The 234692-nt window shown below is 41.2% G+C and overlaps 3 protein-coding genes across 6 annotated transcripts; 1 reads left to right on the forward strand and 2 right to left on the reverse strand.

Annotated features, from left to right (window-relative positions):
* The first annotated feature begins 12782 nt into the window (after positions 1 to 12782).
* Positions 12783 to 39012, forward strand: MEP1B (meprin A subunit beta). Its single transcript, XM_032124328.1, has 15 exons — positions 12783 to 12924; positions 17639 to 17657; positions 17843 to 17893; positions 17995 to 18038; positions 19034 to 19106; positions 20015 to 20132; positions 24508 to 24686; positions 26145 to 26363; positions 29426 to 29578; positions 30315 to 30530; positions 32847 to 33314; positions 34826 to 35008; positions 35444 to 35699; positions 37438 to 37639; positions 38603 to 39012. The coding sequence occupies exons 1-15, from the start codon at positions 12862 to 12864 to the stop codon at positions 38618 to 38620; spliced, it is 2262 nt and encodes a 753-aa protein (XP_031980219.1). The 5' UTR covers positions 12783 to 12861; the 3' UTR covers positions 38621 to 39012.
* Positions 39013 to 61516: 22504 nt separating this feature from the next.
* GAREM1 (GRB2 associated regulator of MAPK1 subtype 1) lies at positions 61517 to 163834 on the reverse strand. 3 transcript variants are annotated; one of them, XM_032124336.1, is made up of 6 exons: positions 163485 to 163834; positions 140933 to 141073; positions 86116 to 86246; positions 75635 to 76813; positions 70409 to 70575; positions 61517 to 66976 (listed from the first exon to the last, which is right to left on the reverse strand). In XM_032124336.1, exons 1-6 carry the CDS (start codon positions 163603 to 163605, stop codon positions 66064 to 66066), a joined length of 2652 nt encoding a protein of 883 aa, XP_031980227.1. In that variant the 5' UTR covers positions 163606 to 163834; the 3' UTR covers positions 61517 to 66063. The 3 variants fall into 3 exon arrangements, with proteins under 3 accessions (XP_031980227.1, XP_031980236.1, XP_031980243.1); XM_032124345.1 differs by lacking the exons at positions 140933 to 141073; positions 163485 to 163834 and adding an exon at positions 81262 to 81367 and having other exon boundaries at positions 86116 to 86204; XM_032124352.1 differs by lacking the exons at positions 86116 to 86246; positions 163485 to 163834 and having other exon boundaries at positions 140933 to 141023.
* A 7216-nt stretch (positions 163835 to 171050) lies between these two features.
* LOC116451187 (ras-related protein Rab-10-like) lies at positions 171051 to 204349 on the reverse strand. 2 transcript variants are annotated; one of them, XM_032124365.1, is made up of 6 exons: positions 204175 to 204349; positions 198088 to 198148; positions 194756 to 194894; positions 186494 to 186583; positions 181155 to 181256; positions 171051 to 171977 (listed from the first exon to the last, which is right to left on the reverse strand). In XM_032124365.1, exons 1-6 carry the CDS (start codon positions 204332 to 204334, stop codon positions 171903 to 171905), a joined length of 627 nt encoding a protein of 208 aa, XP_031980256.1. In that variant the 5' UTR covers positions 204335 to 204349; the 3' UTR covers positions 171051 to 171902. The 2 variants fall into 2 exon arrangements, with proteins under 2 accessions (XP_031980256.1, XP_031980265.1); XM_032124374.1 differs by lacking the exon at positions 186494 to 186583.
* Positions 204350 to 234692: the final 30343 nt, after the last annotated feature.

Consider the following 234692-nt stretch of genomic DNA (forward strand, 5'->3'; position numbering starts at 1 on the left):
ATGCACATTTGTGAAATGACTGCAGAACCTGGCATCCAAGGCTGCTTTGTCGCAAGACAGAAGAGCTACAAGAATATCTGACAAAGGCATCTTCAGGTTTCTTTTAGAAATGGAGAAACAAGCAATGAAAGGGCACAAAACCTACATAGTCTGTTCTCCATACAGTGTGTACATTTGCTCCAGAAATCAGGTTTCTTTTGTTTCTAGTTGCGGCTGTAGCTGAAAACATGTTGGAGACAAAATTCAGGGCGTCTTCAATGAGAAGACACTTCAATAATGTTAAAACTTCCAGTGCCCAGTGCATTGCCAGACTCTTACTAGGGTCAAAGCATGGGCTTTTTTTTTTTTTTTTTTTTTTTTTTTTTTTGGTCTCAGGAATAGAGTAGGTCTGTACTGTTTCTTACATTTCTCAAACTCTAGGTCTGCCTTGGGAAGGATCAGTTTTCACCTCTTCATTTTCCAGCTCTAACCAGCCTTATTTTATCTGTAACATTTTCGTGGACATGATCAGGAAAGAGCTAAGAAAGTGAATTTTACATTTATTCCCTCACCACGCCTCACACTGTCAGGAAATTGAGGGCAAGGAGGGAGGAAGGAGTCATCACTGCCACATGCATTTTGTGGAATAGCATTTAATCCTATTTCAAATCTGTGCCTTAAGTACTCTGTATACATTTAGAGGCATCCCTCAGATCTGTGAAGCTGTTGGTTATTTCCCAGGGCTTAGAGAGAAAATACTGTTTTTATGAATTTGCTTAATCTTGTGAGGATGCATAGTCACTGAGAAAAGTGCTTCTCACTGTTTACATTCTTTCTCTACTGTTGTGTTTTTGTCTCTCATTTTTTTCATAAAATGGCTTGAGTTGGAATGAACCTTAAAGGTAATCTCATTCCAACCCCCTGCTGTGGGCAGGGACACCTTCCACTGGACCAGGTTGCTCAGAGCCCCATCCAGCCTGGCCTTGAACACTTCCAGGGATGGGGCATCCTCAGCTTTTTTGGGTAACCTGTTCCAGTTACTGTTCCAGTGTCTCACCACCTGTTTTCCTCTATGCGCATTTTCCTACAGCAGTTCCCATAAAATTACTCTATGCATTTCCCTGCCCACTCCCTTTTCTGTCTTTTAAAGTAGTCAGTGATTAAATTGCTATGATTATATTGGTTACTAATTATTGTTTCATATTCCATCTGTTTTATAAGCTCCTCTGGCTGTGCCCTTAATATGGGCTGGTGTGGGCCACAGGGGTAAATACAGTAACTAAGAAGCTTAGCACCAATAATTTCCAGAGTTCTCCAGACATGTTTACTTTTATGGCCAGGGGAGTTGGTGTTTATCAGAATGTGTTTGTGCTTGGAAAGAATCTGAAAGTCTTACCAGATAGCTTTTATTGCTTTTAAACATATTTTAAAGCTTTTACTTTGTTGTTTCTGTAGGGAGAGGATCTGCTTTTGGATTGGAGAGATTAGAATGAGGTTGAAAATTAAAAACTTTTCATGGAGACCAGGTCTTTGATGGTAATAGTACCCTTTTCTTCCCTGAAAACCTTGTGTTAGGGTCTCTGGTTTTGTAGGTACGGACAGAAGAGTGTGGGGTGTTTTTTTTTTTCCAGGGTAACTGCTGTGGCCCTAGTGCCACAGAAGGTGAGATTCATGTGACCTTAGTTGTGAGACTGATCAAACTTGAGTAGTTTCTTTTACGAATTTTTCTTCTTTCATAACTCAAACCACCAGAGGGCACTGAATATATTGGGTACTTTCTGACTAAGTATTTAAGGGTGATAATTCAGTAAGTATTGTAGTCCAAAACACTATTAGATACGGAATTTCTCTCCAAATGTTTCATAAAATGTAATAAATCTTTTAAGGATTTTTGGGGGGTTAAGAGACGGGCTGGGGTCATTCCATTCTACAGAAAGAATATTTGCAACTTACTTTAAAATCTTAAAATTACAGATTTCCTTATGTTGCTTTATCATCTATGGCAAGTAAGCGGTGTTCACCCCTCGACTCTACTCCGGGAAGAATGCTCCGCTGTTCACGAGAGGACATAAAATGTAACACGTTCTCGCAAACGCCATTCCCTTGCAAGACCTTTCCTTGCCCAAGGGCGTTCTCCAGAGGCCGCTGGAGCTCGGGCGCTGCAGTGCAGGCGGGAGGCACACGGGGGCACCTGAGGACTGATGCATTCTGTGACAGTGACAGGGGCTTAGCGCTCGTTCCTGGCTGCTTGCTTGGTGAGACTGCGCCCATGTCCTCGCCCTCGCCAGTTCCGCCTGCCGCGGTGGTGAGGTCTGCCAGGTGCCCCGTGCAGGTGTGCTGCGTTATCCCTTCCTAGCAGTCACAGCAGTCTGGGGGTGGGACAGCCCTCTGGTATGAAGCGAGGAATTCTACCAGCTGAGGCTTATGTTGCCTCATCTGAGAAAGAACTAAGCCTCCCTGGAGTGTGCTTCTGCAGTGGCATGATAGTGGCCAGCCACAGCCACTTTAGTAGCTGCTAATCAGTGACAGTTCGTTTCACACCGTAATCTGATTCATATTTAGCGTGAAATGTGTTTGTGTAAAAACATGTCAGACATGGTTCAGATCCCTGGGAGAGGGAGGGAGGTGTAATCCCGTATGAGTAGTTATTTAATTTATAAAACACTGGTTTTTTTACACATACAAAAAAAAAAAAGGTTAAAGTATGTCTGAAGGGCAGGAAGGTGTGCAAGTTATACCTAAGCTTCTGCCATTTGCTTTTTAACCTTGCTTTTTAATTTACTTGTAGCTAAGCAGTATGAGGAAGCTGAGGGTCTGCTTTATTTTCTTGTTAAACTCTTAATGAAAGCAAATATGTCTCGTTTGCTCCTCTGCAAGCAGTTGGAACACTTGTATTTGATATCTGGTGTAATTTTTACCTTTTTACATTATATCCCACATGACACTTGCTAGGTTTGTAAACACTGGAGCTTCCTAACTTTAAATATTTAGGCACTCAGCTTGTAACATTCAGGATTTGATCGAGGGTCTGTTATCTTGCAGGTTTATCTGGCAATGCTTTATCTTCATTGCAGCGTTTGCCTGATCAGCCAAGGAGATAACACTGCAGTAGTGTCTCCGTTTGGGAGATTAACTGAAAAAGTGAACTTAATTTGTGCAAGATAATGCAGGAAGCTTGAGAGAGGGCAAGGAACAATCCACTATCTGAGAGTAATAGACCATCTGAGTATCCTCCTGCACTTTCACATTTGAACTATAAGCCCTGCTGTAAGTGGGATACATAATGTTCTGCAAACCAGCACTCTCATGTTATGTAATGAATTCATATCACTTGAAGCTGACACTGAAACTTGCGATCAGACAGGTTCCACCCAAATGTCAAGGAGCAATCATGAATCACCACTGTTTGCTGAGCAATATACAGATGGCAAAATTACCAAAGCATCTCTGCTGCCTTACAGAAAATTAACAAAACTATTCAAATATGAAGCTACCTACCAAAAATTCTAAAAAATCACTGTCTGTATGGAGCTAATTTGACTTGGGTTTATGGTTCTCAGTAGTTAGCAGATACTGCATTTTGAAATTAAGTTCTTCTGGCTTTGAAAAGAGCATTCTTGCGCTCCTCCACTTCCCTCATTTTTCCCAATCTCTCTGCCTGCATTACTGTCTCTTCCCAGATTATTACAAAGTTATGTAGCTTTACAAAGAAGAGTAAAACAGGTGATGCTTCCCATCTGCATTGGATGATGCCTGATGAATGTTCCTTCTTCTGCAGCAAGGCAGGGGAAAAGCACTGCAGTATCTTTATTACTGTGCTGTTGTAGATCCCGGATGCAACAGTGCCACCAGGAAGGCAGGATGAGATGGTGCCTGTCCTGGGGAACATGCTGTCTGCTCTGGGGTGCTCTCTGTGTGTCTGGTGCTCACAAAGTAAGCTCAGCAGGAGATCCAGGCAGTCACTTGTAATAGATCTGCAGCAAGCTCCACAAGAAGTTCTGATGTCTTTCATTTTCCTTGTTTCTACTAGCAGCATGAGAGTCTGTGGGAAAAGAAGTGTAATTGACTGGCAAAAGCTCAGATTTTGCAGGTGTCTCTTATAGTTACTCAGGGCTCATTAGATATCTTAGCGCTCATAAAAGTTGTGAAACATGTTCAAGGCAAAGAATTGCAAGAAAGGAAAAAGCAAACAACCAGTTAAAAGACCTGCTCCTTCTCCTTTGCATTTAATGTTTTTATTTTTCTTCAAACTCAGAGTGTGCAATCAGGATACTAGTGGATTCTACTTGCAGACCAAAGTGTTAATGGAAATAACATCCTTGAATTCCACAGGCCCTTGACTGTGTCAAGAAAGGACATGCATTATTTTGGCTATCATATGTTAAGGAAACTTCTCAGCCTGACCATTCACAAGACTCTCAGGCATCTCAATCTGCAGCTTGCAAGCTGAGCTACCTTGACCAGGTGCATTCCTCAACATATATGCTCTGGTAGCTGTGGAATAAAGACATAATCTAAGACTGCCATTCTTTTTGTTGGTCTGAAAATGCACTCTGTCTATTCAAGTAAGTTGCACTTTTCTTTATTAATTAATCTCCAGTAATACTCGGTTATTTGTTACTGTGGGCCTCAGTCTTGGAAGTATGACGTGGCTATATTCATAAGAAAAATTCAAGGAGTTCTGTAGGATACCTCTTAAGAAAAATAAGGGGTAGGTATATTTCCTGAACACAGACAGTAAGTCAGTGATAAAGCAAGATGGTTGTCATTGTAGAGAACATGGTCACAAAAATAGATAAGGCCTGTTGAAAAGATCTTCCATGGTTAGACATGTCTTCCTGAAGACTGCCTCTATATGAATTTCTTTCTTCTCAACATGTATTAAAAAGCCCATTTTAGCTACTTACTTGGTGACACTGAATTTTCTGCCAAGAGCTTCTATCTTAAAAGTCCTGATGTTCTGTTATTAACATATTATTTATTTTTCCATTGCCTCTTGTTTTATTTTACCAGTTGACTGGTTAAGGTGTCAAAACTCTGAGTTTATTTAATGAAAAAGCAGTGTGAGTTAGCATATAACTTTCATGCCTTCTCTGTTTGGTGTCACTACATGCCAATTCCCACATCTTCTAATGTTTGCTTTGGGCAACTCACTTTTTAGCCAGTCCTGAAAGCAGCAATGGTCATGACACAGAGGTTCATATAACCCTTCATCCCTCTATGTACTGTTGACAAGAAGTTGGTGTGAGCTCCCAGTAATGGCTGATACATCTTAGAAGCAGGGATGGGGAACAGAGAGCAATTGTAGTGATTATTTCCATCTAAAGGGGAGCAGAAAAGAAGCAGAAAAGCAGAGTTTTAGGCTTTCTTCCAACATCAAGTAGTAAGACCAAAATTGTGCTATTTTTGTTGAGTTCACCATCTATGGAAAGCCCTTGTAAGGTACTATAATTAAGAAATAATGGATACAGTCTTTTAGTTTTGATCAGGATTGTATTTTTTAAGCAAGCATTATCATCATCACCATTCATATTTACCATGTTTTCGCTCACATCACAGAGCAGTATTGGTGTGTCCAAATTGAATTCCTCTGTTTTGAAACTAAGTCAGGATATGTTCTGCAGATCCCTGCCTAATGCAGTCCAGTTGTCACCACTGATCCACTTGGGATCAAATCAGAGCCAGACTAAAGCAGAGCTCTTCGAGATCTGTACAGCACAGATGCCAGGTTCTTGCCACCAGATGTTTCAATGGATGGATCTGTTCCAGTTGGTTTGAAGTAACGGTTACTGTGGGCATGGCCAGTCTAACTCAGGGATCCTTCTAAAGCACTACCATAATTGTATCAGGGACCAAAGTCGTGTCAAAGGCCCTGCCATATTTGATCCACTGTTGTGCACATCAAGATAATGAAGAAAAAACAATGAAGAAAACCTTATTGTTTAACTGGTGGGAATTTGACCCTTAAGAGAAACAACATATTGGTCACTCAATGGGAACTTAACCTGTGAAAGAACAATGTACAGTGGAGCTGTTGTTAGCATGAAGGTGGTATCATGAGCCATTATGGCCTCATCTCACACTCTGGCCAAGTGTGAGGTGATGTTGTAACTGGAAAACTTCCACTGCAAGAGGAGGAGATAAGAGGTGTGGTTCTGGGGTGGAGGGGCTGAAAAGGACAAGATGCACGCCATTTCGATCCAGGGGATGCCCTGAAGGTGCAGTGCCTGCCGCCCCTCCCGCCTGAGCACCATGCTCCATCTCCTGCTCAGCGGCTTTTCCAAGAATCCAGGGGTCAGTATGTATTATTTGCTCCTGCTTCTAATAAAAACAAATCTGCTTTGCAATCACAGTTGCGTTTCAGTTTTTTTTGTGCACGGGTGTCCTCCAGAACCAGTAACATTAATGGCGATGAGGATGGAATGCCCAGAGCACAAAAAAGGACACAAAAACCTGACAGGGCTTGGGCAGTGCAGAGTATGGTTGCACCAAGAGAGTGAACCATGTAACTGTACTGAGACACGCTGTTCCATGTGCGTGTGGCGTATGGGAGGTCAAAATTTAGTCTGGGTACCCAGTTGCGTGCAGGAACTTAATAATGTTTTTCTGTGTCCGAAGTGTAATCAGTGTTGTACACTTGTTGTTGTGCAGTGTGGATATTGTGAACATAGCTCAAGTACATTTCAGATTCTGTTAGGAAGAACTCCTAGTCCTTTGTGTTTGTGGTGTTGCTGGACGATACTACTAGAACAGAGTTATCACCCTTGCTATTTTTGTTGTCGTTACCACATCCTTATGCAAGTGCATTGGTAAAGAGGTTTCATAAAAAGGAGCCTCGGGCCATGGCTCCGCCAGTGGAGCAACCAGGGTGGACAAAGGAACCATGGAGCACATTGTGGGACAAGCTAGAAACCTGTACAAGTATTGGGCCCGAACCATGGGATGTTAAAGGTCCCATGGGAATGTTGAAATATTGGGGACAGTTTGTGCAAACTCCTCAAAAACACTCTAAAGAGCGGCTTATTCATGCTGGAAGCATGGCTGAATGTCTGTTATTTGCATACAAAGTTGCAATTGAAAAGAATACAGAGCTGAAAACAATCAAGACAAGGACATGGAACAGATGAGTGCTAATATAATGTTGCAAAGGCAAGCGTTTGTAGCTGCTGCTGCCACACTGCCATCTGAGATCTCAGTTAGGTGTGTAAGTAAAGTTAAGTTGTAAATTATAAGTTAGGTTAAATGCTGTTAAGTGTTATTCCTCTCTTAAATGGTTACAGTTAAGGTATAATTCAAGCTTAAATTGTAAGTTAAGTTAGGTATAAGTTGCGTTGTTCCTTTGTTAAATTTTTAAGTATAAGTTAAGTACTGTTGAATGCTGTTAAGCTTTTAAGCCATATTCCTTTTTATCCTTGCCTCACTGTTCTTCTGTCACACAGACACAGAGATCCTGGTTCATTTCTGTTTTGATTGCCTGGATTTTATTTGGTTTTGTTGTTGCTTGTTTTTCCTTGGTGTGCCTCAACTGTTCTGTAAGTAGTAGAGTGAATCTTGTAAACAAACTTTGTTGTGCTGTCCCTTAACATCAAATCTAGTTTTGCTGATACCCTTGCTGAGGATTTTTTAAGCAATCTCAAACTCTCGTTCGTAACCTTGGGTGCAAGAGATTCAAAGAAATTCTTGGTGCTAAGCCCAAATTCTCTTAAGGAGAATGCATTTAAAACTAATCCACAGGACACTAATTTGTTAGCCATGGCTACTCAGGGATGTAGTATTAAATACCACACAGAAAATACTTAACCAGGGTCTGAGCATCCATGGTATACCTTGTGAGATTGTATACAGTGAATGAAGGAGGAAGGGATGAAAGCAGCAATTTTTACTGGGGATGCTGCCACTCTGATGTGAAATCCCTGTTTGTTACCCTGAGAAATAGATGGATTAAGACTGCTCCCCCTGCATATAAAAATGTGATAATGATCCTTTTGATTAACGAGACAGGAAATCCTCTGGATGAGATAATTGAAAAAATACGGCAGCTCAGTAACCTTGGGGCGTGGAACCCCGGGGAAGTGCTGGTAATCGAAAAAATCAACCTATTGGGCTTTTGACACCACACAGTGGCTACATGCCAGAATTAAGATTCTAGGAAGAGATGCAGAAATCCAAGCAACTATTAATGATTTGTTACAAACAAGTGTTTTTTATGTTTTGCTTTCATCCCTGCATTAGTAGCAAGTGGATTTGTAGTGTTAAATTCTGTATAAACACAGCACAAGAGCGGCCTTACACATTGCTATTTTTCATGTGTTTTTTCAATCAAAATGTAGCATGTAACTTGTGTTTCAGTCTTCTGGAGTGAAGATTTCATTATATAAATCTTAAATTATGTTCTGCAAGTTCTCAAGTAGGACAGAAAAGAATGTAAGTTTATTTGCAATGGTGTTGGGGAATTATGCTAAGCAGAACCTACAGAGTGCAGGCTGGTCTGTGCTGTCTTTTGGGAAGAGTTGTTAGCAAGCTATCCACAGAGCTGCCCTCGTGCTTTGATGTGAACAGAGCAATTTCCTTCAAAGGAAAACTGGAGAGCAAGGTAGCCAGGTGACCTCTACCTGGGAGATTGACAAGGAGCTAAGCACAAAGTGAACCTGTCCACTGAGGTCCTGGTGTGAGGTAGTTCATCTGCTGAAAGATATGATGTCATACTGAGTATTGTGGGATACAGAGCAGAATACCCTGCTCCTACAGCAGTTTCCTGGAGTTGTTAGTTCTTCTAATGTAGATCACCAAGTTTCATCAGGTCTGAAAATTATAACCTTTGCTGTTTTCATAGCCTTGATCATAAGCCTATCCACAAGGAAAAGAAGGCTCAGAGCAGCACAAGAAACTTAAAAAACATTTTCCATAGCTTGAGCTAACATTTTAATAATATTGCTTTACTTATAATCATCACTTTTAAATAATTTTTGTACGTCTTCTGTTTTTGTGATTTGTAGTATTATACTGAACTGCCTTCACTATTGATTTAAAACAAAACTCAGTTCATATTTCTCACCATTGTTGAATAAAACTATTGTTATGGAATTTATCTTTCCTTTCCTTCACAGTGTATGCCAATGTTGAAACAACACTCGCTATTGTCCCTACTAACTGTACTTTGCTTATCGTTGTGGGATGGTTTTGGGCTGGATGCCTTTGGATAAAACTAAAATCCTCCTAATTAAAAGCCTCTTTGTTTAGAGGAAGGGTGAGAAAAGCAGAGGAGTTTCCAGATGTATATTAGTTTGTTTTTAAAATTGATTTTACCTTTGTTTCAGAGGAGTTCTTCTATAGTTGCACTGTTTTAAACAGTAGGAAAATTAACATCCACTCACTTTAGGCATTAGGAACACCACTCCTTCTACTCGTATTCTCCCCAGTGGAACTATTGGGTCAATTTTCTTTTGGATTATGCCCTCCCTATCTATTCAAGGTCCTGTGAAGTTTTACTTTTCAGGTGCCAAGGTACAGTATCAATCCCCCATGGAACCTGGTGCTATGGCTACTGAGGTGATAGCAGCAGAAGCAAAGCAGGTTACTGTCACCATTCCAGGGGAGTGGCACTGGTGCAGAGTACCTGCTAAACACTTACATAGGTGGGAGTAGCAGGTGGGAGTGAGAGAAGCAAGGGGGAGGTAACTCTTCTTCTGTTTGCTTTGACAGGGTACCTCAGACTCATACCCCTGGAACAAAACATCTGGGTGACCCTGGCTAAGGTGACCAGACCTTATGATGCCTTAGCACTGCTGTGCCCCAGAACCCATTCATGACATGTCTGATCAGCGTCCCTCTCACTGCCCGTCAGCTGCAACAGCTGTGTAACAGCATCTGGGCATCTGTGGCCTGTCTGGCTACCAGAGTATGGCAACAACTGTCTCACCTTGGGAAATCCCCTGCTTTACCCCCACAGGAGTTGCAGATTTTAGGCACCTTGAATGCAGATAGTTGTACCACCTTTAAACTTATTAGCACAAGAAATAGCCCTAGAACTTGGTGGGTCAATGCCACAATACCATGGTATTAAAATACTTCACACTGGTATAATTCAACCACAGTACAGCTAGCCCTGAGTTTTAGTACACGTATGCAACTCCCACAGGGTATCTTCTTAATCTGCAGGGACCAAGCCTAGGCCAGAGTGCCAATGGCAATTAAAGGTAGTCCATGCTCCTTAAGAAAACTAACCCTCTTATCTCCAAATATAACTAATTCAGTATGGATCCAGCAAAACTGAACTCACCACCGTCATACTCAGAGCATACATGCTTTTACTCCTGACTACAGAGATACAGCTAAATTCTAGAACACTGCCAAGACAATCGCTGCCTCTTCATGGTTCCTAAGGTTCCAAGTGCACAAGCCCTCATGAGCCTGAATAGACTTAGTTGTTGGTTAGCAAAGTTTAGCAATACTACCAACACAGCTATATTTGATTTGTTAATTGATGTAGACAGCATTAAACATGCTATGATACAGAACTGAGCAGCAATTGATTTTTTGCTTTTAACGTATGAGCATGGGTGTGAAGATTTTGGTAAATTATGTTGTATAAACTTAAGTGACCATTCTAAATCTGTCCATGCACAACTAGAGAAATTATGGGCACTTACTCAACACCTTGTAGAAGACACAAATTGGAATCCATTTGCTGGATGAACATGGGGTTGGAATTGGTTAAAACAGGGATTAGTATTACTTATTGGGTTTCTATGTATTCTTTGTTGTATTCCTTGTTTAGTGTTGTTGATCCAGTCTTTAATAGACAGCATGTTGCAGTGCACTGTTGTTCGTATGGTGGAATATCAATGTGTTCCAACCGCAGAGCACATGGTGGCATGTGTAAAGGACTGAAGTTGTGTCTAAGGCCCTGCCATATTTGATCCACTGTTGTGCACGTCGACAAGATAATGAAGAAAAGACAATGAAGAAAACCTTATTGTTTAACTGGTGGGAATTTGACCCTTAAGAGAAACAACATATTGGGAACTTAACCTGTGAAAGAAGAACAATATACAATGGAGCTGTTGTTAGCATGGCGGTGGTATCATGAGCCATTATGGCCTCATCTCACACTCTGGCCAAGTGTGAGATGATGTTGTAACTGGAAAACTTCCACTGCAAGAGGAGGAGATATGAGGTGTGGTTCTGGGGTGGAGGGGCTGAAAAGGACAAGATGCACGCCATTTCGATCCAGGGGATGCCCTGAAGGTGCAGTGCCTGCCGCCCCTCCTGCCTGAGCACCATGCTCCATCTCCTTCTCCTGCTCAGCGGCTTTTCCAAGAATCCAGGGGTCAGTATGTATTATTTGCTCCTGCTTCTAATAAAAACAAATCTGCTTTGCAATCACAGTTGCATTTCAGGTTTTTTTGTGCACGGGCGTCCTCCAGAACCAGTAACAATAATCTCCCAGCAGCTGAAGATGACAACATACAGAATTCAAGGGCTGCTGAACTTGTAGAAGAGATCTTGACAAAAGAGCTTTTTGACCTGCCGAACATCACTGATTTGAACACAGTTGACACCGTCAACATTGGTGAGTAGGGGATTATAATATTTAGTTGCTTTCATAGAAATAGACCCTAGCATTATAAGAACAATAACATCTACAACTGCTACTTCTCAACGCATCAGGAATGAAACAAGTATGGATCTAAGCAGCTATAAATATCTTAGCTGTCCTCATTACTTAGGATCTTTCTTTCTTACCAGCTCTGATACTTAAAATAGAATGCAACGTTATTAATTTTGATATAATAATTTGTGAGTCTGAATTTACAATACAAAATCTAAATGCCATTCTTAATTTTTGTATTGGTCTATACAAGTAGTTGGTCTGGGAAAGTAAAAGGTTACTAAAGCCTGACCATACAATTACCACAAGTACCTGCAGTTTAAGCATAAGAAGCAACTGTGGCAATTCAGCATTCACTGGCAGCTAGGAAGTAGAAGAGATGGTTAAAGTTGAAAGAAATACCCAAGAGTCACAGACAGTGGTGATAGTACAACAGTACAGACATTTAAAAAATTAATTTGTATGGAAACTTTAAGTAATCCAGAAGGATGCCATTATTTAAGCTAGTAATAAATGCAGTGTCTCACATATATCAACAATAGAAATAGCTTTGCATTTTCCAAAAGCAGGATACTGAAATTATGTTGCTGACAGATTATTTTTATGTACACACATTTGTCATTTTCACTTTCTGTCAAAAAATGCAAAATTATTAATATATTAATGTCTTGCCAAGAGTCTTGCTAGTTTTCTGTTGTTGAAAAGGTTTTAGTGTCAGCTTTATTCTCTGAATCACAAAATGATTGAGGTGGGAAGGCACCTCTGGCGATCTCCTAGTTCAATTTCCCTGCAGTCGTGCTGCAGGGTTACCTGCAGCTGGTCACTCGGATCTGTCTGGTTGTGTTTTGATTGTCATCAAGGTGAGAGACTCCACAACTTCTCTGGGCAACTTGTTCCAGTGCTTAAAAACACTTAAAATAATAAAAAAAAAAAAATTCTTAAATTTAGATGGAATTTCCTATGTTTCAGTGTGTGTATTTCCCCTGTATTTCCTTTTTCTTGTTTCCATTTCATCCTGTATTTCAATTCTTCTCCAATGCTTTTTCTCACAGCAGTTCTTAAAAATAGTTAAATTATTTCTGTTAGTTATTATAATACAGTAATGATGGACTTACTCGGCAATGATGTGCTTACTTGACAAGAAAAAAGTAGGTAAGGCAGGTGAGTTAATCGTTGTTGAGGGGACAAAGGTTTTGATTTATGATATTTACTGTCTTAAATACCAAGTTGGTGTAAAATTCTGTCCATACAACTGCTGACTGGAGAACAACATGGGCTTCTTTTCTGTGCCTGGGCTTCTAACTTGTCTTCTTCTTCAGGTGGTCTGGAGTCTGGTAAGAAAACAAAGAATATATATTCTTTATATGACTGAGTAAGTAGTGCATCTTAAGATGAGCTTGAGAGGAAAACATTTAATTCTTGTTTTGCAAAATCAATATAATTCTTTTGTTGTTAGTTTAGTTAGTTTAGTATTGCTATTTTTCATAAGCCTGGCTATACATGGAAAGAGATTATCTTGTGTTCCCCATCTAAGCAAAATATCCACTATTAAAGTTGCCAGAACAGCAAGTCTGGGGTTCGAACCAAAAACTGATATTTATTTCAATTGTCCATATCTGAATAGATTTTTTTTTTTTTTTTGCTATAATACAATATAATTGATATTGAAATTTATGCCTTTTTAGCCAGTGGATATACTTGGAAATGACTGCTCCCTGTTCCTCCAATCCAGCTGAAATATTTCAAGTCAAAAAGTAACAGTTGAGATTTTGTGTTACCTGTCTTTTGTAGTGAAATGTAGCATTTTGCTCATGTTGGGAGGCTTTGTTGTAGAGGTCAGGAACTTTTGGTGATGCACAATATAATTAGTTCAGAGAACAAAAGCCAAAAGATTCTTGGAAGTTTGTTTCAGCTGTTCATATCTTCAGGGCAATCTACAGAGTAAGGTATTACTTTTTATGGCACTATCTGAGTGCAATAACCTTACCTAAGTTATGCAACTTAGCTATCTGTGGCAGCCTATCTTCTTCCTCTCCACTAACACATGCTCATCCATCTCCCGAAGTTAAGCGTTCAGCCTCACATTCCTAACTTTCCCACAGTCCTCCTGTATCCCCCACCACCCCAATCCCATCCTTCCCTACTATTTCCACTACCTGTGCCTCTGCCCCAACCTTTTGGAAACTCAAATCTCAGCCTTGTGTAGATTCCACTGCAGGCTTCGTTAAAGCCTATAGTAGGTGATGCAGGGTGCTACTAACATCCAGAAGTTATCTCACTTCAAACTGATCCCTAATAACTAGGTCTTGTGTGGGAGAGGGGCTTCTGACCTCCAGGGCTAATTATTTCATTTCCATGCATTTTGTGGCCAGGAAGAGCTAATTTCAAATTTCTGGATGCCAATGCTAAAATAATATAGTCTGGAGAAAACACTGGTAAGTTAGGGTGTCTCATCCAAACTAGATGAGTATATTCCATCTGAATACATGTCCAAGCTAGGTGAGGTGGATCATCTTCTGGAGATACCAGGGCCTCATGGTGGTGCCATAGATTTTCTAGATACATAAGAATTATTCATTTGTTTCTTCACTGATTACTGAGTGAGTCCCTTTTCCTAATTTTTACATGATTACAATAGGATTGATGTCTCCCACCTCTCCAAGATGCACTTGAATTATTTGTATGTTAAATGTGCTCACAAGCCATGGTTTAACCAACTGTTACAATGTCTTAATTCACATGTTGTCCATGTCCAAAATTAGGCACTGATATTAGAAATGATCAGAAATTTGTGTGTGTGTAGATTTAAAAACAGCATTGGTTAGACTAAATTAGATTTCTCTTTGGAACACCTCAGATAACACAACTTTCCTCTGCATGAGACTATGAGCTGTGAATTTGTTGTGTATTTACAATACTTTCACAGACTAGAAATGCATCATGTAGTTTGTCAGGCTGGTATTGAGACCAAAGTCACTGGTTTATAATGTCTAAGCAGCATGAGAGAACAACGGCTAACAGGCCACGAGAAACTTCAGTTACACACTAGGCAGTACAGGATTTGAAAAATATAAAAGTTAAAACCTAAGGCATCATGTGAATGAGTAATACTTGCATACGGAGATGCTCCTTTTGAAACAGAGTATTTTGCTGTTGACGTTCACAGGACTAAAGACCTAGTTTTGTTTGGAACACAGTAGAAAGAAGTGATGGAAGGCATTCCTTCAGTATGAAACATTCAGCAGCAGCTTTCAGACACTGAGGACCAGCCTGGATTTCACTGAGTTGCTGAACTTGGTGTTGTTCAGTCATGGACTCATGTTTTGATCTGTGCACCAAAAGTACCACTGTACTTAGCTACTGATTTCAGTTTGTGAGCTTTTTCTGCTGCTAAAGGAATTTTTCCAGGAGTCGGCCAGTTTGTACCGTTAGCACAGTTCTACTTTCTTATTAGTAGGTATGAGTATATTGTAGTTTATAGTTATTGGAACTGCAGAAACCTTTTACTCACCATTAATGATTATAAGGGCATTCAGTATATATGGATGTGATTCTTCTCCTCTATCAATAATCTGTAACATAAAATGTAATAATGTGATTTTAATTTTTTAATATTTCAAGCTTTACTTGTAATTTTTTTTTTCACAGAAATCTGTGTGAGTGGGAGTTTAAAAGCAAATGAAGTCTTCAAAACGTGTGTTGCACACTTTGCCCATGTACTTGCAGTTTCTTTTACAAGCTGCACTTTAATTTCAAAACTTGAATATGTAGATACTGTTTTATGCACAGTGATAATGAATTGTCATATGCAGTGATAACAAAGTGTAATGGTACAATATACGTGCAATAAAACTTCAACATGTAGGAGGAGTCTATTGACATTTCAAATGTATGGATGATCTGTCTGAACAAGATATCTGCAGTTATTAAACTGCATGTGTATATGGTTGTGGGGTTTTTCCCTAAAGTCCCCATCCTTATTTCTCATGTATCAATGTAAACCTGAATGATAGCAGTTAATTTTAAAATGTGAGATCAATATCAATCCTTCAGCATTTGCATCTGCCAAACTCTGGAACCAGTTTTTCAATGGAGTCGGTCACTTTCCCACAATGATACTGGGTTTTTAAGAGTCACCCATCTTAAAATCTGACTAATTTTGAAAACATCTAAAATGCAGAGTGTTGAAACACTCTGTTTCAGAAGAAATTCGGTCAGGAAACAGATTCTACTCAGTGTTTTCTGTAATCGACCCTTCAAGGTCAAAATCCTGCCTTTAGACTGGGCAAGGACATATGTGGGTGGTAGTTTTCATTTAAAAAAAAAAAAAAAAGGAAGCAGAAGAAGTTGATTAAAAACTTTGCCTGCTTAGATAAGAGTTAGATATTAAGCGTTTGCCTGTGCCAGCTGATACCAATTAGGAATTATCTCTCTTGTAGCCTTCACTTGGTTTGGCAAAAATTATTTTCCTCTATTAGGCAATTGGATTAAATGATCAAAATCTGACAAAAACTGTGAAGCAACACCCTGAGTTAATTGTAGTTCAGGTGAATCAAAATCATAAGATGAGATTTCTGGCCTTTTTATTTACAATATTTTTACTGCCATTTGCTGAGGTTTTAAAAAGACAGTGATTTCAGATTAAAACTTAATCTCTCATTATGAAGATAAAATAGGTCATTCTGACAATTTCAAAGCTTTCTTTCCAAACCTCGAAATTTCATGGGAAGTAGGATTTTTTTTTCTGACTTTGGTTAAAATTTTTATATCAAGTCAGTTCTAGGGCTCACGGTTGTTTCTCTCAAAATTGTTCCCATCATTATGTGTCAAAACTCGGGTCTAGAAGAACACGTGCATTTGAATCTGTCTTGAATATTCTGGCAATACTGTTGTCTTACACATCATACACGTGTTAGAAATTACCACAATTAATATTCCTAGGGACTGCATTGCCTTGATTTTTGCTGTTTGTCAGCATTCTGATCTTGTGTTGTTCATTGCTTCTAGTGGAAGTTGCAGATGTTTATCACACTGGAAAAAGAAGTCCTACATGCAAAGCTGCATGTACAGAAAATAAATTACTTATATGGAGGAAGAAAAACCGGGCAAATTGTAGCAAAAGTAAAAATCCCACACTTTTTTCCAGAATTGCTGTTATATTTTTCCATTTTCTTTATCTGCAACCTATATTAGAGCTTAGAATATAAAGATGGTTTTTTTCTTCATTTTGTGAACTTCTATTCAAACATACAAATACAAGACATGCAGGAGTGACTGCTTAGGAGGGCTGTTCATGATTTTACTCACTGTGTGAGAAACAGTTGCATAGTGTTAAGTATGTCCAAGCCAGTCCAAAATGAGGTGTCTAGTCAAATAAAAGAATTAAGATTATATTCTCTAGGCATGCTACGGCAAGGAAATTCTTCCTTGTGTATCTCATCATATGTAACTATATCTCATTATGGTCTGTGGATTCTCCATGTTGCAAAAGGAGTGTTTGAGTTGTTAGTGCTTAGGTAAATGGGGTCCAAATAGGGCACTGAACTGGGGCTGAGGTGATTTGGGCTGTGTGCCCAGTCCTTCAAAGCCGTGCTGTGTGACACCAGACCACTCATTCTCTCCCCTAGTCGTCTGATTTGCGATGGGAAGTTCAGCATAACTTCCATAGGTTCTGTACAGCTGCTGACTAGTAGCAGTACTTGATTCCATAGAAATAATAGGCTCCTTCTTTTCCCCATTTGTGAAGGACAATTCAGCGCTACCTGAGTTGTGAGAGAAAAGCGGCTGTGAAACCTGCACAGAAGCAGTACCGGGCGAATTACTTGTTGGGCAGCCTGAGGTGGGGAGGGCACAAAGCTGCAACATGAGCAAATAAAGATTTCCACTCAAATGAGGAGGCAGTGGGTGCAGTCAATCCAATACAAAGCCGTGTGCTAAGTGCTGTCAGTTGAGCTTGAATCACATCTCTAATACTGTTGAGAAAGTAACGCGAGCTGCATTTCATTATGTGCCTTTCTAATAATATCTTTTTTTCTTCCCCCTCCCCAGCCTGCTCCAGAGACAACTGGTGAGTTCTGTTTAGAAATCTATTTGTATGCATGGGAGGCAGTCAACAAAACCAGCTGCTCATAAACATCGCTAGGACAGACACAGATTTATAATTACTGTTATTGTTATTGCATTAATTTTCACACTTCATAAAGATAACAGCAAGGGCTAATGTCCTACCTCACTTGTCTTTTTATTTTTCAGAAATAGACATAGATGGAGGAATTGATCAGGACATCTTCGACATAAACAAAGGTTTTTCAAAATTCATTCTCTTTTAATTTTTCTTGATAATTTTCATTAGAGTAGTCACAGATCAATAAAATAAGCGAATGTTAATCTCCTTTTCCCTTTAGCTTTAGGACTGGACCTTTTTGAGGGAGACATCAAACTTCATGGGGTGAGTTCAAATATGATACAAAGCAAAATGTGTCATTGATTTAAATGTAAATTATCACTAACATGGAAATAACAGATGCATCCTGCTCCTGCAAACAATAAATGCTGTTTATGTGACAATAAACTGAAGATGATTGGGGATGAAATTCTACAAAATGTTATCGACAATGAAGGGGTCAGCAGCATTTGCAGAAACATTATCCAGCATGAGATCTCTTCAGTGATTAGATCAATATTATTAGCTTCTTGTTTCCTTTTTTACATTTGCACTTTTAAGAGATTAGGCAGCACTGATAATCATCCAGGCAAGTTTGTATAAAATAATTTCTTAATTTATCTGTACAATATTTATTCTGAGCAAATTAAATTTACTGAGCAGCACTGCAAAACCTTCATCCTATAAATAGATTGACTAAAACCAATGAAAAATTCCGATCTGTAATAACACATTTTAAGGCATCTGGCCAGCATCCTTATCTGATCCACTAAAAAAATTTACATTTATATCTCAAATATATCTAGTAAGAAACCCCCAATGTGTCTTGAACTCTGAAAGTACTCTGAAAATAGTATTTTACTTTCCCTTTTGGGAGATATGCTGAATATGTCACTAGAAGCAAGGACAGAACTTGCTAAAGGCACAGAAACAAACCCTTGCATTATGAAAAATTATAATATGATTAATCTCTGTACAGTTTTCGGGACTTTCGATCTTAAGGCGTCCCATAGGAGCTGAAGCTCCCATGCACATGCACCAAAATCTCAGGTAATTTCTATGGAGAAAATGCTGCAGAAGTTGGAGACACTGGTAGAAGGGAGTGAAGCAATTTCAAACCCAAACCTCAGACCTCTGAGTAATCTTTCAAGGTTTTTGAGCTCGTTGTTTTCTTTTATGTCTTACTTGAAATCGCAGGTTTGCTTTAGCACTATTGTAGTCCCTAATGCTGAATCCCTTTTTACTGAGGACTGCATATTTATTTTCCTTCTTGGATGCAGGAACGAAACGCCATCATTGGTGACAGCTATCGGTGGCCCCACGTTATCCCTTACGTTCTTGAGGACAGCCTGGGTACGGTATTTGCCTTTCACAATGTCTGTATGTTGTGTTGATTGCAATGTTAACCCGGGTTGATAAAGCTCCTGTGGCATCCTTTCCCCTTTAGAGTCAGGAGCAGGCCATTTCCCACAGCAGGAATGGGGCTGAGCATGCCCCAATGGGATTTATAATCTTCACATCAGTGCTGGCTCTCATCTCCTTTCTTGAATTATTATCCTGCTACAGCCCAGCAGGTTGTTTTGGTTTTGGAATCCTGTGTCTGAGACATGAAACTCTACAAAGCAGAAGTGAAGAGAGGGGACTGAAGATATTTTTAAGGCCATTTACAGCATCTATACCAGTGAAGGCAAAATGGCATTCTGACAGGCAGTTTGCAATGGCACATTGCCGAGTCCCCTAATGTGTGCCAGGGACACATCATAGTTTGACTCCATCCTTTAAATCTCTGAGTTGAAACTATGCAAGTTGCTTAGAGGAGATGACATAGATATAATCTGAAAAATTCAAGTCCTGCAGAAATTCAGTGAGGGATCTGTAGCCTGCATTCTGCACTGGGTAAAATATGAAGTCTTCATTTCCTATCTATTTAATACTTGTTTACATAAATCTCAAAAAATTAAATGAAAGAATGTACAAAATTAAGACCCCCCCACACTATCCTTTATATGCTCATCATGTCATATTTCATACATTTTATACAAAGAAAAATTACACAGGAGCAAAACAAGAGCAAGATACAGTTCTGCAAGACCCTAATTTATGTTTTTTTTAGGTTCCTACTTGAGTCTTAATCCAACAAAAAGCCTGTTTATTTTGATCAAAGATTGCTGGAGCAAGACCCACCCTTGGGACTTGCTCCATACGGATAATAGTAGAAATCTGTCAGTTCAGTATTGACAAGAACACTGTTTGCTTTGCAGAAATGAATGCTAAGGGACTCATCCTCAAGGCATTTGAACAGTATCGACTGAAAACTTGTATTGACTTCAAACCTTGGGAAGGGGAGAAGAATTACATATCTGTGTTCAAAGGAAGTGGGTAAGAGAAGCAATTCAAAATAGCTTTCATTCTGTTTGCTTTTGGGCTATTTTCACGGCCAGTATTCACTCTAAAACTCATATTCCTGATTATTATGTTACATTTTTGTTGTCTCCACTTCCCCAGTCCTTTTTAAGCCATCATAGTTTCCAAAAGAGGTATTACCTTAGTAGTAATGAACAATTTCTACTGATATTATTCGTAAATATAAGAAGAAATCAAGTCCTTTAAGAGGTAATTTTCTGGACATGGTAAAAGGTGTCAGAAACAAAGCATTATGTTCTTGACTGATCTTTGGATATATGGAATATCACTTTCAGATGGTCATTCTTAATATACCTTGGCTTTTAGGGGAAAAGAAAAACCAAGGAGAAATATGATAGTTCTTGCCGTGGGACAATGAATTTGTTTGAATGTAACAATGGAAGTGCATTTGAACAATGTCACATGAGCATTCAGATAAAAGAGAAATATTTTTAAATTCTGTACAGCACTGAGATATTTTACTGATGTTTTACTTTATTTACCTCTTTTGATGAATAGTCATGCTATTTCATCTTAAATTTTGCAAAATATGACTCCAGTAAAGAAGTCAAAATTGCCCTGACTTCTTCCCTTCTAAGACATTCTCTGTCAAAACAGTGCAACAAGAACAGATATATTCTTCACTCTATGCTGAACCATTTCTCTTTTAGAGAAGGAGAACAGGGAGATCTTGATAGCCTGGTGAGGAAATTTGCTTTCAGAAAATAATTTCCTGATATGAGAACGCATTCATAAATGGGAAAAGATTTTCTGATAATAAAAATGTTTCTTTCCCTTTGGCTTGTTCTGAGATATTTGTAGCAGATAATTGTTTCAAAATTTCTTTGGTGTCTGGCTCTTTGTATTTTCTGCTGTTCATTCTGTACACATGACACTGAAACTCAGCTCTAAAAGATGTATAATTGGAGACTCAGGGAGCAATGCCTTTTCCTGTGCTAATAACTCCAGCTCTTTGAGCTAAATGGGAAACTCGTGTAGCTGAACTTCGTAATCCTTCATCCCCTAAAGTATGCATTGAATTTGCTAATAATTGTACCTGAAAAAGAACCACAATATTTAGCCTATGGCAAGTAGGAGCACTCTGGGCAATGTTTCATTTATATGTCTATTAAAAATAGATGAGTCATGGTGATGAAGATGAATCCTTCTAGTTGGATAACATATCTTGCCCTCACTGCCTGGAGTGTGGCTTGCCCTGAAGTGTTTCCATCACCTTAGCTGACACATCCACAGCAGAACTTTTGAAAAGGTTGGAGCTAAATGGTGCAGTCTCCTGAAAATGTCCATCCAGTTTCAGTGAGTCATCTTGGGCTGTACAAAGAAATCAGGACTGACCCTGAATGAACTGCCTTCGTTTCATGCCATTCCTCACTTCTGGTGTAATGGAACAAGGTGTAAGCTGGGTAAACCAACCCATTTTCTCTCTGTTGTTCCCACTGTTTTGGAGTTTTTTTAATCAGTTAGGACTCTTCTATCTGCTGACTGAAGACCTCAGTCCAGAGGGTACAGTGCAGACAGGCACACAAAGTTCCTGGCAACATAAAATTTTACCACACCAAGTAAAGGTTGATAAATCATCTTTGCCTTTCTGGTCTTGGCTTGCATCTATAAAACAGAGGAATGTGGGGGAACTTCTGTGTCAAAAGGATTTGTAGTAGGCCATAAAGTCCTCGTCTGGATTACCCTTTTGTATTCAAATGAAGTAAGCCACAAAAGAAGCCAGCTGTCTTGTTGTATTGACCACCCTGTGTAAAAATGCATTTGTAGTCTCTGGTGTATGTACAGAGTCTATCAAGACCCTGTACAAAGAGCCCCTCCCTGTACACATTCTGCACCTATCATTCGCCTTGGCTACTACCAGTATTATGTTAACTCCAGCCTGGTGCTGAGCAAAATACATGAGGGATGTAATTATGAATTACAGAAACGTAGGATAATCGGATGTGGTAAGATGTGCCTGGAAAGTTCATAGAAGAGTCTGGAATGGATGTGCCATTTCACCTTGCTGTTCTCATGAAGAGCAGGATTTATTCAGCAGGAAAACTAGCATGGTGTTGTAGAATTAAATGATTAGCAGACCAGGGAGGATCAACATCATCTCTAGTACTTCCACATGGAAAATCAGGTTTTCATGGAGACCTCCTGGGAGGCCACTACAGCTCTTTGCCACTGTTGCACACAACAAAGGGAATCCATGCAGAAGTGGATTGACAGAGATCCCTGGCTAACCAGCTTGGTGCTGGTAAGCCAAAGTGTCTGTGAGCTGATACTGATGATCTGTGATACTACGGAAAGAAAATCAGCAGCAGGACATTAGTATGAAAATGTGCCTGAAATGAGTGGCATCGTTGCTACTGATGGCGTGTGTCTATTTACAGCCCAAAAAGAGGGATGGTGGGATTAATCAGAGCAGGTACTTCCCGTTCCTCCAGCCTCCGATAGCAATGCAGAAAGCATTGAGTCACAGGCAATACAGCTCTCACGCACCTGGGGAAAACTGGGACTTTCTCCACTTTCTCCCCCTCAAAGATACTGCTGACACAGGCTTCCAGGTGCCCATTGCTGTGGAATGCCATGTCCCACTCACCTAAGCTTTATTCTCAGTGCAGGGTGACACAGACCATGTATTTACTCCCTCTGTGGCTGTAGAATGACAGTGTTGTAGGCATTTGGCAGACCAAAGGCAAGGGGCAGCTGCATCCCCTGTTGTTTGGACATCACTTTTGCCAAGTGTCCTGGATGTGCCTGTGGCCTGCTGTGCACTGTGCAGCAGCTGTGAAGCCAGAGGTGGCTTTGGTACGAGGTGGACCCAGGCCTGTGATGGACTTCTTCTGCACAGCACATGAATCAATATGAGGCTTTGTTCAAGGAAAGACCTTGAAATTATGGATACTACATGTGCTCCTTACCAGGTCTCATGTTGTGATTATAATGAGTAATCAATAGGCAAGGCCTGTGTTGCTCTGTGGAAAATGAAATACTGGGGAATATGTTGCACTGATAAGTTACAAAGTTTGAAAGCACATGGTGTGCTTGTGTTTTTAAATTTCTGGGGTAGTAGGATTGCAAATCCTATGGTATATTTTGTGCCCAATTAATTTTATGTACTTCATTGGGTAAGTATTGATTTATTTGCTGCATAAAATATCAATTTAAATGTAGCTCTCTGTGCCTGCTATTTTGTGGACACAGGGTGCCATTTTATTGGCCTATGCAGATAACTCACCAAATTCTTTCATCCTTTAAGAAAAAATTCCAGCACAGCTGCAGTTTTGCTCTTACTTGGGAGCGTGTGAGAGCAGTGAGTGCTCTAGTGCAGCAGCTCACAGAGAGCCAGAAAGAAAAGAGCCTATGAAAAGCACTGTCACATCCACCAACCTGTCAGATGGTAAAGACACCATGCAGAAGCACACCTTGCCTGGCAGCCACAGCCCCATGCAAAGTAAAAGGCCAAAACACTACAGAGAAAAGCAGGCAGAGAATGTTCATTAACCCACTTCTTCTTATGATAGGGACAGGCTCAAAGAGTGCTCACAGCTACATACTGTGGTCTAGCTGAAAATTGCTAATTTGCAGTAACTGAATTGCTCTAAATTATGTACCCATGGCCTTTGACGTCCCAGAGTATCAAAGTGATGCCTGGGGCGGCCACCTAAAAACAGAGACTGGACAAGAATAAGAGAATAAAAGGAGGTATTTATTTGAAGGGCCTTCAAAGGTACACCCTGGGCAGTCAAAAGGCTCCACCCAAGATGGACCCCAGGTCACAGGTTCTTCACACTTCTGTAAGTTTGGTTCATTTGCATATCAGGGTTAATTCTCCAATTATAACCCCAATTAATGATGTAATTACCCAAAGCTTGCCCCCCTCTTCAGAAGCTTTTAGTTTACACATTTTGGGGCCTGGAGTCCTTGAAGTGGAAACCTAGAGAGATTTGTTATGTCTAACCAGCATGAGAGAACAACGGCTAACAGGCCACTTGAAACTTCAGAGTTACACACTAGGCAGTACAGGATTTGAAAAATATAAAAGCTAAAACCTAAGGCATCAAAAGAAATCCTCATCAGTTTTCTTTTGTCACAAATAGCTCAACATTTTTCTTCTAGTAGAGCCAGAGATGAGGAACTTCTTGTTCATCAAAACAGAGCTAAGTGTGAGAGGAAGGGATATGATAAGGAACAGATCAATGGAGAAGTGCTCTCTGTAACAAAATGTGACCTCAATGCTCAGGTTAAAATCTACCTGTTGAACAGACTGGTTCTGGGGTTCTCATGGCATGGGGATGGTGTGTATCTCAAAGAGTCCTCTCTCCTTTAATGTCAATGCCAGCTGCTGGTCCTCAGTGGGAAACATGCAAATGGGCTTGCAGCAGCTCTCCATCGGTGCCAACTGTGACAGGATTGGGACAATCCAGCATGAATTCCTGCATGCCCTGGGATTCTGGCATGAGCAGTCACGGTCTGACCGGGATGACTACGTGACCATCGTCTGGGACAGGATTCAGTCTGGTCAGTCACTCCTCTGCTTTACCTTTCAGGCTCTGGTGTTAGTGTTTTAGCTGTGGAACATCCCTTCCAGCCATCCTTTGGTGGTCATGCTATTCCCTCACCTAGACTTACTTTTCAAAGCTAGTATATCAATAAATGAGGTATCAAGGAACATCTATTTGAGACAGAAATTCTCATTTGTTGTTGCTGTTGTAATTCCTTGTGCCATGACGGTTTCCAAAGCCCTAATTAGAGATTTGAATCCTGTTATGCTACATGTTGTACCATGGAGGAGCAGAAGAGGATAATTTAATTTGTTTAAATGAATATTCTAAAAGGACATTTACTCTAGAAGCCCTTAACGAAATAAAAATAACTAAAAACCCTCCCCAGTCTGAAAAACCCAGTGTGACCAAAGCCAGTAGAAAATCTCCAGTGAAAACACTGGTCCTTCTCCTTCTGCCTGTCTGCTACACCTGGTGCAGGCAGCAGAGCTGAGATAGAAGAGTGTGCAGAGGGTGGGCAGGCAGAAGAGACCTTTTAGGGTCTGTGTCACGCCAGCAGTTACTTTAGCAATGCAGCCTGTGAACTGTAAGTGTTGGTATATTTGGCACAAGCCTGAGAGCTGGCACAGAATTCCTCAGGACTTTGCTCTGTCTCAGCCTCTTTAGCCTGTTGTCGTCCTCTGTGACTTTCAGGCTGTTCAAAAACAAAGTTATACACACAGACTTGATGCTTTCCTGACATAGGCACACACAGAAAACTGAGAAAGTAGATAATGATTAAATCTAATGCATTCTTATTTAGTCATGATCAACAGTCAGGTGCATATTCAATTATAAATTACAGAAAATTACCTAGACTCCGTTATTTGATTTCCATTATATTTTGCTGACTCTTTAGTGACAAGCTGCACTGTTGTTAGACATTTGAAACTGCTGCAACTTTTTTACACAGACCAGAATATAGTTACTGTATTTTGACTGATTTAAATCTTGACTCCCCATTGGGTAGTAAGCAATAGGTTTTTTGCTCTTACTCCAGAAAACACCTGTACAGTTAAATTCTGGAAGCTTATCTGATGACAATTCTAACTTGTTTATTGTTACCTAAAATGACTAGCAATTAAACAACAGAGAATACAGATTAGAAACAGTCGCAAATTGCAGTAATTTGAGTACTAAAACACTCTCTAAACTTTTGGGTATCACAAGCCCATCAAAGTTTACAAGTAGTTTCACAGGAAAAAATTTTCTGGTAGCAAAAACCTTGCTTCATCCAGCAGAAGTCATCAGTGGCTGAAAGAGGACAGTAAATAGCCCTAGACTGGAAATAAAACTGTTTTACAGAGTAAGTGCAAGTAAATGGCTATAGAAAATACTTTGGGATTTGATGGATTCTCTGTCACTGCAAGTCTTTACATTTAAACTTGATTCTCTTGGGCAACAGACAACCTTTCCTTTTAATTTTGCCATTCAGGTAAAGAACATAATTTCAATAAATATGATGATAAAACATCAGACTTCCTGAATGTTCCTTATGACTACAATTCTGTGATGCACTACAGCAAGACTGCATTCATGAATGGAACTGAGCCCACCATCCTCACCAACATACCAGACTTCATGGATGTCATAGGACAGAGAATGGATTTCAGTGAGTACGACCTCCAGAAACTGAACCGGCTCTACAACTGCAGTAAGTTCCCCCATTTATTTTATATTATATGCTTCTGGCATTTGAAAGAAATGAGGGTGATACATACATGCTGGACCCATCCAGACACAAGTGAAAGAGATGTTAATATATTTGGAGAAGTGAATTGTGTTAAAAACACAATATAATAAATAAAATAATAATATAAAAACAAATAAAAAAAATAAACATTAATAAAATAATAGAATAATACTACAGCTAGAACTAACATCCCTCCTGCAGAAACACTGCTGAGTAGCAGAGGTTTCTGTGCAATTTGATCTGACCTTTAGTTAAAAACCAGCTTTGCTCAGCAGCTGATTTTTGTTCATCCCTTGGGTGGCTGTTTAAAATGTGTGCTTCTGCACAAAGCCTTTTGTTTTTTCCCTGTATTATTCCACAGCTGTTGCTCAGACACTGCACAGAAATGAGTGTGCTGTCATACCTACTCCTCTTTCATGGAATCTGTGAGACAGAGTGGATATTCATGCAAATAGGGTACAGATACTGTTAGGAATAAAATGCAAGCTTTTAAAATTTTCATGTTTAGTTTCAAATCTGGTCTCTTATAAAAGTGGTCAAAAGAGTTATTTTGCTCAGGTGGGGTTTATTTTACAAATGTGAATTAAAGTAAGAGAAATCTAGATAGTTCTATTATCAAACTGGAATATAATTCTGTAATTGTTGCTGCATTCAATGTGCTCTGGCACTCAGAAGAAAACTTTTATAATATCCTAAGTAGTGAGTACTGGCTTACAATTATATTTTAAGCCTCATTATGCAGATACCTTAAACAATTATCAAACTGATTTATTAAAATGGTGCAGTTTTTTGAGTGTACAATTCTGATGAAAATATTTCTATCCATGTAGGTCTAAACTGAACACACACTTACCTGCAGCCTTAGCTTCTAGCACTCACTGCACAGTCAATTAGGCATTATAAACGTGCTTACAGCTAGGGATGTCTTTAACAGGGGATGGGGTCCTTCTTCCTCTCCATTGATCTTATATAGTTTCCATCATTCTCATGCATTACAGAAATACTTCACAGCATTTTAAGTTTATTCTTAACCCATAAGCACATTCCCCAAATGAAAAAAACCTCGGTCCAGTTGAAATCCGTGACAAAACTGCCACCACTTTCAGTGCAATCAGGACCTGCCCTGCTCCCCAATCCATCTCTTGGCTTCATGTGATGTGTATAATGTGGATGATATTTGCAGAGACATATATACTGTCAGATCACCCACCTGTGCCAGGGAGGATGGTGCTTCATAGGTCCTAGCCCTCACCCATGTAAAAGATTACTTCATTTGCTGAACATGATTTAAGGAAGTGTTTAAGCTGAATATCTGCTAGAGGCCCATGTGGACAGGAAATTGCATTAAAAATGTGAATCCTGGTACTTGAATTGAAGAAAAAAACCCGCACCATAAGAAATTCTGTCTGATAATTTAGTGCTGCTCCAATCTGTACTTCACTGCTGTCTTTCAGGCCATATGGTAACAGTAGATTGTAGTCTGCTTTCCCCTTGCAGCACAGGGCTTAACAGAACTGACCATGAGGTTTCCCTCTGCCTCTAGAAATTAGGACTTGGCACTCATTCCCCATGTGTTTTCTTCTGAGTCCAGTCTTTCACTACATTTCAAGCAAGTATCAGGCTTTTGGTGCAGATGGAATTCACAACCTGCCTCACTCATTGCCCCTTCCCCCGTTTCAGGAATGAATCTCAGAAATACACCGTGAGCTATTGGGTCTTGCCTTTCTCTCTTCCTGTCATTCAGGTCAACACTCCATGACAGCCAGCACTTTCTAATTAAGGTCATTAGGTTGCTTCCTTCCTGTTTGGCCAAATCAGTTTCATGTTTTGTTTTGTATTGTGATTTCAAAGAGTTTGTTCATCTAATAGTTCTCCGTTTTAGCTTACCTTCTTTTTCCAGCAGTCAATGTAACATTTGCTGCCAAGGCCTTTTCTTAGTTTTTGCAACATCCTACTGATACTGTGTCTTAAAAAATAGCACTCATACAACACTTCTGATTATCCTGCAGCCTCTAGAGGGTTTTTAGCTTTCTGTGAGGACAGCACAAAATATCTGAGCAGTAGAACTGATTTGGCAGCAGTTCATACTTAAGTACTTCCCAGAGCTACAGCTTAAGTGAAGCATTTGGCATGTTATTGAGGCTGAGTTTTGTGATACTCAAGGTCTTTTTGTTATGCAGTGAAATCTTTAAACCTTTAAGCCACAATATTTTATATGTAGTTTAATAAGCATTTCATTAGCTTAGTTGTTTTCAATTCACGGCTGGTATTACACATGAGCTCAGATGTGGTACAATGGAAAACAAAAGTAAGACCAGGGATAAACCTGGACTGTGCTATCTCTCACCTATCCAGATTTTGCTTTAGACAGAGAAAATGTTTCATATGGTCTTCTCCCTTTCATATCCAACTGCACAGTCTTCCTTCACTTAATTTCTCACTTGTTATATGAAAGACATTGTAAAATTTGTATGACATGAAATATCCACTGGTCCTTTGCCAAATGGGTTTTTTATCAATTCAGCATTTGGAAAATCAAGGTTTGTTTATTAGAGTGAAACAGCTTCTGCTCTTCTATATTTCAAAATAAGCATTCCAGCTGATGCATTAGTGAGCTTGGCAAAGCTCAGAATCTGTGGCCATGTGTGGACTGGCCCAAAGAAAGCAGAGGAATGAATGGGAAGTCTCAGGACTGTAATTTGAAGGTGTGTGAATTGAGTTGGTATTAGTGTTTCTTTTATAAATTAAAGATGTGATATGATAATTAGCAGATGCCCTCCTGTGCTTGCTTAGGGCCCAGAGTGTTCCTGCTGAACACTCCTGATGACATCTTATTAATGTCAGTGTTAACCACCAAGTGTTTTGAGTTCTTGAACATTGTATGTATAAATGCTGATCATATTTGAAGCCACTGATTACTTGGTGTTCGCATTTAGTCTTTCTCTGCTCATGGCTTTGGACCTTCAGAACTAAAATGTGTTATGTAATAGAGATTCACAATCTTTTTTTTTTTAATGTCGTAGCCTCCTCCCTGAGTTTCATGGACACTTGCAGTTTTGAACTTGAAAATATATGTGGCATGATTCAAAGTTCAGATGATAACAGTGACTGGCAGCGTTTGTCTCAGGTTCCTGCTGGGCCAAATACTGATCACACTAATATGGGAGAATGCAAAGGTATGAGAAAAAAACTCTTATCTTTCTGGGAAGGGTTTTCTGCAGCGACACGCGAGTTCACTTCAAGCTTGGCCTTGTTATCTGTTTATTTTCTGACAAATTACAGTTTATTTTTTAACTAAGCAACATAAACCTACATGCTTAGGGACACCATGTGATATGTTTGATTTTCTACTTATTTCAGAAGATTGAATGTCCTTATCTCTTTTGAGCTGTATTTTAGTCTTAGTGCCACATCCTGTCATGAGAGTTATATAAAGTGTTGAACCTGTGGTACAGGCACACCCGATAGACTGCTGCTTTTCTGCATAATTTCTCAGTAAGTCCTTGGGAAGGAGCAGGATTTTGAAGTGGATATTATCAGGGTGGAGATGAAAAAAACAATCAAGCTATAGATGTATCTCAACCTGTCAGAAAGCTCCAAGAGTTCAGGAGCTTAAACCAGTCCTGCAGAGAGTTATTTACACTGGGTAAAGAGCAAAACCCCATGGTTTTGAGTACAATTTGCTAGAGATAATGAAATGAGGACAAAAGCTGCAAAGAGAATGGTTCTGCCTTTGGAAAATGTGAACAGGTAACAGTCCTCAGTCAGAGATTTGTACAGGATCTACCTAACTCTGTCCTGACTGTACCTTCTAGAGTTATTACAATGCAGTGTTAAGAAAAACAGTACACCAGGAAAATTCTGTTTTCTCTCCCCTCTCTCTACTGCTCATTTCTCATTGACTTTTGGCAGATTCTGGCTACTTCATGCATTTCAACACCAGTGCTGGAAGAGAAGGAAGCACAGCTGTCCTGGAGAGCCGAATTCTGTATCCCAAAAGGGGCTTCCAGTGCTTACAGTTCTATTTATACAACAGTGGTAACGAGGGCGACCGGCTGAATGTCTGGGTCAGGGAGTACACGTCAGCCAATCCAAATGGTACTCTGAGATTCATCGAAGAGATTAAAGGTATGGAATAAATTGCATTTTGTTTTAATCTAGACTCAATATTTTTCAAAGTACTGGGGGAAATTATTGTGGCAAAGTCACTCATTTCCTAGTGTTGCTCTTTGGCTTCTTCTCTATCTATGTAAGCGATTCGTTGCTGGTGAAATTATACCTGATGGATCGTCAGTCAGCTGTTTTCCTATAATATAATAAATTACCACAAATTTCAAACTCTCACATTGTCAAAACAGTTTTCTCACCAAAATTGCTTAAATTCCGTGAGCAATCATTTTAACTGTTCTGGAATTGCTGGTATCAATAGTAGCTGAGGAAGTTGGAATATTAGAGTAAATGACAATTGATAAGAAAGTATAATAAAGACATGGAAAGCAAAAGTGCCCTGGAATACCTAATATACAAGTTTAAAAAAGATAAATAAAATTTAAATGGCTTTTTAAACAAGGTTTGAAATTACTTAACTGAAATATATGGGCAGCAGATCATGTTTTGAGTTCTAGTTTGAAAAAGATTGAAACCTTGTGGTTTTAGGAGCCTATGGCCTACAGAATGAGGCCAGCTAATGGACAAAAACTCTTTAAGCTAGAATTGCCAAAGTCACCATATGATTAAATTACTTTCTTCATTATTTAACTATTATGTGGTCTCCACTGTAGCTACATCAAGTTCAGAAGGGTCTGAGCAAGTTCTTTTACTAAATAGGTATAATTTCTGTCTCTTTTTGTCCCTTTAGGCTCAGCTGCTGCTGGTGCCAGTTTTCTCTTTTTTTTTTCCCACTCCTTTCTTCACCTCTATGGCTTCACCCTCTGTGCCATCTGTGCTAACAGGTATCCTTAATGTAAGTGCTACTAAGGCAGGTGTAGACTTCACATCGGTCTGAGCCCTCCAAACTCTTTCAAACCCTACTTTGAAGTCAAGATTAATTTCTCCAGACTTCCTTCTTCCTCACAAACACTCTTTTGTGTCTATTAGGTCCCATCTCCCATTCTTGCTTTCTCAAGTCCATAATTTCCTTTGAAGTCTCTGATCTCAAAAGTGGGTCCAAAGAGGCACCCTATTTCGACAATCTGTGGCAAAACTTTTAGGAATGGCTCAAGACCATTTTTCCCCCAAGCTGTTTCACTTCTCTCATGTGAGAAGTTACCCTCACCAATGGAGTCAACAACCTGGAAGAAACAGTGACACTACAGCCCCTTCCCTCCATGGTTTGACACCCTCACCCTGGCTGAGCTGCTCATGGGTTTGCACTGAACTATGAAGCTTAGGGACAATCCCTGAACCCTTCCCACTGGTCTGTGGCTGTGGGGGATTTTTGCACTGCACATATTACTTGTAAAATTCCTTTAGCTTATGCAGAAGGCAATTGAATGGAAAACACTGGGGTGCTTTTCTCCTTGTTTCTGGGTTAATTTTGTACCTCCTAATTATAACACTAATGAAAAATGTCAAGAAATTAAGACTCATATTTGAGATCCATTGTGTTGTGTTTAGGGTTGTTAGGAGAGTGATGCATGAGTTCTGCTCCTGGGATTGGCACTGCTTGTTCAATAAATGCAGCTGGTCTTCTGTGCAGATAAACAAGACCCAGAAAGCAAAAGAATTTGCTGCACATACTTTTAAAAAAGGGTGTTCTACTTTCATCGACCTCACAAGGCCCCTATGCAGAGGTCTTTGCTTTTGTGTACACTGCTCTTGAAGTTACGTGGAATTTGCTAGTGCAGGCACTTTTGGATGCAGAATCAAACTTGCAGTGAGGTTTTATTGCATGAAGTAGGTTTTGCAAATGACTGGCTTTAATTTGACCTTAGTACCACTAATCATTTGATGGGTGAATAGTGGTTCTACATAGGCAAGCTTCCAACAAACCATTTAAAAATACAAAAACAAATGAATGAACCAGTCTTGTAGTTCTAGGTTCCCAGAATCCTCTGGAGTATTTTTTGTTGAGGCATGTTATTGTTATTTGAATATAATTAGTTCTGAATTTTTTTCTTTTTAATAATACAGGTGAAACGATTTTTGTACATTTTATTATCACAATGTTTGGATTAATTTAATGAAATTTTATTTAAAAATGTAAAAGAAAAAGCAGTTTTAAAACACATCAACAAGTACTATTATGCATATTAATTCTGTTAAAATACTGTATTGAGCAAATATGATCTTGCACTGAAAAAGTAACATCTACAGAAGAAATATTCCATCACATCAGTGCCAGGGGAACTGAAAAATTCTTGCACAGTGTTGGTATAGGGTACACAGACCTGTGCAGTGTTTGACTGTACTGCTGATTCAGAAATCTTTACCCTTGTTTTACAGGTTCACCTGAGACTTACTGGCAGCTCCATCATGTTTCTTTGAATGTCACGAGTAAATTCCGGGTTGTGTTTCAAGGCGTGAGAGGAAACGGCTTATCAAATGGAGGCCTCTCCATTGATGACATCAACTTGTCAGAAACTCAGTGTCCCCACCATGTCTGGCATATCAGAAATTTCACACATCTCCTCAACACGAGTCCAGCAGGGAGAGATGGGATAATATACAGTCCACCTTTTTACTCTAGTAAAGGATATGCTTTTCAAATCAGCTTGTATGTAAATGGTACCACTAGTAACCCATTTAATTTAGGAATATACTTATCCTTGATTTCTGGAGCAAACGATGATCATTTGCAATGGCCCTGTCCGTGGCAACAAGGCACCATGATCCTGCTTGACCAGCATCCTGATATTCGTCAACGGATGTCAAACCAAAGAAGTGTAACAACAGACCCTCTGCAATTATCAGGTCAGTCAACATCAAACATGTAGAACACAACCAAAAGACAAGGGATCACATCTCTTCTTCATGTAAATTAGTGCAATTTTTTTAGCTTCTGGAATGTTTCATTATGTTTGCGGCAACAATAATATTGATCCACAGACAAGAAAAAAATTAAACCTACAAGCAAGTTTAGTTGGGACTCTGGATTTCAAAGTTGCATTTGCAGAAGAAGCACATGGATGATCTATTCCTAAAGTTTCTCTCATATGCTCTGTGAGGATATATTTATTTCTGTTTTGATGAGAATGAAAGTTTTCCAGAAGGCATGAAAAGAAAAATACTGAATTAACAAGACAAGCAGTTCATACCAGATAAAAGTGCAGCTATCAAACAAATCCCTGCCCTCCTTGTCAAAGGTACAGTGATGTCAGCACAAGCCTCCAGATGGACAAAGTACTGATTCACATTATAAAATCTGTACTTGTTCAAGGTGTGAGAAGATAAGGGCTGTTGTCCACAATAACTTGGAAAGGTGGCAGTTGAGGTAAAAAGTAACTCTGAGAAATGGCAGGAATCTCTACAGAGAGAGATATTAAAGAAAACACCCACATTCATCACTGGATAAAGTTTGGATTTAAGCCACAATGGATTTCTTCATTTTGCCAAAAGAAACCACCTCTGCTACTGAATTAGTTTTCTGGAGTTTCAGACTAGAACGGAAGGAAAGAAGGCACAAAAACGTCCAATTCACATTATTTTAAAACCAGTATGTTTTACATTCCTTTTTTCTATGACACTGGTTCTATATGAAAACAAAGTGGGTAATCTAGAAAGACTTCATGTCCTTTCTGTAAATGAAAGACACGCCACACCATGTCCTCCATAGATGTTTGGAAAAGCACATTTCCCTGTGCTTTCTGCTGTTACAGCTACAGTGCTTAGCCCTTTTCCTTCCCTGGCCCTGTGGACATGCAGTCTGTTTGCCCTCTGCTCCTTCTTCCCTGTTTATTCATGTATTGCAAATAGTCTCAGATTCCCAAGGGAAGCCTTGTAACACACACTCTTTCTCTAACCAGAGAGGTGTTGGAGCTGGTAGTTTTCTCTCTCTGTCAGATTATTCCATGGACAATCAGGCTCAGCTTTGAGATTTACAACAGGGTGTGAGGAGCAGGCATCAGTGATCCGTGATCATTCAGGTTGTTCCAATACCCTGTGCCCCACATCTACTGCAGGAGATGCTCTCTTTTGAGAAGCACTGCATTAACTCGTGTTACAAATGATTCATGTGCTACTTATCTTCTTGACCACTACACTTTAAAGAGCTAAAAAGAAAATGCAACAGATTTTCAACTAGCTCTCCAATAACCTCACCTCCAGCAGGTTATTTTCTCAGTACCTCAGGCTAAACCACATAATTGAAGATCTCCATTGTCTTGTTCCTCTCATCAGTGGGGAATCTCAGGCAATTGAGGTTTCTGCTGAGAGACAAATCCAGAGTGGTCTCACATTCACATTCTATTTTTTTTTTCCTCCAGAATCCTCATCAAATTATACTTGGGATAGGCCAGATAAAGTGGGATCCGAAGCAACTTTTCCCAATGGAACTAAATACATGAGAGGTCCGGGAGTTGGAACAAGTGCATTTTTAACTCATAAGAGACTTAGAAGCCGCAACTTTATTAAAGAAGATGGTGTTTATATTCTTTTAACAATGGAAGGTATGTAAACATAGCTGATACTCTTTACAATGCAGTAAATAGCGTCAGATACTAAGTCACTAGGGCTGCAGATATAACTACACACGATGTACTTTGCACACAAGCAGTATTTGAATTATGCCTATATCTAAAGTCAAATCATATGTTTGAATAAATTTATGAACAGGTAAATGCACAGTATAATTCCGTTATCTCATGCGAAGGTGTATAAAACAATGCAAATTATTTTGAATAATTTGAATAAAACTATCTGTTTCTGAAAAAAATCTAGAAGACATTTCCAAAATACATCATGCTCCTGAAAGGTAAAAAAGACTGTTTATCCATTACACCTGTGGACAGGCTCATTGTTCTTTATTATCAGAAATTATCATTAGAATAAGAAGAAAAATAACGTGGAGCAAAGACCTGATTTCTTGTGGGTTCACCGTGCAGATATCTCACATCTCCTGTCAACTGAGCCGAATGTTCCACCCACTGTTGTTACAACTACAAGTGCCAGCACCACCAAACCTGGCCCTACTGCCACCAACAAGCCCCCCACTGGCACTGAGAGCACCACCACTGCATCCACCACCACAACGAGCAGCGTCACCCGGCCCGAAGATCCAGAGGTTCCAGCTTTCTGCCCAGACAACCCCTGTGAAAATGATGGTGTCTGTGTTATGGTAAACAGAGCACCAGTGTGCAGGTAACTGCCTCTATTCACTCTCAAATGCAATTTTAGGATGAGTAATGAGAGTTTCTAAAAAAATAAATCTTTGCTCCTAATGAAACAAAAGACAGACTGTATCTGATTAAGGCAAGTACTTACAACTGCTCCTATGAGACTGAACTTATGGCCAATTTGGGCAACAAAGCTCCTAACCTCAGCATTTGACCATTTTGAAGTACTCTGCTTGACTTCCCTGTAAATTATATTTTAAATGTGTTTATTATTTTCAGTAATGTATTACTCCAAGTCCTTAGAATTCCCAATAGCAAAATGTAGAAGAGTTGGATAAATGTAATTGAAAGAAAAGAGCATTTATATCAGTAGAGAAGATTTTTAATACTTGTTATGTAGGAAGCAGCATAGACATTATTTTAAAATTTGATTCAGAAATATTGTACAGTGCAAATTATGACCATGAATTACCAAAGTGTAGTTGCTTGCTGAGGAATAAAAGATCGTTTGCCCTGAAAGAAGATTAATATCAACTTTTATTTAATTCTCTGTGCATACATTTACGTAACCCACCTTCCTGATTAGCATTGTTCCAGCTTGCAAATAAGCTCTGAGGCTGAAGGGTAGTAACCTTATGATGCTGTGCCAGGGCAGGTAGACTGGGGGAGTGCTGTGAGGAAAACATAAAGGCCAAGAGCCACAAGAGTCAGGATGACTCACTAAGTGTTGTATCTCCCCATTTAGAAACCTTTTAAAAATACTTCTCGTGCAACTCATCAGAAGCAGGTCACAAATATGAATAAATGTCAAGAGTTGGCTCCAAGAAGACAAAAGTAAAAAACATGCTGAATATTATGCCTAATTTCAAAATTACAGAAAGAGAACATTTATTTTCTGACATCTCTGGACTCTTTGAAGCTTTAGTGCCTTTGTGACCTGCTTTCTGTCCCATAGAAATGTGTGACCAGCAGTCAGTTTCCACCCCAATTTTCTGATGGGAAATGGGTGGGAATGTGATACATCTGTTCAAGCTGAACCACCTGGAGTCCCCCCAGCAGGCAGTATCTGTGCAGTGCACTGCAAACAGACTTGTTTTCAGGGCTGAGGTAGTCCTGAATAAATGGCTTAGACAGGAGCTAGACAATCAGTACATAAGGAATAACCAAGGTTAGAAAGATGGGGGTAGGTGTGCACTCAGCAGCTCTGCATGGATATGTTTCTTTTTCAGTTAGATCATAGGACCCTCGTGTGCTCACTGTAAAATCTTTTGGAGCCGATTGTGGTGCTGGGTAAGGTGATGGAATCAAAGCCTGGAGGTTGTTTTCAGTCCTAAAACTGGATGACTGCTGGGCTGTTAATTTCTTTTCCTACTTGCTTGTTGGGGGAAGGCAGAGGCAGCTCTTACAAGTTCTTTAAATCTGAAAATTAAAAAAAAAAAAAAAAAAAAAAAAAAGAAGCTCCATAATCAGCTGCAACCAAGCATTAAGCAGTCCAGAGGATCAGGAAGGCATTTAAATTTTCTGGCAAAGGCTCTCTCTGAAGACACAACCTGTGAAAGAGCAGGAAGATGAAAGAAACACATTTAGGTGTGTAAGGACAGTGGGCCACTCAAAGCAACTTTAAAAATAGAAGACCATTTTAAGGAAACTTCAGTATGCTTTGGGATATAGAAAATGCATCAGAGATGCCATTTTTCTGAAGTAGACCTTTTCACACCTTCACTCTGCAGGTGATAGCACATGTTTGTTCTTTTGCTTTCTAGATGTCCAGCAGGTGACAACTGGTGGTACATGGGAGAAAAGTGTGAAAGGAAAGGCTCAACTCAAGAAAATACTGTAATAGCTGTTTCTTCAACCATAACTGTGTTTGTTGTAATGCTTATTGTCACCATCACAACTGCAGTGTGCCTTAAAAAGAAATACAAGCAAGGAAGGGAGAATAAGGACAGCCTGACTCTAGAAGAAGTAAGTATTTTGCCTCTTTCAACAAATATACACACACACGCACGCATATCTATACTCACTAAAAGGTACACAATCAAATTCAGTAAGAAGTAAATGGGAAGATGTCACCTTTTTGAAGCCTAAAGACTCAAGATTGGAAATTAAAGAGCTCCATTAAGTGCCACTAATTTATCAAACACCAAAACCCCACTTAATTAAAAACCTGTTCTCCTCCTCCACCCCTCATCCACTCTGCCCCAATGACAGCCTACATTGAGTGGGATAGTGTGAACAAAGGGGTTCATTTTCAATCTGTAATTAAACCATATTTTCTGCTCAGTAAACTTGTACTTTATCTATTACTGCCTCTTCTACTAAAGATCTCCCCTTCAAATATACAGATATGGTGCTAAAAAATGCATCCCAGAATGTCAAAACAAAAAGCAAATCTAAAAATAATTTTCCACATTCAAAGGCCATTTTTTAATGCAAGGCATGAAGCAGCCATGGAAATCATGACTTAGGGAAAGGTAAAAGAAGACAGCAAGTTAAAACTGTCTAGATGACAGGATCAGAAATGCCATGTATTGGATAGAAGCAGCATTTGGGCATGTTTTCATAGGAATTTTCATACAGTCTGAGATACATGGACTCTTACATTAAATAGAGGCTTGTCTTGGAAATAGCAAGAGTGACAATAGTTTAGAGGGACTCATAGGGCACAGGAGAAATTTTGTTAACAAACTGAAGAGGAATGTGCTTCCAGAAAGCAGAGTTCCATTTTAAATTTTGTACTAATACTCTTTGTGTGATACCCCACTGAGTTGCAGTACCTCTGTGCAGTGTCAAATACTTGACACTGCTACTTTATGACCTTCCAATAAATAGTTTTGGTTTCTTTGCAAGTAATGTTCTTACATTGTACACATATTTCCCTTCCCTATATACTATTAAGATGTGGGTTGGTTTTTTTTCCCCACTTAGACTAAAACATCCTTCTGAAGATAATGCGAACAAGCATCAAAGACACAAGATGAACATCACTGCAAAACCACAACTACGTCATGACCCTTTTTGTTCCTTTTATCTCAACCATCATGATAAAAGTTTATAAAGTCTGGAAAATAATTCATCATCTGGATAAAATACTGTGCTGAAGTCAGTGGAGTGTCTGACAGTGCTGTGCATCGTCATGCAATGGAGAAAAATGTCACATGTTGTGTGACATGGCTGCCCTGTCCTTCAAGTCTCCCTGAACATAAAGAAAACATGAAAACTGTGTCCTGAATTTCAGTCAACACAGGAAAGTCTAAGTTTGCTGTATTATCATTATACAATTGTCTATAATAAAGGGAAGCTGGACCCTGTATTCACAGGGTACCCAGCAGTTCTCAGTCCTGCTGCAGCTGTCAGTCAGTAGTGTGAGAGTTTGCGGAGTGTGGGAGCGTCTGGTTCATTAAGTTACTTGGTTGTGATCTACTCACTATAAAAGAAACAACAAGTGATGAGGAAAGTGATAAATGAACCTCACAGACACACAAACATTAATGAGGAAGTCACAACAGAGATAATAATGAGGATCCAGAATGCTTCAGCCACTGATTGATGGTCCATTAGAAGAACTACTCAGGCAGAACCCTCAAGAATGTCAACCTGAACAATTATTAACTGATAGGAAGGGGAAAATATGATTAACATGAGTGTTGTGGAAAAGCTGAGGCTGCTTGAGATATGGGCTATCAGAAAAGGGTTGTGGATTTACATAAAAATGACTATGGGGGGTTTAAGGGAAGGATTAAAAGATCCAAAGAAAAGTGGAGGGATATGGGGCCAGTAACTGGAGAGACCCACCTGCAAAAGAGATCTGTGTGCCAATGACCAGAGGAGATCACACGTCTTAGGGCTCACGGATCTAGGTACTAGCACATGGAAGGACTTGCATGGAAGGGTCTGTGTGCCAGGAACTGGGGGGACTGTGGGCCATAGGGCCTGTAGGTCCCCCCCAGCAACTGGAAGGACTGGTGTGTATGTTTTGTATGAGTCTTGAAAGGTCCAGGTGCCAGCAGCAGCGGGAGGGATCAGGTTGTGTGTGGGTGTGTAAGAGGTCTAAGTGCTGGCAGCTGGAGAGATCTGTATGTGTTAATATTTCTGCAGTGAATTCAATCCTCTGTGTGTGTGTGTGTGTGCATAATTCACTAGCAAACTTCAAGCTGGACTAGCTGACGAGTTGGAGGAAACATTTCCACATCTGGAGGACTCAAACATCACACTGCCCTATTTGGCAAGCAGAAGGTGACTTGTATATCACTGCCAGAATCCCCAGGCACAGATATCAAACAGGTTTAGAGGCCATGCTAACATTCAAGGGAACTGTGCATGTTTGAGTGTTTCTGGATGTGGAGAATGAGGGCACACTTTTTTCACCAGAGAACCTGCATTCTGATTTCCTGGAGGAGAGGAAGAGGACAGGGCTGTGTGCCCTTCTGAGAATTTGGGTAGCATGACAGAGGGGTTGTGCTGTCCAGGCTGCTCTGTGTGTGTGTGCAGCAGCCTGTCCAGGCAGCCACTTCAGGGACCTCTGCGTGTGTGTCTCAGACACAACCTTGCTGCCAGCCAGATCTGTGAGCTGGAAGAGAAGTAGCAGCCAAATCCTTAGGACTGGGACGTAGAGATCACCTGGGACCGTTCCTGGGCTGGGTATATTGGCTGGGGAGGCAGGTCCTGGGTCTGGGAGATTTAGTGGCTCCCTTAACACCCCTGACAAACAGAGCTACGATTCAGTAGGATTTAGAGAAAAAAGTAAGCATGGAAATAAAAGGGCCAGAGTAAGCAAAACATCCCTCCCTTAGGACACTTTGCAGAGGGAGATGGCAGCCACCACGGGCAGAAATCATCATATTTGCAGTGTTTTGGAGGGGGGCTGTGAGAGACAGGAGTGCCAGTAATGGAAATGTCAGGTCACACCAGATGGTTGGTAGACTGGTATGTGAACATGTTCACATTTAAAGGTCAGCAGCTACTTTGATTGCCTGGGATGGGTGTTGATGATCTTAACATTTGTCGTGCAATTTACCCTAATTCCGGGCAAGAGCAGTTCAAATGTATGGAAATTTGATGAGGGAGCAAGTCTTCCTCTGAATGCTACTGCACAGCACAAAGCAACAAATGTGTATTCTTCTGTATCGATGCTATATATGTAGTCCTTCTCTGATTCATATTCTCTGAAATGTAGTTGTATTTAAAGCATTCATAGCTGGATTTATTAGCTTTTGTTGGAAACCAAAGATTCATGAAAACAGCCAGACAAAATTAACAAAGATTTGTCAGAGCTAACAAACATCCTGGATAGGAAAATACCCTACTATAGCTGTCTTAAAATAACTTTCCTATTTCCACACGTCTTCATCAGCAGTTTTCATGCAAATAATCCTCCAAATGCGCCCTCAATTAAGATATGCACATAGATTTACATGGAGTTAAGAAGACACAAATGAGACTGTTCATAAATTCAACCCTGGCTACAATCCTGAACATTATAAACTGTGAGCATTTTATAATTTCAAATGTGAAGTACCAGATTTGTGATTGTAGAGATCATTTATATTCTTGAAATCCAGATTACATGAGATACTTACCTGTACTTTCATCAGAAGAGAGCTTAATACACAGAGCAGTATTACAATATAATTTCAATACATTGTGGAAGACACAAATTCCATAGGGTATATCCTGAAATGTTAAACTTTCATGGGAAAAAGCCTTAAGCTGCTGGTTATTCATTTCAAATAGGAAGGAAGAGCATGATTGAAAACTGAATCTCCCAGCAAGTGAGTGTAAAAAACTCACTTCCATAGAGCCAAAAGAGAGGTTTTTTTAATGTCCTCAACTGACCTAAAAATATTCAGGAGAAGTATTTTTTTTTCAGTTTTACAATGCAGAAAAATTACTCAGGAAATGCAGAATGAGATTCAATATTACACTTTATTGTTTATCACAAAAGTTATGCTGCTAGCTCAAGTTCCTGAACATTTTTCTTAAAAAGCTGTAGCACAAATGACTTAATTATCTTAATTTTGGAGATGTACATTTAACACATTTACAGATAATGTGGATACTTGTCCCAGGTCAGATACTGTGTTGGTTGGTCAGAGAGCTGTACATGGGCTTGCAGCCTGGGTATTTACTTTACTTTCCTGGAGCAGGTTTATTCACAGAAAGTGTTACTAAAAATCTTTACTGTAAAGATCCCTCTGTAAAATCACTGAGATACTAATGTGATATTAAACCCCACCAGTGTTAAATCTGCAAAAATCTATTTATCTTTCCTGTCCTTCTCACACCGTAGTGACTCAGGTTGTGATTTACACCAAGGATTTAGTCTGCCCACATGCCTGCTCAGGCACATTCCGCTCTCTACACTCCAGGACTAGTGTGTAAACTTTATTACTGGCTTCACACGATATGCAGGACAAGGGCTTGGGCTGTGGACATTGACTCTGTGGGTCACCTGCCCTGCTCCTGTTCCTCGTTCAAGAGCAGATCTCTGCATCTCTAGCAAAGACCCAGACCTGAGTGTTTCCTTCTCTGCTCCTCCTTTTCTGGGCTCCAGACTTGCTGTACAGCTGGACCCAGCAGCGTATGTGCACATTGTATCCAGAACTGTGTGCATGACTCATTCCCCACTGTTGAGTCTATCAGGAGTCACAGCATGGGCTTAAAAATAAACTTACTCCAATATTCAAGTTAGTGTCTCAGGTGTGGAATAATAAAGAAAGAAAGAAAAAAAAAGATGGGTCATCATTCTAGATACTTCTTGGTCTTCAAGCATCTCAGCACTGCAGAAAATCTTTTAGTCATGCCACCTACTATCTGTGCTAAACAGGATACACAGCCTCCTATTCCTGATACATGCAAACCAACTCACTGCTATTTGCATCACACAGATCAGCTCTGCTCCGTTTAGCTTCTGCACAAGTAGCAAATTACTGAGTTATAATGTCTCAGTCTGGCTGGCACAGCATTGTCTAAATGCAAGAAAGGGACTGATCCTAGACACCAGCCCTGCAATTTCAGCTGCGTGTGTCAGGTGTCTCATGCCACCCACGCCAGGCAGACACGGTCCCAGGGTGCAGGGCAGGAGTCACGACTCGTCATTTTCTTTAGGTGCAATTCAGAACAGAGAAGTAGCTTTGTTCCTTTTTATTCCCCCCATAGGTCTCCTTATCCGCTGCTATTAGAGGTCAGGGTCTTTTGCTAAGACACAGATGCCATCAGCTGAACTACCTTTGATTCTGATAAATAGGATCTTAATTCTCCACTCTTCTTGGACTGCATTTTCAAGCTATCTTTGGGGCCAGTAGTACAGATAGTTCTGTCTCAAGACAAGAGGATAACCAACAATTAAACTGCCTTTTCTGAAACAGTGCTGTTTTTCAAATCTAGAGTTATTGCTTAGAGACTTTTGTAGTATTTGATGCAGTACTGGCAAAATAGCTGTATTTTGCTCTGTGTTATGAAATTATGAAGAAATATATGGTGATGTAATTTTCCCACTTCTTTCAATGGCATATATTCTCATTTATTACAAAAGACAGCTCTAAAGTCGAGATTTAAGGATTTGTTTCAGGCAAGAAGATTATAATTTTTTTTGCAGCAGACAGATTCCATATGGTTGCTCTCCTTGTGTTCTCCCTTTTCTGAGAATCAACAGAAATAACTGGGAAAAAACAACGACCACAACACCTCAGACTGACTACTACTTACACCAGGTACACTCTAACTGGTATCATAAAGGCTGCAGAGAAGTTTACATGTTTACACTGGAGTTCTTTTGCTCACAAATTCCTAAACTTCTACTGGAGATGAAAAGGACCATGATTGATCTATGCCTTTGACTTCACCTACTTTGAAAACAAAATAGCATCAAAGAAGCTTAACTGGAATGTCTGGAACTTAAAGGAACAAAATCAAACCTCATTGTTTCCCAAGGCTGGAATACTTAATCCCACAATACATAATCATGGTCACTCTTCCAATGCAATACTCATGGGAAAAAAGAACTGTGTGCCCTTTATCAGATTTGAATCTTATCTCTAAACAATTTGATGGAATATTTTGATTAACTTCTTAATGATAGCCTTTCTACTTCACAGTTACTAATATGTAACTAGAACTACCCACCTTCTTCTGCTAGAGCTCTGTGTATGTGCACTTGCCCTTGATTTTTTGTCTTAACACCATCTGGATCTATGAAGTCTATGCTACAAAAGACCAGATCAAAACTTGCCAGAAGCACATCTCCCTCTTCATCTCAACTTCCCCCCCTACCCCCCTACTTCTTATCATATTATGATCATTTGGCTTTGGAGGCAGCTTTCACTCATGTAAATGATATTTGCTTGTTCATGTTAAAAACAGGCTCACGATTGAGCTTTTAAGACAGATGTATTAACAAGAACAAATTTAACTGACAATAAGAGACCTCTTGCGATGATCTGCCATACACAAGACAAAAGGCGCACGGCTGGGAGCTTGACCTGGGACAGATCAGACCAGAGACTCTCCTCACAGCCTTGGGTGATACATTTTGTATCACCAGTCTCTGCCTCCTGGCCGCCCCTTTCCCCGCCCAACCGGAGCATTGCGATTGGCTCGCTGATGTCTAGGATCTTCTTACTGGCTCACTGTCATCTGGCCATTGTCTAGGGTCTTCCTACTGGTCCGGTGAATGTTCACAGACAGTCTTTTATTTCTCCCTTCAAGTAAATAAGGTCTGAAACCCTCCCCTTATGATTACATCATAGATACTCTGCAACATTCCTCAATTCTTCATTTTGTACAACAATCCCCATAATAAATTTATTAACAATAAGCATAATGAACAGATCAACTAATAACTTAACTTTGATAAGTTACAACAATTAAATCCAATAGTAAATGAATCAACTGGATCAATAAGTACTTCAACGCATAACTGCAAAACACTTAACAAGATAATTAACTTTTATTTAAATGTGTAAGCCAATTTTCCTAAATTTAATCATAACATTCAGAACAGAACATTATAAATTATATAAAAGTAACATTGCAACTCCAAGACAGCTACGGGGAATTAGAGAATTGCGTTGTGAGCTGCAAAACCTGCCTGCAGAGGCACATGGCAGCACAAAGGAGCACATGGCAGCACAAAGAGGCTTGTCTCCACCGGACCCTGGCGGGAGGAGGCGTCACATGGCAGACCCTTAGAGTGAGGAGCCTGCCAGGATCTCACAGATGGGTGAACTGCGAGTGATCACCCCATAGAAGGACACTGAGGAAGTGTGTTGCTGATGTGGCAACACGGGATAGGTCACGCCATATAAGGAAATGCTGTGCCTTAGAAAAGTGCATAAAACCAGTTCATTCCTTTGAATAAACTATTCTGATTCCTTGCCAGTCTGTGTCCCTGATTCAGTCACCAATAAATGGTGCCCCGTGTGAGGAATTTATTACACGCCTCTCTGTGCGTCTGTCAGTGAGCCTCATGGGACTTGAAGCGCTGCTGCAGGAAGCAGGAATGCTGGCCAGTGATTAATCCCTACAAGTTGTAGGTGAGCTATGGGGAACAATGGGGGATGGCGTATCCCAGGAACAGAATGTCCCAGAGACGTTAAAACAGATTTTAAAGAAACATGGCAGGAAAGTTGAGTCTACAGATTTGAACAGACTCTTGTTCTGGGCAAAGAACAGTGATTCAACTTTAGATAGTACCAATATTTTTGATCCTCAGACATGGGACGCTTTAGACGCATTGTGGAACCGAGTTACACGCAGTGATGCAGCGCTGACAGAGCTTTTGTGTTCGTGGAGGACAGTGTGCAAAGCGGTCACAGCGCAGGCGGCACCCAGAGACCGGACAAAGAAAGATGCTTGTGCCACCGCGGTAGACGTGCCGAGCCCTTCTGCGCTGCCAGCAAGCAACTGTAAGTCTGTCGGGGCAGTGGGAAGAGAATCAGCAGATGTCCCCTCGTCCCCTGACCTGTTTGACCCTAGAGGGAAGCCAGATGGTACCGTAGAAAAGCACATGCCGCCCCACGCCATGTGGCATCAGCTGGAGCCGGGTTGCGGCAAGTGGCTGGAGCCGGGGGGTCCTGTCCGGGTAGCGTGTTCCCTCTCCATTTGCCCTCTGCGAGAGTGCAGCAGCAGCGGCAGATGCAGTGGGGGGAAAGCGTGCGGAGCCACAAAGGTGTGGTGCATAGCGGCACTGGTGACTGCACCACGCCGGCAAGCACATGGCAGAGCCAGACAGCGGCGGTGAGCACATGGCAGAGCCGTGTGGTGCCAGCAAGCACATGGCAGCGAGCACATAGCGGCGAGCACATGGCGGCGAGCACATGGCAGCGAGCACGTGGCGGCGAGCACATGGCAGCGAGCACATGGCAGCGAGCACACGGCAAAGCTGCGCCGCAACCGCGCCCGGCGGCCACCCCCACGCCACGGACAGGCGGGTCAGCAGTGCTGGGAGCTGGCGGGGCTGCGGCTCCTCTCAGCGCATGGTGGGGGCCGTGAGTGGCTCTCTGCATGTGAGAAGTGAGGAGACAGGCCCGAGGGACCCGCGCAGCCGGCAGGACCCACGCTGCTACAGCCAGGGATCCCATTCCTTGCAGACTCTCGGGAGCTGATACTGTGCTGGAAAAAAGACTGAGTGGACCGATAGCCCCTTCCTTGAGAGTGGGGTAGGGCTGCAGTATTTTGCAGCGGCTTGTGCGAGAATGGCTGCAAGCTAGGCAAAACGCTGTCACAATCCTGGACCCTATCTCAAAGACTGCTTTTTTACCACACCACCTTGTGACCCCTCTGCATTGTTCTAATTGCTTTTTGTGATAGATAATAATTATAATTTGTAAGCTACTTTTTAAAGCAGGAATCAGGCTTGTTACCTTTTGAAACCTTTTGAAACCACTTAGAGAGTTAATGTTATTATAATTTTCTAAGGCCTAGATTTATATACATTCTGTGAAATGGTGAAGTATTTAAACAGTTGAAGATAATTACCTTGCTTAGTTTTACATGGTGTGCAGCTGTTATTGGATTAGATATATTAGTTTACTGTTCATAGTAAGAAAAGTGCATGTTATGTTCCACATTTTCCTGAATTTAGTAAGTTGAAAGATGTTTGTGTTACATATTGTTAGAAAAGGAGGAAATGCAGAGATGGGGTGTGGCCCCCACGGAAGACTGTAAAGAAGTTAATATGTTCTTAATTTTTCAATTGCATTCAAAATAATCACAAGATATTAATAAAGTTTTTAAGCAATTTTATACGTATTTTAGGAAAACCTCAGTCACAGTTTGAGGCTCTGGCCAAGCCCTAGCCCTGGCTGATTGGGGATTATACCATCAGATCCAGGTGTTTCTGCCCTCAAAGTATCATCAAGTCATTTTGACTTGTTAATTTGATCTTAGAAAAGCTGGACCCTCTTTCAAAGTAAACTTGAAAGTCTTGCCTAGGAAAGACTCTCTAGGTCTTCACTATGAAACAGGACCTTCCAGCAAGTTGCAGACTCTGAGTGATGGTAAAAGTTTTAGACAACTTTACATTGTTTCTCAAAGTTTTATCTGTTTAATAACTGCCATAACTCTCATTTGTATAAACAAAAAAGGGGGAATTATAAGAGAGAATTGGGCTGTGATCTGTAAAACCTGCCTGCAGAGGCAGATGGTAGCACAAAGGAGCACGTGGCAGCACAAAGAGGTTTGTCTCCACCGGACCCTGGCGGGAAGAGGTGTCACAGGGCAGACCCTTACAGAGAAGATGGGTGAACAGCAAGTGATCATCCCATAGAAGGACATCGAGGAAGTGTGCTGCTGATGTGGCAACACGGGATAGGTCACACCATGTAAGGAAAAGCTGTGCCTTGGAAAAGTGTATAAAACCAGTTCATTCCTTTGAATAAACGATTCTGATTCCCTGCCAGTCTGGGTCTGTGATTTAATCGCCGACAGACAGCTATTAGTTTATTAAGTTTGATAGTTATTAAGTTGATTAACAAAATTTGTTTATTAACTGTGGAAGGAGTCTCTGTTGCTCCTTAGAAGAGTCAGGTTTCATTCTGGCTCCTACTTGTCATGCTTTCATCGCCAGAAAAGATTTGTCAGGGTAAACTGGAGGTAAGGAGAGAAAAAGAAAATTAAAGGGTTGCCTTGACCAAAAGAAACATGACCATGCTTAAGTCTTAGCAGGTGCGACTGAGAGGAGTGGGAAAAGACAAGCTGCTGGGATAACAAGTGTGAATTTTCTTTAGGGGAAAAAAAGCTGTAAGGAAAAGAAAGAAACTTAAATTGAGATAGTGAATACCTGCTATGGGCCACTGCATGATAATCTGTCCACAGGCTGTGTCTCCCAGGCAAATTCCTCCTACTCAGCAGCCCACCCGTTTGCTCTGCTTTTCACAGGTTGCCAGCTCACAGCAAGATCAATTGCCACTACATGTGTCCTTTTTAAACCTATTTCCATCAGCTCACAGCAAGGCCCACGTCTCTCACTTACAAGCGAGACCTCCAGCTGCCATGACCCCAGGGCTACGGGGCCTCTTCAGGCAGCTCTCTCCTTTGGGAAGGTTTGGAAAATTGACAGACAGGGAGATGCAGAGCCTGCACTGGCACAAGTATCACGCAAAACAGATACTGGGAGATGGAAGACTGAGGAAAAACTTGGAAACATAACCCCTTCCATGGACAAAGCCATGGTGGTATCTTCTTGTGCCAGCTCTGCTGTGTCCCTGTGGACATCATCCCTGCATAAGCTGCAGCTGGGAGCAACAAATAAAAGTGGCTTTTGCCTTGGAGTATTTGCTGGAGAAACTGGTTGAGACCAAATCTCTGTTTCACATAGGCACTGAAGACCAGATTTCGCCCTCCTCTCTTGGGAGGAAATTCACCATCCCGCACCCAATCCCCCTTGCCAGGAAGTGGGGCTGGCCCTTCCAAGCCCTCTGCCCCACACTGGCTTCCCTGGCCAGGTCCCTACAAGGCCACGTGGTGGGAGTGACTGCAAAGAAACTTGATTAACATCAAACCTCCCCACTGGCACAGCCTGTCCATGGAAGATCTGCAGATCACTGTGCAGCAACCACCTTCCCCCAGGAGTAGATCCTGAGCTTTGGAAGAAATTTGAGTTTCTGAGAAATACAGATAGCCACAAATGCATCCATTTGCTGCTGCAGTCCCAGCAGCCTCTAAGACATTTCTGAAGTGAAATGTGGGGAAATAGAGGTTTATTTACTTCTTTTTCCCCTGGGGGGTTCAAATGAGCAAGCCACTCCACCCTTTATGCTAAGAAAGTAATAAAAATGCTTTTCTTTACTCCATAATCATACCTAAGTGCCTAGATCCGGTTGTGCCACTTGTTTGCCTAAAGGCAAGTTATCTTGGCTTCCAGTTGCCTTGATTTACACCCATACTGCACAAACCACTTTGCAGGTGTGTCAGATTGCTCTCAGATTGGCTGTGGTCAGGCTCACTTGTGTATTTGCTTTGTCACATATTTCCCACAGCATCTCAATGATCTGGAGGACTAGGACAGGCTGGGTTAAAATTACTTTTTTTCTTTTCCATTCCACAGATATTCTTTGGCTATAAAACACTTTCCTACTTCTTATTAGGTGCCATTAAAACCATTTCGAGGCTTTGTTACCCAAGCCCTCATGGGCTGGGTGCAGGAGCTCAGGTGCATTGGGTGCTGGCTGATGCTCACATGGGTGCACAGTGTGCAGCCCCTTGCATGACAGTAGGGTTTTAAAGCTCAGAAGATGGAAAGTTTGATATCTTTGGAAATGCAAGGCTGAGCATCAGTTTCTTAATCAGCAGTTACAGCTGCTGTCAACTGCCTTCCTGGCAACCCCCTGCTGATGGTGGAAGTGGTTTAGGGAATGTTTTGCAATACAAAGATCACCTCTTAAAGGGGAAAGCAGAACACTGCCATCTTCCAGCCTTTTGCACACTGATTTAAGAACAATGGAAAAAACTAAATAGCCTAATAGGAAGTAGAGAAATCCTGACCTTTCTTTGCTACCGTTTTATTCAGCATACATGTGAATGATTAAATTGTTCTGAATTGACACTGCTGGGGCTGCCCGAGGCAGCACAGTGTCCAGCTGCAGATGTCCTTGGCTTCTGCTGCTGCAGGCAGGGGTCGGCTGCAGCTTGCAGGGAAAGCTGTGAGCTGCAGCAAGCAAGGAAAGCTGCCAGCTGCAGCAAGCAGGGAAAGCTGGCTCCTTCACAAGGCGCGAGCCCCAAACAAAGGTGGTGTAAAAGCATTGGCAAAGGCAAAGGATGAGAGAGGGGTCTCTGTGTAGGTTCCAGCTGGTTTATTGCCAGTGGAGGGTCCAGGGAGAAAGACTAAGAAGTGAGACAGATTGCAGTGATTTATAAGGGGGTGGAACAATGGGAAACCACCAATGGGGATCAACTGATAAGGAGGGGACAACAGGGGACTATCCAATAGGGATAACTTAAGGGAGGGAATTAGATGAGTAGACCAATGGAGCATCGAAGAAGAGAGAACTTTCCAGAAGTAATACATAAGCAACTAGGGGAAATACATAGACATGAACTTATACATAAAACTGCGTGCAGAACTCCTGAACCAATTAACTTAAAACATGTAAACTAAGAGCCACTAGGAACCTGGGAACTCGCTGTAACCAGGATGAGAATCAGACCTCTGTGTTCTGGAGGCCTGTCCTCCAATGCTCTGCTGCAGTGGCCACTGCCACCTGCACTGCAACACTGAATAACTGGTGCAGTATTTGTGAGTGCACGATTTCCCATAGGAAGCTCTCCTTCCCCACCACTTTGTCTTTTATCACAAGAGGTGCTGAAAGCATTTGAAATGTCGGTAGCTACTAGTGAAGTAAAAATGTTCTTTGGACATCTCTCTCAAAGGTCACTGCGTAAGACACAGAGGTGCACTCCTAAGGTCTGGATCATCTCAGATGGAGCCACACATTAGCAGGATTATCCTTGATAAAGATCTTCTCCCAGCTGTAGAAAGGCTTATTTGTCATTGAACCTCAGACTTCAGAGCACAGCAACTCCATGCAAATAAAATAACTTTTATGAAAGGGGAAATGTGGATCCAAGCAGCCAGAGCCCTGACTCCTCTCCATGGATGTGCAAAAGAAAGGGCAGGAGGAGCATCGTGGTCACCTCCTTCAGATCCAGGGACTGAAGGATGCAGGTCTAGGCCTCTGAACTGGATGTTAGGGATAGTCACAAAATATTTACTTATGATGTTGGGCTTATTGCCCCAGTACACTGGAATCTTGGTACTTCCAAGCTCTGGTAGGAATGAACTTGAATGAAATGAACGTTCAAGCACTTACAAAGTAGATTTACAGTTAATTACCCAAATACTCCTGGGAAATGGGAAATCAGTTTCCTCATTTATTGTAAAGAGTTAAATCACTACTATTTGGAGGCTTAAGTAAGGGCACAGAATAAATTCCTGTCGAATCAGATTGAGAAAAGGCAACCCACCAGCACCTGTTAGCTGGTCTGATATTTTGCTGCCTCAGTGGTGTTGTTTAGTCCAGCAGTCACAACCAGGGAAACACCACTTGGTGGGAGCAAACCCAAGACCTCTGTCAGTGCTGCTCTGCCATGGCCACAATCATTGACAAGACAATTCTTCCCCTTTGGCCCCCAAAATCCCACAGCTGTTAGCAGACAGACCTCCATAGCTGGATGAAGATGGTGGCACCAGGAGTACCAGGCATCCCTGATGATGGATCAGGGGATGCTAACCCTGATCTTGCTAAATCCAAGGAATTATGGGGCTGTGGTGCCAAAAAATGCAGCTTTTCAGGCAGCTGAATGACATTTACAGCCAGCTTTTATGTGCTACCACTTGATCTTCATAGTAAGTATTTTTTATTCAGTGTTTCCGAAGCTCCTTCACTGTGAAAAAGAGGAAGATGCCTTTGACAGTGTTCCAGGTATGCTGAGAAGTGTCAAAGCTTTTCCTGTTTTCAAGTAATGAAGATCAAAACTTAAAGTTTAAAACATTCACTTAAACCTTGGAAATACCTTGAAACATCTTTACTACATATTTTTCCTCCCTTTGTTTTATTCGTTATTCAAAAACACAGCTTCCATATAAATGTCATGAGATGTAATGTTCTGCTTCAGCTTAACAGAAGGAAATTGTGAGCATAACAAATCAACACTCTTCATTATTCTAGGTACAGGACCCTGCTGTGCTTCACCAGGATCTCAAAAAACACAGGTCCAGGCAACGGGAGGAAGACAGAGCATTAAGAGATGTGCTTGAGCCTTAAAGTTCCCAAAGTTGAAGGGTTCTGGTTATAGAATTTTAATTTGCTCCTTTTTTTAAGCATTTCCCCTCTAGAATGCTCCTGACTCCTTCCAAACTTGAAATCTTGCAACACTAATTAGCTTCTAAACTGCTTAATTACTGGTAAGGTTATACCAACACTATTGGTGTGTATTGTGATTGCAATTTTCTTTTCAGTCTCAAAATGGAAGGAAAAGAAACACAAAATGGCATTTCTAAGGTCAAGACTGTTAAAAAAATATGTAGAAGAACTAAATCTGTTTTCTTAAGGAAAGGTTTATATTACTACAGTATTACTGCATAGCTAATGCTCCTCTAGAAAATAGTGCAACACAGGTGGGTACTAAAGACAGCTTCAGAAATTCTACTGTTTCAATAAATGAGATAGAAATGCTCAAAATATACTTTCCTTTAATTAGAGTTCTTTCTTTAGAATCCTCCCAGAATAAATATTTAATTTTTTTTTTTTTTAAGTTCTCATTCCATATTTCAAGGAAGCTTGTCTATGTCCCACCTAGCTTTGCATTTCATTAAGGGACCAATTTCTGGGTTTATTAAAGCTTTAATAGACAGTCCTTTGGATTGCAAAGCGCAGCAGATCCATTAGCATGTCACTGAGTGCTATTAGACAACTGCTTTGAACTTTTGTGGTTCCATGTGTGCCACATTTGGGTACCCAGCAAGGCAGTGCTGGTGCTGAGCAAGTGCTTTGGATAAGCAACAGATCCCACCTGTACTGACATGGTTAAAATGCCACGGCAGGGCAGGAGGCGTGAGGGAGGCGTTTCAAGTTGCCCTCTTGAGGAGAGAAAAGACATACTCAAAAGATTTGACAAGGATTATTGTTTTAGTCTAATCTATTTTTAAAAGCAAGCTATCAAATATTGGATTGAAAGTCCATAGAGAAACAAAGAGCTTGATTTATGTAAGGAAGCTGACATCTCTGCCAGGAGCTGTTCTGGAGCAGGTTAGAGTTTGCAGCTAATGTAACTTAATTACGGATACTGAAAACAAAGCATTTAGGAACGAAGTCACAACTGAACAACTGTGACTACAAGTGACAGAAGTAGAATAGTTCCATCAAGTTCAGCAATAAACTGAAGCCCATTCGTGGAATCAGTGGGTGTCTCGCCCCAATGAGCAGCTCAGGATTAGACGGGATTGCGCATCATGCCAGCGCTAGTTAGAAACATAGAACAGATGTCACGTAAATAGGGAAGTGTGAGACAAAACAGAAATAATTGTAAAAATATGCCCAAGGATAAAATAAATTGATCCTAAGACACTAACAAACATTCTTGTATAAGGCAAAATGAGTCTTTGTACTGGGTTGGCTTTTATTTTCTTGCTAATATTGCATAACAGAACCACACTGGCATGATGAGGAGGGGGGATAATAAAATAACTTATCAATGCACTATTAACTCTGCACGCTCTTACCTAATAATAAGATATTGATGTCTCCTTTAATGCATGCCTCATTGTCGAGAACTTTCTCATTACCCTGCAGTAGCATACACAAAATGGCTTTTTTAATATACTCATGGCCATGAACATTTGGTGCTAAAGGCTTGCTTAAATGGTCAAAGATACCCTATTTAAGAAACAGCAAACACTTACATTGCACATTACCAACATTAAATGCAATCTCATTATCCATTAGCCAGTATTAGTGCAATTTATATCTTACTTTGGTTTGAGTTTTGCAGAATTTCTTGATCTTTGCCACATCATCAGTTGAGAATGTCGATGCTATTTCTTTGCTCATCAGTTTGATATTATTAGGAAGCATTATTGTTCTGGGTATTTTCCTGCAGATGCAGAGAAATGTCATGAGATTAACTATTAAATAAATACTGGACCATTGTTTACACAATACAAAAAAAAAAAAATCAAAGAAATTATTAGGTTTATCCATTTTATTATGGCTCAGCAAGTGAAATCCACACTGCAAGAGGATTCAATGAAGTTCCAACATCAGCCCCCACAAAGAGGGCTCATGGAAGAGCATCTCAGGACCCATCACAGGGGGTGCCCAGTTGTTACTGGGGAGGAGCCAGGGCCAGGTAATGGGAGGAAATTTGTCGAAGAGGAGATGGCATTAGGTGGAAAGGGTTGCTCTCAGCTCCAGGGGTGGCGTGGCAGCCATCTCTGACAGGTACAGAGAGCAGCTGGCAGCAACCAGCACAGGCCAGGCCGGAACCTGGCTCTGAAACAGTGGGATCCTTCCAAGTACTGGAAGCCATGCTGACAAGAATTTTTTAACTGTTTGGTAAATGCCAGTGCCTGCCATGGGACCCCAAGTTCCTCTCAAGCCAGTGCCAATGGCAACCTCCCCTGCTGCCATGCCCATCCATGGAGAGTTTTATGACCGCTTATTCCTCCTGCACACTGGCCAAAAGAAATAGATTTTTCTGGAAATACCTTCCATGTGATATTTGTAATATTGTCAACAGACCATTTGCTCTTGAGATGTAGGGTATTTGGATATTTCCCCACTGAGGAGGAGGAGGATGGATGGCAATTCTGGCAGCAACACAATGGTATGTTGGGGAAAGGAGAATGCAACAGCTCACAAGTTGCTTGTATTTTTGTTCCAATGCCTGCTTCAACCTGAGCTGCAGCCAACGCCTCAAGGTACATAAGGACACCAGGATCTGAAAAGACATCTGCCTGGAGATGCCCGCTCTGCACTGAGGGACAGTAGCTCCTCACTGCAGCCATGGGACTAGACCAGGCAGTGGGCACCCAGCGAGACCAGTGCTACCAGCAGAGCAGGGGGAAATGCTGCATTAATTCTTGCCGTTAATGCTTACTGAGTAAGGAAACCCAGCAACCAGTGCATATTGCCTTTTATACAGTTGAGAGACAAAACACAGACCAAGTTACAACAAAGCTTAAATCCAAAATAATTACATTTTGTCACAATTCCTTCCACACAGTCCAAGCCACCAAGGAAGCGAGCTGCCAGCACCCGAGGAGAGACACGATTTGCTCCACAGCTCCCTTCAATCCCAGTGCAAAAACTTCCAAATGTTTGAAACGGGGAGCAAGTAAATCTTTTAATGCTCTCTGAAAAGCAATCAGCTCACCGAACGCATCATTCAGCAGCCTCTAATATAAAATAATTAAACCATGAAAAGCTGCTGCAGTAATCTTACTTAAAAATCCCAAATTCCTTTACATTTTGAGGATCTGATGGCACTGACTCCCAGTCAGACACATACAGGCAGGGCAGAGACCACGGGAGCTTCTCACAGCTCAGCTGAACAACGTCTTCCACTCCTTGAGCAGAGGCAGCTTAACTTTATGAATATTTGTTGTTGCAGCACAGCTATCCAAGAGATACAGCTAAATCCAAATTCATTTCATTTCCAGCCAAATTATATTTTGATGCAGGTCACTAGAAGCTAATCTTTCATCTTGGTTTTCATACATGAAAACGAAAACGAAAAAGAATTTCAGATTAAGCAGCATTTATCATCAAATTAAATTAAATCAAATGGAAAATTGCATAAAGAAACTCAGTTAAAACAATTAAATTAAAAAGCCCTTTACCTGTGTGAATGTAATCTTTGATTTTCTCAGAAGAGAAGAGAACCTTATTATTAAGCAAACTTAAAAGGGATCCTGGATTACCCTTTCCCCACTTCCCTGTACTTGAACTGTCAGTCTGTCTTCATGAGCAGACTTTGCTTCCTATCTGTCAGGCAAGCTCACTTGCTTGTTCTCACATGCCAGAAAAAGTTGAGTTTTCAGTACTGCAGGAGCACTTAAGCTGTATAGTAAGCAGCACATGAGTCCTTTATTCGTGATTATTTTGTTAGTTACATGCATATATAGACAGACACACAGGTGCATACACACATCTGCATTCAGTAATATAACACAGCTTCAGCAAAAACCTGAGCTCACCAGAAGCTAGCCTGCATTTAACCACTTTTTATTGATGCTCTGACAGCTCCAGTCTGAAATAGCGTGTGGTAAGTACTAAAAATGAAGAAATAGCAAAGCTTTCTAGAAGACACCTATTTAAAATGATCTCATAAGTATTTCAGCTTAACTGAAGAAATTATAATTCTTTTTTTCATCAAAAAAACCTCCAAGACTTACATTACATCAATTAAAAATACATTTATGATCCTGGCTTATGGCAAAAGGGAGAGCAATAAGTAGTTGCTGTTTTGGAGAACAGCTCTCTGGGAAGAATTTTTCTGATATATAACGCAGGCCTAAGAGGCTCAGTAATGCCTTGGGTCAAATTTTTGGTGATGAACATTACCTTAGTTTCTTGGCTGGAATCCCCTCTGGCTTCTAAAAATCCAATTGCATTTCAAGGCAAATTTTGTCTTAGAAATAAATGCAGGAAACCATGCAATAAAGTTGGTTTCACCCAGAACTTGAGAAACACTGAGATTTGGGGTCCAAAGCTTTTCTTTGTTCCTTGGTATTTGGGCACTTTTCCTTTAGATCCCCATGAATGAGTTGGTGCAAACTGCAGCCCTTGTCAATTGGGAGGGATTTTCTGACCAGTCAGGAAGAAGCATCTCCTAATTCCAAGTGCTCCACACATTATTGCATGAATGTCAAGCTCTGTGAGTACCAACAGAAAGTTGTAACACCTCAGGAAAGCATCCAAGGACAAACGTACCAGAGGCAGAGTCACATACTGTTTACAAACACAACATACTGACACTGTTTTAGTGGTGGCACTGGGGTCTTTGAATGCATCTGCTCCTATAACCTAGATTTTTGCTTAGTGCTTCTGAACAAAATCCAACATAAGCCACAGGTAAAAGTTTGCATTTTATCATGAGGCTTCAAAAGTCATTAGTGAAGACAGTGACTTTTAAACACAAAATACCACTACTGTCTCTGAAAGCCCCTGAGATGTAAATCAGTGGAGATGGGGAAAGCAGTCCCAAAAAACATACTGGTGTTTCCTCTTCCCATTCCCTTGACATGCCCTTTGCTCAGGCCTGCTGCAAGGGAGGTGATGCCAGGCTGCAACCTCAGGCTGAGGTGCTGCAGCTTGGCTTGCATTTGTTCTTCTCCTATATGCTGGTCCTTCGTGTTTGGAGATGAAAGGTGCAGTGTGACACAGAGGCCTCTCCTCTCTCCTTTTGAAACTGCCTCCTCCTCTCTGGTTTTCCACAGTTCAAACGCAAGACTTTGAAAAAGGTTTCAAAGCTGCATATTGTATATGGAAATTCATGGCTTTGGGCAGGTTCATGATCAGGCCTGAAATTTCGAGCTTAAGATTAAGAACCTGCTGCCTAAATGTAAGTAGTTTTACTTGTGCTTTGCCTGTGTCTGTTTTTTAAACAGCAGCGGGGTATAAGCATTAGTTACCTGCTTTTATATGTGGATATCACCGTACTTGATTCCTTCAGGATTTGCAGGCATGGTGGAAGCCAAGCTCATGTTTATCTGCAGTGGAAGCTCAGAGGTTAAAGATCTCAGAGGAGGAGAGGTGCAGACAGCAGGAGCAGGTCAGGAAGAGGATGAGGTTTGCCGGGATGTGGCAGTAGGGCTCTATGTGGGACCAGATCTGGATGGCCACCCACCCCTGCAACCAGACCATCACCTGTGGCAAGAGGCACCCAGTCAGGCTCTGAAGACCAAAAGGTAGCAAAGGAAAGTGACAAAATGAAAGGATATGTTGGGTTGAGTTGGTAGGTGAAGCTGGGAAACCTGGATTTGTACTATTTGTTGCATTTTTAATTTGGATACTTTTTATCCTTGGCCTGCCACATTCCTGCTGGAGGCTCAGTTTCCAAATCCTAGTTTTTAGCATTGTACAAGGAGCTCAGATTGAAGAGTATAAAATAAAAATGAACATTGTAGAATCCGTGAAAGGACACTTCATTTTTCAGTAAACCAGCTGTAACAGAGACGAATCAGAAGAAACAGTATGTGCCCTTAGAATTTTTTAAAATCAGGAAGGAAGGGTTATTGGAAGCCTTACTCAATAGATAAGACAAAACTTGAAATATCACTGCCTTTTATTAAAGGAAGCAGAAGAGAAAAATGTTTCAGCAATCAACAGTAGACCTACACAGATGCAGAGAGAACACTGTGCCCATTTCTATTGCAGTTTCACCGATTTGTTAGGAAAGGAGAAATTTCAGAGCCATGAAAATCAAACACCTCTCCTATTAAGACAGGCCAAGAGTTTTGGCTGCTTAGCCTGGAGAAGGCTCCAGGGTGACCTCGATGCAGCCTTTTAACATATAAAGGTGGCTCACAGGAAAGAGGGAGAGAGGCTTTTTATCAGGATGTGTAGTGAGAGGACAAGTGGCAGTGATTTTAAAGTGAAAGAGGGTAGATTGGGACATAGATTGGGACATAGACTGGGACATAAGGAAGAAATTTCTTCTGATGGGACAGTGGAACAAGTTGCCTGGAGAAGTTGTGGATCTCTTTAAGTGCTCAAGGCCAGGTTGGATGGGGCTTGGAGCAACTTTGTCTAGTGGAAGGCACGGTGTTAGATGAGATGATCTTTAAAGGTCTCTTCCAACACAAAGCATTCTACCATTCAGTGAAGTACTCATCTAGTGGGATTTTTCAGTCTTTTTTTGATAAAAACACCCATGTTTTTCAGGAGGAAACTGGAGGGCCAGTTACCAGGATGGCCAATGCTTCATTTATCAGGAGCAGAGGCTACTCTCTAGGAGTAGCATTTAGGATAGTTTCTAGCTGTCATGTTTCTCCCACGTGCAGAGCTGCAGTTAAATAAAAAGATTAGCCAAGATATATGCAGTTCTTCAGGGCTCTGCCAGACATTCTGCCAGGTCTTACACTGTTGGCCTATTAGAGTTTCCTTCCTCCTGCTTTCTGTTTGCAGCAATCCACTGGAAACCCAGCCCTGGAGACCTGCCTCACTGACCCCCATATTCATTAAGAATAATTGTTGATACTGTACAATGGAAAAGCACCAGCACAATTAAAACAGCTCCTTCTCATGACAGAGCTTTTGTGGGATTGGCAGAGAGTCCTAATGAGGTCCCCGAACCCATCCATCACCCACTGCAGCCCCTCCAGCTGGTTCCATCCTCTGTGGCTGTGTGCCAGTCTGACACTGTGTGGCACGTACAAGTACTACAGCAGCCACTGTCACACACGGCCAGGGGACACGTCCCGCTGCTTCACTGCCAGCTCCTTAGGCTTGGCACCTTAGAAATGTTTTCTCCTTCATCCCTATTTTCTTCCCTTTTATTCTTCTTCTACCCCAGACTCTCTGTGAGGAATGGTTTTCATTTAATCCAAGCGTGTTTGGCAAGAGATTCCTTTTGTCCTGCCTAGGAGTCAAGGGCATTTTGAGGTCTTGTTGAGCAATAAATAAATACTTGAGTCGTATTTCTGTGCTTCCATTGTGGTGGCCTGGTCACTCATTTTGAGCTTTCCACCTTTGAAATCTGATGGAGAGAATGGTGTGAAGACACCTACTTCTCAAAGCCACTCTTCATGTCAGCTCTTCATTATGCCAAGTAAGAATGAATATAAAATGATTTATCCTGGAGGGAAAGGAGAAATGTTGGATCCAGGCAACTGAATAAAAATATAAATACTGCCAGCTTTCAACAAAAGTTGATCTTCATTGAGTGTGACAATCACAGGCCAGAGAAAAGAATTCTATACACAGAATACAATTAATAGTGAGTTTTTTGTGGAACTACCAGAGCTGCTGTTCCAACAGTCACCCATACGGGCAGAGGTAGTAGTCAGCGAGAGGCGCCAAGGGAATCCCTTAAAATAATGCTGCCACGGAAGCAAGGCTGCTAGGGAAATGGTCCAGCAGCACTGAGGGCCTGAGCAAAATCACCAAGGGCAACTGCCCAAGCAGGACTGATTTTCTGTTCATTCTGCAATGGCAAATCCCATCATGCGCTCACAGCACAGAAAAAGGGGAGAACACGGGAGCTTAGCCCAGGTTTGCAGCTTTGAGTCACTCTGTGCACAGAAGAAAGTGGTTACACGTGACGTGTGCATCTGGTGACATAAAATGTGTTTATACCTGGGCAGCAGAGCGTGGTGTGGAATGCCCCAAGCTAGCGACGACCGGAGCTAGTGCAGTCCTCTGCAACCAAGGACTTCAGGGATTAATCACCGGCGACATGAGACAGCACGTTAGGCTCTGTCAGCACCCCGGGCCCACAGCAGCTCAAGGACAGGAGCCCCAGGGACAGGGAGGACAGGGGACGTACACACCTAACAGATCCAGGAGAGCTCTGGTTAGACTGTATCACACCAAGAGGAGGAGCATGTCCAAGGGCATTAAGCTTGCACTTTCCAAAGAGAAGAGAGCTGTGTTTTTGGTCCCACCTCTGCCTCTATTCTTTATTCATATTTATAGGTAGCCATGGTGACTAATCAGACAGGAGATTTATGTCAGGCTTGCTGACTACTACCTATAATATATATATAAAATACACATGCCTGATTTAGGACAGCACTTTCCTGATAGGGAGATGGACATACTTTGATTTGGGCTACAGCCCTTCACTTCCCCTTCATGCAGTGAATGCTATCCTGTATCCTGCAGATCTTTTTGCTCAGGCTGGAGCCAACTGACTGGAGCATTCAAAAAATGAAATATTTTTCCTTCCCCTCTTAGGAGAGGGGAGCACAGATAAGCCCTAGACAGACCTGCTCACGGTGAACGAGAGTTTTCTTCACTTGTGAAAGCAATTCTGCTTCTCCCTGCCCCTCCCCCATCCCCCCACCCCCCTGTGATGCACATCCTGCCTCCAGACACGCTTCTTTCCTCTCCCGGAGGTGAGGGTTGGAGGCAAGTAAACCCCATCTGTCTCAAATCCAACGGCAACCACTGTGTCAGATCCTGCCCTGCTTTATGTCTCATAAACACGTATTAATGACTCCCTCCATAAACCCTTCCACAACTACTGTTGTGCTGTAGTAAACTTTCTCTTGGCCTGGTATCAGCGAATGAAGCTTCAGCCCAAGGGAATCTGGCACAGTAGCAACTTATCTGCATAACACGTGGATGGCTGTAGAGTTGACATTTCTCTCCACTGCCAATATCGAAGGAAGTGAGAACAGGCAACCTGCAACCTACAGCACAACATTGGTTTGTCTCTCATTTCCTCCCCATCCAATAAATGCCTCAGAGACTTTCTGCAAAGCAGGAATATTTGCCCATGGTCTTGCACTTAAAAGCATATCCAAGTTATAATTGAATACTTTCCTCCAAAACAAAGGTAATAGGGATTGGGAAAATAATGTTTTAGGTGAACGTCTGCTGTCTGGCAACAAATTCTTTGGGGAAACACAGCTCGATACTCTTGCTGAAGGGGAACGAGTGAAATTACAAGACAGGGAAAAGTAACATGTCTTGAGAGGTTAAATGCAAAAGCCTGATTACTCCTCTCAATTATCCCAATCTTACTCTGTGAAATTCACTATGTGAGAAGTGCTTATTTCCAAATTATAGAGATGAGCAAGAGGGTAAGTCAGTGAAATTACTAAATGAAAACCAACCCTTTTATATAATACATGCAACCCAACTGATTTAGTACAACAAAGTCTGTATGCATTTGAAGTATCATGAAAATAGTGTCTTTAATATACAGTTTATATACTTACAATACGCGGTTTAAAGTTGTTCATATACATTACAGGGATATTTATTTGCACCTGGTTTAAATAATAATCTGCCTTCAGCCTTTTACACAAAAGCCCAAAACAGCACAGAATTCCACAAAACCCATGCTTCGTTTTATAACGGAAATGCACTAAGCCAAAGTTTTGAGGCTTTTTATTTTTTTCTTTTTTTCCCAAGTGTTACTTTTTTGACATACCCAAAGTGAATCTAAAGCGCTAAGAACTAACATATTTTTAATACAATTCAGAAGATTGTCCAAGTCAAGAGAATCACTCTGCAGATTTTCACACTGAAAATTTGGTTATTACACACAAAAATTGTGAAGTTGGAACAACTCCTGGATTATTAGGAATTTAAGACATAACAAAATGAAGAGTCATTTATTGCTAGGTCTCAACAAGGGGCCTGCATTTCCACACTGCCCTGCCATCCCTATAAATAAAAAGGACGATCCCTCTTGCTTATTAGGATTTAATCTGTACCTTCTGGCTTGCATACAGGAACGCTGCAATTTCAGAGCATCAGTAAGAGGAACCAGGACAGCTGGGCTAAGCTGTAGTCCTCTCATAGGGCTGGTGTTTGGCTTTTAAGTACCATGGTGTAACCTCCTGCTGGGCCTGCAGGCAGGCAACCCACTGGGAAGCACACAAGAAGCTGGTGCCAGCACAATTTGTTTTGTGGGAGGACAATCAAGAAGTTGATTTAACATGAAAACATAAGGGAAAACAATTATTTATAGACAGGTTTGAAACACGGTGCCTTTTCAGGCAGCTTCGCTGTTTATGCTGTTTCTCTTGAAGCTGTTGTGGAACGAAGTTCATTTAAGCGGCGAGTAAACCTGTTGTATTAGAAAATACATAGTAATACACAGTAACTTCAAACCCTTGCTTCTAGCTGAAAAGAATACTTCAAAATGCATTTCCCTTCTAATTTTGGATGGACCAAATGTTTTCTGTCTAAGTTTCTAGCTGTAGGCAATTTTTACAATATGGCAAGAATAAGAACACAAGTATGCACTTTGAGTTGCTGTCAACACAGCTTTGGTTAGCCAGGCAGGCAGCAAGACAAAGAATCTCAATCCTAGGCACAATGAGCATTTGAAAGAAACTAGCATTTCCCCTCAAGTTTCCTCTCCATGCCTCCCCTGCCCAATTCAATGTCCACCTCCAGAAAAGCCTCCATGCCAGAATCCGGCTTTCACTGCTGAAGGCAGCATCAGTCCTTGTGCCAACATGCAACTGTTGCATAGAAAGGATGTGTTTCCTGGTGCAGGACAGAGAGACAGCTCCATACAGGATGACATGCCATATTTTTTGCTACCAAAACCCCCAGACAAACAAAAACCCCAAAGGTAACACAGAGCTCGGACACCAATAACCAGGTAAGCACCAGAGGCCTTACATTTATTTAATCTGAGGGAAGAAATCCAAGGTTAGGACTGGCCTGTTTTAGCAGACTGCCTCAAAAATTTAAGTGATTTTTGGCCCACTCTGGCACAATGCTCAATGGTTACAGCTCTCAGGCCCCAAAGACAACCAACACAACTCCCATCTACATGGCTGGACTCCACTACTGCCCAAAACCAGATTGGTTTTCCCCACTGCTGACCTCCACGCTGTGCCTGGCTACCTATTGAAAGATACCCCTTTCCATAACCTAGGATCCAAAGGCTGAGCCACAACACTCCACCTGGTCAGTTTGCTCATCACTCTACTGATTTCAGCAGAGCAGATAACTTCAGTCCAGCTTGGGCACCACAGCAGGTAGATCAACACTGGAGTCATAAAATTCAAGGAACACAAATTTTAGGAACACCTAAATCCCAAAAAATGGCTTGGAAAATGAAGGCAACGAGTGGCTAAGGGCAAAGGAAAAAGTTAAATGCTAATACATTATGCACAAAAAAAGTAAGCAGTGCCAAGCTAGAACGAGACAACTGGAAGGCCACCAATAGCAAGTTTGCAGGTAGAGGTTTTAGCTGTACTTTGGTGCACAGGCTCAGCTTCTGCAAACAATGCACATTGCTAGGCCTTTCTGTGGGCCAGTTGTATTTTGGTTTATGCATGTGAGATGTTGATGCAGCACGGTCATGAATGAAAATTCCACCAGTCTCTTTGCAAGAATAACCACTTCAAGCAGGTAAGCAGAGGTAACAGAAGAGGTGTGAATCCAGTCAAAGAAAACTACTTTGTCAGGGATGTTAATATACTAGGGGGTGTTAGCAATATTTAATGTTAATATTACCAAGACTGCAATATTTTCTTTTTTTTTTTTTTTTGAGATATTTTAGGGGTTTTTACCTAGAATTAACAAGCTGAGCAAAACAATGACAAGTACCTGACATTAAATATTTGGCCCTTTCAAATTTGAACACTCATTTGACACAGTGAGGTTTAAAAGGCAATTGGTTTCAACTTGCATCTGTCTACCAACAAGCACACACGTCTGAACAGTATCTGAATTTGATCTCATCCTATTTGCAGCTAAAATATTTTAGGATGCTAATTAAAAAGCATTTGGAGAAAGCTATTCATGTGTTGCTTAAAGCCAATACATTATGAAAAAGAGGATTATGAAGTCGTGGGGGTTTTTCTATTGGGGTATTTGTTGCCTTTACAGTACCCACAAGAACTGGGATTTGCTTTCTGGTTGGGAACTGGTGGTTTGCATTCTGCAAGACAAATAATGCACCTTGGCTTCGTCATGGCGACATGACATGAAATTTGCCCCAACAACAGAAAGCTCTATTTGCTAATAAATTATTTTTAATGAGTCAATATGGCTGAGAAAACAGGCAAACCTAGCAGTTTTGTCCCTGCTCTGTATTTTCTCTTGATGCTCCCAACTATGTGCCCTACAATGGAGATATTTTTTTATACATCAGAAAGGTAAACAAGGCAGGTGATGGTGTTCCCCTAGCCAGGGCTCTGCTCAGCAGCAAGTGAAGGTGAAATTGCTCTAGCATTCCTAGCTCTGACCACCTGAGGATCCTGGGCACGCACACTTGCTGAGGAGGAAGGGATAACATAGAGTGTTTCCTGAGGACCTCCACAAATCCTTGAATCCAGTATATAAAGGCAGGGGGATCCAGGGGTTTTTTAGACACATTTCAGAGAGCTCTGTCAACTACAAGAAAACCACAAAGGACTATCAAAAGTTAATCCTATTCCTAGCCTTTTAAGCAGTTAAATTTGAGAGGTCTCCACGGGCAGACTAATACCCACGTACCATCTCTGTGCTCCCTTTTAACTGCTACTTACATGTGACATCTAGTGCAGATTTTGCAGCTGGGCAACTGAATTAGCACGTCCTTTGATGCTCAGCCCCTCCCACTTTGACACCCACATCCTTCTAGCCCACTGCAAACAAGACAGGTGAACTGAAAAGATCACAAACATTTCCTGTGGCATGGTCCAAAACCTCACTCAGCCCATTCTCAGCAGCATGCCGTGCTCTGTTTCCGATCCCTCCCACCTTGCCAACGCTTTATTTCAAAGGCATGACACAGGAGCACGATCGCCTTCCCACACAGATCCGACCGCAGGAATAGGAGAGCAGACCGAGCGTGTTTTCAGACGATCAGAACAGCAGCAGAGGAAACACAAGGAGCTGTTACCTTCCACCACAGCACAGCTCCTGCAAGGGCTGTGCTAGCAGGCTGCTGCAGCAGGCAGGATCTGCTGAGAAAGGAGTCTGTGCACTGAACTGCTTTTCCCATGAGAAAGCTGCGCGACCAGAAGTCATGCTATTTACTCCAGTCATCCAACTACAAAAGCAACTTTTGAAATCTACAGGTCATAAACTTTTAATTGGCCAGGGCAGAGTGGCTCAGTAGAAAATCCCCCTTCTCCCTCCCCTCTGGGCAACGAGCTAAGCATGACTCTTGGTTTAAAAACATTTAACTCTTTTTGCTCAAAGTAACATGGAAAATGCATCCACGTTACAGATAGTCAGGAAGATACTGTGAATAAAAATAATGCTGCAAGAATAGTGTGCTAGTGGCACTTCACAGCAATTCTTAACGTTTTCAGATGTAGTGTCAAAACCAATGCTTTTGTATATCTGCAAGTCACAGCACGTTGCCAAATATTATGTGAACAGAAATAATCCCATAAGAAATACCTTTTTTTGCAGTTAACACAAAACTGTAAACTGGATTGGTGTGTGTCTTTCAGCATCAAATTGTTCAGTAATAAATACGACTAAGTCTTAACAGACTATGGAGTCAAAGTTCCCTTAGTGTCCGGTTTTTAGCAGCTGTTGAATATTCAGGGATGCACAAAGGCACACCTCTGCAGGTTCTCTACCTTTATTATTGACATAGAAAAAAAAGTCCATTCACCACTGAAAAATGTTTATCTGCATAGTAAGAATTTTTCTACTACTATTTACAGGAAGGATTTTTAGTGCAAAAAACAGGAAGCGATGTATTAGCTCAAATGTATCGAGCACACCTCATACAGTTTCACTAAAAGCTAGCCAGCATCACATCTTGGGCCGCCAGCCATTAATGAACTGTAATATTTTCTTAACCTGCAATTTGCTTAGCTTGAAGTCTTCTGATAGGATTTCTTCTGTAAGCTGAACCAGTAAATTGCCATCAATCTTCTCCGTGACAAAAAACGATATGACATCTTCTGACAGACCAATAAACCTCAGCGATTTAGACACTTCCTCTATCGAGAGTCCAGAAAGGTCTGTGGGTGGCTGCCAGGGAGAGCCATCCCCACAAGACCTCGGTGCTAACTGGAGGTGGAGGGGAGACGAGAAGGGGTAAGACACAGAGAATGTATCCTGCATGCCCTTTTTAGCAAGATACTGGTCTTCCAAGATGTCTGGAGAGCCAGTTTTTGATTCCTCCTCGGCACCATCTATTTTCAGTGGCAAGGGACACATGTCTGTAACCATCTTATCTTCACTTGACTTGGGTGCCCGAGGAGGTAAGGCAGGACACGAATGGCTCTGCTTTGTGTTGCTGACTCCCAGAGTTTTCTCATCAGTGCAGTCTAGAGAGTAACTTGCTGACTTTGGACAGCTGGAGATGGTGTTTGTGAACTCTGCTGGAGTCAGCGGGGAGTACCCCGTTGGGAGCTCACACCCATCGAAGTCAAAAGTCAAAGGTGCTGGACAGTTTCTCTTTGGCGTACCTGGGGTCTTCTGTCTGGGGTAACTGTAGCTCCTGCTTGGATCAAGGAGGAAATCACTCCTGTTCAGGCCTTCAGCAGTTCCTGAAAAATGGTTTGGCCAAGATAACCTCGAAGGCAGAGCTTCAGCTGAGGGGCTTCCCAAAGGCATTGTGGTCTCAGGCTCTTTGGATTCAGATTTCATCATGTTACACGGGTAGCAGGAAACGGGTGGGCTCTCAGTTGGGTTGGTGTTGTCGCTCTCTGTGACATTACTTAAGGAACAAAGCAGAAAAGATGTTGTTAGTAAGAAAAAAATTGGCATTTCAATAAACTCATAAATCATCTGACAGAGTCAGAGGGTGACCGTCACAAGGAAAGAATCTTCTTTCCTCCAGCAGAACTTTTCACATTTGAATTAACATGTTTGAATTAATGCACTGACAGTTCCTTCACCCCTTCTATAAGCCTGACAAGATGCTGATATACCCAAAAGCCTCATGTCTTGTTTTTTCAAGCTCATAAAAACAGTAGATGTCTCAATTCAGTTCTGTGTCATCACACAAATACTCAGTTTTTCACTGTTGAATTCCTGAGGGATACCACCATGGATGAGAAACAGCCTCACATATACTAGAAAGATGTTCTAGTCCAGTACTTTTCTATATATATAGCACAGATGTGTCATGGTATGCAAAAGCTCATATGAGGGGCAGGTCACCCTGCACTAGGCCATGTGCACCAGGGCAGAGTACAGAGACACAGAGTGAGTTAATGCTCACTGCCAAAGGATTAGTTTTAGCAGGAAGGGTAAGCAGACCTAGCTGGACGTGCTGAAGTATCAGGCTTTAAGCTTACCCACAGTAACTTGTTGATGTGTCTGGATCTTTAAAATGCTTTGATGTCAAACACTTGCTGTTCAAAGGCACCTAAAGAAAGTTACCCTGATCCACTTCCAGGTGGTGAACTAAGCTCAGCCTGTCCCAGGGAACCGATGGTTTATATCCAGGCGTTCCCAAGAGACGGAGACGACAACAAAAGCACGCAAGCTGTTATCAAAAGCAAATGTTTGCTGATTCTATGCCACTTTCTAAAAGAAAATGTGAAAGATTGTGCTGATCTTTGGAATTTTGGCCAACTAAACCAGAACACTGGAAAAACACTTAGCAGACTTATAAATCCTTACTCAACAGAACAGACAGAAACCACCAGTTGAAAAAAATTGTTTTAATTAGTCACCTATCTCTCCTGAGAACTAACTACTCAAGAAAGAAACTCAACAGTCACCCCATGACAGCTCAGTGGAAACTACTTGAGAATGGAGCAGTTATCAAAAACCAGCATAGTTTTCAGTGGATTGACACAAAATTACTTCCCCGTGTACTTACAGTGGATCAGAGAGGAAGCCAACCTGGACTTGCCCAGATCAAATACACAGTGCAGATGCATAAAACCAGCTCTAATCTGCATCACTGGAAAATATCCATCCCAACAGATGCAGTTTCCCTCTTTCTAACCATCCCTCAGTCTCCATTCCGTGCCTTCCGAACTTTTCGTCTCTTTACGTCACTAATACAAGTCTGACAGGTAAAGCAGCTGGATATTTACAGTAGGAGAGATGGAGTTTTCCCCACTCAGCAGGGATACACCACCAGCTGGTCACTTCTGGCTGCTGAAAGGCCAACTAGTGTATTGCACACAGTGCAAATCATTTTTCACAAACCAAGCCATCAAGCTGAGGAAACAGTCAGCGAGGTGTTGTAAACAACCAACCATACAGAGCAATTAAATTGATTGATCCTGTTTCTGTTCTCTAATTCCATACTAGAACTGGAACATTTATTGATTTCAAAAATTAATGGAATTTCTGAAAACTGATAAAATAACATTTTAACATTTTCAAAGTACTTCCTTATTCATCCTCCACTAAAATTAACTCCCTGGGACTTGGTGCCAAAGGATGCAAGACAAGCCTCAAACACAGCTTAAGTCAGGCATCAGGCATTTTTAGAGGCAGATAAGGACAAATCATACTGACTTTGTTTCTGTTTAAAATATTGCCTGCAACCTTTCGTGATCCAGAAAACAAGACCGTTGATATAAATGGCAAAGCAACTTCACCAGCAATCTGGCTACTCCACACAATGCCAATTTTCTAGTAGCTTCCTTTGCAACACAGAGGTGTTGGTAGGTCAACTCTACCAAAATGGAGATGTCTGGTCTGGACCCAGGTGGAGATGAATTTCATGCAAATACTGTGAAGTTCAAGGCAAGTCATTGAATCACAGAATTGTTTAGGTTGGAAAAAACCTCTAAGATCATCAATCCAACCATTACACAGCACTGCCAAGTCCACACTAAACAATGTCCCCAGGTGACACATATACACTTTTTTTGAACGCTTTCAGGCATAGTGACTTCAACACTTCCCTGGGCAGCCTGTTCCAGTGCTTGACAGCCCTTTCCATGAAGAAATTTTCCTAATATCCAATCTAAACCTCCCCTGGTGCAACTTGGGGCCATGTCTTCTCATTCTATTGCTTGTTAGTTGGGAGAAAAGACTGACCCCCACCTCACTACAACCTTTTACATTCCTGAGAAACTTCACTTCTGTTTTCCTAGCTTTTTCATAGTTTTTTGGAAGGCAGATGTATTCTTAGCTACAAAGAGAGAAGGCAGCATTTGGTGGGCCCCAAAAGCTGGGAGGTCTTGTGCTCAACCTCCTGTGGAGTAGACCTTGACAGAACTACCCAACAGGCTTTCATAAAATAAGCAAGCAGCCTTGATCTAGAGTGATCATTGCCAGATCCACAACACTAAGCCGCAAATGTGCAGTATGGCTTAGTAAGGCAATTCCAGCACAAGTTATTATCCCAACTGCATCCAGGCTGAAATGAATTCAGTGATGTTTCAGATTAATTTGTAATATCCACACACTGTGTCACTGAAGGGGTACCAAAAATAATGGCAAGAAGACATCCAAGGTAAAAAGGAGGTGAGGCTTCAGAAGGTGCATATATTTTCTGAAGCCAAAGGAAGGACACTGTATCACTAAGAAAAGCTATGCAGCCACATAATTCAGAATTTACTGTCAACTTTCAACCAGCCTGGGTGGATTTTCCAGTTTGTGGGTCGTGCTGAAGTGTGTTTGATGTGGAAGCTGTCTGGCCCCCTTCTGCTACACCTCACTTCACACTCAGTGGTGTCTGCTGGTCCTTCTGTCCTCCATCACATCCACCCTGTAGGTTCCCATATAGTTAGCACAACACATTTCTGGATTACCACACTCTTTTTGTGTCCCTGATTATCAGAGCTGGCTGCACTGCATGCAGCACTGCAATCCCACCCAAAAACTAGCTTTGAGGTGGTCTGGTTTGAAGATTCAAGCCTTTCAAGAAACATGGAGAACTATACATGATTTTTTAATTAGACAGCCTATGTCACCTAAGAGTGGTATTACCTCTAGCAATGTGTGCAGGTATTTAATATCAACTGCTATGTCCTATCTAGTAAAACCTAGTCCCTGATGGAGCTTTTCTTCCTTTTGAATCTTTAAAAATAATTTGACAGGTTAGCCCGTTTTACAAAAAGTCAGCAAGTCTGACACCGTACCATGCCTTAGAAACAAGTGCCTTTAAAAAGAACAGTGCTAAATTTAACTTTCTCAGAAAGTGCTAGCACGGTGCTCCCACAGCTCAGACACATACATGTTGTGCAGTCCTGAAGAGTAGTAGGACAGAGTGGGGCTGGGAGAGCGGGTCTGCTGTCGTGCAGGTTTCACTGTGCGAGGAGGGATGGAAGGACTGGTGGAGGACGGCTTTGAACTCCGTGGTGGGACCGGGGGAGCGTTGAGGAGCCTGCATTCCTCTTTTACCTGTACAAAAGAAGAACACGTAAGCAAGCAGCAAGAAAATCTGGGCAACAGCAGCCTCAGCCAGATGAAACACATCTGGTTCTGCCTTACTCTTTGAAAGGAAATAATTAAAAAGGGAGGAGAAGAGAGAAATGAAAAGGTATATACATTTGCAACAGTATGTAGCTGTCAAAGAAGTCCAAAAGAACACTTTGCCACTGGCAGAGCTACTAGCAATCTTTTTTAGGGCACGTTTCAGCAGTTTGATAGCCACTCATTTAAAAAGTAAAAGAACCTTCCAGTAACATAGAAAATCAGACAGACTGTTCCTGATATTGTACATTCTGTAAGGAGCAATTCATCATGCCTAAACTTCATTAGTGCTGTTTATTTAGATGTAATAAACCAAGCTTATGTAATGAAAAGATCTCAATATACTTTGATGTTTCCTGACTTACTTCACCAGTGATAGTCAGTCATCCAGCTCTAGGACAATTCCCAGCCTCCCTCCCACAGGAATAGTACATGTATCTCATATTTACCAGCTTCTGGATTCAAACTTGGAGCTTCAGTCCTTCTGTAGCTGCCAAGGCAGTGCAGGATAAGGCTGTCCAAAATGTAGAAGTGGAAAGGTGTGGGCACAAGAGTCTGTTCAAACAGTGCACCAAGCCAACAGGTCTGCTCCATGCAGCCAGACAACCTTGCAGCTCACAACACACAGCTGTAGCACTGCTCACCTGAAATTCAGTTGGGTGTGTCTATGTAGGAGCAAAATGTCAGGATCCATCCCCATATAAAAGATGATGGAATTAAGGACTTAATCTCATCAGGACATATTTGGGAGAGCAACTTTATTTAGTAGGGCTAGAGATGAGAAGGCTGCTGAGAATTAGGCTGCCAGGCAGGATTTTTAACAATTCACCACCTGCCCCTGGGCAGGAGGAGACCTCTATGTTCTCCTTGTCTGAAACAGTCTTAGATGCATCAGAAAAGGGAAATTATTTTTGTGTTTGAAAGCTGCAGTTTATTTTAAAATTTTACAGCACTGCAGAACTAAAAGTTATCTTAGCAGTTCTGCAACACATAATTAGCAATTAAAGTGATTTAATTTACTTAAAAACAAAATAAATGTGGAACCTTTTGCAATCCACTTCAGTGCTTTCAAAATGCAATAACATATTTAGTACTTTTGTGAAATGGAAAACTGGGGACTAGGACATTGTACTACATTTTTTCCCTAATTCAAAACAAGTCAAAATTACAGGAAATGCCCGACAGCATAAAACACTGAAATAAATCTTGTTCTAAGGGTTCTTATTTGCTCTTTCAAAGAAATGAAAAAAAAATGAATCAATTTTATTCATGTTTGTTATTGAATTCAGGCATAAAACTCTTCAGCCATTTTAGTGTTGTGCCCCAAGGATGCCTGAAGCCTTTTTTCCCTCCCCAAGTCAGAATAGGCAAAATTAATACTGAATGCTATTGAATATATATCCATGGGGTTAGAGACACCATTCAGGGGAGCTCTTGGAGCACAGCAGATGGTCAAAGGCTTAAAGTGTTTCTTTCCTGGGAAGACTGAGGCATTCAAAGGTGCTGGCATAACAAACTATGCCAAACTCTCTTGCTGACCTAGATTGCAGATCAGAAGGAAGCCATAAATAACACCTGTTTGGAGTCCCATTTGGTCCCTGTCATAAAACTATAATTACAGCTGCCACACACAGCCCCCAGAAAACCCAGCAGAGGAATAAAAAGTAGAGATATTGCAGATTAAATGGACAACAGCAAGGGGAAGCTTCAGGAAAGCCACGTTCACTAGGTCCAAGAGAATGGCAATGAAATAAATAAGGGAGATGAGTGGAACAGCCACAGTGTGACAGGACAATGACCTCGATGGCTGCTGCTCTTAGCTGGAAATACTCTTTACCCTGCAAGCACTGGATGTCACATGGCTGTCAGATACAGATAAAACACATTTACACTGTACAACCTGAAACTTCTATTTGATACTGACCTCTCATGCACCAACCCTCCTTCCTGTGACCTAGGAATGGTGACCTGTTTCTAATGGCATAAGGTGCTATGTTGATTTTAAGACCTCTGCTCCTTTTCCTTGCTGCCAGCCCAAGCCCTGCCAGCACCGCCTGGGCCCTGGGGTGTCACTGCTGAATCTGGGTGTTACGGTGCCCATTGCAGTGACCAGCTCTGCAGCTGCCTGGATAAAACCTGCCCTGTCACCAGTATGACTGTGAGTGTAACACAGAGCAGTTCCATGCTCCTCATCCACAGGAGCCTGAACTTCCGGTGCACTCCATCAGGGATGTGCTTTATATCAATCAGGAAAACAGCCTCTGATTTTATGCAAATTAGTGTTTGGGGAATGAAGCAATTACTAATTTACAGGCCTTAATTCAGAAGTTATTCTCCCCTCCTCTGCCTTCTGCCTTCACGCTGCTTTGATTTTTCTGAAAGTTATTTAGAAAATACACGTGATATATCAGAATGCCTCATCCTGCTGGAGAGAAGAAAACCAGAACAGCTTCTGAAATACCCAGATGTCCTTTCCTGTCTTGCAAACAGCTCCTGGACACACATTTTAAATTTAGTGCAAAAATACAATTGCCAGCCAACCTTTATACAGAAATGCTACGGAATATCATTCTAGAGGGAGTGATGACTAAACCGCATGTTCTTCAGCAGCTCCTGAGATCTACTTACTCTATAAATACCTACATGAAAACCATGCAAACCTCTCCTCAGCCCCAGCCCACAGATGAATTCAGTAGGTCACTGATACTCACTCCAAAGCTGTTCCAGGAAGCCATAAAAGTGAGTCTAAATTCTTATAATCTGTGGAAATGTAGGTTTTTAGCTTTATTTTTCATGGGGCTACACCCCCTGCTCACTTTTAAATGCAAGCTAGTATCTTTAGCAGAAGTTATTTCTCCAACATGGCTAGAAAGCAATATCCACATTGCTGACAGCACTCACACATTACCTCAGTAATGTAAGACACACATGACAAAATTCCACACTTTACAGAATAACTCTCAAGGGCAACATACATATCTACCCCAAATGTCACCCTGCTGGCCCCAAAAGGGAGTCACTATACCCCAAGTATGAGGGTCCACACCAATGCTGTGCAGGTGCTCCACAGCTCTCCCAGCACCCTACTTCCCACACCTCAGGGATGACATAAGACCCTCATATCTCAGGCATGATCCGGGCATCATCACCCCCATGGCACAAGGGCTGCCCTCACCTTGCTGCAGGGGCAGCCTTCCTCCCCCACCACCCACTCCCCGGCACTCCAGCACTCCTCTGACCCTGTGCAGAAGCAGTTCAGCTTGCAGAAATCAGCAGGAAACTAATCATTTTCCAGATCTAGACCTGGCTGCCTGCCCAGGCACAGGAGTGCCAGAGCCAGCACAAAAGAGAAGCCAGGATGATGTGTCTGGGAAAGGAGGAGGAGGAGGAGGTGGAGGAGGGTGGGACCAGCCCCACACCAGTTAATGTCAGTGTAGGCTGCCAGGGAGCCTCATCCCGATATGGTGCTGCTGGGCACTCGTCCAAGAGTCTGGACAAAGCGTCAGTGCATACCTGACCTCAGAGGCAAGGAAGTGCTCTTGGGTTTGTAAACGCTTTGCTAAGAAGACATAATGTCTTGCCTTTCCTGGCTGCTCCAGCTGCTGCATTTGCTTTTCAGGCAGTTTTGGCAGCACAGTCCAAGGGCTGCAGTTGGGCATTTCGTGCCTGCATGGCGTCCTGCTCCCCTCTCCTCGCTGCACCTCCCCAGGAAGCACAGAGCCTGGCCAGGGGCATCCCCATGGAAATCCACTGCAGGCTAACCCAGCATGAATGAACACAACTTAGGTTTCAACCAGGTTCTGACCTGACTTGTGAGGAAAAGGCTACAGCCAACACTACTGGACTGTTAGATGGCAGAAGGAAAGGTGTGGGATCATCATGGTTTGCTACAGTTTGGTCTCAAATTAGTCTTAATTTACTGTACAGCCGTGCTCTTGAAATCACCACAGAACTTGTAACAGGAATTATATATTTTTTTAAATTCCAGAAAAAACCCTGCAAAACAAATTTGATAAATGATATCCACCAAGATTAATGCAATATAAGTATGTATCACTGACACTTTGCTAAAGACTGCTAGACAGTCTTTCCTGGGGAACCTTCTTTTTTCCTTTCTTTTTTTTTTTTTTTTAAATAGTGTTTAGGACTATGTCAAGGGAGCACATAACAGGTGGATTCTCCAGCCAGTCCACATAAGCTCCTGTTGATAAAACGTATTTGCATTTTTCCTCTGAAGTCTCCATGACATTTCAGGTTTGGAGAACTGATTTCTCCCATGAGTTTTCATTAAAAACCTTAGGCCAGGAAACATGCTCTGTTTAAAACTGACTAGAAGGCTCATTTATCAATTCTGCAGAGCTCCTATTTAAACATATTTTCTTTCAATAAGCAGTACAGAATGATTAGTTAAGGTCTAGTTCGATAAAGTTTCCTTGAGGATAGTGCCACAATATTCTTCAATATCTGCTATAGGCTCACAGTAGAGAAGACAATCTCTCATTAACAAACACTTCAAATCTGTAAAAATTATAGCTGTTCTCATTATCAGAGCCTGTTAACTGAAGACACACACTAAGGTCATCTGAGGCAGTTTGTGTGTGTGGTCATGCCCCACACACTTTGGCCACAGAAAGTATGAGAAGACATGGAGGTCACATGGAGAGATGATGCGGAAAGCAAGAGAATGAAGTGACTCAGCAATTCTTAGACCTTGTTTGTGTGAGCAAGAAACCCAAAATAAATATCACCTGAAAGTATCAGGATTAAGCTACTAGATCAGTAGTATTAAATATACTCTTGTGATTTTTAAGGCATGACTTACACACAGTAGGAAACTAGCTGAAGTTGCACATCTTGCAAAGTCTGACTGCTTTCTTGCCCTGTATGTGCCCTTCCCCCTCCACCAAGTATTTCCTAAAAAGATCTGCATGCAAACTCTTCACCACCTAAAGAAAGAAAGAAACAAACATAAATAACCCTGACTTACTGCTTCTGATTTCGGAGGCACTGGAGGTGGAGGTAGGGAAACATCTGAAGACTTTGTGGTTGTTCCGATAGTTGCAGGCACAGGAAGAGACGCGGTACCACACTTTGATCGGAAGGATCCTCTGTAGTTGTCACACTTGTTCTTCTCACTTAGCGAGCAAGAGAGAGGCTGATCACCACCCTTTCCAGACCCTTGGTCCAACCAGAGCTCTTCATAAGGAAGTTCTGATTTCATAGGCAGAAACATCGATTCTTCGCTAACTTCAGGGAAAAGATAATCACTGCTACTGTCCCCCGACTCCTGGTACTGAAGAGCATCGTGAGAGAAAAGGGCCCACTCGTTACACAAGTCCCTGCAGCCGTGGAGGTTCACCTCGCTATTCCCATGCAAGTTGTTGCCATAGACGCAGACGGAGAGCCGGTGGAAGGACTGCGTGAGCTCGTCCCGCGCGTAGCTGAGGGAGTTTGGCACGTGGCTGTGCCCCGTGCACCGGCTCTTCTTCGGGCTCTTGCAGTCGTCGTTCCAGTCAGTCTTTACATCTCGCACGGCACGAGAATACTCGTCTATGTCAAACTGTTCCTGGCATATGTTAAACCAGTGCTGGATGAGGGGTTCGTGCCACAGCTCCCCCTTCACCACACTATCAGGTAGAATAAATTTTGGAAGAGTCAAGTGCAAAGGAAAATGCATGGGAATGATTTTGTTTCCACGAAGCACGCAACAAACTACAACAGTCTTGGTCTGAATGTTGACAAACTTGTACCTGTGCCCCTCACGGATAAAATGCAGGTCATAAGGGTTTCTTGGTGTAGGACTCGGCACTGTCACATTAACGGGCAGCCTGGTTTTTTCTACTATATTGCGAATTGTGTGCTCCCCTTCTTGCATCTGCACCTCCAGTGGGCTGCGAGTGCTGAACTTGCCCTTGCACTGGAAAGGGAGACTGATGCTCTCGTTGGTCCTGTGGTTCATGCAGATGAGGCAGGGCATTTTGCCTCTGCCTAGCTTACTAATTGAATTAAGCTTCCCGATTTTTTTGAAGATGGTGTTGAGCCGTGACTTCTCCTTAGAAGATTTTGCATAAAGGATTTCTGCTTGCCCCATTAAAGTGAGCTCATCCCCAGTACTAAGGGTAATGTTGTAAACTTCAGTGTCTTCATTGCATTCACCTGAAGCTACCTGCAAAATAATAATAAAAAATTTGGTTTTCCCCCAATGAAGACAATACTTCAATCACATCAAATCTCTTGAGACTGAACTTACAATACTATGTATTGGAAAAAACGAAAGTAACTTTATTTGAACAGCCAACTGGTCAAGTGCAAGGTGTTTAACCCAAAGCTCAGCTAAGTAAGCTTTTAAAATTGTTCAGCACATTCCTGCATCTTACTTGAGAGGAAAGAGCCATCTGAAACTGCCAAAGAAGGCATGAGAACAAACATTATCATTTTTTAAAGAAAGGGCAAATCCACATATCCCAACAGTTCGAACAGCCGCTTGTGTCATACAGCTATGACAGACCATGGCTGGATTCCCTTGGGTATCTTTTCCCCACACCCTTGTTTTTTGCTGTTTGCTAGAACTTATTTGCCAGGCTCTTGAGGGAAACAAACTTCTTTCACCATCTTCAGCTCCCTGAGGAGCAGAAAAGGTGATCTCATCATTACAGATGAAGCATATCCCTTTGATATAATCTTTTCCAGGCTAGGGGGAATGACAGATGACATCTATTCCCTGAATGAGAAATCAAGAATATTGGTCTATCCCATATGCCTAACCCCCCTCCCCCCGCTTTGCTCTCCTAGTCATAGACTTCCTTCCTCATTTTTTGATCATAATTGCAATTTAAGAGATTAAACAACATATGCACAGCCATGTGTGAGCTTTTCTAGTATGGAAATTGTACCAGGAGAAAAAACCCAACAAAACAGATGTCCAAGGCTCATTTGCTCCTGAAGTTATTTCCTTAAGACCGAAATAACTCTTTATAGACAAGATTGCTCTGCCTCATATTTGAGTGGTTTAACATGAAAAGCCCTTTCCAGGGACCTAACAGAACCCACCCAATTCTTTGGTAGCAGCAGATTCCTACTCATAAATGAAGGTGCACCAGATAAACACTACTCATCTGTTATAGACCATTTTATTTGAGAATATCAAACATACTAAAGAAATTGCCAATGAAAACATATGCTAAAATTGTATATCCCTTCCTCACCTCTGAAACCCCTAAAGACTTCATGGACTTGAGTGAAGTTCAAAATCCAGGCTTTGAACCCTGGTATCATCACACAATAGCCACTGCATGAAATGAAAGCTGTAATTCCAGTAAGTTAATAACTGACAAGCGCTGTGAATAATGCTTCCTCTTGTAAGACATGACCTGCAATTCCCCCATATTTGCAGAACTGTGATTATCTTCTGCAAGCCTCTCGGAGCAATTGCACAGGGAGCGCAGGCGAGGTGTGCCGCCTTAGCACTTCAGGCTTGGGGTTTCCGGAGAGGAAGTCATTCAAACCCTGAATTATCTAAACAAACACTAATTGGTCTAATCCAGGAAACTACTAGGATTTATGGTACGTAATACTCATTCACAGTTTGCACCACTGGCCTGACAGCATTTTGAAACACCACGACGTGAAAGGAAAGCACTCGGGATTTTTTTGCTGATAACGCCTGTGTGACGTTCATTGCTGGTTTCTCCTCAAACTGTCACAGAGCGCTGCATTGGAGCTGCAGCCACATAGCCCCGCCTTCGAGGGGCTGATAAGGACTGAGGACACACAGGGCTCCGTGCCTGTACCACGCAATCCCCCCCTTCTCTTTCTGAGAGCGCGTTTTCTCTAAGAATATTGGTTTCTAGAATCAACAAGTCTCCACAAATGGCTGCTCTGATAATGCCAGCTACACTGTTGGACTTTTCACTCGATGCTGCATGATCACAGCTTTTCCTCACTACTTGTGGGACACTGTCCGGAGCGAGGGAGGTGGCACAACCTACAGCATTGGGAGCTCCTCCTCGGGCAACTTACAGTTCCCTGGTGATTCACAAACAAACAAGCCACTGTAGGAGGAAACAGTGGGTCAGATGTGAAACCACAGACGTAACTACACGGCTGAGATTCACAATGAAGGTCTTGCGGAGCAGCTACTTATTAATGTCATCCATTTCAACCAACCAAGTAGCAAATGGACTTTGAGAGTCAACAGGCATGTTTAAATACAAAATTATTTTCAATTAAAAACTCCAAAAACCATTTTCTCATTGTTAAAAAATATAGTCACAGGATAATTACAGGTGAAAAAAGGCTGAATTTAACCCTGGATGTGTCTACAGACTGGGGAATGAGATGCTGGAGAGCGGCACTGTGGGACTTGGGGGTCCTGGTTACTGGCAAGTTGAACATGAGTCAGCAGTGCCCTGGCAGCCAGGAGGGCCAACCAGGGGTATCCTGAGGTGCATCAGGCACAGCATCACCAGCTGGTCAAGGGGGATGATTGTCCCGCTCTGCTCTGCACTGGGGTGTAGAGTGCTGGGGGCAGTTTTGGGTGCCACAATATAAAAAAGACATTAAGCTCTTAGAAAGCATGCAAAGGAGGGCCATGAGGATGGTGAAGGGGCCTTGAGGAGAATCTGTATGAGGACTGGCTGAGGTCACTTCATCTGTTCAGCCTGGAGTAGAGGAGATGGGGAGACCTCAACATCCTCACAAGGGGAAGTGGTGGGGCAGACACTGATCTCTTCTCTGTGGTGACCAGTGACAGGATTCAGGGGAATGGCCTGAAGTTGTGTCAGAGGAGGTTTAGGCTGGATATTAGAAGAAGATTCTTCACCCAGATGGTGGTTGGACACTGGAACAGCCTCCCCAGGGAAGTGGTCACAGCACCAAACCTGACAAGAGTTCAAGAAGCATTTGGACAATGCTCTCAGGCACATGGTGTGATTTTGGGGTGCCCTGTGCAGGGCAAGGAGTCGGACTCAATGTTCCTCGTGGGTCCCTTCCAACTCAGTATATTCTATGATATTTTCTGAAAAGAAAGATGAGGCCATAGTTCTAGTTTAGCACTCTGAGAAAAATACTGTTCTGCATTCTTCCTTCTAAACAAAAATATAAGGTATTAGTTGCTGTCCAAAATTATAATAAAAACTGAAAATGTGAAATTAGAAGTCTAAGAGTGCACAAATTTATCCGCTAAATTCTACTATGGTGGTGTTAAGACTGCTGATACATCCCAGCAGGCTAATTATACTTTAAAATTGGTAGGTAAATTGTAGGTAAATATGTATTCCAGAATGTTAGCAAAAAGATATACCATACATATAATATATACCTCTCTCTCAATACACGTAACAGTGCACAGATATCACTCAGCTTCTGTTTTGCAGATTACACAGCTAAATGATCTTTACTTTGTCCTTGTAGCAATGACATATGAAAGTCAGACTTGCTCTGTTTTGTTCACTCAAACATTTCACTTTATCAACAGCCACAAAACTTACAGAAAAATCAACAAAGAGCCATGGACTTTAGCTCAGCTTTACACTGCCTTGGGTGAACTTCACAGGGCCTCCAGAAGCCCAGGAATCAGCCATGCAGAGCACTTCCTAAGAACAGATGGGACAAGAGGAAATGGCCTCAAGTTGCACCAGGGGAGATTTAGATTGGATATCAGGAAAAATTTCTTTACCAAAAGGGTTGTCATTCACTGGAACAGGCTGCCCAGGAAAGTGGTTGTGTCACCATTCCTGGAAGCATTTATAAGACGTGAAGATGTGGCACTTAGGGACATAGTTTACTGGTGGACTTGGCAGTGCTGGGTTAATGGATGGACTTGATGATCTCAAAGGTCTTTTCCGACCTAAATGATTCTATGGTTCTATGCCAAATAGTACACTTATAGACAACATCAAAGTGCATATCATAAATTATTCCTAGAAGGCAGAATGGGTAGCCCCACACCAGACCCATCCCCCTCTACCCTCTAAGCTTTCAGCACCAACCCATCAGGATTTGCATCTTCTCAGCCCTGCTGAGAGCACTCTCTGGGCACCCTCTGCTTCCTGCTAGGCAGCTGCTGGCGGGGTGTAGCAGAGCCCTGCGCTGTTTCAGACACCTGGACCTGCTAGTGGCAGGTCCCAGCTGGTGGGCGGGACACAGCGTATCGCTGGTACCTGATGGACAGAAGGCAGCAGCGCACAGTGGCAGACTTAAGGTGGTCTAGATCACAGACTAGAGCAGAAATAATCATACATTTTTGTGGCAAACTCTTAAAGTCTCATAATAATTCTGGAAAAGAGGTAATGCTGCAGAAGGCAGAAAACACCCCAGAAGCTTTCACTCAGCTGCATCACATATCCAAGGAGGGCTTATACATTCTAACAATAATGTTTCATGCATTGTAAGAGCAACTCCTGCAGTTTTACTTTGCTCTCGCCCCTCTTTTGCTCTTCCCAGCCAGTTTTCATTGGAAACAGGTGAGAATAACCAGTGCTCCCAGCTTTGTGAAAGAGGCAGTGCTTGCCACACTACACTCCAAAGCCATCTAAGAATCTCTAGTAGATGTTCAAGCTGAACAATGAATGCAGAAGACCCACAGAACCAGAACTTCCTCCCTGTTGTACTTGCCTTCTCCCTTCCGACTGCCAGATGTTGATCCATACTACCTGTTCACTATTGATGCCAGGATGCTGACCAGAAAGGTTACAGGCACACAGACACATTACCAAACACACTGCAAAACAGCAGTGGGTTAAGTCACTATAATATTTTATATTTTAAGACTCAAGCAGTTTCAGTAACATTGAAAAGCCAACTGTAACTCCTGCAGAAGACAGGCATCAGGGAAGCAAGGAACGATTATTTAGGAAACGTTCTTTTGGAAAAGCTCAGGTATACTCTTCCTTTTGCTTAAGGAAAGGCTAACTTGGAATAATAGATTTTGGTAGCACCTGAGTCAATATGCTGCCTTTGACTCCAATTATTCTAATTTGTTATAGTTTGAAGCAAAAGTCTTTAATTACTTGGACACATATGAACACTTTTATAAAAATGATTTGTGGCTTTATATTGGTTGGTATACCTGCTAGATTTTATTAGAGTAATGCAAGCTTTGCATTCACTTTAAAAATACAATGAGGATTTTTTTCTTTTGGTAGAGGTCTTTGTAACTGTGAGGTCTCTGATTCATAGCTACAGCATATGGTTTTTACTATTAGAGCCAAGGGACCAATCATAGCACTACGCATATATTTAATAGATAATATATACTAGCTACATTTTTTTTTTTACAGGTCACAAAAATGGAAAAAGATTTTTAAAATGTAAAACATAGTCTTCAGAAGAGCTGTTAGCAGACAAAAAAATGAGGAAACTTTTTCAAGGAAGTTGGCTAAATTCAGTGAAACAGTATCCCATTTTTCTTCTATAAATGTCTGTTTCCCAAGACAGAATCAGCAAGTAAAAGTCTTCATGCTAGCATACACGTATTTCCCTCTGGGATAAGAGCGACTTTGCCCAATTGCTACATTAACAGCTGGCTTCAATGCTCTTCAAGGATGTCTCAAATAAATCAGTGCTCTAAAACTGACCCAAAACGTGGCAGGTAACACTGCAAAGCTGTAACATGGAGCATCTATTTATGTGGGACGTCAGGAGCCACTGAGGCAATGGCACTAGCCATGCAGGCTCCTTTTGGAGCAGGACCCCTCTCACAGGTACCTCAACATAGGCATGCAGCAGCAGCAGCTCTGCTTCCTTTGTTTCTCTCTTACTCAAGCCACCCACCTTTCTCCAAGAGGAAAAGAGGCAGCCACAGCACTGCATTGCCAGTGCAAGACACCGAGGTGTCGAGCCCGTGTGTACCAGGGGCAAAGGGGAAAAAGAAGAAAAAACCCCAAACCTCTTGGAGCTGAGTCCTGCTGCTTCGTAAGGCTGGCATCAAGCCACAAGGCCACTAAAGCACTAATTCTTGAGGTGAAGTATTATTAATTGCCTGAAAGTCTGGAGCCAAAACCTACACACCACCTCGTTTCAAGAAAGTCACTACTGCAGCACTTAAGAATGTCACCGTAGGTTACAACCTACTATATATGTGCTTTATGGCAACTCAGGGTGCGTTTATCAGAGGCATTAGAATTACAATCAGGAGATCAATTTTGCTGCACTGTACTGCACTAACATCTGCCAAAAAAAAAAAGGGGGGGGGGGGGGAAGAGCAAAGTTTTCACTACAGATTTCTTTCTGCCAAAATGCACACTGTATGGGCCAACATGGTTAAATCACTGTGAAGAGAGGATTACATAAAAAAAGATGAACAAATCAGGTATCAAAAGTTCAAACCAGTCATACAGTGTCTTTGATGGGTAAGAAAATTATCATTATAAGGCTAATTTACTAATCCACCTCTCCATTCTGGAAAGTGTCTGCAAACAGCTTCACAGACTCTCCAGAGAGACCAAGTGATGTCTTCAGGACAAAAACATTATTGTGGAAGATCTGAAGGGTCCTGCAACACTAAGTAGGCTGGTTTTTAGAGTGAAGGAATTCCCAGCTTGTCCAATGTTCAATCTATCAGACAATACTGCTGCTTTTTTAAGAGAACTTTTTGTGAATTACCCTCAGTATGATGTGGAGGATTTGTTCCTTGTTTTGTTTTCAAGTGTTAGTGCAAATAGCTTCCTGGGTGTTTGTACACACTGCCATCTGTATGGGACCAGAGCAGTGGAGAGCAGAAATCTACTGCTGTTGCTTCAGCAAAAGATAGGGCCCTGGGGTAGCTCAACCTTCTTAGTATTTTGTTCCTAGTAATAGAGAATCAAAAATTCTCATTGTAGCATAATGCTGTAACATAAATAAAATCTTCTTCAATTACGCAATGAATATTAATACAAAAAAGGTTCTCACCTATCTGGTCAGTGAAGAAAGAACAGAATACCTCTAATTTTCAATCAGGAACAGATTAAACTACTGACTGAGTGAAATTCACTTATTCCCAGGATGCTCCAAATTGCTGTGCGTGTAGATGCTGCTGGCCACCACCTGAGATAACCAACTGGGTATCTAAGTGCAGTACGTGTGGACAAAAAAGTTACTAAGTACTTTAAGCCATTACGAAAGTTTTATTTAACCTAAAATTTTTGTTTGCTGTTCTGTGAAAAGTGGTTCCACCTTTCCCTCCTAGCTGCACTTGCTGACACATGTTACAGCTGTCCTTCAAACACCCGGCAGGTCCTCAACCCCCTGCCTCAGGGCACTGCCCAGAAAGCCTGTCCAGCTGCAAAACCATGGGGAAGGAAGGGAGAACTATCTCCCCTACCTCCCCAGGATAACGTGGCTGATTTTTCCCTTCAACAATTATTACAAGAAGCAAAAATAAAGTAAGCCCCTTAGAAAAGATCTTGCAGCCCACTGCAGCGAGAAGGCAGCCTGCTGAAGGGCAGCGGTAGCTGTGAAATCCTGCTGGAGCAGCCAAGGATTTACACACAGGAGCAAGGTTCACACCAAGTGGAGCCACAACCGTGGTGTACTGGCACATGCAGGCACACCTCAACAGAAGCACACAGTGACTGACTGGTCACCTGGTAACTCTACAGGCTCCTTCTTCAAAAATTATCCACTGAAGACTTCAGTGTTTAGAACAAGAAAGAATTCCCAGACTTCAGAGCTCCTTCTCATCTTAAGTACTTCATCAGATATTTTAGGCATTTTTTTTCTTTTTATATCAGATTAGCTACCTTCTGATACTCTTTTCTGAATTTAAACAGGCATGCTGCATTGGACAGAAATCAACCATACTTAGTATTCCTCCCTTTGCTCTAATCAGCTTGACAGAACCTCTCCTATATTAAAATTTTAGCGTACATAATTCTCTTGCATGTAAAGGGTTATTAAACACTTTAATAAATCCTGCTAAGTTCATTTATTTTTTGGAAGATGATAACCTTGGAATAGACTTCTATGAAACTGGAAAAACTGCCAAGAGGAATACTGCCAAGATAACTGTGTAACTAGGTTAAACCTGGATTATTACTACTGTTATTTACATTAAAGAGTATCACTATAAAACCTTTTAAAAATGGATTTGATATCTAACAGTAAGCTCTGCTTATTTCTCAGTTTGCTACATGTGACAAACAGTTTTAAAAACACTCATATTAAACTCAAGATATGGCATTTTATGTTTAAACAAGTCTGTAGACAAATACTTTTTGCACTAGAAAATCAAAGCTGCACATTCTACTGTGCCATTCTCTTGGTTTGGTCACTGATCAAATGAGAAATAATAGCACAGCACTGGATAAGGCTAGCAGTCCAAAGGATTTTTTCTGAGCAGAAATGAAATTTTCTTGTTCACTTGCCTAAAGATACAGAAGTGTTCCAACTTTCTCATGTAGCCTTCATTCATAAAAGCCTCTGTTTTATAGGCTCAGGTTAATGCAGAGCACAAATGAAAACAAACTACTGTCTTGCAAGGTGTGAGTCTGTCACTGAGTAAATTAACTGATGAGCTCTTGCACTTACACCTATAAAAACTGTGAACTAGCAGGTGTCTTCCAACTGCAGCAGTGCAAGAAACAGGAAAAAGCCATTAAAAGGTTTCTATACAAAGCCCATCTTGATACACATAGGACCAGGAAACTCCAGACTGGTTTTGCACCAGCAGTATCAGCCAGTTTCCCCTGTAGGGTACACGATGTGGATCCACACCATTGCACCCCAGCTCTAGGATGCTCTTCTGCTAGTCTGAGATGGTGTCACTGCTCAAACAAACCAGATAAGCCTGAAGACCACTCTGCTCTCATGGCAGAGCTGACCTACCTTGTGCAGTGTCACACATGTAGGACAAAGAAGAACGAGTTCTGTCTTCACTGCTTCATGACATGGCACTGCAGTGTGTTTGGTGACAGCAAGCCCTCCCGTGGGATCAGTGACCCTTTGATGAGCCAAAGAGCTATGCACATGCAAACACACACACACACACACACGCAGAACAACTGTGCCTTTTTTTTCTTTTTTTCTGTTATTTTATTCACAATGCTACTTAGCTGCAGTAATTTTGAGACAAGCAACCCCATCATTTCACCCTGTGTGCTCTCTGAGAATGAGGCTTTCTGGAGAGGGATTTGAGCAGCTGCTGCTTAGCAGAGAATGAAATTCAGACTGCTGGAGGGGGAGGAGAAAGGGGGCAACAAACAACATTTGTTTAAAATCTGGCAGGAGCATCCTAATTAGATGAATTATTGAATGGATCATCAGGATTGCTCCCCAAAGTGCCATAGGGCAGGAGAGCCCTTAGAAGACGTGTTGATTTAAGACTGCAAAAATGATCCCAAAGAGCACCATCACTGAATGTGGAACACTAAAGGCTCATTCGTCTCAAAAATCACACTTCCCACTCAGCGCCGTTGCTCACTTGCCATGTACGTAAAGGTTGTAACAGTTAATCATTTAGACAGGGATAAATATTTATTCAGGGACTACCTTAACGTTGAATGTTATTTCCTCCATGACGTAAACTCGTTCAGGAAATGCTTTAGCCACCTCCTCCACACTGTTAAAATACTGCACTGGCTCCTTAATATCTCGGTCTTGTTCCAGCAGCTTAAACTGCCCTGAAAACAGATGATAAACAGAAGAATTGTAAGATATTTATACTGGACAACTGTCACTGTGGCAACTGCTGGCTCAACTTCTTCACCATTTTGCTCGGTCAATTTTTCCAGTTATTAGCAACCAAACAAGAAGACGAAAGATTGTAGAGTCTCCTGAACCTGCCATGAAAGACACCCACTTTCACTGGCTCGGAATGAAAAGAACGTGTGGCAGTCAAAGTGAAATTAAAAAAGATTGGTTTGTCACATGCTCTCTAGAAATGGTAAATAATAATGGAGGCATTTACATTTGTGTACTTAATTCAGTGTCGTTATATCTGTACAGATAGCACTTTTGGGTCTTTAATATTAAAAGTTTTACAGAAGGAAACCACACCCATTACTACAAAACTCCAAAACAATAAACATAAAGTGTTTGGGTTTGTTTTTAGCATCATCAAACAGCTATTAAACATGGTAGTCTAAAGCCCTTTTACCCCTGGGCTTCCCTAACAATGGAACAACATCTAACTTTCCTTAATCATAAACTAAGTCCTCTGAGAACTTTAGCGAACATAAGATATTAAACCACACACATTTAAAACTCTTTTGAAGGTGTCTGCCTTCAGAAGAGCATGAGAAAGAAGCCTTTCTTGCTCCAGCATGAAAACGTTGTCTATTTTCTATGTCTTGTAAAAGGCAAGAACTAACATGGAGGGAGCCACCCCAGGCAGACCTGCCAGGGACAGCCAGGCACATCAATCACCTGTGTGCACTATGAACACAAAGTTTAAAAACTTTATTTTATAAATACAGAGATAAGAAAAGCTTAGACAGTTTACTGTTTGCATGACTTAAGCTTAAAATCAGTGGAGTCGTCTTTCCAAATTTAGAAATGGTAACTACTACTAAGTTAAAGGCTGGTCTCAACAAGACTCCATGTAAGAAACAACTCCAGAAAATGAGAAAAAGGTTGAATAAAATCTATGGTTGGTGCAACTCCTGTCAGTCTCATTTTAAAATTTGCAATGCATGCAGCCACTGGATTATTGTTCCCAAATAGTGCTCAGCTTCATTACAATACATCCAGTACATGAGGATGTCAGCCACCTACAGAAATATATTCTCACTCCTTCAGCATTCTTGTGCTCAACACCCTGCTGCCCCTTTACATCCCATCAGGCTTGAGACTTCTGTGACACATTTGGAGAATTCACCCACACTGAACTATTTCAGTCCCCATAACAGCAGAGGAGGAAACGAATGCAAACTCAGCGAGCCCTGACGCCCCATGAGAGAGAGCTCCCAGCCCCCTGCCAGGTGTGTGCACACACATGTACCCACCCACTCAAACACCCCCCAGGAGAGGTGCCAGAGCAAGAGGCTCAGTGCTGCTGCCCATCCCCAGCACCTGCTGCCAGGGGCACACCCTTTTAATCAGTATGTTAGAGTTCTGTGGTTGTAACCCCGAAGATCAACTTGCAAGGCAGAGGACTTCCTTTTATACCCTTCCATATGTTTCATCTTTCTAAAGTGATCATGGTAACTTTGACGTATTGTCAACAGGGTTGACATATGCTGGTACTTCTCAACGCAGGACTCTATTTTTCCAGTGTTTTAATAACCTTCATCATGCTTCCAAAATCTGTTGAGTTTTCCCAACTTCATGTCTGCTTCAGGACATGCTATGATTTGAAGTTCAACCAAGACAATTCATGTACTTTGGAGACCAGCACTGGGGTAGAAGCCACAGGACCTTTGGTCTGACCTGAGGAAGCCCTTCCTATAGTGTACCACAGCAGGAATGGCTTCTCTGGGTCAGACCAAAGGTCTGCCTCGAGCAGCATTCCACCTTAGACAGGAGTAAGCGACAGCTGTGTAAGGAGGCTGGACTTAAAGCACAATTAGCAATACCACCCAGAATCTCCTTTGCAGCTCACAGAGGAACTCATGGCTGAAGAATGCCCAGAGCAGGGAAGAGGTTTTGGGCTTGGTAGCTGGAAAGGTTTTCTTCCCTGTAAATTTGTTTAGTTGCTCACTGAAGGTATCTAAAACTTTCATTGTAGACATACCCTCTTCTCTTGAAAAATTTTGGCAATCTCTTTTTCCACGAACTTTGAAGTACCTCTGGGATTAAGACTACAAATTGTAGGAGTGATAAAGCTACACCTGGCAGACAGCATGGGTAGCCACAGGAAACCTGACAGCAGACAAGCATTTGGAAAAATGCTTCACGTACTCAGTAGAAACATGCCAGCATACTAAAGCTGAATTCCTCAGCCTGTCCACTTTGAGCCCCTTTTGGTGCAAAGCAATAGAGGGGCCAGGCAGCCAACACCTTTGGGCTAAGGAAATCTGAAAAATTAGCAGGGAGCTGCTCAGTTAACTGATGCTGGAAAGTCCGTTGTGACTGATGCCAAGGCATGCACATGGCGAGTTGAAGAGAGAACTGTGCTTTTTAATCCCCAATCTGCCACAGACCATGCAAGTCCTCTTTTCAGGATTTCCCTGTCAGCCACAGCCTAACCAAGGGGAAGATGCACTCTGTAGCTGCATCTTTCCCTGCCAAGAACCCCACTTTGCTTCGAAAGAAACTCAGGAGTGGGAGGAGATGAGTGAAGTCAGGTTGCCCTCCTACATGGAGTCAAGCACGTGCCAGGACATGCAGCAGCAGAGACTGTGAGCTGCACCAGGGAGCACTTGACAGCACAGAAAAACCACTACTCTAGAGCACAGAGCCAGTGACTGTACTTCAGATGGTCACTAAGGGCAAGATGCTCTTAAATTTAACAGATGTCACACAGTGTCCCTTCACCATGGGCTGACCCGAGGCTGTGCCTATTCTCGACTGTTATCCTCTTTGACTACTGACACAGCCACTGGGATGCAACCCTAACTGATCGCCCAGTTTGGGATCCAGGGGTCTGATTTGCAGGATTCCTGGCTGTGGTTACCATTTGAGGCAAGCTGTGATTACAGTTTTTAATGACAAACCCCAAACCCAAACCACAGCAAGTTTAAGTCATCTCAGACAGATCTAAACTCAGTGGAGTTACTTCTGATTTAACACTCCATGCTTATGCACAGAATGGAGGTGAATATAATATTGCATGGAAGCTACATAGTTTTTTGAAACTGTGCTATATTGCAGTGATAAAATTTTGCTAGTTCAGAAAGACATTGAGAACTCTCACTTCAGAGTGGGAACTGAGCTGGGCACAGTAACAAAGCATGAATTCACATGAACGAGGAAGGAAAACAAAATACTGAATAGTAATACATGATATGAACAATACTCATCCAGCCCTTTGAATGAGAGAGTGGTCTTTAATTCTAGGTTCTCTAGTTACTCTGTTTGGAATCATAATAATACTATTTTTCTATGACTGTTACGTATTTAGCAACAGTCAATCTGATGGCAAGACATGATCAGTTACTCCTTGCAACCCAAAGTTCTACAAAAAAGGTTCCAAATTCCTCAGCACAGAACAAATGCTCTAGGCTGTGTGCAACTGGGAGCAGAGTCTGCTCTTTACTGCAGAATTACACATTCCTGCAAAAAAAAGGGAAGAAGGAAAAAAGAAAGAAAAAAAAAATCATCACTGGGAGCTCTGCTTCGGTACAAAGCGAAGCTCAGAGCTGTCTGTGTCGCTATCTGTGCCATCCTCCCCGTCCTTCAGCTGAGCCTCACAAACACAAAGCTGTCTGTGCCCTCACTGCTAATAAGCAGTTCACGAGGAGGTTGACGACAGAGGAGTACACACAGATCCCAAAGCACAGAATAGAAGGGCAGCATTAATCTCTGCCTGTTACGAAATCAAGAAGTATGCTGTGCATGGAAGCTGTCAGGGCTAGATGTTAAAATGCCTCTTCCTTGAAAAAGATGGGTTTATAACTTGAGATTTTTTATAGGCAGTTTTTAAAAATTTATTTCCTCATTGAAAAAAGTGGACTTTTTTATTGGAAGGAGACAAAGAAGGGCTGAAGAGGAGCCTACAGTAAACATTTGAACTAGATGTCAGTAACTAACTAACTAAAGGGGAGGAAGCAGACAATTTCTTACTATGTTTCTCCTTGGTCTCTATTCAAGCCTCCATAAAAAAACAAAGACAGCACGGCTGAAAGACAAGTTTAATGGACATAAGTACGGCTTGACTGCATGTTAGAGTGGAATTTTATTACACTTTGCAATGGGCACAATTTCATTGGGAGGCTTTACAAAATCGACAGCAAGCCTGAACAAACCACTGGGCAATTTCACTGTGTGTTAATTAGGAATTTAACAACAACAAAAAAAGAAAATATAAAGCTAAACCTATTCTTTTATAGAAGCTCACCTCTCTCTCACTAGCACAAAAAGAATAATGAAATGTTTCTGTAGTAAATCAGAGAAGGTTCAGAAAGATCAAAGATTCATTATACCTGCACGGTCCACTGAGCAGGTATGGCTATTCCTTTGCAGCCAAGTGCAAGGGGGAAATGAACAACTACTGCAAGCTTTATATCTCTTTATCTTTCTGTCTGGCCTCTGGCAGGCACAGTATTGGAACAGTTTCATCCCAGTATATATTATCTCTGTAGATTATGAATTCTTATTTCTCTGTGAAGGTACTTACAGCAAAGACAGTAAATCTACTACTGGTGGAAATGAGTCTGGAAAGCTAAAAAGGCAAGGAAGGACCTAAACCAGTGCTTATTCTCCAGTTTATGAAGGCATTTATTAAAACCCACTAGGAGCAGGAGGATCAGTCTATCTTCCTTCTTGCCAGATTGGCCCTGCAATGGCTTGAGAAGGGGCATTAATCAGCCCTTTCTGTTCCAGCTTTCTGCTGCTTGCACTGCTTAGGTTCTTGCAGGCTTACACACGTTCCTAACTCCAACCCAGCTCCTACAGGTTATTTCTGTGATGTTAGATCCCCTGGTTTTTGCAGTGACTTACCCCTTACCCTCAAATAGTCCAGCAGTTTCCAAAAGTCCAGAATGTTTCCAAAACAGAAACATTCATTCTGTACAGTGTCTGCACTGTGCCTAGACCCAGGCAGTCTTTATCTATGGCAGGCGTTCACAGGCTGGACAAACAAGTCAAGTTTTCATTGATATAGAAGCATGAGAGCACATTTATGCTCATAGACCAAAAAGAAAAGCTGGAAAAAGAAATTCTGTTAAAAAAAAAAAAAAAGCATGTCACCAATAGGAAACATGGAAGGTCACTGAAACATCTGCTCAGCTGTGTTAGCTGCTAAATGTTTCTCCAAGGAGGCAGGAGCCGTATTGTCTTTCAGCAGCTTTGATTATTTAGTAGTCTCACAGCCCTCTATGAGACTGTATGCAAGGCCCAGTGCTTCTCAAGAATGTGCAGACGGCACAGCAGGGTAGCAAAAGTACTGCAGAGGCTTATGTTTTGTATTATTTGTTGACTGCTGACTGCATTTTAGTATTTCAAAGCACTGCAGAGCTACTCAAAAAGGAAAGGCTCTACCTGTCAGAATAACATAATTTTGGAAAAAGACAGTTCTTGCCTACATTTTTCAGTGTTCCTGTGCATAACAGTGATAGCAAATTACTTTGTTTTTCTTCACAAAATGATGATCCTTGATGTAACTGGGCAGAGTTGAAGAGCATAAGCAAAAGTACACTTCAGCACACGTGGTTCTTAGATGGACCTGTATAGTCTTTATCTGATTGTGTACACAACTCTCCTCAATGCCTCATTTTAGTGGGGGAGGACGGAAGGAAATCTCAGTTTATGGTCTCCCTTCAACTAGATCACACGGTAGAGCTATTTCATCCCTAACTAATCCTTAGACAAGGCATCCTTAGTCAAGAGTGAGCATGGCAAACCAAAGACTAAAATAATGGATTAAGCTATAATCATAACACTTCAGCCTACCTGCAATTAAAAAAAGAGTCAATTTTTATTTAAATTGACACTTGCCAATATGTTTTTGCATAGAACCTAAATGTAGCATTTTGTTGTTGCAAGAAGTGTCGTCCTAGCAGTGTAGCTGTCCAGACCTGAGAAAAGGAAGAACAGAAGAGCCCATCACAATCTTTGACATAGCTATCATGTGGCTAACAGGGACCACGGTGTAAAATTAATACTGAAGCTCTTCCAGGGACCTACCACTAAGCCAGCCTGAAAGGGTTTGGCAGACATGCAGAAGTAATGATGAGTGGGAAATAAATGCCTTGCTTCACTTCTGTCATCTTCCAGCTTGTCGAAAGTGAGCATTTGTTCCCAGCTCTCCGGAGGAGAGAAGAGTGCAGGCACATTCAGTTCCTCTGGAGCAGCAGAGCCCCACTGCACAGAGAGAAACTGCAAGTGCAAATGGAATTACAGAATGCTGTTTTTAACAGCAGGAGCAGACAGTAGTCCACAAAGGGACTAGTGCAGGCAGGCTCACTGCCCACAGAGAAGACAGGAAAGTGAATCACCTGCTCTGTTATCTCAGGGCTCTCCACTGAAGTAGCTACTGATTTCATCTCAGGTTGGGATGTGGCAGCAAACTAACATGGATGCAGTGCTATGGTAAGTTCAACCCCTCAGTCAAAGAAAGAGCAAGATAACCCAGCAGCATAGGTTCACCCTTATCTGCCACACCGATAGCTTCTGAGAGCTATGCAAAAAATGGCTTGGGGGCAGAGAGGATATTTTTTTGAGTTATTAACAAGAACTTCTTTGTTTATTTTCATATTGTACCCTGCTGAAAGCATAGAGGAAACTATAAAAGGGTGGAGAATACAACAGGAAAATACACAAGCATATCTTTGGTGCACAGCTTCCAAAGGATGACAACTGGGACACAAACTAGAAATGCTATGATTGATTCTTAAGGCATAATCACCTTGAAACAGCTATAAGAAACCAAAATATTCCTTCTGTTTTTTTAAGAGCTGCCTGTCAATACTTTTTCTTGAGGAGATGGGTGAAGAAGAGGACCTCCTGTGTCCCAATCTATACACAATCTTCCGGAAATTTTGGGAATGTATTAAAAAACCAGACGGAACATGAACTAGAGACAGATCTAAGTAAACATGACACAAGTAGAATTCATCAAGAGTACTGGAGCTAAACTTATGGCACTGCAAAGCAGAGGGCAAGGCACAAAGGCACATTCAGTCAGCAGATATGGTGTAACACTTCACGGGGACGGAGCCCTTCAGAATGAATAGTTTTACTTCTTGGAAATATTATGAAGATTTTGAAGCCTTAAACGCCTTTATTCCTCACTGTGTCATGTCCATGGCACAAATAGCCAATCAACCAAGAGAGAATGAGTCAGGCATCACAACCTGGTGAGACATGTCGAAGCAGAGCATCAGCCCACTGACACATCACCTGTGCGTATGCACAGACACCATCTGAGAGATCAAGGAAGGGAATCCAACCAAGTTTCCCACACAGCAACGCAATGCTTGCTAATCAAACCCTCTAATCCTGTGCTGGCAAAGCAAAGGGGATGGTACAGCCTAGCATTCTCTTTTGTCTTATCTTACTTTTATGATTCGTAAGTAGCATAACAAAAAAAAAAAAGATTCTGTTGGCAGCATAACAAAGAAAAATCAGTTCAAATGGTGACTGATGATAGCTTAAAGCAGATTTAACTCACAGATATTGCAAGAGGGGGAATTTTAGGTTACAGATGATGTAAAAAGACAGGGAAAACAAGCCTAACCTCCAACCTTTGTTTCATAAGTTATTATCATCACAAATACAAGATTACCACAATGAAATGTTCCATTTTACAGGGTCACATGTTTTGAGTGTCTGGACTGTAAGTTAACTAGATTTAACTTACTGGGTTATCATCGATCTAACCTGTAATTAGCATAATTTTCTTCCTTTCCCACATGCTTCCAGCAGACATGAAGAGTATGTTCCACAAGCAGTGCATTAGTTCACACGCTCAACTGGCCATGCAGAGGACTCTGATGAGCACCACACTGTCTGACTTTCCTAATGACTTAACAAAAGCTGTGATAAGTCTCCTGTTGAAGAGTAAGACTATAAAGACACACATGCAGATGGTAGCTCTCCTGGTGTATATCAGCTCAAAAAGGGATTGAAAGAGAGGAAAGTCACAGAAAGCTCAACTAAACCAACCCAGAGCTCGCATGAAACAGTACTGAGGTGACTACATTTTACAGCAGCTGCCCGATGACAAAAGCTTTCCTTATGTGTGTAGGAGCAGCATTCCCTTGGTACTGGAGTGGATAATACCCACGCAGATCGCAGTTATGACAATGTTTAAGAGCCACTGAAAGCTTATGGCTCCGACCTACTACAGCAGCATCCAGGATCCTTATGAGAACATCCAATGGAACTGCCTGCCACCAGAGAGGAAGACTTGATAAGAAGGTAAAGACAACTTAATCCTTCACTTAGAAGAAGCCTCTAGCAAAAATGACCAGAAAAGAAAATGAACCAAAGGTGAAAAAGTATATGGTTACAGTTCTTTCCACATTTTAAACACTTGCATTATTAAGTTAATACATTGCTTTCACTTACACATCAACACTGATTTGGTACTAAATATCAATCCTAAAGGAGCAGAGATCCAGCTTAAGTATGTCGAAGCAAACTGAACATCAAACCTTGCACTGGGTGGTAGATAAGACCCTTAAAAGAACCTTACAGTGCTCTGCCCATAGATTTGTCCATTTTAGTGAAAGATATCACATACCTTTAAAAATAAGAAGCAACACAGACCTAATCTGCCTTTGGACCTAGTCATAGCTAGGTGATCTCCTCCCAAATCATCAGTGTACACTCATCCCAAGATATACACACATTAAGCGAACAAGGTTGTCTACAATAGATTAACATTTAATTAAAGCACAGAAGAAAGCTGAGATGAGAGTAACTGAATAAACTCCTGGTTAATATTCGAAACTAATATTACTAGTTTCAAGCAGGCTCAAATGGATGACATGAGAATACCTGTTAAAGGTTAGCCAAGCATGCTGGAATTTTGTATCACAGCAGCATCCAAATATTCTGCCTTTATCCCACAGATTACTGACCTTATTAAAGCTGATATCACAGGAAATTATGAATGTGTAAGGTTTCCTCCTCAGTGCTGACAGAGAAAATCCCTTTTCCTTTTATTTCAAAACAAATTTGTGATTAATAATTTGGAGAAAACATATTAACAAAATCTCTTCCTGTGGGCTGATGCCTGCACCATCAACAGTGTAGTTGTAGGCCATAATCTGCATGGGCATTATGCACTACAACTACCTAATGAGAACAGAAACCCAATGACATCCTTCCCTTGTCTCAGCAGATGCCTCCTCACAGAAAATCCACACAGAAAGATACCCCTATTTTCCCTTTCACTCTTGCCATTTTGGTTGCTAAACAGCGAACTTCAGTTTCTTGTGCAAGTTAAGTGTCAGTAAAAGAAACTGGAGTTATTTTCTGAGGGCAGCAATATTTCAGGACCTGAGTTCAGTGTAGTTCTAGTGGAACAGTTTCTTCTAACTCCACTGTCTAAATTTGTTCAAAAAAATGAAAATGATTTTTTGCACTGACAGAAAGATAAAAACCAGACAGCATTCAAAAAAAGAAACTGTGTTCACCTGTGGCAACAGAAAAATGTTATAGTGACAGATGGAAGAGGCTTCATTCTTAGGGAAACAGATGAGTTTGAAAACAGGGCTAATCATTTTAGGGAATCAAAATTTGATTGCATTGAAGAAAGGCAACTTCTGTACATTAGAAACAAGCAGGTTCCAGGCTCTGTGTCAGGCCTGCTCTGAATCCTATCATTTCACTTAGATTAAAAAAATTGAGAGATGGCAGTTACAGGGAGAGATTTAAGTTGTCCAGAAGTGCATTTTTACCACAATACGGATTCCAGGGATCGTAACCACAAGCCAGTTGTGGATTTACACCAGACAGCTTTATGGATTTGGTATCCATCTCTTAAAAAATAAATGTGCAAAGTGAAAGCAGCTCTTCCAAACAAGTTCATACACATTCTTCTATTTCTTGGTAAGTCAAAACTTTCACTAAAATAACAGCAGCAACCTCTGAGCTTAATCATTAACTTTGCCATACTGAGTAACAGCTTTTATTTATTTATTTGGCAAAAGCTTCAAAGCCCACACTCACCAAAACTCAAACTCTTAATATTTCTGCCATAGTGCAAAGACACTTTCTTCAACTGCAAACCCACCATCCTTTATGCTTTCTGCTCTTTTGCTGACAGATCTTTTTCCTCCTGCTACTCCCACGTGAGTATCCCCGTTTCTGTGGCCTGACTTGAGCACCATTCATTGCCTTCTTGCTCACTGAGCAGTCTTTTGTGCCTTTCAGGTTCCGACCCCATCCCATGGGCAACACGCCCCGGCCCAAGTGTAGGACTGCCCAAGGAGGGCAGTCACATCCACAGCACTGCCCCTGGCAGCAACTTGTGCTGCAGTAAACAAAGCTAAAGAAAAGTGCATTCACAGAGCAGAAATCTTTAAAATGCACATAGATCACTTCTGTATAAAAAGTGCTTTTGTTTCCTGCTCAGGAACAGGTTTTTTAATTAACTGAATAGGAGGAGTTGTAAAAAACAGGAACAATGACTGAGTCAGCAGCTCAGTCAGTTCTCAGTAGCTTAACAGGGCTTTATATGAGACAGAATAAACTTATTTCATTCAGTTAGACATTTTCATCAATGTGTAGAGAGACTTCAGAGCCGGGGCTTGGTATCCTGAAAGACTGTCTGTGCATTATAGAGCAGCTTATTGTTTCAAAGCTTGTATCTCATTTGCTTGCTGAATATATATGTAGTTTCTAGCAGAGCCTATATTTTTCCCCCTTCTCCCCTCTCCTTCAACTTAAATCTACTAAAGTATTGTACTCAAATTACTGCAGAACCTGTCACTCAAACAGTTCCCAACATTTGTGTATCTGCAATGGAAAGGAGTAGTTGCTGTTATTCTATGTAGTTAAAAAGACAATTTTCTTTGGAAAGGTACTATCACTTTGTATTGTCAATGCCTGTCAATGCTGACGATACCTTAGTTTACCTATTTACAACATGTTTAAATTAGGAAGGAATTCAATTTATTATACTCCGACCACCAGCAATCATGACCAAGTTCTGAAAAAAAACCAAGTTCACTTTACTTCTGGAACAAATTAAACAACATTTGAAAAACTAAAATGAAGCCAATTTCCAAAGAAACTCTTTAATTACACAATAGGTCTGGTTTATTCATCTGAGGTTTCCTGTCAAGGAGGGTATTCAGCTTTAAGTACGTTCATGCTACAGCTAAAATTACATTAAGGAGAATTTAAAACAAGTGCAGAGCCAAAATAATACACGATCTGAAAATCACCTTGATGAAGTACATGCAGGAGCTTATGCTCCAAAAACTGTCATCTGCAATGCTGGAATATCTATCAAGCATACAAAGTAACTTGCAGCAAGCAAACATTTCTAATTTTTTTTGGTTTAGGATCAGCAGTCACATTTGTATCACCGCCTCAGTTGAGAGGCAGAAGGTGTTTTGATCCCTGCATTCTGCATGAGCTAAGCCACCTCTTCACTCGCTCCCCATGAATGCAACGGAGTTTGTCAGAATTGTCTGGTTTCCAGTACAAGAGGACATTGATTCAGCGCTGTGCAATTTACCCACGAAGCAGACAAAGCTCTTGATAACAGCTCAAGATGAATGAAGGCAGCTTTTAAGAATGAGCATTTTGGCATATGTTCACAGCATGTGCTAAAGTGTCACCAGGAGAAAAAAAAAGGGGAAAAAAGGGAAAGAAGAGATGAGCTGAAAAGGTGAGTGAATAGAGATGATGAGTAAGAGCACATTGCTTCAGCACTGCCACTTCATTTAATTTTCACTGCTACTCAAGAAAGCAACAAAGATGATAAATCTAAAATGCAGATCTAAGCAAGATATGCATCTGTCTCAGTTCTCTTGAATGCATTCCGACACACGCATTTTGTTTCATTACCTTAAATAAGGAGGGTACCATCTAAACCTCTCTCTGGCAGTTCGACTTACCATAGCTGAATCCAAAAGGTATAAAGAAACAGAATGCCCAGCCAATTTTTCCCTCTTGTAAGATGCCTGCCAGCTTGCTGAGAGCCAAATGAAACCCGTTACTAGAGGCTGACAGCCTAGCCTAAAACAGCTTGACAGAAAATAAATGCTACAGACTACACATGGGGTGGTTTAATTCCAAAAGTGTTCTTAGACCACCACTTATGGGATTTTGTTTTCTTGATCTCAATGATAATTCATGAGTTAAAGAGTTGTACTTGTGAATATTTTTCCTATATGCGTTTCTAGTGAAAACTTCCCACTAATACTGGTTTGGGGCGTCTCCCGTTGAAGGGCATTTTTGCACCAATCCCACATTGTAGCCTTTCACTGAAAGTGCTGTGAAGTGGTAATTATCAGAGTGGCTGGTTGTCTGTTTGTCTCTGAGCGGACATGGACTTCCCCAGCTGCTAGATTATCATGAGATATATTATTACATACTGATTTCTAAGCACAAAAGCTAACATTAGCAGCTGCAAATATTCCAGGGAAATTCTCTGCTTTAAATTTCTGCAAAAGAACTTTGGTTGTAAAACAAGGTGATCTTAAATCTGCCTCTGAGATTAGGAAAAATATTATTAAAACTTCAATTAAAAAAAAAAGTTATTCCTTGAATAACGAAGCTAAATCAATACTGCACAGTTTGCCTTAGCACACAGATTTAAGGCTGTAAAGATGCCATGGACAGGAAAAAAGGATATTAGGGTTTCAGACAACTAGAATTGGTTACTGTAGGTATTTAGAAAGGGAGGCAGATAATGCTTAGAGACCAGAAAAACTGGGACATCCCAAGCTAAAAGTAACTCAAAACCAAAACCCATCATAAGATCAGTCTGCTAGAGTTGTTACAAAGTTTTCCCGACAGCTTAGTATTTCCTTTCAGGAAAACGACTATTTCAGTTGAGATTTTTGAACATAGGAAACAGAGAGGCAAAGATGCTTAAAACCCCTGCCTTTGAAATGACATGCATTATGCTCTTTTGAAGCACATTTTTCCTCAAAAAAGTCCACTCCTTCCTTTTTTCAACTGTACTCCTGCATATCCAGCGAAGCAAAACGCAACAGTACACAAGGCCTTGACAGACACGCAGTGGCACAGTCATCACTGTGCTGCAGAAGGTCACTTGGAGAAGGGTCACCTGCCCCAAGGAAGCAGACCAACACTTCTTTTACCCCTTCAGTCTGCCACCTCCTTCCGCCACACTGAGCTGCCTTGAGGGGACAGAGTGTCCATGCTGCCAAAACCCTGCCACTGAAGGTGAGGGTCTCAGCTTGGCCAGCAGTAGGTGCAGGGTTCACAGGAAGAAGCCATGGGCATGGCGTACTCTGTCCAGACATACAGCCCCACAGCCAACAGGCTTATCCACATGCACCTTCAGTGCCTGCCTAAGTAAATCAGTCCAAAACACTTCTACTTAAATCACTAGAGACTGTGACCACCCTAAGCAAATCCAGATACAACCTGGTTTACAATCTTTGTCTTTTTGTCTGCTGGGTCTCTCTGATTGAGGGATATCAAAGAGGGCAATTCACTTTTCCTCCCTGCAGTCACTCTCCATGCTTTGAGCATGTATTATTTTGGCCTCCTCAGCCACCCTTCAAGTTGGAATTGCTCAAGTGGCTGGGAGCCTAAACACCTACAGCATTTACTTGATGTCTTACCCATGTATTACCCTTCACCATGCTATGCCCCAGTGTTGCCACCCCTGCCTGCTGCAGGTTCCTCATGGCTGAAGAGGCAGCTCATTTGCCAGCTCTAGGAAGACTCAGCTGAGCCAGCTCTCAGAAAGCTGTATGCCAGCTGACCTAAGGTTTTTCTTGGACAGGAGTCAGAAAACCACTCTGTACACTTTCCATCTGATCCACATTAAACGAGCCTTACAGTGGCCAAACACCATGAAGTGACAAACCTGTGCACTGATGCCTTTTCCTGGTCTTAAAATCAAGAGACAACCACGGTTAGAAGGGAAAAAGGGATTTTACCTTGGCATTTATTTTAAGGATCCTTAGGTGCACCACGTCCAGGTCGAATACACCTCAATGCACACCACAATGCACACCCCCAGAAGATCTGGTATAACATTATACGTCTTACTAATTAGCATATCTATCAAAAATTCCCCAATGAGAGGCTCCTTCCCTTGGATGGTTCTACCTTGGTTTACAGAATGTGTTCTGGAGAGACTTGGGGTCTGGGGCACACTAACTGGGACCCCCTAACTACAAAGCTTCTAAAATGTTTCATCTCCTAGCTTGACAAACAAGTCCAAGAATGTAGGCAAAAAGCACAAAGAATACAGAAGTGGTAAAAAGGTATAAAAGGGGTATAAAAGAAAAGGCAAAAAATCTTCATGGCATCAGCACCATGGGAAAAAGGTGGCTATTTTCATTTTCCACAGTGGAGAAGACAAGTGGTACATCCAAACAGGATGAAGGCATACAAGTCACGTCACACACTTCTGCTCCCCCGAGCCAGCACGTCGGATGGCAGTAATGCAGACATGGCAGCACCACGTTCCACTCTCAGCAGCACAGGATGCCTCCCTTCCAGGGACTCCTGGCACACAGACCTTGGTTGCCATCACGTGCCGGGCTGCTGCTCTGTCCCTGCTGTTGTTAAACAGGCAAGGAAATGTTCTTACACATCCATGGGGGTATGTGGGCAGACCCTACATGCCTCACTTCCAGGGTTTCTAGGGGAAGTCTTAGGCCTTGCAGACAGCTGATCTGCAAAGCCTGCACACATCTTCATACAGAGCTGAAGGCTTAGCATGGCCCTTTGTATGTTATTTACTCACTTTTTTCCCTGACAAACATCATATCTGCCAATGCCTCTCTGCTCCCCTTCTCCCTCACCCACAATTATTTCCCTCTGAAGAAAAGAAAAAACAAGCAAAAGAGTATGTTTGAAATTATCTTCTGCGATTCTCCTCTAGGAAGTGGCATACCCAGGAATCAGTATGACCCAAATTTCATAGTAAATGTTTGAAAACATAAAAGTAAAGAAATCTATGCTACAAAAAATTATTCTTTTCTTTGACCACTAAAAAAAGCTTCACAGATAGTATTAATATTTAGAGAAATCAAAGTTCAAAAGCATTCTTCCCAGAGTAAAAACAGAGGATAAGTTTATCTATGACCACATAGCACACCACTCTAACAATCTGTGAAAAAGGGAAGGTTAATTAGTAAATAAATTGAGCCAGATACCAATCCTTCACAATAAAAAAGCTAACATATACCAGAAATATCAAATCACACACTTAAGATCTTTGTGCAAGATTACAGTATGAAGCACTATGGGCTAATCCAGGAACACCAGACAATTTAATTACATTTTCTACTGAAAAAATTAAACCATATGCATAGCTCATCAGATCAGGCTTTCTAACGTGTCTGGTTTTGATATCCAACATCTGTCTGAAAATGAGATTTTCATTTCCCTTATGAAATCTGATTCCACCTCCATGGTCAAACTCAAGGAGCATTGATGGAAAGAAGTGAGGGAAAAAGAACAAGTGTTGGGTCATCTGATTTAGCTAAGCTTATAGTTCAATCTCTAAATACTAAAAAGCACAGACTACAATAATTCTTTCTTCACAGGTGAAGGCAATAGGGAAATGCAAGAATAATCAGATTTTTTTTCCTCAAGGAATATAGCCTAAATTTTCTTTCTTTAGGCCTACAACTAATTAGGGTCAGCTGTTATTAAACAATTTCTCCCACACTGTAGTGCTCTCTCACTAGTTCTGGCTGTCTCCTTGAGAAAACCTTGCAGAAAGACTGCACATGTGCGATGTACAGTCAAAGAAATGACAGTGCTTCTGCTGGATCAGCTCATCTGTCACCTTCATCGCCTGTCCCCTGCTGTTACTGAGCAACACAAAGCATGGTGAGCTTTAGAAACCTGCTCATTGTGAGGATCCAGAAATATTCAGTGCTCCAGCTCCTGTCAGCTGAACAACATCTATACAAAGGAGAACCATGGAAGTAGCTATTTAACTCCAAAAAAATGTTGCTGTAGGTGTTATTTTACAAAGTTGTAGCACCAAAAAAAAGTGCTTTTCTGAAGGAAGAACACAAGCCTGCATATTCCATCTGTATTTCACCTTATGCTAGCAATTTGCTTGCCATGTTTTTCAGCAGTCTCTTTCCAAAGGATCTTGAAGCTCCTCTGAAAACTTTATTTCATTGAGTGTACAGACGAATTCTGTATTCAGAAACTCGGTTAAACTTTTCTGTCCCTCATACTGATCTGAAGTTTTAGAGTTATTTCTTTCTTTTCCACAACAGAATTACTCTGAGATCCTTCCCCAGTGCTTTGAAGCCTGCACGGGATGCTCACATGCACTCAGTGCCACCAGATAGGGTTGGAAAACCCTACATATTGGTGAGCAGCTGGAATTCAATCTACCCCTCTTCTGTTTCATTTGAGCTATCAATCTGAATTCAGTTTCTTACATCCCTGCTACAAGTTCAATCTTTCTGCCACAGTCAGAACTGTATATACATGAAAATAAAAAAAGAAAAGAAGAACTGCTCCAAATATAATCCTTGGGGCAGAGCAGCTGATTACACACATTTATGGTCAAGGAACTGTGAATATGAAAAGCAAATTTCGAGTCATTGCTCCACATCCTGTAGGACAGGAAGTGCATGAGTCTACACATCTTATATGTTATTCGCAGAAGTTTTAAATCACTTGTTATTGTATTGTGCAATTTTCTATTTCCATTGCAGATCTGAGAAGCTTTTCAATTAAGAAAAAAACCCAAAAATGAAACCACAAACCTACCTTCAGATTGAACTCAGCATGATGCTACAAAAGTGTGAACAGTTCAGCATTCCCAGGAAAAAAATGGTACAGCTAAAAATGAATTCTGCCAACCCTCATTTCAAACCTCTATGAAGAGATCATTACGAATGTTCACTCACACCATTCACCCACACTTACACTAATAGCCTGTATTTGACTACAAGCTTCCTGGTGATGGAAATGCAATACACAGCAACAGCAAAATGTCTTGCCCACGCTGCTGTCAATTTAGCAGAAAAAAATTAACCTGCATCCTCCTGGTTCAGGAAAAGTTTCATCAATACACATGGGGCAGCAGGGTCTGCAGCTGTGAATATGCTCTTTTAATGATTTCCAGAAGCGTTTGCTCATTACATTACTTAAAATAATAGCCCAGCTTTTTCAGGGTTGATAGTTTTCTAAAGATTAAACTGCTTTATTTCAGCTTCCATCCAGCAACAGGAGTAGGAAATCACTCTTACACCAGAAGGGGGTTTCTTCTGACCAAGCAATTTACAAGATAATCCAAGATGCTGCAGCATTTGGAGAAGCCAGCCAGCACAAGGGGCACATTGTTAGAAGCCCCCAGCGTGCAGGGGCACCCTGCCTCCCCTTAGGGCAAGGGTTCAAAGGCTTTATACAAAGCTGTGGAAGGGGCAAGCTGCAATTCACCCTCTGCCCTGTTTGTTCCCCTTGCCTGGGGTGCCAGAGCTGATGCCTTGGAGACAGGTTTCAAGGATCAGGTCTCCACCTTGACTTTCTGCACTCAGTTCTGGCTTGACTCTCCTGAAGGCTGGTGGCAGAGAAAGGGTTGGGGCTGCCTTTCCTTCCGTGTCAGGACTAGTCCCACAGGAGCACACAGTTCAGCTATTACATAGAAGGGAGTTTTGTTTCCACTTGGCATCAGAACTGATACAGAGAGTCAAAGGGAGGATCAGCACTGAAGATTCATTTGTATATCAAGGGGAAATCCAGAAGCCATTGAAATTGTTTACAGCAGGTTAAAAGAATAATACAAAGAACAAACATTGTGCTGACAGATATCCAGATGGCTTCTGCAAGCAAATCTCAACACCTTTAGCCCAGCTAAGGCTCATTAACATTTATGTATCATCTCAGGATTTTATTTCTAAAATTTATAAAGCACCAAATTATGAAGGTTTCAGAGAAATGGGAGTCAGCCTTCTCCCACCCCCTCCCGACTTTGCTTTGTGACTGAATTGAATTAACATGGCAGGGCAAAATGGTTCAAACAACTGGTGCAAATGACAAAGAGGGGAATGGGGGAAAAGGTGTAATACAGGGGGGAACTAAAGGATGCTGATTGTGCAGCCCTGTGGACAGGGCTATTCTGGGGCAGAATTTCACAGAATTCCTGCAGTTTCACACTGCCAGAAGAGGCTCCTGGAAGTTTGGAAAAGGCAAACCACACATATGGTAGGAGATGGCAGGTCCATCACCTTCTATCCAAACACTTAGTTCTTCCCACATAAACTCACCCAGCGATTTCTATTGTTATTTGACATCCCTGTAACTAAGAGGATGTTGTCAAAGTACAGCAAGGGATGTTTCCCTACCAGACACAAGAGCAAGTCAGGAGTGATGCGTCAAGGAGTAGCAGCATCCGACAAACGCCACTCTCCTCAGTGGGAATCAGGCAGGAGTACCCGGACTTGTTTTAAGACAAAGAGCCATGAAGGTTGAAAATATTCATCCACTGCTCATCCACAGACAAATTGTGGGGAAAAAGTTTACCAGGCAACCCCTTTTTTTTTTCCATGGCTCCCCCATTTTGTGATAACAAAATTCCCTGACTTCTGCACTGATGCATTCCTGGCCACACCACTGACCACTGTTTCATGCACTGAGTACAGACAGAGTATAAACACTTAACGTTTTCCAGCCTATCCAAATAAATCATTCCAGTCTGCTGCTGGAGGTAAGAAAGGGTGAAAAAGCAGCACTGAATCCTTCACCTTCACGAAATGGCATTGAAGTTAAAAATAGATTTCTAACATATTTGCAATCCTTAATCTCCCCTCAAATCAAACTGATGTTGAGATTCACCAGTGTTTAGAGACCCCAAGAGATTTATTTGTAAATGGCTGGCTCAGACTCAGCTAAATCCTCCTTCTTTTTATTTAGCCAGTTTGGTGACCTGGTAACTATTCAAAACATAAATTTTAATGAGAAAAATATCCAACCACCTCCAGCACATTAAGGTTCTGTAACAGACATTATAAAAGAAAAGAAAAAATAAGGTGTTGGTTCACGGGACACTGGGGGGAGGGGAGACCTTTTCAGCAGCAGATGAATTCAGTGTTCAGAAGAGGCCTGAATCTTCCACACAGGCAATGTGTTTTGTGTGGTTCCCTGCACAACTAATCTGTTGTTACTTATTCTTTTTTCCTGCAGTATAGATGGACCCTGTGTAGCAGGGAACAGGGTTTTGGAGAACAGCCCTTATTTTGTTCAGTACAATACAGCCTTCTCAACTCCTAACGCTGCCACTTGAACCCTCAAACTGTACACAGGCGAGAGGAGAACAATTTTGAAATGAATAAAGCAAATAACTGATTTGAGTCTCCTTTGGGTGTAATGTCACATCCCAGCTTTTATGGAATATTTTCCACACCTGGAAGTTTATACAAACACTCCCTATGGGTATTTCTCAACTTTCCAAAGAAAAGAGACAGCTGCTATTGTCCTGAACAGCTTTCCCATCAGATGTTTGGTGAAGATCAGAGAGGAAAGGCATTACATGTCTGCTTGCACATGATTAATTGGCATTGCTGCAGTCTAGTGGATATCTTCATTTATATAAGGAAAAGGTTTTAGGCTTTATCAGTGACATTTTAGATCACAGCCAAGGAAGCTTTGCTGCTCTACCATGACTCACCCAGATTAATACTTCCCATTACAAATTCAGTAATACTGAAAGAAGTATAAAAGTGTCCACAATAATCCAGAAAAAAAGCCTACCACTGAAAGCCATTTTTGGTGAGTGATGATATTTTTATATCACAAGACCTGAGAACACAATTCACATGCTAAATCTGTTCCATGTAGATAAAGTTTAACAGATTTTTATCCATAAAGGCATAGAGACACGCAAGCACAATTCCCAAAAGATGAAGGAATTCCCATTCTCATAGTTAGACGTGAAAGGAGTGGGCTGGAGAGGGAAATGACTGTAGTTAAAACTGCCAAGGAGTCTCAAGGAATGAATATGCATTGCTTGACCTGAATCTATTCCAGTTTCACATGGTACAAGAACAGAACATTTGCTTCCATATGAAAAACAAAAAAATAAATGTGTTTACATGGTTTTCCTGGGTAAAGCTATATTTGAATTTGTTTGGAGATAGCACTTTTTTTAAAATGGTTCTGTTGCTATTAAATAGTTCAGAGCACTTCAGGCTGGTAAAGGATAAAGTAGGTGGCTAAAATAATATTGCTCTCAAGTATTGTAAAATAAATAGAAAAACAGCCTTAATTTCAAGAAAAAACTCAACTGAACACGATCAGCAGGAGAGCTCTGTTTGTAGTTCATTAAACAGGATGGAATTCATTGCTCAGTAAGGAAGTTCAGGATGTCAGATTTTTGCCATTTGGTGCAAAGCTGGACGTTGGTGTGGGAAGCAGGTGTGACAGAGCACAGAGTTGTTCAAGCACGCTAAAGCAAGAACATCCTGTGAACTCCTCCAGAACACTAAGGCTTCATTTACTCATTTGTCATCTTCAAGTCATACTTGTCAGCTTCAGGTCTCTGGACCCAAATGCTCCCAAAGACAGTACTGGCACTTCATGCACTTGCCCCTGAGGAGAATTTATGACTAACCTACCTTTTAAGGATACCTATGCTGAGCTATGAGACATGGGATTCACTCTTGTAGGAAATTCTGCACTGAGAGGGATTTAATTTTATAAGCAACCCCTGGGAAATGCCATTATCAGCACTGCAACACAGAAACTGTAGAAGATGGAAAAGGCAAAAGAAAAAAAAAACCAGTGATATTAATGGTTATATCTAGCAAGAAACTAAATTCACATAAAACTATAAAATTATGAAGCTTAGAAATCATGGTCTTTCAGCTACAAAAAAGAAACTCTACCCTATTTAGCACAGTGGCAGTGAATCTATTCTATCCCAAGAAATGAGGGGAAAAGAGAGTTGAGGTGAGGATTCAGAGGAAGCTATTTGGCATCCATCCCAGAGAACTGCTAAGCCCTCTCCTTGCATCCCTGCCTGAAGCCCCAACCCACCAGATCACAAAGAAGAGCTTCCAAGGAACTAATTTATGCCCCAGTTAAGAGGGAAATCTGGACCCACACATATAAAATAGGAAACAGTGAGGCTTAAGTGTATCGGGGTCATTACATCTGATGGCAAGAAAGTTTGAGTGTACAGATAGTTTATGGGAGGTGATATGAAAAATAGGCAAAAGGCTGTTTATTATTAAAAAAACCTAAATCCTAAAATACAGAGCTAAGTTTCTGCTTTGTGAAAACCACCCAGTCGCTTTGTGAAAAACTGTGGATGTTTGAGTAGCTGAAGAGGCAACCTGGAAGGGTAGGGAAGATTTTGTGGGTGGAAGCAAGGAAACAAAGAGGTTGAAAAAGAAAGAAAACTGTGTGCATCAGCGAAACTGCTCAGACGAACATGAGTCTTCCCAACTTGGATGCATAAGGGCTTAAACCAGTAGAATCCAGTTTTCACAAGCTCACAGCCATGAGCAGAGAGACCTTCTCTCTCCAGAGAAGGGAAGAGAGGGGGAGGAGAACAAGCAAGTTAGCCAAGGAAGGCCATCTGTTAAGTGAACTTCAGCTATGAACTCAAGACCTGCCCTTACTAGGCTCAAATATTAATAGAAGTGTCCAGAAAACACCAACGGCTAAGCAGAACAATTCCTTTAAATCAACAAAACTGAAAAAAAAAAAAATAAAAATGGAGGTATCTTATTTCAAAATAAATGCTATAGCCACTTAGTCACAAATTAGATACAAAATAAACCTTACAACCAACTCCAGAGCAAAACATTCTTAGTAATTTCAAAGGTGTATTCTCATCAATTAGGAATAAGTGAACAGTTAAATGGTATGCACATGCCAAAATTTCTCCTGGCAGCACTTGTAAAGTTTAGGAAGAAGTATTTTGGAGAGATACAAGAAGAAAAGGGAGTGGGACAAAAAGCCTCCCACACCCATCCCCAGCTTCTAGCAGAAAGGGAGAAAACAGCAAATCTCAACATCAGCTCCAGATTTCAGGCAGTAGAAGGTTGGGAAACATGAGAAACTAGATGGCTATAACCCTTACCACCACACCTTGTGGTACACCACCAAACGTCCTTTCCCACAGAACGAAACGCCACCAGTGTACTGCAGGTGATAAGGACAGGTTCATTCCTATCCTCATCTTGCTGCCCAACTCTTAAGAGCATCTCACGAAACAAGACAAACATCTGAATAAAATAGTCCATTTTAAACTAAGGTTTCAGAACTACAGATTCAGTGTTTAGTAACAAGCAGGAAATAAAGGGGAGGAATGTCTACCTTTATGGGACAAATCTGTAATGTCCTTAATCAGGCAGGGACTTCTGGAGGCCATGAACTGCTCAAAGCAAGACTAACTTGAAAGGTGGATCGCAGCACTCAGTTCCATCAGGGTTGGAAAGTGTCCAAGGATGGACACTTCATGGCACCTCTGGGTGATCCTTTTTCAGCTTTAACCACCATGATAGTGACAAAGCTTTACCTTACATCCAAGTATAATTTTCCCTGCTGGACATGGTGTACATTGCTCTTTCATTGTGCACCTCTGAGAAGTGCCTCGCTTGTCTTCTCTCAAAAGCCCCTGTGGCTGGTAGGTACTGCCATCCCCTGTGTTCCTCTTCTCCAGGCTGAACAAGCCTAACTTCCTCCAGCTCTTCTCATAACACCATGTGCTACAGCCCCCAGCTATCCCAGTGACTTTTACCTAATGATTACTAGTTCACAGATACACTAAAATTTGCAGAGAGCTCTTCACAGCTAAATAAGATTGCCAGTAAGATCATTCTGAAGTCAGCACTCTTCCTTCTTTGACATTCCCTTTATATAGTATGCTGCTGCCATTTCCCTCAACCTGAAGTATGTATAGTTTCATAGTTTTACCTATAAATGGTTAAATACTGGAAATGTAAACCAAGTCTCCTCTACCCCCCCAAAAATTCATGATATATTTAACATGTACAATATCCACACCACCAACTACTTGGTTCTGCCTTTTTGTCAGATTTTACAGTTTTCAGGACATATTTGTATAATATTTTCTTTACTATGAAAGAAGCTTGCATCAGTAATTGTGTGACTCCAGAAACTATGGTGTCCCACAAAATAACAAATGAAACAATTACTGAAGTGAAAAAGAAATTAAAATCAAGAATTGAGAGGAATTCCTTTGATGGTAAATGAACAGTGTCCTCCTGCTATGAGAAGAATAAAAGCTAAAATATATTTCTCCGATATCAAAACTGATAGAAATACTAATGACCTAAGAAAATCAGGCACAAAGACTGAAAACACCACTTTCATAGAGAGATTAAAAAATGCCAGTCATGGGAAAACCCTTCTTCCACTCCCACCAGAGCTGCTAATCTCCCATTTAATCCTCCCCCTCTCCCTCACTTTGCAAAATAAATTACGAAGCCAGAAGGAGCCAATGTAATCATCTAAGTCTTTATCTCTCTGATAGAACAAGCCAGAGGATTGCAATGAATTATTTCTTTTGAGTTAAGGCTTATGGGTTTTTGCTTTTTCCAAAAGGGAAGGAAAAAAACCTCCCCTGTCAATCTTGATTGAAATGTTTCCAGGGAAGGAAGTTCTACACTCAAATTAATGTTTTTGTCCTCATGCTGATTGCTACCATTTTATTTACTTTCCATTCCAGTTCTGATGTGACTTGGCCTGGCAGGCTCTTCCAGCTTTAACATTACATGGCTTAATTTCACTGCTTTGATAAGGGAGAGCTCTTCGAGACCACAGCTGTATAAAACTGACTTCCCTTCCAAACCCCCAGAGCTCACAAGTGATATTATTGCCCAGCCCATCATGTTGACGTGCCTCTTCTAGGAATCCTGCTTTTACCCCAGTATCTGTTCCACTGTAAAAACTAGACATAAATTGTATTCTGGCTGCAGTCACATCAGTCCCAAAGAGAGATTTGTGTAAGCCTCTGTTTTCCAAACCCATTGGTTACCATGAGGGCCATTTACCACAGAAATCAGATTAAAAAATCTCACAGTGGATAATCAAGACCTTTTCAGAAATGACGCTTCTTAAAATAGTGTTTCTTGATCCTGTAAATGTAACTTACATGCCTTTGTTCCTACATGTGTAATTTTTGTATCTGTCTATAACGAAATAAATACTGCTTTAATGTAGAATAATATTTAACCTAGATTGATTTTCTACTTGTGCCTGACCTTGTGTTTCCCAGACACTTAATTAATAAAAATGCTAAAAAAACACACACATCTGAGAAAGAATGGGTATGAATGGAGCTTCAAAACAGCTGTTCTTAAATCACAGGAAACAAGAGCAGATGTCCAAAGGTTCTCTCTTCCCTCCCTTCTCTCACTTCCAATGAAGAATTTGTTATCTCTAAACCAGTTCTGGCAAATACCTGACCTGTTTTTAAAGCTTCTAACATAGGAGATGTCTCAAACTGTCAAGGCACTTTATGTCAATGTGTAGCATCCTCACATGAAGAAAAGTTTTCTGGCTTACTTGGAATAACTCATTTAAATCTCCCTTGCTAGGACTGTTCCCTTCAGAGGTTGTATTTTCTAGCTCTTGATTATTCTTGCTGCTGTCATCTGGATTTCCAGTTGCCTGTGCTCTTCTTGATGTTTAGTGTCAGAAGTGAACATGCTGCTCAGTTCCTGCCGTACCAACAGCTGAGAGAGCAGAACCGTATCATCCTACAGACTAAGTTTCATCTCAGACACTTCACCCCTCCTCTTTCCTTGAGGCAACAGCATGACACAGTTGACTCATGTTCAGATTTATAAACAGAAGTAAACTATTACTAAATTTGTTTTCCATCTCCAAATATCCAGCTGAAAATAAAATCTTTGATGTCTGTTGCTAGCAATGTGCTTGATGCCTGCCTTTAACCTTTTTTCATGCTCTTGTTCTAAAGCAGATTCCATTTCAGCTGTCAAGAATTCTAAAACTGGAACAATCAGGAGCTTGGATGGTTGATTTTCAGACATATCAAAAGACCACTTTCTTAATAAATAATAAAAAAAAAGCAGCTCAGAGCAGTAGATGCAGACCATAAACACTTCTTGCTTGAATCTCAATTGTCTGTATGGGTGAAAGGGCAAGCTTTCATTTTGTTTACCCCCAACCACCTTCCAACATACCAAGTCCACACAGACAATATCTGCTATGTCTTCAGGAGAAAGAAAATCTATCATTAAAATAAAACAACAAAGAAAGAACAGAGTAAAAGAGCTACTGATGGCAAATACAGTATTTTTAAAAAACCAACTCAAGTGTCACATGGAACAACAAAAGAAACATGTTCTTTATTTTTCCTCTTCTTTACAGTTTCAGTGAGGGAGAACATCTTGGAGAACTGACCCACAATTAGAAAAAAGAGGCACCAGCAATGATCACTGAGGTAAACAAGCAAAGTATTCAGTAGCACACAGATTTCTGTCTTTGTAGTAACACTGAATTAGACTACAAAAACCCAGCAAGGGAGCTACAATCCTCCAAAACATTCCTGAGTTCAGAGAGGTTGTGTTCCTTATATATAACAACTGCTGTCATTTCACATATATTCCCCATGTCACAGAAATGTGTGTCAATAACATGCACTACAAACTGTACTGCATTACCACTTCACAGAATACATGATGTTTGCATTAAACATCACAATAGCTTTCCAAAAGGGATACTGGTGTGCAAGAGCAGTGCGAGATGGGCAGTGAGTTGAGGAAGAGTCAAAAGAAGCATTTTAAATACATGAAGCACTGGGTAGGAGATATATCATGCATACATAAGCGTGTCTTAAGTTTCAATAGCTCCTAATGAAAGAGATGAAAAAACACTATGAAGGAACTGTAGAAGTCTTCATTTTAATAAAAAATATACCTTAAATATTCCTATTTTTTTCTAAATGCTGTTGGACAGACAGATAATGACTGACACAATCTGTTGCTTGAAGCAATTGAATTTATGTCTTTGTTCATCACCTAGTAAGGTGCTGTTAAGATCTGCTTGAAGTTCTGATATGGGCTTTGAATTCGTCAAAGTAAATTAGTCCAAGAAGCAAACAAAAAACCTCAAAGAAGCTTATGTTGAATATCCTCCTTCTGAAATGTATCAGGCAAACATGTTCTGGTTTTTTTTCCCTCCTAAGGAAAGCAGTCACAAGAAGCATTAAGAACACGTAAGAATTTACAGAAATAACCACTGAAGTAATACCATAAAAGGCAGAAATGAGCCATAAAATTAAGAGCTGCAAAATGTGGCATCTCCATGGTGCCTCCCAAGTAATGATTAATATTTTCCTCGCCTCATATACCCATACAAGTTCTAGAAGCCACTACAGGCGTAGCAATACCCTTTTTTCCAGAAAGAAATAAAAATCCCTGGATTTTTCTTTCAACTGCTGTAAACCAGAGCAGCATAAAGGAGTTTAAGTGAGCCAGCTCCTGTACCTTGTACATTTAGTGCAGAGGCCATCCTTAAACCAGCTTGAATTTCAAAGCTGCTTTCAAGCATTAGTAGCTACACAGTGCAAGTCCTCCTGGTTCTAGAAGGGAACATCATTTAAGAAACAGGTCTGCCTGGCTCATTTCTGAATTCCTAATTAAGGTAGATTCTATTGAATATGTCCAAATACAGCATTTTACAGCACTCAAACCTGACAGGAAAGGGAAGTACTTTTAAACTGTAGTAAATATTATTAAAACCATGCTCATTTATAATGAAAGATGCTACTGACTTACATGAGACCAACAGATATGAATCTCATTTTCTGTCAATGAACACAGTTCAGCCTTTTCTACAACTTTATTTTTCACATTTTACTCAATAGTTTTCTATTAAAACTATTATTTTCCCGTTTTCCTGATGTGAATCCATTTCCAGCTGTAGGGTGAAACTGACTTAAGCACAGCCAACATTTAAAAGTCTTTTATGGAAGTAGTGTTATTTTTACCAAGATAAACACTATATAAATTTCCGCAACAGTCTTGTCTGGAAACAGCACATGAAAGTGTTCTGAGTTCTACAAATATTTCGAGATGTCCAGCAAATCTTCTTTTAAATCAAGTGATTAGATCCCTCTGCCCCCTAACCATCAACAACAAGCATCTTTTAGAACTTCTCGGCTCATCTGACTTTCCAGGATGCTGTTTGCTTAAATACTACTAAGCCTATTACTCCCAGTAAAGCCTAACGAAACAAATCTAGAACTCTATATGCATGTAAGACATCTTAACACATTTATCTTCTGTTACATGCCTCCCACACAATGCTTATAGTGACTCTAATGTTTAGGGTGTGAAGTAAAACGGTGTTAGGATGTTATTTAGAGAATCAAAATTTTCTTAAAATCACTCTGAGTTCTGTCCTACTAGAAGACACCAGTAGGGTTTTTTCACATGGTTAAAGTGCCTAGATTAAAATCTTACATGTGTGACCTCTTTAATCCAGATTAATCACACATGGTGAACACATGCATTCCAAAAGAACATGCACCCAGCTCACTCTCTGAACCCTTCTTATATTGGTCGCTGGTAAATGAATGCTTTTGAAAAGGACTTACAGAAGTCCCCTTTAATCCATTCTCAACCAGGTAAGTGTAAAACTACACAGTAAACAACTGTCTTCAGTCTTCTAAAGGAGAACTGGTTGAGATTAGGATAGGAAGGCACATGCAGTTAGTGACATATTACAGCACAGAGATACATTAGTCAGGGTTTGTTTGGCTTTTTTGTTTGCTTTTAAAAATATTATTAGAATTCTTTCATTTAAAAAAAAAATCTCTATTTTAACTGTATAAACCTAAAAACAATGTTTATTTCTGGATTTTTCTACTACAACATCCTTCATCATGGTTCACTTCTTAGATTTGGGACTACAGGCAACATCTCTCTTCCATGCCTCAAAAACCAGACAGTGATCAGGCTCCCCTGCAACACAAGAAGTTTGTCTCTCCACTCAGCTAGACCAGGTATTGAAGAGGAGATGATTCATGTTCAGGTAAGCACTGCTGGCTACACTGTAAGAAGGTCTCCAACAAGGCTATTTTTCTCCTCCCTGGGTAACAAGAAAGCCTCCTCTCCTCACTTGCACCTTCCCACAGAAGGCAAACTTCCAAGCACGGAGAATGGGAAATAGACTTAGCTGAATGCACCACTTCCCATCCAGGCTGGATTGGGCTTTGAGCAACCTGGTCCAGTGGAAGGTGTCCCTGCCCATGGCAGGGGGGGGCGTGGAACTGGATGATCTTTAAAGTACCTTCCAAGCCGAACCACTCTGTGCACAAAAAACAACTTGGTGCCCACAGAGTACTAAAGAGTGCTTTCCACACTGCTATCTGCTAGTAACAACAATGCCTAGTCACAGAGAAAAGAAAGTGTAAAATCTCACCCTGTAAAGACGAGATTAGAGGCTGAGAACATTTTCTTCTCTACGTCGAACTGTTTTGCCCTCCTACTTCAATACTCAAATCCTCCATTTATTCTTCCCGCCAAGGACTCCGTGTGTCTCATCCCTCCCATGCAATGCAAAAATAGCTGTTCCTCCCCAAGAACCATGTGCCCAAAAGTCTGCCTGCCTTTTCCAAATGTATCTTGTGAAATTCCAGCTGGTCTAACAAAAATATTATGCCTCCCTATATAACTTGTTGTCACAGTGAGACAACATACCTACAAACACTACAGCTACTACCCCTCTCTGCCTGCGTTTTCCCTTTCCTCTTCCTCATTTCTTCCACAGAGAAAGAAATAGGACATTCCAGGGTATCCAGGTTTTAAAACTTTAGCTAAGATTTAAAGTCAGAGATCAGACTGCTACACAAAAAACTGTCATTTATTTGATTTACAGGGAAAAGGCAGAAACTGCTCAGATGGCTTGCCAAAGGCCTTCTGCTCTCTGATACCTCAAATATCAGCTGGCAATTTGGCACCAGCAAGATGTAGAATCCACAGAAATGTGGGACTGGAAAGTCCCCATGGCCATTAAGTTCAGGTTTCTGATCAATCACAGACCATCACAGTAACAGCTCTGCAGTCCACCAAAATTGCCAGTATAATCAACTACCACTGATTGTCTCATTATGGACACAGAAGGATTTTGCACTGGTCTCTCTGCAAGTAGCAAAGGAGGACTATGCTGGAACAAGTTCAGAGGAGGCCACAGAGGTAATCAGAGGGCTGGATCACAGGCTGAGAGAGTTGGGATTGTTCAGTCTGGAGAAGAGAAGACTCTGGGCAGACCTTAGAGCAGCCTTCCAGTACCTAAAAGGGGCCAGCAAGAGAGCTGGAGAGGGACTTTTTACCAGAGCATATGTGGTGACACACAAGGGGGAATGGCTTTAAACTGAAAGAGAAAAGGTTTAGATTAGATTTTAGGAAGAAATTAGTTCCTGTGGGGGTGGTGAGACACTATAACAGGTTGCCCGGAGAATCCCTGGAAGTGTTAAAGGCCAGGCTGGATGGCACTCTGGAAAATGTCCCTTCCCATGGCAGCAGGGTTGGAACTAGAGGATCTTTAAGGTCCCTTCTATGATTCTATGATGTAGCTCTCCAACAGCCTCAGCAGAAAAGTAGCTCAAGTTTGTGCACCCAGATTATAAAAGTGTAGGCCTCCATCTTCTCCCAAGCAACCCATTCACATCCCAGAGAAGACAGCATGCTCCCTGCAGAGCCAGGCTGGCTTCTCAATCCCCTGTAATGCCCTCTGGAAGAGGTGGTTGGCAGCTGTAGCTCCAAGTAGGGTCTCTACCACTGCTACCAAGCAAGAGTCACTCCAATAATATTTTAATCCTGAACTCTCTCCCCATCTACAACTAGGCCAAGTACTTGTAATCTGTCACCATCTCTAAGTCTCAGAGCTGTGCCTAGGGCTGAGTTTCTGCTCTGATCACAGAAGGCCAGAAACACTTCAGCTCTCCCAAGGACATAGTGGCCACCCATCAAAAGCTAGTTTTCCTGTTAATACAAACTGTGGGGAGTATTCATGAGCTTCTAGTTTCAATTCAGACAGAGGACAAGAAGAAACTTTAAGCTTCAATTGGATGCTTTCATCAGTCTACTTACATTTATTCGCCCATGCAAAATTGTCAGGCAGGTTTTTCATTTGCTGCAGGACAGTCATAATCACCCGTAAATCTTAAGTCCTTATATAGATTTAATTAAATGTGTTTATAAACTGCTTTGTAAGATTACAGACAACATCTGAGTCTCCAAGAAAGCCCTTAGGAAACATTTAGTAAACTAAGAGAATTCACAAACAAAAACATACCTGGAAAAAGCTAGATAACTGAAAGCTTTGGCAGGCCCCCAACAATTCTTTTACTGGTAGCAATCAACATTCACCACAGACTCTGATTTGTCATCTACTACTTTTAAAATAATGGGGCAAATCCACTAGCCCCAAATACCATCTTAAGCAAAAAATTCATTCAAATTGAGTTTCCAGAAAAACTGAGCTAGGAAATCTACTCTTCTCCATTCTTGTCACTACTGAAAGCTTATGCTTCAGAGTAATGATGTGACAAAATCAAGTACTTGGTAGTTACAGTTATTCTTGATTAGTCCAGAGATAATATGCAAATTAATTCCATTTAATGAGTACAGTGTCATCACAATCAGCTAGGCATAACTGAGTCAATATGCAATCAAGAGTCCTCATAAACAGAAGTTTCATCATCTAAGTTAGACCAGCTTGTCCTTTGATTGATGTAAGCACACATCAGCCTGCACAGGAACTACAGTTTTTATGTATAAAATAACCTACAGAGCAGCAAGCCCTGCACATCCTACTCATCCACTAGGGAAGAATTAGGCTAGCAGAGAACTGACAGCCATCAACATATATTAGTAACCAAAGCCCAGTTCTGTCCTCCTCCTCTGCTGCGCTTCCTATTCTTACCATCACGTGAAAGATGCCATCATTCAGTACTGCCAGGCTTGCTCCATCACTATTTTCACTCTGTTTTCATTCAAGTTCTTACTTCAATACACTACTTAAGTCAAAATGTACCCAATGGACACCTTTGCAGAAGATTTCCAGGTCTGTGCAGCACCAAGTAGCTCACACCTACAACTGCAGAACATGGTGAGAAGCATCACACATCAGTCTTCTATTTGGCTTGATGAATAGTTGATGATCATCATATTAAAAGAGAAAGTACTTTTTTCAAGTACGTTTAATCAGTGAGGTGTGACCCTTAATTTCTGCTTTGCATTTGATTTTCTACCACTTGCCTTATATTTTCCTGCAGAGGCTTAGAGAAGTTGTGTTAAGAGTACACACAGTTCATATACAAAAGACTTTTGAGGGAAGAGGAAGACTTCCAAGTTTGTTACCCCTGCAGTAGTGGCTTTTAATGGTTTATTGACTACACAGTGCAGTTGTGAAAAGCAAGGAGTTTTTCTGTTGTTGTTATTCAGCTTATACTGGCCATAGAAGTACCAGGATCTTTACAGAAAAAAAATATTCAAATGGGTCAAAGACATAACATTAAAAAGAGAACCCTGAACAACTTCAACTGTAGGTAAGTGGTCCAACCTCTTCAGTGAAATTACAAACTTGTGGAGTTGAAGTACTAAAGCAGCCTCCAGGGTAGTCCTGGTTTTTAACTTTCAACTGTTATGCAAAAGCTGGAAACAAGGAGCAGCACAGTGTCACCACCACTTTGCTAGTTCACCAATGACCAGCTAGTAGGTGGTCCCACAGTGCATAACCTAAAGACCTTCTGCTGGAACCAAGCACCTCTAGGAACCAGTTAACTTGGCAAGGTTTGTGAAGAGTAGCAGCAAATGAATGAATGAACTATAAGACGCTCAGTTCCACATAAGCATAATTAATGTATCCAACTATGAAGCATAAGACTGACATTATCTTGGAAAAACTCCAGGGGTCACAGGCACAATACAGGAAGGGAAGCTACAGAAGGAGCTACTGTACTTGCTTAATAAATCTATTGCACAGACTGCTGTCAGTGGATTTTGTTCCAAGAAACTACACAAACAAAACAGTCTTTACAGACAGAAGAGAGGGAAGGGGTGGGAGAGGCGAGAAGGATTCGATCTCATGATCGCTAACAATGCTGAACAGCTGAAACGGTCATGGACAATGTCTGTGGAACTCATGAATTTTCTGAATTATGGTGACAAACCTCGATTTCACAACCTGAAGGAGAAAATGACCACTTCCCTAAGAAACCAAGTGTCACAGTTTGTCATTTAAACGTGAGGTTGTATTTAAACAGATAACAAACTTTTTTTGTTGAGCCATTTGCATTCTTTGAAACATTTTTCATCATTTTCCAAGACGAGAGTAATTCACATGTTGTCTATAATTGCTTTTTTAGTAAAATAAATGGATCAAATTGTATACAATCTGCTTTCCTATAAAATAACTAGAGAACTCTAAATATACACTGAAGTCTGATTTTTCACATTACCTTTTCAAACTACTTTAGTTTAGCTAATAGGCTTCAACTGTGTTGTCTTTGCATGGAAGCATAAATGGTAAGAATAAAAAAAAAGTCTTTATCAGAAATTCTCTTAAGTTTGAGACTGTATACAAGCGTAAGGATGCCTTGAGATTAAACAGAAATAATATTTCTTCATTCAGATTTAGGAATATGAAAAATGCCAAAGGATAATCAGTTCTTCTTATATCCTTCAGCTACGCTGCCTTTCAGTTAAATTTAATTAATATACCCCAAAAGGTGTTACTTTCATATCAGACTGTCTGGACAGTAATTATGGAAACAGAGCATTAGGCAAGATATTTATATAGGGTACTAGTAGCTCTTTCAAAGTTGTCCTGAGGAGACATTTCAGACAAGATTCTCAGATGACTCAGTAGATGGCAAAATTCCCTCTACTGCCAATTATTAATTAAAGCTTATTCTAGAGAATTAAGCTCACATACAAGTGTCTCTTGTAACTCAGAAACTCCTTGCAATAGGCCTTGGCATGTGATTCTGGAGCTCATTACCTTTCAAACAGGCTTAATTACTTTGCAGAAGTTTTTTTTTTTCTTTCACTTACTGCTGTTAAGGAAGCTTGGTGTTACTACCCCGTTATTCTTCTGTTTGCAACAAGGACTTGGCCTTCAAGAAGAGCATCGTGCAACTCTGAATTGCTAACAGGCAGTAAAAAAAGTGGCAATAGTACTTGGTAATCACAGTTTCAGATAGATGATTGTGTGTGTATCTGGATATGTATGAGCATATGAGTATATATGTAGACAATACATATATACATATAAATTTTAAAACATAGACCTTACCTATAAACCCCTGAAAAAAACAAACAAAACCAAAATTCCCACTTCATGAACTCTTAATCTCACACCTTCCTCCCCCCAGCTTTTCCTTTTCCACATCTACCACGATATACTTCAAGCATTCGTAGGTGTCAGAATAGCACACCCCTCTCTCCTTCGACACATCACTCTGACCCACTTCACTGCAGAAAGCTAGTGGAACAGGCTCCAAATATTTCACTCTGCAGCTGGTCTTTAAGCCCTAATAACCAAGGGAGGTTGAAGTCACTCTCTAATCTCCTAATGTGTAAGAATCAACAGAGCTCCCCTTTGAGCAGCCAGCCTACGCCGGAGCACAGAACAGATTGTGTCAAGTGACAGCTGCTTTCTGGCAGAACACGCAGGCTCCCTACCAAGAAAGGGAGGCAGGAAACATCACTCAGTTGAGGAAGAGGTTGCCAGATTAAAAAAAAAAAAAAAAAAATCACCCCCCCCCCAAAAAAATACAGTTATTTGAAGAAGATCCATGCAGCTCTAAAGAGTTGCTGGCATATACCCTGAACACATACATGTTGTTGCCATTTCCTCTTCACCTCTCCTCTGTTCCTCGCCTTCTGCAGGAAGAAAGTCTCCCACCATAAGGACTATTTGCCTATGTATCTGAATGGTGCTTCAGGTATTATGGCTGCTCTACAAAGAGAAATAATAAAGGACTGTCAAGCTCTCTAACTGGTTAAACCAAGTTTGAAATTGAACATGTCACACAGATACTCACTTTTCTGCAGAAAAGAATTAGGTGTGAGAAAATGAGCTGTAGTCTGGTGATTGATCAAGGATATTACTGTGTGCGTATACACAGGTACAAACTCCTGAAAGCACATTTCTTGCAATTGTGCCAGCATGCAAGAATAAGGCACAGAATAAAAAACGGTTTCATGACTCCATGTTCTGACCAGCTTGTGCAAGTATTATTTTAATTCAAAGTATCCACTAAATACAGCTTAAGAGCAGTCACAGCTCAGTTCAAGTAAGAGGTTTCTGAAGTTACTGTAGCATTTTTTCTGGGTGCCTACAATGCTCTGCAGCACAAGGTTAGAATTTTTTTTAAAATGCTACATTTTAAAAAAAAAAAGTTGCTGGAAGAACACATTTGTACGTCTGGATGTATTAGGTTCCAAGATGAGGGAAAAAAATTCAGCCCAAGCACCTTTTCCACCTCTGTTAAAGAAGGAAAACAAAAAAGAAACAAAAAGAAACAAAAAGAAACAAAAAGAAACAAAAACCTCCCCAAGAAAATCTCAGCAACAAAGCAGCAACTGATTTTTTTAGAGGACAATTTAGATATTAGGGCTGCAACACTTGACAAATCTGCATTCATATCCTTTAGCTAAATGATTTAAGCCCTTGTTAGCTTGATTTCAGTCCTGCTTAAAACCTTTGTCAGTATGTTAGACACACAGCAGGCTAACAACTAACTGCTTTGTCAAATCCACATTTATGTGTAAGCAGTCAACATACAGATCATATGAATGGATTTTTACCAGTTAGTTTCAGCAGGATGAAGAAAGGACTAGAAAAGGCTACAGAATTAAGCTTTTTTAGAGGAAATGCACCATCCAGGTTGATAGATCATAGGATATTCTGAGTTGAAAGAGACCCACAAGGATCATCAAGTCCAACTCTTAAGTGAATGGCCCATGCAGGAATCAAATCCATAACCTTCGTGTTATTCGCACCATGCTCTAACTAACTGAACTAGGCTGGCTGCTCCTTTGAAAGAAGGCTATATAAATCAGACTCCAAACAGTTCTAATACTGTATGGTCAGTGAAGAATGTTAAACTGCAGACTGCCTTCTGAAAAGAACTTGAAAATGGCAAATGGGTGCAACATAAATACACCAGACATTAACAGTTCAATTTGTGGATGAAAGACAAGGCCAAGCCCCTAAGAATACAGATACCTACAAACTGATCTGATAATAGGAAGAGTTTTGCAATACAAGATAATAATAATAAAACAGGACAGACGGTTACAAAATCTGTTCTTGCAGGAGTCCCGATTACATCATGAATCTAGGAGATTATAAATTATTGCCTTTACTACTTCCTCTAGTGCTTTACATTCTGTTTACCAAACAGAAATAGCATACAAGGAGTTTGTAGCAGGTGTTCCACTTTGCTGTGCTGCAGCAGAGTCCCACTTGGCCACCACTGGCCACACGCCAGCAGTGGGGCACCTCTGCAGAGCCAATGTTCCAGCCCACAGGACAACTCCAGAACTGAGGCACAGCTGGGGCACGTGAACGGATTCAGAATCCAGCACTATGTAACCAAAAGCTGCTGCTGCTGCTTCTGAAATGTTAGTGGCTGGACAGACATTTTCCATTGCAATTACATGATGCTCTTCTAGTTTTGCATCTGTGTTCATGAATACACTGCAACTCAGTGCCAAATTGCAACTGTTCTCACAAATATTCCTTTCTAGCCAGAGACCAAGTACTTTTAAAGCTGGTCTCTGGTCAGGATCAGGCTAGTTCAGTTACTATTCTTAATTGTGGGTCCCTATTACACAAGCCCACACAAATACTTCAGCCCAGAGCCAGGAATTCCCCTTCATTTTCCATCACCTCAGCCTGTACCATCTGGTAAATAAAAATACAGAGTCTCTCATCTTAGAGGAGCAGCTTATCTAGACATGGGTTATAACACTTTCTTGCTACATATCCAGCCTGTGGAACTTCAGTCTCACCTGCCTTCCTGTTTCACCTGGGAGGTTTTCCTTTCCTCCTGGCTGGGCCTAAACGCTGAGATGCCTCCAGAACAAGGCTTTTATTGCATGTTCATAGCCAATAATGCAGTTCATCTCACAAAGAACCACGGGGATAACCCCACTGTCTTGTCCTTGCAAGATACACAACAATAAGCAACCTCTTACTGGAAGGTTTACAGAACTTAACAACCATAGAAAACCTACTGCCACCATTCAGAACTTGAGAAGGATTTATTCTAACACAAAGCAGCCTTTAAGACCATATACCAGTAACTTTTTAGGAAATTAATAATGGCTTTTGTCACATAATATATCGGTCTTGCTAACTGCACAGTGAAATAGGGGAATGTTAAGGGCTTTTTAAAATGGCCCAAAATCTACTCTCACAGTTAACAGCTATTCAAAAATATAATTACAAAATTCTCGTAGTCAAGCACAGCATAAAGGTATTTTTTCCACTACTGCTTTTCACAGATCTCAAGATCACAAAGCTTCTACTCAAAACTTAAATGCTACGGTATTGAACTTGCAGGACAGTGGTGCTTAACAGATGATCATGTATCTCTGTACAACTGCCAAACGAGAGCGAGAGAACAGTCTAAAAGTGACTTTGCTATATTTAGGAATAGCACAATCAATACAATACAAACATCAACTCCACAAATATAACGCGGGTTAGTCGCCAATGCCTGGAGCCAGTACATCTGCAGAGAAAAAAAAAGTATGTATAAATAAATAAATAAATAAACAAACAGTTAAATCAGTCTGATAACACATGGGGAAAGATTCTAATAAAAGAATTTGCCAGACACAGAAGAAATGCTTTCTTTCTTTTGGGGGAATTTACCAAATCTCTACACAAGTTTAACAATCTCTTAGCTGTTCTTCACATGTTTACTCTGATTTTGCTTTAGCTACTGTGAGACTGTTAAGCAGCCAAAAACATTAAGGTGATACCACACACAGGTGCAAAATGACGGGAAAAAAAATAGTGGCAATCTAACAACCTCTACTGACAAAATAACTGACTTTGCAGCTCAGAGGGAAATGTTGCACTATAATCTGGATGCAATCAAATCTCTGGTGGGTTTGTAAATCATTGCTAAGAATAATCTGTCTGGTTGTTTATACTATTTAGAAGAATACTCGCGTCGACACCCAAAGTTTCATTTCCATGTTGGCCTGAACTCTTCCTTCTGTAACTGTTCGCAGACAAACTTTTGTCATGTCTATTAGTCAGACCTTCTGGAACAGTCAAACATTGAAGTTATTAGGCCTCCACAAATTACAAGTGATAACTCCCATGTAGAAAAGGAAGAAAGAGAAAGAAAACATCTACCACCAGACTGAAAAACATCCATGGAAACAGTACTGTGGGGTTTTACATTTACTGTGTTACTAACTTCTGCATGGTATACGTGCCATTCATGATGAAAAATCCTACCAATGTACATGGCCACAAAAACAAAGAGATTTGACTACTACAGTTTGGATGTGGGTTTTTTTTGGGTTTTTTTTTGTTTTGTTTGGGGTTTTTTTTTGTTTGGGTTTTGGTTTTTTTTTGTTCTTGTGCTTTTTTGAACTAAAAGGTTATCATACAGTATTAACCTCTACCAGCTAGTTTTAATGTCTGCAATTTTATCCAATGGAAGGAAAGAGAGGGGAAACAACAGTTGAAGGCATCTGTTCCCAAATGTTTGATTGGATATGGTTCAGAGAGTTTGCAGTCCAACTCTTCAAGAAGAGGTGCTCTTACTAAATAATACAAGAACTTTGTACATGATCTTGCACCTGCTCTTTTCAGTGGAAAACACATTTATACTGTTCTTCACTTCTCGATGTTTCTGAGCCACAGCAACCAAGAGTAAGGAACCTAAAAGGTGCTCCCAAAATGCAACACACATAAATCCATTGCTGTGTGTGGTTGGGAATGACTAATTCAGTGCATTTAAAATTAGTAATTTTACTTACATGCTCCGAGTTTTTAAGGACACATTTTTTTGTTGCTGCTATTACAACCAAACTAAATTTAATGTGGAATCACATTTTTGTTATTGCTGCCATTACATATTAACTACATTTGACATGAAATCAGATAAACAAATATATGTACACTCCTATCTTCATTATCTCCATTCATCCCTGGGCATTTAACTGATAGTGCTATAATTTATTTCTGTATATATAGATGGATGTTCTTTTATAGCCACTGGATCAAGCTTCAGTGTTTAAGACAAAAGGTTTTTGAACCTTAGTTTTCTCTGAGCAAGATTTGGAAACCTTGCCATCTGTGGCCTCTACCTCCTCTCACTGAATTGAACCCCTAGATCCAGGGCACTGTGTTCAAATAACCAAAAGCCACCCACATTGCTTCCTTCTATTTCTCACTTTTTGAACCATAGTAGTATGAGTAGAATACCAGAGAGAGAATACAAGTATTTCCAAGTACTCAGAAGGAGGCTCTTTTCAAGAGCCCTTATTAGTAATCCAGCTCTGCTCCCACTGAAATTACTGGGACTTTTAACACTCTCTTGAAAAAAAAAAAAAAAAAAGTAAAAAATTAAATCAATGGCTCAACTAAGGAAATGCTACATACTTCTGCAAAAGTTTTCCTGAGAGGCCAGTGAAGAGTTTCACCTAATCTTTCCCTGATGCTATTTGCTTTTTCGCTTCTCCAAACGTTACCCAAAAGTTCTGACATTACCCATGTCCCATAGCCACTTTCTTCTTACAGCAGAGGAAGAAGAACTTTTTCCTCCAGCGAGGAATTACCAAGGGAAACAACTGATGAGCATTTCAAACAGAGACAATACTTGGTGAAGAATAAGGGTTACTGAGCCTTGGAATAACAAAACCAATCACTCAAGACAAATTTCAGAGTTATAGCATTTGTTAATTTTAAGCATAATTAACTTGTGAAACTCATCTGGCCTAAGAAGACATGATACAACATGTTTTAGCATGCAACAACATGGAGTTGTGGCTGTGTACCACAAGCAGAGCCTAAATGTAAAAAGACAACACACAAACTTATTTTTAAATCTATTTCGGAGAAACTGTCTGAGGACATAGGTAAGAGGCTATCTGTATTAATTTTAATGGTTCCTCACATGTAAGAACAAACTTTTAAAACAGCTTTGTTTATTTGTTCAGTACAGAGAATTACTGCAAGGGAGACTAATATTTATAACAATACTAGTCAAAATATTCAGTCTCTATTCCCAAGATCATCCCTCCAACTGAGGAAAGCAAGAAACAAAAAGCCCGATCTGCCAAAACCAGCTCAAATTGTTTCTATTGTTGATTTCTTTTGAAGTCAATGATACTGAAGCCTTGGGCAAATGCTCACCAACCAGGTCCCCCATTTTAGTTTTCCAAATAGCTATCCAAACAAGGTTTTCAGCTTTATAAACAACTAAGCCTTTACAAAGAGATATGTTTTAAACTGATCCAACTAAATTACGAACAAGATCAAGTATTACTCAAGTGCTGCCTTTCAAAAGGCAACAGCTGAAACTTTTGATTCAGATTGGGAAGAGCAGGGCTTACTGGTGCTCAAGGGGAGGCCCCAGGCAGTAATGCTTATTTTCTCCTCCACTTTATTTTATAAATGCATCTAAGGATCACTGTGACTGGACCAGCAACTATGGAAAACAGTCAATACCCACCATCACCACACACAATGCAAACACTAGAAATATGCACATAAATCACACATATGGTTCCTAGGACATAGGCCCTTCAAAGTGAGCGGCTCTGTTTACACGCAGTACAACTCCTATCCATCAGAGCAGCTTATGAGCACAACACGCTTTTGAAGCTGAAAATGTTCTTACCCTGAAAAGAGTATTGTATTAAGGCAGCAGATAACCCTGCTATTGATTTGGACAGAGCAATCCTCTCAGAAGCATTCAAATAGTGGCTTGGTTTTCAAAACTTGGGGAAGAGAAATTTAATTTTCATAGGCCTTAAACACTTACTAAGTTTCTAATTCTAGGACTCAACTTTCCTTCCCCACTCCCTTAAGAGCTTTTTCAAAATGGAAAGTATGGACTACAAACTTCTTTTGCAGAAACTTTCTAATGGAAACACCAGCTTCCTTGCACACCCATTCAGATGTATACAAATTGAGGCAACCTGTCATAGAGGAATTTCACAGCATCCCATACTTCTTTCACCATCTCCCTCAAATGCATTAGTCAACTTTATTCTGTGCTCTTGAAATTTGTAACATTAGACACCTGAAGCTAAATGAAATACTGAAATATATTGAAGTACTATAGTTTTGTTGAAGATGGCACATGAAAAAATTCTTCTGGCTGTTTTTGGAGAACCAGAGAAGGAAAGTGCAGAAGCCTGTTTTTGGGTTGCATTAAATTTTCTTTACCCCTTTTCAGATGAATTTAAGACAATGGAAATAAGCTAGATACCTTATGAGTTCCTTCCCAGATACAAAACTGTCAACTACTTACTGCAGTCAGCAGGACCTGCCAGCTCCTCAATGATCCTATTTAATTCACCATGCTATAAGAGTGTACACACCCTTCACACTTTACAATGGAATACCTAGATTAAAAACAAAAAAAATTGCCCATGAGCATCCCAACAGCAAATAATACAGTTTAACTCAGCCCCATTGGTAAAATTAGGTAGGCAGTTTTGCTACATTGCTTTTTTAGTTATTTGCCTATCAGATCATACCTTCCTTAAAATATATTTACATTTCCCCCCAAAAAAGTTCAACCCACTCACACAGAATGATTTTTACTGCTCACACACAAAGAAGTAGCTGGGAGTAATCTGCCTTTGGGTATACAGATACATTGGAAATCAAATCAAAGTGAGATCAGATATTGGGGGGTGTATATATATATGGAGAGAGAGAGAGAGAGAAAGAGAGAGAGAGAGAATGGCTATTATTCACACCTGGCTATGATAATATGACTTGGCAAATACAGAGGGTCAAATGCCTCCGCTCTCCCCCCCTCCATATTGTGCTGCTATAATTGGTCACCAGCAATGTGACATAGAAAAGGTTTGTACATTTGCACTCAGCTGGCTCATGCCCAGACAAGGCCTGGGGAGGGAGAACTTCCCAAGAGTCTCTGTTAGACACACACAGTTGGAAGAAAGCCTGCAAGACCGAAGATTAACAATCTACAAAAACTCTCCACCACCCAGACTATGTTGGCCAGCTGAAAAGCTTGGCCCCAGATTTCGAACCTGTCTGTCGGACACCAGACCTGGCAGTGCCTGAGGCCAGCAGCAGCTCTGTTTCCAGGCTGCTTAGATAACAACTGTGCAGCCAAGGGATGGACTGGGAGAAGTTATTTTAAGTTGCAATTACTAGTTCATACATTATCAAAAGAGCCAGAGGAGTACAGTCATTGCTGCTAATAGCTTCCTTTTCTCTTCTGAAAGAGCCACAAGGATTTTAGCCATGGCAACTAAAGGCAAAGTAAATAGCAGCAGGTGAAGAGTTAGGTGCACACTACTGCTACTGCTACCACCCCAGGGAACTCCAGTGCCTCCCATTTTTTTTTCAGGCAGTCCTACTGAAACAGGTCTGACATGCATCTCTCTTTTTTTCTTGTAGAAGTACTTAACCAACCTCTTTCTTACAGAGGATCCAACAAACCCACTATGTAGTGGCAGTGCTCAAAATAAAGGACTGCTCAAGCAGCCCTCTCTCTTCAGCTGAGGGTTGGGTAGCCTCAAATGCACACAGAGGTTGGGTGGCAAAGCACTTCGCACTTTCAATCACTGAGTGGACAGGAAAAGTGTTGGAAATGAGAGCAGGAAGGAAAAGCAGCGCTACTTGCACATCAGGCGAGGCAGAACTTCAGAAGGGGTTAGCAGCAAGGTGACAGAGCATGAGGTATTCTCCCTTTGCTACACACAAACTAATTCCAACATGAGAACAAACACTAACGTCAGAGCCAATATTAAGTCATTGCCATAGCACAGAATTCAGCAGGCAAGGTTAAGAGGTGAAGGACAGCCTGACCTTACCACAAGTTCATCTGAAGTCATAAGGCTGAATGATAAGTACGTAAGTTTTTACTTCCATGAATCCTTGCACAGCTACACCTTGGCAATGGATTTCTCTTAGATCAGTCACACAGCCATTACTGACACCAGAGACTGATCATCATAAATTTTATGCTCCCATACTGGTGGTACCCACAGTTTAGAAACAATGGTCCCATCAATCCTCCAGACCCACTACTGGCTACCAAATACAGTATTTTCCAACAAGTATTTATTGAAAGTATTTTAACAGGATTATATAGACCAGCTGCATTAATTTACTACAGCCTTTCAGACTACTGTGACTTTCAGAAGTCAGACATTATGTTACTTTATTTTATTTATCATTGAAAATTTCACATGCTCTAAAAAAGTATATATGGTACCCATCCACCACTAAGAGGTAAAGAACTGTGTGCTTTCCAGTTTTCTAAACTAGGTTCTGGAATATTTTCTTACCATTTTGGTAAAAATTGTTGCAGAAGCTACAGTGATGTTTTGTCTTTCTCTAATACATTATAATGTTTCCCACCCCACTTCCTGAGAGGAAACTCACCAAAAGGTTGTAGGATTTTAATTTTTTTTTTTAATCTGGCAAGAAGATACTGCTCTAAGACTGTGCCACACACAAACTGGATGAGCAGCCAACTGCTGAGTGGGAGGCTCATTAAAAAGGGCCATTTGCTTGCCATATGTCTCTTTCTTCTAAACAGACTAATTCTAGTCATTAGAATTTTAACCAGAAATGCAGATTAGCAAAGCAACTTTTTGTTAAAATGGCACCAGAAATTTTCATAAGCAGAGTATTGAGAGCCACTCGGGGCTCAGAGCAAGTTACCAGTTTGACAGGGGAGCCCTGATTCCACAGCAGGGTTGGCAGAACACCTCATCCTTGCCAGGCTGGTGTTTCCTGACCTCCCAGTGGGGAGCCCTTGTCCCTACATCTCTTCCTCCTCCTGCCATCCACCGCCACCCATGCTGCTGCTGCTATTGTCCCCTACTTCCCCCCCTCCACCAGCACTTCCCCCTCACTCCTCTTCCTCCCTGCTACTGCCCTAACACTCCCTCAGCCACCAGGATGACTACAGGAACATAAGATGACAAGATCAGCCAAGCCTGTCTGCCATTAAGAAGTCTGTGCACTTTGCTCCCAGCTTAGGAAGGCAGCACAAGCACATCTGCTCGCAGCCAGCTACCTAGAGCAGCTCTTGGAGACCTTTGGATCCACTAGATCCATCGGATCCTTTGACACCTTTGTGTGTCTAACAGTGTGTGTACTGACACACCAAGAGACAAACACAGGTAACCCACAGACTTCCTGAAGTGGGACAGTGGTCAGTCAGCAGCAATCAAACTGAAAAAAAGGGAAATCAATCAACCAACCCAACCCTTAGGATTTCGAGTCCATCTCAGCCTTTTCTTAGACTCAGATAAAGTAGTTTTTCAGAGAGGAACATATGCATACTAGATCTTATTATAAATGTCAGTCTCTCTTCTATTTACATACTGTTTTAAGACACTACCAGTCTGAACTCAAATTCAGGTTTTCTGTTGATTTTATCTAGAATGTTTGTCTAAATTCACGTGTTATGTTTCTATAGCAACTCTCCTCTTGTAAGGTTCAACAGCACTGCATAGAAAAAAATCTGATATCGTGAACAGTTACAGGTACTGACCATTTCCCCCATCCAGCATCCCACAGTGTCTAGTGAAGCCTAAAGCTGATTTAATATCATACAGCAACTTCATTCCTACTCAGGGTATTTCTCATCCCACACCCCAGGATATGCTGTAGCTCCTCTCCTACACTGACTCTGAGGGACACATCCTTCCCAGCAGTTGGTTCTGGGTTTCTAAGTCACACTTGTACAGATCTCTCAGCTATGATCCATGAATCTAATGCAGTACTACTTTGTTTTTCTTCTATTTTTGGCAGTGCCATTTGTGTAGCAAATTCTCCTACATACTTTGAATCCTAGTAATTAATTTAGCAGAGACATAGTAGCTAAAGAACTGGATTATTCAAGTTACCCTGCCCATCCATCTCACCCCTGTTTCACTTTCCCCATCAAGCTTCACAGTGATCCCACTTGGTCTACACAGACTTTGCTTTTTGAGTCTGGAAATGCAGAGGCCCATGTGGCATTTTATCAGAGACAGTGTTCAGCAGAAGTACTGATTGGAGAAAGCTTTCTCCTCCACAGACACATAGCTCACACTTGCCTATGCTCAAAAGGTTACTAATTGTTAAAAAAATTAAAATACACAAACAATTATTCTGGCAGCACACAACAAATGCACTTCCCATCATTTTGATGAAGATCTTCAGGTGTGATCTTGCATCCTACTCACACATCCCTCTTCCTTTTTGAGCACGTGTGCAGCCATCATAATAAAAATGGGACCATTTACATGCTGGTCCACACACAGCAAAAGAAGAATCAGGTGAGTGCCATGAAACAAGGCAACAATGAATAGATGCAGCCAGCTTGAATTATTTCAGCCACTCAAATGCAGCCAGCCAGCCTTGGCTGGCTACGCCCAGTCCACTGCAATACAGGACTCATGTGAGATGAACCGGAAAGGTTGAACCAGTGACAAATATTTAAAGAGCATGATGTGAAGGTGCCTCCCCTGAAAAATATAACCTTCTTAACACATTGATTTAAAAGGTCTTTCTTACTCTACATAGGCTATCAACCATCCAAGATGACAGTAGCATCTGTCAGTGCTGTAGATTTTGTGACAGGTGGCTCAGCAGCCTGGCGTTCTTAGTTTGAGGACATTTATGAAAGCCCTCTTACAGCGTACAATGATTTCCTTCTTTGCCCCTGCTCCACCTGCTTTTGGGGTCAAACTGAACACTTGGGTTCACCAGAAGAGTTGAGTCTCACCTGCAGTAGAGGGAATGAATGGAATACAGAGCTTCATGTCTGTACATAAAGCTGCGAGAAAGTAAGTACAGGCTTTCAGTTTCTCTCTGTTGCACAGGTCCTTCAGAGCAAGAAGTTAAATACCCTTGTTCCTCCTATCCAGGTAATAATGGTCACCTTTGCTATTAGTGTTAATAGCTTCCCCACCACCACTGAAACCAGTTCATCTCTGCCAACTGAGAACAGAAAAGCTCTGCACAACAGCCCATGACAGAGGAAAGAGCCAGTTTTTCCACTTCTTTAACTTTCAAAGCTCACAGAAGTGCCTTTCCCTGACACAGCAGAATCACTGACTTGGATCACAGGCTAAATTAAACACACAAATTACATTCTCCATATAAACAGCTATACATGACTTAAATAGCACGGTTTTATTTTCCTATTGGCACCAATTGGTACAGTAGTTCAGTCAAAGCTTAGGACATCAGTGATGTCAGTTGCTTTAATTGGCAGCACTGACGTGACCAGCTCTCGTTCCCAGACATGAAGTGTGCCGGTTTCCATAGGGAGGATGCTGACCGAAGAATTCCTACCACACTTCCTATCAGTTGTTTTGAGCAGCAAATACTGCCTCCAGCAGAAAAAAAAAGGGGGAAAAAAAAAAATCATCTGTTTAGGCATCCAAAAATTCACAGGATGACGCCATCCTGTGAGACAGATTTCTCTGCAGCTCCCTCCCTAAACACACATGACCTATCAAAACTCCTGCTCTACATTCCTGCCAGCTGGGTTCTGTATTTACAGAAGGAAAAGACATCAATAATTTTTGCCTTGCTTGTTTGCCATGTTGGCTCAGTTGTAACAGTTCCCCTCCAGCCCCCAGAAGGAAAAGGGACAGTCTGTCTGAAAGAGATTTGATAGACTAATTATAGAAAGCTCATGGCAATTTCTTCCCTCACAAATTCCCATGCAGATTTAGTTCATCTAACAAGTCATAATGTCTCTAAAGGAAAAAGTGGGGATGAACTTGAAACGAAGTGAAGCCAAAAGCAGAAGAATCCACCAAATGAAAAGAAGTGTGCGGTAGCCCATAACCAAATTCCCCAAGCATTAAGGACTGTACTTCTTTGCAAGAGTCTTCACCTGCTACTAGCATGAACAATGATCCAGGTAAGTCATGGGATAGTTGCACTGGTGACTGCTTCATTCCTAGCAGTCACATGTGCTTGCTCTCTTCTGCACCTGGTACTCTGTATGAAAATTCATGCAGTGTTACATAAGAGATTAATAAAAGGCATCATCACCCATATGAACCATCAACTCAAAATATACCATTTTTCAGAATTTAATAAAAATTCTTCCCCCAAGTTTGCACAGAAGGGAAAGCATATTTTTTAACTGATTAAACATAGCCTTTACAACTCCCTTCTCTTTATTCTTTTCTCCCATCAAGGGATAAGTTCAAGGCCAGATGGGTGATATTAAAATTGTGAAATTCCTACTTTAGGAAAACTGGTGTGAAGTTCCAGATTGCAATTACAGACCACAGGTTAAGAGACCCACTTCGAGGTTCTTAACGGTCCTTAAAGGCTTTTAACTGTATGGTTTTCTGTGGGCCTGTCATGGTAGGCAAGGGGTGAAGCAGCTTCTCACTTTATTCATGCCTTGCTCAGTGCCTAGAAACAGGCACTGTTTCTCTGCCCCAGCCTTGCTGGCAGCAGCTCACCAGCTGGGTAGGCTGTAGTGCTCATACAACTCCTCCCTTTTGAATTCTGAAGTTAGACCTCATGAAAAAGGAGAACAGCTGTCTCTTGGGAACTCAGGAGCCACATTTTCAATTTCCTTGTAGCTAGTGCTTCGGGTAGCTTCAAATCATTAGAAATGAGGGATCAGACTGGAGCCTTGAGTGCAGCCCTGAATACACCTCAGATTCCCAGTGGGGATCAGCCTTTTTCTCTCAGCTTCCCAGTGGTTAAGTTAGGCAGCTTTTAAGACCCCCTCCCAAGCACTTAAGTCTTTCCAGCAGCATGCAAATGAGCCCAGCACTCCACTGTACCAGGCAAGAGCTAAGGCAAAGTAATTCAAGCAATGCCAAGCAAATCCCGTGTGATTCAGGCCATCTCCCAGTCTTCTGGGAACCAGTTTCCTGGCTGCTATTCCACCCTTCCCTCAATTGCAATCTTTCAAAAAGTCATCCTCCCCAGTTAATTTCTTTTGTATGAGCCTCTAGAACTTTTTCCTAATTGATGCAACTCCAATAGGCTTTTTTGCTGCCCATGGACATCTGAAACAAGCAAACAAAATGAAACAAAAAAACCAGCCACCACCTTACAGTGAATGCTTGTAAGGTCACAGCTGAATTTCAGCAGCTTTCAAGTTTGCAGACTTTGAGTAACAGCCAAGAGCTGTGGAAGTCTGAGAGGAACATGTGATACTCCGAGCCATCAGTTGTAAAAGCTGCAAGTTTTCCCTCTCTCTTCCTACTTCCTTTCTCACAAATAAAACAAATTCAATGCTGAAGCAAATCTTAGGGGTTTTCTTTTTAAAACAAGCATAAGATTATACTTGTGCTGAAGTCAAGGTAGAGGAGAGCAAGACAGCTGTATCTAAAAGGATACAGCTCTTCCCACTTAGTAGCTCACTGTAATAGGATTGAAAAATATCACTGTCATCACAAGGTTTTAAGGTACCCTTTAAGGTACCAAGCAAATCCCATGAAACCAAGCATATTTTATAGCAGAATTGGTGTCTGACCAATTCTCCAGGTTAGAAAGCAAGACAGAAAATGCAAGTATTTTCTTTCCATGAACTTCTGGAACACAGTCAGACTTTTCCTCCATTACTTGGAATATTACTACCCTGTGAACTGATCCTACTTTTCTCATTACATCAAAGAGCAACAGTCTTTGAGGGCTGCAGACTCTTACCGCAGTTCCAGTTTTCCAGTCTGGCCCATCTGAAATATCTGAAAGGTAAATTTGAACTAAAGGAGTGTTGAACATGGTATCTTTAGAAAGCTGGATCCAAACTTTGATATAACCACCCACCAAACGGAACATCAAGCAAATTCTACAAGTTCTGTAGGGGATACCAGAAATCTCCCATAGACATAAGGTTGTATATGTGCAAAGAAAGAAAGTTTCACAGTCTGCTGATTTTAACTCATGAGAATGGTAACTTCAGGGAAACTAGACACTGCAAAAAAGTCTGGCTGAGTCCAGAGAGATGAATTCAAATGAAAGATTCTTGATGAAGTGAATTCTTCATCAGTGCAACCTGATGAAGAATTGCACAGCGTCGTTTCACTCGACGCTAAATTCGAATCATCTCTCCACACTGAAAAGGTATTGCTGATCCATAGCTTCCATTTTGGGAAGCTGTCAGCACACAACTCTACAAGAAGGGGGGAGGGGGGGTAAGAAAAGGGAAGACATATGTATACTTTCCTTAGCAGTTATAAAACAAAATGCAAAGTAGATGAGATTCTCCAACACGTTATCTGATAAACGGGGAATATTTCATTAAAATAAGGTAAAAAGCTGCTACTTCACCAGGCTGGCTAATAGGGAGAGATGAAAGAACAGGAAGAACAAGTGCACCCAGAGATGCAAAAGAAATAAGCAATTTTTGCCAGCAATCTCATTGACTGCATTTTGATACTGCACTGTAGATCAATGGAGACATGTTTGCCAAAATTCAAATGGGTACAGAAAGTGAAGTAACAAACAGACAGGACCATGGGAAGGTCTGACAACTTGTTGAAGGTAGCTCTTCGAGGAAAAAAAAAGAGGAATATGGATATTTGCTTGTATATAAGAGTTCATCCAGTTTTTCAAGGCGACAGGTTTGAGAAATCAGGAATATGAAGAATTTCCAGACTACAAAGCTGTGATTTCCTAGAATAAAAAACACTAAGTCTTTGTGGGGAAAATGAGGTAGCAACAAACTAAAATCAAGTCAATAAATATATTTTAAAGCATAAACATTTCCAGAAAAGCATGTAATGATGCTATATGGGCAATTACAAGTGTTACAGACATTACTGATTTCAGAGTTGAGGAGGCACAAACTGTTCAATAAAGTGAATGCCCTCTCTCTCTGCAATATTCAGGCAGTACTTTACAATTTTAAATGAATACCAAATACACTTTATTCTACATGTTTATGGGGAAAGAAAGGTTGCAGTGCTCAAGAAACTTCCCACAGTCAAGTATTCAGAACTACAGAAGTCATATTTCTCTTTTAAAAGCATGAAGGCTATATGCTGGTGGCAATGCTTTCTCTTATTAGAAGAACTTGTGAAGAAAAGTTTTCAAACCTCCAGTTTCTTTTCAGATGCACAATCCTTTTCAAGAAAAGAAAGAAAAAAACAAAACGAAACTTGGGTACTGGGTGGGTTAAATGTGTGTGTAGGTTTTTCTTCTGAGGATATCCATTCATTAATCATTTACAAGCCCACATACACATGGCAGCCTGCCTCTCTCAAGCGCACAGCATTCGGGCTCTGCTCTCTAGGAAGTGATACTCAGCTGTAGAGCACGAAAGCCTCAGGAGAACTATGTGATAGCTCGGTGCCAGGGTAAGTTCAAAGCAAAACACAAATCAGAGTACAAAACATTTTGTATCAGGGAGTGGTGTGCCTGTTGGCTGGAAAGGACTCACCTAAGTTCTCTACTCCAGAGCAGTGTGTCCCTCCCTGCCTTAGATCTCACACACCTCTTTGAACTTAAAATTACCCCATCAGAGCTGTGCTGCTCAACTCACTCAGAAGAGCAGGCATAGCTTTCCCTGGCACCACTCGCTCTTCTCAAGGATGCAAAGCTTTGGACAAAACGCTCTTTGTCCAGCACCACCTTCCCTGATCAGCAGACAGCATTAAATTGCATCTGAGGGAGTGGAGAGTCTGAATTGAACTTAAGCAGGCTCCCACTTTGTCCCCGAAGTAACACAAGCTGGCAGCAGATACCATAATGCTGACAAGCAAAGGATGTGTGCCACTCTAATGTTTTTTCTTCTCCCCAGGGCCAGGAAGAGAGCTCTACAGCAAACTTACAGAAGACCCAACACACTAGAAACATCTAAGAGTGCTCAGCATTACCGAAGGAAAAATCGGAGCTCTTCCAGACCTTGGATGCATCAGGTTCAGGGTGGCTAATGAGAAACAGCAGCTGCTGTTGCTGTCATCATCTCAAGACAACTGGGAGATGCCTAATTCACACCATGCTCTCCTCCCTCAGTGTCCAGGGGATGGCTATTCCAGAGTGGATAGCAATAGGCCTACAGGGATGGCCAAACTGTGCCTTGGAGGCAGCCATGGACCTGAGAGAGAAACTTCTGCAACTGCATGTTGCCAAATGTCAGGGAGCTGTCCTGCTGCCAAGGCAAGTTCGCTCCTGAGAAGACCTGCAGAGAGCGTCTTCCTCCATGCTAGCAGGGCACGGGGAGGAACAGGCCCATCAGGCACCACTCCGTGATTAACAAATCAAACCAGTAGGAACAGGTTTCAGTAAGGTGTTTGTTGTACACCAGTTCCAACAGCAGAGAAGGGCCTTCTGACTCATTCCATCCAACACCCCACCTGGGGAAGGTTCACATGACAAGGTTTTATATTTCCTCATTTAAAAGGCATTAAGAAAGCTATCAGCACACTTAGGTAAGCAAGCAGACCAGGGCATCAGTGATTACTCTGTATTAGCAGTTCCACACCTGCACTCTGTGGAAGGGAGGTGTGAGTTCACAGGAATATTTTCAACAGCCCGGATGTGTTACGGTGTGGCACGCCCTGGAATAGGGTGTTACTTTCTAATATCTTTATAGAAGTATTTTTGTTATTAGTTGCCTCCTATGTGCGCACAGGTGGCAGCAGAGACAAAAGAGGGATTCCTTCCTAACTCTGGGCAAAACTGAGTAGACAATTACAAAAAAAGAGAAGGATTTTTACATTTGTATGTTTGGGGTTTTTTTAATGTAATCTCAGAGGAACAGTTTTCCTCTCAGAATGGAAAAAACCAAACAGACAGTTAAGAAAATGAACCATCAGTTCCAACAACAGTGATAAGGCCCTAAAAACCCCCAACATTAAAAGTCCTGTAATGATTTGATTAAACGTGGGAGTGCATATTTGGGGCAAAATTACCTAAATGCTGCCAACCCATCCCAAAGTACTTTTTTCTTTCATTGCATGCACTCACCAACACTAGCATGGCCTTTGAAAGAAAAGAATGCACTGTGTAGGTGGGGGTATGCACACACTCCACAGCCTTCTGTGCCACTTTTCCTGTACAGCAGGTTTTAAGCAACCACATCCAACTTGATCATCCACTTTCACATCAATAATCTGCACACATAAACAACTGTGGCCACGTAGCACAGGCATTTGCAACAGACAGAACCATTTACAGTCAGAGCAGAACGCCTCTGCGGCTTGAGCTGATGCATCCTCAAAAAGCTTTAGATAGTTTTGAGCTGTAGAGTCCTAGAAGGTAATGCAAGAAGAGTCAGACAACAGCTGAAGGTTGCAGTATTAAAACTCTGAGAGAGTGTCTTTCAGTTATCACAGAATACATCTGAGATGTGGTCACCAGCATATCCCTGGGACACATCTTCCGCAGAGGAATGAAAGTATCCTCCTTGGCAAGCAGCAGCACGGCAAAGTGTAATTCTGCAAGGTACCAACGTTCCCTGTGTATCTTCCAAATTCAGATCATAAACCAGCGTTTTCCAGAGGCTACCAGGGGAGACATTTATCAAGGTAAAGGTTACCGTGCTGCCTAAGCAAAATGTAACAGTAATATTTAACATCAGCTGGAGGGTATCAGTAATACACACTTGCTTTTAGAGGAGAAATCCAGGTATTAAGGATATCAGAGTACCAGGAACAAAACAAAACTAGTTCAGACAGAGAGCTGATAAGACCTTCCTGTAAATATCAAATGTGAATTGTGTATCTGAGGAAAGCAAAGGACACCAAAAGAATGTCCATCTGCTGTGATGGTTTACCTTGGATTCTTGTGAAAACTGTTCTTTCACAGGACACTATCAGGACATTAATTTTGATATGCTCTCCATTCTATATGCACATGAAGATTCCTATTGTTTTAAGAGCCAGAAACACATTAGTTACTTGGTTTTAATTACATGAAAATTTAACTTGATGCACATTAACTTTTACTCTAAAGAGAGAATATTCAAGAGAGAATGGTTACACTAACAGCTGTCACATATGATCTTTAATAGCAAAAATTAACCATGTCTGCCATCACCAAAAGAAACAACCAGGGTAGCAATTTCATAGTAGGGAAAGGACCATCAGCAAGACTGCACAACTCAGGTTCTGTTAATATAATTTCACTTAAACGCAAAATACAGCATTTCCCTTCTTTAGTAAAGCTTTATTGTATTGTTTTGTATTTGTTGTATTGTTTAATAAGTGTATCAAAATCTGATTTAGCGAGTAGCAAAATAAGATTTATTTTATGCTCATATTTATATATACAAGTGATGACTTTGTGGTACTTAAGCCATAATCTCAGGAAAACAAAATCAGTTTCAGTGTGTCTTCCTGCTCAACTGTTACAACCAAAAAAATATTGCAATTTGTGACATTGAAATTCTTCTGGGGATTAAAAAAAAAAAGCTATTCTATTAAAGCCAAAACAAACCTAGAAAGTAATTTCAATGAACTCTTATGTTCCATCTCTAAGGGTTATTCTGGTAGCCAGTACATCTTAGCGGACAGAAGTTTAAAGTTTAACCATGCAAAAAGTCAGTCCTATAATCCAGGTCAGCACACAGCCCAGCAAGCTGGCTTAGGCAACCTGGCCTCTCCAGAGGGGGTTCTGGATCCCAGGAGCAGTGAATGTGAGGCACTGCACAGGGCAGCACTGAAAGCACTCAGTGTTAGCTCATGGATTTCTGTATGCTACTCCACAGCAGCACAAGTTAATCGTTAGGGCATGGAAGACACTTCTAATTGCATTCATGTTAGCACTCAAGTGCCAAACTGCAGTGCTTTGCTAACTAATCCTTCACATGCATAGATTGAGCTCTCCTTTCATGTAGGCAAACCCATCAGACATGCTCTGGCTCTGCAAGTTAGCCCAGACCACGTTTGTGACGTTCCTTAGGCAACACTGGAGCTCATCGTGCATTCAGTAAGTGCCGTCACTAGGTGGAAGTTTCTGAACTTTAAGATATTTTCATCTCATTAATGAGGGTTTTGTGGCAGGCAACTTTCTTTGACAGCAAAATGTATTTTGCTAACTAAACACACCCTCTTTTCCTGCATTAACACAGGCCAGGAAGAAAAGCACATTGACACTTTTATATCTCAGGGGATAGATTTTAATTTTGCTGGTGTCTGTGTAAATTTAAGATATGGATGAATGGAAGCATGAGGAATCAGGAAACTCTGCTTAGCATATCTTTAACTTTAAAAATTAAGAACCAAGCCTCCAGTAAACCCCTTAAGATCTTCTTTCATGCCAATAACCATTTTATTTTCTGTTCTCCTTCTTCCAGGAATCAGTGTAAGAATTTTAAAACATGGCATTCAGTTTGAAGGAAGTGTTTATCTGTCCACACCACTGGAACTTATGCAGCCAGGAGGTGTAAAAAAATTGTTACTAAGCATAAGCACTAAAAACTGTTTATGCTAAGAAAGTTAACTTCGGGGAGTTTTAAAGCTGCATATATTATGACACTATATGCCATCAGACCAAAGCTTTTAAACATATCTTAGAAAAATTAACCTTCCAGCAGTGAACTCCAAGGAGAAACAGGGCATAAGAAGGCAAGTGGTGTAATTTTCATCACTGAAATAGGGTGCATCACTGCATCACTGAAACAATTCAGCCAGGTCTTGTCCAACTCAGCACACCCTCAGTGCACAGTGTTTTAAAGGAGACTGTAGCAGAGCCAAGTACATTATTCAATTGATAACTGGTTATACAGAAGACTAAACCACTAAGCCCACATCTTTATTTCGTAGCCATGTCTCTTTCAGTTCACACTTTCCAGCTTTTAAAAGTTTTCTATCTACTGCTGTAAGATAAGCGCTTCCCACTCACATTTTATTGTTCTGTTCAGCTTGTGAATAAGAACACTAAACAGCAGGAGACAGTATTAAAAATAATTTCCTAGGAAAGTAAAAATAATTTGAAATCGTAAAATAAATATGGATTAGTTGGATCACAGCTACTTGGAACAACAGTATTACTCTATCACCCGAAAAGGCAGACAAAGACAAGGCACTCCTGAGGAGCATTAGTTTAAAATTGCAGTATTATTATGGTGTTTAACATGGAAATATCAGAAAATCCGCTCCAGCTTGAGTGTAAAACCTATTCCATCTTTGACCAAACATTTCAAGGCAATTTCAAACTTTCACACTTGTGTCTCCAAATTCACACATGAGAAGTGCTGGCAACTCATTATGCTCAAATTGAAACCAATTCCTCTACACAGCTACGTGTTCTGTCAATGTGCTGCTCAATGAAATACATCTATTTAGCAGCCCTGGGAGCAAGTCAGTATCTCTTGCTCTGTAACATTTCTAAAACATTAACTCACAGACACGGCATGAGAGGCTTAGCTTCACTCTCTCAAATACAGTGATCAGTGTAAGTGGTAGGCAGTTCATTATTTTTGCATTGTATTTCAGGTGAACAATAGCTTTACCTGCATAATGTACAGGGATTTCTATCTTTGGCCCTATGACGTAGTGACCCTCCTCCAGACTGTGAGCTGTGATTGTTGTCCACTGCCGACACGAATGTATCAGAAGATAATCACTCTCCCGAAGACCTTCTACAGTTTCTCCTGCAAAACAGATGTAGGGTTTTTTTAAAAACTAAAACAAGCCACACTTACTACATGAAGAATTAGGAAAACTTAACATGCATTTTATTCATATTGGTGTTTATTTTTTTCCAGATGTTTTGATAATTAAAAATTCAATTAAGTAAATTTCAACTCTACACAGTATTCACTTTTGCAGCTTAAGCATCTTACCTTCCAGAAAACAAACATGAAGCAAATTATGCCATGCATACAATATCACAGAGATGCAATCCAGATTACTGAGCAGTGGCTCTGGGGCTCCTTTTTCAGCTTTCTGCATAAACAGACTTTTCATATTTCTATTTCTGTCTGCCTATCTCACTCGATATAAATACTTGAGAGGTCCTTTAAATAAAGGAAAAAAAAAAAACCCAACACATTTTCATATTTTAGAAGATCAGCATCACACTACCATACAGTAGTAACTGGATGTCACACTTTCAGATACAGAGATTTCATCTTTATCATTCTATCCCTTTGCAAGCTCTTGCTTAATTAGCCATTCAGATGTCTATAAACTTAATCCTATCACTTAAGGAGGAGAAATGAATAAATATATATATATATATATATATATATATGAAAAAGATAAAAAGTCACACACACCAAAGTCCCCTCTCAGAGTGAAACTCAACCAGAAGCCTTACCAGACAATGTGTAGCCCACCTTTCTAAGGCACTCTCCTGTACTCTGGTATCTGTCAAATCCATCCCAAACACAGTCAGAGATCAAGACCCAGCCCTCTTTTCTTCCCCTGTCCCTAATAACTCCTCTGCATTTCTGCAGAGCATCCTCCTCTCCTCTATGGTTTGCAGTGCCTGATCAGGTCTAGAGTGCTTTGCTTGGTTTTCCAGCAATTGCAAGAGCCACATAAGACGGACCACTCAATGTGCCAGCTACACATCTCGAGCATGATATATGAACAAAATTTCACAGAGCAGGGAACTGTTCTGCATATCATCACAGAACTGCTCTCACACACCTGCAGTCCTGCTCAGTACCCTTCTGCATTAAGCACACCAAAAAACAGCCTTTCTCAAGGTGTCTTTAAAGCAGTCACTTGGATGTTCAGGAATACTCAGTAGGCACTAAACATGGGCCAAGAATAACGAAACTTCAAATTTCATTTTCCTTCTCTCCCATCAGCCCTCTGCAGCTACAGCCAAAAATAACACAAGTAGTTTAGCCCTGGAATCAAGTTTGGACAAAACCCACCCCCTTCAGCTATGCCAACAAACTGAACTTTCTCCTCACTGTCCTGATATTCCTGAAAGTCAGTGGAAGAATGAGAATTTCCTCAGCCCAGGGCAGCAGACGTTTCCTCTGTTCAATCTCTGCAGAGGACAGCTATTTCCCAGTAAGCTTTTTTTTTTGCCCACAACAGGCACTCTTCCATCATAGGCAGCAGCTTCTACACACCCAATTCCTGCCTGATTTCATGCTCCCATTCTATCAGAAAGCACCCTCCTACACGATTTAAAACACAGCAACTGGTGTGTGTGAGAACTGTTAGATTTTAAATCAGAAGAGACCATTACGACCATCTGCTCCTACACCCTTTGGCCACAGGATTCTGCTTGTTTCCTCCAGAAACTTGTATTTGGCTAAACAAGGGAGAGACCTGCCCCAACCTGCAGAGTCCAATAGATGGACTTCCATGGGAATGCTGTTCCATAGCCTGTTAAACCTTAAAAACGTTCCTGTTTTGCACATTTGGGTCTTTAACTTATAACCATGGGTCAACTGCTATGATGGGAATGTAGAGGAGAAACAAAAAATGTAAAAATTAAGAAGTCAAAAGGTATATACAAAGATGCTTAGTACCAGTTATTCTTGCTCCTATGAAGGTACGCTTCTAGGTTTCCTTCTTTTCCAGAGCACAGACAGTAACTTCCAGGTAAACAAGCTGTTTCCATGAACTGGTTTCCAGGTGCTCCTTGGACCACATCCCTTGGCGGCCTAGACAGCTGCTTAACACCAGTTCCTGATCCCTGGGAAGCACCACCCCTCCACCCACAGCACACTGGGATAAGTGATCTTGTAAAGCCTCGGGAAGAATGGCAAAATTGCCATGCATGGTGCTTCATGAGAACTCTTTGGTCCCATCCATATCTTGAAAGAAATTCAGATATATTTGCTGAAAGAATTATGCATCTGCTAATTTTTAGCAAATTATCAGCTCTCGGGCATCTCCTGTTTTCTGCTCACAGAGCAACTTCTACTATGTATAAAAATTACCTTCAGCTTGCTGCAGAGCTTTACAATTTTGAGGGAGAGCACAATAATAATAACAATAATAACAGTAATAATAATAATAATAACAATAAGAATAATAATAAGTGGTGTTCTTTGAAACTCATGTTTCAGTTTTGAGAGTTACACTCATGCTTCCTATAATCTGTGGCAACAAGTAATTATTCTGTCCCACAACAAAATCAAACCAAGGATACTTAAGGGAAGACCTAGTATTTTACTAGTTTCACTGACAGTGGTGAACAAATTTGGAATAAATTACAAAGCATTTCCAGTATGCTTTTTTTCTGCCTTACAATCTGTAGGTATAATTTCGGAATACCCAGAAAACCTCAAGGGAGGCTGGACTCTACATCCAGGATTGCAGGGAAATAATTACAGTATGGGTCACCCTCGAAGAATCTGAGGAAGATATTCTCAGGAAAATAAAGACACCCATTATGAAAAGGTGTTTCTAGCCATGGCTCACATGCTGCGATCTGTTTAAGTGGTTGCTCCACTAAAACTGGGTAGGACAGGTGAGTGTAAAAAGAGATTAGTAAGGCAGGTCCAAGAGTGACTATGTAATTGAGTCTGGAGCTGGAAGGAGCTGTATTTCTTTAAACAGAACCTTGGAAACCACAATTCTCATTACACAAATTATTTGCTGCAACTGATTACATCGGAAACGAATTTTGTGCTTTGCCACAGGAGACTGGAGGAGACAAGGTGAAGCAGGTGTGACAGGGAGGTGACATTCCCTGTGGCTCCTTAACAAAGGGCCTGTCCTTACCAAGCCCTGATCTTTCCTAACCATAGGTGAGACAGATTCCTGGGGTTTGCTTAACAGGAAGAGGCTCCTTGTCACCAAGGGATTATTGGACTCTCAGAAACACCTGGCTAATCATGGCCTCCATGCTATGTGAGGAAAATGCGACTGAGGACAACAAAGCAACTCACTTCTGTCTTCCCTTTTCTTCTACTCTGTCTCCCCCATAAGACTTGCTCAGTGATTTTAAAGTGGCTTCTTCTTGGAGGGGAGGACCTTCGAGGCTGGAGGCACCTCTGACTGACCCTTGCTACACAACTCCTGTCCCAGCCCAACCCAGGCCAGACTTAGCCAGGCCTTCACACTTTTCTCAGCCAACCATACCTTGCAAAACAGCCACACACATTCAACCTGATCCCACCCCCCCACCGCAGTAACGTAAGTTATGCAAGCCTTCCATTAATCACATTTTAGCCGTGTGGGAGAGAACTCGGCAGCCCTCACATTCACCAGCTACGCAACTCGGTTCTCACCTATTCAACACACTCCTACGCTGCTGCTCACATAAAAATAAGACGCCATGAGAAAACAGAGAACACAGGCCACTCATCTTTAGTAACAGTTTTGTCTCTTATGATCCAGTGTGGATTAGCTGCTCTATCTTTTCACCCTCTCCTCCCTGCCCCACATGCCTGCAGTATAATTAAACCACTACAAAGAATCTACAGGCAAATACTTGTGCTGGTCTTTTAACCCCCCCAAATAAAAGTCAAGAGAAGCAATGAACTACCACATTCAATTCCCCACCCTTCCCCAAGTTGCCTACCTCCTTCCAAAATATGAGTCAAGTTTATTCATAATAATGCCCAAGACTAAGACACCCATGATTCACTAGCAGCTCCTAAACCCTAAATAAAGTGTCAACACCCATCCTTGCCCGAGATGAAAAGCATCACACCTCGGAACTGAAAATGCAACCAGTATGTTCCGACACAAGCTGATCTCCCACAAGCACTCTGACCACAATCAGTATCTGGGTACTTCGCTCAGCACCACTGAAGTAGCATTGCAATAGGTCTTCAGGTGTTCACTGCAAATCAGATTCACTATCATTTTTTAATTGCATGACCCATTTCTCTACAATTCCTAAAACCCTCTAATATTGTCAACAACATCCTTGTTGAAGGGTAGTTGCAGGGGAAATGCTGACCAGGAAAGTAAAATCATTCACATGTTGATACAGTCATTAAAAAAAAAAAAGTTAATTGCTTCATTTAGAGTCCCATGCTTATTAAATACTACCTACATTAAATGCCAATACTACTTTAATAATTCTTTCCAGTTACAAAACCGGACCATCCACATTTGGCAAATCTTGATTCTGTCATTGTAAACACTCCAATTTCAAATTAACAGCTAACAATTGTAGCAAGACTGATGGAGGAGGGACATGATACCCCCATCCACAAATTCAGAGACGAAATTCTGTTTTCACCTGCAGTTTTTAAGAACCAGGTGAGAAAACAGAGGTCAGCTACATGCACGGACTGAGTTCATATATGTCTATGCTGCAGCACAGAAAGAAGCTCATTTCTTTTGAAAAGAGACCTCTCTGCAAGCTGTTGCCAGTGCTTACTTTCTAAAGACACACACATTTTTATTTAGTTTAGCATTTCACAATTCCAAAATGTCTGTAAATTCCCCAAAGTCTCAGGAGTAGAACTGAAGACCACTCCAGTTTTGAAGGAGACTGAGCACTCCTGTCTCCTCTTTGCTTCCTCCTGGATCACAGAATATCTCAAGCTGGAAGGGACCCATAAGGATCACCAAGTCCAACTGCTCATTTCTCACAGGACTACCTAAAACTAAACCCTATGCCTAAGTCTCATCAAGATCCTCCCTGAACTCTGACAGGTTTGGTGCCCTGACCACTGCCGTGGAAAGTCTGTTCCAGTGACCGATCACCCTCTCAGTAAAGAGCCTTTTCCTAATGTCCCATTACAGTCCACAAAAGAAAATTCACACAGGTCCCACTTACTCTGCTTGCCAAAGATAACAATGACTTTTCAACACCAGCCACTAAAGAAAACTCATGAAACAAATGAAAAGAACCAACAACAAACCAACAACAAAACTTTTAATGTTCTCCTCCTAATATTGAAAAACTAGCATTCAAGTCACTGCAAAATGTTCAGACCAATATGACTCACTCACTCACAGAAACTACAATGCTAAAAATAGGCAGTGATGTACAGGAATATAAACGCTTTATAACGCCACACACTTTGTCATTGTGGCTAAGAGTTTGCATCACTGCCTTAAAGCATAAGCTTTGCGTCTGGAGACATTAAAATAGTAGGTAGCAAGGTAATTCAGAGAAAGAGAAGTCATCACATACAAGGTTCCAGTAACATAACAGATTCCATTTACACATACCAGATGAGCTAGATACCATTTCCTCCTGCCAGGAAGACGGTTACGGACACATTCCACTCATCTCATTCATCACGGAGGACTGCAAAGTGAGCTTAATGCTGTTCCTTGCACATCAGTTCAAGCAGGCTGAATTTGCTCTTTCTGGAATGAAAAGGCTTATGGAAAAGAACCAGGAGCTCACAAGAAACTTGGGATGGCTTTTGTGAAATAACTGATGAAAAAGATGCCTGTGGAACCCCAGGGAAAACTCAGCAAGACTTAGGGCCATGTGTTTTCATTAAGCCTGAACACCATCTGCATGCAAGGTAACAGATGCCGTACAATTAAGTGCATCACCCGGACTGTCTTGGTCAGTTAAGTAGGTGGTGAGTTTAATTTTTCCATCTAATGTTCCATAATCATACTACATATCATTACATAGAAAAATCTCAGCAATATTAAAAATCATGACCGGGTACTCAGCCAGGTGCCTACCAAACCACACAAAAGAGTAACATCAACCTTATTCTCCCTCGAGTTTGCACTAATATTTGCCAGGAATGAAGTGTTAATTTGTGCCACTGGAAAAAGAAGTGGCTGGCTGGACAGGTAAGCAGCTATGCTGTGAAATAATTAGGCAGAACGGTCAGCATGTGGCTAGTGTTACAAGGGAAGGAGGTTTATCTGGCAACAACTGAAAGGTAAGAGAAAGCAAAACTATTAGAAGCCAGTAAAAAGAAAGAAGTGAGGTTCTTACTTATTCATCATGCTCCCATTGCACTGAGGAGCCCTACTTACACACTATCTGCTCCACTGGGCATGCAGCTTCCCTGGATGTTCCCTAGCTGAGGACCAAACAAGCCATGCATTAAGATAAACCTTAACATTACCCTACTACACCACAAAAACAAAAGGACAGCCCCACACAGTATGAAATGGAGTTATAATCTATCTATTGTTTAAAAAAAAAAGACAGTATTATAGACTTGCATGGCTCTGTGCAAAGAGACGTTTTGGGTCAGAGGGAGGTCACACTGCTAGCACAAATATAAATGCCAGCGCTGCTTTTTCATGGCAAAAGAAGGAACCTACAAAACCAGGCACTAGTAAAATAATAAAAGCTGTCTTGTTTTTGGAAAGGCAAACTTGTGTTTCTACAGACATAGCTAGTCACATAGCTCCCACACAAGGTAACACAATTAATTAGATTTCTTTTCATCTTATTGGGAGATCCATAGAAGGTAAAAGATGAAGCCAAGGCCTCTCCTCAGCACAAAAGCTAGGGGGGACCCCATCTAAAAATGGGAAGCCCAGGGCCGAGCACTGATGAGACAGCACACCTGAGGAGACCACACACAGGTCAGAAACACCTGGCAGCACACAGTGAGCACCTGGGAACTGCAGGCATCTCACACACTTCAGTCTCCTTGGCAGTGAGGGTCTGGGAGCTCCACAGGTACCTGCAAGCCTTTGCAGTACTACCAGGTGTTAAAACAAGGCTGGGTACCACAACATTCTTTTGTCTTTAAAAAAATTAAAGAAAGAAAGAAAAGACCAATCATAACTCAAGAGCCATTCTTATCTGAGAGTCTGTGTTTCCTCTTAGTGGTGGGCTAATCCTTAACATAAACTTCAAAGAGGTCTCAGCACTTTGGTTCTTTTTTAGCCAGTTGTTTGTTTGGGCTTCTGATCTCTTAAAATACAACACAACAAAAACCAAGGCATAACATCCACAAAATCCAGAAGATGGCAACTTCTTGTCCCATACAAACCAAGTAAGCTAAAACAAAAAGATGTACACCAGGCTGCATCACAAAGAGCATTTACTGTTAATTTGAATTTGGACTCATCTGATTCAGGGATACACAGAAGCACCACCAGTGCTCAAGCAGCACTGAGTATGTTGCTTTCATGGTATTAAGAGTACAAGTTCTCTGAAAAACATACACAAAAACCCCTCAGATTGTTAGCATGGGCAATAGGCTATGGAAAGAGAACTCTAAGTTCCTTACAACAGTGCACAGGACAGCTTCCATCTGACTTGCACACTGCTGTCAACACATGATCCTTCACCACCTCCAGCACTCAGCTGTATTACTGCCACAGCATTTCACTGGCACTACAGCTGCCTCTTTTCCTACAGATCATTTCACTAATACTTAGAGCTTCCTTCTCTTATAATGATGAGTTTGGGATTTATGTTTTGGGTGAAGAAACAAAAAGTTCTTGCTAAGTCTGAATATTTAAATTAGGACAAATTATTTTGTTATTATTCAGCAGGCTGTGCAACCTCTCCTCATGAGAACTCCATCTGAACTCTTGAGGGAGGGTGGAGGGAGAAAGTCAAACCTTTTGTTTTCTGCACACTGCATCATACTGCAGACTACCTGCTGTGTATTTTATCTATGGAGATGCACCTCAATGAATGTCAAAGACTAATAAATATTAAATTAGGGTGGTTTGCTTGCTTAAGCTTTGGCATCGTCCTTCGTTACTGAGTCAAATCTCCATTGAGCTGCTCAGCCTGCCAGTCCCATTTCTTCTGCAAAAGCACTGGTCTGTGATGTAGGTCAGCGGAAAAAGTTCATTAGGTACAGAACAACATCTGAATTTTCCAGACTGAAGTAGCAAAGCAAATTTGTAGGAAAAAAAAATCACATCACTGTAATGTTCCTTATAGGAAGAGGAAGAAAGTCCCAGAAATATTTTGCTACGTGATGAAGCCTACTTGTAGCAACGTTAGACTGACAAAAATCGAATTTTTTTTTATCACTATGACTGAACAGATGCTCAGAAGAGTTACTCTTGCATAAAATGCCTAATGGGAGAGAAGTAGAAAGAGCATGCAATTGCAGAAAACACTACTACTGAAGAAAAACCTTCTCTGAAAGCTGCTTCATGTTATCAGTCTCACTTTGTTATTCCATATAGACACAAAAAAAGGTTGATTAAAAAATTAAAATCAAGCTGATCAGAGAAACTTCCTTGTTTAAAAGAAAGCATAACAACCTGTGTGGGAGCGTATCATGCAAGGTCTAAATACAGACTGCCAGTAAGTTAAAAGGGTAAATATTGTAATTTCTAGGAGCAAATATTGTAGTTTCTAGGAGTAAGAAAAAAAAAAATCCAGCCAAACAACCCAACCAAAACAAACCCAAGGCACGTTAAAATTTAAACATCTCAGGGCTATATAATGTAGTGTACTAAATTTTTAATTTAAAGTGGGCAGATTCATTAGGAAAGCCTGACAGTGGTCTCAGCTGACTTTCTGTGTCTGAGCATAGTGGAAAAGATGAAAGCAGAAGGCTCTGTACCCAGCTACACAATCTTTTGAGCTTGCAACACAAGGATCTAGAAAAAAATTCCAGTTATATCCAGGACTATTGATAATCAGCCTCACTTTTCAGTTTCCCTTCTTCCTTCTCAAATTCCCAAGTAGTTTTCAATAGGTGCTTCCGTTTAACACTTCCATTCCTGCAGCACATTATTTGTGCTGCTTCCTATTATCTGAATCAACCAGCATTTCTGTCATGATTCAAACTGCAATTTAACACTCCTCTCTCTCAAAAAAAAAAAAAAAAAATCCAAAGTCATACTGACTTGACCTTCCATCAGTGGCACAGATTTCACATCTCGCAGTGGGTGAAAAGTTTCGTTTGACAGCATAAGGATTCATACTTATTTTGATTTTAAGATTACTTATATTATTCCTTCTTTTGCCAAAAACAAGAAATGGGGGAAAGTTGTAAGTAAAGCACGAAGATCAGGCAAAATTAGTTCAAATTCTTGTGTGCTGTCTCTTAGATTAAGATTCAACCTACTGGTCTTCAGAGTTGCTTTTTAATTACAAAAGAGTTTTAAAAAGTGCTTTTTATATATTTTTAAAAATATTTTTATTTGAGAGCTAGACATCAAAGCCAGCTCAGGTTGTGCCTCACAAACTCACCAACAGTTTCACACCATCTCTTCGTTAATTCGCTGCCGAGACAATGCAGGAAATGTCCATGAGATTTGTCCAACTCCATCCAGCCCAGAGTGCTGTCCAAAAGCTGGTCATCTGCAGCAAGGACTGCTACCAGCAATTACACTTGTTTCCACTTTGGATGGTGGAGAGAGGAACACTGAATCTTCTTGCAGCTTCAGGAAGAGCTGGGCAAGATACATCTACCCACAAAATAGTTTGTCCAAGGTGAAGCCTCTCGCCACTTGCACACCTCGGATGAAATGCAACTGCTGTTGGCTACACTGCAACAATTTTCAGTTGTCTGAACAGGGAATCCAGTTTGCTTCACTGACCCTACCTGCTCAGCGAGGAAGGAGCAAAGACAGCATCACCCCCAGACTGCCTTATGTTACTACCTGGGGTACTTTGTGCATTGATGTAACCCTTCAGCCCCACAGCACTGTGATCAGACTTTGCTCTGGGCAACCATTAAGTATTTCACAATCAAGAGAAAGGAGATAAGGCTTTATTTCTGCAATTTCCAATCCCTCTGCAAAAGCCTGATACAATCAAATTGCTTCAATCCCAACTGAAGCTGAACTTAAGCTATCATCCACTAATACCTAACAAGAGAGCAGAGACTCCCAACCACCTATTCTTTTTATGCCTGCCAGCAAGAAGACAGATTTATTTCTCTAGGATTAGCATTTTGCTATTGGAATGACTGGATATACCAGTACTGTTGCAACAAATCAGCATAAACCATAATCTCATTACAAAGCTATGGGACAGATTAATCCACTGAAAAATCCAGTTTGTTCCAAGGCAAGCTTTTCCCTAGCTGCAAATATACAGAGAGAGCATCTCAGTGAGTCTTCAAAAAAAAAACCTGTTTGACCTACTGCAGGGAAGAGAAGAACAAATATTTAAAATAAGCAGTAAGTGGAATTTTGGTGCCACTGCCACTGATGGTAAACTCTCTGCTGACTTCAGCAATCTCACAGTTTCAACCTTGGCATCTTGCTTTCTTTGTGTTCATAAGAAAGCTAGTGAGAAAAAAAATGAGAAAGAGTAGTAACAACACAGATTTCATTGAGCTTTGTTTGTGTTTATTTCAAGCCTTCAGAACTAACATCCCAGAATGAGAAACCTTACTTTTCATGAATTCAAGCCAAACAAGCCAAAACACATCTTTCAACACAGACTGCTCTTCACTCCCACACAGGGGGAAAAAAACCACTCAGTACAACAACATCTTAACATTCACATTCCAAAACACAGTAACTTTCTGTTGCTACCATAATTACTCTTCTTATTAATATTGAGCACCATCAGATGTAACTGCAGATTTGCTGTATCCTCATGACAGATTTAGTTCTATGATTGATCAAAACAGTCCAACATCATGGTTACTTACAACAGGCTAGAAAATATCAGCAATTCTTTAAACTATTCTGATACTCTGCAACAAGTTGTGTATGTGGCAACTATTAATCATGGTAAAAAAGGAAGGGAAAAAATATCTTAGAATCACTCAATTCCTCAAAAAATGAGATTCTTATGGAAGAAAGCTCTCTGGTTTTGAAGTCACCTAAGACCACAAATCTGAAGTGCTAAGAATAATAGCAAGGAATGACAAGTCTAACTGCACTTCAAATGGTCACAGGTTAGAAACATTGAGGAGAAAGCTAAGTAACTTTTCATTGCATGCAGGAGAGGTTCCAGCCTAGTTCATTGTTATCATAGGGAGCGAGAGAAAGGAGTTATGTTGATCCCATACGTAGTTAATTTTCCACTTTGAATTCTCATGGCCAAAATCGAGGGGGTAAAAAAGTTAAAATATTGATCTGCCCTTTGCAATCAAGGCACCAGGCCTGGAAAGGAAGAACGCAAAGAGCAGCTTTCAAAAGCAGTCTGATAGGTACAGATAAAGAGAACAACAGTGCTACCTGACCAAAGGAAAAACACAGCAGTAATGAGACCTCTGAGCAGCTTGCTGCCATCCAAATCAGCTCCTTTCAATACTTTATTAAGAGAACCAATGTTTTCTTTCATTAGAGGCAGGCATTCCTCATTCTAGAGAGCTCCTGCTCAGATGTGTCTATAAATACTGTGAGGTCCACTGGAGGACACACTTCCAAGCATCTCTTTAGCATCAGGTGCCCAGCTGGAGAAGCTTAATACTTCAGAGGTGGGAGGTCAGCATTTAACATTGCACTTAACCCACTGGTACTGACTTCCTATTTATTCCAAGCACAGATACAGAATGGTTGCTTCATTTGATCAAGCCAGAGGCAGCTGCACTCCTTTGCTGCTGCACAAGTCACAGGCAGTGGTTGGGAGTGTGGTCAGGGAAGGCTGGGTAAACCTCCCCAGATTTGGGATGCCAATGAAGAAAATTTTAACCCTACCAACCTCATGGATTTAAGAGCTAGAATTTGATTCCAGATTCTGCCCTGGCAGATGGAGAAACAGCCTATTCATTCATACTTTTCCTGGGCACAGCATGAGAGCTGGGGAGCTCTCATTGACAGTTATTTATAATTAGATGATATTTTAAAATAGCATCCAAGTAAACACGCTCTATCCTCTCATTATACATCCCAAGTCCTAAAGGGACACTATGCCACTTTGTGTTGCACAGCAGTGATCCCTGCTTGAACTTGGGGCATCTTGGATAAGCTCCCAATTAAAAATAAAGTAGCCCAAACGCAGGAGCTGCTCAAGCATGGTTTTCTTTGGCTTTCAGAGAACTCACCATTACAATTTAATTTGTCTCTCATCTTTCTTGCAGCCTGGGTTAAGGATGAAATAAAAACAGCTGGAAATGAACAGAATTTCAGCTCTGCTGTGAAGTGGGGTTGTCACCTGGCTGCTTGCCCAGTGGCCTGGTCCACCTCCCCATGCCCCCACAGTCTAAACGGGCACTAATGGACTGTGCACACACGGCACCCGATTGCTGGAGCTACCACTGCCTCTGCATTTCAGCTTCATCCACCCAGCAGAAGGCATCCCTTCTGCTCAACCTGGAAAAATTCAAGTAGCACTAATAAGTGGGTAATGCCTCTTCAAACGTGGGCTGACTGCATACAGGGACAGAAGTATGGATGTTCAACTCTAATTAGGCACCTCTTTGGTCTGGTTACATCTTGGAACAGTATCTGAGTAATATGGGAATGCTAACAGGAGGAACACAATCAAAGCAGCCCCTATGTCTTTTCTGAACAAAAACAGTCTTAATGCTGCATGCAATTTATTTCCATTGTTTCAGAGAAATCTACACTTTAAGGCATAAAAAGAATGGCTTTGCTTTTATTGAAACATAAGGGACAAGTGAATAACAGCTCTTTGATAACCTTTCTAACACCTTAAGAAGGCACACACAAAAACCCCCCAAAAAACCCCATTCCTGTGGAAAGGAAGGCTTCTACTTTTGGTAAGCAGCATGCAGAACACAGAGTGAACAAAGAAAGCCCATCATGCCTCACTCTCCCCTTGAGGGTACATTTATCTTTGCCCACAGGCAATTTGGTCTTAAGATATTTTGTTATACATTGACAGGAATCCAAATGATATTTGACATTGCAACCCATAAGACATGCAAAAGGAAAACCTTCTCCTCCAGCTTGCTCTACATTTGGCTGCAGTGCTGCTACAGCTTTGCTGCTGGTCTGCAGCCACATCCTGAGTGCAGGGGCTGCAGCAACACGTCTGTGTAACTACATTTTGTATTTTGAGCCCTCTCACCTCTCTGAGTCACACATGTGCTGTTTCTATATTTTCTTGCTATGAGTTTTCTGCTTTACATTCAGAGATTAAGACAGGGGAAAAAAAAAAAGAGAAATTAACTAAGTGCAACTCAGGTAAGATCTCAGCTTAACTCTATGCGTGTGCGTGTGGCCCCTTCAAAAAGGAAATGGGGCAGTTTGTCCTTTGAATAAATAGAAGCCTAAACAAAAAAGTATTAAGAAAGAAGCAAGATAATCAAATGTTTTAGAAGCCAGTTTTCAGCAAGGTTATACACCTAAGATTGTCCTTTTGGCTCATCGCATCATATCACAAACGGACAAGGATTACTATTATTCTTACAAGTACACAGCATCCCCATTCATTTTCTAGGTCAAGCAAGCAATCAGTGTGGGCTGAGAAAAGGAAGCATTACATGCAAAACCTATCAATTCACATTTGAGTCCTGCCAGCAAAACTCCCTTCATTGAAGTTATACAAAACATCATGTCAACAGCAAAGTGTAGGACTCCACAGGGGGAGATCCCACATTTTCTGCCCTGATATCAGCCACCCCTCTGAAGCAGGGAAGGAATTGCAGCTCCTTCTAACAGCAGTGAGCTGCAATTCCAGCTTCTGCTCCCAGTGACCAGAAACACTGAAGTCTCTAGAAATGCCTAAAGTAACTTCCCCTGCTTGCTTTCTCACTTCTGGTAGCACATATGAAGCTATCCCTCCTGGAACACGCACAGCCGAACACCACACTGCTCCATTCTGCCACTGCTGGACAGTACTGGGGGTTTTACCTGACAGCGACCCTGCAGATAACCTTGCAACATCTCCTGGAAGCCCACAAGTGCAGGACAGCCGCCTGGGGGATGGAACAAATGACACAGACTGGAGCCAAGGGTTCCTTGAACCCACCATGCCCTAAAGGGACACACTGAAAGATGCAACAGGAAAGCTGGACAAGAAGAGGCACTTATGCACAGATCTCCTTTTTCCTCCCCCTCCTTAAAGTTTCCTTCATTTTTCCACCCCAATATTCCCTCCTTCATCTCCAGAATGGTGAGGTACCAAGAAGCAACAAGAATAGCATTCAGTGGGGCAAATAAGCAAAACTGCCAGTTGGAACCACCACAACAGAAAAGCTGCAAACTGAAAAACAAACACAGGAGAGGGGGTATCCAAGCATTTGTGGGCTACTTGGAAATAGTTCCTGGAAGTTAGTAACTTGAGTATTTAGACTGCATAGCTCTTACAAACCCAGCTGCAAGGCAAACATGCTCTGCTTCAGTCTGGCTCACGCAGTGCTCCCCAACAGCCCTGGCAGCACAACACCGACTCAGAAGCAGCTCTGAAATGACAGCTTATGGTACACACAGGGACCTTCCTCCACCTGGGTCAGTCTTGGGCACACAGCCTGTCCCTTCAGGACAGAGTGAAGGCTTATTCACTCTCTTTGGGGTGGTGAATCTCTGTTCTCTGTGCAACTAGCCCATATCCTCCTTGCAGAGCAGAACAGTGTCCCCACACAGCCTCTAGTCCAGCGTGTCACCTTTGGAGGATGCACACCCCCACACTGTATCCCAGCCAGCGGCTGGTGCTCCCCTAAACAGTAGCTGCAGTCCCCCAGCCTGTCCCTGGAAACCTGTCACCCATGGAGCCACGTCCTTACCCATGCCAGGTAGATGTTTTGCCATGAGGGCACCAAGACAGAAAGCAAAGCAGCACATGGTACATAATGGCCCATCAAAAGGGGCTTTTACTTCTTTACTCAGCTTTTCTTCCCACTCCCCCAGCTCGGACTGTAAGGAGAAATGCCCCAACTTCCTTGTCGCCACCACAATGTTCTCCCTACTCATTTCACAAACAGAATTGCAGCATGTTGTGTTTTATATAACATCTGAGTCACTAAGGTTCAGCCCCAATATGAAGCAATTCCAGTATCAACTTCATCAGGTTGAGCTCTTGGGCATCTTCCAGCCTCCGAGACCATGTTTAAATCTTTATTCTTGGTTCTCTTAGAAGCCCAGTCACATTCTCACAAACCAAGGAAACATGCACACATCCAAGTTCTCTGTGATTACAAGATTGTAACATCCTGAGAGAAAAACCCCCAAACCAAAAAGGACACTTTTCAAGTAATTTTGCATTTCTTGAAGGTCTGCACTTTCAGGAAGCTCCAAGTGACCTTCCCCACTGCAACAAGATTTGCTGCTTTTCCACTCCACTGCTGAGAGCACATCAGCTCTTGCCTGGGTGTGCAGATCTGCAGTCCCTGGCACAGGACTCCCCCCTGCCCCCCAAACACACAGCTCTGGCAGCTATTGCTCAGCACTTCACATCTTCATCGTGGCTTGATCCACTCAGCTTGCATTTTGTAGTCTCAGGACCATCTCCCTCCACATAACAGGCAACCTGAAGGATGAGGAGGTTGGACTCCACAGCCTCCCCAGCGCCAGGAAGACCCTCCTCTCCCTCACCCCCCCTCCAGCACGCAGCACCAAGCCTGGCAGGGCAATACATCACACAGCAGCAGTACAGGAGATACTGAGACACAGCAGCTATTCTCCTTGGTGCAAAGCCTCAGCCAAGCACGCAGGTGCCCTGGCAAAGATGTGATTTATTAGTTTTATGCCGACTTGCACATGGCCTCAGAGACTGCAGTGCAGATGTGGCTCTGATCCCCAGCAAAGACACTCTTCAATCTGCTTATACACCTCAATTTTACATTTCTGTGCTAAGCCCTTTAGACGAGCAGACGTCGCTTACAGGTGGAGGCACAGTGAAGTTAGCTCCACAAGTTTTTCATACTGCAAATGGTATGAAAATCACAAACCACAAATGCTATGTAAAACTCTTTCCAAAGAGAAGCATCATTAAAAGCAAAAAATTTCAGACTTGAAACATTGGCTCACAGAGTTTTATGAAGGTTGGTTTTGAGTCATATGCAATCCACACTAAGATGATGAATATTTTCCTATAGGGGAGAGACTTAAGCTTCCCTAATCCAACCAACTTGTTACTCCTAATGCCAAAAGGAAATACAGCAACACCCATGCCCTTTACTTCTGACAAACCACCACTGGAACGACTGGAACACACTGCAGCTCTTCCCACAACTTCCATCAAGTCCTGTAGCACCAGACCATGCTGTCCAATATTCTCCAGCACTTCATCTTGGCATAGTTGCCTTTGCTGGGGCATTACAGGGAGTGCCAGTTCACATAATCACCGAAGCCAGGAACACCTAGTTCCAGAACAGCACTTACAGACAAAGCAGAAAACAACGAAGCCCTTCTTTCCTATGCTAGACTTATGCCATTCCTTGCAACAGCAGCTTATGATTCATTACACCACATTTAAGATTAAGAGTTTGACTAACTGTTTGAGGCACCTTAACGCCTTAGATTTTATGTGTATCTTGTGCTTTATTTGGAAGTTAAATGCAATTTAAATGGGGGGGCAGGAGGTGGTGGAGAAAGAAAAACTCCCGTGGACTTAAAGTTATAGCACTTGAATTCCAGTTAAGAAAAGACTAATGGTATTTCACCTTCAATACCTGAACTACGTAATTATCCAGGAAGTGTTCTTCCAGTTATGTGCATGAAGGCTTCACCTCACGAAGTCAAAACTTTAGAAATTGAAACAAAGAGCTAGTAGTTTCACACCTTGAATAACAGAGAAGAATACGAACATTTATTAAGCACGCAAGAAATAAGAGCAATGTAACTATTTGCCATTCTAGCAGCCCTAACACACTACCAAGGGTTCAAATTTCTGGCTAAGAACACACAATACACACTACTAAAATGGGTATGATGCTGAACTCTATCTACCTCACTGGAAGTCCAGGGTATTCCTGAGAACAGATTTTCCTGAGGTACTGGTGTCCATCTCCAGAAAGACATGAAAATCTTCACAGGACACCATTTGGTAGATGCAGGTTTTAAATGAATTAAAAGCTTTTTCTCTAAAATGTTTCTGGAACACATCTCTGCCAGCAGGGGAAAAGGAAAAAAGCAATCCAACCAAAACAAAAACCCAGGAGCAGTGGTTAGTGGCAACCTGTTGTTTTTTTCATTCAATTGTCTTGATGGAAACAGCAGACTGCAGAGTAAAGGTAGAAAGACGAGGAAGCAAGGAGGAGATGCTACTGAGATTATTCTTTAATGGCAGAACGCACAGCATAAACAGTTTCAAAGCAGGAAGGAAAAAAAAAAATCAAGCCATGTGGATACAACGTATCTTGAGGATATTTGCTTTCAAATCAGACACTTGTCTGCCCCATACATAAGAACTATCACCTACCACACCTCAGTGGACAAGGTGGCCACACCTCCAGTGGGCAATCAGATCATGGGCATTGCCCAGGGTCTGAGCATATCTGAAACCTCTTTCTTGGTCCGTTCAAAAGCTTTGCCCTACTCCCACATGATGCCTTTTAAAGATTTATTCAAAAGCAGACTGCAGAGACACGCTGCACTAGCTTCTCAAAAGAAGGTCACTCAAGACAATTAAAGCGCAGATAGCAGCATTCAGACCTTTAAAGAATAAGTCTCTGTGGTTTCAAAGTATTGTTCAGCTGCACAGATAACCCGCATTTGTGGAGTGACGCAATGCAAAATTTTCACTATGTACACAGCCACGCTGTTCTATTAAGTATGATGTTCTTTGATAAGATGTGAGGGTGCTTAGTTTCCAGAACTGGAATCAGCTCTACAGTAATGTGCTGAACAGAACAATAGTCCCCTGAACATGACTGGGGTAGACAGTTGTCACCATGAGAAAGTTTTGAAATGGAAGAGAAAAAGAGAACCTGAAATAAAACTAAACAAAATCCCTTTGTCCCCAGGAGCAAGAGCAGTACGAACTCACTATTCACCCATTGCTGATACGCACAGGAGTTCACCTTAGGGTAAGAAAGAAGAAAATCACCTTTTAAATCTGTTACCCATTTTACAGATTTTTCCTCTCTTTATAGCCTCCAATTCTGCCATTTCATCTTACAGCACATTTACAATGGATAAGGAAGCACTTCCTTCACTGTCTCTGTGGCTCATTGAGATCCATCATCTCCCTTGCAGGAAAGTTCAGGATGTTTTCCCCACCATGCACAGTCGGGAATCACTTCTCTCTGAGCTGAGGTCAAGTGCCACTATATTTGACCCCAACAGCACCAGGACACATTTCTTTTTTTCTTAGATATCATTGAGGGAAAAAGTAAATAAAAACAGAGGACCACATGGCCTTTTAATCCCCTAACCTTTAGTCTTTGTACACAAACTGGGAATTTCTATGAACTCTTTCAGTTCATATCCAATATATGAGTAAAAAATACCTACAAGCAAAGGCTGATCTTTACTTGTGAAAGCACAGCAAGACTGTCTGGGAAAAAGGGAGTTCCACTAAGAAAAAGAATGACAGGCTCTTGGGAGTCTGAAGGGATCAGTAAGCTTACAAAAAAAAAGCTTGGCCTAAAGCTCAGCTCTATGCAAAGCAGTATTTTCCAGATATTAACCTTGACAGCATTTCTCTTTTACCCTCCAAAATTATCCATAGAAAAATAATTATCAGAAATTTAAAGCCCTGAGATCACCACGCACGACGCCATTTCTGCATTAGCAACAAGACACAGTCACAGCTTCACAGTCAGCTTTTTCTCCTGATGGTCCAAGGAGAGCTGAGCCAAGCCTCACGTGTAGCCCTGGTTCTCACAAGCCAGCGATGCTCACCTTTTGCCCTGTTTCAACAACCACACTGTGATAAGATCTCTTTCTGCTGCGGGTTCCCAGAGCAAAATCTTTTCCCCACTTCACCCACCCACAAGTCTCTCACTGGGGTGGGATTCAACTGTGACAATGCAAATCAGGACTAGGGGGCGGAAGGGGGGGAGGACAGGAAAAACACAGCACAAAGCTCATTCCTCTCTTGCTCTTCAAGTCCTGCTTCTTTTCATCTGAAAGAGCCCACTCAGTGAATTCCACAGCATGAGATCAAGTCCATGCATTTTCTCTGGAAGGGTGTTTAGCTCTCTTTTAGCATTTTGTATTTGAATTATCATCTAGAAATATTTAAGCTTTTATGGAGGTTGGAAAAAAGACCCATATAAAACCCATTTGCTTCCTTCAAGAGTGACAGGTTTTCTTGGGTTTTCTTGGTCTATTTGTTCAATTAATACAACAATATTGACCAGCAAAACAATAAAACACATGAACACATTGAAACAAACAAAATTTGATGTATGACTTAACAGCATCCAAAAGCACAACCTGAAAACACCACCAGTCTTAAAATTTAAAAAAAAAAACAAAAAAACCCAAAAACTTGAAAAGTTTTTCAGATTTTCAAACTCTGGACCACCTCCCCGCCAGAAGTTGACATATTTATCATTTCTGATGGATAAGGCAGGCATGAATGCCTAACTAATTCCAACTATATCTTGATGTAACAAAAGACTACTTCCTCCCATACCATCAAGAAAAACCCTCCCTTCTTAGCAGAGGACCAAATTTAGTGCACATAAATATTTCATAACTTCATCCTGTCAAGAAATCAAACTGAATTACTTAAGGGCAATTTTCCAGAAGCTGCACATCCAAGCTCGAAGAATAAAACTGAACTGATCATATCCATTCTTCTGCTTCATACTGAAAGGCCAGAAGGTGAAGCAACAGTGAAAAACTGGAGATCTTGTGTGGGTGTCATCTAAGAACATTATCCACCAAGTGCTAAACTCCATTAAGAAATGCAGAAACAACACAGTAAGACTGGCATCTTCTGAAGAAAATACAACTCCAGCTTTACAATCCTCTCCTACACCCTGGTCTGCCAGAAGAAACAAATTCTGACTTTCACAAAACCTCACGGAAACTGAAACAACAGCCAAGAAACAGCTTGCTGCTACAGACAGAGGCCAACCACAGAATCAAAAGGTGACTGAAGACAGACATCTACAGGTGGTTCGATTTCCAACAGCGTGAAACACATGCAGCTTCCACTGACCTGGAGAGGAATTCAGCACCTGAAGAAGACGTGAGGTCATTTCTGTGCAAACAAACCCTGACCCAAAGATAAGAAGCACACCTGATAAAACTGGCACAAGACATTACTTTGCTAACAGAGGTAGTCTTAAACCTCCTAATCACTGGATGATACAGATTTGGATTCAACTCTGCATTTATTTTCTTCAGTGTTGCATCAAGAAATTCTCTGACAGAGCTCCACTTGTTAACTTTGCAAGACAAGAACAGGGATGCAGAGCAACCACCCCACAACAGCCTGTGCTCCAGTCAATTCCACAAGCATTGCACATTCCCAACTTTCCTCCTTTAGAAGGCTATGCAGTGATTCATGGTTGCTTTCTCTTACTGCAAGATAACCTCCTTTGGAAGAAGGAAAAGCATTATCTTTGTATCCCTGAGACCATGGCGTCTGTGTTCTTTATAAAATATTGATTTGTCTGCCATCTGTAGTGCACAAAGTTAAAAGTACGTGCATTTGAGTAGGCAAAACCAGACCCACGAGCCTGGGTCTGGGCAGATCTAAACCAGCTCCAACCTGAAGCCTTTCACACAGAGCTCTACCTGAGCCTGCCTCCTGGCAGGGCTTAGTGCAGGGCTGAACCACTACTGCAGGACACCTACACCAACAGCTGCCTCATGTCTGGCCATCTCAGGGCATGGGCAGAAGAGCTCAGGACTGTCTGTTTACATCCACCCGCCTGTGCATATGCTCTGAAGTGTGGCACATGGGACAAAAAAGCCTTTGCACAAAAACCACAACATCTTTGTCTCCCCAACAATTATGGCATATTCCCATCAACAGCTCCAGCACAAGAGTCCCCCCAAAAAGCCCCAACAACTGCTTGCTTCAAAAACCATAATCTTTCTCTACCCACAAAGCTTTTTCAGGTGCCTTCCAACGAAGAAGGACAAGAGGAGCAGGGAGATTGGGAGGTATAACACACAGAGAGGGAAATTAATAAATCATCAATATATACGTCCTGTTAAAGCCTGAATCAGTGCCAGGAGACTCAAGTAAGTTGACGGCCTTAAGTGCAGTGACTGGAGGCCATCTTAGCTGTTCCTAGTGACAGAAGGTGTTACCACGAGGAGCTCCTTAACACACCAGCTTTGCCACTCTTACAGGACAACATACATTCGACAGTATGATGAACAGGCAGATGCAGTTAAAAAAGCAAAATAAGCTTTTCTTTAATATGCTCCTGAGTGCCAGCTCTGAGGAAGCACTACGAGTGAAAGGAAAAATACTGCATAATCCAGGGGCAAAGTCAAAAATCATCACTGCATTATGGAAACTGCAGTTAAGTAATAAAACAGCCTTGGTCTTGACCTGTACACTGAGGAGTAACAGAGGACAATGCCTGTGCTCATTTTTAACTTTTCAAATCAATACAAAACTTGATAAACCAAGAACCGCTCTATTATGTCATAAGAGTATATGGTGACTTCATAAGCTAATGAATTTAAAAGCCTAGAATTTTTTTCCAATTTGTGAGTTATCTTCTGCATTCCTTTAGGGAGCTGGACAGTTTTCATGGAGCTACCAAGCAATGCACATATACATTATTACAAAGCAGTTATCTGAGCTTTTATAAAAGATTTCCCATATTTCCCTAGTTCTCTGTGCCAACACATTACTTTCCAAGACATGGACTTAGGAAAGGTAAAACGCTGCTATCATAGCTGTTCTGTCGGACCCGATTCATATTTCCTGGAGTAAACAAAAAGCTGCAGACTTGGAAACGGCAGGTGAGCACCCAAGTGAACTGTAATAAAAAGTTATCTGGAGACTGTAAAGGCTTCTGACGTTATTCTTTTTTTTTACAAGTCCGTGGCTTTCTTAGGGAATTGTAACACTAGGGATTTAGCCCACTTGGCTATTTAGTAGCCCTTCTTATTTGGCCTTGTTGCAGCATCACTTCACCAAAACACCGGCTCTCCAGTGCTGAAAATGCCCTTCCACGCTTAATTTGGGAATGCGAAGACCTCTCTGAGTGGGGCAGGCTGCTGACAGCAAACAGGCTCCACCGAGCTGCCCTCCGCACACACGGAGGCGGCACGGGGGCACTCTACCCAGATATTTTGGTGCAAAGCAGCGCGCGGACCCCGCGGCGAGCCGGAGCCTTGCACCGAGCCCCGGCAGCGGCAGATGCCAATTCAAGGACCGCGGGAGAGCGCTCCCGGGAGCCGCGGGAGGCACGGGGCGCTCCCGGGACTGTGTCCGGCAGCCCGCCCGCAGCCCGGCGCCCGCCCGGCCCCGCTCCCCGCCCCACGCACCGCTGTCCAGCCGGGCGATCTGGGGCAGCCGGTAGGTGCTGACAAGCAGGTCCAGGGGCACGGCCACCGCGCTCCACTTCACGTCCTTGAGGTTGCAGCCCAGCGGCGGGCCGGGGTCCATCTTCCCGGCCCGGGAGGGGAGGGAGCCAGACAAGCAGCGCCGGCGGGGTGCTCCCACCCGGCGGGGCGGCTGCCAGCGGGGCGGGCGGCGGGAGCGAGGGAGGCAGGGAGCGCGGCTCGCTACGCGCCAGGCGCCCGGGACACGCGGGGCTAGGCAGAGAGGGAGGCCCGCCGGGCACCCGCTGCTGCTGCTGCTGCTGCTGCTGCTCCCGCCGCCCCCCGGGACCGGCTGGGGCCGCCCGCCGCCGCCGCCGCGCCTGGCCCAGGAAGCGCCATCCCAGCACTGACTAATCAACAGGGTGCGAGCAACGCCTGCGCAGCTGCCGCTCCTCCCCGCGCCGAAAAGGAAAGTGCCGGGCTGCCCGCCCGCCCGCCCGGCGCGGAGAGCCAGAGCCAGAGCCAGAGCCAGAGCCAGAGCCAGAGCCAGAGCCAGAGCCAGAGCTGCCAGAGCCGCCCAGCCCGTCCCTCTCACTCCACCCTCCGACCGCTCGCCCGACGTGCAGCCCGCACTTGGGCTATGTAGCTCTTATTTTAGTTTTCACCTGTGCGTCATGTATATGCGTGTGAATTCATGTATACAGGCTAGTGCACAGAAGTCACTGTTACTGCACACGCAGGTATTACATATATTGTGTAGTCAAAGGTCTCCAGACCATGGGAACATTTGTAGTCATTCGCTCTTCAAAGTGGCTTATGTGATAAAATCTTATATGATCCTCAGAAGATATTTTACTTAATGTTACATTTTATTTTATACATTTTGATCTCCAGGCTGCCAGAGTGCAGAAACTCTGGGAAATTAAACCAGAAAAACTAACTGCTGGGTGGTTGCACTGTATTGTGCTCAAGTTTATTTTGTTCACTTCTGTGTCAAACCCGTTTATTTTATTGCACTAAACTTGGCTACATTTAAGCCTTCACTGTTGACTAGAGACATAAAAGTGCCTTACAGTGATAAGCAAAACGACTGACAACAACCACAGCCAAAAATTCTCTCCAGGTTCCCGCTTCCCCATCTATCCTTGAGACTGCTGGGGATGGCAGAGCTCAGGGAAGAGCTGTGGTACCAAGAGCCCTCCTGCTGCTCACCCTTCCTCGTGGCCTGGGTGAAGGGCCAGACGCTGCTGCGTGCCTTTGTCACTGCTGGTGCCACAGCACTGCCAGCACGAGGAGGGCTGAGACAGACACGCTCTTGTTCTGCTCTGCTGCAAGCAGAGACTGCGACTTTATCCATGGTCTCCAAGATGAAAAAAAGACCGTGGAAACTAGTCGACATACAAGATTACAGAAAACCCAAGTTATCTTGCTTTAAGTGGATCTAGGTTGGCTTGAAGCTCATCCTGCTGGGGGTCCATGCTTTAGCTATACAGTATGGTGCAGGGTTTTCCCAACACGGTGAAAAAACATCATTCTCTACACTCTGTCATGCTGCTGTTAGATCCTACCTACCAGAAAAGTTAGCTTTAAATTTTTTTTAAATTTAGCTTGAAAAGATACTTCTTTATGAAGTAGTTTCCCTTTTACCAAGTTCACCAAATGCTTTTCAACAACTTCAGTGAATTAAGCTACTGAAGTGCAAAGTAGTATCACAGAGTGGATCAGGCGGGGAAGCACCACATTGGGTCATCTGGTCCAACCTCCCTGCTCAAGCAGGGTCATCCCAGAGCCCATGGCACAGGATTGCATCCAGACAGTTCTAGAATATGGAGAGAGGGAGTCTCCACAACTTCTTTGGGCAATCTGTTCCAGTCCATGGTCACTGCACAGTAAAGTTCTTCCTCACATTCGGAAGGAACTTTCTGTGCCTCAGTTTCTGCCTATTGCCTCTTGTCCTATTGCTTGGCATCGCTGAGGAGAGCCTGGCTCCATCCTCTTGACACCCTCCCTCCCTTTAGGTACTTATAAACATTGATAAAGTCCCCTCAGTTGTCTCTTCTCAAGGCTGAGCAGGCCCAGCTCACTCAGCCTGTCCTCATAACAGAGATGCTCCAGTCCCTTAATCACCTTTGTTGCTCTCCCCTGGACCATCTCCAGGAGCTCCATGTCTCTCTTGTACTGAGAACTGGACACAGCACAGAACTGGACACAGCACCCCAGGTGTGCCTCACTAGGGCTGAGTAGAGGAGTAGGATCACCACCCTTGACCTGCTGGCAGTGCTGTTCCTAATGCTTCCAGGACACCATTGGCCTTCCTGGCCACCAGGGCACCCTGCTGGCTCAGGGACAGCTCACTGTCCACCAGGACCCCCAGGTCCTCCTCCGCAGAGCTGCTTCCCAGCAGGTCAGCCCCCAGCCTGTGCTGGTGCTTGGGGTTATTCCTCCCCAGGTGCAGGACCCTGCAGTTGCCTTTACTGAATCTCAGACAGTTCTCTGCCCATCTCTCCCATCTGTCAAAATCCTTCTGAAGGGCTGCACAGGCTCTGGGGTATCGGCCACTCCTCACAGCTTTGTGTTGTCAGTGAACTTGAGCGCTGTTGCTAAGAGCACTACTGCTGAAATATGGAAAGCATGGCTTTAGCTCATTCAGGCTTGATGAGGTTTCCAGGTGCAGTATGTAAAGCAAAGCAGATCAGATCAGACTGAGATTCACCAGGACTTGAAGCACTAGTCTGTCAGGAATTGTTCTTAAACACTATCTTGAGTACCATTAATTCCAGGATAGATACCATCTCACAGCATACGCTTCTCTCAGACATCACGCACTTCTACTGTCTGGGAAGAAAAGCATCTTTCACACAGAAATAGTTACTGTTGATTTTTCTTCAAACATTTTTTCATTCTTCTGTACTTGATGTCCTACAGCCTTTAAGTCTGCCTTCCTGTAACTGTGTTTGTGTTCTCATCAACCAGTGAGAACCCAGCCCACCCTTAATCGTTTTACTGGAACAATGTGCATTTAAAAAAAACGTAACTTCTAGATACTATCTAAATTTCATTCAGTTGTCTCCAGGCAGAGATGTCATAATGCTCACATAATGCTCACTAGTATTTAAATGGCTTGCTCTTGCTCTTGGAGTCACTTTGTTATGTGTCCTAACTGTACTACAGCTCCACCTCCTTGGAATACATTCTAATATTATATAAATGGCATTCAAATCACCAGCACATAGCAGAAATTTGTTTTAACTGCACCTTATGTATAATTAACACTTTAGAGATAATTTTCCTGATGTCTAGCAATGCCCTAGTGTGATCTCTTACCAGTCTCCAACTGGTGCAAAATGCTAATGAAGCCACCAGACCTGAAGAGCAAATCCACCCCAGGGCCAGGGCCTCAGTTACACAACATCTTCGTTTTTGTCTATGTGCCTTTTAGGTGGTGTTCAGAGACAGTCTTTATGAATCAACAGTAAATTCTTGCCATAAAACCATAAGCAGTGGCAAAAGGATTCAGAATAATTCCTGAAATTATTCTTAAATGCATTTTGAATTGACTTCATGTTGACTCCACAGCACATTTATGCAGCAGGCTGTAAAATCTGTAGTATATATTTATTCCATTGCCAATAACATTATTTTTAAAGCATTTCAGATCATCATCAGTTCATATCTGTGCTAACATCTGAAAAGGAACTGTTTACTACAAACTCATTTTAGTGTGAGTCTGGTAATATGCTTTACAATGTAGTATGCATATATCAAATAAAACTGAGCTTTATACAGTAAGTTTCATGGAAACCATAATATTTGGTATTTCTTTAAAAAAAACCCCAGCAATTTGCATTCCTTGTTCCCATATGATTTTTTTTATACCAAAGGCCTGACTTTCCTAATATTTACAAGTCCAGTGGGATATAACAGAAGATGCAGTGATAATTTCAGAATCAGATCCTGAATTTCTTTCCCTGAATCACAGAATTACAAAATTATTTAAGTTGGATAAAACCACCAAGATCATCGAGCACAACCTTTGACCAAACACCACCTTGTCAACTAAACCATGGCACTAAGTGCCATGCCCAGTCATTTCTGGAACACTTCCAGGGGTGGTGTCTCTACCCCCTCCCCAGGCAGCCTGTTCCAATGCTTAACAACCCTTTCCATGAAGAAATTGTTCCTGATGTCCAACCTGAACCTTTTTTGGCCCTTTCTAGTGAGAGTGGTTTTTTTTTCCCAGTGGCACACTCCTGTAATCTACAATGAGTATGTTTGGAAAAAGGCAGTTGTTTTGCTCCAGAAGATGTGAAAAGGAGAGCACTCATGGTGCTCATGGAGCTCATGGAGTGTTAGGTGAAGCATGCTGCATCAGCTAGCAGGAGTTAGCATCCTGCAAAAACTACCATGGGAACCTGAGTATCTGCATCTCCCTCAGGTGGGACTGGATCATACCTAAGGACAAGCAGTAGGAAACTCTGCAAGAAAGAAAAATGTATAAAAGAAATTCCTGTACTTGAAAGTCTCATTAGCAATAAAGAGAAGAAATCAAAATTACAAATTAATCTGACCTTTTAAAATCTATTTTCATTGTTAGAAAAAGGAGGAGGAATTACATGAAGGTTTAACCCAGAGAACTAGTAGCTGAACTTCTGTGAGTTCAGGACAGCTGGAAGTTCATCAGAGATCCACTGCTGAAATGCAAAACTGCAGAATTTAATCTATACAGAGGAGAGGAAGGAAGTGAGATAAAGTTGAATGAATCATGAGATCTTCAATGACCTGAAAGAAAATAAAAAGCAGGTCAAATTAGTAAATTATTAATAAATATATATACTATATATGGACAAAACCTGAAAGATAAGGTCCCAAAATGTTAGAAAATTAGATTTTAAAGATAGCAAGCCTGTTGATAATATGCATAGTGAGAATACTAAGGAAAAAAACTGGTCTGCTATTCCACAGAGTGGGACCTCTATTTAATCATCACTGGTGATGCGGATACTTTCAACCTCAGTCTTCAATTTTAGAAGGCAAATGTGATTTCACTACTAGCACCACCAACAAAAGTCCAAGGCTAGAAAAATGAACAAATAAACTGGAAAATACATAGGCAAGTTAAAGATTTCTGCACAGACTGGACCTGATGAAACTCTCTCATGGTTCAAACTGTGTTAGAATTGCTACTGATTATTTCCAAGAATCAACAGAATGAGGTTCCGGAATGTGGTGGCCTGTTCACCCCCTAATTCTGTATGTTCATCCTGTTCCCTCTCTGGCCTTGGCCACTCCCTCGATTTCTCCCTATTTTCTCCTGTACCCCAACCCCGTCCAGGGACCGCCCCTGGGCCCCTGAGAAAACCATCCCGCACCCAGCCCATGCTGTCTCACCACCGCTGAACATCACGGGGACAAGATGTGATTAAAGCCATCTCAAACCCTCATGAGAGACCCTTCTCTACCTTCTTTACCACCACTGCGCTGTAACGCCGCTGGCTGCCAGAGCCAGATCGCGGGGCTGTCCGAAATGGACTCCGGGATGCGATCAATCGCACGGCCCTAGGAAACCCTCGCTGAGCTTTCAGGCTGCAGCAGCCTGCTAGGCAGAGTCCAGAGGCTGCAACACCAGAAAACCCAAAAGGGATTGCATCTCTCTTAAAGGAGGGAAGGAAATACCTCTACAAACTGATCAAGTGAATTTCTACTAAATAAAGAGGTTTTAACAGGCTTTGTGGATGGGGGAGAAAGACTGAGGATCGTAACAGTTTCTTATAATGTGCTCTTAACAAAAAAACCCCAAAAGAACAGTCTAGGCAACATAAATACAAAATTACTTGGAAATAATTAGTACTCCAAAGATGAAAGGATACATTGAACAGGATTTCACTTAAGTCCATCCTGGATCCAGAACTATCCAGGACTTTCATCAAGACCATTGATGACTGAACAAAATACACCTGCACTTGGGGACTGTATCTATAGGAAGAGGCTTCAACTATGCTGGACCACAACATTACAATTCAGAGGGATCTTGGCAGACTGGAGCACCTGAAATGCCACTGAACAAGGAGAAACAGAAGGTTTTTACACATCCAAAGGAATAATCAATTGCACAAGTATGTACCAGGATAAAAAAAGCTGTTCTATGGATCACAAGCAGTGCTAGGCTACTTTGCATTATGCTGATGCTGGAATGCATAAGTAGGAGTATCACAAATAAGACAATGAAAAAATAATTTTAATCTATCCAGCTGTTTTTATTTAAACTGGAATAGTCTGCTCAGTTTCCAGGTCTACAGTCCAGGACAGTTGAGAACTAACTAAAGAACCTCAAGAGGAGGGAGACCAAAAGAGCAAAAGATTCTGAAAACCCAAACTACAATGGCAGGTAGGAAGCTCAAGAGTTCACTGGAGAGAAGAGAAAGAGAAAGAGAGAGAGAGAGAGAGAGAGAGAAAGAGAGAAAGAGAAAGAGAAAGAGAGAGAGAGAGAGAAAGAGAGAAAGAGAAAGAGAGAAGAGAAGAGAAGAGAAGAGAAGAGAAGAGAAGAGAAGAGAAGAGAAGAGAAGAGAAGAGAAGAAGAGAAGAGAAGAAAAAAGAGAAGAAGAGGTGTTCACCTACGTCAAGAGGAAAGGGAGAACCTACTTTTCATGTGTACCAGTTAGGTTAGGTATTAGGAAATTTCCTGTTTACCAGACCAGTTAAGTAAGGACTGTTGGCACTCACAGACACTCTGAAATCTCTACCACTGCAGGTCCCTGACCATCTTGTTGCATTACTTCAGGGGCAGCTGATCAGAGATTGAGATATGATGAGAACCCAGACAGACTCTCAAAATCCCTTCCAGCACTATTTCCTTCCTCTGCTATGGTTTTAACGAAAGCAGGGATTATCCTTTGTTCCTTGCTTTCAGATTTGGTGATAAGCACTAGCTTTAGTGACTGGCCATGATGAGTAGTCAGGACACAGCCCATCCCATCCTTTTGCACCCTTTCTGCAGGCACATAACCCGGGCTAGGGGCACATGAACCTGGCACTATGCTCATGTGCTTCAGAGAGTATTTTCCAGTTGAGCTCCCTTTCTCAATGCCAAATCTAATAATAATTTTATATCACGACAATCTGCAAACAGCCCTCAAAAAAGAACCAAGCATATTTCAGAAGATTAGTGGCATTCCAGAACAGTAAGCCAGTGGGGTTTAGTTATTTTGGATGTGCTGGGATGGCTCAAACTGCACAACAGCATTATTCATTCATAAATGGTGATAAAATGACCACATCTCCTATGCAAGGGAAAAAAAAAAAAAAAGACAGTATAGTCACCACAATTCTTCAGGTTTCCCAACTCAGGTTTGCTTTTTGCTTGTCCTGCAGGTTTGAGTTGTGCTTGCTTTGCTTTGAAATAAAAAAAAAAAAACAACCAGCATCCTGATTCTGCCCTTGTTTAAAATTAAATAAGATATGCCCCACAGATTTTAAAGGTATTACAAGTCAGTATAAAACAGGTCTAAAAGAGCAGAATCAGATATCTCCTCTATTTATACTTTAAGAAAACAACATAAATGTATCACAATATCAAACAAAACCTTTTATTGTGATCATTTGTGACTTAAAGAACGTTTGAAAATGCAGGTATGCTGCTAACACCTGTGTAAATTATTTTAAGGAATTAAAAAATTTTATATCAGAAACATTACTATTACTACCAGATGCATTCTGTTGTTCCATGTTTTCTGAGTTCTTAGGAAGGTCCACCAATATACTCTAGTGGAAGATGTCCCTGCCCATGTTAGGGAGGTTGGAACTAGATGATCTTCAAGCTCTCTTCCAACCCTGACCATTCCATGACACTAATCTTTATATGGTTTATCCCTTTCTCTCAGACATCACCTTTGCAGAGTCCCTATTCAAGGGTACTGAAGTAGCATGTATGTTTCTGAAATGGGTATAAAAGAAACAAAGCCAAAAACTCTCCAAGACTTGTCTTATGGGATTGCAGTAAATATCAGGTACTTAAAAGTGATGTTATATAATTTCATATATCAGAAGGTTGCTTGTGTGATGATGTCAATGTTCACTGTATTATAAATCTGGTATAAATAACACACACAAAAAAAGTGAAGGGTGTTTTTTTTAATAACAGAAAATTAGTACACTTAAGACTTCCTTCCTGCAAACATTTGCATTCAAACACTTTCACCCTGTGATGCATCTAATAATTCCAAAATCAGATAACTGTTTTATCTTCACATTAAAAATATGAAAATATAATATAAACATATAAAAGAATTTGGCAACAAAGTCTGTATAATGCAAAGGATGCCTAAACACTGTGTTTTTGGATTACAGGCTCACTTTTAAAATCTTGTCTGTTCCTTTGCAACACTTGGTATTTCCTGAAGAGAAAATGGAGTAAGAAACAGTCTATCAGAATGCACAGCAGGTTCTCTTCTTAGTTTCATCTAGAGACACAACGTCTAAGTCATGTAATACACAGGATTTCTGTAAAACAAAAGCAGACACTTCATTAAGATAACTAAAACACAACAGTTGAAAAGTTTGCTTTTTCACATACTTTAATGTAAAATATTTGGTGAAGTCACTGGATATATTTTTCCTTTGAATATTTAATTAAATGATTGAAGTTTTCTAATAAATTAGATGGAAACCATTGCCCATGCAAGTCCCAGTTTGGCATTGTTACATTCTTTAGCTGCCTCATATATCTCTCCTAAATCTGAAGGTGACAGAAAGTGTCTTTTGAGGAGTCACTACAAGCCATATGTGCCAGTCCTGTAAATCTTTACTCACATGAACTGTTCTAGAAGTACAGGTTCTTCTGTTGACTACACCAATTTTAGCTAATTTTCAGTTAAGTACGCTTATCTTTGCAGTATTGAGCATGGGTTGAAAAAGTCCAGTTGAAAGGAACAGGAAATACAGAGTATCAGTACCCACTAAAAAAAAAAGGCATGGGCTATTAACTGTTACAAAGGACATTAACTTGTTTTGTGAAATTCACTAAAATTCTCTTTTCTTGCCTTGCCTCTATTTAATAACCAGGAATACCCCCAAATGGAAACAGTTCAGTCTTTATCATGATGAACTATCAAAATAGCATTCCACCCTTGTAAAACATTTATGTACTGATTGCAAAATCAGATTATAACAAAAATGAAAATCATCAAAACCAGGACTCTTCCTTTCAGCAATGAACTCAACTAGATAATTAGTGTTGACCAGAGAAACAATCGAACCCAGTTGTGCAATGCAGTACATGTCGCAATCTTGTACTCTGGAACTATGAACACTGAACCCTGAACTAGGGCACAAAGACACAGAGAGTATTGTCACATGCCCAGGAAAATAAAAGCCCCAGCTTCTCTACCTGCCACTCTCCTGCCTGTGTCTTGGCAGGTTTACCAACTAAGTGCAGAGAAGTAAGTGAAACCACTGGATTCACCACATTCCTCTCTCAACCCAAACCCAACAGCCATAACCATTTCTGACAATAAAGAGAAGCTTCCAGAGACAACTGCTAAGCTGGAACGAATGAAATCCAAAGCACAGGAAAAAAGAAAGGAAGAAAGGAAAAATGGCATAATGCAGTACAATGCTAATCATGATTCAAATTGAAAACTTACACCTACAAAGTCACAGGATAGTTGAACATTGACTACATCCAGAAAGATTCACCTAAAATTAGTCGGCTGCATCAGAACGAAGGCAAAATATCAAGTTTCCCACATGCTACAAATAAGCTTTATGCCTCTTTGGCTGAGAATATTCATCACTACCTAAAATGCTGGAGAAGATGCATGAATTTTTTTTCCTTTTTCCTTCTGTAGCCACAGTTCCAGCTCTTCCAGAGCGCTGGCTGCCCTGTGCCAGAGACATCCCCACAAAGAGAGCGGCTGAGCTCATTCCTCCCTGGGGCTGCAGGGACCCAGGGAGGCTTCCACAGTGCATGGTGCTGGGGGGAGAAAATGAAACATCTGGGAAGGCATCAAAAGTGATGGATAGAGAAAGGAGCAGAGGGCAGGAAATGTATTGTAGTGTCTAAACCCCAGGATGGATGCTGAAGCTGTCATCAGTAAAATTATTAGCAAATACTGTCTAACTGTAGAGTGCCTGCAGACTGTGACTTACTGATTTTAGGAATTTCTTGTCATAATGAATTATCTACATAATGAATTCTCCACATAAGGAAGAAATACAGCATGTGCACTTTTACTGGTTTTTTTAAAATTTATTTTTGAGTGGTAAGGACCAGGAGACGTAACATTTTTACTACTCTTGAGAATTACCCACGAATACCAACATGCAGCTTTATAGCTGCATGTTTTATATTTTAGTTTTAACTAAAAAAAGTTTTAACTTTTCACGCAGTTGTGGGAGGTACAGGCATTAGCTATTATGATTTCTGATGGGCAAAGACAGTATTTGGTAGTCTGCAAGCACAGACAGTAAATTTAAAGTATGAAGACCTTTTTAAAAAAGGGAGCAAGGTACAATCAAAAGTACACAAACCTAACCTTGTCATCTCAAGGAACAAGATACCACTCTGGTTTCGAGATAAGATTCTGAAGGGAAAATAAAAGCTTTGGAAGATAATGGTACAGTAAGAAATTTAAAGAAATAACAACACTGAACATTGATTGTTGTGAACATCAACTAAGTATGTTTTGTTTCACCCCTGCTTTTTCTTGAGAAGAAAACAATCAGTTTAAGTAGTAAAAAAATTCTAGAAAAATCCCTGTTTGAAGAGTTTCAGAATTCAACTTTCACTTACTTAGAGAAAACAGGTAATTCAAAGATGTTGCAGATTATACTTCAAGATCAAACTTTATGCTTTCAGTCAAAGGGGAGAAACATATTTCCTGAAACACTTAGGATACTTACTTGCATCCTTAGCATTTTACTACTTAATAGTACTTTTGGGTGGTGAGTAAGCTGCTCATGTATCCTTAGCAAGGATCCTCAGTACTGTTAAGCAATTAAGAATGGTGAAACATATTTGATAACGCAAAAGTTCTTATTAATCTCTAAAACCATTATTTGATAGTTCATCAACAAATTAGCCAGGACAGAAAGACAAGAACTACCACTCCACAAATAAAGAACAGCCATTTTAAAATCCATTTAAAAGCTGAGGACTCTTAATCACTTCAGTTTGTAAGACTGTTCCATACAGGGTCTTTGTGAAGCAAATAAGGCTCTGGGATCCACTTAAGCAAATGTGCTGCAGACGCATTTAAAAACTGCACATTCATAATCTAAAGACATATGACAAGTCCTGCATAAAGCATTGAAGCAATGATCAGATTTGGGCAATCCCATGTAGTGCTCAGCCTCAGCCAAGCCTTGGGAGAGGTGGGGCACCCCCTCTCCCGAAATTACAGCAGGGAGGTATGCAAATCTCTTCCACCTGTGAGAACAAGGCAGGCAGCATTCCTCCTCCAAGGCTCCACAAACACTAACACTTCCAGCTCACATTTCAGCTCAGCTTGCTGTAACTCACTGCCCCACAAGTCAGCCAACAAACAGCAAAAAACTGTGAAAAGGTGAGAAGAACCAAAATGGTACCAAGAAGCTGGAGTTTCCACTTGGGTATCTCGGGCAAAGGGGGGTTTTGAAAATACCGCCACAGACACAGGTGCCACTGTACCCTGCAGTGATCTCAGTAAGATGTTGAAACTTCCTGCTATCAAATACTAGTTTTTCCTGTTAAATAGCACAGCAGACATCTCACCTAACTGGCAGGCATCTCTTCGAGCCAGTTTTAAATTTCCTACTTAAAACTGCCCCCCTGGCTGTCTCTCCTTCCCACTTCTAAGCAGAGTTTGTATGACTGGCATGCAATAGATACCTAGACACAGTAATTGTGATGAGATGGCTGAGTTACCAAATTTCCTTTTTTTTTCAATCAAGGCAAGAAAGCTAGGGTGGTATATGAAGGAAAATGTAATGAAGAAAAAATCCCACAACCTCTTTTAAAGGTTTTTAATGGAGTAAATATATAAATCTTCATTAAGCTCAGCTGCCCATTCCTTGCTGAAAATCTACCCACATCAATGGTGGGTCCACCTTCTCTAGCACCAGTTTTTAGTATTTTGATACTGGTTTAGTTATTTTTAAGGTGGGGCTCACTGTGGGTTTGAAAGAATGAAAGGATTTTGCTTTATCCCTATCATGTCCCAAGTCAAATTCAGACCTGGAGTGTTTGCTGAAAAATTAGGGGCTTTGGAGAAACAAACAGAAGAGACTGTAACTGAGGTTACTATTATTTATATCTTATATCAATTTTAAGGATTTTTATTCTAATTACAAAATGATCCTACTTAATTACTGCAATCATTTTGTTTATATTTAACAGTGATGGTCGACAAAGATTGGCAGAGAACTTCATGCAACCAAGTCCATGTGACTTCTGTGCCTGAACTGCCATTAGAGAGAGCTCAGTTATTAATAGTCCAAACACTTTCTATGCATTTTCCCTATATTCTGTAATTCTAATTATCTGTTCAAAATGCAAGACAGTAGTCTTGCAGTAACAATGGGCTGGACATGGCACAAGCAGTGTTAAGCAAGGGCTAGGGATATATTAGCAGGGAAGGCAATCATTGTGGGAACAGGGACAAGAGCAGGAGAGGAGGATATGAGGTCTGGCACAGCAGGATCTAGCTGCTGCTGACTACATTGCTCAAGAAATGTTGATGAAGGTCTTGTTCCCAAAGCCTGCTATTCCACCAAGCCTAAAACAGCTAACCCACTGGCAAAGCGTGGGGCTCTATCTCCCTCTCCTGTTACTACCACGTAGACTGTAGCAATGCTGTACTGCAATTATATTTCACAAACTTGAGAAGACAGCTGTGGATCTCCCGTGAGGTTCCTCAACCCTACAGATCATCTAGGTGAGGTTTACTATAGCTGCATCATAAAAACTCTATTTAAGAGAGCAATATATCTTCAAAGTCAATATCCTGCAGAAGCGGCAAATGCCAGAAGTAAGCCAAGTCTCTAACTTTCTTTTGGTCTCCTGGAGTTTAATTTACTTAATTTGAATCATATGAAACCATATAGGCTAAGATATGGAGGCCTGTAAAATCAGTGGAGGGAGAAAGGCACCTCCAAAACACAATTTTATCCTAGAGACTCATCTCTTTCCATTGAATAGAGATGATTCCAGACAACCAGACTAGTCATGCAAATTTCAGCTGGCTAAGGTTGCATGCTAAGATGAATCTCATCCCCTATACACAGACATTGTGATTAAGTTTTGATTTACATGACCTAATTATATGCTACTGTTTCCAGAAGAATATCTGGCTCATTCAATGTCCAGAACAGACTTTTAAAAAAAAATTAAATAAGATAGTGTAGTTAAATTATGCCTTACACTGCACCAGCACTGAGTGAGTTGGTAGCATTTATCCTCTTTGCTTTAATCTCTGTACCTCGGCTCCCACATGTGCAATGTTGAATATGCTACTTGATGTTCCTAAGAACGTTGAGGAGATAAAATCTAAAATGGATCTAAAGTACAGCAGTACAAGCATTATGAAAAACCTCTTGAAGGAATTAATATTCTGTGGTCAGTACAAGATAAATAAAGGGCAAATAAAGCCTGGGGCTCCATGCATGACTGAGGATAATAAAGAAACACTGAGTATGCACTGCTGGAGACACAGGGATCTTTTAGACAAACTAACAATTCCATGAACCTCAGCAATAATGAAATCCGACTTCCTATGGATTTGGGTCTTGAAGTGAATTAAATTTGATATCTGTGATGCAAACTCCAGCTGGAGTGGCTGGTTGAAGCATTTTTCAGTCTCTCTATGTAGTGGTCTCTATTTAATATTCTATGAACTAATCCTGGAGACTTTCCTTCTGCAGAGTACTCTGCCTCTCACCTTATTTTCAAGGAACTACTCAGGAACTTAAATATATTTTAGTCTGATCTGTCAAAATTGTTTAAAATCAGCTAACAAGTTCCAAAGGTACTTTAAGAGCAAAGGAATAGGAAACACAGTATAATCTCAAAAATCTTGTTGCCACAGGAAAGAAATGTAAAGAAATGAAGGAAGGGCAAAATTGAGGCCTGCTACTTCTGAATGTTCGTCTCGAATGACATCCAGCTGTTAAACATTAAATGTTACTCTCAACAGCACAGGGCAAGGTCTTAAATGGATTTTCACTGTTCTCTACTCAGCAGATATATGTTTATTTAATATGATTAAAATAATCTTAGTAGTCAATCACTCTTGGGAGGTAGGAAGAACTTAAGTTTTGGTTAGTTTTATTGCAGTTTTCAGAAAAAGGTGATAACTTCATTATCTTTTTTTCCCCCTTTTTTTAAATGGAGTTTCTTTCCTGATTCTAGTTTAGAAAAATACCAACAATCACACACACAAGGACATATAAAAATGCTTGTAATATTTTTTTAAAAACCTGCTTGAGAACACTACTGCTTGTCAGGCATGAAACCAAAGAACACAGAAGAGCAAATGCTAACTGTATTCTGGGTGGTATTTTTTTGGTTTTGATTGTTTTTAGAAGACTGACTCACAAGTACAAATAGTTCACTGGAAACCAGAAGCATTGTCAAAGAACAGCTGTCATCTATTAATGAACAGGTTTAGGCATATCTGAGATTCATAAGAATTGTGAATAAATAAAATACTGTTATTTTTCAACATGTCTAAGCAAACTCCTGGAATAATCTGTGTCATTAACATTTATTTCCACAGCAGCCTTTCAAATACAATCAGATCAGTTACTATTGCCTTTCCCCAAAAATTTGTCAGTCAGAGGAAGTTAAAACTCAAGTACTGCATTCAGTTATTATTAACTGATTGGCTTGGAAATTGGGAGTTCTCAGAAATATGGCATGATTCCTTAGCTGTCACCAATGTAAGCTGTCAAAAAAATATCTGATGGTTTTAATGAGACTGCCCATGTAAGTTAGAGCTGCAGAACCGAGACCCAGCATAGAATGGCTGGGATGGAAAGTATCTGAAAGGTCAAGCAGCACTTTAGCTATCCAGATCACTGGGACACAGAAGTCTTCTCTCTCCCTTAAGCCCACTACAAGAAAAACTTCAAAAGAAGAGATGGGATGATGAGCACAAAATAGTGACAATACACTCAAACACCTGCCCTTTTTTGTTTTGTGTTGTTTAAATGTCCGAAACTTTTTAATTTATTTTTTTTTCCACAATCCTCCACTGAACCACAACCTGTTCTAAATTTCAAAAGAATCAAGAAGCTTAGTACTTCTTTATGAGCTCTATAACTCTGGACACCAATCTTCCCCATCTATAGGAGTGTTTTGTGTAGATTAAGTTACTAAGGAAATGTCCACAGTAGACGGCAAGCAAGAGTGTATATAAAAAGTCCTAGACTTCGTTGGATTAATACAGTCTACTGCAATGCATCTGAGAATGGTCTACTGCCTGCCAGCCTGCCCTGCCTATTTATCTTACCTCTGAGTAAGCTTCACGCACTTCCCAAAAGAATGGCCATAATAGACTGTTCTAGGGAGTTCCTTTCTTCTGTGGGACTGGGAAAGCACTGACATGCTTCCACTGAAGCATCTCATCAGTCTGGGACAGGTGGTCCTATTGCAGAGGGAAGGGAGGCCCGATATCCCCAGACATAGGTGCCTTAGGCCAAAACACTGAGCAAAGCTGTATCTCCTTTTTACAATCAGCAAATACATATTTCACCACTACCAAATGGATGTACGACTGAAATGATCTCAGACTGGCATCTATCATGTCATTTTTCACAGCTACTAGTCACACTTGCTACTGCATTTTCCCTTCTCCAAAATTTCATCAGTTAGAGGAAGTTAAAATTCAAGTACTACATTCAGATTTCACAGTTTTGTGAACAGGCAAATTATTTTGTCGAACCTGAAAACCATGATGAAACTGTAAGGTAGATTTTTTTTTTTCAACCGCAAACTCTTTGTTATCAGGCCAGTGGTATAACCAACTGGGCTAAAGGGGTTCTTGTTTAAATCAACAATGCATTTTACTAAAAATGGCAAATTATACACCAAAGTAATGGTACATGATGCCTCATCAGGATTCCAAATATTTTTAGCTAAGGTGAAACGTTACTACAGACAAATATGACAAATCCTCATGGGCATGTTTTCCAAACACACATACATGCAGAGCATACAACTGTTCAAAGCAGTTCTAATTAAAACCAATCAGCAGTACAACATGTTGAACGTGGTCTGAATTTTTTTGCCATGTCCACACTACAAAACCCATGAATTTTCATAAAGGTGAGTAGGAATACTGAAGTTTCACTTACAGTAAAATAAGTGTAGGCAATCTTAATGTGAAAAATACCCAAACATCATTTCTGCATGTGCAGAGAATTCTCTTAGATATCATCCAAATACACTCTGCAGAAATGCTCACTTCTCACATTTGTCTTTGCAGCAGTTACGATCACAGATATTGTTTTGTAGTTTTCATGTTTCATACTAACAATATATTCTCTATTTACAGTAGACAATGTCTTTTTCATTTACAACAAAATCAGTTATCTTACTTGAGACTTTTTTCCAACAAGCTCAGTAACTCAAGGGCTTGCCATTATTCTCCTGTTCTAAACATTATTTGACTGTTCAGTTGCTGTGCTTCATTTTCATGTTAAAGTAACCAAAAGATTTTTTTGCCTTTTTTTTCCTTCCCCAAAATAACCAGCTACAGCTTGTGTTACTATGTAGTATGACAGGACCCCGATTTAGAAGCAGTCCAACCCTGAGCTATTATTCTGACCAACCCCTATGGCTACTTAATCAAAACACTGTTATTTGTGACTTTGTCAGTAATTTTGCTCATTCATCTTTATTATGACTTCAAGAGTATTTGGAGTGGAAGGTTAGTTTTGTATACCTAATACTGGTGATGAATGGCAGTGATAATGCACTGCATGAAGAACATCTATTAATGTCTAAAATAATATTCTACTGTCTAAAAATAAGTTGCAATGCAAAACATTTTCAGAGCTAATGAACAATAATTCAGTCCTACAAAAGAATTGCAACTCTGAGGAGTAAGGACCTTTAAGCCAACACACTCAAGTTGGAGATGCTGACTCTGACAGCTACAATATTGATTCTACCACTAATTAACTCAAATCTTTAGGCCTTGATAACTTCAAAAGCACTAGTGTAAATCAGCCAAACAAACAGCTATGAACCTTGGATAAAACATTTTATTGCTGAACATAAAAGCTCCACTGATTCTACCATCATACAGCATCTTCACTGCGTGCACGCTCTACAGAAACCTAGAGGAAAGAGGAATCTCCTTGGCACAGAAGTGGAACTACTCTGGAGCTGTTAACCACTCTCTTAAAGAAAAGCATGGGAAATAAAGCCACAAATGCAGCCTTCCTGAATTTTCACTTTCTCTCTGAACTGTATTGTACTTGCTTGCCTCTTCTGTTTTTCTCTTCTCCCACGATTCTTCTCTCCCACGTTTCTCCTCTGTATGCCTGCAGCTACAGGATCCCCCCAAAACATTAACTCTGTAATGCAAAACCAGCACTGGCTGTGCTTTGCTAAAACTATTCTGTAGTTACAACCTTGTTTACCCAATCTGTCAAGAAAAATTTCCCATTTTCTTTCTACTTAGAAAAGAAGCCTACCTTTTCCAGGATTTCCTTAGTCAAGACTGAGAATGCGTGCTCGATATTCACATTTTCTTTAGCACTGGTCTCAAAAAATGGCATTCCATATTCCCAAGCAAGCTGAAAAACAAATGTAGGAAATGGGATGAACATTCTTTAGGAAAAAAATCAGTTCCTTATGCTAGTAGCAAGAGATATGGAGGTGTTCTGACTGCTTCTAACACACTATTAAAAACACTAATTAAATACATGACTGCTCAGTAAAGTACTCTATATTCATCCTCAGTCTACAAATTTCAGGTAACTCTTAAACCATTCTTCCTAAATTTTTGCATTTTCAAAACAGCTTTTTAAACCTTTCTTTACTTGTAAATACCAAGAATAAACTCCAGTGGGTCTGTTCTCAGTGTTGTGATTTATTTGGAAAATGAACTGTCTCCTAAGCAATTATTTAGAGGAATAAACACTAAAATAAGAGGAATAAACACAAAAAACACTAATGGAGTGCCTGCAGATAAAAATATGACAAAAACTGTTGAAAAAAATTGGAATGATGAAATAGAAAAAAAATATGTTCCTTTATGCTAGACAGAGAGAAACACAGAGGTAACAGGCAAGCAAAGAAAACATATGCATGCAAAAATATATTATGGTAAAAGGCAAAGAAGAAAATACTTACAAGGGCAGCATAGACTTTACAATGGTTGGGTTTATTTAATTTACTCCTGTTGTCTCATTTCCAGTGTATTTCAATTAGAAATAGCTTTGAATTATGTTGGCATGAAGAACAGAACCCTAACACAACGAAACTAATGTTTTTTTAAGGTCCTAAATTTTTCTACTTTATACAGTTAAATACATGGAGAAGAAGAAAAAAAACCAATTGCATCGTCTCACATGGGAGGGGCCAAGGTGGGAACAAATATGCCAAAAAACCCATACTGGGAGAGTCTATTCTCATTGCAATTATTCCCGTTGCAATGGATCTCTTCTTAGAATACATCTGGAGAAGATAATCCCAGGCAAAGAAAATACCCCACTGCTTATAATGTATAGAAAATCCTATAATTACTGACCACTTAATGATTTATTTGGAAGGCTCTCCATTAGGATAAAAAGTCTAATGTTGGTAACTTCTGTTTGCTTTCAATGAGGTCTAGAAGTAACTAATCAACATTTGACAAAAATTCCAAAATCAGGCATGAAGATGCAGATATAATAATCAGACTTCAAAGTTTTAGTCAAAATGTAATAAAGATTAAAGGTAAAAAAAAGTAAGCAAAATGGTTTCCTTTCCAAAATGCTACAAGCAAATGTAATTCTGAAAATTAAGATGAGATCTAACTGATTCTTTAGACAGAGACCACTTCATAAGGGATTCTGAAACTCAGTGGACTGCTGTGAACTGTTTTTGGTACTGCAGCAACTTGTTACAGAAAGTTGAGATCATTTGACTATTGCCAGTACAAAACAATGACGCATAATGGGTCCTAAAGAAAAATACAAGCAATAAAAAAATACTGGGCTAATAAAGTAGAGAAAACTGGTTTGCTGATTATAAAGAACACAGAAACTACTATGAAATAGCCCTTTTCCTTCCTTGTATCATGTAACAGGTTCCTAGAGGTTACCTATGCACAAACTCTGATGAACACAAACCAACCCCTTTAATCATGGAATCACAGAAAAATTTTGAAAGATAACCCCACTTGAAATGAGGCTACTGCCCACACAAGACTAGGTCAGCTGGGGCTTTGTCTACAAAAGTCTTGAAATCCACCAATGATGGAGATTCTGTAGTCTTTATGGGACCCTCCTCCATGGCTACATCACCCTTCTAGTGCAAATAGTTCTCCTCAACTCCAACATGAACCTCCCAAGCCAGGACTTGTGTCTGCTGCCCCTTGGTTTATTGTCTGTCTCTACTGAGAAGAGTCTATTTCTGTCATTCCTCTAGTGCCACTTCAGTTGCTGTAGACCAGTAACTGCTCCTTAGCCTGCTCTTTACCCAGCTCCCTCTCCTCATGGAATACTGGTACTAGACCCCAATCACCTTTGTACCTGTCTGCTGGACCAGCTGCAGTTTCTCAATACCCTTCTTCACAGCGAAGAGCCAAAGCTGGATACAATGTTCCATGTGGCCCTGCCAGCACTACGTAAGGGGGTAATAATCTCCCTAGATCTACATCCATTACCCTTCTAACATAGCCCAGCACCTTTTAAGCCTTTGCTGACTTATATTCAAGCTGGTGTTAATTTTAACTCATGAGTCTTTCGTAGCAGGGCAGTGACTCGTGACTTGGATTATTCCATCACAGGTGCAAATCTTTGCGCTTCATGAACTTCACGATGTTTCTGCTGGCCCAGTTCGCAAGTTTATCAAGGTCCCACAGAATTGGTGTTCTCCCGTGTGGTGTGCCAGTCACACCCCTTAATCTCATGTCACATGCAAATCTCCCTCTATCATCAGCCAGATCACCAATGAAGATGTCGAACAATGTGACTGAGGCAAGGCTGACTGGTTCCCTGAACCTTCTTCCTTGCCTTTTAAAAAGATACAAATCATGCTGGCATCTTTCTAGTCAAAAGAGATCTCTCCCAACCACCATGATTTTTCAGAGTTGACTGACAGCGGCTCAAATCACAATGATCAGCTCTTTCAGCACAACTGGGTGAACTTCATCATGTCTATGGGCACATCCAAATTTCCTAAGCAATTTCTAATCCAAAGCTTTCCTGCTGCTGGTTGACCTGCTCCTTACAAAACCATGACAGTACCTGCAGAGGCCTGGGAGCAAGTTCTATTTGTGAAGATCAAAGAAAAGAAAAACCAAATCAAATTAAACAAAGAAAACTTGACTCCTTGAGCCTTCTCTGTATCATGTTACTACATTGCCTACTACATCTATTAATGCACCCTCATTTTCTCTATATGTGCACAATATTGACTGAAGAAAATTAATGTATGCATTTTTTCGTTTTACCCTGCATACTGCTAAATTCTGTGGAAAGCAACTCCTCCAAAAATGTAGCTCAATGGAAAAACCCCCACTAGTCCAGTGGTACAGCACTCAAAAGTATGAACACGTATTTGGCTACTCCCTCTCCTAAAGACAATAGACAGGCATATTCAAAGAACTATTTCATTTTCCTTTGGGAGCATCTTGAATAGATCCATGAATAAAATACCTAAATCCATCTACAAACCTGTGGGAATTATGTTACTGGGAAATGATATTTTATAGTATCTTTGATAACAGTTCAGAGAATTTGTGTGAAGTAAGATCATATCTTACATACAACAATAAAATAAGTAATGCTAATACTACTTCCTAGCAAAGTGCTGGTATGATTTCTTAGTGTTGAATCAGAGAGATATGTCTGAAATATTCCTAAACTGTGCAGAGTTGTATTACATGTGAAAAATCAGCTTTGAAACTATAAATCAGCTTCAGTTATGAGGACAGCAAAAGCAAAAAAAAAAAGGAAGAAAATTTTACTTGGCTTTTTCTGTTAGAAAGATTTCATAGGAGAAAACCAGCCACATTCTACCAAGTCATATAACCTTCAACATTTTTATCTTTCAACGAAAAAGATAATGATATTGGGGAGTGAACAGAGGAGCCCAAGAAGGTTGAGTTAAAACTTTAGTCCAAGTGAGTAAAAAGCAATTAATGCAAGAAAATTAATTTTCATAGTGTTAAAATTAAATATCTCAATTTTGGAGTGATCAAAATTACATAAGTTTGTACAACATGAATTATTACATTATTTTGTACAAAAAGAAACAACAAAAAAATTTCTCAGCATTAAATTGAAATGAAATTATATACGACAACCACTCAGTTACAACAGATTTTTACAGAAATGCCAATACAGATGATGAGATTCCCAGGGAATCTAGGGTTCCTCTGTGCAAGAAACTGAAGAGAATAATACTTAAAGCTCATACTATCAGGGTAATATGAAATATGTAGCTATGAGTTATTATTTGTCAAAGTCAGAATCAAACTGTTCTCCCCTCTTAATATGGATACTTTCTTCTTTAGAATGAGAGGACAATTACTGTCTCTCTGCTAATGGAATCTTCCTCCAGCACACTCAGTCAGATCCTTCAGCACTTGTAAATCACATTAAAAGAAGAAATAGGATAATACAAGAGTTGCCTTGCCTCAAAACACAGGGGAAGTCTAGAAAGCAGACTAACTGGGGAGGAGGTAATGATTTGTTTCTGAAAAAAAAGTGCTACATTAAGAGGAATTTTGGGTGCATGGTTAAGAACCCAGAAGTCAGAAAATGTCATGGTTAACACCCTATGCAAAACCCTACTACTGCCCTCTTGTGCACATGCATCCAGTGACTCTCTAAGTTTCTGACAGTGCTTTCTTTGTGTGAGAATACAACATGAGTTTTTCAGCAACCTAATTCCTTGTACATAGATATGGTACATTAACACTGAAAACATCTTGCCTATGAACTATGAACTTTCAGGAGTGTAATGCTGTCCAAAAGGTGGTGTTATTTTTTTAAAGCTCCCTAATCTGGGATTATATAATTGGCAAGAAGCTGTGTTTTTCTTTAAACATGAGACATCCTGCCTGACTCACCATGCCTGAAAGCATAGCAGGAGGGCTAATTCCAAGTTTCAGAGAACAGATGCATACAGTTTGTAGTAGCAAAAGTTATTGGTATATAGGACATGCTCTCCTGCATATTTAGTTATTATACCATTTCTTCTGTCATAGCATGACTTCTGAATTTCCTCACTGGCTCTCAGTGAGAGACATTTGCCATTCCCTTTAGAACAGCACTCCCCACTTAGCAAGTTCTTCCCCTACTCATGGTCAGCAGCTATAAACTCTGCTGTAGTCTCACCTACACATCAGATATGCAGTTATGGGGAGCTGGATGTTCAGTATCTGTCCAGTGTTATTTAAAGCTATCCACAGACAAGGCAGATCACTTTGCACAGGCTGCCAGAATAGTTCTTTATAGTCAGACTATAGCAAAAATACCACTGATGGGTGGTATCAGAAAAATTATGCAGAATGTATTACATTTTAATATTCCACATTACAACAGTACTCGGAAAATGAAGACTCTGTATAAGATTTCTACTGTAGCACCTAAAACTTTTAAAGTGCATTTTAACCTTTAAAAGAAAAATCAGTATTCTAAAGAGATCAGCTAGGAATTACTCAATGTATTTCCAACACTCCAGAACTCTACAACTGCTCTTCTAGAGCAAGTCCTAATAGAACTTTTGGAATTCAGGAGCTTTTTACCATTTTCAGTTTAACAGCTCACAGTCACACACTAAGAAACTCAGGAGGACCCAAAGAAAGTACCAAAGATACCTTTTCTCCTTTCTGTTTTGGAACTACCCGTTCTGACTCCTTATCACACTTGTTGCCCAACAGTATTACGTCCACTTCATCACCTGCTTTCTAAAAGAGAACCAGCATTAATAAGTGTTAAGTAAGAAAAAAGCAAACAACAAAAGCCCTTCATCTTCAGCTCACACTAACCTTCAGCACTCCATTTCCTTGAAAGTAAAGGCTAAATTCTGTTGTGACCTTCATATGTGCAAATATTTTCCACCAGTTACTGGGATTTGGAGGAAAACAGCAAGATTGCAGAGAGCAGAAAAAAGCTACTTAGAAGTGCCACGTGTAATTTCCGACCTCTTTCGTAAGATATAAAGTATATGGTGCATGGGCACCATCTTCTGATGAATGCTCCATCTTGAGGCTTTAAAGTGACTGGAAATACCCTGAATTCACAGACACTGCCCTCCTTAAAGTAATAGATTCATGGATTGGCATATGACTCTGGTCTACATCCAGCACTCACAAGTAAAAGGGAAGGAATTTGCTGCACCTGAAAGAGCACCTCTCTGTGCTTGAATTTGCACAGAGACAGTAAAATTACTTTCAAAGTGTTCAAACTCAACATAAAAGTCTGATTATTCCAAGACACTAGGAAGAAAGCAATAGATTTTTAATGAAGTAAAATTTAAAAACCTCATTGATTCCAAAAGGAAGAAAAATCTACCTTTTTGACCTTGTCTCCATTTCTATTCCTCTAATCCACTCACATGCATGATGACTGTGAAATGCACTGGGTTTTTTACATCAGTGTTATTTTAAGATAAGTCATTGTAACTATATGTGACTGGAATAATGACAAGGAAAGGGAATAGCTCTGCAACAGCACGTGGAATTTGAAAACTGACATTCCTGATGAAAATCAGAATATTTAAAACCCCTTTTGGTGCTTAAATGAAGGACACTTAAGGGTCTTCATCTACAAACAACAGACGCTAACGTAATCTGATGCCATGGCTTTTATTCTGGAGGTACATGCTCCCACAGCTTCCCTGATGACTCAAAACGCCTGGTCTCAGGCTGCAGATCTCTCTACAGGGACTTTGATGAAATCTCTGATCTCTGTCAAATCCTTAACTTTTGTAACTTTGCCGTAAGACAAAATCCGTCACAACCATACAGAGAAAAACCTCTATCCGTTAAAGGATGAAAGAACACTATTTTTAGTCTCTTTCTACTTCTACAACAACTTGAAGACTTCATCAGTAGGCACAATTTAATCATAAGGAACACTATTTCTTTTTTTTAATCCATTCTCCTCTTAGAGTCACTTAGACTTATTCCATACCTACAGTTTATGTTCAAGAAAATGTAGTATTAAAATGAAGCAAACCTCCTAAGAGTACAAAGTACAGGGCTAAAATAATGAATTCCTCTAACCTGGATTAATAGACCAAAATTTTGGCTGTTTCAGAATGCACTGAAACTTCACTCATTAAGATCAGTGGCTCTCCTACATAAAATCACATACATCCGTCCCAAAATAGGGTAAATAGACAATTAAATCTCATTATATAATCAACTTTTAATTTGAAAGAAGACTGAAGGTTGATGACGGTTTTAAGAGTGACATTTAACTTCACTCTGAAGTTAAAAGTTGAGAGGGAAATATTTGCATACTGCATATACAAACCCACTGAATTCATTCTGTAACTTAATTTCTGTATAAACAGCACAAATTTTTACAGTAGGAATGTTCTTTCTAAACAGCTTCAAACAATAACAAAATTTAAATGAGGTTTGAGGTACTAAGCCTTTCAGTGAGTATTTATCAGTACTACCAGTCACAAAGTATTTATTTCTGCAAATAATTACTATTTCTACATCAATATAATGCATTAATGTAGTCTCACTTTGTCTGGATCCTCCACCAAAGCACTTACAGTTCTCCTTTTTTACAGATGGTATCTTGCAGCTTCTTTCATTTAGAAAAATGAAGATTGTAAGTCAAAATGATGTCCATTTTAATTTCTGAAAATTTATTTGCATGAAGTCTTAAAAAGTTAAGTCAATACAACCAGGCAGAATTTTGACCGTGTGCTCAGCTGGCATCAAACCTGCACGGGTACACTGATTTGACCTGGCCAAAAATATGGCTTTTCAGTGCTTCCAAAAGCTCGCTGTGTATTTTCATACTCAGTTATTTATAGCTCAGGAATAAGCTTTCCAAATGCAAAATCTATAGCTAAAAAGATGATGGTTATTTTACTGTTGTTATAATCCTATTATGCAAGTCAGCACTGAGTAAGCTCATGGACTCAGGAAACATTTTTCCCCCATGTTATGGAGAAGTACTATTAAAAATTTCATCAGTTCCATCAAAGCAAAAATAATTTTTTCTTTCCAGATGAAGTTTTGCTCTGGTATCTACAAAAAAGCCAATTTTTGGACCACTCTCTCAGTTTTTCTTTGGGTTTTAACATTTCAAAGTTCACATTTTACTGAAGCTTAAAATAAATATAATCTGAACCTGGAGAATACCTACACTATTTTATTTTGAAAAGGAAAACATTATCACCGTATTTCTCTGTAAAAATTGGAGCAGAGAGATTTACTGAGACTGACCAAGTTTTCTCAAGTGTTTGGCACAGCTTGGAGCCACCAGGTTTTGGCAGAAGCGTTTTTCTTCCACCAGGTTCCCAGGCAGCTGGATCTGGCAGCAGCAGGAGCCAGGCTGCTCTGAGCAGTGGCCACGGGAGGGAGCAGCAGCAGAGCCTCAAACTCAGCAGTGCCACATCCTGGACTCGGAACACTGGACACTCACATCACAGTACCACAGTCTCTGCAGCACATCACTGACAGGGGCCACCCACCCGTGCCCTTCATCCCACTGCTTAATGTCCACCCAGCCAGGGAAATACACAACCTGGCTATGAGGCTATTAACAGAAATCAAAAATGCAAAAGCAAGAATATCTTGCTCATCCCCTTTGTATGTAATTTTTTGGGGATTTGGGTGGGTTTTTTTCTAATGTTAGGTCTTTTTTTTTCTGCAGTTTTAATTTTCCAGAAGTGCTGTGAATTTATGTGAGTATGAAAAGTAGCAGACACCTTTTCTATAAGAAAACTACACCATATCTGTACTTACAGGTTATTGGAAGAAACAATGCCTTCACTTCTTAAATAGTGAGCACAGACCTACCACGAATGACCTCAGCCTCCCCTGCAGCAAACCGACCATGATGATTATGAGCTCACCCAGACCTTGTATAAAGCTATCTATCCAGAGATATATTTTCCAGAACACCACCTTGTCCCTTCACCACACCTCCAGGGTGTAGCTGTGAAGGGCTGCACGATTTTGATACTCCTTAATTACAGTTTGAAAAGGCAACAAAAGTTTGTTTGTAGGTCCGAACAGTCAAACTGAGAACGCATACCTGAGAAACACCCTATGGGAATACTTAAATAGTCTGTATTTAAGGAAGAAATGTAGCATTAATACAGTTTTTCACATTTGAAGAAGATGTACATGGTCAAACATCAAAATGATAGCAGAGCTGGAGAAGGCCATAAAACTGGGAAGCTACTTCTTCTTACTCACTGGACAATGACACAAGGAACTTACCCTTTGGAATATTGAAGAACAATTTGTTGAGAACAGATTGTCCTCAAAGCCTCTTCGAAAGCATCCCATGGGCAGTGTTCATATTAGGATTGCTGTACATGACTCTGTCCACAAATTTTTCTAAGTGCCACCTTATGACCTCAGTTACAAATGACTGGTTTCCAGGACTTCAGTGGAAATAAATGACTGATAAAATTTATTTGTCTATTAGCAAATTTAGAAGGCAGTAGATACAAACCTATTCATCCCCAAACCAACCTAGGACTACAGATAAACCAATTTAATAAAATGACAAGAACAAGAATTTTAAGTTCTAATCAGAGCTGTAACGACAAACCTATCTACGAACTGGGACAATTTGATCTTTTGACATCAACCTTTCCCATCTGAGCAAGAAAAACTCAGAAGAGTTTGAAGTCAAACTAATTTACATTTGTGAAGCAGTTTCTTATGCTGCTTTTATTTAAGTATGATGCAGAAACACTTAAAGACAGTCCAGTCTCCCAAACACACCAGAAGAACCAAATCAAAAAAGAGCATTATGTAGAAATGGCAGCAACTCAACAATCCATACAGTTCATGTCCTGGCTGAGGGGTCACTTCTTCAGGGAGGACAAATAGAAGGTTAATGTACTTCAACAACACTAAACTGTAAACTTCAACAACACTTCAACAACACTACTGTCACCAAGACTTGCACAAGTAAAGAAAATTATCTTCTCCACGCAGAAAATTCTGAGATGGCAGAAAACTTCTAGCACAGAGAGAATTGTTAGGACCTGGTAACACCACCTGCATGGCCACATCAGGAGACTAGCACTATTAAAACCAGTTTAATAGTTCACTTCCAAGGTATTTGGAAGTAAACAAGGACCTACCATCTATCTCAACAAATTCTGGAGACCCAGATGCCATGTGTGAAAAATGGAGTGATTTAGGTTGGCAAGGACTTCTGGAAGACAGCTGGTCTAATCCCTGCTCAAAGGTGGCCCAACTTCAAAATCTGGTCAGGCTGCTCAAGGCGCTGTTGAATGGACTTTTAGGTGTCTCCTTGAAGTCATCCTCTCTGGGCACCTATTTGAGCATTTGAACACTCTATTGTGAGGAACTTTTTGCGAATGTTAGTTGGAATCTTGTTCAAAACATCCTGGAAATAGCTGCTTTCTGCAAATGGATTTGTTACACAGCTGCTTGTATTTAATTTTCAAAGGCCAAACAGCATCAGCCTTTCAGAACAGGTGCATGCAGTAGCTAAAAGCCATGTCAGCAGACAAGAGGAACACTTTAATAAATTGAACATAACCTGCAATCCTACAAATAAAGAATGGTTTCAGGTTCTAAAGTTATCTTCCTGCAATTATCATGCTCCTAATGAATGCATTACAAATCCAATATCCCTATACTGGACTTGACAATAATGCCCTCAGATATTAATCTGTGAGTGAGTATATTTTTCTAGCAAGCTTTTGAAAAGTACAGTCATGTTCCTTAATTTCCTCTAGTTCTGAATTCAAATTTTACAGCAATACAGATATGGCAGCATATTTGTGTCTTGAACTTCCTTGGACAATAATTAATTTTTAATAATGAAGCTGCTGTATTCCACACTTAAAATAACTGAAATATAACGAGAACATTACTGGTAATCTGATTGTAATTGCACTGACTGGCCAGTTTTTATAAAATCAATGGGAGTTTTTAAGAATGCTAAATTGCTTGGATTGTTATTTTCAACTGTTGCAAAAATGGCTTAGCACACTGAACAGACTTCTAAAAAACTTTCTGTTTAAAATATTTATGTGCAAAGAACCAAAAAATGAGAGCATAATGTAATAACTGAATTGCCTCAAAATTTCTGTTTGATTGGTTCATGTGCAAGCTTTACATTACCTATTAGTCTGGTATTTAGTGAAACCTGTATTCTCTCTGCTTCCCTTTTAAAAACTTCTTTATTTTTTCTACACTTGCATATTTTAAATGGTGCTGTAGCAACAGTCACTTTTATTCTGGGCATTTTTGGGGAATTAAATACTGGTTTGCGTTCACAGACCAAAGCAAATGCAAGGAATGTCACCGACCTCCAGGAAGTAATTAATTTTCATGAAATGCCCTGTGTTTTAACAGCTATTGCTTAAAAACATTTCTTTTGCAATGAATGGCCCCCTATATTTTCACCAAGACACTTCAGAAATTGATATCCCACTAGGACTAAATTAAATTTTTTATTACTATCTAGCTCTATTACAACACTAATTGCTAGTTTTGAGATTGGTACAATCAATCCTGCAATTTACATTCCTAGAAATTGTTTTAGATTGAGTATTTTTCCATTTTTTAAACTTTAACAAAGTACCTTCAAGGGTTAATAGTCTAAGTATTAACAGCTTGAGTACATTTACAAGAAAGCTTTTAAATATCACAAACGGAGAGCAGGTTTGTGCAGGTGTTATTTCCTGATTGACTAAAGCACATCTTAGCCTGTGTGGTGGCCATAGGAGCTAGTCCCATCCTTCCCTCCACCCTAGCCATTACAGCCCTGACACCTTCTTGGTGTTTATGGTTGTGCATTGTAGCCCACTGAATCAATCACCCTGTTGATCTAATTAAAGACAACAGGACAAAACAACCCCTTTGGAGCCAGTGTGAAGACAGACCAGTATTTTATGTCAAAATTTAGATAGATAGATAGATAGATAGATAGATAGATATCAATGGATATACGCAGATAATTTACATTTTCAGTTTCAGGTAACAGTAAACCTGCTATCATACTGTTTGCTGAGCTAAATCTTTGTTAACCATGAAATTGTACAACCAGTGGCATATCCAGCTGTGACTTTTGTGTGGCCAACAGAAGAAGGGCGCATGCTTTGCTTAACAAAATAATAAAACAGATGTGTTAGCTTAAAGTGTGTGCATACAAGCCAGTAAGAATATTGTGTCATGGAATCTCCTTTGTAACATGTTAACTGCAGTTAGGCTCTGTTGCCACTAAGACTTCTAAGACAACTCTAAGGTCAAGAGTAATGATGTACGAGGTCACCAGAGTAATGGTTTTAATAATGAGATAATGTGAATGTAATGTTTTACCAATGATATAAGATATCCCATGTAGCTATTACTGAATATATGCTCACGTGTAGTTCATTAATTCAGCTGTATACTGAAGCTGTGAAGAGAGAAAATAATGCATTCGATGGTTTTATTTCAAGCCCCCTTCCCCAAGATGGACTCTCCTATCCATCATGTCATATCCCCACCAAATCATAAGAGTATTAAAAAACCTGCTTGAAAGTTTACTTGATTTTAATCAACAAAGAGCACTACCTTGCTTGTGTTCCTACACTAACTTCCACAAGCATGCTAACTACAAGCTGCTGTGCTACTGCTGAGGAGCAATCTCACTGCTCCCCCAGCCTCCTGAGGAGGGAAAGTAGAGAGAACGGTACTGATCTCTTTTCCCTGGTATCGAGAGACAGGACACGTGGGAGTGGCTCAAAGCTGTGCCACGGAGATTCAGATTGGACATTGGGAAGCATTTCTTTACTGAGCGAGTGGTCAAACACTGCAACAGGCTTCCTAGGGAGATGGTCAGTTCCCCAAGCCAAATTAAGAGGTATCTGGACAATGCTCTTAATAACATAATTTAACTTTTGGTCAGCGCTTAAGTGGTTGGGCAGCTGGACTAGATTATCACTGAAGGTCCCTTACAGCTGAACTATTCCATTCTAAAACTGCCTTGCCTCTGTCTAATTGAGAAGACATCAAGAGAGACCCAGCAAAAAGACTTGGAATATAGGATTACACGCAGCTGAATGATCTCATGTCTAAGGGCTTGCCCACTCCTCCCTCCCTTCACATTGTTCCCACACATTCTTCTTCTGGCCTTCCTACTCCTACCAATTTACCTTGCTCCAACTCCAGTAAGTGTCAGACCTTCTATGGGCCTCTTAAACTCACTGATGGAGCAGAAAAACCACCCAACTTCTTTAGCTGTGTTAGTTCTCTACCACATTAGGAAGTCAGAGTGAACGACAGAGGGCTCTGACAAGCTCCAGTGGGAACACATACCCCGTCTGGCAGCCATGTGCTGTTGAATCACTTCCTATGTCACATGAAAGCATGTATTTCTGGCTGCAGCACCCCGAGCAGCTGAGCTAATCAAACAACTTCCCATCCCACTTCCTCCCTCCTGAAACCATCCTCTCAAGGACTATCCAGCAAGGACAAAGATGGTATTTAGTCCCTTTGATCTTGGGATGAGGTAACTACACTGAAGTAATGAAATTAGCAAAGGGAAATCACTGGCTATGATACGGAATTTTGATATGGAATCTAATTAAAATCCGAGGATGAGCTCATGGAGATTCATCTATGCATAGCCACAGCAGTGACAAGAGCACCATAACTCAGCATGCACAAAGCTGGACTGGAAGCTGTGTTTTAGAAGTACTTCAGAAAACATTCCTCCATCACCATGGGCTTGTCTACATATACACCATGTTCCAGTTTCAGATGACAGTAATTCTACTATCATACTGTGTGCTGAGTTAAATGCAAGAAATTCTGGTTAGAAACATACAGGAACAAGAACACATCTCATGCATTTAAAATGACACATTAACTACCTCCACTAAGAGATCAACCACTGACAGATATATTTACCTCATATATGTCGTTCATCCAGACTGTTATACTTTGAAAACTCTTCAGATTTGTGATGTCATATACGAGAACAAAGCCTTGTGCACCACGGAAATAGCTGGTACTAAGTGTATGGAATCGTTCCTGGCCAGCAGTATCCCTGAAAGAAATTGTAACAAATCACACACACACAACCAAGCAAACAAAAAAGAGATGATCAAACTGCAGAATCGCCAAGAAAGATTATTTCACTTTAAGGAGTATTGTCCAAATTTTAAATTATGTACTCTTAACACGAAAGGAACAAAAAAAATAGGGATGAGAGAAAATCTGGATGCCAGATATAGCAGTAAAAGAAATACACTGGAAATCTATTCTGACTAATTGAGCCCTACTAGGGAAGCTAAGCCAGTGGCTGAAAACAGAGAGTAATGTCAAGCCCACCATTCCTTTTTTATATAAACAACTCAGGTGATTAAAAAAATCAGATGTCAGATGACATCCCCATATTCTGACAACCCCTTTGTAAACTGTGACACAAACAGCAACCTGGTTTAGGTGGAAGTCAGGTTTTGGGAAAAAGCCATAAAATACAGACACAGAGATTCCTACACACAATGCCAAAACTTTAGGAAACAAACACAAATGGGATCCCTCGATCTGCTTCAGGAGACGTTGGCTACAAAGTACCACACCTGAAACGTTTCTACACTAACACACCAAGCAAGAAGAACAAATGAGATAAGCTCCAAGCTTTGGCCTAGTCCCAGAGACTTGACATCATTTGTGTAAGTGAAACCTGATGGGAAATAAGATAAATAAGGAAGGTGCATGCCCAGTGGAAGCAAAGTCAGATGACATGGGAAGAATACAGAGATGCTGTTTGCCACTGTAGGGAGAAAATTTGTCTGGCCAAAGCTACACTGGAGTTGAAGTTGCCAGAAACCTGGGAGACAGTAAAAAGTTTTTTCCAATATACGAATGGCAAAAGGCAGTGTAGAAATAACATCAGCCCGTTACAGGATGAGGATGGTCACCTCACCAACAGGGACACGGACAAGGCAGAGGTGTTTAACAAATTCTTTGCCTCTGTCTTCAACATGGATGACAGACCAAGGGGTTCCCAGTGCCCTGAGCTGGAGGATCATGGCTGTGAGAATGATCAACTCCCAGTTGACCCTGAAATTGTGTGGGATCTGCTTCTCCAGCTGGATTCCTACAAATCTATGAGGACTAATGGGATTGATCTGAGGATTCTCAAAAAGGTGGCTGATGTCATTGCAAAGCTTTGCTCTGCTTTTGAGTAGTCTTGGGAGTCCTGGGAGGTCCCAGCTGAGTGGAAGCTGGGTAAAGTTGTCACAGCTTTCAGGAAGGGCAAGACCCTGCAAACTACAGGCCTATCAGTCTCACGTCAGTGCCCAGTAAAATAATGAAAAATATTATTCTGGGAGATAGTGAAAAACACCTGGAGGACAACACACTCATCGGTCACAGCCGGCACAACTTCATGAGGGCAAAGTCCTACTTGTTGAACATGATTTCCTTCTGTAACATGGTAATCCATCTAGTTGATCTAGGAAAGCCAATAGATATGATCTCGTTGAACTTCAGCAAAGCTTTTGATATTGTCTCTCACAGTACCTTCCAGATCAAATGTCCAGCACACAGCTGGATAACCATGGTGAGTGATGGGTGAGCAACTGGCTCACAGGTCAGGCACAAAGGGTTACATCAGCAGTGAATGGGGTGACATCAGGCTGGCATCCAGTCACTAATGGGGTTCTACAGAGCTCCATCCTCAGCCCAGCTCTCTTCAACATCTTCATTATCCACCTGGATGCAGGACTTGAAGTGATAATAAGTAAGTTTGCCAAAGATACTAAATTGGGAGGAGCTGCTGACTCCCTCCAGAGCAGAGAGGCCCTGCAGAGAGCGTTCCACAAATCAGAGGACTGGGCTGTCACCAACTGCGTGAAGTTTAACAAGGGCAAGTGCTGGACTCTGCACCTGGGACAGGGCAGTCCTGGTTGTGTGTACAGACTGGGGAATGAGATGTTGGAAAGCAGGGCTGCAGAAAGGGACCTGGGGGTCCTGGCCACTGGCAAGTTGAACATGAGTCAGCAGTGCCCTGGCAGCCAGGAGGGCCGGCCCTGTCCTGGGGGGCATCAGGCACAGCATGGCCAGCTGGACAAGGGAGGGGATCGTCCTGCTCTGCTCTGCACTGGGGCAGCCTCACCTCGAGTGCTGGGGGCAGGTCTGGATGCCACAGTATAAATAAGACATTAAGCTCTTAGAGATCCTCCAAAGGAGGCCCATGAGAACAGGGGAAGCCATACAAGGAGTGGCTGAGGTCACTTGGTTTGTTCAGCCTGGAGAAGAGGAGACTGAAGGGAGACCTTTTTGCAGTCTACAACTTCCTCAGAAGGGGAATCAGAGGGACAGACACTAATCTCTTCACTCTCAAGAACAGTGATAGGACTTGAGGACATGGCCTGAAGCTGAGTTGGGGGCAGGTAGGTTGGATATTAGGAAAAGGTTCTTCACCCAGAGGGTGTTTGGGCACTGGAACAGGCTCCCCAGGGAAGTGGTCACAGCACCAAGCCTGACAGAGTTCAAGAAGCGTTTGGATAATGTTCTCAGGTACATGGTGTCATTCTTGGTGTCCTGTGCAAGGCCAGAAGTCAGACTCAATGATCCTGATGGGTCCTTCCAACTCAGCACATTCTATGATTCTATGAATTACGCCTTAAGAAAGCTGTAAACAACCCTGTAATACTTTTGTGTTAAAGCCTGAGATGGAATAACTGCAGATCCAACACCGGTCAGATAATTCATGTACAGATTTACTCCTTGAGAAGTGAAATAGTGGTAAATAGAGATAATCTTCTGTATTAGATGTCTGGAGAGCCAGATGTCAGAAGCCCTACATACCCTTTAGAAAAACTAAACCAAACCAAAAAATAGTGTACATTCCCAAAGATTCATCTTACCAAAAGTCATTTCTCCTGGTCACCCTTTTGAACATACATTTGATGGGTAATGAAATGTAACATCTTCTTGCTTTGTCACTTTCCTCCATGTTCCTATATAATTAAATATACTTCATATGGATCATAGATCTGCATTTGTTTGTATGCTGCAAGTTTTATTGTTAAAGCAACCCAGTGAGAATCCTCTTTTTAACTTACATTAGTTACTGAAAAAAATGTACTCTCCTAGGCTAAATTCAAATTTTAAAATGACCTAGTAGGAGCACCTGCACATTATGAAGACACACAATTAAAAGTAGATGAGATTTTTCATGTCATAATGCAATTTAGTTGGCTTTCTTTGTGATACTAATTAAAACTTACCATATTTGAAGCTTCACTCTTGTATCATTAAACATTACTGGCTTTACTTTAAAATCAATGCCTAGAAGAAAAAAGGAAAACCTGTAACATTTCTCATAATAACATGGATTCCCTTTGAAGATTGTCTCTCAGCTCTAGTATCATGCAATTTCAAACAGAAAGTGAAAAGGAACAATACCATAGAAAGAATAACTAGCCAACCATATACATTCAAAATGGAAGATGCAAAAGGAAATTACTCAGTGCTGAAAGCAACTATGCGCCAATACATTGCACAAATACAATACAAAGCAATGCCAGTACCAAGCAAAGAAGGGGCAGGTCGAAGCAAAGGTGCAGATACTTGAACCTACAAGTAAGCATTACCATGGATCAGCAAGAGATGTGACAGCAGTTTCATGGCATGTGCACAATAGTACATTGTGCAAATATAGTGGGGATTTTCAAGACCATGGCAGATATTATTGGGAAAGTACAAATGCTTACAAAGCTGTCACATGTGCAATACAATTTTTCTGTCCTTATTTCCAAATCCCTAAAGAAAATATTCAGGGTTACATGAGCCCAAGTAGGAATTGGCTGTACTCATTAAATGCAAAGATCAACATACGTGGGATTTAATTCAAAATGAAGAGGGCTGGCTCTACAGCCTAAATCAGATCCAGAAAGCCAATGCTAAAAGCAAGTATTAACACTTAAAATCAGTGCACAATGTTGTCTCTACATATCCTACATACAGATCTTTCCTCAAAGATTTTTTTAATGATTTATAGTGTTTTCCTTTATGAAATCATCAAATTAGTACTTCAAATGTGCTGTATGATACCTAGATTTATGAGCTGTTGAAATTCCAGTTTTAAAATTATAATCTGCCAGCTATCAGCTGCTATCTTAGGAGTGACATATTTTCACATAGTAAACCAGTTTCCCCTATTGCTTCATTGCTGAAGTTTGAAATACCGTTTGATAATTTCTCTGATTGCTTTTTTCCCCCCACTGAAAAACAATTAGGCTCTTCCTGTCAATTATAGTAAGTGAAGTTAAAGTAATGTGACAGCTGATGATACTATTTGGTCAAAATTCCATAAGAGCAAACTACAGCTACTTAAAATGACAGTGTCTTTTCCCTAGTAGTGTCATTTGAAATAACCAGACAGATTGAAAAATCACAAAAAATTTAAGTTAATACCACTGTTTGGATTTCTGTAAGAACGTGCCAAATTACTTTATCAAAGGAAAGCACCCATGGCAGCAAACCAAAAATGCAACAGAGGAAATGCTCCCTTCCTTTGTACTCACAGATGTATTGTGCACCAAATTTTAACAAGTACACTCTCATATGCATGCACTCACATGCACTTTCAATGCTATTAACATTTTTTGTGTGTATGTGGTAAGGGAGTTGAGGTGGATTTTAAAAATTATTATGATAACCATGTCCTTCACTTGATGAATTTTCATTGAAGCTTCAATGAAAAGGAAAGATGAAATAATATAATTGGTATCTGTAATTAATATTACACAAAGCTTCCTTGATGGAATTAATAATGTCAGAAGGAAATGTAATTTAAGTAAAATTTGCTCATGTAAGGTGAAATTCCAATGCAATGGAAAACATTTGTTCCTGAAATTCACATAGTTTTGTTTAATTATCTGTATCATTTTCTACAATTGATGTTGGAGCAGTTGAGAAGGACAGAGTATACACCGGGAGGCTGGAACGTCACTTCCATATGGTGCATTAGGAACACAGCGAAAAAATTATGTTCCAGACAGGGATTCCCAGAACTACAGGAAAAAGTTCTTAGTTGACATACCTTTTAATAATAAATTGCTATAAGCTCTTTTTAAAAAAAATTATTTGTAAAAAGGGAAGCAGAGTGCTGAATCAGACTAAAACTTAATCTAAATTAAAATCAGGCATATTGACTTCTTAAGTCAACTTCAAAATTTATTGACCTAAAAGGTCAATGAATGTTAGTGAAAAAAAGAAGTCAGTATGTTTTGCATGCATGAATTGTTCATGTCTTTATATGAAATTTCCAGCAAACTTAGCAAATTGGAAAGACAGAAAAGAAAAATGAGATACACAATGCCAAAGACAGCTCACAGATTTCAGATACTTTTAGTCCTACCTGGTATACAACATGATCAACATAACAAAGCAAGCATTGATTACAGCTCTTGAGATAAATGTTATTGGAATGCAAAAGCATGTACTTGCTTCTTTTAAGCTGTCAAATAAAACCAAGAAGGGGGATGCTGAGTGCAAGTTCCAATTCTGGTTGTTATTTCTGACTTTTACAGCCATGAAATTAATTTCTTTTCTTTATATTACAAAGAATAAATAATGCCCATATTAGGGCTGAGGCACCTTAAAGACAGTTAGGTCTAAAAAGCATAAAAATACTCAGCCACGGGGTAATTCAGCTTTGAAATGGCCCTCTCTTCCCTCCCTTTGGCCCTCTGCAGAAGTCCTCTTCAAAGAGGCCTTTTGCAGCTGGCCTGGAAAATTACAGCACACTTTTCACCCAGAGCTGGTGGGTTCCTGATAGAAAATGCTCAAAAGCATATGTCTATCAGGAGCAAATGCAAGTTTGAGTAGCTTAGCAGGATGCAAGTGTGAAAGCATGGACAGAGGGTGGTGAATGCCCCGTGCAGGTTCTACCCAGCCCACTGCCCGTCATACAGCATCTTCAACTCCAGAAACAGGGAAGCAGTTCCTATCAGCTCCTGTGCCAAACTGGGCAAGAGCCCAGTGAGATGTTGTGGGTTGAGTTTCCACTGTTACTCCTACCCATACACAACCCCTTCTAGTTGTTGGTGCATTACTTTCATCATTGAATCAACAGATTCTTTTCTGAACATGTCAAGAAATGTCTGAAGCAGAGCGGTATCTGAGCAGTCACAAGTACTGATCATTCCTGGTTTGCTAGGGATGTTTATTAGGAAAGTAAGAGTGACATGAAAACCCAGTTTTATTTAAAAGAATTAGTTAAGAGGTGGGTTGCTACTGGTGTTGTTAACACAGGGCACACTTACCTTCAATATGGTTAATTTTTGTTGATTACTTCATTCCCTTCTAAAGTAAATCTCAGGGAATCTACACAGGCTTTTTAATCCTAATGTTGAAGTTGTACCACTTTCAACTATGACAGATTTGGGAGGACTCACAGCTCTTTAGAAATGTTTCTCACAGAAAACACATGTGCTACGGGACCACAGCCACCATAATACAGCAAAATAACCTCACAGCCTGTGAGATCACAATTCTGTTCACTGGTATACAAGGAGGTTTTTTTGTTCATAAACCTTCTCTATGACCTTATATGCAATGTCATTGTTTAAACAAAAACATTTATTCTTTACAGTATATTCATAATACAATGCATCCACCTTATGATGTGTATAAGTTTAATTAGAAAACTGTAACTGCTTATAACTTATCCAAAAGGAGGAAGGGCACTTAGCCTTGAGTATTTAACTGCTGCATTAAAAGCTTTCAATGAAAATTTAGTGTGGATGTATTTTCTGCATTTTCTCACAAAATACGTAATTTTAGAAAAGATCACTACTCCTGGAGCCTACTACAAAATGCTTGTTCAGTTTTTTTCCCCTGCAATAACACTAGGATATTTCGTAGTAACAAAAGTCTGTGATTCATGATGACATAGCAATGAGACTTTCAACAACCTTTTAACTTCTGTGCCCATGACCCTTTGCCATCAAGCAAGGTGATGGCACATGATTTCCCTGAGTCAGGGAACTCAGGAAGTTGCAAGACTGCACCACCAGGATAATCTTCCCTCCACTCAAATCACCATTTCAACTGGACAGGCAAGGTGAAAAATAACCTAACAGCACATGAGCATTTAATAGGCTGTACAACAGGAAGGTTTCATTTGACTGAGCTTGTATGAAACAGACATCCAGATAAAAACAGTTACTTGTTCTGATCGTGTCAGTTATCTTAATGAGGGAGAAGACATCACAAACACAGAACACTATATTGTGTCTCCTTTCTTTACACCACTAGGAGCCACAGCCTCCAGAGCACCCTCTCCATTGCAGCTATCTCCATGAAGAAGGAATCTTCCACTTCCAACATTACTCTTTCGGAAGACACCACTCATAATCCCACCTGTTTTCAAAGTCTAATACACGTGGTAAAATGGAATTAAATGGAACACAGTATTTCAGAAATAACTTTAAAAACACATTCAGGTAACAAATACCATGTTTGGATTATTTCTTTACATTTCAGATAAATATTTTTTTAAAAAGTTTTTAAATATCTCAATAATAGGTGTCACCAATAAAAATAAACGGATTAATCTTAGTCCATAAACTGCCATAAAAACTCTTATTATCTTCACTATTCCTTGAAATAGTTCAAGTCACAACTTGGGAAATATATTCTTAATATCATCACCATATAAAAGTTTTTTGAGTCTGCAGTGGTCTGAATCAGGAGTAAAATAAATTATGTCTCAAAATAATAACTTCATGGTCAGGAATCTCAATGTAAAGCACATCAACAAAGCTGTTGTTTATTTTTATAGCCATTCTTTGGGCTTTCTTGCTAAGCCTGGCAACAAGTTGCCTATTATTAGGATCAATTTCCTGACTTTACTGTTAGTTGTGCTCTTCCCTCTTCGTCTGTGCTGGTTTCAGAAACTGCTTTGCAAGAAAGGGCAAGAAAAAAAAAGTCGTTAAAGTTCAGCCATTCTTATGTGGACAGGTCAAGTCATCTCAAGTACATTAAGTATTCCCTGGACCAACTACTGCCACAGCTACTGTCTGGTATTTAATTCTGTTATGCCAACTCCTCCCACACTGAAAGATGTGTAAAAGGACCATGCATATTCCAAATGCAGGAATACACAATTTCCTGACATAGTTTAGTTTTCTCTTTAAAATAAAATAAAATAAAATAAAATATTCTAAAACTCTAAAATATTCACAAACTCGAAAAAATTTAAATTTCCGAATGAAAATTTGTAAAAATCTCCACAGCAAAATCTCCAAAAGCACCGCACTCACATAACATATTTTCATGCCAGAGACAAGGTTTTCAGCATGTGGACAGTCACCCTGCCACTCCCCGTGGCACTGCGCTCCTGCAGCGCCAAGGCAGTGGGGAGTTCCCCACCACCCCACATCTGCAGCGTGTGCTGCCAGCGCAGAACTGCACGGTCTGGCAGGGTTAATTATTTCCATCATAGCAACAGCTCTGCTTTAATTGTCATGCACACCGCTAACTACAGTAGAAGATACCTTTATACCATTAAAATGATAAAGTTTAAGCCCTTTCTAGCCTGAAATATTGATGAACTGGGCATTTTACTGACATCTGACAACTCCTTGAGGTTGGTACCTGAAAGGAGGCTGTAGCCAGGTGGGGATCGGCCTCTTCTCCCAAGTGACACACACAAGTGACAGGACAAGAAGAATGAGAAGGTTTAGGCTGGACATTACAAAGAATTTCTTCCCAGAAAGGGTTATTAGACATTGGCATGGGCTGCCCAAGGAGGCGGTGGAGTCACCCTGGAGGCGTTTAAGACTGGACACGGCACTTAGTGCATGGTCTGTTCGACATGGCCGTGTTTGGTCACAGGCTGGACTCGATGGTCTCAGAGGTCATTTCCAACCTAGCTGATCTGGGATTCTGTATTGTTTTATCTGCACCTGCAGTGATGTATGGCAGCAGGGCTTCAGTAGGCAATAAGAAACAGTGAGAAACAAGTCTTCACAAGCTTACAACAGGAGTAGGTTCCCAATGCCCAGACGAACAGCAAGGACAGTGTAACAAGCCAGCACTTTGCAGAGGCTCCGGAGCCAGTGTGACATGTGTCCTGACACTCCGGCAGAGGTTTAAACTGCTGGACGCGGCTGCACACACGCTCAGCTCAGCGCAGGGAGGTCTGACATGGCCAGACCGGCGCTGTCAGCGCGGCACTGCCGGGCTGGGCGGTGTCAGACCTCCCTGCGCTGAGCTGAGCGTGTGTGAGCCGCGGGCACCGGGGAGCGGAGGGAGAGGGGCGGCAGCCAGGCGGGCGGAGGCGCACGGAGCCGGCGGGCACTCACCGATCGTGGCCATGTAGGAGGTGGCGGGAGAGCCGGCGGGCTCCGTGTACCTGCGCACGATGGAGGTCTTTCCCACGCAGGACTCTCCAGCCATCACGATTTTCACCAGCAGCGGCCGCGGCTCCGCCGCGCCGCCCGGCCCCGCTCCCAGCCCCGCCATGGCGGGCGCCGAGTGGCGGCCGGGCCGGGCCGAGCCGCGCCGGGGCGGGGCGGGAGCGGGCCCGGAGCTTCCTCAGCGCCGCGCCAGCCAGTGCCCGGAGCCGGCGTTATGAAATTATGCAAAGATACACGTGTTTTTTTCAAGAAGTTTCATCACCGGGGAGAAAGCGGGGAACTTTTACAACCCCCATGACGCTCCCCCCGTGAAGTACAGAAATAAACAGTCTGGTTTCACATTGCTTCCTAGCGTTAAGTCAGAGGCAGAGGAAACAGGTTTTAAGAATTTCCTCTTTTAATTTGTTGTTATCTGACAGTCAAAGTGACCTGTAACACACACACACACAAAAGCCCCCCTAAGCAACAACAACAAAATATCTGCAGTTTAGGCTTAATATATGTCTGGGTGGTTTTACCCACATTGTCCAAATTATAAGGCCCATAGCCATTTGCCAGTGTGCACATGGAACTCATCCAGTGTCATAAATTTAGGAACAGGATATATTTGAATGAAAAGTGCTAATGTACGTTTGCAAATACTTGTGTCTATCTAGGCCTGCAATGACTTCCCACAGGATTTGACATTGTCACCTTCAACCCTCCAAGCAACAACCTGATCAGTCTATGTATGAGATGTAGATGTGACATGCTTGCTTTTTGTGGAGGACAATTTTTGACTCTGTGAGCTCCACCTAGCATGAATCAGGATTACAGAATCAGGATCATCAAGGTTGGAAGAGGCCTTTGGGATCATCCAGTCCTACCGTCAACCCAGCACTGCCAGTGTAACCCCTAAATCACTAAACCGTGTCACCAGCACCAGATCCAGATCTTCATAAACACTTCTAGGGATGGTGACTCCGCAAATGTCCTCTTACCAAAGGCCAAGTATTATTTCAGGCTTATGTCCCCTTCACCCCTCACACCAACCTGCATCTCAGCTTGCCAGTATTGGACTTGGTAACCTTTAGCACTTTGTGATTGAAAATCTCCAAAAGATGTCAGAAACTTGTTTCTCACTCAATGCAATTTCCTTCATTGCTGGAAAAATGAGAATTTCTGCTGCAAGCTGAGAAATAATGAGTAGGAAACAACAGATGAAATCAACTACTGAGTTAGGTGGGCTTTTTAGGAGTGACCTCTGAGATGTGACTGTGTACAAAACCCAGCACTAGAAAAGAAGGCATCAGTTAAAGTGTTTCCATTAGGGACAGAGTAAGGTTGTGTATTGATGAGTCTGAATACATTCTTGAGCAACTGTTGGTGGAAAAAGTTTAGCCCACAGGATACTTTCAGGTGACACATCACAGTATGAAGGCGTTTTGTCAGCCTGGCCTGTACAATAAAGCAGCAGGCATGTGGCTTGCTTAGTTTGACAAAATAAAGGCTAGGAGGGAATATGGTTACTCTTTGCCAGGTATTCAACTGTAAGAAGGCAAAAAAAGCTGTGTAAAATAAATAATAATATCGTGAATAGATACGCATCGACCATGAATATGGCTAAGCCAAAATTTGTGGGGGTTCTAATGATATTTCAGAAAACTCTTGCAATTGAGGTAATTGGGAGAAAATTCTAAATAAAGGCAAAACAAGAAGAACTTCTTAGGGGGCCTGTAACTGCCTGCAATAGGGAAGGACTGGATTTCATAAACCAGAACGCTTCCTACAAGAAAGATCCCCTGCTATCTCAGCAGCCCCATGAAGTTCTGCTTTCCCATGCAGAAATTTGAAGTTACCATTGGTTTTCCCAGATCCGAGGGAAGAAGGGGATGCTGGCATCTTCTGGTAGTTCTCATGGGTCAGAAGCGATGGTGCATATGGGCATGTCTAACACAGATATTGTAACATCTGCAGGCACAGACGAGTGTCTCCAGCCAGATGTGCATCAGTCCTGCGCCGGTTCCTCTGTCAGGGCGGCTGCTGGAGCGAGGACAATGGTGCTGTGTCCTGTGGATGGGTGCTGTAGCATGGGTTGGACAGATGCATGCATGTGGGTAGCACGCTGCTTAATAGATACACCATAAGGCTTTGTCTTTGCTGTGGAGCCTTCTCCCATTGTCTGCTCTGAGGCTGTCCTTCTCAAAATAGGTTTCTTCAAATGCAAGCAGTGCTGCAGCTGCCTGCAGCAGTTAGATTTACGTGTTAGCTTGGACTGGTGGTGTTAAGAAGGATGCTGCATTAGCTCAGTCTTTACCCTCTGCTGTCTGTCAGGCCAACCAATTTAAATAAAAAGGCTCTCCATAGCATTTTGTACATTCGAGTGTTGATTTATGAGCCATGGGCAAGGTAGGATTCTAGCCAAATTCCTAATGAGACTCCAAATACCCGGGGTTACTGCTGCTCTCAGTGAGTTACAGTATCACTTTTCCTCATATTCCTATCCACAAGGGGACACTCTTTCCATCTCTTACCACCGACTAAAACCATTTAAAAGTTAGCTCCTTGAAAAACTACCATTCAATGAATGAATTTTTTTTTAATGTATGTTTCATGCTTTAGAAAAAAGTTCCAGATCTTTGTAAACTGTATGATATTACTGTACTTACAGAGCTAATCATAAGCAAAGTTAGTTTAATGAAGCTAATGACTTGAAAATAATGACTGTGGCTACAAAATAATTGGTGCAAGGCACAAAATGAAGTTTTCATTATGCTTATTGGGACATCCTTGGAAAAGGATGTATTTTCTTCTCATTCAGCTTTTTTGATTGTTTAAATCCATTTCTTGACTCTATCCAAAAATGTGATGAACAGTACTAGTAATAAAGACACAATTTTAAAAAGCATTTTAGTGGGAGAACTTTAAACTTTCCTATGTAGAAAAATGACTAGATTTATTATTTAATTTTATAAAATGTTAGATTATTAAAACATCACATTCCCTTTTCTTCAACATTTGTAAATTGTTGCAGTTGCTCTCATAGATATGAGTCTTACATTTTTACTTCTTACCTGAAACATTCAGTTTAGAAGTAACAGCTTAGTTTACTGTGAGTACAGAAGTACTTTGGGCAAAGCAGATAACACCATATTTTTAAACTCTCAAACTGCTCCCACCTCCTAGTTTGCAGTAGTGTGGCATATGCCCTCAATCTCTCCTGGTAAGTTGATACAGCAGTTGATTTTTCATAGAGCCAAACCCCCACAAAAGTGGTCCAACTCCTCATTGCAGTTACAGAAAGTACTGTGAATGCAGGAAGGAACCAGAGAAATTCTTCAGCCAAATATTTCATGCAAACCATGCGGCATAATCTTGTCACTAAGCCTGCTTTGCACATACTTGCAAGCAACCATCATTCAAAAAAAAAAAGTTAAGGAGAAGAACATAAATATGAACCAAGGATGAAGAAACATTCTTTTGAAACATAATGGTACCATTAGAGATGCCACAGCCTCCTTAATAAATGAAGCTTCCTCCTTAATGAAATAAAGCTTACAAAATATTGCTAAGTGGTTCAATGTATTTCCATTTGAAATTATTTTGATGGAATATTAGAATACTAATGCAATTACAAATATTAGCAGCATATTCATGAAAGTTTTCCCGAGCTGGAGATATAAGCTAAAAATGGTAATGAGAAGAAAGAGGGAGACTTAATTTGGATTTAAAATCCTCAGTACTAAGTCACTGCTCATGTCAAGATTACTCACTGAATAGATTCTCTTAAATGACCAAAGTGGAACTTTTTGCTTTCATTTCTGTTAAGATAAAATCACTTCTGAGTGGACAAAATTGAGATAAATTACTCATGATAGGCAAAATAGGGTTCACTAATCCTTAAATGAAATTTCTGGGCGAATTGTAAAGTATTTTAGTTATTTAAGAGACAGGATTCTCTGTCAAACCAGAATATAATTTTTAAGATTTCATCAGAGAGCAGGACATCTCTCTGAGTCAGAATGACTCAAATGTGTGGTTACTGATAAAAACTGCTGAAAAGTGATTGTGATGAGGTACCCGTTGTTTGTAGCTGCTCGTGATCCACTTTGGATTTGCAATAGGTTTTAATTTTACTTTCTTCAACGGCAGAAATCATCACTACATTCTGCCTTGGCTTATTATCCTCAATTTGTGTGTCCCTTGATATCTCTGGATTCAAAGCTGTGTTTCTCAATATATTTGAAAGAGGCAGTGGGTGGTCACAGTAGCAGGTAATTTCAGCTGATTGAAGAGCAGTAAGGAGGATAAATGAATGATGTGAGGATTTCTGTAATGAGAGGGAGAGGTAGTTGAGGCTAAGAGAAATATTTTTGTTACAAAGACGAGTAAGAAGGATTCTGATATGTTACAGAGAAAGATGTAGGGTCACAAGTCCTGCCAGAAGCCTTCCTACAGGGTCACAACCTCCTTCAGGCATCCACCTGCTCCAGCATGGGTTCCTCCACAGGCTGCCGGTGGATTTCTGCTCCACCATGGATCTCCATGGGCTGCAGGGACACAGCTGCCTCACCATGGTCTGCACCATGGGCTGCAGGGGAATGTCTGCTCTGGTGCCTGGAGCATGTCCTCCCCCTTCTTCTGCACTGACCTTGGTGTCTGCAGAGTTGTTGTTCTCACATATTTTCACTCCTCTCTCTGGCTGCGGTTGCCCAGGGTTTCCCCATTCCCTTCATGACCTGGAAAAACTTGAGAAGTGGGCCCATGAGAACCTCATGAAGTGCTGTACCTGGGTGGAGACAATCCCAAATCTGAGTACAGACTGTGAGAAGAAGTCATTGAGACAGCCCTGTGGAGAAGGTCTTGGGGGTTCTCACAGATGAAAAGCTGAACTTGAGCCAATGCTGTGCGCTCGCAGCCAAGAGGCCAACCTGGGCTGCATCAAAAGTAGCGTGGACAGCAGGTTGAAGGAGATGTTTTTTCCCCTCTACTCCACTCTTATGAGACCCCACTTTCAGTACTGCATCCAGGTCTGGGGTCCTCAACACATGAAAGACATGGACCTGCTAAAAGAGGTCCAGAGAAGGGCCACAAAGATGATCAGAGCGATGGAGAACCTCTCCTATGAAGACAGGCTGAGAGAGGTGTCGTTATTTGGCCTGGAGAAGAGAAGGCTTCAGGGAGACCTTCCAGTACCTCAAGGGGCTTTTTAAAAAGGAGAGACAGGGACTTTTTATATGGGCAGATGGTGACAGGACAAGGGGCAATGGTTTTAAACTGCTAGAGAGCTGGTTTAGTATAGACGTTAGGAAGAAAAAGAGAGTAGTGAAGCATTGGAACAGGTTTTCCAGAGAAGTTATGGATGGCCCATGTCTGAAAGTGTTCAAGACCAGGTTGGATTGTTGCCAGGAGCAGCCTGGTGTAATGAATGGCATCCCTGCCAGGGAAGGGCTTGGAACAAGATGATCCTTAAGGTCCCTTCCAATCCAAACCATTCTGTGGTTCTGTGACTAACTCTGTTGTCCCAGGTGCGCTACCACCATTGCTGATGGGCTCATCCTTTGCCAGCTGCAGGTCCATTTTGGAGCCAGCTGGCATTGACTCTGTTATACATGAGGGGAAGCTTTTAGCAGCTTCTTACAGAAGCCACCCATGTGGCCCCACTGCCTACAAAAACCTGGGCATACAAAAACAATACAGAAAATATCTTGGTAAACAGCATTCAGAGGAGTTGCCACAGGAATTGCTATTATTTGAAAGAAAACTTGAGGAGCATCCTAACATCACAAAAGGAACCCTGTAATAGGAAGAGGGGTGAAAAGATATGTTACCGTCAAGATACAAGGACTAGGAGGAAGACACTAAGTACATATGCTTATTCTGATTTTTCTTAGCACCTATAATGTCAGGAGCAGTGTGGACTGAGGGAGATGATTGATCTCCATATCAGGGGGATGGAGAGTAGAAAATTAGAGCAGATGTAGAGGTGAAGGACTGAATTCATCCTCGCAGGGGCCTTTAGGTACAATTTACGGGAATGATTTCCTACAGCAGTTTTAGAGGATCTAAATGGAGTATGTAGCTTAGAGAGGTCACAAACTAAAGGCCAAGCAGCCGTGACAGTCAGCTTTGAAGGTAAGCTTTGACATACTCTTCCGATTACTTTTTTACCCAGTAATGGAAACAAATAGGAAACCATGCAAGCAGACTGCTTATGGATGAGCCTGAGAATACACAGGCTACATCTGTATCACCTTCAGTAGAAACATCCATATTTCAGTTCAAGTTCACCAAGTGAGGTTGCTGGAGGAGTAATCCAGTGAAAATGCTCCATCTATCCTGTAGGCATTAGCTCATTTTCCCTGGCTGTCACTCACTGGCTTGCTCTTGTGCCACAGCTGGTCCTGCTAACTCCCATGCCTCATGCTCCTCTTCTGTGTCCAGACTTGCTACTCCAGCTATGAGGTGGCTGTCAGCCCATCACAGATGGAGTTGAGGCCACAGAGCTGCTGCCTTTGATGGAGCAGTGTTTTTGGAGGAGAGGTGCTGGTAGCTGCTGATGGTGGTGTTTAATCCTCTGAAGCTTGCTTAGCAAACTCTAAGGCAGCTGGCAGCTCCCCAGACAAGTCAGCTTTCCAGGGCTGGAGTCTCCATCCATGTCCAAAAGCACCCAGTTATCCCCAAACCCTACAGAAAGAGCAACAGGAACATATATCCTCTCTGTTTTCATCCTGGTGAGGAGCTCTCACATCTGGACTGTACCATTCCCCTGTGAAATTGCCTAATTCCTTTGATCTTCAGATCTGATGGCCCCATCTGCCGTCCTCACTAGTCATGGAGCACAAAACTGGGACTGGGTTGGGCGTACTCAGAGCTGGGGGCTTGCAGAGTCCCTTTTTAAAATGCTTTTAAGATTTGAAGTCACTGTCTCCAATTGGCCTCATGGTTTTGGTTAGTGCTGGTTATCTGAATAACTGTCTGGAGCAGGCAATGGTTTTAAATTTATTTTTCGATGACTATTTTCTGATTTAAATGGAGGTTGCTGAGTTTATACTTGTTTTCACCAGTTTGACTATGTTTTCCTGTATATCAAAAGCATGTGGAGGTGCAGATAGACCTTTTTATGTATCATATAAATCTATTTAAGTGAATAAATAAATAAACACTTCCAGAATGGAGTAAGAGTGAAAGATTGCATTGATGCTATTAGTTGTAGAAATATTTTGGAAGTACCACTATCAAATCGTCTGTGAAAATGCCACATAGGCATATGCACATACATAACCCACAGAGAGTATGTTTTCCTTGGGATAAATGTGTAAAATTCTGGCATCCATTTTCATTTAAGTATCTGACATATTCTTCAAATGCACTGTGCTTGGCAGATACTAGAGCATCTTCCACCAATTCTAAAAAGATTTAAATTGCACTTTATTTATATTTAGCCTTCTGGAAGCAAAGTAGGGAATAGTAAGATTATATGATGCTTAGATCCTATAGGCTTTTTTTTCTGGAAAAGACTGCTAAAAGAATAAGGCTAAATCAGTAGTACCCCAATCTGTTGTAGATAATCTAATTTATGTTGCTATGTATCATGTTAACGACTCTAAACCAATGTGCACATTATATTTTTTTTTTCATTTGCAATTTGGGATTCTCAGAATAGGAGATGCAGAAACAAGTATAACCCATGTTTTCCATGAGAGATTCATGGAAACTGAAAAATAAGGTCTTTTAATATCTTTCATGATAACTGTTTTTCTTGGCTTAAGTGTAGGTTTTAAAAAATGGTGCTCATTGTTTTGCTTGTAGTTCTTTCATGCATGAACAATCATGCTGATGATGCATTTACTTGAAGTGAATTTTCCAATTGAAAAAGTGCTTGTGAGTAGTTTAAGTACTATGAATCACGAAAACCTCATCTAAGTCCCATAAAAGCACTGGCTGCAGAAAGCAGCCTTGGAAAGAAGACATATTGGGATTGTACTGCATGATTCAACTGAATGGAAGTATATTTGGTCACAACAGAAGAAGCTGAGGAACCTGACAGTTCTGTAAAAATGAAATTATAATCTGCTAGACAGACAGAAACTAACTGCTGCAGCCCCCTCTTATATGCCTCACTTGTTCCTCACAGCTTTGAAGCAGTGATTCTAAATGTGAGAACCTCAGCCCTTCAAACACAGGATTTTTGTGGGGCATATTTCATTCCTTATCTCTTTCTTAACTTGTTATCTCACTGTTGTCTTCCTTTCTCCCTAGTTTCCCTTGTGGTCTGACTTGTGGAAGTTCTCTTTTTCCTGGTATCACGGCCTGCAGCATTTGGACGACTAGTGTTTCTGATACAATATTTTCTGAGTATTAACAAATGCAATCTGTTTATTTCTTATATAATAACATTTTGACTGAAACTACTTTGAATCATAAGTATTTGTCAGGGAAACATTAGTGATTTTTCAGTTCTTTTGCAACTTTTATTTAAGGCTACTTTTGAAAGCAGATAAAACTCTTCAGTAAATCACAGTGTTTAAAAACTGTAGACTGTTTAATGATAACTTCAAAATATTCAGCTCTTGCCTTAGAATTTTTTTTTTTAATTTATGATGTAACTTAAGGTTACAAGTTCTTAACAGTATCTTAAATATGCTGAGAGTTTAAAGAATTTAATGTAGCTTTCTGCATCTTGCGTAGTGACGTATTGTCTCAAGTGAGCAACCCAAGTGTGACAATTTCCTTATGCTTGGAATTTCTGTCAGAATCCAAGGCCTTGGGGCCCAGACCTGGTCACAGACTGACGAGCTCTGTGGTGCTGCTATAAAGGCTGAGAGGGTTGCTGTGGTCACAACATCTTTTCTACTTGCTGCTACTTATGCAGATGCAGGTTGCTTGTTGCTGGAGCCTGGGATGGTAGACTGCTTCCATCTTGCCCTGGTGAAAGAAAATATTTTTGCCCACATGAAGCCATGTAAAACATTTACATTTTGATTGTTTTTCTGAGAAAATTTGGATACAGGTTAAGATGCTTAATATGATCTAGGGGAGTTTGCACAGGAAGTCTGGACAGCAGTGCTGGCAGGCTGACCAACTGATAACCAATGTCAGTTTGTGATTGGCGCTGCTTCTTGGGAATCCAGAACAAGAGTACCTGAAATGCACCTTTAGGGTAGAAGATACCTGAGAAAAATTGATGGTTTATCTCATGTTTTATTTTTTGCTGACATCATCAAGTGTACAAGCCTTACTTTGGAGATTAGCATTCTTGTGCTGTTCTTTGAAATAAAACACTTGGTGAAAATGAAATGTAATTAAGTAGCTCACGCCCTCTGATGAGTTATTAGAACAATAACTGTAAAACAAGAAGAATAAATTAATTGCCTTTTGATCTCTACAGCTTCCTAGCAACAAGGATGGTATCTTCCCCTTCCTGTCTAAAAAAGTTAAAAATGCCTTGAGGGAGGTATGGAAGGGAGGGAAGCTATATGAAACATGAATGCTTAATGCCCATTGAAGGGAGAAAAATCAGAAAGTGCAGTTTTGCCACAAAAGGTATGAAATAATCAATTCTCACTTCTAACTCAGCCTAACCTTCTTAAGGGTATGCCTCCCTTAAATAAAAGCTGTGCTTTAAGTCAAGAACATTTTCTTTGATTTACAGTTAAAGCAAACCAAACTTCCATCCAGGTCCCCACACACACACAGAGCTGAAGGAGTGATTGTGCACATCATTTGAAATATTGATCAAGCAGTTGAAAGTTATTTGGAGAGAGAGTAAAAAAAATGTTGATAAAGGCCTGTGTGCCTTGTTTAGCAAAATATACTCCTGCAGTGGGACACACAGATTGTACACCTGGATGACAAGCTCTCTTCCCATTCCAACAGAAAGCAAATTATCAATTTTGCATTTCTGTAATATTTTGTGTTCACGGTTTGCCTGGAAACCTTTAGTATTGCCACAGAACAATTCAACTGTATGAAACTGGTGCTTTCTTGAGAAACACCATTCTGCTCAATTTTATTATTGCTAGCCTTCTCTGGTTATTTGTACACCAGAAATTTTGAAGTCACTGCTAGGATTTCTTTTTAAAGGAGCATGGCTGAGGCAGCTGATGTTGTGCCCAGTGTGCCACACACACACCATTTTCCCCATGTGCTACTCTTGAAAATGAGTAGTTCAGGCCACTAAAAAAAGTCATCACCAAAGGTATTAGCAAAAGCAGGTTTTAATATAAATTTGCAAAAGTGTGGCTTAACAATAGCAAGGTTCACTCTCTTACTTCACTACATAAACCAAGCATACAAAGGAAAATCAGTTTAGAATCAGTTTAGAATGATTTACACTGAGGCTGAGGATGCAAAAGGGTAAGGGTGCAAAAGGATAAGGGAGACTCTTCTGTTAAGTCACAAAGTTCATAGAGGACCCCCTTGCTTTCTAAGCTCCTGAGAGATCCTAGATGTAGCCGAGTCCAGTCTAAGTGCTGTATTTGATCAGTGATTTATGTTTAAAGGGTTTAGCAGCACTTAATCATTGACTAATATTTATAAAGTGATCCAATATGATTTACTACACTCACAACAGCTACTTAATTATAGACCGAGGATGGCAACATTCATACTACACATGTTAGAGGGCATTTGGATCAATTCACAGATGCATACACACAGATGCAGAGGTGTATATATGGGAAAAGGTACCTGTTAAAAATTCCCCTTGAGTTCAGTGAAATACTCCTGTTGAATGTATGAATGCATTTCTCAAAGGATGAGGGCTGAGCATCGGGAGAGTGGAGCATATCAGCCCATGCCCCATCAGCTTTTGGTGATGGTCCTTAACTATCCCAAACTTGAGAGTTTGTGGGCTCTGAGAGGCATCCCACTCAGACAGAGGTACTGGCACAGTCCACTGCAGTCCATCAGAGCTCAAAGGGCCTCACTTAGGTCCCCTGCTTATAGGGTCACAAAATGACTGACTTTAATCATTATGGCCATAATCCTGGCCATAACCCAAATCGGTAACTACTGAAGTTTTTCAAAAGTCTGATAACAATGGTACCATTCCACTTGGGCTACAGTTCAGCTAAGTAATGTTCCAAGACTGTCAGGGGATAATTGATTATCCCTTGTTCTCCACCTTGGTCAGGAAGTGGATGTCCTGGGTATGAACAGTGCCGCTCCCAGCTTTGCAATTCAAGAGTTCCTGGTATGGACAAGGAGTGCTTCACTGCCCAACTCGTACAGTCAAGGGACGCTTCACTGCCCAGCTGGTATGGTCAAGGCTTAATGGGAATTGCTGAAGTCACAGGGCAGGTCCAAGGGGGCGTGAGGGTGTGGGAAATGCAACACCACAACCCACCCCATGACTTAAAGTCAATTTGTCTTGCTCCACAGAGTGGTCATGCGATCACCTCTTGCCTCAGGGTCTATAAACAGATTAATACCATATTCCAGTTGTAATTTAAAGGGAATTTTTGGTTGTTACATAATTATTTAGGTTTTATTAAACATGATTGAGTAGTATTACATATGTAAGGAGGACCTTGCAACCGTGCTACCCATCTAGCTATTTTCCACACTCTGTTCAATAACAAGCATAATATAACACAAATAAATAAAATTACAATGGGATTCAATTCAGAGCTCCTGTTGATGATGACAACCATCCAAACAAGGTATCCCAATGGTGATGTTCTCCATCCTCCTTCACTCTTTCTAGGACATTTCTTGTCTGTGTCATAATGAACAGTGCCTAGAGTTCAATGTCCATGGTTTTAGACATGTATGTTCTGGTTCTCGACTCAGGTCATCATTTTGTAGTATTTTCTTCACCAAGGTAAAATTCATGCCAGTGGGGGTAGGGGGTAAATCTTGATATGAGATGCAGTTAGTTTGAAACAATTGGTGGGTTGTGACAGGAGCTGAATGGTTAAAATTGCATCCCAATTTGGCAAAATTACAGACACAGGTATTTGACTGATTGCTTGTCTCTACAGTGGTGTTATCTGTAAGTATAGAATCACAAAGAGTTCTCAAAGTACCCCAAATCCATTTCCAACATACACAATTTCAGGGTTTTGTCAGGATGTATTTCAAAATGACAAACATTTTGTTCAGCGTCAAACAAATGTCTTGGGCCATGAGGGTATTACTTTCACAAATAAATCCCTGTTGTTTCTGAACAACACATGCACCAACATCAGCAGGTTTGTGTGCATTTTGTTGGCCCCACAGTCTATGTTCTATCAGATAGAGTATGGTTTCATGCTGATTTAATCCCATCACAATGATTGGCTTTATGGTGTATCCCCAAGTATTGTATTCCACATCATATCAAAATGATGTCTCTTTTAGGTCCATTTAAAGATGGAATTTGTTGGTTTTCCTTTTCATCTGTACTAACCCTTTCCTGCCTACAAAAGGAGATGTTATTGTGTAGTGCTACTGCTGATGTATTTAGCTCAGGCATAGCTACATTTAGAATTACGTATGTATCAACCCATAGACACCCCATTGTACAGAAATTCCACATTTTATGCTTAACAATAATGATATCAAATAATAGTTCTACATCATGTTTACCCAGAGGCAAAATGTGAGTATGGGTTGTGTAAAAGTAAAATTGAACCAGCAATCTGGTTCTGAGAATTTATAGCAAGATTTCTCATTATTTCTTGGTTTGAAACAATCAGTATAGTATATATTCATCTTGATGGGACTTTCTGGGTAGATCCATTGATTGCCCAGCACCCTCTTTTTATTTTTATCTTTTATCTCCTCCCCTAGTATACAATTATTATTATGCTAATTATTTTTCCCTACAGGGTCTCCCATCTTCACTTATCTTCAAGATGTACCTCATTTCACTGTATAAACAAAGCAGCAAGGTTTAAGCTTGCCTTATCTTTTGGCAGGATCTCCAATCTTCCAGTATAATGTAGTGAATGATCCCAAGGCTTTTGTGTTTGATCTGGAGGGATTATATTGTCTCAATCAAGAGGAAAAACAAGACTGTGTTGGGGGTATACAGCTGTTTTCATTGCTATCAATATAGATTCTTTTTCTGCTGTAAAAGAAAAGATATAAAAGGTTTTGATGAGGAAAGTGGAACGGGTTATCCCTTTTGTGATGCAGGATAAATCCACTGTGCATTGATTCTCTATTTTTCAACACTCCTATCAGTAGCTTCCCAAGCCATAGGGTTCAGTCAGAGTCATAGGCACAGTTCCCATTTGTGGTAAATTTACCATAACGGGTTGTTCTGGCTGTAATGCTATCGATATTTTCTTTCATGGGAAGGTAAAGCATCAAGTTCAGCTTTTGCAAAGAATGCTGCACTCACAGATTGCCAATTACTCAATTGATGAAGCACTTTGGAAAGTCAAGTATCCCACTGAACATTGTGTGTCTTAAGGATCCTTTTCAATAATCCCTTAGGTGTTTCTACCATCCCATTTAATTTGGGGTAATTTAGAGTGTGTAATACCCACTGAATTTCTTCTTGCTTGGCCCATCCTTCCACCTCTTAACATGAGAAATATGAGCCAGTATCACTTCGAATGGTATGGGGGGTAAGTAGACTCAAGAACCAAGATTGTAACCCCTGTACTTTCATCCATCAGCCTTTCAGCACTTAGTCACCATAGGTAAGCTAGAAGACTACTGCTACACTCTGTAAGGATAGGTTGGTGACCTACAGCGGATTTGAATGGCCTGATACAGTCAACTTGCCATGTAGCATGTAGACCATAAAGTTTTCCCTTGATTGACGTGTAGGGTGATGCTTTAGCAGGGTGATCTGATTGTAATTTTACGCTGCACTGAGGACATTCTGTAAGAGTAGCTACACAAGTTTTCCAGCCGTTGCTCTGTGCAGCAAAATAATGTGCTGATTTGCCAGTGTGACCTAATTTCTGATGTTGCTATTCTCCCAATTGATACCACTCAGGATTTAAAGAGATCCCTATTTTTATCTCCCTAATTTTAGTCAATTCATCCACCTTTTGATTCCAGTTTGTGGCTGGTTTGTTACCCTTGGCATGAGCCTTCCCCCATGCCATTTTGAATGATGTTTTCCTGTCTATATCAAGAAGTAATTGCCAGTCTTGAGTTCACCAAACTGAAGATCTGCCTACTTCCCAGTTCAGTTATTTCCATTGACTGAACCATTGTGTGATGCCTTTCCACACAGGATAGGACTCCACATAGATCATTTTTCCTCCATTTTGTGCTGTCAAAACAACTGCCCTTAATTTTCCTACTTGTGTACTACCTTCACCTTCTTCTATTATTTGTTTGCCAGTGTTAATGTTTAGTGCAGCAGCCTTACATTGCCATTTACCATTTATCCTTTTTGCTGAAGCATCAGTGAAAAAATTTGAAATAGGTTACTGGAAGTACTCTGTTCAGCAAATCCCCATTCTGTTATGACAGGGTCATGGAGGTGTACTGGTCCCAGTGATTGATGGTTTTAATTCCTGTATTAGGGTTTTGACTGCCTCTTCATGTTCCAAATTCCACCTCTGCAGTTTTCCCATTCATGAAAGGGAATATCATGGGCAAGCAGTGGTATAAAATCCAGACACTTGTTTTCTCCTTTATCTTTGAGTTCTCATCAGCTTTTGTAACTCTTCCCAAGACTGGGATGACTGCAGCTATTCTGCTTTTCTTAAGGTGTCTGGAAAAATTACCACACTGCCTGCTATCCACCAAGTACCCAAAATCTTTGCTTCTTCACTTGGCCCTTAACATATTTTTCAGGTGGGATCTCAACTTCTTTATGCAGTGCTTGCACTGTTACTGCTGCTTCCCCATCTTTTCAGGTGAATCTCCTGCAATTAGAATATCATCTATATTAACATAATTTCACATCTTGAGGAAGTGAATCTGTCTGTAAAAGTTCAGCAAGTTCAGCAAGCACAGCATGAGCAATCATGGGTGAATGTTTATACCCCCATGAGAGTCTGCTAAAGGTACATTTTACACCTTCCCAAGTAAAAGCAAATTTCTCTTTATCGTCTTCCTGTAAGGGGACCATAAAGATCATATATTTTCTTTCTAGTGCTGCCATCCATGGATGTGTGGCTGCTTGTAGTGTGGCTGCTGGGTTTGCAGCATTGAGTACTGCAGCTGTTGGTGGAGCTGTGTTGGCATTTAAGCACCAATACTCCATAGTAAGTCACCATCTCCTGTCTTGTTTTCAAAGTGGCCAAACCAATGAACTACATGAGGAGTGGGTTCTGGAGACAGTCTGTCATTTTTTCAAATCAACTGTAACTTCCTAAATTCTGTTTCATGCTGCAACAGAAATTGGGGGGGGGTTGGGGGACGTGGGCAGCAGATGAAGGTGGGCTGTGGGTGGAATACACCACCACAGATGTTCCATACAACTCTTCTTCAACCCTGTTTTCACAGCTGCCTCATCCATCATCTTCCACGCCCTCCTGGGTTTTCCACCTTACATATCTCTCCAACCTTGTGCTTCACAAGGCATAGGTAGGACCTGTTGAAGTGGAAAGACCAAAAGGGTGAGAGGAGCCAGGATGGGAGACAAAGGGTCTGGTGAGTTGTTAGAAGATTGAAGCAGACTCTGAAACTTGACTCTTCTGCCCTTTACAAACTACAGTTGTTTGTGCTATACCGGTGGCACGACTTAAATCAGAATCCAAGAAGTGACCTGCCTCAAAGATCACTTTGTTTGAAATTTGGAGTTTGTCATTGTTTAGGCAGAGGAACAAAACTACCTTGGGCTACTGTAGACTGTGGCTAAGCAAAGCAGAGCAGCCAAATTGACTGGTGGTGCTGTGGTTGCGGAGACTAAGGCAACTGTGGCTTTAGTTTATCCACAAGCATGAGCACTGATACCTTCTGTGAAATAAGGATAGTTAGCACTGAGGGAGTGCTCCAAAGCTCTTCTGGAGCCATTGATCATGCACATTACAAAGTGCACAGGAGTGTGTCAGCTTAAAAGAGTGCTGCTTGATGACCGATGAAGTTGACCAAATCTCACCTTCAGAGGAAACTGGAGATGAAAACAAGTAATGAAATGTGTGCCAGATAAGTTACACAGGGTAAGCCTGGAAAATGATAAATGTAAAGCTTATCTTTAGAAAGCAGGGAAAGGAAGAGCCAGAGACTAAAGGAACAAATAATCAAACAAGCTGCAAGGACAAATGGGATTTGTCAAGTACAAATTGTATTAAACCAGCCTAATTTCTTTCTATGACAGGATAACAGGCCTTGTGGATTAGGGAAGAATGAATAAGAGTCTGTAAATCACAATTTTGGGCAGATTTTTGTCATGGTTACACATATGGAATTCACATGAGCAAGCAAGGAAAATATACTCTGGGTATGTCAGTACTAAACCACTTCAAAAACGAAAGGGAATAATTAGTAGATCCCTGTCACACTGAAGCATGTTTCAAGAGAGAATGTCTCAGAGATCTCTCATGGACCTGGTGTTACTGAGTGTTGAATATTCATTCAGAGTTAAATTTCAGTGAAACACTGCTGATGAAGTAAATAGCATATTGATTAAATTTGCAGAAAACACCAAGCTAAGAGAGCTGCGCACCTTCAGAGGAAGCTAAGAGAGCTGCACACAGTTTTCAGGACAGAATTAGGATCTAGACTATTCTTGGTGTCTTGAAAAAGGTGTTAAGAACAAAACACTGGGTGAGTTCATAAGGAAGAACCCTACATTCAGAAAGGAGAACCTGCACTCCAAACCCCACAAACCTGGGAATAGCTGCAACAGCATAAAAGTCATGGAGAAGATCTGGAAGTTACAGTGAATATGAGTTAATGATATGGCAAAAAGGCAAACGTTGTACTGAGATGTATAAAAAAATGCACTTCACCTGCAGTGTCGATGAAGTTTTCTTCCTCTGCTCAGTGCAGGTGTGGTGCTCAGCTGGAGAATGGTGTCTGGTTTTGAACACTTTTGGCGCTTAAAGAAAGATGAAGGTGAAGGAAGTAAGGTGGATCTGGAAATTTTCTTTATTCTCCTCTAAAGATTAAAGAGACAAGGCTTTTTTGATCTAAAGGTTGCTTCTTTGAGAGTATTTTGCCAGTTTTGCAGAAGAGTGAGATGCCATTCCTGATAAATGATAAATTCTTTTCTCTCTGTGACTTTCTCAGCAGCCAAAAGTTTAGTGATTCTTTCATTAGTCACCTTTGCCTGAGGAATACAGACATGTCAGAGGACAACCTGAGGATGTATGGAGTCCTTCCCTGTGATCATGTGTTAAAAGCAAACAGGATTGTGAATTGAAGATAGTTCTGTGCACAAATGAGCTAAAGGCCCGTGTGACAATTACTAATTCTACATAAATAAAGGTCCAATTCAGTATTTTTGGCAATGCAACACTAAATGCAATAGAAGAAAAGAATATTTCCTTTCTCAGCTTTTCACAGGTGAGTTAGACTAACCCTGCCTGCGTGCTTAGCTTGACTTCAGCAAGGCTGTTGGCAAGTATGTAAATTAAAGGGGATGGACAAGCATGGGTTTACAAGAGGCACTAAATGGTATCAGTAGAGTAAAACCAATACATTCTTGTGCCATGTGATGTGCTAGCACTCGTTTAACTTCAGTCTCTTTGGATTCCCCCATTTTGGTCAGAGTTGAGGATAGGCAGAGGTGCAAGTCTTCATAAGTACAGTATATTTCTTTCTTGAAGACTAAGATCACTGAACATTGAGCACCTCTTGTCATTAAAAGTAGAGGCTTTTCAACTGGGTTCCTTCCTGTCTTCTGGAGCCAGAAACATTGTAGATGTAATGCAATAATATGGAACTCCCTGTGGCAGAAGTACCACAACAAGGAAATGAAAAGCAGACGAACCTTCGTGGTTCCACTGTGTCCCTGGTGGAATCACAAGACAAAAAGTTCAAAACACAAACTGATTTCAGGTTTTTGAAGGACCTATTTGATGATTAGCTGTTTCGGGTCTTCACTGAAGCTTTTGGTAATATTTTTGACATCAAAACTCTCTCAGAAAGATGGATGTATAACATCAGTAAGAGGAATGATGTTTGCATTGCCAACCTGTTGTTTGCAGTCACCTGTTAAAGTGTCAGTCCATGGCTCTTGAGAAAGTACCTAGCCTCCACTGAGGCACTTGTCTTTGCTGCTGTCCTATCATTAATAGTTATATGCAAACAATATAGGTGCTTCTCTCATGCAAAAAGGAATCCCAGCAGCACATTAAGGCTCTCCAGGCTTCAGTTCCAATCTTCTACCACTTTCTGTGCTGTGTAAATAAATTCTGGTGTCTGTAAATGCCAGGTTGAACATATACAGGTTGCAATTAAAAAATGGTTTGAGGTGCACTTGTGTCTCTTGCACAACATGTCAGCAGGCACGGATCTGCAGCTCACACTGAATGGCACGTGCTAAATTCCATACCATTTTTCCAAACCACAGCTGTGATACATATCTACAGATTTGACAGACACACTGCACTAAGAAATTACACCTTTTTTTCTTGGAGCAACTGATATAGCTGGGAAAAAATACTCACGTTTTCAGCTACAAATTTCTCTGCAGATAAAAAAACCTGGGAAGCTTTTCTGTGTTTTTACAACCAAGTAACAGGTCTAACCAAAGATATCATTTCTCCTGACAGATTTGCCCCACTGCAGCCTGGGCAGCAGGACTCATCAGTGCTTGCTGGTGGTCTGTGCTGGGTCTGTGCTGGCAACTGCAGTGGGACCCTCCATGGGGACTGTGGTCCTCCCAGACACAGTGGAAGCAGGACCAGGCAGGGATGTGGCAGCAGCCAGTGAGTGAGGCGATAGAAGGAAAAACCTCACATTTGCCCCCACAAACCCCTTATATCTATCCTGCAGACCTCATCAGGCTTTAATTTCCCCTCAGGTGCCCCAGCTTTGTCCCTCGTTTGGACAATGTCCTGCCATCTCTACCCAACCAGGCTTCAGCCCTGTTGCTCTTGTTCCATCTTTCCAGAAAGCCCACTCACCACCCCAGCAGCAGCAGCGGTCACCCAGCAGCCACCTGCTCCATCGTTGCCAACAAGCAGCCATCACTTGCCACAGACACCAAAGATGAGAAAGGAGGAATGCCACAGCTCTTCGCTGAGTACAAGTGCAAAGCATTTCTTTCCAGGGAGAGAAGTTATAGCAGAATAAATTATACAACTGCAAGATAGATTCAAAAGTGCTAAGAGAGGCAACACAAAATATGAACATTCCCTCTTAAAGTTAAAATAAGGGATTTAAAATTATGGAAGGGGTCTAAAGAACTGCTTTAAGAAAGGGAAAATATTTTAAATCACATGCTACTTTTGCAGGCTTGCTGATTTCGCCTTCTGAACACTTTGCTAAAGTCCAGAAGTACTTAATGTTCTGCATTAACTAGACTGTATTTCCACAAAATACAGCCTAAGTACTCTTTTTTTACCTCCTTCATATATTTACTTAGGCATGAACTTGTGGTAAATGCAGAAATGGGAAATTTTTGAATGCTGAGTCAAGTTCATAATGAGGAAAACAGCAGAAGTGATAAGTGAACTGGTATGTACAGAGAATCTGTTTCACCCTGGAGCTGCTTCCACCTGTCTTTCCCTGTGTACGAGTCTGGGGAAATGGTGTCTGTACAAAAGCATCAATTTCTACAGCAAGCTGGTGTTCAGCGAGTGAGGCATTCCACAGGGTGGTGCTGGAGGCACCAGAGGCTGTACACCCTGGGGGCTGGTTTATGTGGAGCAAGAAATGTCATCCTGTGCCCAGAGTAAGGGTTTTGCCTTGCAAACAGCAGCTCTGTGCCGTAGCTGGTGCCTCAATCCCTTTGTTCAAGGAAGCCAAAGCAATATTGCCCTCCACTGGTCCTGAAACTAGTTTAACTGCTAATGTGAGTTGGACAAAATCTTTGTTGGTACCATCAGGGGCACTTTGAAACCAAAATTTGACTCAGATTCCTGGGACGTTGGTGTTGTTCCATCTGTGCTAGGAGCTTTTTCTTTTCGGCCGCAGCTGTGGCAGGGACAGTCATTACGAGTGGCACGGCATGGCCGTGCAGCAGAGCTGGGTACAAGCAGCATCACCTTCTGTGAGGGATCTCTGGTCAGGGGATCTGTGGCTCAGCTTTTGCTCAAAACAGATAGAAACTTCACTCGGCATGGCTTCTGGCATTGTCCAGCCTGAGTCTGCCCAAAGATTGGATTTGCTGTTGACAGTGAACAGTGACATTGCCATCAGCTAAAACCTGCAGGTCCACTAAGCATTTCTGATTTCTAAAGTTTGTGATGCTGTGTTGAATACCTGTGTTTTCAATTATTACGTCTGCTGCTTCTCACTGCTGGCTGAGGAGGAGGCGAGGTATGGAGGTTACAAAACCTCAAGGCCTTGCAGGCACCAGAGCTGGCTCCGAGGCACCCAACAAAGCCAGCCTCCCTTCAATAACGCAGCCAAACACCAGCATCCAACAGCTCCACGCTAACAGCAAGGGGGTTTAAATACTTTCACTCGTGATTTGAGGACCATCTGAGCACTGCAAACAGCACAGCAGCCTGCAGGTTTATTCCTTGGGTGTGAAGATGTGTGGCATTGGTGGGTTTCACCTGCCTGCTGGTGGCACAGAGGAAGTCTGTTAGAGGACAGGGATTTCTGGTGTGGTGAGCAGAAGTGGAAAGATTAACTGTCCTGGCATTTAAGTGACCAAAATTAGGCTTCCCGTGAACAATCCTTTGAAATAAATAATAGAAATTCACACCTATCTGGGTCCTACAGCTTTTCAGACTATTTGGGGCAGGCTGAAATTGGGTGTGTAAATCTCCTTGAGTACCTTGGGCACTCTGCAGTTGTCTTAAGGAGCTCTGGCAGTTGCTGGCTTTGCCTCCCTAGTTCAGTCTTTTAACCTGCTGTTCCTAGCATCACCTCCATGGATAAAAATGTTCCTGGTTTGCAAGGCATGCTTCCCAGAAAATTACTCTTCTAAGCAGCCACAAATCTTACTTCTGTCTTGATATACCTAGAATAGCTGTGGGAAATAAGTCCAAGACTTCTGCGAATGGTCCAAGTATGAAAGATTTTAATATTGATGCATTTACTGTGACTTATCGCACACCAGAAAAACCTATTTAATTTCCACCATTGGTTTCTTTCAATGAAGTTGAAAGAGGTGCATGGGAGCAGCTTGGATGTCAGAGAGGTTTTTTGCAGACTTAAGGACTTAATTTTGGAATAATTTCCAATAAGTTGCTAGGAAAGATTATGGGCTGAGGGTTTTTGCAGGATATTAAGAATTATATCACCCCTTCCAGAGCTATCTGCAAATCCTGTGCTGGTGTGATAAATAACCCCACACTTGTCAAAAGACAGGGAGCAGCCAATGTCCTTGCAAACTAAAAGAGGTCTGTTTTCCAGACAGTGAGGTAGTGAGAGCTACAGTTGTTGTTCTAATGCTGTTAATGGGTGACTGTATGCTAATTAGTCAGATTAACTAAGCGGGTGAGTCATGCACTAACCCTTCTTGAGAGAAAGTGCCCATTTTGAGATGCTAAATGAGAACATAAATGCAATCAGGTAGAGAATTCTTGAAAGATAAGAAGAAAGCAGACCTGCTTGTTAATGGAGTCAGTGAAATTAATTCTGCTCTGGAAAGGGGTGCACATTTTCATGTTCAGGGTTCATTTTAATGGGGAAGGGTTCAAAACCTTCCGATCTATACAAAGCATTTCACTAAGTAGCTTTAATGACCTAACATAATCAAGGAGATTTCTGATATTCTCTGTTATGTTTGCACCTTCAGAAAGATTTCTTTTTTCTTTTTTTTCTTTTTTTAATTAGAGGCATTCAGATGTTTCAAATGAAGACAAAACTATAATATTGTGAAAAAACACAAAGCCCTCTCATCTGTGATTGATGGGAAAGTATTAAAAATGTTTATTGTGAATGCTCAAGATATTATACAGAAAAACTACAGCTTTGCCACATTTGAGAAGTCGGCATCAACACTGACAGGGACCACAGGTGTGGTTCTGTCGGGCTGTTGGGAGTCACCACTGAGGGTAAGGGAAAGGGGGCTGGGTGCCCTTCTGTAGAGAAGATCTGCATCCTTTTTTTGGTCTGTGTGATCCCTTCCTGTCAGGGTGGCCACCCTGTGTGTTTGTGTTAGCCTATTTTTATGGTTTTTTCTTCATTACTCATAGCAGGCATCAAGGAAGTGTAGCAGTGGTGCTAGCAGCCATCCCACACTGCCTGGGATGCTTTAGGTCCTGAGCTAAACTGGGCTCAGATCGCCAGGAAGCGCCAGTCTCTGCTCTGAAATCCCAGTCAGCTTCCCAAGTGCCTGACACGGCGAGCGGAGGAAGCACCGGACCTGGCTCCCAGCAGCTGTCCAGTGACCAAGCCTGTACGTGGCATTTACTCATGGCAGTCCCCTGTGGGCACCGTGAGGCTTGTGGGGACGTGCTCCACACGGGAGCCAGTGGGGAAGTCAGTCAGTGCTGCAAGGAGGCTGATGCTGGGCAGAAGTTCTGAGGGAATGATGCCCGGGGGGGTTCTGTGGTCCTCCAGACCCCATGAAAAAACACAGGCCCTGTCACACCCCTTGGGTACTGAATTCACCATGAAAATATTTTGCCTTAAGCTTGCTTTTGAACATGTTCTGTTGACTCATCATTTGCCAGAAATAGCCTTTTTTCCTGAAGTTTTTTGACGTCCAGTCTGATATCAAGGCAGCAGCTTGACAGTAAGACTGCTAGAAGCCGTGGTTCCACAACTCTGCCTTCTTTTCTAACCCAAACTCTTCCTAGTGCCACTGCAAATGGCCACCTGTTTCTAGCCCAGAGGTGGCTGCACTGAGGTGATTGGTGAAGTGATCCTTTTATATATTTTCAATTCTCTGAAGTGCCTTGAGGCTTGCAAAAGGCACTATATAAATCAATTAATAACAGTATCAGAGGTCAGTCAGCCAATAAGAATACAATTTAGTTTAATGAGAGATAAATAAGACAGACAGAGTGAGAGGGAAAGGGAGCTACAAGGCTACAAGCTGGCTCTAAATACTCCAGCTCCTGGCTTTATCACAGTGATCATCAGAAACAGAGGAGATAATTGTGTCATTGCCATTTCTTAGTCCAGTGTAATATCTATTACTGGTTTTGATGTCTTACTCAGCTTTGTACCAGTATGATTTTAGGAAGAGTGTACATTATTTTCATGAAAACAAATATGAGCATGAGGAAGCATTTTTCCCTTGCGTGCAATTCCTACTAAAGAATTTACATTCTTCTAATTTACTGGTTTACTGCACCACTTAGTGCACTCCTGAGATGTGCAGAATGTCCTCGCAGTTAAGAATGTGCAGATGAAATTTACCCTTTTTGCACTGAATCACTCACTCTTCCCTTGGAAGTCACCATGCTCTTTCCTCCCTCTAAATCTCCTTTAACCACTCTAATAAAAGAACAGATTATTCTGCATAGTTACAAAATGGATCCAAAACGGATGGTTGGCAGTTTATTTGGATTTTAAGGTACTTCTGTATTTTTGCAACCAAAATCTGGTACTAAATAGGTGAAAGGAAAGACTCTGTTTTAAATTTGATTCTTCCATTTGTATAGGACTGTGGATGTAGGAATGAAAATTCTCTATTGTAGCCCCAGACAAAAAGCTGGGCTACACCACCCTTACCAAAGCAGTACTTGTGAAGTTGCCAGAAGATGCACAGGCCATGGAGCAATAACCCAGAGGGGTGCAGGCCTGTGTGGCTAAACAAGGAGGTGTTTCCTGTTTGTGCCGCAGCAGAACACAAGCAGCACAGCCCATTGTCGTGGCTGTGTCCACATGGACCTGCTGGAATGCACTGAACAGTGCCTCGGGCCCTGCTGCCCTGGATGTGAAGCCTGAAGAGCTGTCAGGGAAGGCAGCAGCTCCTGTCCAGCCCCTGCACGTGCCCTTCCTGTGGGTGCAGAGGGAGCCCGTGCATTGGGACGCATTGGTACACGGAACATTGCTAGGGAATTGTCCAAGGCTCGGTATTATAGACACAGCCATTAGCAGCAGAGCATGAAACATGTATCTAAAGCAGAATTAAGCAGTATGATGGTGAACAAGTCCATAGCTGTAGGGCAAGGCTGACTTGGGTTCAGATTTGCCACAGTTTAGTGTAGCATCATTACATGCAGAATTGTGTCACCTGGTTATTCCTAGAATCTTCTTTTTTTTCAGCTGTGTCTGCACTCACTGCCTCTCTCTTTGTCTGGCAGTTGCCTACATCATGCTCCAAGGGGGTACTTGTTCACACCTCAATTTGTGGCCGTGGCAAAGGGATGCAAAGGAGGAAAACAGACCTTCCTAAAGCTCTTTTACAAGAATCCAAAGCCAAACAGCGCTGACTTCCTGCATATCAGCACTTTCAATGCTGCACCCCCAAAAATCCCACTTACATTTTTGAGTCCTTTCACGTGCCTCAAAACAGCAGCCTGTTCAAATCTGGGGCTGTCTGCTTCACACTTAGGTAATCCATTTTCAGCCACTCAGACCTGGACCTGAAAACCTTTCTTCTGCAAGGGGGACTGCTCTTTGTTCTCTCTCCCCCAAGCCAAAAAAAAATCCAGCCCTGAACACTGTGACAAAGGATTAGCTCAAACTGAGGCCAGGCTTTAATGTAAATAGCCAGACAGAGAACAGAATGGCTTCTTTTATCAAACTTAACATCCCAAAGCTCTACTGATTTCATTGTCATTATGGTGGTGATTAATTTGACCCAGAGTACTGCCACCCACTGCTAAAGCCTTCGCTGCATCCCTGTTGATAGCTCTCATGACAGAGATTACAGTCTGCCACTGCGTTGTCCGTAATTAGTACTTGTCAAAATGAGATTTGCCTATGGTAGCCCACTGCTCATGAGAAACCCATTCAAAATTAAACATGCTTTGGAAAATAGGGGACAGTTCATCCTCTAATTGGAACCAATAAGTACAGAATGACAACTCTTTTTCTCATCTGTTAAGTGTTGTTCCAGTTCTTAAAAATGATTTTGTGGGTTCTCGCCATAGCTATCAATAAGTGTCCTCTGGTGAAGTATGAGGGTGTTGATTCTGTTCTGCAGCTGGGTTCTAAAATGTTTATTCAGTTAATTCCCCAAAGCAACACAGTTTAATTACTTCATATGAAACAGGGACATGGTCAGGGCACAGTGGCAGTCCCTGACACATGGCCAATGCCAGCCCTGCTGCCCATCCGTGAGTGACAGCGGGCCGTGGGGAAGGCCAGGGCTGGGCACAGCCTAGGGAATACCAGGAGTGACACCAGGGAGGGGGCATTTGGAAGAGCTGTTGCACATCTCCAGGGAATGGAGGGAAGAGGAGGGAGAAAATCCTGATGGGCTGGCACGGAAATGTGATGTTTGTAGTGACTGGGGTGTGGGCTAGTCCAAGGCTTCATTCATCAATGTTTTGGGTTGGACTAGGCATGGAGTCTAATACACAATTCACTTTGCAGATCAAGGCTACAGCTCTTTGGGTTTTTTCCCCACTGTAAGAGGAATGGCCAGTGTTACTGCAACCCTGAATGCAAAGACTTAGTTACTAGATCCAGTATCACTAAGGATTGCAACAAAAGGTTTTCTGATTAAACTCTGAACTACAGGGCCAAGGGTGGAGTAAATATCCATGCTGGAATCAACTGAAGTTGATGTCCAATGACATTTTTTACAGGACAAGCAGGAGAGCTTGTGTTTTTCAGAAGCATGAATACATCCATCCATGAAAATAATTGCCCTGAGCAACTGCCTAAAAAGGCAAGAGGAGGGGATCCAGAGCACGACACCCTTGTGCTAGTCAAAACAGACCTTTGTTGGAGAAATACATCTTTTCAGGTCAGGTACTGGAAGTGCTCAGCAGCTCTTGAAACCAGTGGAATATATAATGGCAAAAGTGAATGCTTGGAGAATAATTCACAAGAGGTGATGATGTGCCAGACATAATTCTTCACCAATATTTTTAATTTTATTCCACTAGAAGAGGCAAAAGAGTTTAAAAGACATTAGTAATTTTTTTTTTCTGAGTGCCCAGCCACTGATTAAAGTGCGACACTTTCCTACAACTGGTTAATTAATCTTTACACAGTCCTATATGTAAACTCCATTCGCTAAAGTTTATTGGACTCCCTACCTGAATCTTGCACAGCCAGATGTCAGCTTTCATCCTTATTTTCAGTGGAAGTGCTGGTGAGAAGTGGATGTTTTGTCTTGAATAGTGCTAAAATATCAGTCTGATCAGTTCTGACTTGGGCAAGTTATAGGGAGGCTTTGTAGGGATGGAAAGACCTCATTGCAAAGCTGCAGTCCAATGCAGCCCTGGGCTGCATTACTGTAAGTTAGACAGAAACCTCCTCGTCACTGGGCAGCTGAAGATGTGGGCCAGGTGGAGATCAGCTAAAAAGGGAAAACCAGAACTGCTGGTAGATGTAAATTCCATAGTCAGGGAGAGACTGAGTCACAGGCTTGGAGAAAAGTGAGGACTGATAGTCTTTGGGTTTGCAAAGAAAGCTGTTGCAAAGAGTGGTAATAAGCAGTTGTCCTTATCCACTGAAAGCAGGAGAAGAAAAAGCAGCTTTGAAGATTCTGTCAGTTGTGAAAGTTAGAGATTATTTAATTGGGGACTTAGATTTTTGGAAAATATTTGTTTTCTATTTTAGGTTTTTTCCTGGAATCACCTCTTTAAACTAATGAGACATTTACTCTAGGCATTAGGAAGCATTTTCTGATGATGACGGTGACTCCATCCCGTCACACTTGGCTACAAAGGGGAGGCGAGTCAGCAAATGTCTGCTGGGAGCGCGCCGGACATGGCCGGCCCCGCCGTGCTGGGGGGGAGGCAGGGGATGACCTTGGCAAGCCCCAGCCAGTCCTGTTCCCTCTCACTCCGGCAAGGCTGAAGATTTACTTTCACCCTGAAGGTAATCAGTCAGTCGTGATTTTGACCTACAGTTTAATGTGCTCTCTTGCTATAGTTACAGACATCCTCCTTCTGGTTATGCTCCCTGCTGTGACTAATGGCATCTTTGCAGCTAAAGAGGTGGTTTTTAAAGAAAAACATCCAAGTTTCAGCGCTGTTACTGAGTTAATAGTTTTAGCAAAAACAACGGCACAGCAGTCCTTGCTATGGCGTATGAACTTAACATTTTTTGGGTGCAAATGTGTACATGTATACTTGTACCCCTTTTGCAAAACCCCTACATACACAGGAAGCAACGATTTTTTTCTGTTACTGTTTATGCAAAGGATCATCAGTGTTGGTATTCACTATTCACAGTGAAGTACATTTAAAGTTCAGCCTCCATTCATACAAAATAGTCTCAGTCAAACAAAGTTTTTTGAAAACTGAATTATTTTGCACAAATGGAAAAATAAATGGAAATGAGTTTGCAAAGAATCAGGAGCTGAATACCACACAACATACCGAGATCTTAAGGAAGCTTTACAAATCTGATCCTGCAAGTCTGATTTTCTGGAAGATTATTAAGAGTGACATGAGAAACCATTTTTTAAAGATAAAACCATAAGGATTTTAATGATATTTTGCAATCTATCTCAACCATTAATAACTCCTCCTTTTTAAAACACTGCAATGATTGAAGGTAATTCTCCAAACTGAAGAACGGGTGTTTAGATTTAACCATGAGACCCCTTTAAATAAATAAAATTAATTTTTTTTGTCTGTGTAGATGCTGACAAAAAATTTGGGAAAATGCTACATTCATTTAAATCTCCTTCCCTTGTTTTCACTTTCTGAAAATGTTCCCTGTATCTGTTCACCTCTAAGCCCAATTAAATTCAAGGGCAGCAGATCACAAAACCTAATGCTACTTGACCAAAATTTCTACTCTGTGTGGCAAGAAAATCAGCAGAAAGTAGCTCAAGTTTTTCTTTTCTTTGCTATATAAGACGGCAGATGTCATTTGGATACTAATTGGAGTCATTGTACAATCATGTTAGATGCCCTGTTCTCATTCAGCATGTGGCAGGTAACATAGTACCTATGTTCTTCAAGAAAAGATCAATGACAAAAAGGTAGTTTTCTGCTGCAGGGAGAAGACAGACAATTAGAAAATCACTATTTGTATTCAATCTCTGTTTACACTGGTTGACCACATCTCTTGCAAGTGCGCATTTCTCTCCAGCTTCAGAAATACACAAATATATCAGCACCAGAAGTCTCCTCTCGTTTTAGTTTGCAATTCAGGATTGCTTTATTAATCAACGCAAGATGCATTCATTGAACTGGATTAATCCTGCATAAGTAATTTTGAAATTTCCTGCTGAAGTTATTTTTCATTTCTGGGAACAAATCATTTATTTGGATTTTCATATATCAGGATCACAGAGATTTGCCACAGTCAGATTTTAATTTTAGTTACATCTGAGCTGGCTTATATATTAGGGTGCATAGTTTTGCATGAGAGCATCTTCTAAAATCTGTAATTGGTGTGGAACACTGACATGCACAGAATACATCTGACAAGGTCCAGAGAGTTAGGTTCAGTTTCGCTGATCAACATCTATGCTGCAGATTAACTGAATCTTTTATGGCATTACAAGCCCTCCAGAATTCATTAGTGTGCTTTCCCTTCCTGCAAACCACTCTGACCTCCAGGGCTGCCATCACTGCTTCCTTGGACAGGACCCGAGAGGCTGAAACAGTGACTCTTTTCCACTGCTGCACTAAGAAAAGAAATTAGAAATGTGTATCTTAAAACTGCCCTGGAATGTGTGCATTGGCACTTACCTTGGCCTTTTAGCACTGCTTGGGATTTCTATCTCCTTTGTCTGTACCAGAAAGCTCTATTTAAATTGAAATATGGTCTCTCCCTTAAAAGCAAGGGAACTAGAGGACTTTATTGATGAGTGATTATAATACAATAGAAACCAGTATATGTAATGAGGTTTGGCACGGATTTTTCTCAGAAATTGGCTCACAGATGCAGCTAGCAGAGTAAATCATTGTATTAAAAGCAGCAAGGGGGACAAACACATGAGGGAAAGCAATGCCAGGTTTTGGGAGGTGGGCGCACAGTACCTTTGAAGACAGTGCTGTAATTAAGGAAAAGGATATTTTTCAAATGCCCCCTTTGTTATTCTTAAGGGCATGGGTACAGGTTGCAAGTCAACAGCAAGTCAGTGTTCTCACACTTCTCGGCCAGTGGATGGGACCACAGCTCAAGACCAGGGAAGTACCTTCATTCACTGATCTGTTGTTTTCCAGGCCCCACTCTGCAAAAGTACTTAGGGAAGTTTGTCATGCTGAAGGAAAAATGGAGAAGATGAAGGTTTGGCAGGAAGGACAGGAGAGAAGGAGAACTATGGAACAGTCCATGTGTCCAGGTGCCAAACATGACTCTCATCAGAGAATCCCTCCAATGCAGCTGGGACCAGGAATTGTGACTCATCTGCTCTTCTTGTGCTTCCCACCACCAGCATCAGCTCCCCTCCTGCATCACAGGTGCTGGCTGTGGCTAAGTGCTGGCCACAGCCCAGGCCCTGCACAGAGGTGTCACTGGGCATCTCTTTGACAGGTTTTGTTGTGCTGAAGTCTGTGCATTAAAGCTTGAACACTGCAACACCTAAGTACTCTGCTAATTTATCCTTCTGCTTGACAGCTAGACCACTGAAAATTATTAGCTGAATACCACCACCCAAGGGCTTACTTAGTTCTTTTCATGTTTGTCTCATGTTGTCTTCTATTGAATTTTCTTATATTTCTCTTCTGCCCTTTGTACTGCCTTTCCTCTAATTTTTTCCAGCCTTGCTCTGATATATGCTTCTCAGAAACCATCTTTGCTTTCCTCATTAGTCCTGATTTTTTCTGTGCTCTTGGTCCTCAAAAAATTCCCACCTTCTCCTCTCACAGTCTTGTTTTCTATTTTTTCCTTTCGTTCTTAACTCTTCTTTCTTACTATGTTCCCTTCCTTTCTAAATCATATCTCTGCCCACTGCTTTCGGTTTCTCCTCTTCATCCTTCTCCCACATTACTTAAAAACAATATGCATAAATTTCCCTTCCTTCTTCTGCTGAAATAAACTCATTAATGAAACAATCCTATTCACTGTGCTATCTTACCATAGTTGCCGCTGGCTCACTTCTCCATTCCTCCAAAGGTCTGAACAGGATTGATTCCCTCCCATCAGAACCCTCTTTCATTGTGCCCACAGCCACCCTCCAGTACAGCCCACACCTGCTGTAAGCACGGGGGCCAGTTTGCTCAGTGCACCCCCCTGGTTTGCATAGGCAGGTTCTGGTCCCTGACAAAGGTTGGTAGGCATGAAAAAACAATGCATGAATAGTAACTGGCACTTATAATGCCTCTGCTTCCTGGTAGAACCTCCTGCTTTTACCTTGTCTTCTCAGCCTGGCAATACCTCTTGTCCCAACTCCTCTACTGCATGCCCATGCCAGCACTTTGCCTCCAAGAACTGAAATACCCATAGTTAGAAGGGTCAGTTGCCACAGGAGGAACATTTTTAAG

This window comes from Corvus moneduloides, chromosome 1 (assembly GCF_009650955.1).
Source record: "Corvus moneduloides isolate bCorMon1 chromosome 1, bCorMon1.pri, whole genome shotgun sequence".
Taxonomy (NCBI): Eukaryota; Metazoa; Chordata; class Aves; order Passeriformes; family Corvidae; genus Corvus; species Corvus moneduloides.

Excerpts from the sequence above, each read along its gene's own strand:
- MEP1B (XM_032124328.1), top strand. The coding sequence starts at position 12,862 with ATGGGCTTCTTTTCTGTGCCTGGGCTTCTAACTTGTCTTCTTCTTCAG. Across the intron at positions 19,107-20,014 it reads CGTTCTTGAGGACAGCCTGG|AAATGAATGCTAAGGGACTC; the intron begins GTACGGTATTTG and ends TTTGCTTTGCAG. Across the intron at positions 29,579-30,314 it reads TAATATGGGAGAATGCAAAG|ATTCTGGCTACTTCATGCAT; the intron begins GTATGAGAAAAA and ends GACTTTTGGCAG.
- GAREM1 (XM_032124336.1), bottom strand. The coding sequence starts at position 163,605 with ATGGACCCCGGCCCGCCGCTGGGCTGCAACCTCAAGGACGTGAAGTGG. Across the intron at positions 86,247-140,932 it reads AATCCCTGTACATTATGCAG|GGCAGTTTAAGCTGCTGGAA; the intron begins GTAAAGCTATTG and ends ATCTGTTTTCAG. Across the intron at positions 66,977-70,408 it reads TCTTCAGGACTGCACAACAT|TAATGTCACAGAGAGCGACA; the intron begins GTATGTGTCTGA and ends TTGTTCCTTAAG.
- LOC116451187 (XM_032124365.1), bottom strand. The coding sequence starts at position 204,334 with ATGGCGGGGCTGGGAGCGGGGCCGGGCGGCGCGGCGGAGCCGCGGCCG. Across the intron at positions 198,149-204,174 it reads CTCCTACATGGCCACGATCG|GCATTGATTTTAAAGTAAAG; the intron begins GTGAGTGCCCGC and ends TTTTTCTTCTAG. Across the intron at positions 186,584-194,755 it reads GGATGAACGACATATATGAG|AAAGCAGGTGATGAAGTGGA; the intron begins GTAAATATATCT and ends GTTCTCTTTTAG.